Source organism: Podarcis melisellensis (assembly GCF_964234715.1).
Source record: "Podarcis melisellensis genome assembly, chromosome: 5".
In the NCBI taxonomy this organism is placed as follows: Eukaryota; Metazoa; Chordata; class Lepidosauria; order Squamata; family Lacertidae; genus Podarcis; species Podarcis melisellensis.
This window is the reverse complement of record NC_138537.1, coordinates 36,099,349-36,362,438: the sequence shown is the minus strand read 5'-3', so window position 1 is coordinate 36,362,438 and position 263,090 is coordinate 36,099,349. Positions and strand designations below refer to the sequence as shown.

At 43.9% G+C, this 263,090-nt stretch overlaps 5 protein-coding genes and 1 long non-coding RNA gene across 9 annotated transcripts; 2 read left to right on the top strand and 4 right to left on the bottom strand.

Annotated features, from left to right (window-relative positions):
• The first annotated feature begins 46,453 nt into the window (after positions 1-46,453).
• SLCO2A1 (solute carrier organic anion transporter family member 2A1) lies at positions 46,454-103,765 on the top strand. 2 transcript variants are annotated; one of them, XM_081910410.1, is made up of 14 exons: positions 46,454-46,998; positions 69,902-70,039; positions 78,009-78,171; positions 83,518-83,739; positions 88,759-88,857; positions 92,001-92,134; positions 93,989-94,070; positions 95,184-95,348; positions 96,433-96,622; positions 97,584-97,743; positions 99,078-99,247; positions 100,225-100,289; positions 101,012-101,132; positions 102,848-103,765. In XM_081910410.1, exons 1-14 carry the CDS (start codon positions 46,921-46,923, stop codon positions 102,966-102,968), a joined length of 1,908 nt encoding a protein of 635 aa, XP_081766536.1. In that variant the 5' UTR covers positions 46,454-46,920; the 3' UTR covers positions 102,969-103,765. The 2 variants fall into 2 exon arrangements, with proteins under 2 accessions (XP_081766536.1, XP_081766537.1); XM_081910411.1 differs by having other exon boundaries at positions 46,456-46,998; positions 93,992-94,070.
• Positions 103,044-125,241, bottom strand: LOC309369659. Its single transcript, XR_014168233.1, has 4 exons — positions 125,153-125,241; positions 119,015-119,283; positions 113,655-113,724; positions 103,044-103,933 (listed from the first exon to the last, which is right to left on the bottom strand). It is a non-coding gene; the product is annotated as an uncharacterized lncRNA (long non-coding RNA).
• On the top strand, positions 117,059-182,996 carry RAB6B (RAB6B, member RAS oncogene family). Its single transcript, XM_081910630.1, has 8 exons — positions 117,059-117,434; positions 151,903-151,961; positions 164,734-164,787; positions 167,944-168,049; positions 172,088-172,199; positions 172,534-172,627; positions 173,940-174,006; positions 178,890-182,996. Exons 1-8 carry the CDS (start codon positions 117,365-117,367, stop codon positions 178,952-178,954), a joined length of 627 nt encoding a protein of 208 aa, XP_081766756.1. The 5' UTR covers positions 117,059-117,364; the 3' UTR covers positions 178,955-182,996.
• On the bottom strand, positions 181,512-190,260 carry LOC309369622 (uncharacterized protein). 3 transcript variants are annotated; one of them, XM_081910639.1, is made up of 3 exons: positions 189,641-190,260; positions 186,669-186,787; positions 181,512-183,757 (listed from the first exon to the last, which is right to left on the bottom strand). In XM_081910639.1, the coding sequence occupies exons 1-3, from the start codon at positions 189,752-189,754 to the stop codon at positions 183,742-183,744; spliced, it is 249 nt and encodes an 82-aa protein (XP_081766765.1). In that variant the 5' UTR covers positions 189,755-190,260; the 3' UTR covers positions 181,512-183,741. The 3 variants fall into 3 exon arrangements, with proteins under 3 accessions (XP_081766765.1, XP_081766763.1, XP_081766764.1); XM_081910637.1 differs by lacking the exon at positions 189,641-190,260 and adding an exon at positions 188,787-189,151; XM_081910638.1 differs by lacking the exon at positions 189,641-190,260 and adding an exon at positions 188,862-189,151.
• A 104-nt stretch (positions 190,261-190,364) lies between these two features.
• On the bottom strand, positions 190,365-199,268 carry SRPRB (SRP receptor subunit beta). Its single transcript, XM_081910624.1, has 7 exons — positions 198,977-199,268; positions 197,279-197,373; positions 196,328-196,405; positions 195,704-195,786; positions 194,539-194,675; positions 193,072-193,126; positions 190,365-192,300 (listed from the first exon to the last, which is right to left on the bottom strand). Exons 1-7 carry the CDS (start codon positions 199,251-199,253, stop codon positions 192,084-192,086), a joined length of 942 nt encoding a protein of 313 aa, XP_081766750.1. The 5' UTR covers positions 199,254-199,268; the 3' UTR covers positions 190,365-192,083.
• Positions 199,269-202,248: 2,980 nt separating this feature from the next.
• On the bottom strand, positions 202,249-223,914 carry TF (transferrin). Its single transcript, XM_081910400.1, has 17 exons — positions 223,756-223,914; positions 221,178-221,347; positions 220,388-220,499; positions 219,231-219,425; positions 218,016-218,151; positions 215,287-215,342; positions 214,167-214,339; positions 213,303-213,480; positions 212,636-212,787; positions 210,600-210,690; positions 209,586-209,627; positions 207,828-207,992; positions 206,558-206,714; positions 205,449-205,513; positions 203,957-204,141; positions 203,433-203,616; positions 202,249-202,492 (listed from the first exon to the last, which is right to left on the bottom strand). The coding sequence occupies exons 1-17, from the start codon at positions 223,796-223,798 to the stop codon at positions 202,452-202,454; spliced, it is 2,145 nt and encodes a 714-aa protein (XP_081766526.1). The 5' UTR covers positions 223,799-223,914; the 3' UTR covers positions 202,249-202,451.
• Positions 223,915-263,090: the final 39,176 nt, after the last annotated feature.

Below are 263,090 nucleotides of genomic sequence, written 5' to 3'. Positions count from 1 at the left end.
CAACCTAAGTAACATTTGTTACAATTCAGCAGTAAACATGGTTTTCCTGGCCAAAGCAGCTGGACAGGCAAATGAAAAACCTCCTGGACTTGTGCATAGGGACCTGTCCCTTGACCTGTGGATGAGCCCGTAACTATATTGCATCAACAAGATGGTTGCGCCCGTAACTATATTGCATCAACAAGATGGTTTACGTTCTAATATTACAATACAGCAGCAACAATAAACTGAGGTATCTTACGCTGATACAACACAACAAAGAACAGCAACAAAATAATTCAGTCATTTCAAACCTCATCAGAAAATTGAAAGAAGCTCTGGCAACTGAATTTGCAGCAGAGTTGAGAGCTACAAGACCACCTGCTTTGGAAACTCAAACTTGCAACCAGACAAGTGCCAATAGCACAGAACCTAGGCTACATATGGACTACGCTTATACCCAGCAACAAAGCACTTTGGAGTGATGGAAGTTGTCCAACAAAAACTGGAGGGTCCACAGATTCCCAAGTCCTGCTGTAGCTTCTTATTGGCTTTCAACTGGAACAGGAGCCTGATCAACATCTTGTCTCTTAATCCTCTGTCCTGATATGCAGCATGTGCCAAAGAACCACAGAACAGAAGTCCCCAGCATTATCACCTAGGACTGTCCCTTCAGGAGGGGGCAAATTCACCCCCTAGGCCCAAAAGTTTCCTTCATTTGAAGGAAGCAGTCTTTTTTTCTTTCTTTTTTAATCCTTGAATCAGAAAGACGAGGAGTCCTATACTTTGTAATTGCAATAGGGAATATATTCTGATTTTGTACATTTGTTGTGGTATAGCAGGGTTGTAGAACAAAATTCAGTGAACAGGAGGAGAGAGATGGAACACATAGATCTATAATGGTTTACTTCGTGTACTATGAACAAGGATCCAGATCAGAAGCTGTATTAAGTGAGTTTGTGCTTTAGAAACCCAATACATCTGAGAGCATTTGCAATTTGTGGTTTTCCAGAGTAATGAATGCTCATCTAAAGCTCTAGTCAACATATTTTTCTATTGCCTTTAATAGAAATGGACCTAGGCCAACATTAAGCACTTCTGAAAAATTCCATCCTACGTGGTTAGTTCTAGCTCCAGGGCAGCAATGCTTCTTGAGAATGAATTATGTACGTGAAAATTGCACAATCCATTTCTGGCAGTTCACACAATGGCATCCAGTCAACTTAAATGAGAAGTCCAATCTGTAATTGGTAAACTCCTCTCATTGTTGATTTATGCCTTTGATTTTAATACCTGAAGCAAATTGGCTGGTACAGTCTGAACATGATAGAAGAGTTTATTCTAGTTTTAATAAGACATCCAGAAAGGTGCTGAAAGAAAAATGAGATCCCAAAAGTCTGATGTGAAGGATGAGCAAAAAAGAAATATCACAACTGAAGTCAAGTGAGACTAGCTTTGAATTAAGCTGTCAAATAGCAAAAATATTTAACTGCATACTGTGCCAGAACATTGGGCATATACCGTAATTGGCAAATGCTGTTGGGAGAGGCTACCAAGTGGGTTAAGAGTTTATGAGAGCTAGCTTGAGAGTGTGTTTGTTGCTCAAGTAGATAGGCTCTCCAAATGTGAGCCAGTTGATCCATGATGTATGGGAAATACTGATTTCTGTTAACCAAGTATCTCTTAAACTAAGGTTTTGATTCCAACTACTATTTTTTTTGTCCCATGTGGGCACTTAACTCCAGCTACTGCATCATCATTATCTCTGGGGCAGACCTTGGGTAAAAGACGGCACCAGCCCTTCCTCCCTTAATCTAAGATGCCCACATTTAGGCCATTTAAAACTCTGTTTTTATTGACACCATTTCAGAAAACCCCTAACAGTTATCTTTTTTGTGTTCAGATTCATGTACAGCTCAGTAAGGCTGCCATGCCGAATGTGTTAATTATACTACACTGATAAGTAGCCATCCAAATTCTCCACAACCTGAATTTTGTTTAGATTGCAATCAATTCTTAGTGAATTGGGAATATTCCGGTACTCTTAAGGGGATGATTTTTTGCAGAGTTGAAAATGCAATAATATACCTTATTTTTTACCCAGTATAAAGGCAACCTGATTCCCTAAGAATTGTTCTGTTGGTAGCACTTCCACAAAGATTTCCATACCAGCAGACGTTGGCAGAACCCCCTCCAGCTCCCAGGGGTTTGCATTGTACCTTTAGTAGGTTCACAGGTCACCTACTTGTAGTCTTCTCCACTATAGTCTGATGCATTTCTACTTAAATTATAGAAAATTATACATATAAATGAGCAGTGATTTATATGTAGTGATTGAGCAGTGATTTCAGACAGACAGACAGACAGACAGACAGACAGACAGACAGACAGATATAGATAGATGGATGGATGGATAGATAGATGATAGATAGATAGATAGATAGATAGATAGATAGATAGATAGATAGATAGATAGATAGATAGATAGATGATAGATAGATATGTGGTCATTGTACTACTGAGATGCCCACAAAATGGTAAGAACGTGTGCAGATGTGGAACTGTGCAGGTAGGTTGCATTGTAGCGGGCGAACAAATTGCCAGCCTCAGCCTTGTAAAGTAGGTCTCATAGCCACCGTAGTTCTGATTCTGTATTGAAGATTTGTTTCTGCATCTCATGACGTAGCACAATTTGGAATGGCTTTGTGTTTTTTTGTTTTCTTAGTCATTTGAGCAAAACACAGTTTTCTGCTCGTTTCCTGGCTAAATTTTCCCTGCTGCCAATTCTCATGAGCAGCTACTTCCAAATCTTACCAATAAGCAAAAATCAGGGAGTGCCTGTTAAAAACAAGTTGTCCTTATCTCCAAAGATGACTCACAGGCCGCAGCACTGGCAGTAACAGATTCAGAACTCCAGAGCGCTGGGTTTTGCAAAAAACAGCATGAATCGGGACAAATATGGGGAAAGGGTTTTAGTAGTTAACTAAAGCGTGTGTAGTTAACCCAGATCCACCTAGGCAGCCAGATGAACACAAGGCTGATCAGCCAGTGGCAGGTAGCCTGGCTCTTGCAAGGACATGCTGGGTTTTCCTGACAGCCCATCTAGTCTAATAGGTTCTTTCTGCTAGTCAGCCAGATGCCACAAAGAAAAAGCGGGATGTGAAGACCATAACCTTTAGCAGTTGCTCCCCAGCAATTGGTATTCCTTGGCACATTGCATGGGTTACCAGGTGGTGCTTGAGGTCTTCCCTGGCACCTACAAAACCATTGAGCTGCCCACCACTCACCTCCCCTTTGGTTTTGAGGTAGTGGGGATGGTTACTCTCTTCTCCCTTGAGAAGTCCATAGAGCTGAAGGAGGAAGTTGAAAGAGCAACACTTTCCCATGTCCCCTTTCAGCTCTGTGCTTTTCAAGGCTCAGATTAATACTTCTAGATCCAGTTTTTTGCCCATATCTGTCAGTGGTGGCTGATCCAGGGAAGGTGGGAAGAAGTTACTAGAGGCAGTGATGCCCATGGCTCTCAAAAATCCAAATGTATCCATAGCATTCTATATAGCCATCATGACTAGTAGCCATTAATGAACGAAGGTGACGTGCTTGAACGTTTCTGCAGCCTTTCTTATCTCTGCTTTTCCCCACGTTGAAATAAAAACAGAGGACATTATTAACCTAGTATTATGGAGGGCCTCTCTATTATGCAGCCTCTAGTCTAAGGGCTGGAAAAATCCAACTCACTTATGAATAATCAGGCTCTACAAATAAGTTGACATGATTTAACAGTAAAGGTTTTGCACTTTGGTGGTATTTCATCAGTTTGTGGGGGGCTGGCTGGAACAGCAACAAATTACTTCCTGGAAGTTCCCTTAAAAAGGTTCATTTGTTCTGAAACCCCAGAGAGCTATTGTGAGACAGAGTGGACAAGACTGGACCAGATGGATAAATGGTGTGACGTGGCGTAAGACACACGGTAAACTGCATTATGTACATAGTCAGTGGTCTATGTAGCTCAGTTATTGTCTAAACTTGCTGGCAGACACACTCTGGAGTTTCAGGCAAAGTCTTTCCAAGCCATAACTGGAGATAACCAGGGATTGAGTTTGGGATCATCTGCATGCAAAGCAGATGCTGTACCACTAAGCTGTGACCCTTCTCCTCACACAGGTCTGTGCTCCTAAGAGACACATTGGCAATGCCTTTTGACTTCCCAAAGAGTGCATGACCCAGGAATAAAAACATTACCAAATGCATCAAGATTCATTGCCTTTCCCCCCTTAGAAGTAAAACAGACCAAACTTTTACCACAATTTAAACTTTGTAGACTGGCAGGGTCACATGCTGCCAGTGGGCAAACCATGGTTGAGGTGAGCAGGGACTACAGCCCAATCACTAGGTGTGTTCAGTTACAGATAGGTAGCCGTGTTGGTCTGCCATAGTCAAAACAAAAAAATCCTTCCAGTAGCACCTTAAAGACCAACTAAGTTAGTTCTTGGTATGAGCTTTCGTGTGCATGCACACTGTATCTGAAGAAGTGTGCATGCACACGAAAGCTCATACCAAGAACTAACTTAGTTGGTCTTTAAGGTGCTACTGGAAGGAATTTTAGGTGTGTTCAGGTGTTTGCCTCAACAGGCAAAGGCTCGACATGTGGCAGGGGCAAGCATGCAAGCCCTGCCCCCAACCTCCTTGGGGACATCACACGTCCCCTCAGTCCCTGACCTCGGTGTTGCATGGGGAAGGTCTGAACATGAATGGGCTCCTCTGTAAAGTTGAGGACGTGTGGGTCCATGACCATGTAGAAGGTTCTACCCACAATCAAACGAACATGGGTAGAAGACCCCTGTAAACCTTATTCAACATGAAGGTGCGGAACTTTCCCTGTAGGGCAGCTGATATGGGAAGATAGATGGGCTTTCACACCCTGCCCCACCTGTGTTGTACAATAAATATGCACCTCTCCATGTAGAAAACTGACATGTCCAGAAGGCTAGGCTAACCTGGCCCCATACAGGATGTCTTACGAGCCTCTTCTCTTCTCTTCTCTCTCTCTCTCTCTCTCTCTCTCTCTCTCTCTCTCTCTCCCTCCCTCCCTCCCTCCCTCCCTCCCTCCCTCCCTCTCTCTCTCTCTCTCTCTCTCTTGCCTTTTCGTCTCTTGGAAGCTATTTCAGAGACAGGAGAGGTTAACTGCCCCTTCTCTTTTTTTAGGATAGGATGCCAATGGCAACTAATGCTGCCACTTTTTATCAAGAGGATCAGGGTCCCGCCGTCCTCTTCTTTTAAGTGGAAATTAAGACGTGGGCTTTTTTTGAAATTAAGAAACATTCCTTGCAATGATAAATTACCCCATAAATCCATTTACTCCTAGACAGCATTAACACAGGAAATTGTTATAGCAGAGGGCCTGACTGGAAGAAAGGGCTATTATTTTAGCCTATTCAAGGAAAGGAAGCATTTGTAGCAGCTGATGGATTGCTTTAGTCTACAGAATATTCAAAAGCCATTGCTCTCTGTCTTTGGTTCTCATTTAGGGACTGTGTGACTATTAGCTATACTAAGGAAGAATACATTAAATATGACATGTTTAGGATTCGTAACTGATTAAACAATAGGAAAGGGGAGGGGGTCAAAGCAAGCAGTTCTTACCATGAAAGGATCAAAATACTGGATCCTTCTCAAGGAGCATCCACCTATAGGAATGAGAAGGGTACTTTGTGTGGTGATCAAGCTTACAATTGGCAAGGAAAAAAATCCAGGATGGTGAAAACCCAAGGCCTCCAAAAACATCTGTCCAGGCTGAATGCATGAGCAACAAAATAGCAACTCAAGTTCCGTATAAATTAATGGAATGCTGTTCAGATAGCAGTCAAAAAACAAATTCCATGTATAGACTGATGACGTCTGAACTGGCAGTGAAGAAAGAAAGAGAAGGGAAAGGAAAGAATTTTTGATTGTGGACAGCTCAGAGGAAAGCTCGCCTGTGTGTTGCCAGTCAAAAAGACAAATTCCACAGAAGAACATACTTAAGGGCATTGCTACATTTGGAACATCATGTACACTACAGTGGCTTTCTGCTGTAGAGATGCAGAAAAGGGTGTCTCAAACTATCAGTGTTCTAATACCTTCCCTATGATGGAAGATGTAAGGTGTATAGGAGGTGGTTTGTAAAACGTCTGCTGTGGGGAAAGTGAGCTGAATACAGTGGTACCTCAGGTTAAGAACTTACATAATTCGTTCTGGAGGTATGTTCTTAACCTGAAATTGTTCTTAACCTGAGGTACCACTTTAGTTAATGGGGCCTCTCACTGCCACCACGCCGCTGGAGCACGATTTCTGTTCTCATCCTGAAGCAAAGTTCTTTACCCAAGGTACTATTTCTGGGTTAGCGGAGTCTGTAACCTGAAGCGTCTATAACCCAAGGTACCATTACTAGAATGAGGTTGCCTCATGATATTGATGGGAAGTATACTTAGGACAGGTATCTGCACACACTGCAGATCAGGGGGATAGATGCAATATGACTGGGCTGCAGCAGCTGTAGCTTCCAAACAGTTCCAAACTGCTTATGTAGATGACCCAGAAAACCTGGAATCACACACTGAGCAAAGTGACCTTTTCATGCTCCTCAGCCAATCAGATTTTGGCTGCATTATGACATCATAAGGCCAAGTTTGGGGAAGAAAATATAATATTAAGAGGTAAATATTTTTGCAAGTGGTGCAAAGAAAAGGAAAAAAAAGATTTGCTGTTCAGCACTGCAGGAACAGTTGCTTTGGTAGCTAGAACTGACCCAAGGCTCTTGCTTTAATAGCAGTGTGGTGTGGTGTGGTAAGCACCTGTGGTTTGTGCTGGCACGTCAATGGAATAAATCATTCTGCAACAAAATATACTTGCTTAAAGAGGAATGATGTGACCTGGGATAACTTGGCACCACAATCACTTCTTGATACATTATAGGTTCTAACACTATGATCATACTTGTCTTTGGCATTGGCTGGGTATGTTGGCTGCCAATCGGATATGCAACCAGCATTCAACTTAGTGCTCATTGGGCTTGTTTGTGCACATCCAATGGGCAACTAAGTCTGGTACAGTCACAGGCAAAATATACAGCATGCACAAAGGCTTAAGAGATGAGGTGTCAATCAGGCTCCTTTTCTAGCTGAAAGCTGAGAAGCTATAGCAGGACTAGGGAAAGTTGTTGGACTGCAACGCCCATCATCACTGACCCTTGGCCAAGCTAGCTGGAGCTGATGGGTTTTTTTAATCCCAATATGCATCACTTAATTCTTGTTTACATTCATTTGCGTTTGCCACTTTTCTGGCTGTTCACCCAGTTTGGAGAGCTCATTTTGGAGCTTCCAACAATTCCATTTCATTTGAACAACATTGAATGAATGGGCATCATCAGCTAATAGGGAATTTCACTGCTCATCCCTAACTAGATTATTTAAAAAGCACAGGCCTCAATACTAGTCCTTGGTGGATTCCATTTTTTTGACATAAATAACGATTTATTCCTTTCTGCTTCCTTGGGGTCCAGTGAAGGATAAGTCATTGGCATCCGTCTGTCTCAGGAGACAATGGAAGAGTGCACATTTGGGGGTGAGATCAAGCTGTGGGCAGTTTCAGCTCCTGCTGTGGCTGTAGAAACCGATGCGGAAGAGACATACTTTGTTAAAGCTGGGGCAGGTGAAGACACCTAGTTGTGCTTCTGCAGATGCACCATGGCGTTCCTTCTCTCTGTGCTCCTCCCAGCGGTTATTTCTCTTCTGGTCTCTGCTATGGATACACAACTTGACTGTCTTTCCCCAGGTGCTTTCCCTCACAAGTATTTGCATCGCACACTTGGGGTTTACTGCAGTTTGGGATTAGAGGGAATAGAAGGGAAATGTGGTGGCAGCTGACTTGAGAATCTCTTACACTATTGGCCTACCTAGACTGGCTTGGGGAGAGGGGAGAGTAAGAGTTCTCCATCTGTTACAGGCTGGATGTCCTTGAGATCTGTGAGTGGGGTTGCATATCCTCCTTGTGATGCAACATGGTGTCTCTCCCTCCAACCCTGGAAAAAAAGATGATGAACATTATTGAGGAATCTGAACCTGGCATCTCTCCTGAAATCCAGGTGGCTACTATAAACAGAAGAGCTTTGAGTCGGTTATGTCTCATATCACAGCTGCAATGTTTTCTGGAAAGCAGGTGTTTCGACAATGTGCAACAACTGAATGCCAGCCTTTATGTCATTTGTTACAATGCAGTTGCCATCTGGTGCTTACTCCTAGGGTACTGCAGGACTGTGCTTGCTCCTGTTGGGTCTTTGGTAGCGCTAGAGATAAGATTGTGACGAAAATGAGATTGTAAAAGTAATGGCAAAGGAAAAGCAGGAGCTGCCAAGAATCAAGAAAGCAGGAAGCCTTTCAAGCTGCCAACCAGCTGGGGGTGAGCAAAGAGAAGAGGCCAGCAAGATATTACAAAGCTGCTACACCACTGGGATAATGAATCAAGTTAAGAATAAGGTGTGATTTGACAGGCTGTCATTTGATGCAAAATCAAGAGAATATGACTGTTTTGCAATTGGCTGGGGCTGGGCTTGACATCAGTAAATATGTTTCCCCAAAACACTGTTGATGTCTATCAGTCTTCTTAGGTCATAAGATTCAAATTCCTTCTCTGTAAGACCTACTATCTGCTGAAACATGGATGGATGAGTGCCTCAGCATTGCGTCAGATTTGTGCATAAGAACACAAAAGAAGTGCAGGATATCAGTCAACTCATGGTGCAGTATGGAACAACTGGAACTGTCAAAATAAGGCAATGAATGGATGAAAAGAAGACAGAACTCAGCTAGCTGGAACTCAATAAAACTATGATGGGAATCTCATATACTAAATACTTTTTAAAAACATGATCACAAAGGGTCTAAACCTTACAAAAAGGAAGGCCAACACTAAAATCTGAATTATAAAGAATGAAGGTGGTATATGGCATTTTGACCTTGTCATCATTACTGATAAATTTGCTATAAATTTAGGAAACTTGTATAAGGTTTCTGCCACTAATCTGGAGGATATTATTAACTATCAAGCTGGAATCCAGGTTATCCCAAAGCTATGGATATACCCATATCTATGGAGCAAAAGGTTTTAAAGAAGCTTAAACCCAATAGATCTCTGGGACAAGATGGTTACACTTGGGAATTTTATAAACCAGGAGAAGGATGTGCTTGTTCCACACCTGCAGGTGCTATTCAATTATATTCTGGGAGATGTTCAAATCCTGGAGAGTTGGGCCAGTCTGGTTGTCTCCTGGATGTAATGGGGAGTTGCATTTTAGTCTTCACCTCAGGCAGCAAAATACTTTCAGGCAGTGCTTGACTGTGCTGACAAAGGCAGGTGCTGAGAATGCCTGGGATTAGTCACTCTTGGCTTCTTTATGCAGGTTCTGGTCTTTGGGAGATTACAATTTAAAAGACGTCAACAGAACCAGTTTCACTATTGTGTGCTCATTGAGGAAAAGCCATAGCTGCTGGAGAGAGAAAAAATGCCTCTTGCAATTTAATTGTTGATCGAATATTCCTTTGTTTGCCCATTGCGATAACAGACAGGGTCACTTGTCTTCTTGGAAAAAAAACATTGCTGTACATGGCATGTTGGCTGAAGGCAACATCCCCAAGGGGAGGAAAAGAAAGCCCTTTCTCCTGATATCAAGTTCTTTTCAGAGACACTTGGGAAAGCAGGAAGCAAAACACTTATTTTGGCCTTGTGCTGTGGGCACAAGCTTATCGGGCTGATCTTTTCTATGGCCAGGCTAGAACGTCTGGTCCAACTCAGGGAAGGACATTTCTCATGGCTGTGCTGTGGTATCTTTTCAAGAAGGCCTATTATTACCGGCTACAAACAGCAAAGCTTGCAGCTGCCATTCAAGCGAGTTCCCACTCCCACCCCATTGGCTGATGCTAATATAGCAATACAGTGGGGGATTTTAGACTCTGGGCTTACAGAGGCTCTAGAAAGTCTCCTGTATGGTCTGAGGGCATGTGATGCAGCCAGTTTGCTGAAGCTAAGTGGGTTTGGGTTCGGTTAGTGCCTGGATGGGAGGCTACTTGGGACACCATGTACACCATCTTGGGTTCTGTGATGAAAGAAAGGCAGGCTATAAATGTAGTAAAATAAAATATGTAAATAAATTACTTCATTAACTTCAGATTGTGGCAAGCTAGCCATGCTGCACTTAAGGACCTCCCTGTTCATTCTGCTGAGTTGTGCCCTGGACTTTTGCCATAGAGACCTGCCAAGAGCATTGATGTAAGTTACTGTGTAATACTGATATTGAAGAAGGTATGACTCTGTCTTTGGTTCCTGGTGTACTTCGGCCTTCCCCCCACCATCCCACGTGATAAGAATGTGTCCTGCGAGTAGGCTGCTGAAATTCTCTTGTTTAGTTTACAATACTGACTGTAGTGAAATTTCCTTATTTTGTGGCAACCGTTATATTGTAGCAGGTCAGACCTTGTATTAAAGAATACGAGGAGGTTTGCCTCACTGACTAGAGCCCTGGCCTAGGAGATAGGAGTCCTGAAAGATAGTTGGATGTGGCATAGGAGTTTCATTGTGTGTGAATAGACTTGGTCTGCCCAAAGTGGTTGGTCACAATGGCTATACATTGCCTCCAAGATCAGAGGCAGCATGTCTTTGAATATCAGATACTAGGGATCAATGAGAGATGGCTATTGAGTGGATGAGAACGAAAATCGTGTGCCAGCGGTTGCAGCAGCAGCAAGAGGCCCCATTAGCGGAAGCACACCTCTAGTTAAGAACAGATTCAGGTTAAGAACGGACCATCGGAACGAATTAAGTTCATAACTAGAGGTACCACTATATTGGGGGTTTTTAGAGGTTGGGTTAGGGTTTTTTGGTTATGTTTTGACTAATGGTCACCTTCACATGCCCCAGCTGCAACAAAGCATGCTGCTCATGCTCCACAACCACAGCAGACGCTGCAACCTTCTAATAGGTTGACTTCACCCACAAGACACACTCCTTCATTTTCTCCCGAGACAGACAGATGCCAGCATACGTTTTGATAGTTAATTAATTCTGTCTTTAAAAATGTGTATTTTAAGTCTCCTAGAGGCTGGCTTTCATTAAAAGAAAAGAAAAGAAGATGGGCCTTTGGGCTGATCTAGAAGGGCTCTTGTGTTCTTATTGTCCAACAAATATTCTGTGGATGGTTTAGAACTTTCTGGCATCAGTTTATTCTCTCTCCCCTACCTTCATTTTACATTAAGAAATGTGCTCTAGAGTGATAATACAGTACTCAGCCCCAAATTTGCTGAAATAGATATTAATTCAACTATCACATTCTAATCCCTTCTTGCAATCATGGCAGAGCCTTGGAATAGCTTGTCGTATCAAAACACCAATAAGTAGTTTACCATTGTGATCAGATCCCTGGAAGGTATTAAGCAGTTGGCAGAAACACAAAAGCACCAGGATAAACAAATCATGAGCAAACAAAAGCAGTCCCTGGAAGAGTGATATAAGTCAGGAAACATTCAGGGCTCGTCCACTCCTCTGCTTGTCACATGCTTTCTAGAGGTGGTTCATCTGCTCTGCCACTTTCCCCATGGAAAACCCGATGTTTACCGCTGAATCATCATAAACCAAGTTTTCTGCGGGCTGTCAGTTGTTCTGATTCAGCAGGCCTTACCAAGGAAAGTGGCAGGACAAAAGAAAAAGCTTTCAGACCTGTACATAGAAATTACAGGTCAAGAGGAAGAAAACATGAGGCAAGCAAGTGTGAACAGGCCATAAGTAGAGAGTCAATTATAAATACAGCACATAATAATAAAATTGTATAATTTTGTGTTGTAAACCACATGATTTATCACATTTGAAATGCCACCTTGCAGTATTCCATTGAAGCTACCCGAAAGAGCCTTTCTTATCTATTTAGATGTCCAATATGTTGAAGAGCATCTCAGAAAGCCTTCTGTACACACTTGTTCCCCGGAGAGGCCACCCAGTTAGCAAACATCCCCCGTGTTCCCCTCCCTGCCCTCGATATTAGTTCCACCTCCATTGCATGATTCATTTGTGTGCGCGTACGCATATGCGCACACAAAAGTGTGCACGCAGATGAGAGATTTATGAGGGGACTTGAATTGGTAGATTGTAGCAAACTGAGGAAATGTGCCCGTCTGAGAGCAAATGATAAATCAACAGGGGTTTGAATCAGAAAATAGTCTGTCAGCGATGGAGGAGCAGGAAGCTGGGCAAAGAGAGGGTTTTTTGTGTAAACAGTGACTGCGAAATGAGCTTCTGAAGCTTAAAAAATAGAGTGGGTGAAGTCAGGCAAGAAAGCATCAGCCAACCCAAATGATTCAGTTCACAGCCCTGCTTGCTGTCTGTGCTTAGGGGGAAAACAGCCCGCGTGGATACAGTTGCTGGTCTGGGAGACAAGGTGAACAAGAGTCTCATTTTGCTTTACGTATTACCACTGCTCCTTTGGGTCAAGCTGGAGGGTGACCAAGAGATGTCAGATATATCATTCATTCCCCACTACCACAGTAAGTTGGAGGCTGTGTGTACAGACATGCTGGGAGTTAAGATGTGCCCAGGGAGAAGGCAGGAGATGGCTCTGCACACCAGAGACAACCTGCAGAGCTTCCTTGTTTAAAAAGTCGTAGAGAGAGAGGCCTGTGTAGGTGTGTTACCTTCTGCTGTCATGGAAATCCAGGTAGCAAAGTGAACCATGCAAACAGAAGGCCTCTGGAACTTAGAGACATGCGCTGCTTCTAGGTAATTCATTCATTGACCATTCATTCTGATATTTTAGCATGGCAGCACCCACACTATGGAACTCCCTGCCTGTTGACATCAGTCAGGCTTCATTCTATTGTTTCCAAAACCCACTAAAATCATCTTTGTTTCAACAAGCCCATCCAAAGATGCTTAATTTTGAATATTTGGAATGCTTTTAATTTAAATCCTTTATTGACAGTTTTAATGTATTTTTGTGCATGTAAACCACTTTGAGGTTTTATTTGAGGTCAAAAGGTACATAATTTTTGCTCAAAATAAATAAAATAGTGCAAAGTTTGCAGCTAGCTGCCTACAGAGCATTCATTCTGTTATGTTTGTTTCAATCAACTCATATCCCACACTTGCCAGTGTATTTCCGTCACAAAAGTCTGATTCCCCACCACCACCTCAAAAGTGGGTTTTATTCCACAAGAGTATCAAATCCCATTCAAGTGTGCAACCTAAATTTGCCAGTATGCAATTGAATCCCACCCACAAAATGGTGGTGGTCTGGAAGCACCCTAAAGGGAAGAAAGGAGATGAACAGTTGTCCCTGAAGCTGGGCAGTTGGAGTGGGGTGAAGAGGTTGGGTAAACCTCCTCTTGGCCTGGTGCATCATCTCCCCTCAATGAAACATTTCCTTGGGCCAACAATTCATTCTCTCTGTGTCTGTCTCTCTCTGTCTCTCTCTATCTGTGTATGTGTGTAATAAGTATGGTATGCCCTTATATGGTATGCCCTTACAACCTTATAACAGGTTGTTACAGAACAACCTGTTAATATGCATTTAGCATATGCTAAACATATGCAACTATTTTAAAAATACAGGAGCTAATTGGCTTTGTGTTTATCCTGGAATCAACAGCGTCCCAGAGAGGACTGAATATTTATTTCAGGAATGGGATCAAAATCTTTTTGAATTTTCAAATACAAATGGTGTTATATATTCAGTGGTCTGTGTTTGCCTGAGCTTGAGTCTGGACTAAGGATTCTGAGCCCCTGTGTTCTGATTTAATACATGATATCCAGTCACAGAACATTTCAGGATTTGGGCTATTGCCATTGGCCCTTAAACTCTGAATTATGATTCGTAGCTTGAGAGTTTAGATAGCCAATCATGTTAAGAGTGGGAGTGGCCCAGGTCTTCAGAAAGGTATATTTTGTAAGCAGTTGCTTTGCCCTTGTTGTCCGGTTCTATTAGTTCAATAAAGGTTCTTGCTGTTATCACTGTGTCTTGCTTCATGGGAACCCACCTACACTTCAGATGGGATATTCTTCACTCCATGAAGGCCATCAGGTTGGGTCATGTTTTGCTTTTTCCTCCAGCACATTTGCCAACACAGGTCTCCACAGCAGCCCTGCATCATCTAATGTGTCGGTTCTCATTTCTTGGAAAGCAAGAAGCCACACACCCCCAGACCCTTCAATGGCAAATCCTTGATGAGTTTGAGCTGCCAAGTTTTAATCTCCATTGTTTGACAGCTTTTGACGTCAGTTTGATGGCTCAGGGGGCTTTCCAGAGCAATGTGGGCAAGCCTCCACACAAGCCTGCTTGTGGAAATGCCTTAAGACCAGGAAGATCTGGGAGCTTGATGGGCGGGTTTCTGCATAAAGAGCAGCAGCAGAAGCAGCTGTGATGCTGATATCAATGGCACAAAAAGCCTCGGGGTCCTGTTTGATTCTTAACTTGGCAAGATCAGATAGTCCACATGTTAAAAAAGAAAAAGAAACCCTCTACAATAACAAACTTTACTATCCCATTACAGCATCTACCTTTTGATAAAAGTTTCCTCTAGATCAGTAACTTTGTGCGTGCTTGCCTGAGGCCACAGAATGATTTTTATACTTTATTGCACAATCCATTAATTTTAAAAGTGCACTTAATTCTGTATGCAGTGCTGTGAACTGTCACTTGAGGGTATCTGCTAATTTATCAGGAAAGACAAGCTTGGCTTATCCAACTGGCTTCCATTCAGTTTCATCAATGTGCTTCCAAACATAAGAGAATCCCAATCACATTTTTTTATTTTTTATTAAAGTTTTTATTGGTTTACAAAAAGACATGCCTTGTCTCTTTTTCCAGGTTGTACAGTCTTTCTTACAAATCAGTTACATTTGTTGTGATACATTAGTGTTGAGTACAGTTTAAGGTTTGGGAAGAAGAGAAGGGGGGAGGCTTATATTCTTTTGTATAGTGTAAATGTGGGGTTTTGTGTCAGCGTCAACTGGGTAGGTTCTCTTTCTATTCGTTTTTCACATTTCCTTGTTAGTGAGAGGTATGGGGGACAGTGTGTGGTTGGTTGTCTGTGGTTGGCTGCAGTGGGGGGAGGCCTTGTTAGGTCAGGTAAGCCAGATTGAATTGTATGCTGCCGGTGGATTCCTGTTGCTGTCTTGTTGGGCTATATATGTGATAAAGGGGAGCCATACTGGGGTGAAGGTGTCCTCTTCTACTTGTCCTCATGTCAGTCTCAGTTTATCTGTTAGCTTTCTAGTAAGGCCGTTTCCCATACAATTTGATACCATTGGTCAATGTTTACTCCTGACAGGTCTCTCCAGTGTCTAGCTACGAGGCTTCTGGCTGCTGAGAGTAGGTGGGTTATAAGCTCTGTATAATGTGAGTGGTCATTATGATCTTGGAAGATGTTCAGTAGGGCCAGTTCTGGGGTGAGTTCTAATACCTGTTTAGTTGTTTTGCATATATCTTGTAGGACTGCTATCCAGAAGGGTTGGATTTTAGGGCATTCCCACCACATGTGGAGGTATGTGCCTGTGCAGGTGCAGCTTCTCCAACATCATGAGGTTCCTGGGCGTATCAGCACCAGTTTCCATGGTGTTACATCCCACCTGTAGGTGAGTGTCAGAGTGAGTTCTCTTCTTTTGGCCGATATGGACTTAAAGAGAGGTTTAGACCACATTCTAATCCATTGAGTAGGGTTAATTTCAAATGCAGGTCAACGCCAGCATTTGAATTGGGCCTGGAAACTGACTGGCAGCTAGCGCAGTCAGTCCAAGATTGCTTTATGAAGGAGCTATGAATTTAGAGTAGTTTATACATAGGTGTCAAGTAGGGCTGGGAGAAAACTTTCTGTGTCTAAAATTCTGAAGAAAAGTTGCCAGTCAGTGCAGATAATACTGAACTAGAGGGAGCAATGGTCTGACTAAGGATAAGGCAGCTTCCTATGTTCCTACGCACTGCCTTCCCCAGACTAGCCACTGGGCCTTGTTAGACAGAAAGGGCAATAAAGGACTTCCTGTCTGGGGTGGGACTGTGGGAGTTTATCTGGGCTGCAATGGTCTTCCTGGCAGTGGCATGTTCTGGTGTGCTTGCCTGCTCAAAACTCTGTTGCATAACTCATGGCTCCCCTCTGACTGCAGCCTTCAGCTGAACCCTGATGTATGGTTGCCAAATTCAGCGCAATGCAGGACAGGACTTCTGTGTCTTTGATAATCACATGGAAGGGAGCATGGGCGTAGCCAAGATTTTTGTTAGAGGAAGGTAGAACCTCAGTTAGCCATGTATTTTTATTGATTTAGGGAGGCAGTGGCCCCTCCTTGCCCTCCCTTTGGCTATCCCCGTGGAAGGGAGTCTTTTTGCGCATGTACTGATGCGGCTGTACTGATGTGGCTTCTGTACTGTTAATATAAAAGGAAGAATTGGAGCAAGAGCAGCTTTCCCATGAGCACAAGCAATATGACAGGAGAAGAAGCTACATGCGCAAAAAGACTCCCTTCCAAAAGTATCCAAAAGTACCCCGAACAATTGTACACATCCATAGCAAACAGAAAATATATAATTTTTCTAATTTGAATAAATCCGATCTTGCTGCCTTTTCCCACTGTCCAACTCTTGCTTTCTGACACTTATTAAACACCAAGTTACGAAACAATTCTATTCAATGGGCTTGAACTTATTTAGCAATTTCAGTAATATGATCCCACCACATCCACTTCTTTGGAACTTGGTAGATTTTTCTCGATAGCTTCAAAACAACCAAACAAAGGAGAAAAGCCACTGACCTCATACTTCCCCCCACCCTGTATAGAAAAGAAAGACCACCAGGCTCCCAGGAGGGACGATAGCCTTTTGACCTTAGTCATAGTGGGTGGAAGCGGGTGGCTAAAAATAATTGTGAACAAGCTAGGCCTTTTCTATTCTTTTATGCCCTCAAATGTACTGGGATAGTTTCCAGGCTTGTGTGTTTGCATCACAGATTGGCTTCTGTTGTCTTGGACTGGGCTTGCAGCAGTGATGCTACAAGGTGCATCCAGTCCCTTTGATCCACGTTCACTCTGTGCAGCTCCACTTCCATCTGCCTTCAGATGGGCCAATGGAGTGAGTGCTGTCCACATTCCAGGAAGAACCACCCCAGTCCTGGGTTCCTCCATTGCCGCAACATTCTTAGACTTCTTTCCTTCTAGATACCAAAGGAACACACACAATGCCCATGCAGACAAGGAAGAAACACATCATTTTGCATTGCTGAGGAGGGCAAGAAAAATACGGTGCAATCAATGCTCTTCTCTGAGCAGCGGGGGCCAACCTGACCAACCCCTAGGTATGCCCCTGAGGCATTTACTGAGCAATGTTGATATCTTCCATTGGCAAAGAGAAGAGCTAAAGTATTTGTTTTTAACCTGCTGCTCGTCTGTTTCCTGTGGCTAATAGTAATTTTTTTAGAGTACTGCCTGCTTTTAATCAACAATTTGCTACATGCCAATAGATTCCAAGGCTTGCTGCTGAAGGCACACTTAATATTAATGCTGTTTGGGAGGCTTCTCATAGGCATCTGTGAGAAAAGAATATTGTACTAGAGGGCCCTTTGTTTTCATTCAGGAGGCATCTTCTTTTATTCTTAATTCTTTTCCTTCATTAAGGCATAAAAGCAGAGCTCACTGTGCTCAATGGATGTGGAGATGACCTGTCATGGCCCATGAGTCAGCTTCACCTGCTGAAGGTGGAGAAGGCCCAGAAGTGACTCCCACCTGCAGCTGATCAGCCGGCAAAGACACAGAGGAGAAGCCATTGATGAGAACTAGCTGGCTTCAGCCTTCTTAAGCAGAGCTTCCAGCAGCAGCCAGATGCTGGAAACAAGGCTTGTGCTTCCAGGCCCCACCTTGCTGCTTCCTGCTCTCCATCTGGACCCTTGACTCTGTGATCATCTTGATTCCCTGACCTCTGGACTATCTGACTTTGTATGTAGATTCTGTTCTCAAGCAAATGCTCCTTGGAGACTGCTAGCCACGGGACTCAGATTGGCCTACAACATGACCTACAGTTTATCCTGATTTATTTGGGACCTCTGGTAAATCTAGCGCTGCAGTGCTCTGTAATGGGTGTGTCAGATTAGTAGAGTCAAGGCTTCTAGGATGCTCAACTGAAAACAGGAAGTTCTTTGTTTCTGTATTAAAATGTCATTCTACTTTTATCTTGGTTCCTTAAAAATGCTATTTCAGTGGAGGCCAAGCTGAGATGATAACAGCAGAAGTGGACTGTTTCCTGCTTAGCATCAGTGGTAAAGACGGGGGACATCTGAAAGACCCCATTTCCTAATGCTTCCATTGGCTCTCTTGGCCAATTCTGTTCTTGGTCAGTGTGATGCACGCAACAGAGGTCTGCCCTTTATTTGCCTTGCCATTGTTGAACTCTCCTGGAATGTTGACTTAACCCTGCCTGTTTGATAACTGGATGTTCCTGTGACTTGGGCCATTGCATCTCAGCAGGCCTTATTGTAAGTAATAATTGAGTAAATCAAATGAAAACCAAACATGGGCTTGAAAACCATACAGTCTTACAGTATAGTATATGTGCTGCCGAAGCAAACACAATAACTATACACTCCTGAGGATTTCTGGGACAAAGCAAAAAGGGACACCACAAGCTGTTTATAACTGGCCATGTGCTATCAAGTATGGAGGTAATAAATTCCCACTATGGATCTGATAGAACGTGCTCTACTGCACTGGAAAGAGGTGTCTGTGCAAGGTTGCCGTATTTGAACTTTGCATTTCCCATGACGTAGTTGTGCTGATACGCTACAGGTGAAACTAATGTTGGGGTGTAAAATATATAATTACACCTTCGGCTGGTGCTGATATTGACCAGGCTTTTTGAATAACAAGAGTCTGTTAAAGTAGGACAGATGCTGGGCTCATTTTAATGAATTGTACACTGTTGTTTTTAAACCTTTTGTTATATTTATTACATTATTAATGTAATTTTATATATTTGTATGTTGTAAATACATCAAAACAGAGCCCTGTCTTGGCTCCTAATCCATGATTTACTTCTGACTTCTGCTCTATGATTGAAACTGAATCTACATTTGCAAACCGATAAATTATAAGGATCAACATTATTGTTGAGTGAAAAAGAGAAAATCTTTGTAACGATTTATTGTGTTATACGTATCTTTATGAGTTTGAGTTTGTAATCTCTGTTAGAGTTTGTAATCTCTACTTGAGTTTGTATTTCTTGTCAGAATATATACTTTTGAATGGATTAGGTTTTGTTACTATTGACTTGACTTGACCACTCCCACTATTGAAACTTACAGTGGCCTGAGTTCTTGGGTGCTTTTTTCTTGGTATATTTAATAACAGAACTCCAACTTATTCTTTTTAGCCATGACAGCTGCATGGTGGAGAGGTGATGTGAGGTATGTTACAAATACACTCACAAAAAGCAAAAACAACAATAGGAAGAACCCTGCCCCTGCAATTGAAATGCCCTACTCCAATCTGCTGGTCCCTCCCCTCTAATATATCTTTCAGAACCTTCAAGTTTTGCCTGACTGTGGAACTATTGTGCAAATTAAATGGGAGGAAATAAGCACATACAAAATTATGTACTTCTGCCTCTATAAACACAAAAGCATACGTCAAACTGCCGCAATCATATTTCAGAATTCTTAGGGGGAAATATTTGGACTGTGCCACACCAAATCCACAGCAGCAATGAGCAGCAATGACACCCACCTTAGCAACTGGATCAGCCAGTTTGCTCTTTGCTTGGATGGGCCCAAATGTATTCTTTTTAGCACAGCGGTGGAGACTGGTGGCTGTTCAAATGTGGCTGACCTCCATCTTTCATCAGACCCAGCCAGCATGGCCAACGGTCAGGGATGATGGGAGCTACAGTCCAACAACATCTGGAGGACCATAGATCTCTGCCTTAGAACACATGTGGGGAACCTTTGGCCCTCCAGATGTTGTTGAACCATCAATGGTTGTGGATGGCACATCATCATCTGAAGGGAACATAGCTTAGCACCCCTGCTTTAGAAAGTCAGGTCCTATTTTATAGGCACATGAGTTTTCTGATAAATTGTTCAATATTCTAAATAAAAATATATAAATACATTTCCTGAAGAGCATTGTTCATGTCAACCTGAACCAGATTCTCAATGATTATGTAATTCAGTGGGCAGATACTATGAGTGCTAAGTTCCAAGCTTTCTGGATCCCTGTAAAAATGGTAGATCATGCAAAACTGGGAAAATTGTATTCTTCCCCAACTAGGTATTGCATTATTTGTTATATTACTGCCTAGACTCGGCATTTAGTACTGCTTTGATTTTCCCTTTGTAGATCTGTTAGCTACTTGAAATATACTCTGAGTCCTGTAGTGATTTCATGCTCTTTATTGCAGCTTGTAAAACAATGATTGAATTCCCCCCCCCCAAACCTCAGGCTTTTATATATACTTTATTTACACAATGAGTCCTGTCTGATTGGCTGGTTCTGCTTCCTTCCTGGAGCCTGATTGGTCTGTTCCTGCAGGCCAATCAGTTGTTGCATTCTACAATCCTACTTGCCTATTGTTCTAGGATCCAAGCTTAGTACATAACACTACTGGTCAAGCATTCACATTTATTACCATGCATTGACTTGCTGTTTCCATGTAGAATATCTGATGCTTATTAGACCCATTTCCTAAGAAGAAGAAAAGCCTCCTTCTGGCCCTCTTCTCTGCCACTCCAGTTCCAAGCCCGTAAGCCTGGCCTTGCATTGTCTTTTCATCTCATCCAAACAATCTCTTTCACCTTAGATTCAAATTTCTGTTTATCCTCCTTCTACAGCTAAGTATTTGCTCATTTGCATTTACAAGTTGCTTGCTATTCAAGCAGTGGAGGCTGTTCCACTAGTGTTGTGAGGACACAACCTCCCACGGAGAATGTCAAGCAATTTTTAACACACATAGCCCCAAAATTCTCCATGCCACACACTATTTCCTGTTCCACATGCATCTTATACTTCTATTTGAACTCAGAGAAGCTCTGCAAACATTTCTGCCACTCAGCAGTTATCTGGCAAATCTAATCTCTGGTAGGGCTGCCCCCACTACATCTCTGGATTGCTGGCATCAGTCCAGGACAACATGGCTTTTTTTGATGTGTTGTCTATGAAAAGGTGGTCACTGTGTGTCTTATTGAGGCTCCATGGGGAATCAGTCAGAATATTTCTTGGTTTTTCTGTGCTATCCCCAATTAACTGTGTGGATTTACTTTTTTGTGGAAGCAACAGAAAGTTGTTTCTACAACAGGGAATATCACTGGTGCCTTGTAGTGTTTATCTAAATGAATTGCAATCAGCTATTATTAGATACAGTATTTTAAAAATAAAGCTGTTTCAGGAAGGAGAAAAACAGCGAGTCATTTCATAGACGTTACAAGCAGCTCCCAATCCAGCGAGCTATATCTGCAAGGAGTACATTTTTCTTCTTCCTTAATAATGGCTCTCTGGAGGAACAGGGAGGACGCCACGGCTACAGGAAGCTGGTGACTGGTGTCTGTTTCCACTGAGGTATGGAGATGCTACTTAGTCTTTCCAGTCAAGAGAACAATATTAAAGGAAAGACACAGGCAGCAGCATTTAGGGAAGATCTTCCCAAACATGCCTCTCCTTGGAAAAGAAAAAGGTGGGAGATCAAGGGGTCAAATGACAGGAAATGTCGAAGTGGAAATGACATTTTGCAAAGCTTGAGCTTGAGTCATAGGTTTTCCCATGCTATTTGATGGGGAAACATAAAGATGGATGCTTTTATTGACTTCTTGGCGCCAGTTAGGGCAATGGGCAGGCTTGATTAGAGTAAGAATCAGACTGCCTCTCAAGGAAATTCAGGGCAGGTATATAATGGGTGAATCATCATTTACTGCACAGTAACACCTCTCGCCAAGTCTCCATTCCGGAGAATATTGGGCATACCTTAAAACTGATATACACATTCAGAATAATTGCATGGCATAGCCTGTTGGGGTTGAACCAGTTCAGGGTGCAGGTGGGAGAAGTGCACATCCAAAGAGGTCATTTTTCCCCATGAAGGTTTGGTACATCAGGAATGTGAAATGCACAACATACTACAAAAATGTATATATTAGTCAAAACTGCATGCAAAGTGTGTCCATTAGGAGAAATTCACTTTAAAATGAATTTTCATTGAAAAAAAATTATGCAGAATTTTAATTTCTGCAGAAATGTAGAGAACTGAAATTAAGGTTGGAAAAATGAGAAAAGGAGAGAGGCCAAAACTGACAAATTCACCCAACTCTATGGGTGTTTCAGCACTCCATACATAGTCTCTCCGTGCCATCCTCGTACACTGGGAGGTCCTGAATTTTATGTATGCTCATACAAAGCTACCACCTGCTGCAGTAAAAGCTGGGGGCACATTGCATCAATGTGCCCTCTCCTGAACAAATTCCTTTAGAGATGCTCCCAAGCCTAGATAAGGCAGATGGTTATAGCGTACTGCTGTGCTTTTACTGGGTTTATGAACTTCTTTTTCAGAGCATTATCAAACTAAGGGCACAGAATTCCATTGATTTCTCTTTCACTCAGTTGGGCTGGAATCTAATTTTAAAAAAGTGAATGTATAATTAGGTAAAGGTAAAGGGATCCCTGACCATTAGGTTCGGTCGTGACCGACTCTGGGGTTGCGGCACTCATCTTGCTTTATTGGCCGAGGGAGCCGGCGTACAGCTTCTGGGTCATGTGGCCAACATGACTAAGCCGCTTCTGGCAAACCAGAGCAGTGCACGGAAACGCTGTTTACCTTCCCACCGGAGGGGTACCTATTTATCTACTTGCACTTTGACGTGCTTTCGAACTGCTAGGTTGGCAGGAGCAGTGACTGAGCAACGGGAGCTCACCCCATCACGGGGATTCGAACCGCCAACCTTCTGATCCGCAAGTCCTAGGCTCTGTGGTTTAACCCACAGCGCCACCCGTGTCCCTGAATGTATAATTATAGGCAAGTAAATCTATGTTTCACATTTATGCTCCCAACAGAAGGGAAAGGTCTCCTGACCTGATATGACAAGCAACTGCCGAGTCTACCTCAACAACCCCACAATCCTGGGTTGTTTGGACTTTGGGTTAGCCCAAAGTACAGTGGTACCTCGGGTTACATACGCTTCAGGTTACATACGCTTCAGGTTACAGACTCCGCTAACCCAGAAATAGTGCTTCAGGTTAAGAACTTTGCTTCAGGATGAAAACAGAAATTGTGCTCCGGTGGCACGGCGGCAGTAGCAGGCCCCATTAGCTAAAGTGGTGCTTCAGGTTAAGAACAGTTTCAGGTTACGAACGGACCTCCGGAACGAATTAAGTACTTAACCCGAGGTACCACTGTATGTATCTTTGTTGGATCCTTTTGCTGCTCCACGAAAGCAGAGTTGGTGGCTATAGATATCCTAGGATGATTCTATTTGTGGGACTTGGCAGCTATTCCTTTCGTTGTTTGGGAGATTGTGAAACACTCAGAGATTCTCTGGAACATTTATTGCTTAGCACCTGTACTAGCAGACGAAGACTGTCAACCGTGCCGGATTTAGGGCATTGTGGGTGGTTCCCATTCACAGGGCACTGAGCTGAGGGGGAGCAAAATAATAAAGCCAATGATTATAATAATAATAATACCAATATATGAGTAAATATATGGGTAAACTGTACCAAAAGGAATCAGTGTGAAAATAAGAAATATTTAGGTCCTTGCTCAGGGCGCCAAAGTCTGCCCTTGCTGTCAGGATTGAAACTTCCATACCTGCCAGGTGCCCCAGAAAAAAATGGGACATCCTATTTCTTTATGTGAGATCACAGCAGCCACTTTGGGTACTGCAATCTTGTGCTTTGCTCTTGCCCTGAAAAAAGTACTTGGGCAGATTTACGTATAAGCCGGATCAGTGCCGAATTTATGTATAAGCTAAACAAACTATGGCTTAGGGCCCCACTTTCTTGGGGGCCCCAAAAAAACTAAAGAGAAAAAAATTGTGTTTCACTATTAATATCATTCTTAATTGTATTTCAGTTCAACAATTCCTTTGATAAAATTTGTGTGCAAATGGCTTTAGATACCTATTAGGTCCATAAATTACCATATAGCATATATTCAACACAAAAAACAGCGACAATTTGTTGTTGACAAAGGACAGCTGGACATATAAAGGGCCCCATTACCTTCAGTAGCTTAGGGCCTCATTAGACCTAAATTCAGCCCTGGGTAACATGACTCAGCTGAGAGCACATCTCTGAAGAGGCACATCCCAGTTTGGGGTCTGAAAAAGTTGGATGGTATGGACTTCTAGGAAAATAAGGCAGTTGTTTTGTCTCCTGCTGCTTTCCTGTGTTTGTGCTTGCTAGTCAATCTCTGTTTCCTCATTTGCATTAAATAACTCACAAAACAGATCAGCAGGGACAGGAAGATAGGCAGACTCTGCTGACTCAAGGCAAGCAATCTCTCAAAGAGACTGCAGTGTCAGGCCTGAAGTGAGGGGAGGAAGAGGAAGAAGGGAAAGAGGAACCTGTACAGAAGAGGCTTGAGCAGGATGAGAGGGGAAATTAGAAATCCTTATTCCATAGACAGCTTTCTACAGAAATTGAGGTCAATGGAATGAAAGGAGAGCAGTGGTGGTTTGAAGAAGGGCTGTCAATGAATTAACCCATTTTCCAACAAAACGAGAAATGCCTTGGAAGTCAATGAAATAAACAGAAACAGGAAATAAGGCATAAATAAGGGTCTTACATCCAACTTATACTTTTCTATAGACATGGAGAGGTCACCCCTTAGAAATGGTGAGTCAATATTTCCTGCAATCTTTTGCAGTAACTTTGTAATGACAATGCTGATTAACCATCCTGAGCTACATTTGGAGAGGCATTTTCCAGAGATTCTTTATTTCTTCCTAAGTACACCCATAACAACAACGACATTACATTATTTCCAGAGGAAATATAGATTACAAATATACTCTCAAATATATATGAGAAAAATTCCTGCATGTCAAGATCCAAGTTTGGGGCAAGTACTTTTTGGTGTAGGAACCCCAGCAGAGATTTAAATCCACAAAATACGGAGCTAAGTAAAGTGTGGAAATATAGACTGTTAGATCTTTAAAATATGCCCTTCTAAGTGAGTTCCAAAACGTATTAAAAAAATTCTTTCCAAAGTTTCCATCTCCCCCCTTGCCCCTGCATAGGAAAAGACCACATATTAGGTAAGTTGAAAATGGTTTACTTACAAACTCTCCAAAGATCAGATTCATGTGCTTCAGAAAAGTTGCACAGGCAGTAAATCTTAGCTTAGTTACAAAGCAGTGAAAATTCCTAAATTATTGGTATAAGAATTTCAAGAACTGTGGGAGCCCTGCAGTTGAGGTGGAGCAACCAGCTGAAACCTCTTCACACACTGAGCTTCTCAGGTAGACTGAAGGTGAACAATAGGCTTGGTTGCCCATTTCCTCCCAAGATGACAGGAAGTGGACCTAGCTAAACCTGGCAGGACAGCTTACTCTATGGTATTAACCCCTTCATGCATTAATTTGATTGAAGCATGTTAGTTATATGAGGCTGGTTATCCCAAACAGCCTCCCCTGGCTCAGATGTTATGGAGAAGTAGAGCTAAGTGTAATCAGAGGTATTCTTCCAGGCATCATGGCCCTAATCTGCTCCCAAATGTGATCTGCTGTTTAAAGCAATTCACTTGAGATTTCCTGCTTAAACTGAAGGAGCATATCCTTTATAACCATGATGTGTTCCTTAGCAGGCCTCAGACCTTTGCACATCACTAAGCCTTCATATGCAAGGCCTTCACAAGAAGGAAAGAGAACTTATCAAGTGCAGGTAGATAAATTAAGTTGTATTTTTGGAGTTCAAGACAACTTTGCTTATGTTCTGTTAGGGCAAGTTATTTTTGCCTCAATTTGTGCAATTAGTTTTTGAGGTGAGGCAGGAGTAAAGGACTAGTACACCATCTTTAGTAGATGATGTCCCATACACACCTCAGTGGAAGCAGAGTCGCTATTCCACTTCCAACTTAAAGCAGAACAGCCGTGATTAGGTTCTTCTATATTGTCCATATCTGGAAGCCCCCATCTCCCGACTCACTAATAGCCAGGAACACTGTGAGGAAAGCACATGAAGAGGTCATTGCTCTGCTGTACTCTAATCAGCCCTCAGCCGGTCTCCTTCCCCCAGTTTGGGATGTTGCACACTTCACACAAGACATTGACAAACTGATGAAGGTTCAGAGGAAGGGTTTTCAGATAAGAAGCTTTAGATAAGATGTATTTGGAATGCTAAACCTATGAAGAAATGTTGAACCAACTGGGCATATTTACTCAAGAGTGAAATGAGAAAGTGATATTGTCCTTTGAGTCTTTAGAGTCCAAAAGAAAGCGCAAGGCTGAGGCTGGCCACTTGTTTTGTGAGCAAGGAGAGAGAGGTACTCTCCTCTAAGGCAGCATACACACATCATATATTTAAAGCACATTTCCTATGATTCTTTGCAAAAACTATAGTTTACTCCTCACAGAGCTACAATTCCCAGCATCCTTAACAAACTACTTTATCAGGATTCTTTGGAAGCATAGTTTAAATGTACAGAGTGGTATCCAATGCCTTTGTTACATTAGCACAAGTATTTGCACTTGCACAACAGAACTCCCACCCCCATACGCGCCAATTTCTTCTCCTCGCCAAATATTCTCCAGAAAGCAAAACCCAAAACTGATTTAGAGGGCACGTGGATGGAGCAGAAGGAAAGAAGTTCTATTGCACACACAGAAATCCTTATGCTAATGGAGTGGGTGACTTCATGCTATTTTGGAGTCAAGCCATGGTGTATATGCAGTTTAAGATTTCACTCCCAACAGTTTTAAACCTCTGTTGTCACCAGCTGTGTCCCAGCATGGATCATTTGTTTGTGTATGACCAGCCCTTGACATTCCAGCTGCTTCCAGATTGGCACTATTTGCGCTGTGGGTAAACCACAGAGCCTAGGGCTTGCCAATCAGAAGGTCGGCGGTTCGAATCCCCGAGACGGGGTGAGCTCCCGTTGCTCGGTCCCTGCTCCTGCCAACCTAGCAGTTCGAAAGCACATCAAAGTGCAAGTAGATAAATAGGTACCGCTCCAGCGGGGAGGTAAATGGCGTTTCCGTGCACTGCTCTGGTTCACCAGAAGCGGCTTAGTCATGCTGGCCACATGACCCGGAAACTGTACGCCAGCTCCCTCGGCCAATAAAGCGAGATGAGTGCCACAACCCCAGAGTCGGCCATGACTGGACCTAATGGTCAGGGGTCCCTTTGCCTTTATCTAAACATATACTGGCAAATTTAGGTTGGGCAATTAAAATGGTTTTGGTGTTCTTGTGCAATAAAAAAAAGAAAGAAATTGAAAGAGTACAAACAAGGAAAAGTACTGTTTTATTTTGGATTCAATGTTTGTAATTTTTGTTGTAATTTTGCATAGAAAATAAAAAAATTAAAAAGCAATTGGACATGACTTCAAGGAAACTGATGAAAAAATACATTGGAAAGTGTGGGGTAAAAAAATGCATGGCACAGCATTGTATAACCTCCCCACAAAACAAATCAGAAAAAATGTTCAGTGAATAGTAGACATTGTATGACCTCCCTACAAACTTCATGCAAGAAGATCAGAATGAATGTACAATAAACAGGTCATCTCCTCTAATAAAAAACCAGGAAACCCTGAAAGTTGTTGAACATTTTTAAGGAAACCCCCAGTCCAGACGTAGCCCTATCCTTCAACAACTCAGGTTGGCAAGATTGCAGGAGAGGTTAAAAACAAATTTCAAAGGGTTTCTTTGGCTATGTTTGAACTGCACCCAAGAGTACTAAAGGACCTTGACTATGTCATCTCAGAGCCTGTCTATAATCTTTGAGAATTCTTGCACATTTTCAGTATTCTCTCCCAGCAAAACCTTGATACACATTCTGTGTTTCTGTGAAGGATGTGCATTTTGGTCTTCCAACAGAGGATACTGTAGTAAAAATAAGGGATGTGTTGAATATTTGCACGTAAACCGGTCCAGCATGAAAAGGGGACTTTCAGGCAGGACTGGCCCTACCATTAGTCAAAGTGAAGCGGCCTAACATGGCAGATGATGTGGGGAATGGCAGTGAAATGTTGGAGAGCTGATCTGTGTATTCCATATGGCCTGCCCTGTGCTTTCTAAGCCACTCTGCTGCCATTAGGTCTGCTGAAATAAGATCCAAATACCAGTCTGTTCAGCTTCTGTACATGGAATGAGAGGGCCACCATCTTGTCCTTTGACTTGGGCAGTAAATTGGCTTGGGCTAGTCTTGCTCTCAGGGGTGCTGACATGCTCCACAGGAACACACACAGAGAGAGAGGCCTATGCATTCCCTCTAATCTCCTCATTTGCAAATAATAAGATGCTTTAAAAAACTCCTACATCACAGATTTTACAACTGCCTTCCAAACTTTCACACGGCACATGCGTATGTTGCCCATACGCAGCATCTCTGAGCAAAAAAACCCTATCAAAATATTTGTTTTTAAAACTCAAAGAGTGCAACTGTTTGCTTTAGAAAACCTCTTGTCACAGGACACCTGAGACCCCTGATCCCTCATGAGACCTCCTGTGACACATTATCTGTCACATGACATCTGTTATAGTTTACTTCCTGTGGTAGAGATAAAGAATGAGCGCCTCAGGACACACAATCTCCTGGGAAGTTTCGCTGAGTGAGCACCACTGAAATGAACGTGAATTCTTGCACATCTCACACTTATTTCAGTGGAACTTATTTCACACCCAAACTTCTCAGTGGATGACTGTATAATAATAATAATAATAATAATAATAATAGCCCATCCGGCTGGGTTTCCCCAGCCACTCTGGGTGGCTTCCAGCAAAATATTAAAATACAATAATTCATCAAATATTAAAAGCTTCCTTAAACAGGGCTGCCTTCAGATGTCTTCTAAAAGTCTGATAGTTGTTTATTTCTTTGACATCTGATGGGAGGGCGTTCCACAGGGTGGGCGCCACTACTGAGAAGGCCCTCTGCCTGGTCCCCTGTAACTTTGCTTCTCGCAGTGAGGGAACCGCCAGAAGGCCCTTGGTGCTGAACCTCAGTGTCCAGGTAGAACGATGGGGGTGGAGACGCTCCTTCAGGTATACTGGACTGAGGCCGTTTAGGGCTTTAAAAAGTCAGCACCAACACTTTTAATTGTGCCCGGAAACGTACTGGGAGCCAATTTAGGTCTTTCAGGAGCGGTGTTATGTGGTCTTGGCAGCTGCTCCCAGTCACCAGTCTAGCTGCTGCATTCTGAATTAGTTGTAGTTTCCAGGTTACCTTCAAAGGTAGCCCCACGTAGAGCACATTGCAGTAGTCTTATGGCTGCCTAATGTCACGTCATTTGCATTTGATGATCACTTCCATGATTCTGTGCGCATTCGTACTGTGAGGTGATGCAGAGTTAATCACAGAGAAGCATGTCAGTTCTGCTTTTTATGATTCTTCAGAAAAGTGCTGGTTGCGCAACAAGAACCTTGAAGATTCTAAGGAATCAAAAAAGCATTTGAGGGCTTCTGAAAATGACGTGTACAAGAAGGATCATATGGGAGAAGGCAGTTCTCAGTGTATTCTGATCAACACCAGTTAGCTCAGTTGGTTAGAGTGTGGTTTTGATAAAACCAAGGTCACGGATTCGATCCCCATACAAGCTAGCTGCATATTTCTGCAGGACTAAAGGACATTAGAAGAAGAAGAAGAGTTTGGATTTGATATCCCGCCTTTCACTCCCCTTCAGGAGTCTCAAAGCGGCTAACAATCTCCTTTCCCTTCCTCCCCCACAACAAACACTCTGTGAGGTGAGTGGGGCTGAGAGACTTCAGAGAAGCGTGACTGGCCCAAGGTCACCCAGCAGCTGCATGTGGAGGAGCGGAGACTTGAACCCGGTTCCCCAGATTACAAGACTACCGCTCTTAACCACTACACCACACTGGCTCGAAGGAGTGCCTTCGAACTCTATAATTCAATGGTAGACCATTTGATGCTTTACAGGTGAAATTATTTCTTTAGCACCATGTTAAGTTTCACCTTCCATGTTCAGGAGTAGAGTAGTATGTCTCTGAATACTAGTAGCAGCAGAAAGGACTGCTTATGGCTCAGGAAATAGGCCCAGCTGGCGGACTTACAACCTAAAAAATCATGTCTGCTTGGCTTTATTCAGAAAAATGACCGTGACCGGAAAAGTCAGTGCCAGTACTAAGCCGAGAGTGAAGTGGAAGGATGCCTTGAATGAAATGGTATTAATTCTTTTTAAAAAAATTATTAATGAAAACAGCATTTGCAATTCTTGTTTCCAAAACCCAGTTGGTGGCCTCTCTAAACAGCATGTACTGAATACTGTGAAAATGCTGCTGCTGTTGTTGTGGCCAGGGCTCCCTCCCAGAGAATAAACACCAGTATCTTTTCTTGCTCCAGGAACAAGAAATATTATTCTTTCCTGCAGCAGTGCTGGCTGGTGCTGTTAACGCCTTGTAACCTGCGCCTGCGTGTGCCTACACACGGTGTACCCATTGCATAAGCCGGAAGGCCAAGAATCTTTCAGAGGGAAGGTCAGGTCGGGAGAAGGGAGTGAAATGTGGCCCAAAATCCAGCAGTTGTCCAGTGATGGATTAAAAGCAGATGGACCAGCCAATAACAGCCTGGGTCCTTAAATACATGCAGGCCTGGATACACAAAGCTGTGTGTGTGTAAATTAAAGTGGAAGAGAGGGGGGAATCTGTTGATCATTAAAGCTTCCTGGGGAGCTCTGTCAAAGACAGCTGCCAGCTCTATGGCCTTTTACCTACTTTGGAGAAAACATCCAACTCATAAGTTCCCCCTTCAGTTCCTCATAATTCCCTCCATTTCGGATCATTGGGCTGAGAGGGCTGTTGATTGTGTAATCAAAACAGCACCACACATGCTGACACACATGAGGGTAGTATCAACAGCCTTGGCGGGTAAAACCCAAGTTTTTCGGAAGTACAAAAATTATTTTTAAACAACCCCTGAAGAGAAATTCAGCACTGCCCATCTGGAGTCAACTCATCCTTCCAGGAATGCCCATGGAAATGGTTTTTGCATACCATGAAATGTGTGTACAATCTGTCTAGCTTCAATGGCCTGTGTGGTCCACAAGGCAGATGCTCCTGCACTGAAGGAGCTAATCTGAGCTGCTGTAAAATGAACTTCAGGCACACATGGCCCCCATAGACAACAACAGTGAACGGTTATATTGGAGTAGGGGGTTAAGGTGATATATTGGATATGCTGCTGCATGGCAACCCCATCCACAAACTGTTGCCACTGCATTCTGTCCTAGCTGCAGTTTCTGGACCAAGTGCATGGGCAGCCTCACAAACAGCGCATTGCAACAATCCAAAACTTGCACCAGAGCCAATGTGGTGTAGTGGTTAAGAGCGGTAGACTCGTAATCTGGTGAACCGGGTTCGCATCTCCGCTCCTCCACATGCAGCTGCTGGGTGACCTTGGGCTAGTCACACTTCTCTGAAGTCTCTCAGCCCCACTCACCTCACAGAGTGTTTGTTGTGGGGGAGGAAGGAAAAGGAGAATGTTAGCCGCTTTGAGACTCCTTAGGGTAGTGATAATGCGGGATATCAAATCCAAACTCTTCTTCACCAGCCAGAGCTGGCAAAAAGCACTCCAAGAGACCAAGGCCACTTGAGCCTCCATCATCATCTGGGACAAAAATAAATAAATATGGATATTTCCTGCTCTGTGTGCTGGACCAATGACTATTTGAGACAAATCCATGGTTACCATGAAGTCCTAGTGGTGACTTCAGCATGGCTATTGGCATCATCCAGGAGCACTGTACTGGGCTCCTCCAACACAGCTGTCGGGACCATCTCAGTCAGCTCAGCCAGGGACACTGTGAGGCAGCAAGTTGAGCAGTATACCAGCAGCATGTCTCTATGGCCCAACACCAGGTGCATGCCCCAAGGTGGAGAGGTCTCCTGGGATGGGGGATGGAATGCACCAAGAACCTGGTGGGCAAAGGTGAGTCAGAACAACTCTACCCAGTTTGCGCGCCAAATTACCGTATATTTCCGTGTATAAGACTAGGTCTTTTTTTAAACCAAAAAATTAGATTTAAAATTGGGACTTGTCTTATACATGGATTGTGCTGAGGGGTGTTTTCTTAATTTGGAGTCCCCCCAAATAGGGGGCATCTTATACACGGAAAAATACGGTAGCTGCTCTGTTCTGGTCCTGCAGAGGAATCCATGGGACCAGACAGGTCAGTAGTTGCAGCACCACAGACAGCTCCGAGTGCACAACTTGAAATACTCATGAACCTACCTGGACACTGTGATTGTCAACAGAGGCCCTTCTCCAGTGCCTCCTCTGTTGTAGGTGTGGAGGATGGCAATTCCATTTATGGAATGCTTTACCCAGGGAAACTTTCCTGGCTCCATCACTGTCTGTTTTAAGCACTGGGATAAAAGATTTCTGTTCACCCTTTTGTCAGTTTGGAGATGCTACCATGTTGAGACCCCACTCTTGCCTTTGTTTCCCATATTCAGTCTGTATCCAAGTCCTGCCACTTCTGCTTTTACATTGCAGTACAGAAATATGGCCTTTCCTCTCTGTACTCTTGGCAAAAACACTCACCTAGACAACCAAAACCTTCTCTTCGCTGGACATTTGTTGTCCCACCTTGATCCCTCATGCTTATTCTGCACTCTCTTGCCAAAATAATTCACCTTTTTTTTCTTATAATCATGCAACCTCTCTCTTTAAATTCTCTCATTGGCTTTCTATGCTCCCAGGTGCAGCACAAGCTCCTTGCCTTTACCTTAGAAATCCTTCATGTGTTATCCCCACCCCTTATCCCTCAGCTCCTATATCTCTATACAGGTCTGCTCCACCAGCTCCACCACCACCCACTGCCCCAAGGCTCCCTCAAATGACTCCACCCTTTCTTCCCTGCTGCCCTTTATGCTGTGCTGCCTATCAGAATACCTATGTGATGTGTGAATATTAGACTGTAAACTCCTCAGGGCAGGGACTTGTCCACTTGCACTCTGATGCTGCAGTATAAATAATAATAAGATATTATAACTTGAGACATCAAGATACTTGCAAGCTGAACCCAACATTGTGTCCAATAATTGTTCATCTTCCAGATTACAATCCTGATTTCTATGCACTTTAACATCCTGAATAATTACATCAACATGAAGCATCACTGTATTGCTCTAGTTTCCAACTATTGGTGAAACATCCTGGACACATCCTTTTTTGCTGATGACTCATAAGGTGAGTGATGGATAATGAAGTAAAGGATAGCCTTAAGTTGTATTCCAGGTTCCACTCTGGGTACTTCTTGCTGCTGTTGTTTTTCTTGCAAACAGTTGACTCACACCAGGTGACACAATCTTTTGGGTAAAGAATGTTTGCAAAGCATAGAGAACATGAGCCACCATCTCAAAGGGGGAAGTAGCTGAAGGAATAGCAATAACAGCCTATTCTTCAGGGACCACAAGTATTTTTAAGGTTGGTGGGGGCACAGGGTGGTCAGGTCATGATTCATATTGCTTACATTTCGGATGTATTATAAGTCCTGTTTCTTGGAAGACTGTTTTACATGAGATTCGGGACATATCAGGATATTACATCTCTTTGGATCCAAAGATTATTCCTTTGGGTTATTGTCCCAATCCGCCAGCCCAAAGAAGGGCTCGTCACAGTTGTTTGCTGCAGAGATACCAAAGAAAGGATGTCAAAAATGTCAGAGTGATAAATTCACCTGACTGGTTAGGCCACAGGTGGCAACCATCCAAAAGTTAGTCAGCTCCCCTCTCTGGGCCAAGAGCCCAGCATCCCAGGGTCCACAGATAAGCCCAGCATCAAAGCAAGCCTATTAGCATATAGGCACCCCCATCGTACAGCCCGGACATTGAGATCCAGCACCGAGGGCCTTCTGGCGGTTCCCTCAGTGTAAGAGGAAGTTACAGGGAACCGGGCAGAGGGCCTTCTCAGTAGTGGCACAAGCCCTGTGGAACGCCCTCCCATCAGATGTCAAGGAAATAAGCAGCTATCTTATTTTTAAAAGACATCTGGAGGCAGCCCTGTTTAGGGAAGTTTTTCATATTTAATGCTGTATTGTTTTTAACACTCGATTGGAAGCCGCCCGGAGTGGCTGGGGAAACTCAGCCAGATAGGCGGGGTATAAATAATAAATTATTATTATATAGCATATATCAAAGCAAGTGAGTATAATACGTATAATAGTATAATAGTATAATAATATATAAGCTCATTCTTGCAACAACATCCAATTAGTTTTGGGGTTATCTTGACTACCAAGATGGTGTTTGCAGAACATTTCACCTTTGATTAAACAAAGTTACCTAAAAGGCAGAAATGAACCAATTGATTTAGTCAGCGCTCTTTTCTTCTTCAGGGGATACTCAAGGATATGCGGTACCGGCACCTCTTTTGGTTATTGTTAAAAAGTTTGGTATTTACTGTGACAACTTCATGGTGAGTACTGGCACCTATTTTTCTAGAAAAAAAGCAATGGATTTAGAGGTAATGTAATTCATTTGTAATACTGCCAAGCCTCTGACAACTTCACATATACCAGAAATATTTGGGGTATTGGTTTGGCTTTTTTAAAAGAAGAAGAAGAAATTGAAAACTTTTCAAGGAGCTACTATAAAAGCCAGGAAAATAGATGTATTGAGAAAGAGTCTGTTTTCATAATTTATTGGAATAATAACTATATAAATGAGATACAGGAATACATTTTTCTCTCTATATTGTTGAAAGTTAGAGATGATTACTAGTTGATGCTATATGGTATTACAGACTCAACGGCCATTATGATAGGTATTTATGAACGACTGTTAAAATTTTGCTATAATTTATATGCAACATGTTTTATTCATAAACTTAATAAAAAATAATACCTGCTTAGGTAATGGAATAAAAAGAAAGCTATATGCAATCACATTTGATATTGTTGAGATATCACAATCACACATCTACTTGAATAAAAAAGAGAAAAATCAAATAACTAGTAGCTTATTGAAGAAAGTATTACAGAACACAGGAACACTCATTTGTCTTGACTATGGCTATGTTTTTTGCATAACCTTCTCTGGAGAGGTGTTGAGCTCAGCCTGCTGGCCAATCTGAGGCTGGGAGTCTAGCTTGCTATGCCCTTCCATTTCCAGAGTCCAAACCTCTGGGAGAATATTAGTCTATGTCTGAATTTACCTTTCAGCACACTGCCAGACAAAAAGCAGCTATAGTTGGCACATCTCCACCAGCACTACTTGCCACATTCAATTTCATCTCCATTTTCTTTTTGCACATTGTGTCAGTAGTAGTAAACATCACATTTTTCCTATGCTTCTGCTTTCCTTCCTTTTGGAATTATGGGCTTTTTATTTGTGAAAATAATAATTTCACTCACTCATCATCCCCCTCCAAAGTTGCCCAAAAGGTAGTGGTGACAGTCTCTGAGGACCAACAGACTTATGACAAGGGGAAATTTGCATATACAGTGGTACCTCGAGTTACAAACGCCTCAGGTTACAAACACTTCAGGTTGCAAACTCTGCTAACCTGGAAGAGTTACCTCAAGTTGAGAACTTTGCCCCAGGATGAGAATGGAAATTGTGTGTCGGCGATGTGGCAGCAGCAAGAGGCCCCTTTAGCAAAAGTACGCCTCTGGTTAAGAACAGTTTCAGGTTAAGAACGGACCTCCGGAATGAATTAAGTTTGTAACTAAAGGTTCCACTGTATATCCCACCTTTTTCTCCAAGGAGCTCAAGGTGCTTTGCATGGTTCTCCCTCTCTTTATTTAATCCCCGCAGCAATCCTGTGAGGTAGGTTAGGATGAGAGGCAGTAACCCAAGGATGATGATGATAATAATAATAATAATAATAATAATAATAATAATAATAATAATAATTTATTTATACCCCACCCATCTGGCTGGGCTTCCCCAGCCACTCTGGGTGGCTTCCAACAAAACATGAAAATACAGTAATCCATCAAACATTAAAAGCTTCCCTGAACAGGGCTGCCTTCAGATGTCTTCTAAAAGTCTGGTAGTTCTTCTTCTCTTTGACATCTGGTGGGAGGGCATTCCACAAGGCGGGTGCCACTACCGAGGAGGCCCTCTGCCTGGTTCCCTGTAACTTGGCTTCTCGCAGTGAGGGAACCGCCAGAAGGCCCTTGGTGCTGGACCTCAGTGTCTGGGTAGAACTAAACACTACACTGCCTCTTAATAATAGATAGCACTTCATAATGGAGCAAACTGCTTCTAAGTGGCCTTCTGGAGTCTAGACTTCTTGAAATCTTAACACCCTTAACCTTAAGGGTGTCCTTAATGAGAAGTGGTCTGAAGTGTCACATTCCAGCAACAAATTCCTGCACTCCACCCTGCTATAAGAAAAGTATTCAATCCCTTCGGTGTCCTGGACAGGGGTAATATCAGCATTAGGCATGATTACTGACATCCAGTCTCTTCCCAGACCCAATTCAAAGTGCTGGAGACCCTTCACACCTTGGGAAGAAGAAGAAAAAGAAGAGTTTGGATTTGATATCCCGCCTTTCACTCCCTTTAAGGAGTGAAACAAACACTCTGTGAGGTGAGTGAGGCTGAGAGACAAGGATGGTGCAGCAGGATTGCCACAAGTGAAAGGCCCTTTTTGGTGGTGGTGGAATGCCCACCCCAAAAAACTCTATCTGGTGCCCACTTTATCGTTTTTGGTGCCAGGCAAGGATTTTTAATATGCTGATTGATTATCCCAGTCATGCTGTGTGGTTTTAGCTCTGTAGATCCCCCCCCCCCCCCCCGCCAATTTTATCTGGTTTAGACCTTATTTGTTCTAATGATGTTTTCTCTTGCTGTATTTTTCACTTGCTAGTTTTATTCCACGAGTGGCCTAAATAACTTTTCGTTACAGGCAACCTAAAAATAAGGCATACAAATCTATCCAAAGTTGGTTGTTTTTTAGCTCTCTGTATTTTTATCTGTGATGTTGTTACTTTTAAATGATGTCCAAGTAAAATCAGGATTTCCTATCAGAGGGGAGCACATCCCTTGATTCTGTTTCATTGTTGGCTTATTGCTGTGAGAGCTTCCCCTTCTGTTCAGAGTGCTACCAGCACATGCAGAAGCACCGATAGTGTCGCCCTGTGGCAAGACAGAGAGCCCCAGCTTAGGAGGAATTTGGTTTAACAAGGCAAGAAGCAGCAGCCCCTGGGGCACTCTAAAATGTAATTGCGCCAATAATCATAAATTTTCTACTCTGCTGCTGGGTACATGCCTGCATAACTTAAGAAAACTGAATAAAAAAGGAGCTTGAAACTCAGTTAAATGCAGTCTGTTGCATTTAAACCCACAGGCTACACATCTTAACCTGCTAAGGCTTGAAAATGGGGAGAAGGTGTGTGCTTGTGTATACGTGTGTGTGTGTGTGTCCACACCCATACATCCCCACCCCCCAAAAAACACATAAAGGCACAAATAAATATATGAAATTTGTGAAGAATGAGTGTAATTCTTTCCTCTCTTCCCCTTGCCCTCCCACCCTATCATCTTGAAGTTTCTTCTTGGACCATGTTGGAAGATTCAGGAAGACAAAAAACCAACCCATTTACTCTGCCTGCCTTTCTTTCCACCACTTCTCCACAAAAGTTATAGCTATGTATCTAAAGATAACCCAAATTCCATGTGATTCAAAGAAAAACTGGAGACCGTCACATTTTAAAAGTATTGCTATGAAACTTTTTTTTTTTTTACTTCCATAATTCATTTTACTTTTCCCAGTCATGGAGATGGGCAAGGAAGTATACAACCACAAAAATACTGGAATCTGGATAAACATTGGAACCAGCATCAATTCATATTTATATAGCTCCACTTCCTGACATGGCGCTTTATAAAGAACAGGTTTTGCAGGCCATGAGTCCAGGAGCCTTACAGTCTATTCAGCTATGCCTCTGGCTTCTGACATTTCACATGGCATTCCTCACGTACCATCAAGCCTATTTCTATGGCCATGAGGGCTAGCAGCTTGCTCTTTATACAAATAAAATGCTATGAGGCTCAGAAAGCTGAATTCTGTAATCACTCCCATAAGTATGTGCTTCGGTATATGCACATTCCTAGTTATTGTTACTTTAGCTATCGCTAAAAGGTCCTGCGGTCAAGCAAATATTTTGTACTGATACATTTGTTCAAGAGCTCTCATGCCAAGTTTCCTGACATGGCAGGCCACCTTTAAGCAGTTTGCTGGCAGTGGAGGGTGCTTCTCCCTGAAAATTTCCTCTCCACACTTTATGCTACCAGCCTGTGGATACTTTCAAGGGAGTATTCCTGGACCTAAAGGGACATACTGTACTTTCAAGTAGACGTGCATCAGAGCAGGCTGCATGCCCTCTGTATCCTTGTGGAACTGGTTGCACTTCAGGAAATTCAGCCTGGGTTTATGCCTATTATTGCACTAAGGTATTTATAATGTATTTTGCTTCCTGTGGGCAATAAAAAAAAAAATCCTTATCAGGGTGTATGATTGCCAGCACAAACTGGGAGGCAAGCTCAGTTCACCAGAAGGTGGATGAGGGTATGAATGGGATGGGAGGTGGCTGATGAAAAGGGAGAACCCAGGCAACAAAATTGTGGCCCTAGCGTTTTTCAGGACTGCTTTTGACAGTCCTCGACCCAGTATACCTGAAGGAGCGTCTCCACCCTCATCATTCTGTCCAGACACTGAGGTCCAGCTCTGAGGGCCTTCTGGCGGTTCCCTCACTGAGAGAAGCGAAGTTACAGGGAACCAGGCAGCGGGCCTTCTTGGTAGTGGCACCCACCCTGTGGAACGCCCTCCCACCAGATGTCCAGGAAATAAACAACTATCTGACTTTTAGAAGACATCTGAAGGCAGTTTTTAATGTTTGATGTTTTATCATATTTTTAATATTTTGTTGGAATAACTTCTTCTTTTTTCTGTTTCTAAAGGCTGTGTACACACTATATGTTTAAAGCACATGTCTCCTCACAAAGAATCCTGGGAACTGTGGTTTACCCCTCCCCCCCAGCGCTACAATTCCCAAACTAGTTCCCAGGATTCTCTGGGGAGAGTTGTGTGCTTCACATGTGCTTCAAATGTATGGTGTGTAGGTAGCCTGTCCCTTAAAACTCAGGGCCCATGACACACATAGCTCTCTAGCCAGAATTAGGAACACGGGGAGCTGCCTTTCACTAGGCCAGATCATTGGTCCATCCAGGATCATGCAACTAATACACCCTGCTTCTTGCTGAGGTGGCTTCTTCATTTCCCAAAGGCCCCCCACAGGGATACTCAAGAACCGTCTCAAGAATGTAAGAACATAAGAGCAGCCCTGCTGGATCAGGCCAATGGCCCATCTAGTCCGGCATCCTGTTCGCACAGTGGCCACCCTATTCCCTGTGGGAAACCAGCAAGCGGAGCCTGAGCTCGTGAGGTCTCTCTCTTCTTGTGGCTCCCAGGACACAGCAACTGGCATTCAGAAGACTGTGGAGACTCTAAAAGGAGGAAAGATTTAGCTTTCAAAAAGCTCTTCCCCTCCCCCCGCCCGCCTTATAACTTGCCTTTGCCATTTTATTACTTTAATCATTTGTGCTCACTGTTTTAATATCCCTGTACAAAATGCTTTGCAACTCCTTCCCGAAAAACAGTATCTAAAAAATCAGAAATAAATGGGGAAATACTTCAGCTTTCTTGACTGTTTTCTAACCCTATTTCCTGCTGCTGAAAAGATTTGGTAACTGACAAACCGACAGGTAGGTTACTGTCTAGAAACAAATGCATCACATAATAATTAATTGACCTAGCATGTAAGGAGGTCAGTAGGAGGTTAAATGGACGATCACAGAAACCAGGGTAAAAATTAAAAGATGGAAGGATATGCCCCACAGTATCCACCTCAGGTTTGTTATGTGGCACATTTTGGTATCTCACTGTGTCCTATGTTGAAATAACCACAGGCGGCTTATTTAGCCTTCAAAGGGTAAATGGCAACTTCAAAGCTAAATGCTATACTATTCAAGCATTCAGAAACAAGGCTGGACATTAAAGTATGTGAAAGAGGGGGTGGGTGGGAGGTTGCTGTTCACTTGTCTCTCTGGTCTCTCTCCCCAAATGCCATCTAAGGTCACTTCCAGAAGTTCTGTTAATAGAATCATAAAATCGTAGAGTTGGAAGGGATCCCAAGGGTCATCTAGTCCAACCTCCTGCAATGCAAGAATTGCAACTAAAGAATTCCTGACAGATGGCCATCCAACCTCTGCTGAAAAACCTCCAATGAAAGAGAGTCCACCACCTTCTGAGGTAGTCCCTTTTACTGTTGAACAGCTATTTATTTCATAAAATTTATATGAATACAGTGGTACCTCAGGTTACAGACTCTGCTAATCCAGAAATAGTACCTCAGGTTAAGAACTTTACCTCAGGATGAGAACAGAAATTGCACGGCGACGGTGCTAAAGTGGTACCTCAGGTTAAGAACAGTTTCAGGTTAAGAACGGACCTCCAGAACGAATTAAGTCCTTAAACCGAGGTACCACTGTATAGGTTAAAAAAATTATATACTGAGGTAGATTAAACTCACACAAACTTTCTAAACATCTGGGCAGGTGCCGGAGAGAATACAGCAAAGGCACCTCTCTGTTATCAATGCACAGAGTTATGAAGTGCCAGTGCTGCCACACTAAATAGAGTTCTTACAGATGTGGGGCAGGTGTTATGGGGCACTTGTAAAAGTGCCAATTCAGCAGATGGAAGTGGTTGAGTAGGTACATATGGGGCAAGGCCATCTCATAGGTAAACTGGTTCCAAGAGAAGTTCTTACCATTAAGAAATTCTTCCCAGTGTTTGATCAGAATCACCTTTCTTATAATTTGGATCCATTGGTCCTACCCTTCAGTGCAAGAGAAAACAAGTATGTTCCCTCTTCCGTGTCACAGCCCTTTAGATATTTGAAGATGGCTATCATATCTCCTTCCAGCCTCCTCTTTTCCAGGTTAAACATACCCAGCTCCTTCAACCATTCCTCATAAGGCTTGGTTTCTAGACCCTTGATCATCTGAGTCGCCCTCCTCTGCATACATTCCAGCTTGTCAATATCCTTAAACTATGTTGCCCAGAAATGGACACAAGACTCCAGGTGGGGCCTGACCAAGGCAGAATAGAGCAGTAATATGACTTCCCTTAATCTGGCCACTATATTTCTGTTGATGCAGCCTAGAATTGAATTTAGCTATTTTTGCTGATGCATCACACCACTGACTCGTGTTAAGCTTGTGGTCTACTAAGACCCCCTAGACCCTTTTCACATGTCCTACTGGCAAGCCAGGTGTCCCCCATCTTACATTTGCACAGCTGGTTCTTCCTGCCTAGGTGCAGAACTTGACATTTGTCCCTACTGAAATTCATTTTCTTAATTTGGGCCCACTTCTCCAACCTGTTGAAGTCATCTTGAATCCTGTTTGTGGAGAGGTTAAATGATGTTGCATTAGACAAATGTTTTCCCACACTTTCCAATGTATTTTCCTGACACTTTCCTCACAAAGTCCAGATTTTTTGTTTGTTTTAGGGAATCAGGTGCAAGAGCTCCATATCAGCTTTTACCATGCAACCTGAATTTGCCAGAAGGCGACTGAATCCCACTGGAAAATAGTGCCTCAAGTAAGCAGGGTTAGGATTGCAGTTTTACAAACCTATGCCTATGTGGAATGCCCAAGAAGTCCCAGTATTTAAAGGTTTACTATGATTACAATCATTAAAATATTTTTTCCTCGGGTTATTTTTTTGAAGACTCTGGTGGACCAAACCAGATGTTACATGGCAGAAGCATATAACAGCATCCTGACTTTTAATACAAATTATTTAATGAAAAGCAGTCATAGAAGGCTGAAGCTGGGAGTGTTGAAATGGCAGCAGAGGGCTGCTGAAGTCTTTCCCCTAACTGCTTTTTTGTGATTAAACTCACAACAGCAGTACTCCAGCTGCTTCGCCTGCTGTGCAAGGTAAAAACGCATGGGGGGTGTGCTTGGGTGGGAAAAGCAGAAAACCCTCTGCTTCCAATTGCATACACACACCCCTATGTTCCAGCTGGTTTTCACTTTAAAAACAACCCTGAGACTCCTGGACCTGCCTGCTTTGTAATGTACAATTTGGACTTGATTTGCTTCCACTGGAGGGTTATATGTTCAGCTGGAAGATAACATGTGGAATTATAAATAGTCAGTGGGGATGAGAGAACGTGTCGATTTCAGTCTCTCATTTTCCCAAGCTTAAGTTCAGTTTTCTACATTTTCATGATTCCCATTTACGATGCGGGGGGGGGGGGGGAGTTCTGATGAAAATTCATGATCATTTTTTTGCAAATTTCGCCCATATACACATTTTGTGAGCAATTTTCCCTTACACAGATTTTTGCAAAACAATTTTTCCAAATACAATGCATTTATGTATGTAACTTTCACTACTAGATGCATTTGCATGCAAACTTCTACCCTAGTATATGCATTTTTGTACACACAGCTTGGCTTTAGGACAGTGTTGTCAAAGAGGTGCACATTTTGAAAGACTGCTGTGTTTCAGTTCTAGTGTTTCATAAGTAGGTTTGCCTTTAGATGCAAAGTGAATCTTCCTCATCCCTAATTGCTGGAAACTGAGGAGAACTGATAAACTAGAGAGAATCCGGAGGATGCAACAAAGAGAAGAAAGTGTTTAAGAATAAAACATGCATGCAATTTTCCCAAGGACACAACAGGCTTTTGTTAGATGGAGAGAGAGAAAAGTACAGAAATGATGTAGGATAATTATTTCCCATTACTGCAGGTAGGGCAACAGGTCACTGATTAAAGTGGCAATGTGTTGGTTTTCTTTAGAGGGGGAGGTTTGTACAGGAGGTATAAGAAAATTTGAGTAGGAAATGATTGCTGTCCTGACTCCCAATTGGCTGTATGGTTTGTTTGGAGGCCCAGGATTTTTTTCTATGGCACATCCAGGGATTTTGAGCTTGGGTTCTTCATTTACTATATTTCTTATAGGTTTCCTTTGGTTGTTTAGATTTTGTAATAACGCTTTGCCATTTATGAAAAGGGGGAAAGAGGAAAATAAGCATCTAGGTACAATCTCTTTCATATTATCCTTGCCTTGCTCCCAATTTGCAAGCCTCAAATAGTTAGCTTTCATCTATGGGACCTATCTGCCATGGTTTGCCAACACTGCACCCACAGAGACATTATTTTGTACCTGTGTGCCCACCCCCAGCTGAAATTAGGATTAATTGGGTTCCCCTCCCCCAGCATAATTGTAGTGTGGGAGGGCATGCCAAAAATGCTCCGTTTTGAGGTTAAGCTTAAAATAATTCCATTTACTACAATTTCTGAAGCCAAATTTCAGCGTCGGGGGCAGGATGGGACCTTGTGGGTGCCAGGCGCCAACTGGCTTTCCTCCCGAAGCCTAATTGCTGTGTGTGTTCTTCAGTGAAGGTTTATCTTCCTAGAAATTAAAGCTAGGGAGGTGAATTTAACTCTTGCTTCTTCAGCTGTAGTCTCCAGGCAGATCTCCTATCAAACCCCGTGTTGGGGGGGAGCAAACCCTTTGCCCCACAAACTAATTTCTGGCAAGGAGAGTTAATGTGCACGCATGTGTGTGGTTTTGATACACATGTACTTGTCATGCGTGCCATGTGTGTGTACACATTTGTGTGTGGTTGTAGTGTCTGCATGGTGACTATGAGTTTCTCTGGTTTGCATATGTGCCCACAGGCTCATAAAAGTTGACAGCTCCAAACCATACACACTTATGAAAAACTAGAAGGGTGCAGCAGGTTCCATGGCTTATAGTTGGGAAATGATTCCATGGACTACTGTATTTTTCTGTGTATAAAATGTCCCCTATTTTTTGGGACCCCAAATTAAGGAAACGGGAGGAGATTGCACAGAGGTGTTGACCTTTTTTGGGGGGGATTACTGACAAATGCTGACCCGCCTGACCACTTCTGCCAATCGCACGCCTCCCCAAAGCCACCAGTCGTCTGCCCGCTTGCCGCCAGCAGTCGCCAATCACCCACCCAATTGCTGCATTAGCAACCAATCATCAGCAGGCCTTGCCACAGCCAACAATCACCCACCCAATCACCACTGACAATCTCCTGCTCACGGCTGCCACCAGTCGCCCGTCCCTCCTGCAATATCCGTGTATAAGACGACCCCCAATTTTTAACATTTTTTAATAATAAAAACCATCGTCTTATACATGGAAAAATATGGTATTTGGAACTTGGCAGTGTAGGATACTCAAGTTTGAGGTTATTTCATGCTGAATTTGGGGTTAAATGGATAAAAAAGGAAAGGGCTTATTCCAAGCAAGTTAAACACATGGCAAGTGATTTTGGAAAGCTGCCCAGTGGTGTGCTTTATTCTTCCGTAGATTCTACTGGGGTTCTGAGGAAAAGATTTCTCTGTTTGTACTGCATCTTTTATGAAATTGTTTGTGCTAAGTCAAGGGGAACATCTAGTGTGTGCCATTGCCCATGAGTCTTGCACTCCATTTGTAGCTTCACCTAAGAAGGCATTTTTTGTGGCCAAGTTTTCATCCATCTGCCATAAAAATCTCTTTGACCCAGAGACCTTAAAAAAAGCAAGAACTGGGGGTGGGTGGGAACCTATTTTAAGAACTAGTTATCATTTAACTTTGAGTGGCTAATATTTCATTCTAGGGACATGGCGTAATAGGAACATCAAGAGGCTGAGATCTTGCAGGTGGTGATCAAGATAAAAATGGGTTTCAAGTATAGTGAAAGGATGATGAGATGAGCTTTTGCTCGAGAGGGAGAGAAGATGGACACGTCTCGATCTATTCCAAAAGCTGCAATGGAGATGATGAATAACTGTCCCCCATTACTGGAGGTAGGACATGAGGTGGTAGTTGATGCAAGTAGCAGGTTGGTCGTTTAATTACAGGTTGACTTGAGAGGCAGAGGAATGGGAGTAGGAAAAATGTCACCTTTTGCTGTCCGTCTTCAGGGGTTTACTGAGTTCTTGGTAAAGGATAGACTTGGAGAACAAGTTGTTCTTACAGAGGCTATGGAGGGACAGAAAACCAAGATACTAAGAGACTGTTGGGCAGGAAGAAAGGGGGCAGCAGGCTGCCTGAGCTATGGAAAAATTAATGCCATATAAATGGATGTATAGAAGCTGAGATTAAGCACTGAAGAGCAGCAGACAAAGCTCCAAGTCTCCTTAAAGATTACTTTGTGGTGCATGAGCTTTCATAAGGGAGCACTCATGGGAATGCCATTTTGTTGGTCTCTATTTTACTCCATCATACTACAGTGGAACGGGGAAGGACCCACAATAAAAGGGTCCATATCAGCTGGCTCACTGGAGAAGTCTCCCAAGTGCCACCATTTTCTACTAACAAGCAGCCTGAATATAACTGGAGTTTCTTGATCCAGATCTCCCCATGAGGCAGGAGGAGAGAAGAGACCTCAACTTGTAGATGGAAAATGTTACTTAGTGGCGGGGGATACAGTCGTTGAAAGCTTCCCTTTTTTTAATAGCTAAATACAAACACAAACAATGCCCTGCCAGTAGAAAACTAATACAAGGAAAAGGTCCTAGCCCCTCCTCTCCCTGATCTGCTAGTTTTCTCCTTGCAAGCGTTTGCTTATTGAAGATAAGATATTGAAGAGTTCCCTCGCTTTATTTTGCTATACTTGTAGACACAGATCAGGCAGCCCAGAGCCACCTCAGCCTCACGTTGGGGAGGTTAATATTTAATCGAATCGGTTCAATCCCGTTGGCCTCCCGGAGACGAACATGCCGGGCCGCTCGCGGGGTCAGGCCTCCGTTGTGTCAGTGCCTCTCGAGGTAACTGCGGGGCGACTGGGCTTCCAAGCAACGGGGGAAAAGAAGCGCCCACCGGGTAGGTTCGCCTGCTTGGACCATGTTGTCTGCAGGGACAGCGGCCCGCCTCGCTCCGAGCTGCAGAGAGCAGCCTAGGCCACGGCGAGGCCCTTCTCCGTCGAGGCCGGCCGTGCGTAAAACGGCCGGGGGAGATCGATTCTTTTGCGCAAACGCCCCGTGCCACGGGCGCCACTCCCCGGCCAGGGGCCTTTGGAAAGCTAAGGGCTGGAGCCAAACCGACCGCAGGTCGAAGCCTGACCTCGCACATGTGGAGGGCGCATGCCGTGCTCGGAGAGACTGCGAGCGGCCTCGTCCACCACCCCACCGACGACGCTTTCACAAGAGGCCCCGACGGCAGGTTCAGCCGGAAACCTCGGAGAAGGAGCCGGAGCCTGCAGCCCCACGTCTCCCCACGGAGCGCGCGGTTTTGGAGCCGAGGAACTCGGAGGGGAAGGGATTTGCCGGCGCTCCCTCCTGAGGGTCTGACTTCCTGCGGGGTTGATCTCTTGGGAGGGATCGAGAGAGAAATTTTGCCCGTCCCCTCGGAGAGCGAAAAGCTCCCACCTGCTTTTCGGGCGGGAAGCGCCGTGTGCCCGGTGGCGCATTTCCCAGCGCCTGCTTTTACGCACTAGAGGGAAAGAGGGAGGAGAAAGAAAGTTTCATCATCGCTTCGGAGTGCGCCGCAGAGTTATAAAAACGGCACGCTCCGCGCTCTTTCGCCCGGGCAGCTTTCCGTACTGGCTCGCGGGGAGGTTGCGAAGAAGGCAGACACCTGAGCTAGGCTGTTCACGAGCGCGGGCAACGAGGGACGGGCTGCTGAGGCTCCGGGCTAACTCGCCCTTTGTCTCCCGAGGAGTCTCCAGATCGCGCCGAGCAGACCATGGGGATGGCGCCGGAAAACGGCAAAGCGCCCAGGATTGGGAACACCTGCTCCGCGAGCGTCTTCTGTAACATCAAGGTAAGGGGTCCCCGGGTGCAGCTTTGCTGCTTGGGAGGTGATGCAATGGCTTGTTTCTCATTCATTACTTTGAATGAAACTCTGTGTATTTTTTATGTTCGGGCTTTTTTGGAGTTCGGCTTCTGTAGCGCACGAGTACTGCCAGTCAGTCCGACTCCTGATGCCACGGAAGCGCTTGCTCTCAAAGAGACCTCCGAGCGCATTTAGGTAGAGACTGGACCGGGTTCATCTCGTGGTCGTGGATTCCACTGAAAGCAATCTGTTTCAGATTTAAATTCCCAGAGTTGGATGCAATCCTGTGCCCACTTACCTGGGAGTATATCCCATTGAACTAGGTGGAATGTAATCCTGAGCAGCCCTGCATAGGATTGCACGGTTGAGGCTGCAATACTGTTTGCGTTGTACTGCGCAACCCTGACTATAGGAAAATCATGTAAATTGCACTGGTTTTAAGTTACCCTATTCCAAACTCTGGGAGGAATTTGACCTGCAATTCCCTTTTTGCCAGCTAAGTTCTGCTGACTTGCCAGGTCATGAGATGGATTGAAAGGGATTTGGAATAGCCTCTCCTTGCCCTGTCCCATCCCTGCCACACACCCTTTTTTGGACTTAAACCAGCATAAATTATGTTGATTTAAATTCCACTGGTTGAACTCCAGGTTTGGATTGTATGTAAGCCTCACCAAATTACTTATGAGTGAACATGGATAGGACTGGGGAATAAGGCTCCAGTTCTATGCACACTTACTTGGGAGTAGTAATCCTCGCTGAACACAGTAGGACATATCTCTGAATAAACTTGCATAGGGTTGTGCTATTATTTTGCAGTCTTGTGCACACTCACCTGAAGTAAATGCTAAATAACTAAATGGCAATTATTTTTGAGTTTAACAAACACTGAATATATTGCTCCGGTTGCAACACAGTCTGGATAGGGATCATAAAGTGGCATATAAATTCTCCATTGTACCTGTAAGAAACATTTATAGTGCTCTCCTCACCGACAAACGTCCAGCTTTATTTACCTGCACCTGAGTGCTTTCACCCCAATCCACAGATTTGTTAACCTGGAACTCAGTGGGAATTGATTTTTAATTCAAAGACCATGCCTTGGATGGTGCTGTAAATAATTGCTTCTCCTCTGGAGTGGAAGCCGTCCTTACTTTTGCCTTCTGGAAATCTTTATGTTCCTTGGTGTTGCTGTTTTAATCCTCCCTCTTTTATCTCTCCCCTCCCCTTATTGGAGATGATACTCCGTAAATGGATGAATGTTGTCTCTTGAACATGTGTGCATTTCCCTGCCTCATATATGAGTAATAATGACACTCAGAAGTATCGTATTTTTCACTTCATAAGTGCACCTACTTTTTTGGGGGAGAATTCAAGAAAAAAAATATGTGGCTCTTGGGGGCTTTTGCGGGAGGGGGGGAAGTGAGAGAGCCTCGCTCTGTCCCTTCCCCCACCTCCCGCAAAAGCCGGGGATAGCCGCGCAAAGCCTCCCCAGGGCAGCGGGATGAAGGCTCCCTGCTGCCCTGCGGAGGCTTTGCGGGCTACCCAGAGCTGCTCAGGAGCTTGACGGGGCTGGCAGGGGAAGCTCGGCTCCCCCCCCCCCCCCAGCCCCAGGGACCACACATTTGCTCCATAAGACGCACAGACATTTCCCCTTAGATTTTAAGAGGAAAAAAGTGTGTCTTATGGAGCGAAAAATACGGTAAGTAGCGGTCGTTGTTGCATGCTGTTGCCGATCCAGAAAATTGCCAAAGTGCTGAAGGATGCTGTCTTTGCAGAGGACAGTCTGGCTTAGCAGCATATTCCTCTTGCTGAGAGAAGCAGGGCAGCTGCTAACCAGCTGGGGAAAGAAGTATAGCATCTGATCCCCTTCCTTAGGAGTCCGTGGCCACCAAAGAAGTTCAGAAATGAGAAAAGGAAATAAAAGCGAAGCACAATGGCTTTATCGAGAGGGAGGTCTTAATACAGTGCTGTGGGGCATGCTGTGTTGAGTGCGTGTTTTGCACTTGTGTATTTTTTGTAACTAAAAAGAAAATAGGAGCTTTGTGCAGCAATCTGATTTGGGAATATTTGCTGTGGATAGGGGATTCTAGGCTCTGGGTATGATGATCTAATGTTGGGGGGTGGGGACACACTCTCTCTCTCTTTAGATGGGAATGTGTACTATTTGGCTTTGGTTGGACAGTGTTCTCGAAACTACGAACATGAGTTTGACCAAGCTGCGGGAGGCAGTGGAAGACAGGAGTGCCTGGTGTGCTCTGGTCCATAGGGTCACGAAGAGTCGGACACAACTAAACAACAACTATTTGGCTTACTGCTGCATTAGGGGGCGTTCCTGGTTATTCTGCTGAATGGAGACCTGGTCTTTTGCCCCAAAGTCCTGCCTTGATGGCACCACTTATGAGAGCAGGAGAGAGTTAACCTACACATTATGGTCCTGGTGAAAATTGCTCCCTCCGGTGCTGTTTACATGGGGAAGGAAACTGGTACTGGTGCAGGTAGCAGCTCCCCCCTCCCCCGCCCCAGGGCAAATACATCTTAAAACAGGGAGGGGGAGGATTAAGTGCTTCCATATTGCCCCCCCATGGCCCTTGTCTGGATCTTTCCCCCACCATTTGACTGCTCTTTTTGATGGCACAAGTGCAACCCATGCATGTAATCTAGTGTGTAGTTTGGCACCACTGCAGCCAGATGCATGCATATATCAACAGAAAGTGCCAATAAAATGATCGTTATGATATATTTATTTATTTATATTGATGGGACTTGATCCGAGCGAGTGCTTATAGCTTTGCAGCTTTAGAATTCAATCCTATAGCATCTTTCTTGACCTTACAGGTCCAACCTCAGCGGGAGAGCTCTGGAGAGAGAAAAAGTACCTTTAGCTGGGCAAACTTTCCAAGAGGGAAACTGTTTCAAGAGGAAACTTCCAGTTTGTATGAATAAAGGATGCAAATAAGAAAAGAAAAATGTCCTGGTGGGAGGAAAAAGAGTTTCAAGGGAAGCTGTTGGGATTAGTAGCATAATCCCAAATGAGAGTGGAGGGATAGAAACCTGTTTTGATTGAGAGCTCTTTGGACAGTGATGAAATTGCTGTAAGCTTCCCTGTCCAGGGACAGAGTTGGGTACAGATAAATAAACACTTGTCATCCTAGGGAACTGGTCATGGGTGTGAATACATTGCAGATGCCCAGAGAAGCACAATCCTATATTTCCTTCCTTGAATGGCACAGCAACGGGGACATATTTTTCCAATGAGTCTCACTTGCACATTCCAGAGCTGGTGAAGAGGTGGAGGCAGTTGTATGTTGGCCACTAACGTTATGCAACCGTGCTGTTTACAATCTTGACAATAGCATTGCAGAAAGGGTTTTTATCAGCGTTCCCATAATAAATGTGAGGTTTCATGAGGCAGGCTAGCCGATTATAAGTGCTTTGGCTGGCTCAGGGCGTGCAGGGAGGAAAGCCCTCAAGTGAGAACAAATATTCCCTGCCTTGAATTTTTCTGGGTCAAAAAGCAAACACGCTTGACCTTTTTCCTCCCTTCCCATTCTCAGAGTTGGGATAGGCCCTACAAAGTGAGCATACTGGTGCGCTTACCTAGGATAACCCTGTAGGAAGAAACACCTTTAATCATTAATATTAATAACAATAAATGTATTGCCTGTCCTTCACCAACGCCAAGTTGCAGGGCAGTTTACAAGAATTCGATATTAAAACTAGTTACAATAAATTACAGTCATGGGAATAGGGTGGGTCCTGAACACACTCTTCTCAAGTGTCAAAGGTAAAGAGGTGTGTTTTCAGCATTTTATTGTTATTATTACTGTTCATTTTACAGCTTTCTGTTTTTAAGGGGAATATATTCAAAGCCATTTATAGCCTAAATTAAAACATCAAATTAAACAATCCAGAATAAAATGCTACAAAGTCAAATAAAAAGTATACATTCAAAGCAACATATTTAACAGGGAGCTAAAATATTATCTTAAAAGATTTCAAAATAAAACATTACAAAGGAGGTCAGGTACAGAATGCACATTTAGCACAGCAAAGTTAACAAAAAAGCAATTATCCTAAACACTTCAAAAGAAAACGTTACTAAAGGAAGTCAGATATAGAATGCACATGTAAAGCAGCATAATTAACAAGAGGATAAAATATTATCACAAGTATAGAACATACCTGCTGCCGTTGCTGCAAATTGTCCCAATGATGGTTCATAGCAGGCGGCGGCTGTGGAAGTTCAGGCTTTATGACCTGGGCCTACACTAAGACACAGCCTTTTGCAGAAAGCTGCATAGTGATGGTGTCAGGAGAATCTCTCTAGGGAAGGGAATTCCACAGCTTAGGGGCTGCCATAGAGAATGGCCTCTCTCAGGCCACCACTATCCCAAACTACTTACCCTACCAGGTCAAATGAGTTTGCTTTGTGTCTGATGCAAATGTTCTACATAGGGCCTCTGGAGCTAACCCTGTACTCTGTGGTTGAACAACATCATGGTCTTTGTAAAATGATTTAGAACCCGAGCATAGCTTGTAGCACCAAGCCAGCATTAAACCTGGACAAGAAGTTTGTAAATAAACATATCTTTGCCACGAGCCCAATAGTCAGTGACTTGCTGTTTCACAATACCTTCAGCTGCAGTGGGTTTATCTGTTACCTTTGCATTTATTGTTGCTGCATTTTTATCTTGCCCTCCCCCCAAGTATCTCATACGTAGTTCTTTTCTCTCCCCATTTTGTCCCCAGAGCAAGGCTTTGAGCTAGATCAGACTGAGAGTGTTGCGAGAAAACGATAGGCCATGAGTGGGCATTTGAACCCGAGTCCCCCTTTTTCTAATCCAACTTTCTGCTGGTTCATCCCTGTGGCTTTTATACGAAGGTGGGGTGGAGGACCTTTTTCGAGAGGACCACATTCCATCACGGTGAACCTCCCAGAGGGTGGCATGCCAGTGGCAAAAACTGGTCAAAGGGTGGATATGATCCATACCTTTAGCACAGTAGGCTGCATTCCAGCCAAGCAGAAGTCAGAGGCTTCTGCATAGTCACCCATGTATACACTCCACACACTTCTCTCCATGCACCGGCCAGGCGAGCAGTTTAAGGACACATTTCAGCCAGGCAAAGGCACTTGGGGAAGTCAAGAGGCTGGACTGGTGAGGAGGTGTATCCTGGGGAAAGCAGGCTTGGCCTAGAAAGCTACATCTGCCCCACCCCATTCCCTGGCTGGAGGTTCCCTACTCCTGTTCTACACTCACTCGATTTGTGGAAACTTCACCTTGTAATTTCTGAATTACAATTTCTTTCAAATTTCTTTCAAATCCCACAGCAGTTGTGTTTCTCCACAGTTTTGTGTGCCTGCACATGTGGAAACATGCTGTTTAGTCTGGCAGCAGGACCACTGCAGAAATTCATTAGTATTCATTAGCCAGCATGCTAAGTTTGAAGCGTTCCCTGGTTTCCCATCGTAAGAATGAACGCTGGTGTTGGCACAATGATGATTTTGCTACCTTTTGTTGTTGTGTTCCATCGGCATGGCATGTTTGCTTGGGATGGGTTCTCTCCACCCGGCAATCTGTTTGCTTGCAAGCCAAACAGATGGAGAGCGGCAGTCCTGGGTTCTTCTCCGTTATGACAACAAGGCAGCCCTGCCCCTGGCGGGATGATGTCTGTGTGGAGCTGAGGTTTAGTCCTCGCTTTGTCTTCCCCAGGCGAGAGCTGGGGCAGTGCCAAGACCCTACCTGCGCAGATGTTGTTGGCTGTGCCAGAGAAACTAAACAAGCAGCGTTACTTTCATAAGCTCCAGCAGCAGCTGCTAAACATTGCTCTGGTTCCGCTACAAGGCATTTCTCTGTTAAATACACCCCTCAAGCTCTGGTCTGTCGGCACAAGATAATGGAGCTCCTATTTGTTTTATGGCACGGTGTTTACAGAATGCCTTTCTCAAAAGTTACTCCAGAAATAACAAACAGCAGCCTTTTCAGAGAAAGCCCTCTGTGCTGAGTATTTCTTCCCCACCCCCCACCCCCCACACCCCGGTTATCCTTCATCTGCTGTGGGAGAGGTTGAATCACTTCCACATGACTCTTGAGGTGGGAGCTCAGAGGCCCCTAACTGCTGATGTTTAGCCACAGCTAGTGATGGAGGAGGAGGAAGAGAAGGGAGCTGGTACCGCTGGTATCATGGTCCTTAGATATCTGCTCATCATGGCAAATTCATAGATAAGAAGCTGCACGGAGACATTTGGGAGCTTCTGGGGAATTGGCAGCTGAAAGTAATAAGAGTTGCTGAGGAAGTGGATTGTTAACAAAAAAAGTAAAGGTAGCTTTTTTGGGCCGTGATGAAATATCCAAAATCTATTTTAGGACAATACCCTTTATTAAACTCGTCTTGTGAAATAACGTGCAAGCTTTTGAATTTTAAAAAAGTTCTTCCATCAGGCTGGATGGCTAAGAAAGTGGCTTAGGGAAAAGGGAGAAACTGAGCTGGCAGTCATGCCATGAGTCTGCATCTGGTCAGAGTCTTATGGCCCAATGTGGGAGGAGGGAGCCAACATCCTTATTCAAACATCTCCTCCTTCTGCCCACATTCTGCCATAAGACTTTGACCAGATGCAGATTCATGATGTCTTCCACAAGTTCCTTCCACTTTGCTTTGTTTTAATTTAGCCTGGTGAAGAGTTTTGGAAAACCTGAAAGCTTTTGCTCTTACTTTGTAAGATTGTTGTTGACCTAATAATGGAAAACCTCAGTTCAGAATTAAGCAACCAGAAATGCCAGATCTGATTAGAAGTTCATTTCCATTTCAGCATGCGAAAAAGGGGAGACCATCTCGAACAAATGCATTGGCTGTTCTTTTGTTTTAAAGGTTCAGGAAAGGCAGGATTTGATTGGAGAATGGTTAGGATTGCTGGCTAAATCAGTCCTAGTCCAGCTTTTGGAATGGTATCTGTGTTAAGTCTCTTGCAGCAAAACAGTATTGTACCTTCAAGGTGAATATATTTTTTGTGGCATCAGCTTTTGTGGCCTGCAGAGTCCACTTTATGAGATGTATGGAGCATTACCTTCAATTGGCAATTAGGTGTGCATGTGTGTGATACACACATTCGGATGCAAAAAAGTATACAGTCTGCAACAAATTCAGTTAAGCAGCCATTCATGCCAGCAGTCATAGATGCTCCTATCTAGGCATTCCCCATCTTAGTTCAATATGTATCAACAGAGACAGAAGCCCATACCCAGACCAAAACTGTGTATATTTTGTACTGAAAATCTAAAATATGTTTGCTAAGGGGAAGTAAATTTGGTGACCTATATACACTATACAAATCAGGGCCAGGCTGGGTTTCAGGGCCCAGAAATCCCCAGTGGCACACAGGGTGGGACAGGGATCCCTGCATGGGGGTGCCTGGTTCACGCCCCCTGAAAATCACGTGCCCGGGGCTATGGCCCCCTGGCCCCCTCCACACTATACCCCTGGTCGCAGTTGAGGATGGGTTTGTCAGGGAACAAAATGCAACAGGATGAAGTCAAAAAGGATGTGGATCTCTGGTTTCCGAGTGTCCCAAATCTTTGGGGGAATTAAGACCAGAAATTCACTGGTCGTGTGGAGTGCTGTGAGGGGGGTAGGGGGGTCACTGCTTTTTTAGTAGAACAGGAAGCCTTGCTTAATCCGACTTTGCAATAGCACTTGCTTTGTAGTCTATGGTGGCCAGGAATTCAATGATGGCCAAGAATTCATAGGAAGCTGCCTCATACCAAGACAGACTGACAGAGCGGGGGATAGATCATACCTTCTCCACCAGTCCCCTTGTTAGAAGGATACTGTTTACAAGCATAAGCTCCATTTCCATGCCTGGTCATGAAGAACACCCCTGCTCCCCTCTCACGAGACACTGAAAGGCAGGAAGCTCGTCTCTTGGCTGGCTAATACGTTTCCTTGGCTGGCCTACTCATTTCAAAAAATGCATCCAGTAATTGGAGTGCCAGAACTGATTGTAACTCTTCCACAGTTGGGTCAGGCTTGCAAGAAGCCATTTTTCTTGTCACCATGGGGAATGAGATTCTCCCCCACCCACACCCCAGTGATTGGGCAATCTCATTTCTGTGAATGGGAAGAGAGTTGCTTCCTTTGTGGCTTGTCTAACATGGGTATGTAGAAGACAGGATCACTATTAAAACCCTCTGAAGACTAGTTCATTCTGTTAATTTATTTGCAAGGTTAGCAAGCTCCTTGACCCTCAGCTCAAAAAGGTTTCAGTTGAAGCGTTTAAAGTAAGGACGAGAAGTAATAATGGCCTTGAACCCATTAATAGGTGTTGTGTGCCTGACTGGTGGAGTTGCTTCTGATGTCATTCCTTGGATTGTACACATTTTACTGAGGCTTGGAAGCCAGATTCCTTCCAGCTCTAAGAAATGTCAGCCTTTGCTCAGAGCAAATGTGCGGCAGTTGAAAGGATGTTGCAAGGCTCCCTTGCTGCCTTTTTACCTGGTTCATGTAATGTTGGTAGGAAAGCAGAGTGTTGATAACTTCATGATTGAATCAGGATGTAGTGTGTGTTTATCTTGGCAGCAGCACCAAAAGTGGGGGGTAGTTTGGAGGAGGAGAGAGCTCTGTAAATGAGAGAGAGAGAGAGAGCTGGTTCTTTTCTTTTCAAAGAGACCTTCCTGCTTTTTGCCTTGCTGAGACGAGCTGGAGAGAATAAGTCAGGAAGTAAGTCCTGTTGAGTTCAGTGGGGCTTACTCTCAGGTAGGTGTGCCTAAGTTGTGCAGCTTTTGCAAGCTTACTCAAAAATAAGTCTCCCTGAGTTCCACAGGACTTGCTTCCAAGTAATTATGCACATGATTACAACCTCATTACAGCAATGCACACTTATTAGGGAACAAATCCTGTTGAGCTTGGCAGGACTTGAGTAAACATATTTAGAGTTGGGCATACAGTGGTACCTCAGGTTACATACGCTTCAGGTTACAGACTCCGCTAACCCAGAAATAATGCTTCAGGTTAAGAACTTTGCTTCAGAATGAGCACAGAAATCGTGCTCCGGTGGCATGGCAGCAGCAGGAGGCCCCATTAGCTAAAGTGGTGCTTCAGGTTAAGAACAGTTTCAGGTTAAGAACGGACCTCCAGAATGAATTAAGTACTTAAACCGAGGTACCACTGTAGCTGCTTCTCTCAACCAGCACACCTTTTGGTGGCAGTTGCACATTAAGGACACACACTCTTTCAGAAGCATGAAATAAACCACAAACACACACACACACACACTCTGGCTGTGTACACACCATATATTCAAGGAACATTCAAAGCACATTCCCCCACCTGAAGGGAACAACCTTCAGAAATTACAGTTTCCAGGATCATTCCAGGGGAGAGAGGAGAAATGTGTTTTGAACATCTCGTCTACAAATTGTCCTGTGCTGTTTAGTGGGATTTTGCCTTCTTGCCAGCGCCTTTCTCAAGTGAGATGTCAAGTTGCATTTTGACATGGACAACTGCCAATCATAAGGCCAGAGTGACCCACAAGTGCCCAAAGAGGGCAGCTGTTCCAGCTGAGCCAGGCCACTCAGGGGAAACAAGAGCAGGCCGTCCCATTTTTCTGAGGGAGGGTAAGGTGGCTCCATGCCGAAATCTCACCAAGGAGTGGTCACCACAGATAAGACTAGCACGAGCAAATTAAGCAGCGGGAGCTCCTGATTCTGTGGGCAAGGGCATGGCCTCCAGTGTCGGTATGAGAAGGGAGGTTGCCTAAGTGCGTAGGTCAAGAGAAAAAACAAAAGGGATTTGAAAACTCAGAGGAAACTCTGGTAATCCCCACTCCCTGCGCTTATCTAGCACAGAGTAACAGTGCAAGTACAAAGAGCCAGATATGGAACCATGCGCACACACACGCACTCCAGGAATCCGGAGTCTGCAAACAAACTGATGGATTGTTGGGTAACTAAACCAGCAGGGCCTTTATTGCAGTGATACAGCAGTAGGAACAGCGCTTGCTGAGGAGGGGAAGCCCTAATGAATAGGTGACAAACCTGAGGGAGAGAATTCCTTTGACGGTGCTTTGCCCATAGTAGTCTTTGAGGATCAGGGAAGCAAACTTAACTCAGGTAATCAGCATGATTGCTGTTAACTGCAGCTTTTAAGGTATTTCTTGATTGTATTTTAATACCATCTTTCCCCTTGACCCAAGAAGCTTAGGGTGGTTTACATGGATTTTTGTAGGAGTGAAGGAAGCTGCATTATGTTGTCCAACCATTGGTCCATCTAGCTGAATATTGTCAATGCGTTCCTCCTTTCTTTTCTGCAGACCAGTGGCATAGCGTGGGTTGTCAGACCCGGGGCAAGGCAAGTAATTTGCGCCCCTTAACCCGTGGAGCCAGGTAGGGGCAGAGAGCTGTGAGTGCGAGCGCACTCCCCCCCAGATGTTGTGCCCGGTGTGGCCGCCCCCCCCTGCACCCCCCACGCTACGCCACTGCTGCAGACGGACCCTGTGAGGCAAATCACAGGCTGTGTGAGACAGTGACTTGCCCAATGTCACCCACTGAGTTGAGGTTTGAGCCCCTAGCCTGGCACTCTGTCTTGGCCTTTCCCAACTACAGGTTCCCCACCCCTCGGGTTACATACGTTTCAGGTTACAGACTCCGCTAACCCAGAAATAGTGCTTCAGGTTAAGAACTTTGCTTCAGGATGAGAACAGAAATCGTGCCCCAGAGGCGCGGCGGCAGCAGGAGGCCCCATTAGCTAAAGTGGTGCTTTAGGTTAAGAACAGTTTCAGGTTAAGAACAGACCTCCAGAACAAATTAAGTACGTAACCAGAGGTACCACTGTAATACATTCTTACAGCTCTTTAGAATATAAAGATTACACAGTAATTCGTTGTTAACAGGTTAGCCATAGCAAAGAAGGGGAGACACAAAGAAACCTGACTGGCACACCAGCAACAAATAATGAATCATAGAATCATAGAGTTGGAAGAGTTGGAAGAGACCACAAGGGCCATCGAGTCCAACCCCCTGCCAAGCAGGAAACACCATCAGAGCACTCCTGACATATGGTTGTCAAGCCTCTGCTTAAAGACCTCCAAAGAAGGAGACTCCACCACACTCCTTGGCAGCAAATTCCACTGTCGAACAGCTCTTACTGTCAGGAAGTTCTTCCTAATGTTTAGGTGGAATCTTCTTTCTTGTAGTTTGGATCCATTGCTCTGTGTCCGCTTCTCTGGAGCAGCAGAAAACAACCTTTCTCCCTCCTCTATGTGACATCCTTTTATATACATGGCTATCATATCACCCCTTAACCTCCTCTTCTCCAGGCTAAACATGCCCAGCTCCCTTAGCCGTTCCTCATAAGGCATTGTTTCCAGGCCTTTGACCATTTTGGTTGCCCTCCTCTGGACATGTTCCAGTTTGTCAGTGTCCTTCTTGAACTGTGATGCCCAGAACTGGACACAGTACTCCAGGTGAGGTCTGACCAGAGCAGAATACAGTGGCACTATTACTTCCCTTGATCTAGATGCTATACTGCCCTGTACAATGAACTTTTTAAAATAATGGGGGAATAAGGCAGCAGCAAAGTTTCAGCCTTCAAAAATTGGGCCAGTGAAAAGCAGTTTGGTAGTCAAGGCAGCTGTTCAGTGCCATGCTCCTGGGTCTCTGCTGGTGTGGTGGCAAAGAAAACAGGAGAGGAGGGTGGAGGCAGACGGAACTCCAGGCAAGCAGGAGAACGCCCCATGTAGAAATTTTCTGTAAAGCCATATTTCTGTACTGGTTTATCATAAAATATCAGGGTGGTGCAAAACAGTAAGACATAAAACACTATTTAAAAACAATACAAATAATAATTAAAGGGATTGGCTGATCAGTCAAAACAACAGCAAACGCCTGTTTTGTGAAAATGCCTTCAAGAGATGGCTGAAAGTCAAAAGCAGGAATGGCTGCTGAATCTCTGTTGGGAAAGTGTTCACCACAGCATGGAACCAACAGCACCAAATGCCTGACTTCAAATGGAGGCCAATTGAGTCTCTGTAATATGGCAGGCAGCTAACAGCACTCTTCTGTCTGATCCCCAGCACAACACTGGCTTGCAAGGAAGCATTCTTAAATTGTTTTCTTCTGGAATTGTCTTCAGTTAAAGGCCCACCAAAGCTTAAGTATGGTTTTTGGAGAAGTTGGCCGTAAGTGGAATGCCACCAAGCCTGGTTTGCGTAGTTTCTAGCACTCAAGTCCAAATGTTGAATTTTCAATAGTTCATCTAATGAAATGCAAAATTCCTCCTGAATAATTTTCTTGCAGTGGCCTTCTGTAGGCTGCTTGACCCTAATCATCCAGAGTCTTGGGGCTTTTCAGATCAGATCTCTTCAGACACTGCAAAAACTGTATGGCAATAAAGATGTTGAGAAGCTTTTAACAGACATTTCCTTAAAAGGCCAGTGCTTTTTCGAAACGTTGACTTCATAGAAATTCCTCTCTTTCTTTTGTGCAAATTGATCTCTTTGTATAATAACCATCCCCAGCCAGGCTATAAATCACTGCCTTCCATGAGGTGACAACAGCTTAAAGAGTTTTCTCAAGCGTCTGGGCATCCCCCATTGACCCCAAGACAGTGCTCTGATACGATATGATCACATGCACCGCACCAGGCAGTGATTTAGATAACATACTATGAGTAAGAGTTGGTAACAAAACTGACTCAACTGCCTTTACTGACACACACATGCTTGCAAACACTGAACATGGTATAGTGGTTGACAGTATGTCATTTAGGCTTAGTTTACTTAAATCTTTGCTTGCAGCCAGCAACTCTCTCTCTGGTGGATGGGAATTAGATACAGTATTTGTGAGCTTGGGCTAATGCGTGGCCAATTCTGCCCTTATAAGTGATTTGAGAAGAAACTGCCACTTGCACCCATCAAACGCTTTGATTCTCTGATTTAAATATGATCTCATAGCTACTGACAGAGACACCTGGATCTCTCTGGATCAAAACAGCCTTTCAGCGGTTTTGAAACCTCTTGAGTTTTTACAGCCAACGTGTCTGTGATTGGCTTTTCCTACCGAGGATGGGGGAATTTGTCAGTTCCTCCAAGTTTCAATGTTTTTCTACTTTTAAGTCCAGTTCTCCCCATTTCCATGCACAGTGTGGGGTTGTTGGGTGTGTGTTTTTTTTTAAGTCCCCGTGAAAATTCATCAGTGAATTTCTCTTAATATACAAATGTTTCTATGCATTTTTGCCTAATGTACACATTGTTGCAAAGCAATTCCCCCTAATATAATGCATGTTTGTATCTTATTTTCACCAATATGTGCATTTTTATGCACGCTTTACCCCGCTACATGCTGTACACATTCCTTGGCTGGAGAACTGCATTGCAAAATTCAGATAAGAGTGAATTTCAAAGATTGGCTGTGTTTCTGTTCGTGCATTTTGGGAAGTGCAAATTAAGTAGGTTTGCCTTTCAGCATGAATGGAATCTAATCTCTCCCTCCACCCCTAATTCCTACCTAAGTGTTAAGTCCAGGCTCTCTGTTTTCCCCCACCCTTCTAAAGGTAGTGGGATTCTATGTTCTTTTCAACTGGATTTTATTTTATTTATATAGCACCACCTGACCCAAAGAGGTTGCAAACTAAAATTCAACAAGGAGGAAGCAACAGAGAAATGGGAGGAAGTGGGGGCAGGGTAAAAAATAAAAAGTAAAGGAAAGTGTATTGTTTCAGATGTATGTGCTAGACAGAAACGTTTCAACAGGCAGCTAAAAGGCCAGAAAGGTGTGTTTTCGGAATGCCTTTTCCAGTCAGTTCTGGTAGGTACCTTTGTTACTATCTTGCTCAGTGCTGGTTTAAGACCTTTTTTGTTTTCCAAAGCTTTTAACTGAATTTGTTGTCCCTGCTGATCTGTTTGTTTTACTGGCCGCTGTTCCTGTGGCTGTTTTAGAAATTGTTTTGCTGACTGCTGCTGCTTATTTTGTTGCGCTGATTTCTTAAATAGCCTTTTGTCATTGAGTTTTTATGATGTTTTCTGTTAGCTGCTTTGGAGATTTGAGTGGGGGAAAGCAGCAACTAAACATTGGAAGTAAAATTATGGCCTTTTTAACTGGAAAGTTTTCAAAAGGCAAATCATTTGTGTGACATAGGATTAGACTGCACATCTTATACATGTCTACTCGGAAGCAAGTTCCATTGAGTTCTGTGGGATTTACCCCCAAGGAAGTGTATATAGTCTTATACCCCAAGTTAGTTGCATTTGGTTCCCATTATTTCAGAGGAACCTAAACTGAAGTCATGACTGACTTTTCACATTGATCTTAGTGGGACCTCAGTGGGACTAACTTAGGTTAGATTCGACCCAATGTGAAGTGCACTATAGCCAGTGTGGAGTCATGATTCGACTCTGTGTAGAAAGAGTTCAAATCTCCATGCCGATGTGAACCGCCCTGAGTGGCTGGGGGCCAACCATTGTCTCTCAACTGAGCCTACTACACAGGATTCTTGTGAAGATAAAAGTGAGATCACCCCCATCCATATTGGCCACCATGAGCTCTTGGGAAGCTGGCTATGTTGGGAACAGGACTAGACAGACCTTTGGTCCAATCTAGCAAGGTTCTTAAGTTTTGCTACTGCAAATGCCACTTAAAAATTTAAATCCTCTGTAATACTGATTGTGTTTAAAACAGGCATAGTCAAATTCGGCCCTCCAGATGTATAGGGACTACAACTCCCATCATCCCTAGCTAACAGGACAGGAATGATGGGAGTTGTAGTCCCAACACATCTGGAGGGCCGAGTTTGCCTGGTTTAAAATGTCTTGAAGGCTGTCAGTACATGCTTTGAGCTGCTGCCTACTCATCATTCATGCAACCACTTACTAGATGTGGACTCATTGTGTGTCAGCAATTCCCTTCCTGCTGTTTCATACTTCGAAGGTGGAGAAATTGTAGTGCAGATAAGAGCAATTGCCTCTGGGTCTCATTTTGATGATGATGGTGATGGTGATGTTTTCAGGGCGATGAGAAGAAATTCAGACATTACCTTGCCCTGCCCTTTCCTGCCCCCTCCATTTCCCTATGACTAGATTTCTAGAGGGTTATGTCTAAAAGTGCTTTTTATCTGTTAGCACAAAGATGCCAAGGCAGGCTCTTCTCCTTCGCTCCAGCTTCCTTTGTTCCACTCTTGACAACAGAAAAGCAGCTCAAGACTGGGCTTAACTGTACTCTTCTCCCCCCCACACACACCCCAAGGAATCAGCCTGCTCATTGCCAGTTTCTCTGCCTTGGCTAGAAGATCCTCTCTTGTTCCAACCAGCACTGCTCTTTTGGAGTCAGGAGAACCAAGTTTGACTAATTTCACTATGTTCCTTGACTCTCAAACTCTCTGCTTGCAGAACAGGAAAAGGAAGTTCTGCTTCCACTGGGAACCAATACCCTCAATTCTGACCTATCTTGGTTTTCTTTAACATTAACCCGTTCTGTGGTTACCGTAGGTGTGAGACGTGGCTTTTCTGTGCCAACGTTGCCAAATAGCGCTGTCTGTCTTCTGCCAGACCTTCGCAAGCTTTACATTTCATAACAGAATTTATATGCAGTCTAAGGGTAAACAGACTTGTTGACTGATTCCCGTTACCTTGCATAAGCTGTCAACTGAAGCCTTTATGACAAAAGAATGCAGCCAGTTTTACATTATTGTGTATACACTGCATGCTGTCAGTTTGCTGAAAATAGACTCTGCTCCCATTTTTACATGTTGTCATAATATTTTATCGAGTCTAGATAGACAGGATCCAGATCTCCTTTCTCTTTCTCTTCGTGGTAATTGTGAATTAAAAGACAATGTTTTGTATTAATTTGATTCCTTTTGTTGCCACAATCTTAATCTTTTTTTTATTCCATGTAACTGAGGAGGCATATGTGACAGAAAGGTAGGAAACAAGAAGCTGCTATAACCAATGTCTTCCCTCTGATGTGAAGCCTCCTGGGACTTTTAATGCCATCCTGATAACCAGTGGGATTTGCTGTCTTTATATAGAATGACAAGGATGGGAAAGGCTGAACAGAGAGTGGGATTTGCTTTCTTTCAGATCTGTTGTCACCTATGACTTCACCTGGCCTTTTGCTAGGCTGGTTTATTTTTAATATATGAGAAGGACAGCAGGTTACAGAAAAAGTAAGACAGCTCCCTTTCTGCTTTTCATTATTGGCAACCTATGCTCCTCAAAGGTTAGACTTGCAGTCCTGGTTCTCATGGGGTCTTTGAGGTTGGTTCCAGTGCAAAAGAGCAAACTATTTTGGTGCATCAGTTAAAGTGTTAGACTAGGACTAGGCAGATCCAGGTTCAAATCTTCACTGAGTTGCAAATAGTATTGGGTTGGTAGGTCTTCCTCTGCTAACTCAGGCTTGCTGCAAGTATGAAATGCAGCAGGGAGGGAAGAGCCCATGAGCATCCTTGTAGGATGGTTGAAATTAAAATGTGATCAAATAAATAAATAAAAGATAGCCCTCTTACTAATCAGTTCTTGGGCTTCTATGCCTGCATTAACTTGGGAATAAGTCTCAGTCATCTTAGTGGGGCTCACTTCTCAATAGGTGTGCTGCATCTGCATTGCCCTGTAAGGCCACATTCACACCATATCTTCTTCTTCTTCTTCGTCGTCTTCTTCTTCTTCGTCTTCTTCTTCTTCGTCTTCTTCTTCTTCTTCTTCTTCTTCTTCTTCTTCTTCTTCTTCTTCTTCTTCTTCTTCGTCTTCTTCATTTATTATTTCTATGCCACCCTTCTGGGTGGCTCTGCACAAAAATTAGTAAAAACACAGTACAACATCAAACACTAAAAATTTCCCTGATGCCACTTTAAATAGACACGGCTTCCCTCAAAGAATTCTGGGAGCTGTTGCTTGCTAAGGGTGCTTGAGGGTTCTTAGGAAGCCCCTATTCTCCCCACTGAGCTACAATTCCCAAAGTTCCCTATGAACAGAGATTGGTTGTTAAACTACTCTGTGAAAGGCAGCTCTGAGGGTTTATGGGGCCTCCTAACTCTCATCACCCTTAACAAACCACAGCTCCCAGAATTCTTTGAGGGAAGCCATGACTGTTCAAAACTGGATCAAAGTGCTTTAAATACATGGTGTGAATATGGCCTTAGAGAAGATTTGGCGCTGTTTAATGTACTGCAGCCAGCCTGTCATAATCACACAATCTGGGCAGGTGAAGCCATTCAGAAGAGGGATTTATAAGCAGAGACACAGGTGGCGCTGTGGGTTAAAGCCTCAGCGCCTAGGACTTGCTGATCGAAAGGTCGGCGGTTCGAATCCCTGCTGCGGGGTGCGCTCCCGCTGCTCGGTCCCAGCGCCTGCCAACCTAGCAGTTCGAAAGCACCTCCGGGTGCAAGTAGATAAATAGGGACCACTTACCAGCGGGAAGGTAAACGGCGTTTCCGTGTGTGGCTCTGGCTCGCCAGAGCAGCGATGTCACGCTGGCCTCTTAAGTGAGATGGGCGCACAACCCCAGAGTCTGTCAAGACTGGCCCGTATGGGCAGGGGTACCTTTACCTTTACCTTTATGCAAACAGCCTGTAGATAGGATCATTCATCTGTCTTTAAAATAAACATCAAGGTGATGAACAGGTGGCTGAGGTAAGTACAAATGCATATGAAGTGTGGCTTCTTTTACAAAATGCCTGATGAATGTTGTCTGAAATTTGCCTGAAGTCACAAGACATGGCCTGGCTCCCTCTTGCAGGAGATCACTTTCAACAATGAAGAGGAGTTTAGGATCACTGTGCCATCTTTATAGATGTAGTGGCATTTTTTAAAAAATGGATATCTTCCAGGTTTTTTGGGCTGAGCTCATGTGTAACGTTGCAGCCTTGCAGGAATAATCCATTTGCGCAGCCAACGTTATGGCTGAGCTAGTTAGCTTATAGTTTCCAGCTGTGGCAGCTCCTGTGATCTCTGGCATACATTTCAGGAGTATCACTTGTTCTTACTGTGTAGTTCAGGAAAGCCACAAGTGTTGCTTTGCAGTTTATGTTGCTGATGGAGAAAAACCAAGTACATTGGAAATGCCTTAGCCTGGAACAGCAGAATATGTCTTTGAGGAAACGGCGGTCAGTTTCTACAAAGGAAACTGTCAACATGTTGGGCTGTACTGGGGAGTAGGAGAGATAGCAGAGCTCATGTATATAGCCCTACAAGGCCTACAAAAGGGGTCATCTTACTTGTTTTAGTCCATCATTTTTTATTTCTGACTTCCCTGACTTTCGGGCTCCTTGTTATGTCCTCCTGTTCTTGATTTCACCTTCTCCAGAATTTTCTCTTCGGTCTTATGTGCTTGTCATCTTCACCGTCTTCACATCATTAATCCCTCTCAAAAGTAATTTGTGTGTCATTCCTTAAGGTTAGATCAAATGCATCACTTCTCATTTCGCTTTTCTGTTGTGGGGGACACACCAAGCAGTTTGCTACGTAACAAAATTATTTAAAATGTTATGGGCAGCAAACAGCCTTAAAAGCATGATAGTTGAAACATCAGCAGATAAAAATCAGACCAGGAGAGTAAAAGCAAAACAGCAAAATGACAGAAAATGTATAAAGCATCAGTTCCTGAGCAAGTGGATGACAGTGATAGTTGAGTAAATATTTCCAGGACAGTTTTCCTGTGTGCTCGAATTTATTATCTCTCCTCTTTCTTCAGTGGAATACCCAATCAGTGTGCATTGAATTCACAGGCAGCATTTCATCTAGACACAAACACATCTAGACACATAGCTTCAGCAATGTTGGTGTGTTGTGCCCTCGGACCACGTCCTGGGACAAAGTGATTTGCATAGATTAGAAGTGGAGAACCTGTTGCCTTCCTGCAGCTCCCATCATCCCCAGGCAGTGACCATGGTGATTTCCATCCATAGCCTTTCCATCCATCATCCTTGGCAAAAACAGGAAACTCTAAGTTGGACTTTTTAAAATGGTTCTTACATTGCATTTTGTGCTGTTAGGAAGTTGTTCCTTCCCAATGTGAGTAATACGTTTTGTTTACTCTTAAGTCTGATTTTTGCAGTTTTATTTATTTAGTGTTGTAATGTATGCAAAGTTTAGTTTGCCTAGAGCAGGCTTCCTCAACCTCGGCCCTCCAGATGTTTTGAGACTACAGGTCCAGTCGCAGACGACTCTGGGGTTGCAGCACTCATCTCGCTCTATAGGCCGAGGGAGCTGACGTTTGTCCACAGACAGTTTTTCTGGGTCATGTGGCCAGCATGACTAAGCCACTTCTAGTGGACCAGAGCAGCACACAGAAATGCCATTTACCTTCCCGCCGGAGCGGTACCTATTTATCTACTTGCACTTTGACGTGCTTTCAAACTTCTAGGTTGGCAGAAGCAGGGACTGAGCAACGGGAGCTCACCCCGTCGCGGGGATTCAAACCACCGACCTTCTGATTGGCAAGCCCTAGGCTCTGTGGTTTAGATCACAGTGCCACCCACGTCCCTAGTTTAATCTATTTAACTATGGTTTAACTTTAAAGTGACAAGCATACCAGGCCATTCTCTTAGAGAAGGTGCTTTCTGAGCCTGTTTCTTCTCCTCCTTGTGTGTTTTTGGGGTGTGGCAAACAGTAGTTTTCCTTCCAATTTAAAAATGTTCTCTAAAAATGGCTAAAAATAGATCAAAACTGTTAGTGTAGCCTACTGTGCCTCAGGATATGGAGAGTTTCCTTTCTGTCACTTGGGACTTAAGACTGCAATCCTATACCCACTAAATGTTGAGGAAGCCTCGTTGATCTTAATGCATCTTACTTCTGAGCAGATATTCACAGAAATGTGCTGCTAACCTCCTGGGTCCTACATGCTGGAAAAGGCTTGTCTGCCTTCTGCTTCACACATGTGCCAAATGAAGACACTGTAGCATTTAGCTGGTGTGATGCTAGCACAGAATCTAATAGCTTCCGATCCAAGTTTTTGTTTTGACATATAAATCTGTACTGTTTGCCTCCTCTTCATCTCTCCTCTCTTCTCTCAATTCCTTCATGACTACTGAATAGCAGTTGGGTTTAGGGTTGTATGAAAGTGGAATAGCTTTCCAGAACGCTTGAGGAATTGTGTTGAGGTTGGTTTTTTTACTGTCATTCTATGAACAAGTGTTTTTTTTTAAACAACGTGTACCATTTAATACAATACAAAACAGTATTTTTGACCTGTGTGCTGGAAGAGAGACATGGACCCAAGAAACCCTGTTCTGCATAACGCAGATTAGTTTTTGGAAACGGTTGCCTTTCACTAGGGACTCTTCTACAAAGATAAACAGTGGGGAGGTTAATAGGCCATAAGATTGGAGTGCGTTTTATGTGGTGGTTTTTAATCTATGGTTTTATATGATGCGTTCTGCCCACTCCTAGAAAATGGATGTTAACTGAGTGAGCTGGAGGTGTTAAAAGAGTCAGGCTGAGAGTAGGCCTAAACCGTACCGCATATAATACTAAGTCAAGCAAATCCTAGAGAGGATAAAGGGAGCCTTTCGAAGTCACTTGCTAGTATAGAGAATGGGGTTTCTTGAAATGCATAAGGCCTCTGGACTTGAATGTGTTCTGTACTGATTAATGAATAACTTCCTTTTTAAACATAATGAAAATGTATTTTTGTCTCTAAATACACTGCCCCTTCAGTGTTCAATAACTAATAGTCAGGACACATCTGCCATGTCATCGAATCATAGGGTCTGGTATCCTCATCAAACAGCTGCAGAAGCTTCAGTTAATAAAGGCATAACAAACGTTGCTCTCCTGGGAGACATTCCTTTCTCCCTAAGTAGTACCAGCCAGCTTTCAATTAAGGGAGAACATTTACATTTCCCCCCTCTTCAAATACTCCTGCAGTTGGTTTTCCTTATGGAAGATTCCAGAACTACATAAAAAAAAAACAACAACCAAAAGAAGACTTGCAGGCTTGTCCATTACAATTATGTAAGACCTAAAGCTGCCCAGCCACAGGCTTCCTGAGCTTTGCCTTGCGTCCTGGGCTTTAAGCCAGAGACTCCAAGCAAAGCTCAAAGCCCAAGGCATAGGCTGTGTCCACATTCCCATTTACTGCACACTCGCTGCGTTTCCAGTGCTGCCTCTGTAATCTATGATTGCGGGGTGTTATTCAAAATTCATATATATCCTGTACTTTGTTGTAACCTACTAAAGTCTGGTGTGTTCTCGCTCAAGCCATCTTCCCACTGACTGGTGTCTTAAGTTCATACCTAGCCATTTAAGGGGTAAACACCTTTGCATAGGGAAAGACATCCCCACCCTCTCAGTGCCCTCCTGCTCCCGGAGTGTACAAAAACAGAAAACACAATGGAAGCCTTGCTGGGGTGAGGAGCTATGAAACAAATGGGGAGGGGAACATCATTGCACTTTAAGGCAGTATTGAGAACACACCCTTATGGGACAAGCACAGCTAGGTTGCGGTGGGGGGCAGCGGTGTTGGGGGGAGTCACCGTAGACAAGTTTGCTGTATACAAATGCCATGCTATGGAAAGAGTGCAACTGCAGATTGAGCAGCCTGAATCATGTGTGTGAAACCTTGCCAATGTCAACTTCCACCTGCAATTCCAATCTTGGGAGTAAGCACCATTGAATCACTGGGGCTTGCCTCTGAGTAGACCTGTCCAATGGAGCAACTCTTGTAAGTTGTAAATACTAAATAAATACATATTTTTATTTTCCACAAATGACGTTTTTAAAGTAGAGAAATATGGAAAAGCCTAATCATTTTTTAAACTACCTATTATGATGTATTTGCTTTCCTGGTCTATTACAGAAATGCAACATAAGGTTCCTCCTTTCGTCCTGCCTCCATTTCCTGTCCTGCTTTCTCATGTTCCTTTATTGGTAAAATTACTGGTTGGCACATGCTTTCCAAAAGTGGGGGTGGAGCACATTGGAGCCTGCCAGTCAGTCTTGTTGGGGTTGTCCCATCTCCAGAACTAGGGGACATGAAGTACAGTATTTGAAATTATGCTGCCTTCATTTTGTTGTGTACTTTCGGATGTTTATTTATTGTTTATGGCTACTTTTGTTATGTTTGTAATTGGGTTTTTTCATGTTGCAAGCTGGCTGGAGCATGGTTTTAACTATGGGAATAAGTGCCTTTTTTCTAGAAAAATAGGTGCCAGTACTCACCATAAAGTTGTTACAGTAAGTGTCCTACTTTTTAACAACAAGAAGAAGAGGTGATGGTACTGTGGACCCTTGATTACCCCCTGTAAAAAAGCACATATGGGAATTATATATGTATTATATGTGTATGAGATGAAATGGGTGAAACCCTGAACAGCAGTACTCCCCACTGCTAAATTCCCACCCTTGTTTGTTTTAACAAGCACCTATTTCATGCTCTAAACAGAGGTAATGAAGACATGATGCTTATGTCAAGCAGCAGTAATAATTGGAACGGGTACGCTCTTGTCAGTCAGAAGGCAGTGCCTTCAGCAGTCACAATGCATTTTCTGTCTAATGCTCATTTGCTTGTGTAAACCTGTCAATCAATCACATTTTAAATTACAAAAGCAAAAGCCTCCCCCGTCCTCTTCATAATGCCTGTCACAATGTTTGGCTCTTTTCTCAGTGTCGGCGCTTCCGACGTGTGTCATGGGTGGGAAACTCAGCTTAGCAATGAAGTCACTGGATTCTAAGAAACGTTGCATGAACAAGTTGCAAAGGCAACCCGAGTGAACCGGGAAGGCTTCATTCAAATAATGGAGTCAATTGTATTTTGAGTTGTGAGTGTGGTTTTATATGCACACTATCGCTCTGGCAATATCTTGGCAACACCCCGGGATCACCAGTCTGAGGATGCTCCAGCCCTGATCTGGGTGATTCCTGTGGGCTCACTTTGCCATGACCCTAATTCTGTTACCATTTTGCCAACAGGTGTTTGTTGCCTGCCATAGCCTTCTGCAGCTGGCCCAGCTCCTCTACAGTGCCTACTTCAAGAGCAGCCTGACAACCATCGAGAAACGCTTTGGCCTCTCCAGTTTGTCCTCTGGCTTTATCTCCAGTTTGCATGAGGTAACTGTGTGAGGCATACCGGTTCAACATAAAGCTAGTGGAATTGGTCATCCTGCCTCAGTACTCCCTGTGCTTCCCTGAGCTTAGTTTAGGTACCTGTGGTTATGCAGTCATTGTTGATGAAGTAATGGATGATAGTTCACACTCCAGATAACCTAGAAGACCTTCTTCTACTGCTGCTTACATCATTGAGGCCATGAGTGTATAATAATAATAATAATAATAATAATAATTAATTTGTTATTTATACCCCGCCCATCTGGCTGGGTTTCCCCAGCCACTCTGTGCGGCTTCCAACAAAACACTAAAATACAATAACCTATTAAACATTAAAAGCTTACCTAAACATGGCTGCCTTCAGATGTCTTCTAAAAGTTTGGTAGTTATTTTTCTCTTTGACATTTGGTGGGAGGGTGTTCCACAGGGCAGGTGCCACTACCGAGAAGGCCCTCTGCCTGGTTCCCTGTAACTTAGCTTCTCGTAGCAATGGAACTGCCAGAAGGCCCTCGGTGCTGGACCTCAATGTCCGGGCAGAACGATGGGGGTGGAGACGCTCCTTCAGGTATATTGGACCAAGGCTGTTTAGGGCTTTAAAGGTCAGCACCAACACTTTGAATTGTGCTCAGAAACATACTTGGAGCCAGTGTAGGTCTTTCAAGACCAGTGTTATATGATCTCAGCAGCCACTCCCAGTCACCAGTCTAGCTGCCGCATTCTGGATTAGTTGTAGTTTCTGAGTCACCTTCAAAGGTAGCCCCACATAGTGCATTGCAGTAGTCCAAGTGAGAGATAACTAGAGCATGCACCACTCTGGTGAGACAGTCTGCAAGAAGATAGGGTCTCAGCCTACGTAGCAGATGGAGCTGGTAAACAGCTGCCCTGGACACAGAATTGACCTGCGCCTCCATGGACAGCTGTGATTCCAGAATGACTCCCAGGCTGCGCACCTGGTCCTTCAGGGGCACAGTTACCAGGGAGTCCTCCACACCTGCCCATCTCCTGTCCCCCAAAAACAGTACTTCTGTCTTATCAGGATTCAACCTCAATCTGTTAGCTGCCATCCATCCTCCAACCGCCTCCAGACACTCACACAGGACCTTCACCACCTTCACTGGTTCCGATTTGAAAGAGAGGTAGAGCTGGGTATCATCCGCATACTGATGAACACCCAGCCCAAACCCCCTGATGATCTCTCCCAGCAGCTTCATGCAGATGTTGAAAAGCATGGGGGAGAGGACAGAACCCTGGGGCATCCCACAAGTGAGTGCCCAGGGGTCTGAACACTCATCCCCCCACCTATAGCCTATCATATAGCAATAGGCTATACGAGGAAGAGATGGCTTTTAAGAAGGCAAACTGGATGCTGCCTTGGAATGACACTTAGCGAGGACAATTCCTTCCAAAACAAGAATCCTGGGAAGGGAGAGGGGGCAGTGGGAAAGAATGATTTTGAGGCCTTGGGGCCTGCTGCTTTCTGACTGTTTCCCTGAGAAAGAGGAGAGCCTGACCTACCTTTCTGTGCAATGGAGTGCTGCTACACCCATGGGTTTAATAGATATGTGCTTTCTTCCAGGCCCTCAGAAGTGGTGCCGCATCTGGTGTGTAATGCTGCATTACACGTTAATTAATGCTATATTAAAAGAAGGTGAAACCCCCCCCCCAATTTGTTATGGAGCTGTGAGTCAGACCATTACAGCATCCCCTGCACCATCCAAAACTAATGTCTAGAACTTCACACACAGTGATAGCCTTTATTATAGCAGCACCTTTGTAGTACCCCCATAATTAAGATTATGTCAGTGTTTCCCATGAGAGATCCCTCTTTCCCCGGGGATGGAGTCAACATCATTCATGGAACCCAGCCAACAGCAACGGCTTTTGCTGCTTCGGTTGTGGTTTTGCTCTGCTTCCTTTGCCCTGCTTTCGAATCCAGGAGACCCTCCAACTCCAGTTCTTCCCCATTCCCTTTCTGAAACATTTTCTTCAGCCTCTGCTTCCCATAATTCTCTGCATTGCACTTTCGCTGGCAGGTTTAGAGCCCTCTCCCCTTTCCTAACCTCTAAACCAGGCATCGCCAACCTGTGGCCCTCCAGATGTTTTGGCTTACAATTCCCATGATCCCTAGCTAGCAGGACCAGTGGTCAGGGATGATGGGAATTGTAGTTGAAGACATCTGGAGGGCCGAAGGTTGGGGATGCCTGCTCTAAGCTCTGCAGCTTTGGGGCTGCTTAATTTTCTCAGCTTGTTTATAAGTACTTTTAATACACTAGGAAATTATCCTCCTGCGGGAAATGACTCCTAGCATCTTTTTGTCATTTCCAGCACAGACTTCCCTTTGAAACAGATCAGGAGAAGCAGAAGCTTTAGATACTTTTGTGCTCTGGGATCCGAAACTATCGGAAATGTCAGAGGCACATCTGCAATGCAGAATCCTGCAAAGGGCCATTGACAGCAGGAGGTTAAAATGGGGACCATCTTGCTTTCGCTGCCTCCAAGCAGGAAAAGACTGCAGGACGTAAACAGGCGGTCTGGACCGATCCAAAGTTCTTGTCCATCGGATATTCCTGTCCAAGAAGAGCACAACAGTCTTAATACCAGTGCAGCAGTGACTGCAATACAGTCTCCCATCTACTTACCCACCAACAGTAGGCTGCCCTTGACTTTGAATTTCTCCATGTGGTACTGTTTTGCAGTGGCTGGTGCTATAATATAGTTCTGGCTCTGCTTGAGCAGTTTTCAAGTTGGAACTTGGCCCCTAGTGACTCAATCAGGAACAGCTTTGATTTTTAAGCTTGATATTTGGCAAAGCACCTGGGGCCTGGCAAGCGACGCTATCAAATTCTAGGGGGAAACACAAAATAGGTGTGTTAATTAGCCGGGGCTCTGCTGCGTTTGCACAGTTTGTACTGTCAGCGTGCGAAGAGCACGCGAACCGCACTTGGGCAGAAATATAAAATGGATGGGGCCTGAAGTAAACATGAGCCTCTGGGCCTGGCACAAGCAGAAAGCAGAGCAGAACCGACATCCAAGGGCCCAGCAGTTAGCCATCAGGGTGAGCAGCTCTGGTTCACATAGCAGTGCGAGGGAAAGCGTTTGCCAAAGCCTCACACTTAACTGAGAACATAAGACCAGTTAAACTGTGCTGTGTTAGCGTGACTGTCCATCTGTTTAGATTTGTTTCCCACTCCTTTCTCTGAGGGCTGTTCTAGAAAAAATCACTCCCAGTGGTTCTCACCCTGTTGCTGCCTCCAGCATCAACTACTTCCAGAGACTTGAGAGGAAGCCCATAAACATGTCAGTCGCAACCCACTTCTCTTTGAATGCCCATGGGATACATGGACAGAATGCAAAAATCAAAACTGAACAGTTCTTCAGGGCAAGCCCAACCACTGGACAGAGCGAGGCAGCTCTCAGGTGGCAAAACCCCCCTGAATCCTCTATGCTGCCTGGCCTGCACCACCAAAGGTAGCTTGCTGACTTCAGGTACAGAGAAGGTTACAGTCCTGCTGGTGGTGTTGAGGTAAGATTCACCTGCCAGTCTAGTTGGATGCACCTTCTTGTCCCTTTAGGTCAGGGAGCAAAATGTCTTGGAGCTGGCCCTGCAGTCCCCAGTGTTATACCTCTTGGGCCATCCATATTTCCTACTTTATTCAGGACTCTAAATCGCTGCTTCTGCAACTCTTTCTACCTAGCTAGAGAAGCAGCTACTTCAATGAGCATCTTTATGGACCTCTCCCTAAGTAGTAGGAGTAACAGAACTTGCCCAAAGGGCAAAATAAGAGCAAATATTGATTATGCCCCATTATATCATGGTATATGTGTCTGAAACGAGATCACATTTTTAACCGTTTATTTTGTCAAGTAGTGTAGGCAGCATCATTGACCTGGATTTACATTGAGATCTCTAATACTGAGGCTGATATTGTTGTTGTTGTTGTTGTTATTGTTGTTGTTGTTGTTGTTATTATTATTTTAAAAGGTTCAAGGCCTGTACCTTTTCCCCTGTGGGAAAGATCCTGGTTACTTTTTGTATGTTGACATTTTTTGTTGAAGTTTTTAAAAAAGCATAGGGTCAGATTCAACCAACCCATTCGCAAGGGGCTGCTACTTCAATGAGGTTCACCCCCCTGTGTTTCCCCCAAATCTTCTTTCCCCCAAACAGTATGTAGGGTGAGGGAAAGGAGAGGTTGTTTCATAGGGCAAGCAGAAGTGTTTATGCTGATGGAATGGTCTCCTTAAGGCTATGCTGAATTCCACCTATTGTTTCTTACCTTTTACCTTAGAAGGATTTCTATCCTGAAAAGCAAGGTAGAATTAATGGTAATAGATAGATAGATAGATAGATAGATAGATAGATAGATAGATAGATAGATAGATGATAGATAGATAGACAAACAAACAACATAAAAAGCTGCCTTGGGATTGGTTGGTCTAGCTCAGTATTGTCTACACTGATTGGCAGAGGCATTCCAGGATTTCAGACCCTGTTCTCTCCCAGCCCCAACTGGAGATGGTGGGGATTGAACCTAGGAACTCCTAATTACAAAAAGCATGATCTCTGCCACTGAGCCACAGCCCTTCCCTTCTTTGACATGAGTGTGCAGGAGCCATTAAACAAAACAAACTCTGGTGCCCTGAAATGCTCTAACCAGGTCCTGAAACACATTGCTCCATTCACAGCAGGGGACACAGGAAATTCTTCAGTACTTTTATGCAAAAAAGATGTTGTCTTGTAGTTGGGAAACCTCCATGGTGTCCACTTTGTGGTAGATTCCTCGGGCAGTCATATATCTGTGGCCATTCCAACCCACAAGTAGTTATCTTTCCCATCCATTTGGAATACATTTGCTTTTGCTTCCAGACACTTTCATACTTTTATATGGGGCTCCCCTTCCTGACTCTCTCTGGGATTATAAAGTTTTTCTCATTTATTTGTTAGATTGGTTCCAAAAGCCACAAAGCCCATGTAAGCATATAAGAAAAGAAACTTGGGCACAATTACTGTAGTTTCAAATGTTAAATTAGTCTGAAAGTCTGGACCAAGCCAGTGCAATTCTAACTTTATGTAACCCGCACGTTATGGCTAACCATTACATCTCATGCAACATGTAAATGTTTTGAGACAACAAGGGAATTGTCTCATGCCAAACCCATAGATCCACATACTTCCAAACAGATTTTAAAATCCAGACCCTTTAACAGACACCAAGAGGACTGATTTGAATCACATGTCCACATTCTTGCGCAGTACTGACCATTCAAGAATGCATTTGGGGGGTATTGAACTATGCATAGGGCAGATCCTTACTTTAGTGTAAGCCAACATCTTCAACTGAGCTGTGTTGGCCTGCATTATGTGGAAAAAAAAATTGGCGCAAAAGAATGCTAGATTGTTTAGCAATAATGTTTGTTTGGGGCCATTATTGGTACATGAAGATGTTTAACATGAAGATGTTGCCACAGTCCAAATTTACACAATAATCTGATTGGATGTCACTATTTAGGTACATACCAATTAAACATTTGTGTTCCACAGAGCAGAAGTACCTTTAGCATCTCTTTTATTTCAAAAATAATAGAAATGAATGCTGTATGTGGATTTTTTTTCTATTGTAAATATCTCTGGTGAGGACATACTTACATCTAATGCTCGCATTGTGTGCGAGTGTTTAATGTATAAAATGAATTCCTTCATTTAAACGCTCCAGAGAATTTATTAAATACAATCTCAGAAATACATTTGCATTTGTTGGTTATCCTGCTGCTTTATTGCTTTTCAACCATAACAAGTAAATCGTGGGCACTTAACATTTGGAAAGTGTTGTGTGTTTAAAAGACCCACGCTACCCTGCTTTTTCCTTTAAATGATCATAGGTGTTGCTTTCACCCAGGGGAGTGTTCAACATAGGCATGTTTACTTTCGGTTGCTATTGCATCAAGCAGTGACTTGCACGTGCGAATCAGCCTTCACAGATCAAATAACCAGAACAGATCCAATAGAATAATTTTCATTAATCTTTAGACAATCAAATGTTCAGTAATCTTGTTGTTTGTGAACTGGCCCTTAGGCCTTCTAAGAGCCCTTTGCTCTGAACTAAAAGGTAAAGGTAAAGGTACCCCTGCCCGTACGGGCCAGTCTTGCCAGACTCTGGGGTTGTGCGCCCATCTCACTCAAGAGGCCAGGGGCCAGCGCTGTCCGAAGACACTTCCGGGTCACGTGGCCAGCGTGACATCGCTGCTCTGGCGAGCCAGAGCTGCACACGGAAACGCCGTTTACCTTCCCGCTAGAAAGCGGTCCCTATTTATCTACTTGCACCCGAGGGTGCTTTCGAACTGCTAGGTTGGCAGGCGCTGGGACCGAACAACGGGAGCGCACCCCGCCGCGGGGATTCGAACCGCTGACCTTTCAATCGGCAAGCCCTAGGCGCTGAGGCTTTAACCCACAGCGCCACCCGCGTCCCTTTGCTCTGAACTACCATCCAGTTAATCTATTTCTTTCTGCCTTCTCCACTGTTGTGTTCCTTTTCCATACTGTTCTGTTATGTACTGAGTTGAATAGGATCCAAACTGCAGCAGTCTGATTGGTCCTAGAACAATAGGATCCAAAATGCAGCAGTCTGATTGGTCCTAGAACTATAGGATTCAGAATGCCGCAGTTTGATTGGTCCTAGAACAATGCAGCAGTATGTCTGGTCAGCAGGAGCCACCCAGTCCAGCTCCAGATAGAAGTGAATCCACAACCTGATTGGCCTACAGGAGAATTCCGGAGTTAGCCAATCACGTGGGGCCCATTGTATAAATAATGTATATAAAGCAGATACTTTGAGGGGGCTTTCATTCCCTCCTCACCACTATGAGCTGAATAAAGAGCATGAAATCCACTCTCGACTCAGAGTATATTTCATGTTCTTTTTTGTTTGCCTTTGCTTTCGGCCCTCAATTGATTTTGGGTGGCGGATGCTTCTAACACAGACAATAAAGCTGTTTTAGATTCACTCTCCCTTCGTACACAATAACTTGTGAGCTATGCCTGCTGTTTTCATCATCCTGATTATTGACACTGCTGTATCCTGAAGAGGCCTCACCAGCAATACAAGGTCTTAGATGATAAAGATGGCTGAACCACTCTTTCCCAATTCTGTACTGCCCATCCCATTTCTAGCAAGCTAGGCGTTCGGAGAGCTCTCTTCTTGGCACTGCTGTAGCCTGTTTTAAGCTACACCCAGCCACAACACTTTGGTCCTACTAAAGATAAGTAGGAGATGTTTTACAGCCTCTATTCCAGGGGTCAGCAACCTTTTTAGGCCAGTGAAATTTTGAGAGAGTGCCAAATTTTGAGCCTAGAATAATGCCAAATGAGTACTATCATTTGGGGTGGGGGAAACATAATGCAACACCAAATGACTGCCATAGGGCTATGGCAGAATGGTTGTGGCATCTGGAAGAGCAGAAATAGGATTGCAAAGTTACATGGGTGGGCCTACCCCCCACAAATAGCCATCCCATAAACAGCACTCATCAGCCGCTGCCACCCTCACAGACAGGACACTTTTGTCCCTCTTCAGAACAGAAATGTGGGCATGTTTAAGGGGACATGTTCAGTATAGGAGAGGCTGAGCCATGCAAACAGAAACTACGCAGAAAGAGCAAACAGTCTTTCTTGTGTTATGGATTGTTGAAAGGATGTTTACTGAGATCTTTTACTGAGACTGGCACTCGTGGGTGTCACGTTGCCAAACCCTGCTCTACTCTACCTGTAAGCATTGGGGAATACCATGAAGCCTGCCTCTTTGTATGTCTTCAGGGGGAAAAATTGCTACCTCGTACACAAAAAGCAGAGGTGGGCCATCCCAGAATAAACTAAACTCTGAAGTAAAAGCAGAGACACTGAGGTGTCTCCTTGTGTGGTTGGTGTCTTCTTTCAGGTCTGTTTTGACGTTCTCATCTGTGCACTTTTATGTCTCCACAGATCGGGAATGTTGTCCTCATCATCTTTGTGAGCTACTTTGGCAGCCGAGTCCACCGGCCTAGGATAATTGGCCTGGGAGGCCTGCTGTTGGCACTGGGGGCCTTCCTTCTCACTCTTCCACATTTTCTCTCAGCCCCATATCAATACACCACAGCACAAACCAGTATGTATATTTCCGAATATCTCATATGCCTCAGCCCTTCTCTGCTCTGATGGCTTGGGGACTTTGTGAAACGATGTTTGCTGTGTCCTCATAGTGGCTTACATAAATTAATAAAACATAGGCTCCCATCTGCACGATACGTTTAAAGCAGTATCATACCGCTGGGAACAGTCATGGCTTCCCCCAAAGAATCCTGGGGAATGTAGTTTCTTCAGGGTGTATAGTGCAGATGGGACCTTAGTCAAGGTCTATGCGACAGCAGTTTTGCTTCAGAATCCTTGGTAGCTTAGTTCGCGTAGTATCCTGTGAGGTAGGTATGCTATTCTCCCTGGGAAATTAAGCCTGCAAATGTAGTTGCACATTAGAAGCACTTGGCTTTTACCCATCCAGGCTTCCAACGTCCCCCAAGGCATGCTGCGGTCTCTGTGCAATGACTTGCCTGTCATGGGTGTGCCAAACCAGATTGCCAAGGGAGCCCAAGGCAATGAATGTTTTGGTTCATGTCTTGTGTCAGTGGATGCTGTTCTGTGTCGAATTGCTTCTTTTAAAGTGTCACTATTATCTGACGCCACCAAAAATGTGCAGGGCTGCTACCTGATGATGGATTGGTTAGCATAGCATAGCTGCTCTGTATATGCTTTTCCCTCTGCCAGAATCCTGTATCGGGGAAAGCGAGGGGTGGCGCTCACACCAATGATCACATGATCGGCTTTGCTTCCTTGCATTCCCCCCCACCCAATTTCCTTTCATGCCAGGTAGCAAAGCCATGATCCCCTCTGCCCATGAATGGCACTGGCAGGTTTGCTGCTTTTGCTGGCAACAGCCAGCATTAGTTGATATGGTGCCAGGCATTTGTTTGCAAATCAGGCTTGTCACCATCTTCTCTGCAAAGAAAGAGACGTGTGAAAGTTGGGGGACGATTCCTCCAGGAAGTTTGGCACATACATGTGGCTCCTTCAATACCTTCTAATCATACAATATAATCAGGTAATAACAACTCTTAGTTCTGCTGTCATGATATTTATCTGTAGCATAGCCAGGAAGTAAGCTTGAAAAACATTGTTCCCACTTGCCTTCCAAAAAGGGGGAAATCAAGGCGTCAAAAGTTGTTGGCAAGCTCAGGAATTGCATCCGAGTTCCCCTAGAACCTACACCACAGCTTCTCCTGTTTGAATTATGCCCATGGCAAAAAAGCATAACAGAATACGCCATGGAATTGAAGATCATTGTGGATTTTGCAGGAAAGATCTTGCAAGTGGGATCCAGCAGGAGTTTGCTATCTAGCACATGGATCTGTCCTGTAGCATCTGCACAGATTTTTACTTCTAGCCTAACGTTTTCCCACAAGTGTTTCTCCGTGGAATTTACCGTAGTCCAAAATCACAACCACTGTTGTCTGCAGTGGGTTGACTGCTGCTGCATAAATGGCCAATGGAAAAGGCTAATCCCAATGAAAACATGAATTCATTGTAGTCAAAGGGAATAAGTTATCAGTTGTTGCAAACATATTGGTAACATTCTTGCTATATAAATAAGGTTCAACTTAAAAAAAATACACATACTCCAGACTGTATTGTATTCAACTAACTTTTACTTGACGTACACCCATTGGGATGAATGAACCTAAGTTAGCCATGGTCATTGATTTTAATAAGACTACTCAGAGTAAAGGTTAGTTAAATACAATGGTCTATGTGTGCAGGATGAATTTGCTGATGTTTAGATTTTTCACACTAGGACTAGACATCTTGAGGGATTTTTAGAAGATGTCCCAGTTTGCCACAATTATCAGAAGAGTCTAGGGTAGATCCTCTCTCATTCAGATCTGTGAATGGGAAGTTCTCTGATGGAAGTGCCTTGATTTTATCTTCAAAGATAAGGCCTCCTCCTTCAATGGAATGACTTCTCTTTTTCTTGATGGTTAATCCAGAGTCTTGTCAAATTAGTTTAATCAGGCAAGAGGGGGAGAAACTATATCTATATCTTATTTTTAAACTTGGTGGAATCCTTAAATAAGTAAACTTTCATTATACAACATGGAATCCTATACAATGAAGTGGGTTGCAATGTTGAACAGGGTATCTGAGGGTCAAATTACCCATTACTTTATATGCATTTTTTAATTCAGTGATTGGGAGTTCACACACTTAAGAAAAACAAAAGCAGCAGTGGGTGCCCCAGTGCTATGGGCCTGGGGAGAAAGGTTTAATCATTTCCCCCATGTCATTTTCTTGGTAAAAATTACCCAAAACTGCTATTTACTGCTACTTTTTATTTCAAATGTTCTCTTAACTTGTGCAGATACATTTATAGAACCCTGTAAGCAGAAGGTCTGCACAACGGGGTTCCCCCCCCCTCCTGCCCCTGTGTGCCTCCACAGTGCGCACGCGCATGAGAGAGAGAGAGAACCCTCTGAACAGCAGAGATATGAGGGGGGATTGTTCCATCTGGCTGGCTGATATGCTAGTAAAGACAGGACATTTGTAATATGCCACCCATTGGCATTATTGCTTCTCAACACATTAACCTCTAATACAGTCTTACTTACACCACCGCTGAGGAATAGTAACATGAATTCACATAGTAATATAGTTCACATTTATTTAAATGTAAAGTGCTTAAATATCATTAAATGCAAGATCTTAAACACTCACAGCAGTATATTAATTTGTATTGCAACAACTAATGGGGTGGCTTCATTTTTATGGCTAGGCCCCTGGCATCCTCTTGTAAGAAGGTTTGTTTCTTGTTCTGAACCCAAAGCCCTCATTTACCATTTTAATATCCCCATGCGCAGAAATATATTACTCTCCACACACTTAGCCAAAGGCATAACTTAGGCCAGTTGTGTGTACCAGGGCAGGAAATAATGAAGCTCTCTGTTTTCCATTATGTCCTCCTAGATTTGCTTACCATTTCTTTATTAAGTGGCAGGAACCAAAGATGGGAGCATTTATATAAACAAAGAAACCTCAAAATCTTGGTATAGCTGGCATTTCTCTTCTCATTTACCCCAAACCAGTTTCACTTACAAAAATTCTATTTTGGCAGGCGATAGGTTTAACATGCCCCCCCCCCCGTGGCAATTGAATTTATGGAAGTAAATCTAAGATAGTTAAGAAGGTCCCTGAGTTCTGAAAATACATTCCAGCCTTGTGTAATAAGGGTTTTGTAATGAACATGTACAGGAATGTTTGTGGTAGTGTGTAACAGTATGTGGAAAGTGATGTTGCATTAGCTGAAAGCCCAAAATTACCTGGTCAACATTTTTGTTTCAGCTCTTTTATACGATCAAAGTACCACAAGTCTTCTGGGCCACTCGTTAAGTGCTCTGGCTTGCCGGGAATAGTGGAACAGTTGTAAAAAACGAACAAATAACGAGGCACAAGATGTATGAGAACTGACATGTGTGGCAAGGACACGGCATTTGTTTTAATTTTGCATTGGATGTGGGTTCCTAGACGCCTCCAGATATTTAAGCATTGTTTTCTTCACTCTAAAAGGCACTTCAAGTACACTGATTAATAGATTGGAATTGGTTTCCTGCTCCCCTATGAACAGCTTGTTCACCATGAAAGCTAATTTGTAATTTGAAAGCACATAGGAGTCCGGGACAAACCACCCTTATTCCTCCTTCAGTAATTCTCCGGTTGGCGTCTGATGTTTTCTCCTCCCCACACCACCCACAAAATACACTGATATAGGTTTGTTCAAAGCTCTTTCTGAACTTATCCCTGTAAGCAGTGTTGTGGTAATACCTTGAAAGAAAAAAAGGCGATGACAGCTGCTAATTAAATTGAGGAAGTTTTACAGTTCTGGCAGGTCTTCCAAATCCAGGAATGAGGAGTTGTTAAGGAAGCCTAAGGATGCATTTCACTTAAAAGAGTTCTGCTGCTATTGCCACAAACTGTAAGGTGCTGTATACAAAAGACATGGGCCAGGTACAAAGAACCACACATGGGCCTCTGCATGAGCTTTTGCATAGGAACATAGGAAGCTGTCTTATAGCACATCAGACCCTTGGTCTTATCTAGAACAATATTACCTACACCAGGCATAGGCAAACCCAGCCCTCCAGATGTTTTGGGACTACAACTCCCATGATCCCTAGCTAACAGGGCCAGTGGTCAGGGATGATGGGACTTGTAGTCCCAAAAGATCTGGAGAGCCGAGTTTGCCTATGCCTGACTTACATACTGACTGACAGATGCTCTCCAGGGTTTCAGGCAGGCTGTCTCTCCCAGCCTTACCTGGAGATGCCAGGGATTGAACCCAAGACCTTCGGCAATCAAAGCGGATCTTCTACAGGTCTTTCAGCCTTCCCCGTCCAGGGCTGTCCCAAAAGGTCCCCCCCCCTGCGACAAAGGAAAACCAGCTCCCTCTCCAACTGTGTGTGGAAGTGCTTTGCATGCGTGTGCATGGACCTGTCTATAGGCCAGCCATGGATCTAATGTCCCCTAGGCTATGTTCTGAATATGAGTTGCAGGGAATCACAAGAAGGGACGGTGCTATTGCACTCAGTCCTGTTTGTGGACTTCCTATAGTTTCAATAGATTTTATTGCATTAGCCGTATGGCCATAGCATAATATACATAGAAATAACAACATAAAATGGGGGTGGGGAGGTAAAAGTAGATATCGTCCTAGCTCCTTGTCCTTGTACAATAAGGCTACTTGGAACTTCGTTTGATTGTGCAGCGTATCAACTACAGCTGTGGTATTAAAGAAAAAGTTGGTGCCGCTTTCCTCTTCATCACACTAAGCAGGAAGTTAGCTGTCATCTCGGTAATCCAACAATCAGAATCCTGCAGAAGAAGGGACACTATCCAAGGCTGGATTGGGAGATGAAGCTTGTTCACGAGAGGAGTTCCTTCCTATATATATGCATCTGGTTTGCCAATGTAAGAACAGGATGAAGGGCTATGATGGACTTTTGGTCTGATCCAGGAGGGTTTTTCCTGTGTTCATGTTCACTTTTAGTCATCTGGGCCCTAAGGGGGTTTAGAAACTGGTGGGGTATCTTGATTGTCCCCTTCTGTACTGCTCCCCATTTGTTTGCTGTGTACCAGGGCACCTGCAGTGAATCATGAGGGTGACCTAAGCTAGACCTGCAGGCAACATGTGAACTTGCACAGGCAACATCCCTGCAAAGTGATTCTCAAACTGAGATGCTTTGCTTTGCCGCTTCTTTTTCTTTTGCAATGACAAATTACGTTTCCAGCACTAGACTTTCGATCAGACTTGGGTACAGTGGCCTGGGAGTTCCCACAGTTTGTTTGTTTGTTTGTTTGTTTGTTTGTTTGTTTTTCCTATTGATTTTTATTTTTTGCATCATCTTGTTCCAAGATGCAGGTAACAAGAGCGGAAGTGCCAGAACTGAGCTCTGCAACAACAACGAATTTGTGTGTCCAAGCACCAACGTGAGCGTCCAGGCCGAGGACAACACCATGTGGGCAATAATGGTAGTTGCACAGCTGTTGGCAGGAATTGGGACAGTCCCCATCCAGCCTTTTGGGATCTCCTATGTGGATGACTTTGCTGAGCCAAACAACTCTCCCTTGTATATAGGTAAGCCCTTTCCCTGGGAAGGTGTACTTACTGTAGAAGGGTTGCACCTTGCCATCCAGCTTACACTGCCATGCTATCCATGTCTTTGCAGCAGGCGGAGCGGGGAATCTGATGTTTAGGAAATGTCTTTCCATTGCTCGCAGTGAAGAGCTGCTTCTGATGCAGCGTATCGGTCCTGTAATGAAAATCGCTATGTTGGAAGGACTTGACAAGCCATCCTTAGTTGTGTGACTGACATGGCTATGTTGAGAGTGCCTGTTTTTCTTTCTCCTCTCAATGTGATGGTGTTGGAGTGACAAAAGGTGCCCTTTTGTGCATGAAAACTGTAGTGTTTGCCAAAATGATTTCTTCTTCTAGGAGAGCTGAAGTAGTGCACTAAGAGTCACACATGGCCAGGCATTTGCTGGGGCTCATGCGCCCTGATCCTGCCCACCAGGGCTAATTCCTTGCCTGGATCCCACTTAACCCTAGTGCACCTCTAACAGCAGTATTGTAGCAGCCACCAAACCTCCTCCTCTAGCCCTGCTTGCGAGTGGACTTACTTAGCAACTGCAGCAGCAGCAGCAGCACTATAATGGGCTTGGGGGCAGAGTGGCTGCTTTTGCTCCAAGCCCATTACAGCACTGCCACAGAATAAGACCTCCCTGTCATGCTCCTGGTTGGGCTTAGCCAGCAGCAGCGCCTGGTCACCCCACACGAGGGGGGAGTCAGGGCTGGTGGCTGCAGCAGCAACGCTATGGTGTTCACGTGGCTGTAGATACCTCTGCAGCGGGGTGGGGTAGGCCGGTCAGTCAGTGCTGGGGGCCACAGAGTGCTGCCTGCTCAGAGTCCCTCAAAATCTGGAGCTTCACCTGCATAGGCAGAAACTGTAGTAGGAGATCACAGAGAGAAGTCATACTGCCAGTGCTGTGGGGCAGTTTTGGTTCATAGCTGACAACGTTTCCCTTTTTTTAAAGGGAGATTTCCTTATTCCGAATAGGATTCCTCGCAAGAGAAGGGAAAAGTTGACAGCTATGTTTTGGTGATTTTTTAAAAAAATTATTTTCAAAAGAGGGCAGAGCTGGATTCAATTGTTAATTTTTTTTTTTTTTTTTGTCATGAGAAATTACCACCACCCAACCACCTTCCTATCATAGATCTTAAACCACTGATTTAAAGGGTAGGATGTTATGTGTAGGATGTTCGAATCCCAGCGGTCCCAGCGCCTGCCAACCTAGCAGTTCGAAAGCACCCTTGGGTGCAAGTAGATAAATAGGGACCGCTTACTAGCGGGAAGGTAAACGGCGTTCCATGTGCTGCGCTGGCTCGCCAGATGCAGCTTGTCACGCTGGCCACGTGACCCGGAAGTGTCTCCAGACAGCGCTGGTTCCCGGCCTATAGAGTGAGAAGAGCGCACAACCCTAGAGTCTGTCAAGACTGGCCCGTACGGGCAGGGGTACCTTTACCTTTATGTTATGTGTATTTGTAGGGGGACAAACCCAGCTTTCTACCCCATTTTAGTTTCTGTTCCACTTTCTTCCTCCAGCTTCTTTCTAGCATTATCGTCCCGTCCCCCGTCCCCCGAGTCAGAGGCCCCTCTAACAACTGTTGGTGGCTGTCCAAGACACTAGCAGCTTCCCCGTCCTGAAGAAGTCCTTGGCCGGCACAGCCCATTTGGGCTGCTCCTGCTCCTCTGCCAAGAGTGGCGCCAGCTTCCAGCACCAGAGGCAGGGGTACAAAGCCCTCCGCTGGTGCTTGCAACTCTAATGTTTGATGCAGTAGCTTGTTGCCACTGGCGCAGAGGACTGGCTTGCAACTCAGAGAAGCCAGTGTGGTAGAGTGGTTAGAGTTTCACACTAGGACCTGGGAGATCAGGGTTTAAATCTCCACTCAATGCAATTATTATTATTAATAATAATAATCCAAAAAACATTCAGATTTGGCAGCGGAAGTCTACACTTTGAGGCCAAAATGTATTCATGGTTGCTTTTTGAAAGGAAACTCTCCCATCCCACAATAGAATTCTGAATATCTCCATAAGAACAAAATAATAGCTTGCGGGATCAGGCCAATGGCCCATCTAATCCACTGTCCTGTTCTCACAGTGGCCAACCAGATGCCTGTGGGAAACCTGGAAGCTGGGCCTGAGCACAAGAGCCCTCTCCCTTCTTGTGGTTTCCAGCAACTGGTATTTGGAAGTATTGCTGCCTCCACTAGCCATTGATAGCTGTCTCCTCCCTGAATTTATCTAATCCTCTGGTGTGGAGAGAAGCCCAAGACCTGGCTCTACCAGGATTTCAAATGTTTCTAGTCACCTCCTGCTATTATGTAAAACTAGGCCAAGAAGAAGTCTGAAATGCAAGGTGAAGGAAAAAGTGCTTCCTTCAGTTCCAGAATGCAAATGGTTTTATTTTTATTTTTTTATTGGCTTTGTTGGTGTTGGCCGTTCAAAGGTATTGCAAGAGTACTTATTACAGGAAAGGGGAAAGGGTCATAGAGGTTTGCAGGCACCAAGTACTGTAGATATCAGGGGCGTTTTCTGATAACGAGTTTCCCATCTGTCTTTGTAGATATGAAAAGAGAATCTAATTAGTAGATAATGTTCCTTTCTGGTGCAGAAGTTGGGAAAAACATAATAAGCATGATGATTAGCAAGCCATAAAAGATGGTTGAAATGAAACCACGGAGCTCAGTCATATTGGTAGGCAATAATTCACTGCTGTCAGCACTCGACAATTTGGGCCACTGGGCTAGATGTTGTTTGGACAACTTGGCCTTGTGAATTGGCCCTGTAGTCCAAGGATGGGGAATTTGTGGCTCTCTAGATGTTGTTGGACTCCAGGCCCTGTCAGCCCCAGCTAGCATAGCTAATGACCATGGATGTTGGAAGTTGTCTTCCAGGCTCCCTGTCCCTGATGTTATCAGAGAACTGGTAACATGAATGTGCTTCCTGGAAATTGTTTGAGAGCTGGAACACCCAGATTATCTGTGGCCCTTTCCTTCCAGAATGACCAGCTGATAAATAACAGTCCTGTGAGCATAAGAAGTTACTGTATATTGTGTCAGGCTATTGGTCCATCTAGCCCAGCTCCCCTGGTCATCTCTGAACTGGATATTGCAAGGGTTGAACTTTGGGCCTTCTTACGAGAGGCATCCTCCGTCCCACTAATTTGCGGTGCCTCCTACAACAGCAGCTCCTGTCTCCTGTTTCCCCCATCAGACTGTAGTCAGGAGACAGGGGCTGATAAAGTAAAGCTTTATTAGTTTTGGAAATGACAGAGTCAAATATTCCTTCACCACCCACCCCTCAAAGAATGATAGCCTTTCTGGAGGCAGTTTTTCCTCAACCCCAAGTGCTCTCTGGTGACTTCAATTGGCTTTAATGGAGCTTTGTGTTAATAAAGTAAAAAATAGCTCATTGTTGCTCCAAGGTACGTAATCAGTACCGTACTGTTTTGTTGACCTATAGCCAAGGGCAACCCTTCCCTACAAGCTCTGCTATCACAGCACATCAATATTATATTTGAACTGTCCTTTTGGACTTTAGCAGTAATTCTGTTTGTGATTAGGCTGTAATTGACTTCCGTGAGACTTCCTCATTTGAAGGTTTTTAAACATAGATTGGATGGCCATCTGTCATGGATTCTTTAGCTGTGATTCCTGCATGAAGCAGGTTGGACTAAATGACCATTTGGATCCCTTCCAACTCTACAGTTCTATGATTCTAAGTAGCCTAACTTTCCACAGATACTGTCCTCTGGTCTTTATAGGGCTATAGTGCTTAGAATCTTTTTAAAAAAACCAAAAACCAACCATGCTTGAATACAATTTCCAGAGAAAACACATACCAGCAGAATATGGCAGCGTCTGCAAAATAATGAAAAATCTAAGCTTTCATTTTTGCAAAAGAGCACTGGGAGGAAACTATAATAAAAACATTGGCATCTTCTGCTATATGCTTTAAAAACTTTGGTGGTTGGAACAGGAAGCTTTGAACCTTCCCATTGTCGATACTTTCTCACTAAAGTATAGCTCCAGAACATTCCCTTTGGGTGACTCATCTCTCTGGTGGGTTGCCCTCAAGGTTTTTTGATGGCAATCCTACACGCCAGCCTTCCCCAACCTAGCGCGTCCAAATGTTTTGCACTGCAACTCCCATCAGCCACGGCCAATGGTCAAGGCTGATGGGAGTTGTAGTCCAGCAACATCTGAAGAGCACCAGGTTGGGGAGGACTGCTAAATACACTTGCCTGGGAGTGAGTCCCATTGACTCAAGGGGAGGGTCATTTCTGTAGCTATATATAGGATTGCACTGTTTGAAAAAGGTATATATGCCCCAGAGTGGCTGGGGCAACCCAGCAAAATAGGTGGGGTATAAATACAAAATTTTTTATTATTATTATTATTATTATTATTATTATTATTATTATTATTATTATTATTTAGAGCTCTTAACATGGGATCAAACAAGTAGTCTCTGTGCATTTCTGCACAAAAGTAAAGTAACAATTGTGCAAATTAATTTAATTTTTTTTTTTTTGGTTAAGTGCATACTTTCTGTATTTATGCAAATCTCAGAACATTTCTTTGCTTGTCTCTTGTCTCTGTGTTTCTTCACCACAAGATTTTCATGTTTGAAAGAAATGGCAGATGGAACAGCAATGCAGCCTCCCCCAACCTGCTGCCTTCCAGATGTTTTGAACTACAACTCCCATCAGCTGACTGGGGCTGATGGGAGTTGTGGTCCAAAGCAGGTTGGGGAAGCTGTTGAAAAAGATGTGTTACCATAGTCTTTATTTCACGGGCGTTGCTAGGATCCTGTCTGAACAGTAGCAGCTGCTTTTCATTCAATAAGATGTGTGGAAAGCAGAAGTAGTATTAACTGTCTGATTGGTTTTCAACACCATTCATCTTCTTGTTCATTTACCACAAACACTGTGTGGTTTAAAACATGCTTTAGGAAGAAATAAAACATCATCAGAAACATGGGTGCAATGTCACTCATGCACACTTGCTCATCCTCTTCTCTCTCTCTTTCAGCAATCCTATTTGCCATTGCAGTGTTTGGCCCTGCTTTCGGTTACTTGCTTGGTTCTGCAGCACTGCGGATATTTGTGGACTATGGGAGGGTTGACCTGAGTGAGTATCTGTTCTTGCTGAGGGGGGTATTGGACTCGTACACATTCACAGGCCCATCGTCTGAGCCACTTGATTATGGAAATTGAGTCATGGCCACACAAAGCACGCTACTGGTTCCCGGTTTTCTTTGAGGGCAGATTCTTGGTGTGTTGCTAGGTGACAGGCAAAGACATGACCTGACTACATACAGTTAGAGATTTTTCTGATATCCCCTACATACCCAAAGACCAACATCACCACATATTCTTATCTGCAGATTAAAAGTCCTAAAGCAGCAAAAGGCTTTCAGGTATTATTGGAAGAATGTTAGAATCACCACCACAAAGTAGTGGTTCAGTTGCCAAAGTCGTTGCCCCATTAAGTGACCTGAGCATGCAGTGTGCAATGCTGTCACTTTACCCGGTCAGGAAGGCCAGAGCTTAGAGCTGGAGTGGGAGCTGTTGCTTCAGCAATAGAGCAGCTCAGAGTGGGCTGGGGGCTGGGAGCTCCATCCCTTTTGGGTTTTTGCCAGGCCCTGATCTGAGCAGCGTATTTCCATGTGCTGCCCCTTCCTCCTGAGCAGCTTCACATGCTGCTGTCCATATAGTGGCCCTGATGTTCCTGTCTGGCTTGCTATCTCCTGTACACCTGTGACTCTGGGGGAAAATTGTCTGTGAGTGCCAGCCAGGAACTCAGGCAGCTGGTATGAGGACCCCAGTCATGGAGCAGGGATGTCCAGATCTGATGGCTGATCATTTGCAGTGTGGAGATCCTCTAGAATGGCTTCCTTTGCTCCTCACCTGAGGGAGACATCACATTCGGTGTCTGCTGTTGAATCAGGGACATTTGTTGGTGATAGTAGCTGTGCAATGCACAGCAGTGATTCAGATCCACTTTGCACAGATCACATAACCATGTTGGCAGGGAAGAATCCTGAATATGTGATGCTATAATGCATGTAGATGGAACTGTCTATAGAAACTAGATGGGTTTATCTCCGTGCATGCAATGAACTTCATGCACTATTGTTGTTCTGTGGCAGAGTATGCAGGTAATCTGGAATGCAGGTAATCTGGCTAGATAGCTTCGGGCAGGCCATTCTCTCCATCTTTGCTTGCCCCCCCCCCCAATCTACACCATGGTGCTATTTTTTGCTTCACATATATTGCCTGTCATTGGGGTGGGGGTGGGGCAGGGTGATGACAGTCTAGGGCTGTTGCATCACAAATTTGCTTTGTACGTCTGAAAGAGCACTGGACTAAGAAGACTGCTGCCTTAGGGTTGATCACTGTTTCTACCTGTTCTCTCCAGCACCCACCCACCGTGCAACAGAGGCTTTCTTCCTATATCCGTGTCTCTGTGCTAAAGAATTCTCCTGCCTTGCTTCCAGGCAATCGGAGATAACAGAATGATACCTTGTGGAAGATAAAGAAAAGAAGTGAGAAGAGAGGACGGAAATGACACCGGGTTTCTTTTGCATGTAGACAGGCAGCTTTAATTACCCCTTTGTGGTCACCGCTTGATGATGTCGCCCAGTCTTGAGTGGGCCGGTCACGTCCAGGGAAGCTGAGCCATTGTTTTTGCCGGGCGTGGGCTCTTTTTTTTGCCTGCACACTCTTTAATCCTGAAGGACAGGAAGTCTGGGCTGAGGAGCAAAAGGCTGGAGATGGCTGTTTATTCCTTCCCACTCGTTAACAATGTGGAGAGACACTTTCTATGCCAACCCCAGTGAAGCGTGGGCTCCTTTGAGCAAGGCCTCCTGCCTGGAGGATGTCCGCTCTCAAAGTGAAATGACTCGGCGTCTCTTCTCCAGAGTCCCTGGAGAGCGTAGACTCCAAAAGCCAGGCTCATTAAGACGGTTGCTCCATGGGGATCAGCGGCTGTGCTAGTGCCTGACTCTCTGCCAGCAGAACTCTGCCCAGCCTAGGAACAATAGGACAGGATAGTCTTTCCAGGAAGAGGGCAGCTAACATTTCCAGCTCCCCTGTCTGCACATACTGCTGGGGAAACAATTTCAGCAGGCATTAGGCGTCTAAAAGGAAAGAGGGTTGGTTTCTCTAATTAACTTTGTAATCGCACAAATGAATTGCCAGCTCCTTCCTTTAACCCCATATCTTGGCTGTCACCTGCTTAAAGCCTTCCCTCCCAAGAAACACCTTCCACAGCACAGATGCTCTTCGGTTTCCACTGTGCGTTCCTCACCAAATGCTTGTGCTTTCTCAAACTTCAGAGGCATTGTGATCTGGAGTGGCAGCAACTTTCCCAATGCAGTATCATCGGGGAGAATGTACCCTGCCTTCACTAAAGAGACATGTTGTCACGAACTCTAGCAGGTATGGCCCCCAGATATTGCTGAACTACAATTCCCACCAGCCCCAGCAAACATGGGGAAAGATGAAAGGAGTTGTAGTTCTGCAACATCTGGAAGGCCACGGGTTCCCTACACCTGAACTTACAGCTACTGATTTTTAGAGCAGAGCTTCCTTAGGTGGTAAACCTCTCATTTATCCCAGTTTAGTGAAATGGCGGAACTCTCAGTGTTGTGCCAGGCACTGAGATCTGAATAGCTACAAAAACTGTCTCTAGCCAAAAATAAAAAGCTCTCCAGTATTGAGAGACTCAATACAGCAACAACAAAGGAGCACAGCTCTGGTGAGGCAGCATTGCCGCTTTTTGTAGGAATCCTGAGCAATATTGGATGTGCCCTTGAAGGTGATTGGTCACATGGGAAGATGGATCCCCCAGTCCTGGAGATATTTGGGGATTAGTGATATCTAAAAGAACATGAATGATATTAATTACCTACCAGACTTTTAGAAGCCATCTGAAGGCAGCCCTGTTTAGGGAAGCTTTCCATGTTTGATGCATTACTGTATTTTAATATTTTGTTGGAAGCTGCCCGGAGTGGCTGGGGAGGCCCAGCCAGATGGGCGGGGTATAAATAATAAATTATTATTATTATTATTATTATTATTATTATTATTATTATTATTATTATTTGAGGTGCTAGGTCAGGCCCCATTCGCTAAAATGGTACCTCAGGTTAAGTACAGTTTCAGGTTAAGAACGGACCTCCAGAACGAATTAAGTTCTTAACCCAACGTACCACTGTACCAGGAAGTGGACTCACGAAGCTCTTTTTTAATTTCTCCATCTCTTTTCAGAGGATGTGCAGTTGGTCCCAGGAGACCAGCGCTGGATTGGAGCCTGGTGGCTGGGACTCCTCATTGCCTCGGGCTGCTTGGTGCTCACGTCCATTCCCTATTTCTTCTTCCCTCGGTATATGCTCAAAGGGAGGGTAAGTGTCTCGGTGACGGTGAAGAGAAGGGCAACCCTTTCCAACTACAGCTGTTGAGGGCACAGCCAAGAGGCAGTAGGACTTTTCCAAAGTGACTGGTGAACCCTTGCAAGGGAAAAATTCCTCTGAGGAACCTCTGTTGTTCCAGAGGGGAAGTCTCTTTGGCCCACTGGGAAGATGAGGAAGGCAGGGCTGTCCTGGATTGGGGCTGTATTTTTCTATTTTAAACCATTTTCCTATTTGCCTGCTTCTTAGGTAGCAGCTTGCTTGAGCAAGAACTCTTGTCTCATCCCCTATTTCTGTACATTAGTTTTCTGATTTATTAATTTGGGCTCTTTAGGTGCTACAATAATCACTATGAAGAAAAGCCTGCCTGCATGGGTTTGGCCTGCATGACTTCCAGTGTAGGATCTGTACACTGCAAACACATTATTCCACTGGGCAGGGCCTCTTGCTGTTGATAGAAGCATAACACCTTAAATGCCTGCCTCACCAATAGTAAATACACAGGGGATATGCTGAGAGTGGACCTCAAAACAATCAAAGCTGGAGCATTTGGGCAGAGAGGTATATTACCTTATTCTAGCCTGCCTTGTGTCTAAAGAATGAGCAACAAATTGAAATGGAAAAACTCTGTTTAGGGGTGCCATTCCATAGCAAGGAAGGTAGCATGTAAATACTCCGTGTGTGTGTGTGTGTGTGTGTGTGTGTGTGTGTGTGTGTATTTAAAGCCATTAACAAAGATGTTGGAAATACTATCAAGCATCCCAGTGTTCGTCTTTGCCTTGCATATTCAGTATAGCTCTGACTCCTTTCCTTACTTTGAAATACAGTAAGAGGGGAGAAATATGCATCCTCATCTTAATCTCATATGAAGGCTTTTATAGTGTGTGTGTGTGTGTGTGTGTATGTGTGTGTGTTTTCCCTTTTCTGTTATTACCCTTCATGGCAGCAGGAGAGCAGTTAATCATAGAACTGTAGAGTTCAAGGGACCACGAGGGTCATCTAGTCCAACTCCCTGCAATGCAGGAATCTTTTGCCCAATGTGGGGTTTGAACCCCTGACCCTGAGATTAAGAGTCTCATGCTCTCTAACAGATGAGCTTTTTCAGTATCCCTCTCTGTAGGTGGACATAGCAGGCACCCCAAGCAGAGGGTTATTGTTATGTACTGAAGTTCTCACCCTGGGCCAGCAGGGGGATACTGTAGTTTTCACTCAGGTCCATGTCAGTTATTTTAGGCGGGAAGCCCTGGGTTGTTGTTGCTACAATGTTGACAGCCGGCTGCCTATAAAAGCAGGCCGGCTGAGCTGTTTGCTGTTCAGTTCTGTCCAGCTTACAAATAAAGAGCTGCTCTGGAGAAATCGCTGTGTCGTCTGCTATGTTCGCCCACAACTTAACAGTTATGGTACAAAAAGTAGCTCAAAAGCCGCCCCTAAAGTGTTCCAATCACTTTGTAAATCAAGAGGCAAAAGTTCTGCCATAGCTTCCCTTTGTATTCATCAAGTCAGTGTTCAAAATGGGGGTAAAGGTTTCAGCCTTGGCAATAGCCAAATCAAAGAAAGCTGTATGGAAGCAGGTGGAATGTCATTTGTATTGTGGGCAAGGTCAGTTTTTTTCCAGATGAGCCTGTCTTTTTTTTTGTTTCTTGCCTCAGTCTTTTTTGCTGTCACTGTTATGCTTGGAGAAGAACACGCACACACCCCACAATTATTTCTCTTTTGCTGGGCTGCTCCCAGGATCCGCATCCTGTTTCATGCTTGCTCTGCATGCTCAGGACCTTGTTTCCTGAGGACAAAACGAACCATCACCCTCCTGTTCACACACAAAAACCATTCTCTTTGCTTCTGTCCCAGCAGGCGGAATATGAGGTGGACGTCCTGAAGAAGATTGAGAAGGCCAAGGCAGAGGAAGGATCACTGGTAGAATTTACCAAAAGTAAAGGCTTTTCTTTCCAACTTTCAGCTTTCAGGCTACACTGCAAAAAACGGAACTGTTTAGAAATACAAGATCCCTTAGCACCCACACCTGTATCCTTATCTTAGCTAGCAGCTGTGTATGATTTTGTTATTTTGATGTTCTCCTGAAAGGCTTCTTGGCTGTAGCCTCTGCTGCTTATGTGCAAAGCTCATCAGTTTAGCTACATACGGCCATGCTGCATATTACAAGAAGGAAGAATCAAAGAACCTTTCTGGAGCAAACCCAGGCCCTATCTAGTCCAGCCTGCCAGCTGCCTCTGAGAAGCCCCTAAACAGGACATGAGGTTGTTCTCCAGCAACTGGCATTTCAGAGGCATGTAGCCTCTGGACCGGGACATAGCCCAAAGACATAATGATTTGTAGCCATTGATAGCACTCTCTTTTTTACAAAAGATATTGTTACTGTAAACCCACCGCAGTCTGTTTTTGATATGTAACCCTTCCCTAAGCATTTAGCAGAAGGCCAGTTAAGAACCTAAATCAGTCCAGCCAAGGCATCACTGATTTTAGAAACAGAAGCCAGCTTTGACATTCCTTAATAGTCTGGCCCAATGGGAATAGAATTCCACGGGACTTTTTGGTGTAACTAACATTTATGATAGGGTAGGATATGTGACAACAAAGGAAAAGGGCCTCTTAGGTACCGGCATCCTATCTATTGAATGCTGTTCCCTACAACTCCCACCAGCCCCAGCTAGCGTGGTCCAGCAACATTTGGAAGGCCACAAGTTCTCTATCCCTGCTATAGAGACTCACCTGGCACCCTACACCACAGTGCTTTTGGTGGTAGGTGGAAACTCTTTTGTACACCCATGTATTTTTAAAATGTGTATTTTTTCAGAATCTCTTTATTTTCCCCTTGTAGGCTTATAGTTGAGTTTTGTGCTGCATCTTACCAATTTTGAACCAGCACGACCATTTTAAATGGAATGAAGAGCATGATAAAAATGTGTTAAATAAATGAAATCATAAGAGTGTTGTTGTTGTTGTTGTTTGTTGTTTTAAAGCATTCTCTCACGCAACTGCTGAAGCCCTCTGTATGACTGATTTGTTCCCCTGTTTTTGCCTTCAGAGTTTCCCCAAGGCTTCCTGAGGCTGCTCCTCAATCCGCTCTTCATGTTCCTGGTTTTGGCTCAGTGCAGCTTCTCCTCTGTCATTGCTGGCCTCTCCACCTTCCTCAACAAGTTCCTAGAGAAGCAGTTTGGTGCCACCTCTTCCTATGCAAACTTCCTCATTGGTGAGGGACTGGCAATGCCTCTCGACTAATCATGATTTTTAGTTATTACAGCCCAAACCTTCTCAGGATAAAGTTATAGCCAGGTTACGTTCCTCAAGGCTTGGCAGCCAGTCCTTCTTGGTGTCATACCAGCTGGCAGTCCAATCTGATTGGAGGAGGACAGAGTAGGGCAGTCAAAGGCAACTAGGCAATCACTGGCTACCTCTCTAGTCCTTGGGCCACTCGTGGAAAGAATGGGTGCCCTTTAACCACACCAGGCAATGAACATTACTCAGGAGTCAGGGCAGACTTTGGTTTGGCAGAGCTCTAAATGTTTGTGGGTGTTGGAGTCATGGAGTCAAAAATAATTTAATTAAGGAAGTTGCTGTGGGGCCTTCTGCAGTTGGACAGTGTTTGTGTGGGCGACGGTCAAGCATTTCCATCTATCTTGGTTCTGAATCAGCTCACTGTGCTTCCCTTTTCTTTTCTTTTCTTTTCTCTGTGTATGTATGTATCTGTATGCTACACACAGCTTCCTCAGTTAAGTGATGAAGCCAAACTCTGCTTGGATAGACCCTTTGAGATAGGCAGGATAAACTAGCACCCTTCTAAACAAGCTGAGGGCCTGCGGCGTGGGCAAACAGTTACATAATTCAAAAATGCAAGAAAAGTATTCTGAAACTAGAAGGAAACACTCCTTCTATCTTGAATCCTGCCTGTAACATGGGACAAAGCTGTGCTGGAAGCAGGAGGTGTCCTCCATCCCCTAGTGTGGAGGCTGACCTTAGTTGCCCAGAACAAGTACACTTTTTTCTGAATTACAAACATGAAGTCATTGCAACTAGGCGTTACATGCAAGATTCATGCAGACCCTCACAAGGAGGATGCTTCCCTTGGAGGAATCCCATTGCATGTGGAGCAGCCCCTAGGGTAGTGGCCAGGACTCAGTAGGAGGGACTCTGTGTTGGCCTCGCCATGCAAAATAGAGTACTGTTCTATTCCAGCTGTAAGATTGACTTCAAGCTTTTGCTAAAAAAAATAAAGTTGCTTTCAGTTACGAACCACTGTCTCCTGTTGCTTCCTCTCCACCCCCCTTTTTTTGCAGGATCTGTGAACCTTCCTGCAGCTGCCCTAGGAATGCTGTTTGGAGGCCTCGTCATGAAGCGTTTTGCTTTCTCCCTCAAAGCTATCCCACGGTTTGCCATCAGTGTGCTCCTCGTCTCCACACTTTGCTGCCTCCCTCTGTTCTTCATGGGTTGCTCTACAGAGAAGATAGCAGAAATTTATCCAGACAGGTAACATGTTCTGCTTTCCATTAAACACCGTGGGGTGGGGGTGGGGAATTAGAATTTAGTGCAGGGGTGGGGGACCTGCGGCTCTCCAAAGATGGCTGGACCACAACTCCCATCAGCCCCAACTAGTATGACCAGTGATTAGGGATAATGGGAGTTGGAGTCCAGCAACATCTGGAGGGACGCAGATTCACCATCCCTGACAGTGAGTCATCCACTGTAAAATCATGGGTGCGCAGATTTCCCCCTTCACACTTTCCTTTGATAAACCCCAACAATTGCCACTGAATCATTTATTCCTCCTTTCTATTCTTTCTATTCCCCATGGTATTTCAGAGAGCGGGGAAGCTGAGTGGTAGAAAATGTTATTGGCACATTAAAAGAGACTGACTCCAGGTCACCTTCCATATAAAAGACTCTCAGGGCTTCCAAGGCTATGGAATTTCTCTAATTGAGGTCTCAGAGAGCTGATGGGGGTCAAAGTGGACAAGGTTTGTCTAAATGGCGGCTCTCAATATTGTACACATCCAATGTGATACTGACCTTGGATCCTACTTTGCACCTAGAATGTTTCCAGTTTTCATTCTCGTTTTCTTTTGACTGGCTTTTTTCATCTTTGTTCTGCTTTGGGTGTTCAATGGTGGGGGTTTTTTTCTCTTCCTTTTTACTGGTAAGACTCAGCTCAGGTTGATTCCTCCAGGCATCAAATGTTTTCCCACCCAGGTACGTGAGTGTTTTGTCTGCATGTGCGTGTGAGTAATAATTACGACCGAGTTCACTGAAAAACCTTAGACGTATCTTGGGTGGGTAAGTCCTAGGCAGGAGGCCAGACTTCCAAGTGGCAAGAACTCAACAATAACAGACTGGAAAACAAAGGTTAATCACCCAATGCATTAAAAAAAAAAAAGTATCTTTCACCCATCTTCTTTAATTTCATTTCATTTTGCCTCTCTTTTTCTGGCAGGACATCAAGTTCCCCAGGACAGGCTCAATGCAACAGGATGTGCTCCTGCTCAGACTATCTCTTCCACCCAGTCTGTGGAGATGATGGCGTGGAGTACCTTTCTCCCTGCCACGCTGGTTGTACTGGTTTATTCAGTAATTCTTCCACATCCAGTGTTAAGGTATGTAGTAGTACCGATGGAAAACTCCAGGGGCTGGTAAGAGGATCTGGAGTACTGAATGTCCACTCATCTTAATGGCCTCAAATCTAAATACAGTGGTACCTTGGTTTACAACCATAATCCGTTCCAGAGGTCCGGTTGTAAACCAAAACAGGTTGTAACCGAAGGCACACTTTCGCCAATGCGGCGTACCCCTCAAAATTGGTTGTAATCCCCAAAAATGGGTTGTAATTAAAAAAAAGGGACAAACACTTCCGGGTTTGACATGGTTGTAATGCAAAGTGGTTGCAAACCAAGGTACCACTGTAGTGCTCAACATACAGAGGTGTTGCTAGAGCAGTTGAGTAGATAATGTGACCTGAGTTCAGAAGACACCTCTGCTTTGGGCTCCTGAGCCATTGAGTTATACTCAGTTGGCCTACCTGTTGAAAATAGTGACTTAGCAGGGAATCCATAGCTCTGTTGGAGAACACATGCTCCGCAGGTTCAATTCCAGACATCCCCAATAAAGCAGCATCTTGGGAAAAGCTGTGTCTGAGAATTTGAAGCACTTCTGCCATTCAAAGTTGATAACAGAGTGGGTCCACTGGTTCATTTGATTGCTCCACTAGTAAGATGCTGTGGTATTACATGGTCTTCCAAACACAATCCAGGTTTTGACCTATAATGGCTCATGCCCTACATCTTCAAGAGGAAGCCTGATGTGCCACCCCAATACTTAAGATCACCCTAAAGGGCCCTCTTAATAATATCACCAGTATATCATTGGCATGTCACATACACAGCCAAAATATGAGCATCTGTTGGAAGCCTCTTATGTTCCTTGTCTCATTTGCTGCATTGCTTACCTGCCTGTGTCAAAACCTTTTCTATGTGATGTTTGTGGTTGTTGCTGTTCTTGCAACCTAGGCTGAACCAATTTGGATCAAGTATTAGCATGTGTACGTTTTTTCATCTGTTCATTTACCTGTGTGCCCATATTCAAAGTATTGAGAACTGTTCTCAGGGGATTGGATCACAAATCGCACATTTGATTTTTAAAAGCACTGTATGAATTCTCAGTCACATTAGTGCAGTACTGCCTTCCTTCCACAAGCATATTCCCACACTCCCCTGATGACCAAATTGCTGCTCTGATTGACAGCGGCTTTCCAGGCAGATGGTTTTCACATTGCCTGCTACCCAAGCCTTTTAATTGGAGACATCAGGAATTGAAACCTGTGGCCTTCTGCTTGCAAAGATCCTCTGCTCCAGCACCGGACCTTGTGGTCCCTCCCTGAACGTAATGGATTCCCAGAAATGAAGTTGACTTTCTCCTCTGCTATTCCAACCAGATCTACACAAACTGCTCCTGTATCAAAACCAGCAATGGCCAGTCCTCAGCAAAGACTGGTTCCTGCCCAATCCGTTGTGCTTCTTTGCTGCTGCCTGTTATTTTCCTCATCTCCTTTGCTGCATTGATTGCCTGCCTGTGTCACAACCCGCTCTACATGATGGTGCTAAGGTAAGTAGGCACAGTAGGGCAGAGGAGGGGGAGAGAAATTCACATTAACTCTTCCAATTCACATATCATGCATGAATCGATATGCAAACCAAAAGATAGCTCTCCTTCAGAATCCACACTTTTGAATTTTGCAGAGCAGTTTGCCATCTAAAGAATGCATATGAAAATGCAGGTAACTGTGAAAATAATGCACAAATGTCCATTCTTTTGCTGCAAAAAATAAATAAATGCTTGTGCTAGGCAAAATTGTGTGCAAATGCAAATATTAGGAGAAATGTGGGTGAATTTTCATGTAATTAAATAAAAAATATCAGACACATGGAAACTGGATGAATTAAATTCAAGACTGGAAAAATTAGAAACTGAAATTAACAGAGTCATCCATTTCTAACTTAGGACCAGAGCACATTTCACTACACAAGAAGATAACCTCTGAAAGACTTACCTGTAATTTAGGGGATCCACAGGCTTTTATATTTATTTGTTCTCATATATTCCCCAACTTTCTCATCATAAAATGGTGACTCACAGGTACAAAAAAAGAGGATTTTATATGTTGTGGTCTTGTTTGTGAACCGCCCTGAGACCTCTGGGTATAGGGCGGTGTATAAAAAAAAATATTTTAAGGAATAAATGTCCCAGAGCCACAAAATATTAGTCAATTGCCTGGAACATCACTAAAGTGGAAGAAAATCTGCAGTCCCTCATTCCTGTTTGAATATGTTTTAATAAGGAAGGTTAGCCTTCAGCTGGCCTCAGAATGTTTTACCTGCCACCACATGACAAGGATCTGATTTATGGCAAGTGGGCAGGACATTTTCAGCTTTACTGTATGAAAGATCTGGCCACTTTGAACCTTGCTCCATTGTGTCATGAACCCACAAAACGTCATCAGGCTTCTTAACTTTCTCCCAGAGCAATACCAACTAGCTTTTGAGCCAAAAGTATCTAATATCATGTGTTTTTATCCTACTCAGGGTGGTGAATCCTGATGAAAAGTCATTTGCCATTGGAGTCCAGTTCCTGTTGATGAGATTGCTAGGTGAGTGTCTGCCAGGACCTGCAATACTAATAAATAGGAACAGTCAGAAGTAAATCCTGCTGTGCTCAATGGGGCAATCTATGACCTTTTAAACTGTGTGTGTGGGAATGAATGGGAAACATTTACTGCATATATATCAAAGCATTGTATACAAGTTAATACGTCAGCAGGATTCTAAATAACATTTGCAATATTTTAACGAAAGATAGAATTAGATACGAATAGATGGAAATTTTATTTTGTACATGCATGAATTAATAATGAAAATAATGGAACCATGGAGAGGGTAGGGAAGAAAAGGGAGTTGAAAATCCCATATTTCGATGTTGTATTGATTGTATAAAAAGTATGGAAAATGTTACAGTTGTATTAAACTTTTCTTTTCAATGTTTAAGTTTATAGGATGTTTGTTATTATTTAGAATTGATAAAAATATTTTTAAAAATAATAAACTCTGTGTGTGTGTGTGTGTGTGTGTGTGTGTGTGTGTGTGTGTGTTACAGTGTTATGTATTTTTGTGTTTTTATGTTGCAAACCACCCTGCGGTCCTCAGATGAAGGGTGGTATAGAAATAATAATAATAATAATAATAATAATAATAATAATAATAATAATAATAATAATAATATACTAGCCAGAGCTAACTGTGAGATATGCAGTGGAGAGATGCTTTGTCTGCAATGGGACCCTTTTGGTCCTCACCCTTTTTCTTTCTTTTGAAGCCTGGCTGCCAGCTCCTGCCCTCTTTGGCTTCCTCATCGACTCCTCATGCATCTGGTGGAGGAAACAGTGCAACAAGAGCGGATCTTGCACGTACTACGACAATAACTTCCTCCGCAGCAGGTAACCCACCTGTATAGTTTATCTCCCGGGAGGTGCAAAAAACCTGATGTGAGGCAAATCAACTCCCAGCAGTGCAGAGCAGGTGCAAAACTGGGGCCAAGTTACGTGTTATGTTAGCTCCGCATCTATTCCCATTAAGTTCAGTCCCCAACCCTGCACAAATTCCAGTGCAGACAGATATGCTTTGGCTAGGAGTTTTTTTCCTAAAGCAAATTGCTGGCATCAAGTCCTCCACCATCCAAGCTAGACTCCTCTTCCAAATCCCTCCACCATCCCTTGCCATGCTTGGCAGTTCGTGTTCAGAAAGCCACCTGCACTTAGGGCATAGATCTGGAGCTGAAGCATTGTCTATTTTAACCCTTAGGAATCAATAGGGCTGAAGGGTCGGCAAGGCAGCTCCCTGCTTGTAATGTGGCTTTGTTTATGTTGGAGCCCATGGCTGCAGTTATCCCTGCTGACAGCTGTTTGTCAGGCTTGCTTGGTTGCTGCCTGAATCCTCACGTCCTCTCCACCCTGCACTCCCATTCTTGCTCTCTTAACCTGTGTGTGCAGCTGCATCATGCTGAGCCTTGAGGCTGTGATTTAGAAAGAAAAACTCCCTCCCTGCTGAACCTGAGAATTACGGAATGTATTGTTTTCATGGGAGACCCAATTATCTGAGCTCCTGAGGCCATCAATACGTGAACACATCTTGGCATCCTCTACATGGTTCTTGGTTTTTTCTTTAAAAAAATAAAATCCTTTAGGAAAGACTTGCATGACTCAGGTCTACGGACCAGACTAGAGCTCCAGGAATTCCCCCTGAGCCTATGCCATAGGAAGCCTGCAGTCATTCCCTTTCCTTAGAAGAGAAATTTCCATATCAGTGCCTAAGAGAGGACCCCTTCACCCAGAGGAATGTTGCAAAGGCCTTTCTCTTGGATAGATGGGTGTTTGCCAACAACAAAGTAGGATTTGCAAATACACGCCACTGACACCCAGTGGCATCGGAGAGCTGCCTCTGCTGAAAATAATAATTTGACGCGGTGCCAGGCCATAATGAAGCTCTTCCTGTTGTGGCTGTCAAATCTGTGGTGGCTGTTCATCCCTCAAGGGAGGAGAGTGATTATTGTGGGTGAAAGCCCGCCCCCCTTTATTTTATTTTATTTTGAGGCTAGGAAGGAGAAACTGGAGGAGAAGGGATTTCTCTCCACAATCCCCAGACTTCCTGCTTTCATCATGGGTGCCATACTCCCGCAGGGCTCTGACATCTGCAAACCTGCCCAAGCAAAAGTAATTTTTAAAAAGGCACCCCCCCACACACACACACACCGACAAAATGGGGAACTTGACTTCAGCATAGAGAAAGCAAAGATTGAATGTGCTTCATTGGCCAGCCCCAGTCAGCTATTCTCTGCTGTTGGTGCTTAAAGGGCAAAGGTGTGCAACTCCCCACCTCCCTCCTGCCCTCCACAAAGGAGAACACACCCAGTGCCAGAAACTTCCTTTTCATGCAACTGCATGCATGTGTGAATTTGTCTGAAGTTTTCTAGAATCCAACTTAGCAGTCTGGGTACTTAGTCTACTAAGGCCCGATTACCATTCCACTTGCGTCCCTGAGGACTCAGTCTGTTTCTGGGTGCCTTTCTGAAACAGAAGGTTGCTTTCATCTCAAGGTCTGTTCCATTCAAGTTTCACTGTGTCTGCCTCCTGCTTCTCTTTTCTCTTTGGCACAGATACCTAGGCCTCCAAGTGGGTTACAAAATCATTGGCATCCTTCTCTTAACCGTCATCGGCTGGAGGGTGACGAAGAACAAGGAATACAACGTGCAAGACAAAGCTGCTGGCCTTGTATAGCGCCGCAACCAGACCCATCTCAATGGCCATTTAGTTCCATGCCTGTATTTACTAACAATACTCGGCCTTTGTGCCTTTTGTTTTTTTAAAATAAAACTGTAAGGGAACCATTTCATATTAGCAGCTGGACTTTTAGAACTCTGCATTATCAGCATCTGCCGTGGGTAGCTCAGCTTAAAGGGACATGTTGTCAAATGAAGAACAAACAGGACTCTCAGTGACCAAGCACCTAATCAGTGTTAAAAAGAGCCAGTGCAGCTGGCTAACCTTTTCAAGAGGCAGCTGCCTTGAAAATCTCCCCAGGCCTCGGAAAGAAAAAGGGGCAGCCAGCAAATTACAGCAAGAGAAGCCATCTTTGGGGTTGAGAGTACGCACTCTGCAGCCCCCGTGACAGACTCAACATGTGGAGGATTCTTCTGAGGAGATAGGTCAGATGGGTTGGAGGAAAAGCAAGCAGGTCCTTTGGTAGGGAATGGCACACAAAAACGGATGAAGTTAAGAGAACCGTGTAAATAGCATTTGAAGTTGGTGAGGAGCGACCATTTCTGTTTGCCAGCGGCTCCCTGTATGGACCGACTCCAGCAAGCATGTTACGTTATGCCAGGATTGACCAAGGTATGGAACAAGGAGGAGGGGCGGGGATTATAACTCTGCTTGGGCCAGCCCACTTTCGTGCCTTCTCTCTTCTCCCCTCTCCTCCGTTACACAGGTAGAGTGGACGTAAATTCCACTCAATGTATAAAGTTAGTTGTTGTGATATATATATTGAATTTTTAAATAAAATCAACTTCCCCCGATTTCTTCATGCTTTTTATTGATCTCTATTTATTTGTGTATGTGTTTGAAGGAGTAGACTCCTGGCGTTCTCCTTGCCTCCAGGCCTTTCCGTTGCCATAGTGATGCCACGTCTGATCTTGGGATACATGGAATGGAGCTTATCAAAATTTCCATTCAGCGAATCCTCTCTAAAACAGATTGGCTTGTTTCAAATACAGGAAATTGCATCATATCTGAGGATGAAAGTACCTTAGTGTCTTTATTTTTTAAATGAAAATACCTTGTGTTTCTTTACTTTGCCCTCCAAAAAGGGGGAGGCGGGGGAGAATTTGTTTACATTTTTAAGGCTCAAACAAACCAACATCTTTAACATCTCTGATTTATGGTAGATTAGGTATATTGAAATTTAGCCATGATAAACCAAAGTACCACTGGGTGGCACTATAACCTTTTTAGCTGTGAGATATTGTTCAAGAGACACTAGAAGATGCAAGGCGTTGCAGTGGAAGGCGCCGGAGCTGTGTTGCCACTGGTCTCCTCCCTCCCTGCCAGGACACAGGCCCAGATCTGAGGGAGGAGGTATCAGTGACATACCTTTCCTCAGGCATCAAAGGGTCTCTGGCCGGCCCTGCCTACATGGGAGTCAGCCCCACTGCACACACTTCTGAGTAAACTTGTGTAATACTGCACTGTTAATGCCTTTTGTAAAACAGAAAATGTTTGGGTGAAAAGACAGGTGTTTGTGGGCTGGGAACCTTGGCTTAGAGCAGCCTTTGCCAATCTGGCCCCCTCCAGATGTTTTAGACTACAATTCCCATCAGCCCCTGCCAGCATGGCTCTTACATGAGCTCAGCTGCAATCCCTGAGAACAAAAGGGTGGAAAAAAGAGAACAGTGTCTTCTCTCCATTCTTGTACATTGAATTCCTCTGGCAAATTAGTATGAAAACCGTGTGTTCCTCAAAGGAGGGATAGTTGTGCTTCCATCATCCTGTTGTTCTCTCCCACAAACCTGCAGTTCAATCTACTCAGTTTAACAAGATCACGTATCCCTGCCTTGATACTTAAGCCACCCTGGGTTCAGTTTTGATGAAGTTTTGACTGATGCCCAGGGCAATAAACGGACCTGTGAGAAGACCTTGCCTGAAGTTGTGTAATTTAGGTTGGCAGAGTGCAGTTGTCTCCCTCTAGTGGCTAGTTTGCATATATTGCTGTAGATTGGTGTTGGGAACATGTGAAGTTGCCTTGTACAGAATCAGCCCATTGGTCCATTCTAGACTAATAAAGGTAAAGGTAAAGGTCCAGTCGTGACCGACTCTGGGGTTGCGGCGCTCATCTCGCTTTATTGGCCAAGGGAGCCAGCGAACAGCTTCGGGGTCATGTGACCAGCATGACTAAGCTGCTTCTGGCAAACCAGAGCAGTGCATGGAAACGCCGTTTACCTTCCCGCCAGAGCGGTACCTATTTATCTACTTGCACTTTGACATGCTTTTGAACTGCTAGGTGGGCAGGAGCAGGGACCGAGCAATGGGAGCTCACCCCGTCGTGGGGATTCAAACCGCCAACCTTCTGATCAGCAAGTCCTAGGCTCTGTGGTTTAACCCACAGTGCCACCTGCATCCCAATACTTGCTCCAAGTCATGACTTCAACTCCTCCTTCAAATCCAATCCAAATATTGATTGGAGAGTGAATAGGACAGGGTGAACAGAATCAACAGGTGACTGCTGGAGAACATATTAATGGCTCGGGCAGGTATCTCCTTAGTGGGCCACTTCTCTGCAATTTCTCTGACAATCATCACAAAATAGTTTTACTTGGTAGTTTATGGGGAATACTTTTACTCAGTAGTTTGAGAGTCATTTTGGCAAAACGACCCATCTGTCTGTCCACTTTCTCCTCCTCCTCCTCTGCATCCAGTGCACTCTCACCCCTGGCTTGAGAAGTACACACAACATTAAGCACAATTAATATCTATCCTGTTGTTTCTTAAGGGCACATTTCATAGCAAGCAAAGCTGGGGACAGGCTGCCACCATTTTCACGTCATTGGTGGGTAGGTCAGAGGTGGTGGACATATTGCTCAGGGCCCATCAACCCTGGCTGGGGTTCTGATGAAATCCCCCCCCCAACTGCTATTTGCAGCATGAGGGAAACCTCCATTGGTACCATGACTGAGGTGGCGAGAGAGTTAAACTCTCCCTGCCCACCTCCTGCAGTCCCAATGTTGCTCAGACTCCTCATTCATAAACCTAACATTTTGTCCTGTTTGTGCCCTTGTATGAGAAAGTTTTATAAGCTGGCATGTTCCTATTGACCAGACAGTGTGTGTAGGGGACAGTTGGTGTGGACAGAGAGAGGTTTCTTTTCCCTTTCTCATAACTCTAGAATCTGGTGACATCCAATGAAACTGGAGGTTGAAAGAATGAGGACAGACAACAGGAAGTACTTCTTCACACAAGCACCTAGTTCATCTATGGAATTCGCTCCCACAAGGTGTAGTGAATGGTCACCAGCTTGGGACAACTTTGAAAGAATAAACCCTTTCCTAGAGGACAATTCTGTCAAGAGCACTAGCCATGATATGGCTATGCCCCACTGCTGGAGGCACTCAGTCTCTGAATACTAGTTGCTGGGAAATGACAAGGGGAGCAAATGCTGTTGCACTCAGGTCCTGCTTGTGGTTTCTCATATAGGATCTGTTTTCCACATGAGAACAGGATATTGGACAAGTTGGGGGTTTGGCCTGATCCCGTAGGCCTCTTCTTGTGCTCTTGGGACAGTGTTTAGGCTATGCAGTTGGTGGCACCCTTCACCCTCAGAGCCTCCTCTGTCTGATTTGATGAGGGCCTAGAAGACAAGGTGCCAAAGACTGGCTGCTGGAGGTCTGGGCTCAAGAGCCACCCATCCCAGCCATTTTCAGGCTGCCTATAGCAATTCACACCACAGTTAACATCTAAGATAATCTTTTCCGTATCCTTAGAATGTGAGAGCCTGGAACTGAACGACCTTTGAGCAACTTCCAGCCCTATATGCATGGCCATGACTTGATTGGCCTCTTCTTTCAAGCTCCAGCAGATGCCATTGCCCTTCTTCACATCCCAAAGGCAAATTTTTGCTTACTCAGAGTCACAAGAGCTTTTTAGGCATATATTTATAACCAGTCAATCATAGCAACTCACTTAACCTCCTTTGCATTTACTCGTCTCCTTGTGATTTTTGCCAGCTGTTTCTTTCCCCCATGAGCACCCGCTATTATTATGGCTTGGGTTGTTTTGGGGGGTTTTTTGCCGCAGAGCAATAGGAATAAAATTGCAGAGGAAACTGAGCATCAGCCAGTAGCTCATTTCCAACTGCGATTTGTTTCCAGGTGCATTTGGCTGGCTGGTTGGTTGGGTTTCTAAGCCTTTTAGGAAAGCAAATTTCACAAACCTGTTATTGGGAGGATCCATGGTGAATCCAAATTATGTAGGCTGTAACTTAAGGGAGGACTGAGGAGCCTGTGGCTCTCCAGATGATGCTAGACTACAGCTCCCATCATCCTTGACTGTCAACAGCGGGTGTGAGGAGGTCAGCAGTCAATCACACAGCATCAGTGAAATTAACTCTTTATTGAAGGAAACCAGGAGGCTGGGGCCAGTGAACACAGCAACTCGTCCTGGTAGATCTTGCTCCTATGAGGCAGTTGTGGGGACTGAAATTCACACCTTCCCATAGCTCTCTTCCCCCAGATCCTTTCCAAGCAATCTGAGACGCCATTGCCATGCCTGTCTCTGCGCCTACCTCTTCATACCTCTTCTGGTTTTGGGAGACCAGGGGAGCAGGGAACTGGTCGCAGCAGGAAGGGGAGACACCCTGGCTTCTTCACCAGCCTGACTAGTAAAGAAGAGCCTCCACTACTGCCTCTGATTCTGGGATTGCTCTTTGTCACAGCCGCTCACTGCTCACTACACCCTGTTACCTCTCCAGCTTCCGATGCCTCTTCCTCCCAGTCTTCTCCCTCTGACCACTCATCCTTGTCCCACCACCAGTCCCCTGGCTCTGAGTCTTCTTCCCCCGGGGGTTCCTCAGCTCGTGCCTCCCAACATTCCTCTGCATCCAGACAGTCTATGACATTGACCATGGGCCCTGCTGGCTGGGGGCTGATGGGAGATGGAGTGCAATAACACCCAAAGACCACTGTGTTGGCTACTCCTGACCAAGAGGCCCACACTTCCCCATCCTTTATTTGGGGGAAGTCATGGCAGTTGCACTGTACATAGCCTATAAAAGTTTCTAGCCCAGGTATGCCCTGAAAATACAAGGTCTAGGTGTAGAGAGGAGAGTCTGCTACCTTGAGGCTTCGCATAGAAAGGAAGAGCTCCTCAACTGTAACTTCTTCCATCATTGCTATAGTGAAAAGGAAAAGCCACAGCTATTCAAAATTTTGTTATGTGCTTAGGAGGGTCAGTCTGGATGACACTTAGATCCCTTCCCGTATCAAGTGAGGGTTAGAATCTAGAAGAAGAGGCTGCTGAGCTAGTCAGACAAGATTTTTTTTGGTAAGATAATAGCCTTAGCCGACCACACCAGTGTTCTCATCAGCTCCGCAAACAATGGCCTATTTTGCAATAGCTACAACTAAGGGATGGGGCTGTCCTGGAAAGCAGGTAGGCATTTTCTGCACTTCATTCGCCTGACTGGATACCACAATAACAACAGACCAGGATGGTGGTGGTATGAGAGTGGCTGGTGCTGAAGACTGGAGATCAATTTTTGCCAAATCTGGGCTGCTGCATCTCTTAGATGCAGGGTTTTCAGGCAGATCAGGCAAGACCTTAAATTGCTTGAAAAATATGCTTGCTAAACACGTACTGCTAAATATTACAAATCTACCAAGCAGACACTAGCTCATTCATCAGTCAGATGGGCCTAGATCTTATTTGGTAACTACTTGAGGTTTTTAAAAGTACTTTTACTTTGAGGCAGGCCTAGTTACTTGGGACATGGCAATTTGGTGAGCTAAAAATTATTCAGCGCTTTTTTTCGGGGGGTACTCAAGGGTGGCACTGTGGGTAAAACCTCAGTGCCTAGGACTTGCTGATCGTAAGGTTGGCGGTTCGAATCCCCGCGGCGGGGTAAGCTCCCGTCATTCGGTCCCAGCTCCTGCCCACCTAGCAGTTCAAAAGCACCCCTAAGTGCAAGTAGATAAATAGGTACCGCTTTATAGCGGGCGTTTCCATGTGCGGCACTGGTGCTGGCTCGCCAGTTGCAGCTTCGCCATGCTGGCCACGTGACCTGGAAGTGTCTTCGGACGGCGCGGCTCCCGGCCTCATGAGCGAGATGAGCGCGCAACCCTAGAGTCGGTCACGACTGGCCCGTACGGGCAGGGGTACCTTTACCTTTTACTCAAGGGTATGCAGTACCAGCCCCTCATTTTTTGTTGTTAGAAAGTGTGACATGTACTGCAACAATTTCATGGTGAGAACCGGCACCCATTTTTCTAGGGGGGGGGGGAAGCACTGTTTAGGACTTCACAAGCTGTTTTAACTTTAAATTATGGTGATATAGTCCTTTTGGAGTGCTGGTTTTAGTGAGTTTTAAAACTGCAAGTGGGACTTGCTTTGAGGGTTTTTTAAAAAAACAACAGCAGCAATCAAGCAGTGTATGCATTTTATGAAATAAATAAATTAAAGGCACTTAGGTCAGAATCTGGCAGTTTGGGTTCTGCAAAGTATACTGTAATTTAGTTTGTAGAGGAACTGGCTTCCCAATAAAATGCTGCTTTGTGATTTTACAAGCTTTGCTCATGGGCAGCTTGGTTGAGATAGTAAGGAATACTGGAGGCTTCCTTAGCACAGATCACACTATCTAGCCCAGTACTGGCAATGCAGCAGTTATCTGGGGTCTTCAGCCTGTCTCATTCCCATCACCTGACACCTGGCCCTTTTTAAATGGAGATGCCAGGAACTAAACCTGGGAATATCTATATGCAAAGCATATTCTCTTTCAGTAAGCCGTGACCTCCTGCAGCCCCCTCCCAGATTTATTCCTATCTAGGAAACTTCAATGAAGAACAAAGCCAAAATCAGGAAATCATATTTCAAAGTGGGAGGATGGAAAGATCAGCCTTTAAAATTAGAAGTCGGTCATTCAGGGTTGGAAGGAAGGTTCTGGTCTGAATTAACATCCAGCTCCCAGCTTTGCTATAGTAGATGGCTTTCGAAAAGCAAAGTCACGATACTGCAACCTCACATTCTCATCTGAATAATAATACTGCCCTCTGTCCTTGACAGGGACTGCTATGAGCACTAATAAAGTGAATTAAAGCACTCTCCCTTTTTACTGATGAAAATGCACTCTCCAAGAGCTCGACGCCATTGCTTCCTTCGCAGGGTCATTCCTGAGTGCTTCTTCAACAAACATTAGAACCAACTGATCAGGGGGTATAAAAAGTGATGCATTGGCTGGCCCAATACATTTCGGCACCACAAAATGGCACCCCCACTTCCTGCCAAGGAAGAAGGAGTGGCGAAATAACACCAGGAACAAGGGGGAAATAAAGATCTACCGTATATTTCTCTCCACAAGACACACTTTTTCCCTCCTAAAAAGTAAGGGGAAATGTCTGTGCGTCTTATGGAGCGAATGTGTGGTCGATCGCTGGCCCCGCCCCCTTGCCCAGGCCTCCATTGTTGAATGTTCTGCAGATGGAGGCTGTTTGTTTTCCCAGCGACATGTGACTGGATGATTAGATTATCTGTCTGGAAACTGTAGAAACGGCTCCCTTTCCTTTCCTAAAGAAGCTGCAGAACTCTGAATTGAACCCCATAAAAACAGGATTTTTTCCCTTTGCAAAGCTCAACAACTTTGAGCTGATCCTCAAAAAAGGGGCTTTTCCCCTTTCCTCCTATAAAAACTAGGTGCGTCTTATGGTCAGGTGCATCTTGTGGAGTGAAAAATATGGTAAATCCAGGATCTGCTGTCCTTGTGGTGAATGTGTGGCAGAAGCAAGGGGCTGGGGACTGACCCAGGGGAAGAGACCAGCAATGTATGGGGTTTGGTGCTGCTCATGAAGCAGGAGCCAGAAAGAAGAAAAGAGGACAGGTCAGAGCAGCCAGAGGTGGAGGTGCAGAATGTGTCAGACGCAGAAGAAGAGGCTGTTCAGTTGAGGTGTGAATCCTCACCATCCATTGCCCTGTCTCCTAGAACCAGGTGGCGCTTGAAGATGGAAGAACAGCGATGACTTCTGTGTAGAAGCCTCAGGTTACATGTGCAAACCCCATCAGATGAGGGTTCATAAGCTGGAGGGGGGAGCATGGTCCCACTGTTGCTGCAACTGCTTCACAGGCAGGGAACAGCTGGGAACAGCTGCCTAGACCTGGATGCTAGAAGCATATGCGTCTGCGATACCTTAGGAGCTGCTGTAAGTAAGCGCATTTAACAATAAAGAATTGCTATCAGACCCTTCCTTGGCTGGAGGGTGCTCAGCACATGCAAGCATTCACTTGATCTCTTGAACCGAGTCTCTTGTTTTATTTGCTGTGATTTAACGGAATTGTTTTTAACCACGTATTTTAATTGTGGATGTTTATATGGTACCATTTTATTGCACATCTTAATTGTGGCACATTTTCAATTAAGTATTTTAATAACGTTGTGTAACTGGTTTTTATATTCTGTAAACTGCTCAGAAGCCTCTTTTCGCATCAATTGTACGTTTGTGTAAATATATATGTCCCCCTCTAAAGCCATCTAGGCCAGGGACCAGCATCATATCTTGTGGCAGTGTATTCCACAAGTTCACTATGCATTGTGTGAAGTGTTTTCTCTGTGCAACCACAAGGTCCCCATTGCAATACTGGCCACCCTATTTTCAATCACTTTCCTAATAATCCCTCACACAGAAATGGACTTCGTCACCATTGCAACATGTGACATTTTCACTGAGTTATACACAACCCAAAATATTGCCAATATATGCTGGGAGTGTTTTACCACAATGAGCATCATTTTGCTTATATATGAACCTCATTTGCCCTTGTGTTTGGCAGGATAGTTTTAGGCAGGGACAGGGAACCTGTGGCTCTCCAGATGTTGCTGGACTACCATTGGCTGGCTGGAATTGAGAGTCCAATAACCTTTGGAAGGGCATAGGTTCCAGTGCTTTTAGAGATCTTCATGGACCACTTGGGTTTACTCTATCCAGAATAACTTGTGGCGGAACACAATTTAGCAGTTTCACTGCTCACCCTAGTGCCCGGCCTCAGATCATTTATGAAAAAATAGCACCAGCTGCAATATAAATCCCTACTTCCTTTGCATCACCTTTCTCCCCACCCCCGTTGCCTTCACTTTTCACACTTTGGTTAGCGGCTTTGTTAAAACCTCAAAATGAGCCCCTGGTATCAAATCCCTACCAAATATGTTTCTTCACACTCTCAAATGATTCTGATTGGTGAGTCAGGGGCAATTTTCCCTTTGGTGAAGCAATGCTGAGCCCTCTTCACTGTTCAGCAAAGCTTGTTCTTCAGTATGTGCAATGATTCTAACTTTAATAAAGCTTTTTCACCAGTTAGCCCAGAACATACTTTAGATCAGGGGTCTGCAACCCGCGGCTCCGGAACCGCATGTGGCTCTTTTACACCTTTGCTGCGGCTCCGGGGCAGATACTAGCGAAGGGAGGAGGCGCATTGTGCAACCCGACACTCCCCACTGTGGCGGGCGCTGTACTGGCTGTGACGTCACATGGGGGCAGTGCATGTGTTAGTTTTGCGGCTCCCAGTTTTTTTTCCTTCGGAAACGGGTCCAAGTGGCTCTTTTTGTCTTAAAGGTTGCAGACCCCTGCTTTAGATTAAGGATCAAACTATTCATGCTTTACAAACAGCATGCTTACAGCTTGGTTTTTTTTTAAAGAGAGCTCTGATGGGAGCAAAGAAATGATATGCCTCTTAGGGCCCAACTGCATGCAGTGTTATTTACACTTTTGCTTTGAAGGAGAAGCAGCCACACAGCGTCCTGATCCATCACCATGCTTCTTATCTGTATGTGCACCCTACATCAGTTTTCAGCCAATAATCTCCCCCAAAGGTGATATGGTCTGGGACTAACTTCTGTTATGAAACCAGAAGTAGGCTCCCAGTCAGGACTGAGAGCACATTAAAAACCTTCCACTCCTTTGGAAAGGAGGACAATTTTATTTGTGGAGGAAAGCTATGTGGAGCAAAGCCCGCTGGAAACCAGTTCTGGTCCCTGTACAAGTCTGATGGAAACATACGGTCCTGTATTAAACATGGGTGCCACTCTAAATTTTCAGTGCCAATCCAACAATTCCTTGGAGACATAGAAGGAGACCAACGTATGTGTACACATGAAGTGTCATGCCAAATGTCAGCTCAGTACCAGAAGCTCCAACTCCTAATCACTCTAATCTTTATCCTATCTCTATGCTGGAAACAAAAGAAAACTGGGAGCGGCACTCCCTCCCCACTTTTATGACCATGCTTCCAGACACATTTTCACCATTTGCTAGGCATCTTACTAGTAAATACATATATAATTCACAAAGAGCACAAAACTTGAGGAAGCTCCTGGATCTATTTCAGAAGATGATCTGGCACTCATGAAAAGAGATTGTGGTCTGAATATTTGGGGGTAAGGAGAAGGACCTAATGGTGCAGACTTAAGCCACTGAACATTTCTCCTTAGTTCATCACTCAAGTCACTTTCAATCATACTGATCAAAGCATATGACAAAATGCTGGAAAGAGTCTTTTGTTGGCTGAGGATAAGATTACCTAAAATTAAGGTTACCAGATTTTTTTTCAATGAATCCGGGGACACTTTTCAACCTACTAAATAGATGGATTTTGTCAGGGGACCGATTTGTAAATCCGGGGACTTCCCTGGGAAATGGGGACATCTGGTAACCTTACCTAAAATATGCATTTTCCTTTACAATCTATCATTGTGTTATTGTTTTCAAAGTATATTTCTTCCTGGAGCCTGCAGGAAACAAACCAAGAAAGAAAGAAAGCATATATTTGTGCTTTCCCTATGATGCCAGAGCCCTTAGGGATCTTCAAGCAGCACAGACAAGCCCATTTAGCTTTCTCTTCAAGTGGGGAAACTGTGTGGCCAACACTGTTGCACTCCAGGCTCGGTCAGTCCTGGCAATGTGGCCAATGGGCAGGGCTGACAAGAATCAAAGTCCAAAAACAGCATCTGGAAGGCTGCAGGTTCCCCAGTCTGGCCTGACAGTGAGCCTAAAACCAAATGGATGAACTGTGCATGATCCAGAATAATGTTTTATATTAATCTGTTGCCCAAGTTTCACCACGAGATATAGAACAAACAACGATATCATTATTCAATTGAAAATGGTGCATGCAACCAGGATTCTTTGTAAGGATGAGATATGCCATGAAGACACTTACTGGTTGCTGTAAGGTGTGCAGGAGATGGGAAGAGGTTTTGAGTTCCCCATCCTACCCTTTTCCTGGCAACCTTACAGCCTTTGCTTTGCTAAGTCCTGGCAGAATCCTAAGAAGGGGGGACAGGAAACACCTGTGGCTTATTGGGTGACACCTTCTGGGGTGCTCTTCTGGGCTTATGACAGTGGTGACACCCTTCACCGTTTATTTATTTTGCTTTTATTGGGTTGTGTTTGACTGATGGACACTCCTTGGTGAGAGGGAGGCATTCCTTTAGGAAGGGTATAGGTGATTTCTAATATATCTTCTTATGCTTAAATTAGGGGAAGGCAACCAAGGTTCAAGAGGCTTCTATCCTAGAATGAACCCTTATAGGACTAGTGGGTGAGTGAGTGTGGATTTGCTTATTGTCGGATTCTGTGATTGGGGGTTGCTAGTATTGCGTGGGAAGAAAAGAATAATTATGACAGTTACAGGACGGGAAAATATAGTATAGAGTGAGTAGGGAATTATGCTAGAAGATGGACAGGTGTCTGTTAGCCAGCCCTTTCTCTTTCTGTGATTTTGGAGTACCTGGTCATTCTGCTACTGTGCCCACCAGCCAGGATGTTTCATTGCATTGCCAAATCAGTTCACAAGAAGTCCTTGCCCAGCCATGATTATTATTTTTAACCTGTTTGGGATTTTCTTATTCTGTATTTTATAATTGATGTTTTTAAGGATTGCAAGCCACCTAGAATCCCAACTTGGGAGAAAGGCAGGATAGAAATATATTAAGTAAATACAATACAATACCAAAATTATATAAATACAGTTCATAATCATAAGCAATACATAATGAAGCCATGCCAAGCAGCAATGACAAATTATACACCATTTCATTCAGGCAATGAACTCCACAGCCCCTGCAAAATGCAGAGTCTCATAATAGACTTACATTGGGTACAACTATAAAATGCACTACCTATCTAACAAAAACAGCCTTGAGGAAAATGAGGGAGAGGAAAATCATCAGCAGGATATCTAAAGGGCAGAAATAGTGCACAAGTGTCTAAACTCTGCACAGAATTAGCTCATAATTCCACCCCCACCAAAAATGACAGTTCCTTCCCTCCCAGCTCTCAGCTTTCCTTTCCTCTTTTTATTTTTAATATTTATTATTTATTGAATATATATACCGCCCTATACCTGGAGGTCTCAGGGTGGTTCCAGCCTCTCACCCTGAGAGATCTCCACTTTCCTGTCTTTCACTCAAGGTCCTCCCACTATCTCTCTGCCCCTTCCTTGAGGATGTAGATCTTGGGCCCTGATGGCATCCCAGAAATGAAGACACCAAAGGGGTAAAATGCAGTATGTAGTTCTTTGTCCACCCTGCCCTGTCAACACAGAAACATTACTTAGTGGCCTTATAAATAACCAGACCATTGGTCTATCTAGATCAGTATTATCTTTTGGTCTTCAACTAGTGGGTCAGGTAAAGGTAAGGGAAAGGACGCCCAGTGAAAGGCGACTATGGGGTAGTGGGTCTGGTCCCTGGTGGGTCACAACAGGAGCACTCCTACCATGCTAAAGGAAAAGGTAAATGGACCCCTGACCATTAGGTCCAGTCACAGAGAACCAGTGCGGTGTAGTGGTTAAGAGCGGTAGACTCGTAATCTGGGGAACAGGGTTCGCGTCTCTGCTCCTCCATATGCAACTGCTGGGTGACCTTAGGCTAGTCAAACTTCTCTGAAGTCTCTCAGCCCCACTCACCTCACAGAGTGTTTGTTGTGGGGGAGGAAGGGAAAGGAGAATGTTAGCCGCTTTGAGACTCCTTCGGGTAGTGATAAAGAGGGATATCAAATCCAAACTCTTCTCTTCTTCTGGGGTTGCGGCACTCATCTCGCTTTACTGGCCGAGGGAGCCGGCGTACAGCGTCCTGTGGCCAGCATGACTAAGCCGCTTCTGGTGAACCAGAGCAGTGCTTGGAAACGCCATTTACCTTCCCGCCAGAGTGGTACCTATTTATCTACTTGCACTTTGACGTGCTTTCGAATTGCTAGGTTGGCAGGAGCTAATATACCATGGTAATATACAGTAAAAGATTAAGAAATGCATGTTTGGGTTGAAAGTGGGTGCTGGGTCTGAAAGGTTTGAAGATACCTGATCTGCACCAGCTGCCCTCCAGACCTTGCCAAACTACTGGTCCCATCATTCCTCACCATTGGCTGATAGGATTTTGGGCAACATCTGGAGGACCCCCTGTTGGGCACCCTTGCGTGGCTCTGACTGACAGAAGCAGCTCTCCAGGATTCCCAACCTCTGCCAGCAGACGCCAGGGTTTGAAGCAGGGATCATCTGCATGCAAAACGGGTGCTCGGTCGCCCCTGAGAGAAGGCCCTTCCTTTCAAGAAAGGCAGCCGTCTAAAGCCCCCTTAAGAGTGGCGGGAATCCCTGCGAAGGATTTGTAGGAATCAAAGCGCAGCAAACCTAGCGGGAGGTTGCAATTCCGGATTAATGGACGTGGATTGCAAGGGGATGATCTCATCATCCGTCTCAGCCCAATTGCTTGCACATCCCCCCCCCCCCCGCAGAGACACACTTGTGGCTTCCTTCCCACCTGCTCAGCCCCAGCAGGTGCCGGTGGGGAGTGCGTGGGAGGGGGTGGGGAGGAGAAACACCTGCTGGGCGTGAGGCAGCGGCGGGGACGTAGTCGTGTGCTGGGCCCCGACGGGCGAGGTGCAGCAGGTCCCCCCGCCGCCGCCTCCACACCGGCGCGGGCCCGCCCCCTCCAGACGGGCCCGCCCCTCCAGCAAGCTCGTCTTGGTACGTCCCCACCCGCGCCGCTCGCTCGCTCGCTCTCTCTCTCCTGCAGCACCGCATTGGCTTGCTGGCTGCTCCAGCATGACATCAGAGTAGCCGGGAAAGGGGCAGAGCGCAGGCGCCGCCGCGGACGGGAGAGGCGAGGCAGGGCGAGAGCCGACAGGGGCAGAGCCGGCTCCGGCATCTCCAGTAGCAGCATTGGCAGCAGCAGCGCTGCTTCTCCGCCGTGGACGCGCGCCCTTGCCCGGCCACCGACGCAGGCTGCGCCCCGCTCGGGCGGCTCCCCCTCTGCAGAGCGCCCCAATCGCAGCCTGCCAGACGGCCCAAGGCGACCGGTCTCCCCGAGCCGCCTGCAGCCGCGCCCGCTTGCCCCCCGCCTCCGCCCTGCCCTCTCCCCGGAGCCAGGCACCATGTCCGCGGGAGGAGACTTCGGCAACCCGCTGAGGAAATTCAAGCTGGTCTTCCTCGGGGAGCAAAGCGGTGAGTGGGAGCCGTCGGGCGCGGCGCCCTTCCTGGCCAAAGGGTGTGGGCGGCGGCGCCGGGTGCTGCGGCAGGTGCTTCTCGCGAAGCCCTTGGCCGCGAGGGGGAAGCGGCGGCGGAGCCTCCGGAGCGACGCCCCGCGCTCCGCAATGGACTCGAGGTGCCCGCGCTTGCCTCTTGCATTGCGGCAACTTCTGCCGGCGGGAGCGCTTCTGTCGCTGGGCGCCCCCCCCCGCCCGCCTCCCCCCCCACCCTTTCCTGGCTTCGCCGTCTGATCTGTGGGGCCGGGTGGGTGAGAACGCCGCTCTTGGGTGGTGCGGAGGGAGAGGATGCCCACGGAGAGGTGGGGTGGGCGAGGAGAGCCTTCTAGCCCAGGAATTGCTGCCTGCGGTATAGGAGGAGAAAACGGGGAGATCAAAGTGGCGCTGGAATGATAAGCGAGGAGCAGCTTTAGATCGCATGGTGTGGATGCCTTTTTGGAGAACCGGGTCTCTTCCCCCGCCCTTGCTAGAGATACAAGGAGACGATAATGTGCCCTTTTTCGACGGGGGGGGGGGGATCACCACCTTTGGAAAATAGATGATGGGGAAGTAGCCAGCCCAGGGCTATCTGAAGATGTGTTCTCTCTTCTCTCTCCCTGCCCACCCTGCAAACAGGCAAATTCCTAACGAGGCGATTTTTTTCTGTCCTCCCCCCCCCCCCACCGCCCCCGGGAAGGATTTGCGCAAATAAAACGAGGCCCGGGAGAGAAGACACACCCTGCTGCTGGCCAAGACTCTGAGTCTTCCCCTCCCCCCCCCTTCCTTCCTATTAAAACCCAGTGGCTAGATAGATACCTGCCCAGGCTCTGAAGGCAGAGCCAATAGCCAGCACCACCTGGAGATGCTCTCTCCCAGCTTTCCATTTCTGGTCCCCATCCCTTCATCGGCCCAGAGGTCCCCAGCTAGCTCAGATGGGAGGAGAGTGGCCAGAACCCCTTCTGCATGTGTGATCCATCTGCCTGGTCCAATTTGCAACCCCAAGGGGGAACAGAGGGGCAGCTGCCCCAGGGCTGAAACCTCAACCTCCAGGATCTGTTTTGCTTTACTTTTCTAGGCATTTCATGGACTCGACTTTAAGTCTCTTACAATATTATAGCTTACAATAAAAAAGGATATAGCAGTTCACAATGAACATTCTACTCCTCCTCTCTCCCCTTGCCCAATTCAGAATCTGAATTTCACCTCTGGGATATGTGAAATCTTGGCATGCCTCTGAACATATACAGCCCTGCTCTTCATCACATCAAAGATCCACCTGTTCAGGCATCTCACTTCCCATAGGGTAGACTAGTGTCAGGTGCTTCTGGGAAGAGCATCAGAAGGCCCCTCCCACTATTTGCCCTCCTGGCAAATGACATATTGCCTATGAACCTGATGTGCCTCCCCAACTCCTCTGTTGCTGCTGGGTAGCCACATACATGACCCTGTGTTTGGGGAGCAAACTTTAAGAATATATGAAGAGCTTGCTGAACTAGACCAGTCACCCAGATGGCTGCGGGAAGCCCCAAGCAGTAAACGGGCACAATAGCACTCATTCACCTGTGGTAGCAACTAGTATACCTAGCAACTGGTTTTCAGAAGCATACTGCCTCACACAGTGGAGGTACAACCATTGTGGTGAGTAGCTATTGATAGCCTCCTCTTCCATTAATTTGTGTAATCCTTTTCTAAAGCCATACAGATTGGTAGCCATCAGAGCCTCATGTGGGTGTGAGTTCCATAGTTTAACAATGCTCTGAGCGAAGAAATGCTTTCTCTTCTCTGTCTTGAATTTTCCAGCGTTCAGCTTCATTGGATGTTCAAGGGTTCTAGTATTATGAGAGAGGGAGAAAAACATTTTTCTATCCACTTTGACCCTACAGCACACAGAGAGAACTTCTATCACATCTCCTTTTACTTACCTTTCCTCTAAACCAAAACGTCCCAAGCATTGCCACCGTTTCCTCATAGAAGTCTCACTCAGAAGTTTTTGGAGAGGTATCTTGTCAAAAGCTTTTAGAAAGTCCAAGTAACCTATGTCAACTAGATCACCTATATCAATATGCTGGTTAACACTCTCAAAGAACTTTAAGAGTTCTATCTTGTGATAGGACTTACACTTGCAGAAGCCATGCTTGCTGTACTTCAGCAAGGCTTGTTCTTCTATACTTTCTCCATTTTACCTGAGACGGACATTAAGTTAATAGGCCTGTAATTTCCAGGAGGCTCCCGGATCTCTTTTTGAAAAGTGGTGTTACATTGGGTACTTTCCAGTTTGGGGGTATGAAGACTGATTGAAGGACACCTCCTTTTTTTCTTTTTTTTTTGTTAGAAGTTTTGAGCTCTTTGAGAACTCTCAGGTGCCATCCGGACCTGGCGACTTGTCAGTTTCTATTTTGTCTTAGGCCTAGACTTCCGCTCTAATCACTACTATCTGCCCCGCAGTTCCTAACACATGGTATATTTCCTGATCTGTAGCATACACTCTGACTGAGCTTCCAATACTGTGTTAAACAACTCCCAAGTAATTTGGCCCTCTTGACTTTGCCTTTCCGCTTCCTTACCTGTCCCCTCATTGGGGGATGTTTCATGTTCTGATGTCAAATGTGACCATTTTGGATTTCCTTGGCATGTATGTTTAGTTTAATAGCACTATGGACACTGCTCCCAACTGGCTCAATAACTCTTATTATCTCACATCAGGCCCTGGGTGCCACTCAAGATTTGGTCCAGGGTCATTGCCCCTCTGGTTGGTTCTGTGACCAATTGTTCTAGGACACAATCATTTAGGGTTTCTAGAAATGTTATCTCTTTCTCATGACTGGAACACATATGTAAACCATCTATGTGAGGGTAGTTGAAGTCACCCATAACTACAACATTCCCTCTTTTGGATACTTCCTTGATACCATTTCAATATCTCCCTGAGCATTTTGATCAGGGGGATGAAAGCACATACCAGTACTAAATTACTTTTGGGTTCCTGTATCACCACCCACAATGACTCTGTGTAGGAAAATGCCCCTTTTGGCATACAGAGCTATGCCATCTATAGACTCTGTATCTGGAGATAACCATGTCCCACTGGTTCTCTTCATTTCACTATGTTTCCGTTATGCTCGCTATGTTGATTCTATCCTCTAAAACCAAGCATTCCCAGTTCACCCTCTTGGCTGAGAGACTTCTAGATGTCTTTGGCATTTTCGTGTTGACCTGTGGTTCTTTGGCCTCTCTGAATTGCTATCTGGAGCAGCTGCACTCAAAATGCTTAGTCCTTCGCCTCCCCCATTTAAATTTTTATCAGTTTTGCAGTCTTTATCGGGGCGGGGAGATCAGTTCTGAACTGGACCCTCTTCAGCACCTGCTAACTTTCTACCTGAGAGGGCATGGTTTCAAGGAAGTTTGAGTTCCACAGCTTGCAACTCTTTCAAGAAACTAAGCAGTGTCTACTACAAGAAAGAAAGGGCACTCATCTCTGTAAACACAATGGTCAGAGCATTAATCAGGCAAATGGTGTGGTAGGCAAATGCATTCTTAGTTCCATCCCACTGAACCTTTCCCTTTTGAAATTTAGTACACTAACGTTCATCTTCTTGATCAAATGCTTTTAAACCATTGCTTCCTATTTGTGTGTCTTTGTTAGGTGTCCACATCAGGAGCTCTTTCCATTAGTTCATATCTCTAATGAATATGCTGTTTTAACATTTTTCCTTGGAACAAATACCTACCTAAACTCATTGAAACAATGCTGTAATCCCCTTGCAGCCCCCAAATCTATGATATGTCACGAGGCACTTAAGTAGACTTGAAACTGGCTTATATTTGTAGTGCAGAAATGGCCAGACTACTTCCTACTCTTCCAAATCAAGCTAATGTCCCTGGCATCTCTTGAGAATTGAGAAGGATCACTCCTTCTATACATGTGCTGGCCTTCTGCCAATATTATGTCCTTCCAAATGTTTTGGATTTTATTTCCCTGGCTGAGGCTGATGGGAGCTGTAGTCACAAAATCTGGAGGACCCCAGACTGCAGAGGCTGACTCATGCTGATTTATTTAAATAGATGCATATTTTAACATCTTGGTTTATCTTCATGGAAGAAGAAGAAAAAATCACTAAGCCATTCCTAGTCTGATTTTCTCTTGTCTCTCCCATCTTTCAAAGAAGATATGAATGGGACAGTACAGTATACCTTTTCCTTCAAGCAATCTTTTAAGCTTGTCAGACAATTGCAGGATGGCTTTCTTTCAAAGACATTCCTCGTAAGGCTGCCATACCTTTTTTCTGGGCTTGCTCCTTGTGCCATTAATAGCAGCTGGTATGAAGGTGAAGAAACCTTCTCTGCAGCTTGATCTCTATGTCAGTATAAGCTTTGCCTGCTAGATTCCTGCTGCTGATAAAAAGCACAGAAGCAAGCTCAGTAAAAACTCAGTAAAAACCATTGAGTTGCTTGCCATGTCCTCTTGAAGGTAATGTGCTGAAGAACGGCTAGTTCAAAAGTTCTTTTTTAAAAAAACAATAAAGGTGGAAAGACTATCTTTTAAAAATGGACTATTTTTCTAGGTCAGGGATGGCTAATCTGTGGTCCTCCCAGATGCTGGAGTTTAGTTCTCTTCAATCCTGACCATTGGCTCTGCTGGGCTGATAGGGGTTAGAATCCATCATCACCTGGTGTTTCCCTCATCTCTCTTCTAGAGGAACCAAATAGTTAGTCCCTTGATCCTTCCAATCTATGTGGTTCCTCCTTTCACTCAGGAGCATATGCCTATGGATGGCATTGAAGGTCTTCATAGCAAGGTAACAGATAAAGTATTGGATATATTCAGGGGCCTCCATCTCAAGCTTAATCTTTGGAAGCCCATAAACATGCAGCAGACATGAAGCTCAAAGCACAATGCAACAGGCAGATGCAACAGTCAGAGAAGACAGATAAGGGAGGAGAAAGCCAAAGCCAATTGCTCTAGCCTTTTTTTGCCCTGAGGACAGGTAATGGTGCTGTGAAACTGGGAGTGGGAAGCAGGGAAATAATCACAGATGGAAAAAATTGATCAGCTGAAAGTTCTTTTTTGATCAATAATATAAAACCAGCACAATTGTCTGAAACGCAGCTGCCTGTTTGGTGCCAAGGTCATTTGGTTTCTCTTCTCTGCAATGTGGTTTTTACGCAATGCATTCAAAATGCAATTTGAATTGCACAGTTCTCTGTGAACCACCCCCACTGCTAGCCATCTAGAAGGGGAAGTGCTTGCTGGTCCACATATTGGCAGGACACCCTGAGGCTTTCTTGACTGAGGCAAGAATCAGGCACAAAGGGATGGGTCTCTCCTGGCCAGGTCCCTGAGGCAGGTTAATGTATGATGGGGTGGAGAACAGGTGACCCGTGTTGTTGGACTCCAGTTCCCATCAGCCCCTGCCAGCATGGCCAGTGATGAGTGTTGTAGTCCAGTACTATCTAGAGGACCACAAGTTCTTCTTTACTGATGTATGGCATTATCCCCTGCTCCAGTAGATAGCGTGAAATGCCTCACTACCTAGGAACAAAGACTCCACACTTTCCCTATAGATGTGGTGCAAAGCGTGTGCACATACCCTTAGAAATGCTCACTTTGAGCATCCTTTTGTTTAAGTCACACACAGCGAGGTGGATTCCCTGTTCTCCAGAGTGGATTTTTTGCAAGCATGTTTGTGTTTTGTTTTCAACCAGCTTTCCCCAAGCTGGTGCCCTCTATCAGTCCAGGCCAGCGTGGACAACTGTCAGGGATAATGCGAATTATAGCCCGGTCACCTGGAGAGTATCAAGTTGGGGAAGATTGCCTTAGACTAGGCATCCCCAAACTCAACCCTCCAGCTGTTTTGGGACTACAACTCCCATCATCCCTAGCTAACAGGACCAGTGGTCAGGGATGGTGGGAAATGTAGTCTGAAAACAGCTGGAGGGCCGAGTTTGAGGATGCCTGCCCTAGACCTTTAGCATTTGCAAAGCTGCATTTATTTATACAGTAAAATGTGTAGCCTGTGGTCTCTTTTATTACCAGCCTGCATGCTTGCATGTTCAAGTATCACCAAGTGCTCTTTAGTGGTTCCTTGACAAACCATCTTATTCACCTAGAAGGAATTGTTGCTGTTTGATCCAGGCCACTGGCTAACTGCCATATGGCTAAGTCCTATACCCACCTGCCTGGAAACAAGCCCCATTGAACTCGGTGAGGCCCACTTCTGAATAGACATGTATAGGATTGCTCTGTATAGCAATGTGTAGAAAGTAACAAAATGTTTGTAGCTCGTTAGATAATACAGACCAAAGCAACTAGGCTATTTGAGTTGACTGTGCCTCCCAGTATCGGTAACCTTTGCAATGAACTGTTATTGGTTGGAATATTAAGTGAGGGTTGATTAAAGCACTAAGAAGCCTCATTTCACACTCTTAGTTCCTCCCACCCAGTCTTATTTATAGTTGCTTCCATGCAGGTGACTCCTTGGTTCTATGTACTGTTCAGAGAGGAATTAATATAAAAATGGTGGGTAAGATGCTAAACTTTTATATAACCATGTATATGCCCTAGCAAGGGAAGTGGGGCTCAGGTTTTCAAAATGATTCTGAAAATTGAGTCTTTGCATGCACAGCACAGAGCTATTTATTAGGGTTGTGATGGTTGTGACATCTCAAGTTTTGGACCATTCCTTATAAAAACTGGATTTTAGTGTGTGTTGGTGTGTTGTGCCTGAGCAGGATGCTTGGCAGGGCTTGATAACAAAGGCAACAAAGCAGGAAGATGGATTATTAGCAAGTTTGTGTCTTTTCTGGAAGGAAGAAGTATGATAGCCCTAAAGAAAAGGGAAAAGGGTTCCAACCTTCAGAAATGGCTGGCAATAGGACATGCTTGTGCTGTATATATTCCAAAAGCGTTTTTTTGCACTGTGTGGCTGTTGGGGATAATGACTTTCCTGAGGAGTGATGGTGGTGGAAGTCTGACCCCACAGACAAAAATACTCCTAGCCTGCCTCTCTCAGAGGTATGTGCAGCAGATACACTTTAGCTTTATACTCAACATGCTGAGCCAGCTTTCGGTCTGAGGTAAAGTGGCCTGTACTGTATCACCTCTTACAAAGATGCGCTGCCTCAGGCATATTTGGCCACCACAGTAGCCTGGGAGTTGGCCTTTGTCTTGGTGCCCAATGTAGTGCCGCTCCAGGAAATTATTACCTCAGTTTCTATACCACCCTTCACCTGAAGATCACAGGGTGGTTTACAATATGAAAACACAAAAATGCATACCATAATAATGAACAATAACAATAGCCTTCCACACACAGTTGAAAGGTGGCTTGTACAGGTGTGGGAGATCCAGGGCAAACATCGCTACTGTGGCCCTGGATGCCAGAGGGTGAAAACTGGCCCCTGAAGTATTGGAAATCAAGGTAATTTGTGGTACTTACTTGCTGTGAGGTCAAAATTCAAACCTTTAGTTTAATCACCAAATTGTAGACTCACCAGATATATTTCTATGGTGAACTTTTACACAGCTGATTATTATATCCTGCAGCTTGATAATTTGTGTGTATAGTGCTGATTCTGAAGGGCTTCTCTTAGATTTTATTCATATTAAGACTTTAAGGCCTTTATTCTTTATGAAGTTGGCTACCTATAACACTGGCTGCATACAGACAAAATATTGCTTAAGTTGTGGGGATTACTCACATGCTGTGGTATGGTTTTCTCTAGGGTTGAGTTCTGGGGGAAACAGTTCTTTTGAATTTCCCAGAGAAACTGGGTGTGCACTGGGTGCTGACTGGCTGATGCCTGTGACGTCACGGATCCACAAACTTGCTTAGTTTCTCACTGGAAATAACAGTTCTGGAACTTGTGGGGCAAGGCAACAAATGGTACTCTTTAATTGCATAAAGGTATGGATTGTGTTTTAAGTTAGCTATACAAGGCAGAAAGCATTTGGGGGAGGAAGCAAGACTGACAAACAGATCTGCATTCGAGCAGCTGGTAAAGACCTATGTCTGACAATTGCAAGCATAGCCTTGCAAGTGTCTGCCTGTAGCACATTAGTATGGGAATATTGTTCAGTGATGTGGCATAGCATAGCTGCTAGAGGTGAATAGCTTGTACTGCAAATTCAGCAAATGTGACTCAGGTGACTAGAACTAGAACTGCAGTATGAAAAATAATATCCAAATGTGTCCTGGGATATTTATTGCATGTCATGATGATTTTCAGGGAAGGTGCTCAGGGTGTGGGGGGAGTTGGGAATTGTAAGCTGTCAAAACCATCTTGTGGCACTAATGCCATTCACTTTTTTTTCTTTAGCGATTACCAGTGCGGAGAGAAAATGTCCTGTTAGCTTACTTTAAACTCAATTTGTTGATATAATCTTATAAGTCCAAGTGAAGAAAAGACGCCCACCCACTCCCATTATTGTGAGTTTTCCCCTCACCTCTGATTTGCCCCATGATGGTCAGAGTAATCAATACCTCTCTAATTTCCTTGGAGTAAACTGTGAGATGCCTTCACAGTATGGAACAGCACCTATGATTTGAAAGTAACTCAAGATGGATGCTTTATTACATTTTTAGCCCACCTTTCTACCAAGGAGTTCGGGGTGGTGTCCATGCTTTTCCTTTTCTCTGTTTTCACCTTGCAGGCTCACAGTCACCCAGTAGGCTTCAGGGCTGAGTGGGTATTAAATCCCAGTCTCCTGGGCCCTAGTCTGACACTCTAAACACACTGGCTTTCAAGATAGTAAGGGGAGCATCCTAACACCTTAAGATATATTGACCTTGTGAATCAATTATTGATGTGGTGATCAGGATACATCCATTGAGGCCTTGCTTTTTGGCCTCTTGGTAAGATTCGAGAAATTCACAGATAGCAGGGGCAGGGCCTTTTTCATTATGGCACCACACATGAGGAAATGGCACCATGTTTGTTGTTTTTTGGGTGGAGCTCTTAAGACATTTTAACTTTGGTCTGCAGTTGATTAATGTCTGTGCTTTGATTATTACTGTTCCCCTTAGAGGTTATAATGTGGTTTTCACGTGGTGTCTTTATATAACACAATGTTTAGTTTATGGGTGGATTTTTTATGCGGTATGCACTGAAGGGCAGGTTTAAAAACCCTCTCAAAATATGAAAATATAATTCCCAATGAATTGCTAGGACAAGTAAAACAAACTGATTTATTTCCAGATCTTGTAAACAAACAGTGGTTTTATTTTCAAAACATTTTTATTCACAATTTACAGAAATAAAGTTCCTTCCAGTCTGCTATTTCCACAATTCATGTTTGAATAGTTTACAAAACACAACCACCTTCCAGCAAACTACATTATTGGTACTTCCATTTCTCATAATGGATCAATCTGTCAAAGTGCCAACTCTAAGCACTTCAAGTATCCATTCCCATATGGATGGAGCTTCTGGGTTTTTCCATCTGCGAGCCCAAATTATTGTAGCCGTTATCAATGGGATCTTAACTAAAGACTTCTGTTCTCCACAAATATCTTCCTCAATCCAGTTAAACCAGATCAACCCTGAGGAAAGTCTCAGAGTTCACCCTCTCATTGATATTTGACACACAGTTCCCTCCCAAAATCTGTAAGTATGCTGACATTCCCATAACATGTGTAATGTGTGTGCATTTAGCAGCACAACATGTTTCCATACACTTTCTATTCAATCTGGCAGGGTGTTAAATACCAGTGCGGTAACAGTTTCCACTGAACTTCCCTTATTGATAAACTTAATGAAGAATCTTTCACAAAACACCAAATCTTAAACCATATTGACTCTGGGATAGTAAATCGCAGTTCTCTTCTCCACTTTTATCTGACAACAATCTCTCTTTTACTTAGGTCAATCAGTAATTTATAGTTTTTTGCCAAGGGGCAAAACAAATGTTTTAGATCCTTCTCTGCTTAATGCTCATATTGGGGGATTGTGTGTTGCGTGTGTAATGCCCAGAAATAGTTTCACTTTGATTTGAGTGTAAACTCTCCAGCCTCAGATCAAAATCCTCAGTGTTAAAGATGTGCTGCATTCCACTATAGTTCCAGAAGTGGCTTTTACATTGTGTGAAAGCTCAACTATAATGTGGACATGAACAGGGAAAATTGAGTAAGCTACCATGTGAATGCAGCCCATGCCTACTCGAAAGTAAGTTGTTTGCTTCAATGGGGCTTACCCTCAGGTAAGTGGGGTTGGAATGCAGCCTTATCCATGTGCCTTAAAGAGTATGAGATCATGGCAGAAGGGCATGTAGAATTGTTTCATCATCCCACTTTACATTAAGCAACACAAAACACAACATTCATAAAATACATAGCATCTTTACTAAACAGCTAAATACGGCTGTGAGCTGGAATTGGAGCAATTTGGAGTATTTTTATTCCCCTGCCCCATGATATGTGTGGTCCCCCCCCCTCTCTCTCTCAATGTTAACTTACACAACAGGTTCCCTTTATAGGAAAAGAGCATTATTTTTGCTAATACTTTCGGATTAGTTTGTATTTTTTTTTACAATTTGTATTGTATATTTACAATGCTAAATCCATGGGGGAAAGGGGAATTGAAAATAAAACAGTAGCTATTATATACCCTTGTAAACTTATATTATGTCTCCCTGTAAATCTATAGTGCTGTGTTCTGTTCTTGTGACTCCATTTCAAAAAGGAGAAACGGAGCTGGAGAAGGTTTTAAAAACTGCAAGTAAAATGATGATCTCTACAAAGAAGAGCTTAAAAGGACAGGGCTCTTTCCTGTTGCCTCTCCTTTTTCAGAATGAAACTTGAGAGGAAATGTAACAAATGGTGCAGAAAGAGTGAACAGAGAGAACTTGGTTTTTGTTTTGTTTTCCCCCAAAACCGTAGAACTTGGAGTGATCCACTTTCATTGAATGGAAACAGGTTCAGAATCACTAATCGGGTATATTTCTTCATGCAGCATTTGATGAACCAGGAATTATTTGCTGCTAGGTGGTGGTGGCGGCTGCTGGCTTAGATAGCTTTGAAAAGGGATCAAGCAAATCCATGGGGACCTTCTTTGATTGGTATAAACCAGGAGTGGGCAACCTTTTCCAGCCCAAGGTCCACATTCCCCACTGGGGAACCTTCCGAGGGCCGCATGTCAATGGCTAGTGGAGCAATGAATGTGACTCTTCTCTTTGCACGGTAGGGTACAGTTCCAGCCCCACCAAACAGTATCCACATGTACTTCTTCAGGCAAGGAAGAGACAGGATTACAGTGCAAAAGATGTGGGGGACCACCAGTGAGGGGTGTGTCCTAGGAAAGTCCCAGAGGTCAGATACAGAGGCCTAGAGGGCTGCACTTGACCCTCAGGCCTGAGGTTTCCAACCCTTGTTATAAGCCATGGTAGTCTGAATGGAATCTCCACCATTTGGGCACCTATCTCTGAATATGAGATGCTGGGAACAGGGAGATTTGTTTTCTTCAAAGGCTGCTTGTGAGTATCTTCTTGGAGACATCCACTTGATTGCAGTTGGTGGTGAGATGGACCATTAGACTGATTCAGTAAGCCAATCCTTCTGTTTCTGCTCCTTCACTGCTTCGATCTCATGCACATTTTCCCTGCAGGAGGCAGAATACTGGGCCAGAGAAGCTATTGGTCTGGTCTTAAGACTTCTGTGTTTATTTACCTTTACTTCATTTAGTGAACTGCATCTAACTCATATCCCTCATTGATGGTTTACATCCTGACCCCCTTGATCCCATTGTGTTCACTGAAGAATTGTACAGAAGAATGGCACCCACCATTTCATACGCCAGTAGGTGTAGAAAGGATCAGTCTCCTAAATCAGCAAGTGAACCAGTTGTGTTTAATCACATGGCTTAAGTCATGTATTTAAGCGCTGTGGCTACAGCTGAACACAGAATTAAATTCATGACAGAACGTGGACATCCATGAATTCAATCCAAGTCCACAGAAATCGAGGGTTCTTCAGCTTTGCTTCATGCTGGATTATGAAATACTCACTCCTGTCACTTTCTGCTATACCCATATGACTTGCAAAACGTCCAACAGAATTTCTGAAGAATTGTTATAATTTCGCAACTCTTCCGTTTAAACTTTTTGTACTTTGGGGTCACAGCCGTATTTAGCTGTTTCAGGAAAGAGGCAGGGAGGGAGACAGACTCGGGCTGTATACATACCAGATATTTAAAGCACATGACTCCCCCAAGGAATCCTGGGAAATGTAACATGACACGTGTGCTGCACGTTGTAGCTCTGTGAAGGGTAAAGCACAGTTCCCAGGATTTTTTTTTTTTAATTTCTGTTTATTAAATTTTTTACACAAATCATACAATCATCTACAAACCACAGCAGAACATACAATAAGGGATCAAAAAAGAAAGGAAAAAGGAAAAAAAAAAAGAAAGAAAGCAGGAAAAAGACAGAAAAAGAAAGAAAAAAGAAAGAAAAAAACCAAAAAAAGATAATAAAACATCGTTCCGTACATTGTGACTTCCATCCTTCCCGGTTTGGGTTGTAAAATCCTTATAGTTTACTCGCTGATTACATTATCATTACAAATATTCAAACATTACAGGTATTAAATTCCATCCACTGAGATTTTCATCATTCCATAGGTAACTTCGACATAGCCCAAAAATTTACTCCAATCATTTTTTAATTTAGTATTATTTTGATATCTAATTCTTTGTGTCAATCTCGCTAGTTCTATATATTGGAATAGTTTCATCTGCCACTCTTTAACTGTGGGGGTGTTAGGTGTTTTCCAATTCTGCGCCAACGCGATCCTGGCCGCCGCCGTGGCGTATTGGAAGAAGTTTTCATCTTCTCTTTTAATCTCTTCTCCTACCATTCCTAAGAGAAACGCTTCCGGTATCTTAGGGAAGTTATATTTTAAAATTTTCTTTAGTTCCTCATAAATTTGGTCCCAGAATCCTCTCACCACCTCACAGGTCCACCACATAGGAAAGAAGTTCCCCACCTTGTTTTTACATCTCCAGCAGGTGCTGTCTCCGGTTTTGTACATCTTCCCCAGACTTGCTGGGGTGATGTACCATCGGTACATCATCTTCTCTAGATTTTCTCGGAGAGCGGCACATGCCGAGAACTTCATGCCCTTCTTCCATAGTTTCTGCCACTTCTCCTGTTCCAAATTATGTCCCAGATCTCTGGCCCATTTAACCATGACCCCCTTAACTACCTCATCTCTGGTTTCCCAGATTAACAATTGTTTATACATTTTAGAGAGGAGTTTGCTATTAGATTCCAATATTTCTACCTGATATTTCGATTTTTTTTCACTCATCCCTGTTTTTTTATGCTCAAGCCACAACGCATTAATCTGATGATATTGTAACCAGCTATTTAGTTTTCCTTTTAGCTCCTCGTAGGGTCTGATTCTCCATCCACCCTCCAGTTTAACTAAGAGATCCTCATATGTCCATCTATCCCCTTCTTGGTTTATTTTTTTAAGCGTTATAATGTCAATTGGAGAGATCCACCAAGGCGTGCCGCTTTCAATTACTTTTTTATTCCTGTTCCAGGCTTCAAGTAGGGAGCCTCTAATAATGTGATTTGAGAAGCTTTTATGGGCTTTACCTTTATCTTGCCATAAATAGGCATGCCAGCCAAACCTGGCATCGAAGCCTTCAAGATCCAATAAGTCTAGGTTTTTTAAAGTCGCCCAATCCTTTATCCAACAGAGGCAGGCAGCATCGTAATAAAGCCTTAGGTCTGGGACTGCGAAGCCCCCCCTCTCTCTCGCATCTGTCAGCAGTTTGAATTTAATTCTGGCCCTTTTCCCCTGCCATATGAATTTCGTCAAAATTTTTTGCCAGGTCTTAAAACATGATGTTCCTCTAATTATAGGAATATTCTGGAATAAAAACAGTAGTTTTGGTAAGATACTCATTTTGATCGCAGCCATCCTTCCTGTCCAAGACAGTTTCAACCTATTCCAAATGTCCAGGTCTCTCTTAATTTCTTTCCAGACCTTGGTGTAATTATCTTCTAATAGGTTTATATTCTTTGGCGATATCCATATTCCCAGGTACTTAACTTTTTTTACCACTTTGATGTCTGTCATTTGCTCCAACTGGTTCTTTGCTACTTCATCCAGGTTCTTCACTAGAATTTTAGTTTTTTTCTTGTTTAATTTGAACCCCGCCAATTTGCCAAATTCTTCTAAGATCTTTACAGTATTACTTACACTGTTCATTGGTTCCTCTAAAGTTAGCACCAAGTCATCGGCATATGCCTTTAGCTTGTACTCTTTCTCTCCAACTTTTATCCCCCTTATTCTTGATGATTCCCTTATTTTATTTGCCAGTATCTCTAGGACCATAATAAAGAGAAGGGGGGATAACGGGCAGCCTTGTCTTGTGCCCTTCGTTATTGTAAAAGGACTGGAGAGGCTCTCGTTTATAATCAGCCTTGCCCTTTGCCCTGAGTATATTGCCTTTATCCCTTCTAGAAAGGGGCCCTCTATTCCTACTGTTTTTATACACCGTATCAAAAAATTCCAAGAAACATTATCGAATGCTTTCTCAGCATCAATGAAAATTAATGCTGCCGGGGTATCTATCTTCATGTCCAGATATTCGATAATGTTCACTAGATGTCTGACATTATCTTTTAACTGCCTATTCGGTAAGAAACCCACTTGATCTTTATGGATAGATCTCATTAAGTACTTCTTAAGCCTGCTCGCCATAATATCTGCAAAGATCTTATAATCGTTATTGAGCAGGGAGATTGGTCTATAGTTTCTTATATCCGTTTTCTCTGTTTCTGTTTTTGGTATTAGCGTAATGTGTGCCTCCCTCCATGATTCTGGGATCCTTCCTCCCTGGAGGATGTTGTTAATAACCTCGCTGAGCACTGGGGCTATATGATCTCCTAGTATTTTATAATATTTGGCAGTTAGTCCATCAGGGCCGGGTGCCTTCCCATTTTTCATTCTCTTAATGGCCTCCCTTACCTCCTCTACTGTGATACTCTTATTTAAATATTTTTTTCCTCTTCCGTTACATGGATCCCTACACACTTTGCCAGGTATTTTTCTATTTCTACGTCCTCCTCTTCTCCCTTCTCGTACAACTTTCCATAAAATTGAGTAAACCTTTCTATTTCAGTTGTCTCTTCCACTATCTTATCATCTACTATAAGTTTATTTATCACATTTTGCTTTTTTCTCCTCCTTAGCTGCCATGCCAGCAACTTCCCAGATTTGTTCGCCGACTCGAAATATTTCTGCTTCATAAACTTAATTTTCCACTCTACCTCCTGATTTAGTAGTGCGGAATATTGTGCCTGTAGCATGCTAGAGATTTGTTTAAGCCTATCGTCTCCTGGTCTTATTGCTAATTTTTTTTCACAATCTTTTAGCTGGGTAAGGATCTCTTCTTTCTTTTGATTTCTCAGTTTTCTCCTGTAACTATTTTGTTGTATCAAGAGGCCTCTTAGGACTGCTTTACCGGCGTCCCAAACTACGTCAGTGGGCGTACCCTTATTCCAGTTTAAGTCAAAGTAATTCTTGAGGGTGGTTTTAGCTTTATCTATCACCTCCTCAATTTCTAAGAGGTACTCATTCATCCTCCACCTGTACGGACCTAATGTTTTCTTTTTTATTTCCAGAACTATTGGGCAGTGATCTGATAAGGTTCTGGGTTGTATTTCACATTCCCTTACTCTTGTCAAAATTGTTCTTGAGACCCAAATCTGATCTATTCTGCCCCAGCTCTGGTGGGGTTCTGAGAAGTGAGTAAATTGCCTTGTTACAGGGTTTTTATGCCTCCATATGTCAATTAGGTCAAAGTTCTCCGCCAAATTACTAAAGGATTTTGGCAGCTTCCCTTGATTCACTTTCCCCTTCTTTACATTTCTATCCCATTCCGGTGCTGGGACCCCGTTTAGATCCCCAAGCAAGATTAATTTATGGTCTTCCAATTCTAATAATATTTGTTCCAGCTTCTCAAAGAATTCAGCTTTATTTGTATTAGGGGCATAGACCGTTACCACGTTGAGCTTCTCTCCCTGACAATTAAGTTGGATTCCTACTATTCTCCCCTCATCATCTTTACAGATTAATACCGGATCCCACTTTTCTTTGACATATATCACTACTCCCTTTTTCTTATTTATTCCCGAGTTGACAAATTCTATCCCTAAATTCTTATTTACTAAAATATGTCTGTGTTTTTTTGCTATGTGCGTCTCTTGGAAACAAATTACATCATAGTTCTTATTTTTTAAGGCTTTCTCAATTTTATTCCTTTTCAATTTTTCATTCAACCCATTCACATTCCAGGATAAAAGCTTCAGTGTAGCGGCTATTGTTTAACTCTTAGGTGTGTTAAGCACTCAGTTCAGTTTTACAAGTTTAAAATATAGAGTCCTTGTTCCCTAGGACCTCCTCCTCTCCTGCCGCCTCTTCTCCCACCGCGGCATCACTCTCCTCATTTTCTTCCTCAGCGTCTCTTTCTTCCTTTCCCGGCCCCCTCCCCCTCCATCTCTCCTGTTTCTCATCCACCTCCCCCTCCATTGGCCTATTCTCTGTCCTGCCCAGTTCCTTCTCATACCTTCTCAGGAATTTCTCGGCTTCTTGAGGGTCCAGTAACCTAAACTTTTTATCTTTATAAAAAAAGGTGATTCCTTCAGGGAATTCCCATCTATACTGTATGTCATTTCTTTTTAAAACATCTACCACTTGCCTAAACCCCTCTCTTTTGCGTAACAATCTTGTAGGTATTTCTTTATAGATAATGATGGGCCTCCCACCGATTTTCAATTTATTTCGGTAGCTTGTTTTTAGGATCAAATTTTTCATTTCCATTGAATTAAAGATCACTAAACAATCACCCAGGAATTTATTTGGCTTCAGGTGTTGAGGTCTCGTTTTAATTCTAAATGCATTTTCAATAGTTTGAGTCACCTCATCTTCTTTTAATCCCAACCACTTTGATAATTCCTTAGCCATTTTTCCTTTTATGTCCTCATTCCTTTCTTCTTCCACTCCCCTAAATTTTAGGTGGAGTTGTTTTTGTCTCAGTTCTGTCATGGCTAAGTTGTCCCAAATCCTTTCCTGTGTTCTATTTAATTCTCTCAAATCTTCTTTCATCTTTACTGACTCTTTTTTCTGTTCCCTCATCTCTTTCTGCATTCTTTTGTTAGATTCCTCAATTATTTTGGATTTGGTGGATAACTCTTGGATCTTAATTGAGAGTTCTCCTACTGCACCTTCTATTTTTTTGTCAATCATCCCCTGCATTTCTTCCAGTTTACTTTCCATATGTAATTCATTTTGCTTAAATTCCTCCTTAATTTTTGCCCATAGGCTCTCCAAATCTCTTATTTCTTCTTGTTTTGATAGTCTCCTATCCCCTGGAATCCCCCCTCCTCTCTTCCTGTCTCTCCCCGTCATTGCTAGGTCTCTCCCTGTAGGGCTCACACTCTTGTTCTTACAATTCTACGTAGTTTGTTTCCGTGGTAGTCAAAGACGATAGAAGGGTAGGGGAGATAAGAAGAGAAAAAAGGGGTAGCGGGGAAGGGGACTGGTTTACCACCAGGGGAGGGCCGTGGGGAAAGGAGCCGGCAGCAGTAGGGAAGACCCAAAAGAGGCACCAGAAGGGGGGCGTTCCCACCCGTTAGGGGGGGTTGGGGGACTCGTATAAAGGGGCGATATAAAAACCCCGAGGTAATGCCTTAGTCTGTGCTGGTTCGAAGGGGGAGGGGAGTTCCCATCCGCGCAATATCCTTGGCTAATGCGAAAGCATTCGTCTAGCCCCGACCCAGGAAAGTCTCGGAGATTCAGTTCACCAAGGTCCTCATTAGGTCTCTTGAGTACGTCGAAGTCCTTTGCCACCAGCAGGGGGCGTGTCAGCCCGAAGCGGAGTCTCAGGAGACGATTATTTCTAATAAAATAGGCTGCAAACCCCCTAGGTTGCGTTAAGATGTCCAAAAGTCCGAGAACCAACTCCAAATATAAATTATGCGGCAATCTTGGGGGTGGGCGACTTACAAGCTCCGTTAACTAATTTAGGGAACACTGAGACGGACCATGGGTAAAAGAGCAAATCTGCGCACCTCCCGAACCGATCGTCTCCATACAACTTCACCTCCGGGGGTCCAACTCTGCAATTAATTCGCCCGTGTTAGAGTTCTTAGCGCCCTTAAAAATTTCCTACACTTTCGGTCTCCTCTAGGTAACGTATATTGTCGTGGCAGAATTGAATAAGTCTGGTGATTAAGTCTGATTAAGTACTAGCGAATGTATCCAAGTGGAGGAGTCTGAATTAAAGGTTAACAAATGTATCCAGAGGATGTCCTCCTTATCTTTTTAAACTCATATATAAAGTCCTCCCACGGTACCTCTTTAAAGTTTGAAGTTTAGAGTCAAAAGTCTCTCCTATTGCCGTGGGCTCTTTGTTTTACTCACTCAGTCAGACTAGCGTCAGCTCCCTCCTCATTCCTGCAACTTTGTTTCAGCGCCATTTTAATCCGTCCACCGGGTGGATACCGAACAAACAAGATCCAATAACATCCAAGATTCTCCTAGCTTTTAGCCAACATCCTATCTCTGTAAGGCGACTGTGCACACTAGGGAATCCATTCTGCCCGTTGCGGTAATCCGTCGCTCTCTCCAGTGGAAGCTAGAGGCTTCTCAACGCGGAGTCGGTCTTTTCCCTGCTTGCGCTCACAGCCCCGTCGTCCCCGCGGCCCCTCTTAACGAGAAGCCCCGGCAAACCGGCGGTTCCGCTCTCCACGCTGCCAGGCGACCTATCCCCCAGAGGTCTCCCCCCTGGGGTTTTTGGGGTGCGCAGAGCCCTTGCGCCGTCCCCAAGCCTCCGCGATGATCAGAAAAGCCCGAGCTGGGCTTTCCGCGCTTCCTCGCTGTCCGCGGCCGGAACCGGAAGTCCCAGGATTCTTAGGGGGTGCCATATGCTTTAAATGCACAGGGTGCATGCAGCCTAATGGTGCACCATAGTGCATGTTTGCTTGGGAGTCAGTTCCATTGTTTTTAACGGGGCTAACACCCTGCTAAAGGGACGTTGGTGGCACTGTGGGTTAAACCACAGAGCCTAGGGCTTGCTGATCAGAAGGTCAGCAGTTCGAATCCCCGCGACGGGGTGAGCTCCCATTGCTCGGTCCCTGCTCCTGCCAACCTAGCAGTTCAAAAGTACGTCAAAGTGCAAGTACGTCAAAGTGCAAGTAGATAAATAGGTACCACTCCAGCAGGAAGGTAAATGGCATTTCCGTGCACTGCTCTGGTTCGCCATGCTGGCCACATGACCCGGAAGCTGTACGCCGGCTCCCTCGGCCAATAAAGTGAGATGAGCGCTGCAACCCCATGACTGGACCTAATGGTCAGGGGTCCCTTTACCTCTACACCCTGTTACGTGTGCTTATAGCTCCAGTCCGGGGTGCTCTTGCATATAGGAACAACTACAGTCAGAGGTTGGAAGGGTGTCCTCCTTAGTGGGCTGGCATTGGCTTGGCTTCCACGTTAATTGGGTGTTTATGTCCATGCAGCAACGATGTGGCCTGAAGCTCATCACCTAGAGTTCTGCTCGCTCCGCCTGACCCCTTAGGCTGCCGTGCTCACTTTGCCGTCTGTTGCCTGGCAACTGTGAAGAGCAGCACTCTGTATTTGCGTACCTGCTGTCAGGACCACATTCTTTTCTCCTTTCCTTTTTTTTTTTAATAATGAAAAAAAGGCCAACGGCAAACACAAAGCGAATTGGATGGTCTCTCCCACTGTGCTGGAGCGGAAGCGCTGCTGAAGAGGCTGCACACCAGCTGGCTCGATGTGGAAAAGTGCCCAGTTCGTTGTGCGTGGTGTATGGGCTTTGGAATTATTAGCTGCAACCCGCCACAAAGAGAGCAGCCACTGGTGGCACTCTGTGGTTCACCCCCCTCAGGTATGGATGCCAGCTCCCCCCGCATCACCGATTCTGTGTGACTTTGGCGGTGGCACCATCTGGCTGCCACTCCCTTGCCAACCCTTGTCTGGGTGGCTGTCCTGCTGTCAGTAGTCACTATCGCTATGCTCCCCCCCTCCCCAGGGACCCCCGTTAAGTATGACGTAGGCTCCAGCTGCCCAAGCATGGCTAATGGGAGGGGGGAAAGCAGTTTCCACTCAGTGGGAGATCAGGATGGCTTTTAATTATACATCAGGATGCTTGACAGCACTACTTTCCCCTTTTGCCTGTCTCTGGTGCACTCTGTCTTCTCTTTGTTCCCCCATCCCTCCCCTTGTTATCTCATGTCATCTGCCATTTTCTCAGTCGTCTGGTTATGATTCAACCCTTTGCCTCGCCCATCCTACACAAATATTTCTAGGTGATGCCTCCCGTCCCTTTCCCCTCGGCTGAGCCTGTCTTTCCCCTATTTCAACCTCTCTATTTCCTCTCTATTTTTTGTGATTAGTTCTAAGGGCAGTTTTAAGGGCGGAACTGCTGACAAAGGGGAGAGAGTGGCCTTGCTAGTTTAAACTCTAAACCACCCACCACCTTTTTAATAAAACAACAACAACAACTGGATAAATGTCCCTGCTATTGAGTGGCAAGGTTCTGCCTCTAAAGCATTTAGAGGAAAAGGTGGGATATAAATGTAAGCGATAAGTAAATAATAAAGAAATAAAATACAGCTCCATCACAAAGTAGAGGAGGCTTGAGCTGGTATGAGTTGCTGTCTCGTGCATATTTCCACTGCGAGTGACTCCGAATAAGAGCCCATCACACTTGCACAGCTACATCCTATGCAGTAACCACAGTAGAAATGCTTGCAGAGAATTTAGGGCAGAGGTGGGAACCTATGGCCTTCTGGATGATGATAGGCCTGCAGCTTCCATTAGATCCAGACCCCTTGGCCAATGGTCAGGGGTAATTGGAGTTGTGGTCCAGCAAAATTATGTGGACCACAGGCTCCCCATCCTGATTTAAAGGTTAAAATGAGCACCATCTTGTGCTTTGAAGCAAACTTGGAGCCAGACCTGTTTCAAAGCCAGGAACAGGGTATGTTCCATTCGGCTAGACCTTTCTGTTGTGTATGGAACGAAACGGAAGTTTCCAAGTGTTTCAATGCAACCCCATGTACACTGTGTAACAACAGTCTAAATGAGATGTTACTGGAGTGTGGGTAACCATGGCCAGGTGTGATTGCAGTTGGCACACCAGCTTGAACTGGTGGAAGGTGCTTTCTACCACAGAAATCACTTGGGCCTCCAAGGGTAAGACTGACTCTCAGAGCACCCCTAAGCTGTGAACCTGATTCTTTTCGGTGAATGCAACTCTATACAGAAGAAGCTGAATTTTACTTTCTCAAGTCAGATGAAGCATCCACCAAAATGGTTTCATCATGTCCTCACTGAGCTTCTGCTTTATTGGCTGATCAGTTCATTATTGACTGCACACCTCAATCTAGCAACTTACTAGCCTCACCTGAATCTGATGAAAAGGTGAAAGTTTGGTTTCATCAGCTAATTGGTCTCCAAGATGATGTCAGAAGTTTCATGTAGATGAAACAAAATAGAATCTTGCAGGTCTTTCAGTGTCACCTTTCATCTTCTGGAAAGAGCCATCAAGATAGAACTGGTCCAGAAGGTGTCCATACCTGAAGGAATCAGAAGAGGTGAAAGAGAATTTGACCATAGGGATTATGGCATAAATGTGCTGGCTTTAGATTTGGCAATTATTAATGCAGAGTGGGAATGTCATTCTATTTATAACAATATAGTGAAATGATGGGTTGATTCTTTTAGCACAGAATCAGGATGATTTTAAAGCAAAGTTAAGTCAACAGATGGCAGATTACTTGATTGCATATCAAAACAGGGCCCACCTATAGTGTTTTACCCTTTTCAGGCTTATTAAATCATTCAGTTTCTCTTGTCTTCTTTCCCTCATTCATTCACCATAGGTAATGTAGGGACAGAGATGGATGCAGTTGGCATTCATTTTTTTCCTCATTGAAGAATGAAGTGTGTCTGGGTGGCATTTAAATGTTGAAGAAGCTTCTTTTGTAGGCATTATTTCCTAGCAGCTGCTGGTGGCATCAACTTTTAATTTGGAGAAGCTGACTTAAATGACCTATTCTAGAATGCTGGTACACCTCTGATTATAATGCTAGTTGGCATTTCGACAGGACACAGCAGGCGACACATTCAAAGCTCTATTCAGTCATACATACTGTATAACATTGCTTAACCCTTCCTTCTCTTGGCATAGTTCAGCTTTAAACGTGGAGTCTAGAATCACTGGGTATCATATTTGGATTTCTTCTCTCTTTGTTCTTGCGTCTCTGTATTTCTAGTTGTTCAAAGAAACAGATTCTCTAAGCTTCACAGCGACATTAGGAAACTGCTTTATTAGGGAGCCAGACCATTGGCCACCTAGCTCAGGTGAGACTTACACAGGCACAGGTAACCTGCTGCCATCTACAATCCACACTGAAGTCCCTGGGGGGCATATCTTATTTTATTTTTTAATAATAATTTTTATTAGGGTTTATAGAGAGAAACACAAAGCTTAATATCAAATACCATTTTTATCCAAGCTAAAATATTAATCTAAATAAGATAAAAACAGCGAGAGAAGGGGGAAGAGAGAGAGTGAGAGAGATAAAGAAAAAGAAATAGAAAAGGTATTAAAAGAGAGAGTAAAATAAGGTAAAGAAACTAAAGAACTTTAGATTCTTCATCTGTCTGCTATATAAAAACAATATTCACTTCATCCACCCCAATATAGCACCCTTTGGGTGGTGGGGAGTATTTTCCATAAATGAAATTGCAGCTCAGGGGTCCCAGTGTAGGGAATACGCTACTGTATCTCGTTCATTGGTAATGCCATGCGTTTCTTAGAGGTGCAATTAAAAATGGGAGGTTCTGGAGCCAGATGTACTGCATCCTCTTTCTGGGTCATGCAGCTCTTTGGTGCATGTCCATATTGTAAAGTGCAGGAAGTAGATTGTATCTGAAATTTCACTTTTTAGAAACCCTGGTATGTGCACCAGCCCAGAGAGTTGTGTGTGCTTTATTAAAAGGTTGATGCAGGCGCACCTTCACACAACTATTTAAATATTAAACGTCAAAATTCTTAACTGAAAAATCTCTTCCCTGTGCTTGCAAATAAGGATGTGATTTGGGTCAGGTTGTACAGGAAAACTGTGGTGTACTTAGCGTTCCTTTACTCTGCTTTTGCTGCCTGGAAAAGGCTGTACCCCAGTTGGCTGCTTAGTGCGTGGTCAAAAACTGTTTCACAGAAATGAACGCTAACCATCCTCTGCAGCACTGGCAACATTTTCCATTTGTGACCTCTAGCTGCTGAGAATTGTGCAGTTCAGGGCCTATTAAGGAGGAGTGACCTTTGTATGTCGTTCCACAGCGTACATTTCTCTATGTGGCTTAAAACATCAAAATAAAGGAAAGAAACACAAAGTAAAACATATTCATTAAAAAGGGGCGAGGCCTCAGTAAAACAGAACTTAGCACACACCCCAAAATAAAATAAAATAAAACCTAAGTTAGTTCAACAGACAGAAATCCGTCACAGGTATTTTATTTACTAATAATATTTATATACCGCTAATCATTCAAGCAGGGATGTGGGTGGCACTGTGGGTTAAAGCACAGAGCCTAGGACTTGCCGATCAGAAGGTCGCAGTTCGAATCCCCGCGACAGGGTGAGTTCCTATTGCTCGGTCCCTGCTCCTGCCAACCTAGCAGTTTGAAAGCACGTCAAAGTGCTAGTAGATAAATAGGTACTGCTCCGGCGGGAAGGTAAACGCCGTTTCCGTGCGCTGCTCTGGTTCACCAGAAGCGGCCTAGTCATGCTGGCCACATGACCCGGAAGCTGTACACTGGCTCCCTTGGCCAATAAAGCGAGATGAGTGCCGCAACCCCAGAGTCGGCCACGACTGGACCTAATGGTCAGGGGTCCCTTTACCTTTACCTAATCATTCAAGCATCTCTAGTGGTCTTGAATACTAATTTATTTGGTGAACTGTGAAGATTTAGGGGAAGATTTGGGTTTTCAAATTAAGTACATCTATGCAGGCGCAGGTTTACTAGCTGTAAAAAAAAATGGTCCAACCATTGAGAGTATAATGAAGGATACAACCGGAAATGATGGGAGCTGAGGACCATCAACCACTGGAGGGGCCCATGGGGCTCTCTAGGGTTTCATTTAGGCATCTTTCCCAGCCCTGCCTGGAGATACCAGGAATTGAATCTGGGACCTCTTCTGAGCTCGATATATATCCTTCCTTTGCTCCTCCTGCCAGGAAAGCTTAGCTATCCATTATCTGTAATTGCCTTAATCTTTTTAAAGCGCACCTAAGGCCCCAGGTTGCATGAAATGGGTAGTGCTATGGGGAATAATAGCACAGTGTGTGAAGGTGAGATGCTGCTATCTTCTTTTGCAAAATAGTTTGCTGGCCAAGGGCATTGAGCGGCACCAGCAAGGCCCAGAATCCGAGATTCTAGCAGGGCAAGCCTCATGCTCAAGTTATACAATTGCCCGCAAATGGGATGCAAAACAACTGAGGAGCTATTTGGAAAAACCTTTCAAGTGAATCCACTCTACAGTTAGCCTAATGTCATCTTGGGTCGTGCCCATCATGTGAGTGCTATGTGGGTTTGTTTTCTGTAGGTGCCACTAAATTAAAAGCGCCACCACCAGAATGTTACTGCCAGCCGTGTTTATGTACTGTTCAGAAACACAAAGAGATGCTCTCTGTTCATAATGTGGAGCCTTTTGCAAGCAGATCGTTGTCTATAGAGAGACTACAAAGCAGCTACAGTACCTCTTTTCCCTCTAGTCGGCCCCCACTCCATCGGTTCCTGCTGCCTGGATAATGTAGAAGGGGCCTGAGAGCACCATGATGGATTGCAGGGACCGTCTTCTGCTAGACACCTTTGATCTAGTATTGATCTGGCTGGACTGCCTGCCTAATGGATAAAAATGGTTTTCCCTCTCTGCTCAGCATCTTCATAGGCTTCCCAACAAGAGCAGCAGGGCAGTAATTCTCCCCGAGTTTCTTCTAGAGCATTGGCTTCCCTCTGGAGACCTCTTGACAAATGCTGAGGCCACACTTCTAACACAACGATTGTTCCACTGGAAGGGAGGGGTGGTTGAGGAGCTACTGAAATAGTTCTTTGAAATAAATGGGCACAAAGTCCAAAGCAGGACGGGGCAGCCTCCTCATAACAAAAATTAAGATATGGTTAATTCCACCCAACGTGACTGCGTCCTTGGCATCCTGAATGTTGCTACCTTGTTGCAGTTGCTTGGGATCCCACAGCTGTTGAGTGAAGGCCTCTGTGAGCATGGCAGGGGGATGTGGGCAGTGGTGGTATCTACCAGTGGTAGTGGGAGCAGGTCAAAGACTCCTGGAGAGCACAATCCAGCAAAGCAGATAGAAAGATGGTTCTCCATGATCTGACAGACCATGAACAGCTGCCATTCTAGCATTGGTCAGAAAAGTGCAGGCCTCAATGAGTGCTCCACACAGCAGGCCTAGAAGAGGACTGAAAGAGGCCACAGTCTCGTTTGGAGACTAAACCTTTCTCACCCTCTTGAATACATGACTGGCCATATAGCACTGAGCCTCTGCCTAAACCTGGGACCTGCCAACGATCCCCAGCGGGTGGTTACCTGAGTAGAAAGAGCCAGTTTGGGATAGGCCTGACAAGGGGGCATTTCCCTGGAAAAACTTGTAAGTTGCCAATAAAGGATCCACGTTGATAGATGCTGATGGATGGAGCTAAGAGCCTGGTCAAGAGCTTGCCCTGGGTGCTCAGACACTACTGGGCAAGGTTCGAAGTTCTTGTATTAATTTACAGGGCCCTTATTAACATGGGGGCAAGATGCCCCAAGGACCATCTAGTTCCTTATATCCCTGCCAGATCACGGAGGTCTTCCATGGGGGTCACTGCTAGTGGTCCCCTCATGGCTCTGATGCCTGGCTTGTATCCAGCAGAAGCTGTGCATTCAGCATTGTGTGTCTGGTGCCTTTATTATACACTGGGTAGCTCAGTTGGTTAGAGCGTGGTGCTGATAACATCAAGGTTGTTGGTTTGATCCCCATATGGGACAGCTACATAGTCCTGCATTGCTAGGGGTTGGACTACATGATACTTAGGGTCCCTTCCAACTCTACAATTCTATTATTCTAAGCTTTTGGAGAATGCTGAAGATGTGGCTCTTTACCCTGGTTTTTGACACTTGAGGTAAATGTTTTTAGAACCCACCTTATTTTTATGGTTGTAAGTTGTTTTACTATTGGATTTAATGCTGTAATCTGCCCTTGGACCGCAGAGTGAACTTCTGTATGTTTTAAAGTAGGGTTGCATCCCCCCCTTTAATTTTACTGTTTTTTCTTTTGTAAACTACTTTGAGGTTTTTAACAAAATCAAGTGATGCATAAATTTTAAACGAATAAAATAAAATTGTTGGCCCCTATTTTATGGAACTCCCTTCTAGTTGGGCAGAGCCTTTGTTGAACTTCCAGCACCTACTGAATATATTTTTTAAAAATCCCAGCAGGGATTTAATAAATCTAACTGATTTTTACCTTTTCTGTATTGTATTTCTCATGCTTTGTTTCACTATGTGTCTCAACATATCTTAAATAAAGGATGTGGCGGCTGTGGGGTTGGGCTGGTGTGAGTTTTAGTCCAATGCCATCTGTAGGACCACAGGTTCCTCACTTCTGAGTTAAATTTTCTATAGTCATATAATTTTTCCTCATCCTGAGGCACTCTGTCTGACTTTGGGATGTTCCAGCCAAACTCTGAGACAACATTCTTTGCTCTCTCTCCCCCTCTGCATTCCAAATGGTTCAGTTAGTGTTTGGTTCCTCGGGAAATAAGGGCCAATCTAGTAAAGACGGGCTTGTTTGCATCTCTGTGCAACTGGGGTCAGAGCATGACCTGCAGGAGAGAGAGCAGGTGGACGCTTGCCCAGGCTGATGTGTGGAGCACTGGGTCTAAGATTGATCTGGGGTACCAGAAGCAGTTGTGGGGAGGGCATACCAGATGTGTTGCTTTCCACTGTACTGATTTGCAGAGGAAGCACCATTAAGTGCAAATTCATGTTAATTTATTTTTAAGACATTCCTATGTCCCGTTCCACATTTTGCTTTGTTAGATCTCTGCGTGAGCTCCAGAAATTGCATCTTAAAGCTCAACATAGTTTTTTCCCCCAAGGCGTTTTTCAAAGAGATCTTCTAAGGAGTGCATTTCCCTTCAGAAACATTGAGCAGGATGCTGGTGGCGCATGGGATCAGAATACAAATAGCCTGCTTGCTTCATGTTTGCTGAGTAACTGCTCAGTTGCTCAGGCGATGTGTGAGCAGAGTGGCGTTCTCGCCCCCCCCCCAACAGTGCTTTGAAAAGCTGCATGTGGATGTGAGTGTTAATCATGTCTGGATAGTCATGTCTTTCCTGGGTCCAATGCACACATCCTGCTCTGAAGGCTGATCCCAGCCTGTGTATGCAAATGGGAGTGTAGGAAGAAAACCCTGCATACAAGCCCATTGCCCCTAGATGGGCACCCTGTGCAAAACTCTCATCTCACAGGACTGTATATAGTTCGGGAGAGGTTGTTTCACCAATATGTGCAGAATGGGATGGACAGATGCACCCACACACATGAATCTGATATTCCTTCTGTGGGTTTATTCTGAAGCAGATGTTCCCTTGAGAATCAGGGCATGAAAGAACTCTAGGTGAAACTTCAGCCAGCCATACACACATCTCCCTCCTTGTGAGTTCAGTGCGCCAACTTAGCAGTTGCAAAGGAGCAGAGCTTTTGCATTCAAATTAAGAAGGAGCAAATTTAATTTCAGTTTTTCTGAGAGTGGAAGTTCTAAGCTTATTTATATGTAATATATATGTGTGTGTGTATTTTGAGAATAGTAGCCAACCTCTAAAAATAAATTTGAATTATTAAGTGGTCTACCAAGACCCTCAGTAATTGTGTGATATATATATATATATATATATATATGAGAAATTCTGCTATTGACTCTTAAATAGATCTGCTTAAAACATGAAGCCTGCTTGAATGGCTGAGACTATTGTGCCTTCCTACCAGCCTGGAGGAAATGTGCAGTCTTGTCAGCATGCTCCAGTCTGGCTATAGAAGTAATAACCCCTGCTGGATGCCAGTTTTCAGTTTTGCATGAGAGTAGTGTAGGCTGCCTCCCTTTCTTCTGCCTGCATATTAACCTGCAGGCATGAGACGGTTCTGGGGTATGGAAACTCTTTGTATCCTATGCTATCAATGTATCATTGATTCTTCTTAGTTCTTCTCTTGCTTTCTGATGACTCTAGGCTGGGTGACTTTGTCTCCTTCAATATTATGTTTGCATGGTCTATATTGACAGCTTGAGTGTGTGTGCATTTAGCTGAAATATGGATTGTATTTTAGTATTCCATTGTTCATTTTTACAGAATTTTGTACATATTAACCCGGTGTTTTCTTAAGGACTGAATAAAAAGTTTGTAGCTTTATTATAGCATCTTTATGGCCAGATATTTCCCCCTATATGGTGTTGGGGTTTTTTTTTAATTGTCATGTTTGGATGATGATGTTAGCCTCTCTAGACTTCCTTTTGTAGGGAAAAGAAGGAAGGGAGGGAGGGAGGGAGGGAGGGAGGGAGGGAGGAAGGAAGGAAGGAAGGAAGGAAGGAAGGAAGGAAGGAAGGAAGGAAGGAAGGAAGGTAAAATGTATGTTGGAAAAGCTCAGGTTTGCAAGTTGTCCCTGTCTGACCACCAGCAGCTTGCAACTCCTTTGTGGCTTTTTGTCTCAGAAAATATGAGTGACTCTCTAAAAACTTGGGGGGTAGGAGAGCTGAAAATAATGCCAATATATTTCACAACTGGCAAACAATACGCCCCTTTGGGTTCAGATGGTACATGGGTAGATGAGTCTAAAAACCCCAGGACACAAATTTTCACAGCCCTCTAGTGGCTGTGGAGGCTCATTCGTAACCAAAAGTAATGTATCTAGCATTAACTCTGGAAGTGTATACTCGATTCTGACCAAACTAAGCTTCCTGGTGTGTATTTTGCTCTAGGAGGCTTAGCAAATATTAATAAAGGAATTAAGTCTTCCAAAACGTGTAGCTGCTTTTACTGTAGTTTCTGTTTCAGAGGACAATTTCAGGGGAGCATGCTTGTGTGTTCTGCTTGGTAGAATTCACAGGTGGCTGAGAGCATCCTTTTAGAGGGAAACCTCTATCAGCTACCATGCAGGATACTCACAGAATAGGGGGGGGATGCATTATAGCTATACTATGTGCCCAAACCTGCCTCAAAACTCCAATGATATTGATCCTGGGAAGCAAGCCACCTTAATAGCCTCTCACTTAGTTTACTGTGGGCTGGCTCTGTACATATTCCATTGCCAGAACCTTTCCATTAACTCTTGTGCAAATGCACCAACAATAGTCATTCAAGGTCTAATTCCTTCACAGCAGAATGGAAATATAAACACAGAATTGGAAAAAAGGAATGTACAGTGCAAAACACAACTATTTAAGAACCCAAATATTCACATACTTATGTTTTGATGCTGAGACTATTGTCAGTTTTATTACAGGACACATTTGTGTACCTTTAAAGTAAACCAGATATTGGTTCAATTCACTAATTTGTTTGGAGGATTTGTAATGTACGCAATAGGCTCATATGCTTGTTCCTTCTTGCACCCTCCCTTTGTATCCCAGTTTTCTCTTCCATGATTTGGAGTCAAATGTACTATGATGTCTACATGAATCAAGCAAACTATGGGGATCATTAACATGGATTTGCTTCTGAAACATGGTTTGCAAACATACTTTGAAGCATGGTTTCAGATGGTGATTTCAAGGCAATTCTTGATTAATACTAATCATAGTCCGCTCAATTTGGTCATCATGGCAAACTGCAGTTACTCTAAACCCCTAAAAGGAGTGCATGGAAAGTTAGGTAGTTGATATGGATTGCTATTGTGGGATCTGAAATGAATTTGCAAACCAAATTACAAAAGAAATTAATTTGCATTTGTTATGATTTATTTTCTTGCATGTGCAATGGCTGCTGCCAAAAATTGTATGTATGCAGTCTTGGGAAAAATGGAAGAACTACAGGGAAAATGCAGGAAAAAAACAACTGGATTATTATGTCATCATAATGGCTCAGAAAAAAAGAGGATGAACAAATCATGACTATTCCAGAATAAATACTAGTGTGGAAGTAACCAGAAGTGGAAATCATGCAAGTACTGAATACATGATGTATAGAAGTTCTAAATAATCAATTCTCCATGAGCCTAGATGCTGAAATAGATCCAGCATGAAATTTGAGTTTGACTGTTGACACCAGTAGTTGTATGTTATTGTGGTTAAAATGGGCTGACCCTACCACTAGCTGAGTGAAGTGGCTGCCTCAGGCAGCAGGTGCTGAGGGTCAGGAGTAAGAACAGCCGAGTGTACTATGCAGCCTGCTCTGTGCTCCTTAGCTAGCCTGCTGTTTTTGGCTGCATGCAGTGAAGGACATTATTTTATCACCAGTGTGGACATAAGATGAAACTACCAGTCTGATACATGGAACAGGGGAGGCAAAAATGCATTGGGATGGGCATGCTGTTGAACAATGGGAAACACATTCAATATACAGTTTCCTCCCTCCCTCAATTTCTGCATTATTTGTCCCAGCAATCTGTCAGCAACAGAGAAAAAGAGAGAGAGGATGTTGTTTGTCAGCTTCATGAAGCTCTGGATTTATGGAGCATCTCTGGGGAGCAAGCATCAGGCAATGCCTTGTAGAATTCAGCAGCCAATTAGGATCCTGCATCAACCCCTTATCCTCTACTGAACTGGCTAGAGCTGCTCTATAAATATCCATAGTTTGGTTTGGATTGGCTCTTTGGTTCATCTTTTCTCTCCCTTTCACAATAAGCAGTCTCTAATGAGAATGCTTGAGGAGCAGGGGCTTAGTGGCTTCCAAAGTTACGGTCCCTTCACATTCATGTTTTCCTACAGATTACAAAGCCATACAGAAGGCAACAGGAGGGTTTAAAAGACAGTGGGAATGTTTTCAGTTAAGATGACTTTGGATTGCCTTCAACTATGAGCACTAAAGATCTAACACAGCCTTCTCCAACCTAGCACCCTCAACATGTCAAAACATGTAGTCCAAAGACTACAGCTCCCATCAGCCCCCGTACTGGCTAGGGATGATGGGAGTCATAGTCAAAAGCATCTGGAGAGCACCAGGTTTGGGGAGGCTGATCTAGCACAGTGAGGGAGGGGGGAACATTCGAGATCAAATGGGTTTTTAACTGGTGGTGTAGTAGATTAATGCAGAGTCTCCCCGCTCTCTCATTATTAGTGCATTGCATGAAAATGCAAGAGATTGTCAGTTCCTCTCTCTCCATTCCCCAGCCTCAAGAGACCTGCTTTTTCTCCATTGAAAGCATGCTGCTCACTCACATCTGCAATCCTTCAATCTATCTTTCCTGCTGGTCTCCTGAGTACCACGAGAGCAGCAGGAAGGTTGGTATAGAGAAATTGCTCTTGGGCTTGGGTTTATAAGTTTCCAAACATCCCCAGACACACCCAGGCAGCTTTCTGCTATTTCCAGAGGTTGGCAAATGAAATTTTGCTTGCAAAGCAGGGATTCTTCTTCTTCTTCTTCTTCTTCTTCTTCTTCTTCTTCTTCTTCTTCTGCTTCTGCTTCTGCTTCTGCTTCTGCTTCTTCTTCTGCTTCTACCTTTAGAGGTTTTAGAGAGCAGCAGGATGGACAAACTGGTGCCCAATCCAGACACATTAGAATCATGGACTTCTCTGTTTCTGTGGCAGCTCCCATACCTGGTGACATTTTAAAATAGCTTCTCAGCATGAAGTGAGAAATGGCTTATCAAGAACCAATGAGATGGTTCTTTCAATCCTTTCTATATCTGTGCCTCTTCCTCCTTCTCTAGCCACAGCATCATGCCCCCCTCCCACCTGTTTTTTTGCCCCCCTACAACAGCCAGTCGGCATTCTGTATCCAGTGACCACACTCGGTTCTCAATGGGCTGTTTTTTGGGGGAGGGGGAGGTTCTTTTCTTACTTATTTATAAGGCCCCATCTGCACTTCACATGCTTTGGGGGAAGCCACAACTGTTTAAAGAGGTATGATACTGCTTTAAATGTATGGTGTGGAAGGGGCCTAAGAAACACTACCTCCTTCCCATGTGGTGGTCTGCCATTTTGGCTACATCAGTGTGGACACTCTCTTCCTGGATATCAGAAATGAATTATATGACTAGTGGCTTTTTAAATGTTTGTTGATGCGCAACCAGATGCCTTCATCTGCCCCTGCAACAAAATATGTCTCTCCCATATTGGTCTCTACAACCACAGCAGGTGCTGCAACCTTCCAGTAGTTTGACTTCACCCCTCCATTGTCTCCCAAGGCAGATGAACGCCAGCAACAAGTGATGCTGTGTACTGAGAGTATCTGTAGATATTGTATCTTCCAGCATTGTGAGGAAGGGAAAGAGACTTTGGCTTCCTATTTTTGCACGTCTTCTATATCTAGTTGGGGTAGCTTTTCCATGGTGAAATGCATGAGTTACTAGCCCGCAATGGTTATGTTCTACTGTTGGCTCATGCCAAAGGCCTGTCTAGTCCAGCATCCAATTCTCACATTGGCCAACCAGATGCCTCACAAGCCCACAAGGAGGACCTGAATGCAAAATCATTCTCCCCACTTGTAATTCCCAGCAACTGGTATTCAGAGGCAAATTACCTCCTACAGTGGATGTAGGAGGAATGCTAAGGTGTTAAGCTGGCTGGCTTTGAGCCACAGAGAGCAGCTCTGAGGGGAAATATGGTCTCTCTCCACCCCTTTCCTTCTGCTGGGATTCTGAAAGGGGTGGGGGTGAGAGAAAATTATACTAAAGACCCTCACACTCCTTCTGGTGTGAGCTGAACACTAGGGTGCTCATTAAACCTAAAGACGGATCCCATTTCTTCAGAAGGCACACCATGGAGGGAATTAGCATACTTAATTAAGACTCCCGATGAATGGCATTGTAAAGTTGCTTAATTAACAAATGTGCCCTCGGGGCAGGGGGATGGGTCTTAAACCAGGTTTGCTTTAAATGTTTCTCTTTTTAATGTGCATTTTGTAATCAGGAAATCAGCTGGGGTTTTGTTTGTTTTTTGTTTTTGGATGGGTATACTGAGAAGTGTTTTCTGTGGAGATACCTAGGTATGGAAGTGTGGCAAGAGAAGAGGAGGTTCCGTGAGTCTCTTCGAGGCATCTGTTCTAGAGAGTTCTCATAGTTTGGGTTTCTTACTTGAATTGCCTGGCTTCAATCCATCATCTCCTGAAAAATACAAAAATACCATATGTTGTGTAAGAAATGTATAACTTCCATGCCTGGCCCCTGAAGCTCTGCATGTAATGTCCCAGTGGCCTTTCGTAGAACAGGTTTGCATGCACACTTGCCCAGGGGGTCAGCACTGGGCAGATTTCCAGCTTGTGAGATCTACTTTGTTTTTTAATTCAACCCAAAGGTGGCAAAGACAAACATTTAGAATTAAATAATTCTGAGCCCAGGAGCTTGTTTTGAATGGAGCTTACAGTCTTTCTACACACAAATTCACTGCTGCCTTGACTCCCAGCTTTCTTCATTTCTGCAGTTTGGTTTAAAAGGAGGGGGGGGAGTTGTTGTTCCTGTTGCCCTAGTTACTCAACTGGAAATCAGAAATCCCTTCTGATCTGCTTCGAAACACCCAGAGATCTAGTAGCAGATTGCAGTCTACCTTCTGCCCAACCCTGATATAGGTGGCCAATAACTTGTAGACATTCAATGAAACTGAACATTGGACAATTCAAGACAGCTTCATAGAATCATAGACCATGAGAGAAAGGAGCTAACACTTCCCCCCTGAACCTCTTTCCCTGATGACACCCACCCCCCAACCTGCTGCTTTTTGCTCTGATAGGACGCACATGGATGCATTTATATGGTTTTAGAAGGGCGGAATGAACAGCACATGGAGTGAAGTTAGAAGGTACCCCAAAGCTCATCCAGTCCAAACCCAGGCAATACAAGAATCAATAATTTTGTGTCAGTTTAAGGAATTTGTACTCTACCCTTCAACAGATTCACATGGCTACTTAACAAAAAGTTTAAAAAAATACGAAAAAGCAAACCTAAAAGGCAAAGGGTGAACTGCGGCACAGTTCCCAGTTCAAATTGCCTATGTCCCCTACCACCACCAGATTGCTATTTGTAGAAGTTTTTTTGTATCTCTGCTTCTTTGTTGTCACATCCACCTGGGCCTTGAGTGCCCCAAAGAATGTCCATCCTGTGTTTGGATGAGGACTCTTGTATTATTGGTGGTCACAGCGTCCATTATTTTAATTGCATCTCTGTGGCTTTTGTGTGTTTCCTCCCCTGCCCCTCTCCAGTTGGGAAGACGTCGTTGATCACAAGGTTTATGTATGACAGCTTTGACAACACATACCAGGTGAGTTTCATCGCCTATGAGGCGCTCAACTGCATGATGCATGGTAATAGTAAAAAACAAAAGTTTCCCAGTGTTTTGGATAGCCATGTCACATGACCAAGGCTGCAAAATAATAATAATGCTCCCCTCTTTTTCCTTTTGACAAATGAGCAGAAGAGGAGTAGCAGAATTCAAATCTGAGCATTGTTCAGCTTTTGATCACCTGCACCTATCAGCGTAGATGTAGCCTCAACTTCCCTGTGCTTTCTTCTTCTGGTTTAACCTCGCCACAACCCCAGAAAGGCACATAGCCCCCCCCCCCATGGCTTCAGTTGGTTCAGCTCTGAAATAAGCCAAGCCATTTCTCCCAAAAGTCAGGAAATGGACTCAGTCATTTCTGAGCTAATCTGAAACTGACCTCGTCTCCTGCCTTTCTTTAAAAACCTGCTTATGTTGCTGGCATCGGCAGTGTCGGCATAACAGCAGTAGCAAGAAACTGTATGGAAACAGAAGGGTGGTTGTTTCTGCTCCCCCCCCCCCCGCCTCCTTTCTAGTGCTTGACACACTGTAAAGCAATATGACAGAGGGTAGAAAGCCCTGGTAGCCTCTGAGAAATGTATTTGCTTGGGGATGTGACCTGCAGCCATGATCCCAGTCACTCATGCATCCACTGAGTCTACACACTTGCAAAACATTTGAATTGGTCTGTTTGCTGACCAAGGCAATATTTGTTCAAATGGAAACAATACCGTACTCTTAAAAAAAGATCACGCTCCCTGTTGCAAAGGAGAGGCCATTCTCCTAGGATGAGTCCCCAAATGGAATGATTATCCATGGCAAGGACAGCGGCATCTGTCTTGCAGGCTGCATCTGTTCACTGGAACAGGAAAATACACACCGAACAAGTGAGCTCTCCCCATGGATGATGCAACCCATGAAGCTATTGTACGTTACACAAAAGGCTGGTTTCTTGCTCGGCCATCTTCAAGGGTGTGGAACTGCAAAGGTGCCCACATTGCTCTTTATAGATGAGAATTTGAGTTCCTCGGCCTGCCTGCAATAAGCTTTGCTTTTCCTCGGGGTGATTCAAAATTATGTTTCTTGGCTGCTGGCAAATAATTCTTCCATCAATCTGAATGTTTGATCTGCTCATGCATTGTTCAACAGTTATCCATTACTGTATCAGTTTTGCAACTGTTAATATGCTTTCTTTTTGCACTCTGCTGGGTATGACTCCCGGAAATAAATGCGGATTAATTTCATGTTTAAAAAACTTAAATGATTCACCAGGTGCTTCCACTATGCACCTGAATCCTAATTTAGTTATTGTGGGTTGACATTCTATTGTGCCAATCGTTATTGAACCGTGGAGCAGTAAAATGTTAGCCCATATTGGGAAAAATGGGACCTTGGACACATTGTGAAGCAATTGGTTGACTATGTTGCTACCAAGGCTAGCATAAAGAACTGCAGCAATCATTTCTGGCAATATTTTGAAGGCTGCTAATGAAGCAATCCACAACATGTGGGGTGTGACCAGAACCCCATGCAGTGTGAGGGTGCTGAGACCCACCTCTTCACCAAGATCCCTTGGGGCTGCCCTATTTACAGTACAGATTTGAGATTAGTCTTTGTACCAATTTCAATACAATACCCTCAGGCAAATAATTCTAGGAATTACAGTGTGGTGAGGTACTGAGAATTACCTGGTGGAAAGCCTCATCCTGCCAGCTCCTACAGGTTCCCTGGAATGACCAGTTTATTATATTTTTATGCCTCATGCTATTTCAACCCTCATTTTAGGGCCTTTTCATGGGTGTGAACCAAGGAATTTACAATCCTTGCAGATCTGTAAATGCTTTGCATGCCAGGAGATGTTGTTGTGCTTCCAAGTTGGTGCTTTTTTTTTTTTTAACCTTTCAGGCTCTTGCAATTTTCTTGCTGCAGTGGAAAGTGAGGTTTTCTTCAGACTTCTTATGTAGCACCAAAGGGCAGTTTTTGGGTTCTGAAAGACCTCCTTGATCCTTGCTTGTTCTCCTGGCAGTGCAGGTTCCAGGTCTGAGGTGACTCTGGGCAGTGGGCCTCCTGTTCGTCTGATGGGCCTCCTGTTCTGTTAATAGCTCATGGTGGGCTAACCTGGTTACAGCAGCAGTGGCAGCAGCAGCACTCCAAGCAGATTTGGGCAACTGGGTCTTTCCACCTTTTCAGTTTCTCACAACATCCCAGTGTGGCACTAAGCCAGGAGCATTGTGGGAAACTAAGGGTGCATTCAGAAAAGGGGATTGTTGCATTAGGTTTCCTGGTTATAATATTACAGCTTCTGCCCCATATTCTACCATTTCTAACATGGGAGAATAGGAATCTCTAACAGAGAATTCTCTCTTTTTTCTGGTGCTGTCACTGACTTAGAAGGGAGCACAGTCACTCAGAGAAGCTGGGAAAGCTGCTTTAATTGCCCACTTCACTTCCATTTCCCCCCTGAGTGTTGTTTTTGTTCATCTCTGGGTTGGGGAGCACGTTCATCACCTCCCAGAAGGATGCCATTCCTGCAGCAGCACTCTTATGGTTTACGATTTGAAACGGAACACGTTCCATTCAGGCTAAAAGGTGATTGGCCTTCAGCAATTATTTCCTCTCCTGCATTGGGCTTAAAGAGCCACCTGACTCAGTCAGTGTTGCAATTTAGTGAGGTAAACAAACACCCCATTCACCTCTTGACAAGCAATTTAAAATGCATCACAGGAGCAGCACTGCATGAGCACACGAGACGGATTCTCTCGTTAAAGACTGCTGCAATTTCCACGATAGCCTTCTTGGGCCCTACAAAAAAAAAAAAGTAATATCTCTGCACTCAAGAATTCTCTTCCACCTTTCCAAAAGCTCCTTCTTGCCTGGTTGCTACTGGTGACCAGCAAATGACTTTGCAAAAGTATAATATTTCCCATGCCCAGTGTATTTGGAGAGGAAGAGTTTTTATTTCATGCTATGTGTGCTTCGTGTCTGTCAAGCTAGCAAGTGGTTGGCATAAAGGAGGAAGCATGTAGGATTCAAGGAAAGGATATCCTAAAGCCTAATAAAGTAGACACAACCTGAAATATCTAATCTCCCCATTAAATGTGTTATTTCTTTTTTGGCTGCCTCAGGCCAGTTCAGACATTGATAATGTAGTCTCCAAGTGCCCCGAAAATGCCACCATCATCACAAAACCCTTAATCCATCACGGCTTCTCACTTTGTCACTTAGAGTCCCAAATTCTTCCCCCTCACATTAAAAAAAAAAAAGCCTCAGATCTTTCTCCACCTTTTCATTTATTGCTCCTTCCATCTCCTGGCCAGGGAAAGAGAGAAGCAGCAACCTACTTTGGGTTCTCATTTGCACACTCAGCACAACGGGGAGGGTCTGCTCTTTTCCCAAACCTTAGGTCCCTGCCCAGTTTCTTTGCATTGCCGCCTCACCTTTAGTTGCTAGTTTCATTTGGAAAACTGAAATTTGGGAACCTCCCTGTTAAGTTGTGGGTGAACATATCAGACGACACAGTGATTCTTCAAACAGCTCTTGTTTATTCACAGGCCAGAACAGAACTGAACTGAAGGGTTCAGTCAGCCTGCTTATATAGAGCTCCAGTACAACGTAACTGTAACAATTTTCTAAAACTATCCAATCACTGAAAGTCACTTTCGATCCCTTATTTGCATAACTATCTACAGTATCCCCCTGCTGGCCCAGGGTGAGAACTTCAGTACATAACACTCCCTATATCCCTCCCAGCAATGCTGGTATCAGGAGACCCAGTGCTTTCTACATTAGAGAGGTCTAGCCCACCCCAACAAACTACAGTTCCCAGTGTTGATTGGGAAGAAGGAATGACTATTGGAGTTTATATCTGAAGTGCAGAAAAACTAGTGCATGAATCTCCACACCACCATCCTTCACATATTTACTATTTAATTCAGAATGCCTGCAGAGGACCATATTTTGCCCATGTTTTAAATCTGAGCATTGCATTGGATGTCTGTTTCGTAAGACATCTTGATAAGGTCTGGCCTTGAAGGGCAAGGCATTATTATATATATTCTCGTTTAAACGTAGAAGGGAAAGCAGCGATGGGCCATTTGCAATGTTGAATGAGTTTCCTGCCCAATATCGGCCTGACATTTTTGCATCGCAAACTAATCAAAGCAGGAGTCTCTCGACGACTTGTGTTTGAAAATGCCTGTTCCTGTTGCTTAAGGAAGGTTAATGCAAAAAGAACTCTTGAACGGGGTCTTCAAACGGTTCCAGCTTAGGCTCATTTTGACGCTGATCTCATCTGGCAGGGATTTCACACACGAATTGTCGTGCTAGTCTGACTAATGCAGCATGTGTGTACCAGCAGTGGTGGCCAGACAAATGCCTCTAGGATGCTCATAAGCAGAGCCAGTTGACAATAGCCATTCCCTGCTGTTAATCTCCAGCATCTGGCATACATGTGAGCCCTGGCATATGAGCATATACATGAGTAAATGCACTAGATAGACACTAAAAGCTTTTTCGCTCATAGCCTTTGCCCTTAACCACTGTGTTACAGTGGATCTCACTGTGTGTTAGCTCCTTAAGGCTGCAGTCTAAATGCCACTAACCTGAGAATCGGTCCCATTAAATTCAGTAGGATTCACATCTGAATAGACCTGTTTAGGGCTGCACTGTAAGTTAGTAAGACTCATAATCTTTCCCCAGTTCCAGGACGTTTTTCAACAGTGAGGAAGCTTTAGAGACAGGATGCCTTGTTCTGGGATAGGGAGTTGGACAAGATGCTTCATTTGGTGCCTTTGAATTCTGAGTTTTGCAGAGAGATGCTGAGATTAGTTCTAGATGTCTGTGCGTTGACTGGTTCCTTCCCTGCTAGCTGACTCTGAGCTGGTATTTGGACTACAAATCAGCAACTGGGAAATCCAAAGTTTCATTTTAAAAGGGGGTGGGGAGGCTAAGCCTTTAAGATTGCAAAAATAATCTTAATATGTGCAGGTGATGCCTGGTGAAGTCTCCTGAAGACAAAAGAGGCCAAGATGGGGTGGACCCTCAGTGGCTGAACCATGTCCCATCTCCCCAATTAGCAGAAGGAAATTACTTATACTAAATGAAAAAATGTATAAGGAATTGCCTAATTTCTACACTATGCAGAACCTGGATGTTCTGGTTTCAGATTTTGAATATTTTCATATAAAGAGCTCTATGTTTGCTCTTCTGATGTGTATTTCCTTCAGGTGGGGAACCTCCAGCCCATGGGCCAAATTTCCCCCAACCAATGCATTCATTCACTTTATTTGTTTGCCATTCTCCTCCCCCCACCCACAAAATGCTCAAAGCAGCTTACAACAAAGGAATAGGGATACATTTCAAACAAACACTACAAAAACAATTTCATAATAACACAGCAAAACAAAAATATAACATATTAAAAACCCACATTTCAATACTATAAATATAATAAGATTACTTAAACAACATGCAGCATCCAATAACAAAAATAATAAGGAAGCTTTACAGTTCCATCTTAGTCCTAGAAACACCCCTCCCAGTCCCTCTCCCTTATAAGGTTTTCAAGGGCAAAGGTTGGGGTAGCTGGGAACACCCCTCCTATGGCCTACACCCATCTGCCCCACATCTGATGACATATGTGACGTCAGGTGTGGGGCAGGTAAGAGGAACAATCAGGAGTTTAACATACACTCTCAATTGTGCCTTGGCAAGCAGGACTCGTTGTGTGTCAATACCCCTCCCCCCCCAGAAATAAAGACACAGGAGACGTTGATTAAGTTAATTGGGCATGAAAAGGCCACAACTTTATTGATTAGAGAATTGAAGGTATTGGCCTTAGGCATTGGCACCTATCCACTACCCGGCATGGTGACCGGGATGGGTTAACACGAACCGTGGGGGGTCCTGTTGAAGTACGCCAACTAGGATCCCACGGGTGTCACCGCTCGGGGGCGTGCCGGAGGCCCTTACCTTCCCAGGTTTCGGACAAGACAACGCCCCCCGGAGTCCTTTACCGGACTACCCCTTTTCTTGGGGAAGGTGATGGCGTACCTTCCCCCCGATCCATTTGCATAACAATTGAACCCCCAGCCAATGCCTAACCGCCAATACTGAAGAAAGTTGTGACGTTTGCTACGAGGTAGGCGAAAAAACCAAAAGGCCGTAAGTTCGCCAACTTGGAAAAATTCCTACCAGGCCCCTTGCGGCGACCAACCGAAGTCCATAGCAAGGTCATATCTACCTAAGCTAACCTATACCTAAGGGTGGGTGGGATGGGAAAACCTCTCAGCTGGCCAGGAGTAAAGAGGGTGGTCCCTGGGCGTGCCTGGCCTTAAGTATGCCAAGGCCACGCCTCCCCCAGCCGGCCGATTGGCGGACGGGTGGAAGGCACGCCCAGGGCTTCCCCCAACTCTCGCGGGGGCAGCAGGCCAGCCCCCGCGCTTGGGGGAGGGGCAAGACCGCAACCCCCTCTCTTCCCCCATGGGGTCAGAAATGGCTTTGCGTGTCAATACCCCTCCCCCCCCAGAAATAAAGACACAGGAGACGTTGATTAAGTTAATTGGGCATGAAAAGGCCACAACTTTATTGATTAGAGAATTGAAGGTATTGGCCTTAGGCATTGGCACCTATCCACTACCCGGCATGGTGACCGGGATGGGTTAACACGAACCGTGGGGGGTCCTGTTGAAGTACGCCAACTAGGATCCCACGGGTGTCACCGCTCGGGGGCGTGCCGGAGGCCCTTACCTTCCCAGGTTTCGGACAAGACAACGCCCCCCGGAGTCCTTTACCGGACTACCCCTTTTCTTGGGGAAGGTGATGGCGTACCTTCCCCCCGATCCATTTGCATAACAATTGAACCCCCAGCCAATGCCTAACCGCCACCCGAGCGGAGCTCGCCGCCAATACCTTCAAACCTGCAACCAACTCCTAATCCCTGACATAATGTCATCCAACCAAATATCGCTTCCAGCATCAGAAAGATGCACACCATCCTTTCTATAGAGGGCCTCGTTGCTGAATTGAATGCCTGGGTGCCCTATGACGCACCCGCCCAGGGCTGCCACTCTACGTCCAACTGCCCGCTCTAAAACTTTCCTAGCCTTGTTGACCCCCACTGGGCTTGCACAATCCCGCCATGTCCTCCTCTCCAGCAACGAGGACCATAAAATAGTGATATTTGGATATGTTGCCACCAGCTCGGACAAATCGTCGAAAATGTTCCATCTCAGATCAATGGCTTTACGGTAAGCCAGATCATTCTCACCCAACTGAATCACCAGGGCATCGGGCGGCCCATCAACCGCAGCCCTCGCCATCACCACTGGTTTGAATTCACTCCAGCGCATCCCTCTACGCGCTATCCAAACCAGTTCCACGTTAGCAGGTAAACTCAGGTTGCTGCCCATTCCAGAACTCAAGGCACGATTCCTGGCCCAGTGAACAATACTGTGGCCCACCAACCAAATGCGCACTCTCCTGGAATCCAACTGAATCACCAGGGCATCGGGCGGCCCATCAACCGCGGCCCTCGCCATCACCACTGGTTTGAATTCACTCCAGCGCATCCCTCTACGCGCTATCCAAACCAGTTCCACGTTAGCAGGTAAACTCAAGTTGCTGCCCATTCCAGAACTCAAGGCACGATTCCTGGCCCAGTGAACAATACTGTGGCCCACCAACCAAATGCGCACTCTCCTGGGATCTGCAAGGTAAATGGACAGGGGAACAGAGGTCAGGGGTAGCAGTCCTAGTCATAAATTGTTTCTGACATAAGCCTTATACGCATTAGATTTCCACCTCCCCAATTCTTTTATCCTTTCGGTGGAAAGCCCCATGTGCACCGCTGCGGTGGCCGCTCCAATACGGAAGGAATGGGCTGCAAACTCGAGTGGCGGTAAACCACATGCCGACAATGCCGACCTCATCACCCTGGTGAATTGATGCCTAGTCAGGGGGGATCCATCTGCGTGCAACAGAAGTGGGCCGGGTCCTTTCGGCCTCAGGTACAAGAAACGCCGCGTATCCCTCACTGGACAGGGGCCTTTACTGTGAACTGCTGGGAGCCGAATTAGGGCCCCCTTGCCCTGCTGATCCGTCTTTGAGCTCCGCACCCGGACAATGAGGTCGTCTCCAGAGAGGGTCAGATCACTCATTAACACACCCCTCTGCGAGTGGGTGCCCCCTCCTTCGCAGGCCACCTCGCCCACGCGTAGAGCACCAAAGAAAGAGTAAAGAGGGTGGTCCCTGGGCGTGCCTGGCCTTAAGTATGCCAAGGCCACGCCTCCCCCAGCCGGCCGATTGGCGGACGGGTGGAAGGCACGCCCAGGGCTTCCCCCAACTCTCGCGGGGGCAGCAGGCCAGCCCCCGCGCTTGGGGGAGGGGCAAGACCGCAACCCCCTCTCTTCCCCCATGGGGTCAGAAATGGCTTTGTCAGTGCCAGTCAGCTGATTGGCACTGATAGCTCACCACTTTTAAGTCATCCATTTGCAGGCATGGTTTTGGATTTAAAATACACCTTCAAACTGACACTTTTCCTCTGCAGACCAGTGTACAGAGGAAAAGAGACAAAGCCAGGCTTGCTGTCAGCACCAATCAGCTGACTAGCACTGATAGCAAGCCCCTTTGAAATTATCACCAGGTGTCAAAATGACGTCAGGCAAGTCGGCAGCCCTGCCCACCTGTCAAAGTGGCCTAAAGTGGTAGAGAAGGTTATGATCTGCTAGTCAAATCCTGTTCCCCACAGCTGCCTTTAACCTGCTGTACGGAAGTGATGGCGAGCAAACGTGTCTAGCCTCTCTTCCTCCCATCCTCTTTCCACTTCAGCAGTGCAGAGGAATGATTTAGTTTCATTCTTATCCATCTCCCATTGGCCTTCCACAGCCCTTTTGTTGTTGTGTTTCTCTTCCCCTCTTTTCAAGTGTCTGCTACCACTGAGCTTCAGGGGTCTTCAAATTCAAAAGGTTATTTGCTTTTCTGATGGGAGTTGCGTGGTGCAGGATACTGGGCTTAATTGGCTTCCTGGCTTCCACACATCTTTCTTTCTTAAATCCCACTCAATCCCCCTTCAGACAGCGGTGAAGCAAATCAATACAAGGACCCCTGAAGCCCTTTCCTTGCTCTCTGGAATCGCAGGCCCTCAGTGCTCCTACCAGAGAGCATTTTCTCCATCATCTGAGCACTCTCAGAGCATTCGCAGGGAAAATGGGTTGATTAAAAGTAAAGCTGGGATCCCCAAGAATCCAAATTCAGTACAATCCACCCACAGATTTTTAGATTCCAGCTCTCCTGTATCTTCCAAGGCTCTGTTCGGATCTGGCTTCAGAATGGGGGATTAGGGCAGCTTCCCCAGATGTTTTGGATCACAACTCCTTTCAGCCCTAGCCAGCCTGGGCAATAGTTGGGTGATGGGGACTGTAGTGTAAAATATTTGTAAAGCATCAGCCTGAGGAAGGGTGCGTTAGGGACTTCCTTAAGTTTCAAGGAGGATATCTTCCTTCTGCTGTTTATACACTTGTCACATTGTCCTTCTCTCTTCTTTCTGTTTGGTTTTCACTAAAGGTTTGAGATATATTTTATTGATTTTATAGTAAAATAGCATTGATCAATTCCAGCAAAACCCTGTAAAGTCTTAATATACTTATACCAGTCACATATAAGAAAACAAATTGAGTGAGGGCAGGGTGGAATAGCTGAATCAGTGACTACATCGCCAAGGCTTCAGCTATCCATGACAGCCTCTTGTGAATAAGCCCAGAGTCTTAGATTCACATCACTTCTGTTTACATGGCTGATATATGGGGACCGTACTTTCTCAAAATGATTGGTTTTTTTGCTTGGCCTTCTGTGTTGTAGATGCTCAGAAAGAGCCATATCCCAAACCTTCTGTTGCCATCTTGTCAGAGATAGTCCTTTGAGGAGGCAATCTCTCAATGGGCGGCAGGGTGAACAGCATGGCAGTTAGATCTTTTATATAAGGGGAAGTTCTAGATTGGTGTCTATCAAGTCCTGATAATATGGATGTTCTAGACACTGATCTAGACCCTCCTCTTATATATCAAGGTCTAACTGCCATGCTGCTCATCGCTCGTATTATCAGGCACCAAAGTCAAATTTTTGTCCTCTATTAGAATGTAAATAAGACAAGCATTAATATTTAGGTGAGAGAATGTGCAGCTACCCAGTATTCATGCTGACCAGACTAACTGTTGCCATGGAAGCTTGTCGAAGTCGAGCTAGGCAAGCACTGAGCACCTTGAAATGCAACTCCATTTGCCTGGGATAGATTTGCAGCAGTGGGCAGAAGGTCTAAGAAGCAGGAATGTAACCCTTTTGGCCTCGACTTCTCATGCTGTTCCCCTCACCCCACTCTCAGTTGTGTAGAAATTGGCAGTTTCACCTTTGTTTTCCCTCTCTAATTTGCTGTGCCAAAATGTAGCTTTTCAACAGCAACAAAGGACAGGGATGGAATGAGGTGGGATGCTGTGGCTGCTGTACATATGTAGATGTGCAGAAATTTGGATTCCATCTGTTTGCTTTTTCTGCTGTGACACTTGTAATTGAGAAGGCGCTCCCAGATGTCTGAATTGGACCGCTCAGCAGCACATAACCGAGTGTGGTTTTGACAGTAGAAGATGGATAGATTCTCTTATTTTCGCATTCCCAAGCACTTAGCCGAGCTCGGCTGAGTGTGCAGGGCTAACTATATAGACTCTATAGAGCCAGTGCTGCATTGCTTTTTAAATATTGGCCAGTTCCCTCCGGAGAGGATGCCCCCTAGCAGACTGCAGCACATACTGTTTGATTAATCAACTAAAGCCAGCAGCAGATGTGACTTGAAATCCAAACTCCCAGAGCTGTGAGTGTTTCAATGGCTGAGCTCTGGAGACAGCTCCTTTTAATTACAATGGTCAGCTCTGCAGCCATGGGGCACAAGAGCTCATCTGTAATATGCCCTGCTGGAATTTCCGTCCTTGGTTGGAAACCAATGTAAACCTGGGTAGTAAAAAGGGGCTAGCATTTATATACCATGCAAAACCACAATGAGATTTTTCACCCAATTTGCCATGCTGGGTACATTTTAGAGCAAAGTATCCCTTAGTGTGTCAGCAACACTATTCATTAATCGCCGTGGCTGTTCAGAGGTCCCTCATATCTCTCAGTAAAACAACACCGCCTTCACCACTAATGATATTGTAGTTCAGAGGTAAGGCAAGTTATTTTATTTTATTGAATTGAATTTATTCATTTGTTTGTTGTCCATTAGAAAACAAGTTAGCCTTAAAAAGTCAAAATATAAATAATACCAGTAGTTTGAAAAGATACATTGATTTGAAGTACTCATTTTTATATCCTTAAGATATCAATGACTTCCATTCTTCTCTTTCCATGGTTCATTTTACATATCATAAATCCCTGTATATTTTACAAAAAAAATACTTTAAATTGTAAAACAGAAAATTTAATAAAAATTATGTACACCGAAAATATACACTGTGAAATTAATTTACACATTAAAATACATGCCAACTTAATCTAGAAAGACTTGCCTAAGCAAAACCAAAAAAGTTTTGATCCTGTGCCACAAAACAGAACATCGAGGGTGTCTGACTAATGCCAATAGGCAGGGAATTCCAGACTGTAAGTGCTGCTGTGCTAAAAGATTGATTCCTTACAAGTGCAGAACCAATATTATGTGACATTTGTAAAAGTTCCAGTTCTGTACATTGGAGTGGTTGAGTGGAAGGCGATTCTTCAAGTAAACTGGTTCCAAGCTGGCATAGTCCCTGACCTAGCTAGAGCTGATGGGAGTTGGTGTTTAAGAACATCCAGATGGTCTGATTTCCCCACCACTGTTTCAGCCTATGCATTCATTCCTGGATGACATTCCAGTGTTCTAGAGTTCCAGTTCTATGGAAACACAGAGAAAATACCAAAAACATCTATGGTGGGAAAGCCCTTTTGGCTCTCTGTCAACTCTTGGAGAACTGTGAATAGTCGGTGTGGCAAAATAATTTTTTTAAAAGGATGTTCAAATATTGGTGCCATTGCTTATTACATTTGAGTAAGGCAGAAGCCTAGGAAACGGGGAAGCTTGTGAATGGCACTCTGTATGGCAGAGAAATGGTGGTAAGGCTGTACAGAAACACGTTGTGCACCATGACTGTTGTTGTATTTAAAATCAGTGCAAGGGAGCTGAGAGGGCCACCATCAGGGCTCACCCATTTTCCTCATGCAGTGGCTCTAGAAAGCATGTTTCAGAGCAGTTTCCCCCTTGCCCCACTCCTTCCCCAAGAAAAAACCCGTTCTCTAGCAAAAGATCAGAAGAAATGGCAATCTGGAGGAAAACCTGAATTGCTGTTTGCTCCAGTTGAGTGCTAAAAAAGTGGTTTACCCTGGGGGAAAGCAGCAGGAGAAGAGGAAGCATGGATAAGCCCTCAGTCCACTAGAACAACTTCACTGAGCACATGTGAGATGGGATCTGAAAGATGGTGCAACTAGCACTACCAACACCAAGCAAACTTTGGACCCCTATTTCTTGGAATGGCAACTTCCCATGCAACACGGCAATGCAATTGAAACTGAAGGGACCTTCTGAAGCAGTCTGTTCCATGGCATGAAGACGGGGTCTACCATTTAAAGGTAGACAAATCCCTCTCAAGTCACTGAGAGCTCTTGAAGTGGTTCTGTGGACACCAGTCACTGTGTAATTTTAAAAATTATTTTGTTCCAGACTATCTACTAATTCTTATGCCGTTCCTCTTTTTTTATATAGGCTACAATTGGAATTGACTTCTTATCTAAAACCATGTACTTGGAAGACCGGACAGTAAGTGCCAGGAGTTGCTGAGGACCTGACATTCCCAAGCTACGTATTCAGTCAGAAGTAATGGGCGAACGCAGAGGGGACTTTTTGAACCAAACCCATGTTCTGATTTGCCCAAACTGATAAGGGAGTAATCTGCCTCTGCTCTTTCATATCTGCATGCTGCCTTACTTTTCCCAGAGCATCATGTCAAAAATGGGTGTTTTAAGGAGGGTTGGAGTCAGACATTTCTGCATGGGGCTTGTCCTTGTCCGTCATAATATTCTATAGATAACATGCTCTCAGATGTGTGAAGAGGAGCTGGAACTAATATAAAACAGTTTTATATTATATATATTAGCTGGCCACAAGTCTCATGTATTTTTGGCCACGATACCTTACCGTAATTTATTCCCGGCCACCAGCCCAGCTAAATCAGAGTTCAGAGGCTTGAAGCTACACTGATAAACTGTCATACTGATGGCTGAGGCTTTGTACGTGTTGCCAGCTTCAAATGCAGCTTTTTCTCAATTTGGAATGGGAAAATGAATCAAAATGCAGTATTTTCAGAGAAATGACAGCATACATACAGGATATTGCACCATACATGCAGGATTGTAGCTAACATTGTGTGCACTGAGCACACTGGGACATAGAGTAGCATGCAGGCAAGAGTTCATGTACATTAGCTCCATCCTAGTTCTGAGCAGCGAGACTAAGCTGTCCCACCCCTCATTTGCCCTCATGCCCCCATCCTGGAGGTTTTCAACCTTACTATTTCCAGAGAACACTTTTTCATACTGAAGCACTTCTTGTTTTCTTCCATCACTTTGGCAGAGCCTGGTGATCTAATTTCAGGCGCACTCTTTATTGCCTCAGACGGGCCAGACAGGAAAGGGGTTGCACCACTTACCAGGGCTTTCTGCATTTATCCAGCTACCCCTGTATTGTCTACTCTGACCGCCATAGCTCACCAGGCAGAGAGGGTGTGATTTTGTGCTGTTTCCCTTATAAGCCAGGAACGTGCAGCCACAGTGGGCCTGCTTTCTCTCCTTTGAGCCAGGAAGTTTGTGACTAGCAGTCTCTTCAAGGACAGGCAATCATCCTCTCTGCTAGGAAGACCTTCCTAAGTGCCTGCATTTTGCCATTTCTCTTGTTTTCTCGGAAATGGCATTGGAAGGGGGGGGGGAACCCACTGTAAAACAAAAAAGGTCTTGATTTATAGATTTTGGGGGGACTTTGTGCAAGGATAACCCAATGTCAGTGCAGATGGGAGTTGGCTCTAATGAGAGGGGGAAGCGGCAGCTGCTGCATTAATAAGTAGCAGCTAACTATCTCTTGCAGTGTTAATGTACTCTCCAACATCCATCTCAGGCCTAATGGGTTGTTTCCAAGCCTTTCCAATTGCTCTAATGAAAGCCACAGGCTGAGTGATTTAGGGACGTGGGGGGTGGAGAGATGAAGCCGCACTGGTAGATTTCCCTAGGCCTTCCATGGGTTTGTTTCTGACCCAGCAGCAGAAATAGAAACAGGTCTCTTCATTTACCTCATCTCTTCCCCAAAAGATATCCAAAATCAGTTGTGTGTGATTTGGAACTGAGGCAAAATACTGAAGCCAAATGAACTGCGGAGTAGATTACAAGCAACCAAACCAATTTTGTCCAAGAAGGCACCTTAGTCTTTTGCACACCTCTTTTTCTCACCCTCAATGCAGAATTTGATGGGTGTTAATGCAAATTTCGTGGCCTCAGATGCCCCTCAAAAATCCAGTCCATGTGGCTGAAGGCCTTTCCACATCGGAAAGGTTCCAAAACATTCCAGATTCCAGAAGCCTTCCAAGATACTATGGAAATACAAGCTTTAAATCCTTTTCTGGCAGCCTCAACAGAAAGGCCATGAAGGATGAAAGTATAGGACTCAGCTGTGTCCCATGTGGCTGAGCCTTAGACCTGGAATTGTAGAAGGAAATTTAGACTACACTTTTCAAAACTCCAGAGTAGCCCATGGGCTGGAAACGTGCAGTGTAGGCAGGACCCACTTTCGAGGTCCGCCAACTAGAGCCAAGTGCAAAATGGTCAGAAGGGTGCAGCCAATCACACACTGTGTCCCACCAGGAGCCATACACTAGAACGACCTGCGTATACATGATGGGGGTCTACAGCTGAGTGGCTTCAGATCAGGAATTCTAACAGCTTAATTTTGAAAGAAGAAGAAATATTTTTTGTTATTATCGTTCTTAAACAATTGGGAGTCAGCAACCCTTGTTAGATCTACTGTCAGTTGTATCTTTTTGTAGTGGATGCAACCTGCCATTGGTTGTTTTTTCCTTATTAGTGAAGCAGGGTTGTGTCCCCTTAGTGAGACTAGTGTGGCCTACTCCAAAGATTTGATGAAACCACCCCATAGTTGTTACTCTTTCCCATTTTCCCTTTGATCTACATCTCAGTAGCCTTTTGCCTCCTTTTACTGCACTCTTCCTTTTGTTCACGAGACTCCCAGATATGCTTTACAAAAGAGCCTTTTTCAGGTGCTCAAAGTACGTAGGTATACTGAGTACACATGACGGGGATATCAGAGCAAATACAGCTGTGCCGTCTATGGGACTGTCCCTACCCATTCCATCAAATGTGCATAGAGGTCCGAAGCAGGGCCTGCTAGGTTTGTTTTTTCCAGGTGTTACCTTTACTTGCCCCCAAATCTGTTGTCATATGTTATGCTAGGTGGAGGACAGGCAGGTGTGGCTTGGGCTGGAAAAGCCTTGTGGGCCAGGTTAGGACCTCTTACAGGACTAAGTAGGCTTGCAGGCCACCACTAGTTTATAGGCTGCCTCTGATATCATAGTGACATGGGTTTGGGAGTAAGAGGAAGCCAGGATCTAGCCCACCAGCTGGATCCAGTTCCCCAACCATGATTTATGCCCACCTTGGAAGGGCTAGCCTATACACCATGCTGGATTACATGGTCATTTCTCCACACCTCATATAATCAGAAAGCTAGAATAAAGAATGAAGAGCAATCAGTTGTTGCTGTTTTATTAAAAATGACAACTCTCAGGGGACATAACAGATAATGGATGCTCCCTCTGTTCATCGTTCAGCCTTCCGACTTCCTGTGTTTAATGGCTGTTTCTTCTCCTAACTGTATGTCTCTCTGCCGCTCTTCCCGATCCCGTCTCGGCAGGTGCGGTTGCAGCTCTGGGACACAGCCGGCCAGGAGAGATTCCGAAGCTTGATCCCCAGCTACATTCGAGACTCAACAGTAGCCGTGGTGGTCTATGACATCACAAGTGAGTTACAGGCTTGGAGGCGCTGGACTGTGGGGCAAGCATGGGAAGACCTTGTATCTGCCCATTGCTGCTCAATATCATCTGCTAAGGACTATCTGTTGTATGGGCTCAGTGTAAGATGTAACAAACGGATAAACCACTGCTACCCTGTACAGTGGTGGTACCTCAGGTTACATATGCTTCAGGTTACAGACTCCGCTAACCCAGAAATAGTGCTTCAGGTTAAGAACTTTGCTTCAGGATGAGAACAGAAATCAGGCTCCGGCGGCGCAGCGGCAGCAGGAGGCCCCATTAGCTACAGTGGTGCTTCAGGTTAAGAACAGTTTCAAGTTAAGTACGGCTCTCCAGAACAATTAAGTACTTAACCCGAGGTACCACTGTACTGTACTGTACTGACACACACACACACACAGTCTCTCTGCACCATGGTAGAACCTTCCATTCTGAAGGAGTTGCCCCTGTCCTGCAGAAGTTTACATGAAGAAACCTGTTCTGCTGTCTTGTAAACAATCGCCAAATGAAATGCATGTTGTACTAAGCAAACTAGTTAACTTACGATTGCTTAAATGTTAGTTATTTTAGATGATGGATAGATAGAGGGACGCAGGCGGCGCTGTGGTTTAAACCACTGAGCTTCTTGGGCTTGCCGATTGGAAGGTTGGCGGTTTGAATCCCCGCAATGGAGTGAGCTCCCGTTGCTCTGTCCCAGCTCCTGCCAACCTAGCAGTTTGAAAGCACGCCAGTGTAAGTAGATAAATAGGTACTGCTGTGGCAGGAACATAAACGGTGTTTCCATGTGCTCTGGTTTCTGTCACAGTGTTCCGTTGCGCCAGAAGCGGTTTAGTCATGCTGGCCACATGACCTGGAAAGCTGTCTGTGGGCAAAACCAGCTCCCTCGGCCTGAAGGGGAAATGAGCGCCACAGCCCCATAGTCACCTTTGACTGGACTTAACCATCCAGGAGTCCTTTACCTTTTTAGATAGATAGATAGATAGATAGATAGATAGATAGATAGATAGATAGATAGATAGATAGATAGATGGATGTACACCTGTAGGAGGATGCAAGGGCTAGGCTTTGTTTGAAGGCCATCCAAAGACCTCTAGGAGCATCTTTTAAAGAGTGTTTTGAACAAAGACTATTCAGTCCACCAGATTGTGCCCAACAGTGGCCAGACTAATGCTCCTGGGAGCTTCCATGCCAAGCATAAGACCTTAACTTTCTATATGTTGGTTCCTACCTGATAAATAAGGATGTTGTTGTTTTTAAGAAGAGATACTACCTCCTATTATGTACACAATAACTCAGGTTGCCAAACCAGTTATTTTATGAATAGGCTGAAATGAGTGGGACCAGTGGCAGAGTGTTGCAGTGTGGTATGCCCATGGTTCAGGATACCAAATGGACTTCATGCCATTCCCCCTTCCCTGCTGATTTTTTGTTTTCCCTTCCCAACAGCCTCTCGGCATTCCAAGACCTCTAAGCACCGACAGAGCAATCCAAGCCCTGGCTGGGGTGTAGCAGAGTGACGAGACCACACCACATTCACAAACCTGTTGCTTACCTGTCTGGGATGCTAAGTGGAGGGCATGCAAAAGCTGGGGGCAGCCTGGAGCTGGCCTGGAAATCAGGTCCAGATCACACCTGAGGCCGTTAAGTGACAGCAGCGGGATTGGCTCAGGATCCACGCGATCCTGGGTTGCCTCAGCTCCTCCGCACCCCCAGAATGGCTCTTTCAGGGCTTTCCATGGGATTCTGACAGGTCGCCAGCACCAGATCTACCTCCCTACACTTTTTGGCAGGTGGAACAGGGAGCTTTGTGTTGGCAGGACTGTTCCAAATGGAGGGCTACCCCTGCTGTGTCCATACACAAACCTAGCACAGTGGGTTGGGGGGTTGGATAGCACCCTTGGCCCTCATTGGGCTGTTTGGGGGGTGGGTAAGCTAGGCAAGGGACGTGGGTGGTGCTGTGGATTAAACCACAGAGCCTAGGACTTGCCGATCAGAAGGTCGCGGTTCGAATCCCTGCGATGGTGTGAGCTCCCGTTGCTCGGTCCCTGCTCCTGCCCACCTAGCAGTTCGAAAGCACATCAAAGTGCAAGTAGATAAACAGGTACCGCTCCGGCGGGAAGGTAAACGGCGTTTCCGTGCACTGCTCTGGTTCACCAGAAGTGGCTTAGTCATGCTGGCCACATGACCTGGAAGCTGTCTGTGGACAAACGCCGGCTCCCCCGGCCAGTAAAGCGAGATGAGCGCCGGAACCCCAGAGTCAGTCATGACTGGACCTAATGGTCAAGGGTCCCTTTACCTTTACCTTTAAGCTAGGCAAGGTGGGAGGAAGTGACTGGCCTGAGATCAACCAGGAAACTACATGACCGAGGATTTGAATCTAGGACTTTGCAGCAGTAATCAGACACTGACCCAGCCTTAGCCAACCAGGTGCCCTCCAGAGGTTTTGAAACACGAGTCTCATCAGACATGACCATTAGCTGGTGCTCCAGCCCTTGGACCACATTGGGTCTCATGCAGCACTCAGATCCTCACTTCTGAGGAATCTAATGCCTCCTCGGTAAAGGAGCCACTGAGCAAAATATTTCAAGCCTTTCTGAAGCCCGACTCTGACAAGAACACTCTGACCTTTTCTGCAGCCACCTCTCGCTGTTTGCTGTGACTTACCATGTTCTTTATTGCAATTAATGTAAGAGGAAATGAAAAGTGACAGAAAAGTGGATCTGCTTCCCTCTGGTGGCCCCTGCTGGCTCAGGCAGCCGAAGCCGTCGCAGAGGGGTCAGACCTACGCAGGCGGCTGAGTCTGAGCCGAGTGGCTCATTTAAAATGTTCCTGTTTAATGGATTGCCTATGCTCCGGTTGCTATAGCTACACTAAACTCTGCCTCTAATTGGCAGCAGATTCTCCTGGCAAAATGCAAGGAAGGGGCAGGCAAAAAGCAGCGTGTGGATGCCTCCCGTCACAGTTTGCGAGCCGGGGGGGGGGGGCGGGAATCAGTTGAAAGTGCTGCCAATGAGATGCGCAGTCAGAGAGCCATCTGTGGATAGGAGGCATGGCTTCTTTATTTATCTAAATTATTATTTGTATGCTGCTTTTCACTTCACAGAAACACCAAAGCAATTGACAGAACAATAAAGCTGCCGACAGCATAAAACGAAATAGAACACTAAGTAAAACAGGGATGGGGAACCTGTGGCTCGGCAGATGCAGTTGAACGTCACCTCCTCCCAGCATGGCCAGTTATGAGGGATGATCCCAGCAATATCTGGGTGGCCACAGGTTCCCCACTCCTGCAATAGAACAACAGTAAAATTTCATTAACAGTTACAGTAACCAGAGATGCCAGGAGCTGGTATTAACAGGCAGTAAAAGCCTGGATGCAGATACATCTTTGGGTAGGATTCTCTTCAGTAGATGCCCTGACAGTGCTGGTTCCATTCTGCTGCAGTTTGGTTTCTGCCAAATACTACATTATTTGTCTTGCTGTCCACTATTTAACATGTAATATAAGTTATGTAACTATTGATTGATTGATACTTATTCAAAGATATACAAAAATACATACCCATTACAAATTATTATTTTTTAATAATATGCTGGAAAAAACCAGCTATTTAGTCTATAAGAGAACAAAGTCAGAAGGAAGAAAAGATAAGGAAAGGATAAACCTAAAAAGAGAAAAGGTTGTGTAATGATGTTAATTACATACATTTCAACATAAAGGAAATGTCAAAAGAGCATTAAAAAGAACCTCCAATTAATTACATATCATTTGCAAACTTCCACACACAAAACCCCCAATTATGCAAAAAATTGTCATTGTATTTGCTTGAATGATTTCCATTCCTGACTACAGACAAAAGTGAGCTGCAATAATTTCTGCTTCCTTTTCTGTTTTCACTGGAATTCTCCAGCATCCCTTCATGTCAGAAGTCTTGCTTATTTTAAAAGTATCAGAATCTGTCGCCCGTTTTGGAGGACTGGTCTTTGTCTTATACCCACCTTCCTTGTTTTTGTTCTCCCTTGTAGATCTCAACTCCTTCCAGCAGACATCCAAATGGATTGATGATGTCAGAACAGAAAGAGGAAGTGATGTCATCATCATGTTAGTGGGCAACAAAACAGACCTTGCTGATAAGAGGTAAATGCATATAATGAGGAAGAGGGGGAGGACTATTAATTTCCGGTAGAGAAGGTTAAACTTCTTAGACACACGAGAAACCTGCAAAAGGGCAATAAGCCACATACTGTAGAGATGCTCCATTGTCTACTGTTGCCATAGGAACAGATCTCCTAGAGTGACAACTCCTGTTTTATTGACCCTTTCTGAATCCCTTGTGCATCGTTAAGAATGAGGGCACAGCTTGGTGCCATTATTACAACTTCACTTTTCGAGCCACAACCCATTTCCCTACTCTTTTGCAGCTGCATTGAGACAGTTACCATTTCCCCCTCTTCTGTGTGTCTGACCCTAGGCAGATAACAATTGAAGAAGGGGAACAGAGAGCTAAAGAACTGAATGTCATGTTTATTGAGACAAGTGCGAAGACAGGATACAATGTAAAACAGGTAAGGTGCCTTTGTTCCTGGGTGAGGAGGAGAGCGTGATCCAGTTTGTGTGCTACAGACTCCTGCATGGCACATGCAGATTGGATGAAACATGCATTTTTCACACACAAATGGGGTACAAGAATCTGTTTTATCATTGTTGCTAGCAATCTGACAATCATCAGAGAAGCTGAAGGAAGTCTAAAAAGTATCAAATTTGTGAAAATCTGTGAAAATTTGGCATAATTGTATTTTTGTATTGGAAAATAATAAAAATTATTTTAAAAAAAATCATTGTTGCTAGCAAGCTAGATTATCCTGATTTAGGGAGAAATGTCATGTATCAAGAAGCCCTAGGTGGCAACAGAATATAATTGTACAATACCATGGTGAGCATTTACAGCCCGTTAAGTCTGTGCAGAGTTCATTTTCCTTTGATTTCTCTCCAGGAACTTCGGCTGCAAACCAGTTGCTCCTCAAGGTCAAACGAGATGTGACCTGCATAGCAGATTGGAAAAATAAATGAATAACCAATATGGGAGAGGGACTAGCCAACTGGGGCTGTGGCATGGGGGAGGAAGGGAGGCCTTTAACCTATTGCCTCTGCCGTGGTCATGATCAGAACTGCCTCCTGCACAATAGGAGCTTTCTTCCCAATGTGACTAGCACGTGTTGGGGCAAGTCCAATCATGACCATGGCAGAATCAAAGGGTTAAAAGGCTCCCTTGACACCGAGCCCCAATCTGGCTGCTCCTTCTCCCATATTGGTACTGTTAAATCTCGGTTCTTGAACGGCTCCGTTTTGGCTCCCAAACCTGTAAACCTCAAAGTATGTTCCAGTTTTCGAATGTTTTTCGGAAGCCAAACATCCAACGCGGGTTCCGCTTGAGTACAGGAAGCTCTTGCAACCAATTGGAAGCCGCACCTCGGTTTTCTAAAATTTTGGAAGCTGAACGGGCTTCCGGAACGGATTACGTTCGACAACCAAGGTTTGACTGCAATTGGTCTTCAAGTCATCCTGTTTCACATGGCTGGAAGTTGGAATTATACGTCATAGCAACCATTGTTTTCAGAGGCACAAGGGAACAGCTTCCCCTTTCTACTGATAGTAACCAGTCTGAGTAGCTCCAGGTCTGGTTCGCTTGGGCAGATGTATAAATGGAAGAAAGCTTGGGGCTTACTTAACTCATGTCACACATACTGTAACTATTTTTGCTACTGTTCTCAGTTGCATATTAGATGTAAACTAGAAAGAACTAATGATTTATTCTCTTGCTCCCTCACCCATCCTTCTGCCTGCCTTTGTTGCTGTACACTCTGCACGCTGCTTTAGCTCTTCCGACGCGTCGCCTCTGCTCTGCCAGGGATGGAGAGTGTCCAAGAGAAGAGCAAAGAAGGGAGTATCCTTTCTTGATTAACAATCATTGTTCCTCAAGCAACCATTCCCATTTGAAATCTTACAGGTAGGGGATTGGGGGAAAAGTTTGGTTCAGTTCCCATTTGAAGCCAAATCTATCAAATTCCGAAACAATGTCAGAACCAGAAAACACAGCCATCCTTCAAATTTTGCCCTTATCTGAATGCAGTTCCCCAACCAATGTTTACAAAAAATGCATATATTAGGGAGAAAGGTGCACAAAAATGAATATACTAATAAAAATAACATACTGACGTGCATTAGATTAGAAGTCACTTACAAAAATGTGTACACAAATCAAAACTGCATGCATAGCTCCTTATCCCTTTAATGTCCACTCTAATGAGAGTTGCATGTTTTCAGAAAATCTTCATCAGTGATGGAAATAGTTCAGATTGCTTTGCTTGTTTTTTTCCTATTGGGAAAAGCTGGGATTATGCAAGCCATGTCCCATCACTACTTCACATTGTGTCTAAATGACTTCTCAGCCTTGCCCTAGAAGAATGTCCGAGGTCAAATGCAAGAACCCACCAGCTATTTCCTTCCTGTTGCGATAGTTCTTCAAGACACAAATGGCCTTGTTAAACTAAACCCAGAATCCCCATTCTCCAATTATGGAATGAGCACACAAAAGGAAAGCATCAGCATAGAGCAGTACTAATGAATATGGTCCAATTAAGTGTTATTTATTACAGAGAAGTTCATGGTTTCTAAATTAAACACAGCAGTAATGGCTTCCTCTGCCTCTGAAGCTGGCAGGAAATAAAGAATAATGGTTACACAGGGAATGTTTGCCAAACAATGACAGCTCATGCCATGTCCCCAGATGTTCCCTTGCATAGGTTATGCAGGAGGCCCGCAGAATTATCCCTTCTGCCCTGAATAGCCATTTTTCACTACTAACAGTGTGATTTAGAAATGATCTTGATGAGAGTCCCAATGAGGCCCAGAAACAGAGGATGAGTGATGACATCAACTTCATTTTAAAAGAGCTTTAAAAAAACACCTTATTTTGCATCCAATAGACTGCTGTGTGCTTGCTCCTGGGTTCTCATTTAATCTTTTGCCATTTGCTGGTAGATGTGAATTACGCTTCCTTGGTTCTCACACTGGTCCCCTTTTTAATGGCCATCAATCATTTTGAAGGGCCCCAAATCAAGAAGAATGTTTGTGTGCTTATCGTTCTCACTAATTTGTAAATTTCATAATCTTGACCATTTCCTACATTTTTTATTTATTTCCAATGATAACACAAACCTGGTAAGTAGATTTTTCTAAAAAATGTAGGAGCTTCTTTCACATTCTGCACTAGGCTCTTTTCTTCAGGATATGGGATGATGAGTCCCCCCCCCCCCCACACACACACACTTTTGAGCAACCTGTGTGAGTGAGATTTCACATGTGGGAAGTTTTCTGTACCCCCTTGTCCCCTTAGCTAGCTCATGTGCCTTGCATCCCCCCACTCCCTGCCATCTAGACCAACAATCTTGGGTATTCATCTACATCTTTTGTATGCCCCACGTAACATAATGTTCTCTATGCAGCTTACATGACAGATAATTTAAACACAAAACTGCCTATATACCCCCTTTAAACTCTGGGGTTGCACGCTCATCTCGCTCTATAGGCCGAGGGAGCCGGTATTTGTCCGCAGACAGCTTCCGGGTCATGTGGCCAGCATAACTAAGCCGCTTCTGGTGAACCAGAGCAGCGCACGGAAACTTCGTTTACCTTCCCGCCAGAGTGGTACCTATTTATCTGCTTGCACTTTGACGTGTTTTCGAACTGCTAGGTGGGCAGGAGCAGGGACTGAGTAACGGGAGCTCACCGCGTCGCGGGGATTTGAACCGCTGACCTTCTGATCGGCAAGCCCTAGGCTCAGTGGTTTAGACCACAGCGCCACCGCGTCCCCCTTTAGGTATCCCTAAATTCAGGTAGCGGCAGAAAACAAGACATCACAGCAGAAAGATATGTGCAGCCAAAGACTAGAGAATATCCGTAGTCTTATCAACCTTATACTGAGACCATTGGTCTTCCCAGCTTCCTGGCAGGGTCTTTCCAGGGTTTCAAACCGGAGAGACGCCTACGTGGAGATGGCAAGAATTGAACCTGGGGCCTTCTGCATGCAAGGCAGATGCTTTACCACTGAGCTATGGCCCTTTCCCTCTTCCCAGGCCAATTTAGACAAGCTGCAGTTAGGGACCGAACAATCTCACTCTTGGTGAGGAGGGAATGGAGAAACTCTCATATCTGAACACTTATAGCAAAAAACCTCCATTCCCATAAACCACAACAGGGAGGAAGAGTTCAGCCTAGACTTTATGCCGAGAGCATGGAGGAGGAGGAGAGCCAAAGCTACTAGCCATGATGGAAGCTGTGCTGTCCCTCCACAGGCGGAGACAGGAATGCCTCTGAATAACAGATCCCACAGGCATCTGGTTGGCCACTGCATAAACAGGATGCTGGACTAGGTGGGCCAATGGCCTGATCCATATTCTCATGCAATTCATATATTCAGGAGAGAGATATTTTTAAAATATATGGTTTTTTTTAAAAAAAAAATACTTCGAAGATACAACCTCCTGCAACCTGGAGTATCTAGGCCAAGGAAAAGCTGGCGCTACTTTATTTTGCTGGTTGTAGAAACCGATCCTCTTCCAAATGCTGAGCCTTGCTTTTCCTTCTCTCCTGATTGCCCCAGAGGGCACATGCGGCAGCGGTAGCAGCGAGTGCCTGTCTGGAAAGGGGAAATGACATGGCGCCTGCGAACCACTGTGGCGGAAGAGAGAGAGTGTCTGGATGTGACTGACAGCAGCTCTTCTCCCCTAATTGCTGCCTTTTGTGCTTGGGAAAGGTCATCTCCCCTGGGGGCCTGCGCCGAGTTTGATATAGATTACATATGTCAGCGCCACATGCAGAGAGCACAGCCTGGGCTCGGCCCTTGCTGCGTAAAGAGGGAGAAACCAGTCTGTGGCTGGTTAAGGAAGACAGAGGTGTGATGTCATCTCTCTGAGTCCTCAGAGCTAAAGCCTCTTCTCCAAGAGGCAGGAATTCATCCCGATTCTTTAAGTGGCTTGTCAAGCAACAGACAAGACAGCATGAAGGTTTATACAACGCACAGTCACACAAACATTGCAGTACATTTTTTGGCTTCGGTATTTGCCAGCTAAGTTACTTGGTCACTTGCGGGAACACCTCCTTACTGTGATTTTTTTAACGTTGCCTAAAGTGAGAGCTTTGTCGGAAGAAATAATGGGGTGGTATTCCACACTCCACTGGGAGAGCGTTCTGCTGCTGGAGCAACCGGGCTTCTGTTTCCTCTGCTCCCCATGCACCCTCAAGATCAGCTCTGGGTGGTCCACCAACACCCCCCCCCACACACACACAAACTGATTTTGAGGGCATTGGTGGGGGGGGGAGATGTTGGAGAGGGAGAGGAAGCTCTGTTGCACCAGCAAAGCCGCAGTGTTGGAAACAGCCCATGTTCTTTGGCTGTTCACTTATACCGACTTTTACCTGATACCTCATTCACAGCTCTACCTCTCCTTTAAATCAGAACCAGTGAAGGCAGTGAAGGTCCTGTGTGAGTGCCTGGAGGCGGTTGGAGGTTGGATGGCGGCTAACAGATTGAGGTTGAATCCTGACAAGACAGAAGTACTGTTTTTGGGGGACAGGAGGCGGGCAGGTGTGGAGGATTCCCTGGTCCTGAATGGGGTAACTGTACCCCTGAAGGACCAGGTGCGCAGCCTGGGAGTCATTTTGGACTCACAGCTGTCCATGGAGGCGCAGGTTAACTCTGTGTCCAGGGCAGCTGTCTACCAGCTCCACCTGGTACGCAGGCTAAGACCCTACCTCCCCGCGGACTGTCTCGCCAGAGTGGTGCATGCTCTAGTTATCTCACGCTTGGACTACTGCAACGCGCTCTACGTGAGGCTACCTTTGAAGGTGACCCGGAAACTGCAATTAATCCAGAATGCGGCAGCTAGACTGGTGACTGGGAGTGGCCGCCGGGACCACATAACACCGGTTCTGAGAGATCTGCACTGGCTCCCAGTACGTTTCCGAGCACGATTCAAAGTGTTGGTGCTGACCTTTAAAGCCCTAAACGGCCTCGGTCCTGTATACCTGAAGGAGCGTCTCCACCCCCATCGTTCAGCCCGGACACTGAGATCCAGTGCCGAGGGCCTTCTGGCGGTTCCGTCATTGCGAGAAGTGAGGCTACAGGGAACCAGACAGAGGGCCTTCTCGGTAGTGGCGCCCGCCCTGTGGAACGCCCTCCCATCAGATGTCAAAGAGATAAAGAATTACCTGACATTCAGAAAACATCTTAAGGCAGCCCTGTTCAGGGAAGTTTTTAATATGTAATGCTGTACTGTTTTTAACACTGATTGGGAGCCGCCCAGAGTGGCTGGGGAAACTCAGCCAGATGGGCGGGGTATAAATAATAAATTATTATTATTATTATTATAGCAAGAGGAGCAGAGGCAGGAGATATAGGTGGAAAAAAACTTGGCTACAAAATCAATTCCCAACCTCATCCTACAGAAACCAGTCACAGGACTCATGGTCTGGAGTGGGAACCAAGTGACTCCAGGTGACCATTTTAATTACTGTGTTTGATGGTGGCAAGGAGACCATGTCGTGTGAAATTTCTCTACAGGTATTTATGTACCTCTATCATGCACTTAGATCTTGTTACGATATGGAATTTATCAAGCTTTGATGGGCATTTATGTTGCCAGCTGACTTGCTTGCTGCTGTTGGTAAAGACACCTTGGTAAGTTGTGTTACCTTGTTGACACTCTGGGAATGATGCACTTCCCTCAATAGCATAAGCCTGTTATCTCCCTTAACGCTTTTCTGCAGTGATTGACATTAAATTGGACAAACCACAGGAACCACCACCCAGTGAAGGCGGGTGCTCTTGTTAATGCAAAGCGCAGGATTCGTCAGCTCCATTTGACACCACACGCTTGTTGTGTTGCTTCCTATTGGTTAGCTTCCTAATAATATGAATTGAGTTATTCAATGGGGAGGATTTCTTTTCTCTCTGTGTCTCTCTAGGAAAGGGAGGGGGTGGGTGGCAAGGATCAGACTATGTGATTCAACCACTGGTTCTATTTTCTTTTATTTTGGTTTAGTTGTAATATATTGTACTTTATTAAAAATGCCAAAACAATTCAGAATTTTAAACAAGACACTTTAATTGTGTGTATACAACTCTCAGCCATGGGGACTTAATATCCTTTTTTGGGTACTTTTTTTTAAATTGTATATTTGTAAACTTACAGAGAAAACCCCAAGATTATACAGGCTGGCTAGTTTCAGTGTTTGACATAAATGGTAGACATATCCTTGAAGTAAACTAGCCCCCAATTAGTTGACTGAACACTAACTGTGCCATTCACACTCCAATGAGAGGCCAGCAAAGCATGTAACCACCGGTGTGCAATGTAACATCTGACTAGATGCCCATGAAAAGGTGGGAGAGAGAGAGCTACAACTAGAGAAATGTTATTCATGACAGTGGCAGTGCACCTCCATAGTTCCCAGATGCATAAGGATCTATTGCGCATGCACAGCTTACGATCATGCATCATGCTATATTTTACTATACCATGAGAGACGTTCCTTTTTTAGCACTTCTGTGGGTGGGATACTTGTTTTTAAGACCTTCACTTGTGTCGCGTAGCCTATGTATGTCAACTTTTTAAACATCACACTAGCTAGCATAAGCCACCACACACATATACTATGGCGTGTATGTGAAACCAATGGCATTGCTGTGTATATGGATGGTTGGGTTCCTGAAGAGTTCCTGAAAAGGCCACCTCAGCCAATGATAGCTGCTGATTTGTAGCTAACATTGGATTGAAGAAGAAAGCACTCAGATGGTTTTGCCAAAAAAGGGGGGGGGGAAATATGGCAGAATAAAATAAAGTTATCCAAAGGCTCCTTCTAAGCTTATTGTTACAAGTAGATTTCTTTAAGGAAGCAACTCAAAATGACGGCCAAGATTGAATCAGAAACTGTCAATTACTGTAACTTCAAAAGGTAATCCCTTGGGGGTCACCTCACTTTTAGCCAACTGTACTATTCATGGTGGTTGATCATTATTATGAGTGATGATAACTTCTGCATGAGTGAACAAAGAGCAAAAGAGCCTGTCTCTGTAGAAAAGAAGATTGCCTTGGCAACAAAGATACGATAGATAATGTATTTAATTTTTGTAACATGTGTATGCATGTTTTATATTGATATAAAACATACATTGACACACACACGGCTGTGTGAAGGTGTATGTCTACACACCCATGCACAATATAGATGCTTGGTTTCTCCCACTGTTATAACTTTGCAACCAACAACAGTTGTGGAAAATTACAGTTGGTGCAGTGTGTGGGTCTAGAAGGTTTTTGTTATTGTCGGGGAAAAGTGTGATTTGTCATGTCTTCAATAAATTAAACTCAAGATACATGTGAAGCTAGAAAAAAAAATGCACGGAGATGTATCTCCAGATGTTGTCAATCAATGTGTGATAGCGCATGTAGTCATATTCTGGCATTACTCCAGAGAAAGTGGCTGTCATGAGGTCTCATGTTAACTCATGGTCATTTCAGTCAGTGAAAGGTTCCAAGATGTTTTCTAGTTCAACTTTTAGCCTACATTATAGGAAATGTCACGGTGATCACCACTATGTGATAACTGAATTAATATGGTGTTATCTTTTCCTCTGTGGAATAGTGCTACTTTTGTGCCATTCCTGTGCTGCAAAACAACAACAACCACCCCCACCCCCTCACATGCTTACCAGCACACACTTCGGAGGTCTCTTTTGCTCATGAGTAGCCATAGAGAAGCACTAGCACCCATGTGCCCTTCTAGGTTTGTCTAATTGTAGCCTGCAGCCAGAACAAGTGATCAGGTTTTCCTTCTTTCTCAACTCCATTCTCCTTTAACGTATTAGCTTCCCTGCTGTTTTCTCCTCAATTCTCCCTTCTTACCTTTCCCATCATCCTTTTAAGACTTCCTGCCTACTTGGTTTTGTTTTTTGCCTCAATCATCATAGAAGCATTATTCTACCTATTTGCATCTAATGCCATCCTCAACGCATCACTGCCTCACTCAAAGAGCTTGAAAAGTGTTTAGATTTTGTGCGTTTCACAGTTAAATCATGTGAAATGATCCTAAAGTGACATTTTGAGGAAGAGGGTGGGAATCCTCAGGGGCAGATTTGATTTGAAAGATTGCCAGCCATCAGATGTTCCTTCTGCAGGGGTACTTCATGAGAACATAAGAGAGCACTTTGCAAAGGGTGAAACTAGATGAACTGAAAGTGTGTTGGGGGAAAATCAATGCTAAGTAAGTCAGGCATATAAGGTAAGTGAGCTGATTATCCTGAATTCGGTAACCAAAAGGAGGCAAAAGCCTGGCTTACACTTAAAAAAAGGTCACGAGGAGGTCCAAAGCATGATACTGATCCAGAAATGTGAAAGTGTTAGATTTAATTGAATGGAACATAGCCGACTGCTTCTACCAAGCAAACAAATCCAGTGTTTAAAGTGGGGCTTGCAAATGGATGAGCATTTGCACAAAGCAGTGAGCAGAACAATAACTAAATGACAACATCCATTTGTCAAAGGCAAGCAAATAGAAACATAAGTTTCTCTCTTCCTAACCACCATAGGCAGTTCTTATCAGTGAAAAACCAGAGACTTCACTGAGACTATTGGTTTCCAATGAACTTAAGCTTCAGAAAGCATAATCATAGGTTAAGTGTCCAAGATATCTTAAATATTATTGGCATTGGCAAAGTCTCAAATACATATACCCCAAAAGCCTCCCCCAAACATATTTTTTAAAATCGAAGTTTTGGTTATATGTAGTATGCCATAACATTTGTGACAATAACACACGGATGAGAAAGCTGATGATTTCACAAAGGATCAGAAGTCTAAATACCTTGGAACAAAAGGGCTCACCAAAAACATTTGTGAGCACCCTGGGTTGAAGTCACAAACTGAAGGGATCTGAAGGTCCTCATCCAATGGCTTTAACTTCTCATGTAGGTGATTGCTGCAGTCTGAGGATATGTGCTCTGCATGCGTAACAGTAGCTTCCACTGGAAACTAAAGCTGAAATTGAAGAGGATGGGATGGGGCAGGAGGCATAGAGATTTTGACTGTTAACACCATGTGAAAAGAAACTGAGTAGACAGACTGTTTCACATGAAGAGGAAAGAAAATAAAAGGAAACAACTGTACTGTGGAAATACTGCCCTACAAAGGTTTGCAAAAACCATTGTAGGCAACATAAAGACAGCTTTTAAGTAACAGTAAATGTTGGAAAGTCCCAAACCTCAACAAATGCCAATATAATACCACAGACAGAGTTCTGTTGGAGATAATTGGTATGGTTTACTTCCAAGAGCTCAGCTGACCAGAAGAGAATACAAATTGGATGCAAACAAGCAAGCTACTTTAGTACAATTTTAATCTCTTTCAAGCACATGCAAGGCTACAACTACACAGCAGTCGTGGCACAGACCGCCACACCCAAGTTCAAAGTTTGTTCATCACAAATTTCCATTTTTTTGACAGGCGAATTCATCAAGCAGACACTGAGCTTTCTGTGTTTTGGCTTGCAAGGATGTAACTAGCCTCATTTTGACTCCCTAACCGTCACCAGGCCAGATCAACTGGCTGAATAGACTAGCTCCAGCTGAGCAAGCAGCAGGTTCCAGCACCAGCATAACTGAGAGTTAACATGCATTTTTGGAAATGATTCCTTCAGTCTGAGCAGTGCTCCCCACTACGCAAAGAGGGAACTTTAAACTGGACACATGGGGGGGGGGGAATGAGAAAATCCATTTTACACACATACATTTATTTGTACTCTTCCTTTCCACAGTAAAAACCATGCTCAAGGCAGCTTATGACATGAATAAAATTCCAAAAGTAATCCTCAAGAATAGTACACAACCAAACTGAACAATTTCCACACAAATCACAATAAGATCTAAAATAAAGATACACAAATAATAGCAGCAGCAGTGCCCCCAACTAAAATCCCCACACAAGACCCCAGTCTAGCAGTTTTGCTTTGTTCAGAGCCAGAGAGAGTGCCATTGATAAGTAGGAAACCAAGGAGAGGACTATGTATAAAGAGAATAAAACGCAGTACTATAGGCATTATCATACCTGAAGGTTTAAACTTCTAGCACATATGCTCCCATATTGAAGCATATCCAAAGACCCCTTAAAGCCTTCTGCCCTCCTTCAGGCACTGATAGACAAGGCACCCATCTCCCAACATGCTGATCCCACATGAATTGCCAATCTGTTCCTTTGTGCCACATGAGCTACCAATTAGGAGCTCACCCGTTGCCCCTCACTGTATATTAAGAAAATAAATGTCATGTTCTAGAATATGAGTACCATTTTCTTACCCTACCTAATTAAAAAGAAGCCTGGCACTGGAGGAACAGGCACACACTCTACCCAGAGACAAACTTGGATAATGATCAAACAGCTTAGCCTTCATAGCATTCTTAAGCCCAAACTTGTGGGTTATCACCTGAGAAGTCCCTTTTCGTTTTCTCCATCTTTCTTCCATTTTCTGTACTGAAACATCATACCCATTCTTGAGCGGCTGCAGGCAGTTTAGGGCAGAGTCTTTCAGTTTCTCTGTAGCTTGGTGGAGGATATTGGCTGCCACGTCAACTTTCCATAAAACTGTATAAAGACGAAACAAAAATAAACCAGAACTTAGCATGTTAGTCCAATTAACAATAAACTGTCTTATTCTCAAACATGGTCTCATGGCTAGAATTTTTCAGTGGCTGTATTTCATGGGGAAATTCCACCTAAGCACGTCATCGCAACTCTAGTTGCTGTAAGCATTCCCTATATCTCTCCTAAGTTTCGGAAGAAACATTAAAGGAGCACCTGCACTCTGCGGTTGCACTGGCCTACCGAGGCACACATACATTTCTCATGACATAACTAATGGCGGGCTCCTCTTCATTATCATTTCCTGCTTAGAATTCCATTATTCTTGCAAAAGACCTTCAGAAACCCAGCATACATGTCTTTTACTGACAGTTTCATCCACTTAATGCAGGCAATTATACATCTCCGGGCTTTTTGGAGCAGTATGCACAATCAGAAATCCAATCATGAGTTATTAGGGACAGGGGGTGGGGATTCAGAAAATACGGCCAGTGTAGTCTCTGGCTAGGGTTATAGTCCAAAGTATCTGGCAAGCACCAGGTTTGGGAAGGCTGCTCTGTACAGACCCTCACGCATGAGATAGGAAGAATAGCACGGCTGGATCAAACTAAAGGCCCAGCTAGTCCAGCATTCTGTTCCCACAGCGGCCAACCAATGTCCATGGGGAGACCATAAGCAGGACAAGACTACAGCAGCACACTCTGCTCCAAAACAGGGACTCTTAAGAGCTGTTCTGTGGTGAACTGAGATAGTGTATAACTCAATAACCTATTTCTGTTTCAGTGGTAGCCACAGGGCCCATGGGGCAAATGAGGTAATCCGCTTTAGGCGGCATGGAGCCACTGGGGCAGCAGATCCCGATGTCAATCTTTCTTCCCCTTGTTCCTGATGTATATCTTCCCTTACCCCTTCTTTCCCTGACATGGAGGGAGAAGCCATTTTGGGGTCCACCCCAGGTGCCAAAATGTCTTGGGCCTACTCCAGCTAGCCATGTTTACAAATATGCCCGCTACTGTTTTCTCTCAAAGCAGCAGACTCTGTGCTGGATAGAGGGGCTTACTCAGGTTCTCCTTTTCCAAAGTGAACACAAGGAGCAGAGATCCAGAGCTTATCCTGTCCATCAGAACCCTGTATGTCTAATTTTAAAAATAATTTTAAAATATTGGGGTTCTTGCCGTCATGCTACAGAAGGCTATGAGGCAAGAACCCCTATCAAACTGGCAAGAGCAATTGGCAGATATCCAAAAGACGAGCAAGAAAACATGAGAACTGCATGAAATGAATTCTTTCTTGGCAAACAAGAGCAAATGTAGGCAAGCTAAGGCCTGTGGGCCAGATGCGGCCCAATCGCCTTCTCAATCCGGCCCACGGACAGTCTGGGAATCAGCATGTTTTTACATGAGTAGAATGTGTCCTTTTATTTAAAATGCATCTCTGGGTTACTTGTGGGACGTAGGAATCTGTTCATTTTTTTCCCCTTCAAATTATAGTCCGGCCCACCACATGGTCTGAGGTACGCTGAAAAAGGTTGCTGACCCCTGAACAAGAAGTTCAGAGGGTGGCAACATGAAAATGGACCTTTTCAGTGAGGCACCCCCATTGTGGACTCCCTAGGGAGGCACACCTGACACCATCTTTATCTAGTTTCAGATAAAGTTTCAGACTTTATCTAGTTTTTATTCCCCCGCTCCTCCCCCCTCTTCCTCCCCACCCCTGCATAGTCCCTAAATCTGTTCTGGAGTTCCCCAACCCCCTAGAATAGATTTGAGGAGAGTACACGGGATACATGAGGGAGGAGGAGGAGGGAAAGTCCCTCTGTGCAAACAGAAATCCTTCCCTGGTGGGACACATTACGAAAATACTACTCTCTCTTTCCCCCAATTCATATCATGGTGTCATTCCCGATTGCCCCCTCCACCCACAGCTGTTAATTACTTTTAAAATCTCCCATGTGCAATAGCTAATTATGTGAACAGCATCCCAAGATGTTTGGCCCAAAGACTATCTCAGAGTATGGATGCAAAGCAGCCCCATTAGCACAGTGTTTTATGTACTGTTTGCCCAAACTGCTTCAGTTGTGCTAATATCAGAAAACACAGATGGCAGACCTTCAGCCCTACAGATATTGCTAGTGTATCACTCACATCTGCCCCAGTCTTTACAGCCAATGGTCAGGGATGACGGGAGCTGTAATCCAACAACATCCAGAAGGACACAGATTCCTCATCTCTTGCATTTAGTTATTCTTGCTAAACTACATTTTAAACAGAAGGCAGGCCAAAGTAATGGCACACACTGCTAGGAAAAGATAAATACATACAGAATATAAAGCAGAACTTATAAGCCAATAGAGTTTATCATCAGTTGCAATGTGGGGGTGCACCCAGATACTTCGGCTTCTTGCAGAGAGCAGCACACATTATGGGCTATGTAGGAACCACATAAGTTCCATGTGATAATCCAACATGTGTGAAAATTGTTGCGTTTACATCGAATGATTTACACACTGGGAAGTTCTCAAAAGTGTAGTGGAGCTTCTGTTCCCTCCTCTCCTCTCCACCCTCACCCACTCAAGTTAATTGAAGAGATTAAACCAGAAGGCAGAACTAATAAAGGCTGGCTGGGATGAAGGGCTGTCAAGGAACAGCTACTATAGCAGTCTCGTGAGCAATCTGCAAAGATCACACAGGGGAGGGCCCTCCGCTGAACTAATTGGTAATCCAGAGAACAAGCACTAGCTGTAGACAGCCAAGACTAAAGGGAGGGGGCACAGCCCCAAGGGAATAGTTGCCAATGGAATCTGGGCTGTAATTGAACTCAACTCTAAGTCACAGTAATCATTAGATCATTCCCCTTACATGCACGAGTGCCATTTTTTAAAAAAGTTGTTTTTCAGCAGCACAGATTTTCTTACTGTTCAAACAGGTCATTTTTCTCAAAGCCATCACCGAAGGCTTCACGTCCATTAAACAGGTTAGCTCCAAAACCATGCCATTTTGTTGTTGCAGCAAGTACAAAAGAAACCATGGTCAGCTATGGAGAAAAAAAGAAATCTTCAGAATGAATGGATGAACATAACCAGCTTAAAAAAGAGAGATGATTTCAATAACACATTTTATATAGCACCAGGCTTTTCCTGTTGTTGTTAACAGATAATCTTACCACTATAACATTTTAAAAGTTAAGTGCTCATTTGTACAGTGCCATCTATATTCCATGTAGAACCGTCCTGTGAACCGCCCTGAGACCTCCGGGTATAGGGCGGTATATAAATTCAATAAATAATAATAATGATTTACAGAGTTCCATAAGCAAGCAGGCCCTGATCCAAAGTGCTTACAGTCAACATTTACACAATCAGAGTGTGATATCTTAAAAAGTGCCACTAAGAATTATTCAAGGGTTTCCGAAATGGGGCAGGGGAGGCCCTTGAGGAATCTCGTCAAAAGCTATTGCATCAAGTTCTTTTTTCCATAAAAGGAGAGATGATATAATGAGTCCTAGCCCAACAGCCACAAACAGCAAGCTGTACTATTAAGCAATGATGGGCAATGGAAGATCAGACAGCAGGCTTCCTATTATGTCAGCAAGATCTCCACACATTTTACTATAGACTTTGACAGGTTGAGAATAGCCATCTGCAATGTCAGATGGACTTTGAATGACCTCATCAGAACTGCATGACCACCTTTGTGTCTTACAAAGTTGATCCACATGCTTGAGCAAATTACTTCTATAGCTGTTTGTGAATATGGCTTTATCCTGTCACATGGGTACATATTAGCTATTTGGGGTTGCACCCTAGTCCCACTGGAGTCAGAACTAATTTTTCACATTGATTACAAGAGGGTGTACATGCAACAAGTTTGGCTCCAATCCATTGTTTCCATTTTAAATGAAAAAAATCTTCTGCAGAAATACCATATTATTAACACACACACACACATCAAAAAACCCCAGTGAGTTTCAGATGCACATGAGCACAGTTACGACTTTACCAATGAATTTTAACATGCACAATAAGTTGCATGAAGTGTAGGAACATCACAGTGAAGAACAGTTTTTTATCTCTTCAGTTCCATCCTTAGAATTTTCTCCAGAGGCTACAAAGCATTATAAACTGCTACGATAAAGATGAACTGGAAACTCACGACAACAGCTTCCTGTGCACAAAAGGTTGTAGAGATTCACCAACAAAACTCGAGTTTTAAAGTCAGTGGAAACTGCAGCCAAGATGTCTGCTGCCTTAGGTGCAGGGAAAGAAGCTATTCTATCACCAGTGTTTAATATTCAACCACTAGTCCAACTGGATTCCAAATGTAGGAGGTGGGCCCCTCACACAGCAAAATATACTGGGCCAGCCATCGGGGTGGGGGGAGTGGAGTGGCTGTTTGGGTTAAGAACTGTCTTCTCTTCTGCATCTGCTTCAACAGTTTCAATAAAAACAAAATAAAAAAATTCCTTCCAGTACCTTAAAGACCAACTAATGTCCTGGGACATTCTATACAAGATCTCAAAGTAGCTGTTCTACTACAAAGGAATTTCAGAAATAGACTGGAAAGAGAAGCTGCTGAATTGCAACTTATTACCAAACTTAAAACCATGGAGAGACCTGGTCTGAACAAAGACATTGGATTCTTATCTCATTATACATGACAAAGCCATTTTTCACCTTCTCACCCCTTGCTTTTTCCTGTAAGACCTATTGCAGTCGTTAAGAGTCGTCAACAGGCTCATCACAGCTATCTGCCAATCACCCATTCCCACCACCCTTCTGAGTAATACCCCTCCCCACCTTCTCACTATATAGAAGGGTCTGGTGACTTCTGTTTCAGTTTATCTGAAGAAGTGTGCATGCACACGAAAGCTCATACCAAGAACTAACTTAGTTGGTCTTTAAGGTGCTACTGGAAGGAATTTTTTTATTTTGTTTTGACTATGGCAGACCAACACGGCTACCTATCTGTAACTAGTTTCAATAAATGCATTCTTTCCTAGGTGAGGCCAGAATGGGGACATTAATGTTTCACACCTTATAATCAACTTGCGTGGAGCCGTGTGGCAAACAGCTGATAATAGTGGATAAGCAGGCCTCAAGTTGCTGTACTTTCTCTTCCAGCGAGACAACCAGCTTGCACTTACTGCAGGTGTAGTGCCACATATTCTCAGGCAGGAAGACAAATGTGGCACAGGTGTTGCAGAACACCACAGCAGCTCCTTTGCCATCCATGTCTCTGGAGTCTACATACAGTGGTACCTCAGGTTACAAACACCTCGGGTTACAAACACTTCAGGTTACAGACTCCGCTAACCCAGAAGTAGTACCTCGGATTAAGAACTCTGCCCCAGGAGGAGAACAGAAATCACGCAGCAGCAGCATGGCGGTAGTGGGAGGCCCCATTAACTAACAGACCTCCAATATGAATTAAGTTTGTAACCAGAGGTACCACTGTATACTGTGAGAGAGCACTCCAGGCCTCCCCCTCAAACTCTCTTGCTAACCACTCTTGCGAATGCGAGGTCACAAGCTCCCAGAAATTGCAAACAGCTAAGCAGAACTGCTGGTGGCTGCTAACCCCTTCTCCCAACTCACTTCCTCCTTTAGCCTGGATTCCTCTCAGAAGTAGCTGCTCCATCTTAGACCATGTGCTCAGACATGGGCACACCCACAGAAATACAAACCCATAAGCAAGCCTCAGCTCAGACAAGCAATTAGCCTGAATTCAAATGACACAAGCTCACTCTCTGCAGTCTCTTCCAACAATCCTTCGCAAAAGTCTGTTTACAAGTCTTAGTCACAAGCTCTCAAATATGGCAAACAGCTAAGGAGAACTGCATAGAACTTAAGATCCCTCTTTTTCTTCTTGTTACAATCCTTCAACTTACCTGCTGAACGATATGGACTTTCAACAAACCATGGGTGTATTCCAAGTCAATAACAATTTCCTTTGACTCCTGTGGCGGTGGCAGTGTGTGAGCTATTTTTCCACACTCTTGCATTCCTCTCCACTGCAAGACTGTTCTTCCAAAGAGCGCTAGAAATTAACATGTTATGGCAATGTTCCTCAGTGGTGATGCGGGATTAGCTGATGTTGTGGAGAAAGAGGAGAGGACGGGCTTTTGTGTAGTGGTATTTTGGTGGTATGTGGAAAAGAAATTATAGTCTCTCTCACCCTTGGACAAAGCTCTCCATGAGTCAATAAGCTTATTTTGGATTGTATCCAATCATGGTCCCCACACCACCATATAAACAATGGATGAGTCCCATCCCACAGACTCAGCCAGCTTTATTTACCTTCTAGCCTGATTAAGTTATTTTGTGACAGATATTGCCCTAACATCAATTTCAGAATTTTTGTTATAAGTCAACACAGCTACTGTTACATTCTGTGTAAAAAAAATTGTTACTGAGACACGAATTAGGATTTCTTCTAAGCATATAAACATTTTGTACAAGAGTCACAAACACAAAATCCAGTGTTTGAAAATGAACTCACTTCAGTGAAGCAGAACAGTGTAAATGCATTGCTTCACTGTCTTATTTTGAAGAAAATATTCATGACAATGACAAGGGATAGCAGAGCTGCAGTAGAGAAATTCCAGTCAAAAGTTAGTCAAACATCTTTATTTACAGGTATCAGTAGAGAATAATTTAAAAGAGATGGATTCCTGCATCTTTGCAGCTCTTGAATCCAATACATACATGACAGCAACTTTAGCCATGGGCATAATGACAAGCACAGTACATGGTCTGAATTTCTTACTACTGGATCGACTTGGCAAGAGGGTTGTAAGGGTAAAAGCAAGAGAACTCAATACCAACACCATTCTAGAGCTCAGATTTCAGACAGGATCCTGCTGTTTCATGTCCAAATGTCCCAAACTCAGTTGCACACAAGTATGAAACCAATTTCCAATACAATCCACAATTTGGAGCATGCCATGACGACGGCTGAGCCACTAACAATGAATATACAAGCTGCACTTAAAACATTAGGGCTGTTACAAACAGTATGGAAGTGTTTTTACAGCAAATTCACTGCAGGAATAGGCATATGTCTATGGGAATATAGTAAAAAAGCATCCAGAAGCAGTAGTTGGGTGGGATTTAGAGAGTTATAGACACACATATCCCATTGAAACAACAGTGTTCACTGCTGGGATATACAATTTATATGCTGTAAAAATCTTTTCATGTTTTTGGCATGGTACCCTGAGCATCTTTCTTTTATTTAAAAAATATATGTTAAAAAGCAAATCACATTATTACACATGGACATTATTTAGAACTGCTATCCCTAGCTTAGTAGTCAAACACAGCTATGCAGTTCTGACAATTGTCCTAACATATCACAGGATAGTTAAAATTCTTTTGTCAGACATATTTCCCAATACTTGGGGCACTGACAGGTCTTAGGGCACTGTGGGAAGGCTTCAGTCCACCCATGGATAACATATCCAGAATTGAAAAGCTACGCACTCAACACTCCCTTGGTGTGAAGTTTATGCAGAGGGTTACTTTAGTGATTGCCAGATCTAAGAAGGGAAAGACTCAGGCAGATTAGCCAAAGAATAGGGAGTAGTTCATCAGAAACACATTTCCAACACTGTAATACCAATCAAGCAAAATGTAGTACATCACAATTCAGTCCTCCCTGACTGGAAAAGAACTATTTGGAAGTAGAACCCAAAATATTTCCCCCGGCTACTTGAGTTTTCTGGCTTTGTGCGACAATTATTCAATGATGCATCTAACTAGCAACCCATAGCTTTCCTTCACAAACACAAACAATGCTATAAGAAGAGCAGGTTCCATTCAATCCTGAATATTGTAATGTTTCCCAGGTAATGAAAGGGACAATACAAGCAAATAAAAGTGTGAATGGGCAAGTGGGTTCACAAGTATCTCAGGTGAGAATATGAACAGAAGGCAACCCAGAAGTGGAGAAATTACAGTCCTGGAACGATAGTTCGAAATAACTCCACAGTATCTTGCAACTTTCATCCAAAAATAGAATCCTCGTTTAAAGACTCTCTGATTAAGATGAAGCAGGGGAAACTGCTGCAGAGAATCAGAGCGGAAAGCGCAAAGGGGGCTGCACTTTGCTGAAGGATCCTTGTTATCCCAGCAGAGCATTCTGTAACAATGAATGGGTTGCTACAGGGTAAGCAGAGATGGCCCACAAGAGAACAGAACACAGAATGAATTTGCCCTTATTGCAGTTCCATGTGCTACTTTCACTCCATCCCGGCTGTTCCTGGCAACGCATTAGACTTCATTCCAATTCATACCATTTTCCCAGCGGTTGCCTTTGCCACCTTCCCAGATTCAGGCAATTTTTCCTAGCCATTTTTCCAGGTCTTCAATATCAGCACTACCCTCCTCTCCCTTGCCTCCTCTGGCACTGCATTCAATAAATTCCACTTTCATGGGCAGTTGGGAGAAGTCAAATTCCTTGCCCTTCTTCCCAAGCTGAGAGGCAGATCCAGAGCCTGTGCTTTCCAATGTGCTTGGGGCAGCTGAGAGAGTCACTCGTAAGGTATTGCTGTTGGAGAAGAGAAAATTAACTTTAGAAAAACAAAAAAAGACTGTGAAAGCCAAGGCTAACATGTACAACCCACTTATTTAGAGATATCTACTTTAAACTGGCAAAGACAACATTCTTATTTCTGGGGGTGATCTATTTTATCATACTGAATAATGTGATAATATAGTTTGTATTTTTTATACCATTCAGCTTCTAAAATTGGTAAAGAGGGGGAGATACAGCAGGATTGGGGGAAATTGGCTTGTGGGACTGGGAGAACTCTTTTTTCCCCCCTCAGTGTAATGCCCTACACCCTTTTAAGAGGCAGAATCCTAGTAAATTAAAGATGAAAATGTATTTTCAGGATCACATTTAAAACTGACCAACCCAAATTATATTACTGCCACCTGCTGGACACAAGAGAACAACTGGAAGCAATTAACCTGACTAAAAATTATTAGTGAGATGTCTGAATCATGGCAATATTTCAAAAATATGTGATATACACGAACTGATTTGATTAAATTGATTTCTACGTTCAGCAATCCCCTCCCCACCACTTCAGGCATCTGAACAGTTTGGAAACTCTTGTCAGAACTGTCCTTAGTATACATTTCATTTCTCATGGCAAATTATTGGCTCTGTGTTCCTTCCTGTCATCCTTTTACAATGAACTGTGCAGCATATGGGGATAATAAGTATGAGATGTCATGTCAGATGCAGTCAAGAATTATGGACAATACAACATACACATGAATGAGATTTGACACACCAACCCTTTCAACTTACAGTTCTCTCTCCAGCTGCTGCTGTATGAGTTTGGAAGATTTTGCCATTGTAACATCTAAGGAAGGAAGGGAAACCTTGGGTTATTTGGCACTGAATATTTCACTCACAAAAGGAGCCTGCAATTTTGCTACAGGGTTTTCTGTTGTTGCTACTGGGAATTCCTAAGTGCATTTTACAAAGGCCTCATTGGCAGTTATATAAAGGGAAACTGACAGAGTGAGAGACAACTGAAGGCTCCAAGGAAAAGAATGGAACTACCTTTTTAAAATCCTTGTAAGCTGAAGTCACTGAAAGCGAGGTTAAGGAAGAAAACACATGGCAGTAAAAACTATCACGCACTCTCACAATCCATTCTTTTTCCTTAATTTGAGAGCCGTCATACCCCATATTCATAAAATTACAAGTTGATGCCACGGTTCCGTTCTTTTAGTAGAATTCAAAACTGCACTAATTTGATATTTCTATACAAATATATAGAAGGCTGATCGCCGAAGAATTGATGCTTCTGAATTATGGTGCTGGAGGAGACTCCTGAGAGTCCCATGGACTGCAAGAAGATCAAATGTATCCATTCTTAAGGAAATCAGCCCTGAGTGCTCACTGGAAGGACAGATCGTGAAGCTGAGGCTCCAATACTTTGGCCACCTCATGAGAAGAGAAGACTCCCTGGAAAAGACTCTGATGTTGGGAAAGATGGAGGGCACAAGGAGAAGAGGACGACAGAGGACGAGATGGTTGGACAGTGTTCTCGAAGCTACAAACACGAGTCTGACCAAACTGCGGGAGGCAGTGGAAGACAGAAGTGCCTGGCATGCTCTGGTCCATGGGGTCACGAAGAGTTGGACATGACTAAACAACTAAACAACAACAATACAAATATATAATAAACTATTAAAATAAAATAAAAATCCAAATGAATTAAAACTCTTGATGACAGGCATCAAGAACCAGCAAAAGCCAAGGCAAATCAAAAGGTTTCAGATTATGCTGAAACTGTAATAGCATTGGTACCATGGCAATTCTAGAATATGGGCACCAACACAAAGGCTGTCTTCCTGGTTATTTTCAGATGGAAAGCTATAGGTCCTGCCACAGCCAGGTTGGCCTCTGAAGTTGAGGAATATGTAATTATAGGTCTACTTCATAAACAGACTATATGAAATGGTCACCTCCTATCACAGTCACAATCAATTGAACAAATATAAATGCTATATTCTATTACAACAGGGATTGGGAACAGCAAGTAAAAGGATGCCTCTGCTGGATGATTACAGGCTGTAGAGTTTTTTTATAGCGCAGCCTGGTTATTTATCCAATGTAGTGTATAATGGGTTCATTTAGATGGCATATAAAAGAAACATGTACAGATACGCCATGTCTTAGGCAAGAAAAAGGACATGGAAAACTGCCAATCACTGTAAAAATCTACCAACAGTCATGATTTGATTCGAAACAGACATGCACTACCTTGCTTGTTGCAGGCTATTAGCAGGGGAGGTGCATTTTTCAGCACTACGTTGTCAATCAGGAGCTGGTACAGGAATTCAGCCACATCTTTCATCTCCCGCTGGAATGCTACACTATCTACAACAAATACAATTGCCCTGCGGAATAAAAAGAGTACGCTATGCATGGTCTCGTATGGCATAGTTCTACAGTTAGCAGCATCAGTGAATAGATGGTCTCCATGGAACGTTTAACTGCATGCAAGCAGCCCTGGAATTCTGCTCTGAGCACAAGCTTTGATACTGTCTGTACTGGGATGAAAGATTCAAAATTACTTCAAGGACTGCTTTTACATTATTGCTAACTCACAAGGGCCACACTAGCACATTATCCATGGGAAAACAATTGAGGCACAATTTTCATTGAGTGTATTCTTTAACAATGTCCTGAAAGCACCAATTTCTCTACCCCATTGCAGGCCTCTCTGAATAGTTTCCCGCAGAATATATCAAAGTCATTTCACAATAAGTTTTCACTCACTGCACCACGTCTGTAGCCCCGCATCTTTGCTGCCTCTTTATTTTACCCTCTTTGCCCCATCTCAGTTCGTCTCCTTTCTTTCTAAATTTTGTTTCTATTTTTGCTGTTTGTCGCCTACCCAATTCTATTTCTGCATGTTCTCGCCAGCTTTAGCAGAAAGAGTGGTACCTCGGGTTGCAAATGCTTCAGGTTACAGACTCCGCTAACCCAGAAATAGTACCTCAGGTTAAGAACTTTGCTTCAGAATGAGAAGAGAAATCGTGCTCCCAGCGCGGTAGCAGCAGGAGGCCCCATTAGCTAAAGTGGTGCTTCAGGTTAAGAACAGTTTCAGGTTAAGCCTCCGGAATGAATTAAGTACTTAACCCGAAGTACCACTGTACACAGATGTTACACTCTCAGCAGTTCACCCAAGTAGTCTCTAGCACTTGCAGACTGTGTGACTAGCTTGACTTGAAAACTGACCCCAAAGCTACCATGCACCTAAATACAGGTTGTGGAAGAACAGTGGAGATGTAGTGACTCAAGTATTCTCCCCCAATCCATAGGTGCCCAGGTTTAATTACATCAAATGCATACAGCACACCACCGTCAAAGCTCTTTTTGGCTACAACCTGAATGCACAAACATCCATTCCTCCAATACTTACCTAGCTGCAGCCTTGAACCTATCCAAGAACTGAAGACGCAAGCTCTCGTGGCCTGGAAGGTCAATCAATGTCACATTTGTTCTCTGTAGGAGAAGCGGTAAATATTTTGATGTTCATTTAATGAGGGAGACATGATTCTTTTAGCCTGAGGGTAACAATCAGTCTACTGTATTCTGCTTGGATCCATATGCTCTTACTTGTGTTTAAATCATTATCAATCTCTATTGGTTCCAAATATTTAATGCACCATTTTCATATAAATATTTATAGTCTTTCACATAAATGTTATAAACCGATTTATTTAATTTTGTATTCAAGATGTTGTTGGATTACAACTCACACTAACCCCAGCAAGTATGGCTGGAGTTGCAGTCTAACAACATATGGATGGCACCATACTGGCTTCTTCTGCTTTAGACACAAATTGCCAGTATTGAAAGACAGAAATTAGTTTTACAACTGCTTCCCTTCTATCACTGAATTAAAGGCAACATACATAGTGTTTCCACCAAGGCACAGACCCAATCAGCTTTGCTGCATCATATCCTCTTAAGAATGTGCCCTGATGACTTTATATGCAATTTCTAGGAACATGACAGAACACAAAACATTACATCTTCTTACCTTGTCATTATTTACTCTGTACAAGGCAGAGCTATCAGTTATAGAAGTCTGTGTATTTCGGAAGTTGCCTGTTAATAGCTAAGAAAAATAAAAGAAAGAGAAAGTGAAATATTCACAGACTAATTAAAACAATTTGACTATAGTCTAAACCACAGCAGAAAGTTGGAAAGAGCCATTTTTATTTTTTAAAAAAATAGTCCCTTGAATCTTAATCTAACCATTTAATCCAACAAAACTAATCTGAAACAGAATATATCAGTAGATACCCTGACAAATACCCTGATACCTTTGACAAAACATTTTTTTACAAATATATCTGCATCTCATACATGCTGCCTACTACTGAGCTATGGGACGTGGGTGGTTCTGTGGTCTAAACCACTGAGCCTTGGGCTTACCGATCAGAAGGTTGGCGGTTCGAATCCCCGCGATGGGGTGAGCTCCCGTTGCTTGATCCCTGTTCCTGCCAACCTAGCAGTTTGAAAGCACATCAAAGTGCAAGTAGATAAATAGGTACCGCTGTGGCGGGAAGGTAAACAGCATTTCGGTGCGCTGCTCTGGTTTGCCAGAAGCGGCTTAGTCATGCTGGCCACATGACCCAGAAGCTGTCTGCGGACAAACGCTGGCTCCCTCAGCCAGTAAAGCGAGATGAGCACCACAACCCCAGAGTCGTCCACAACTGGACCTAATGGTCAGGGGTCCCTTTACCTTACTGAGCTACATTAACAACTAATTTAACAGTGTAAGTTAGTACTCCATGCTTCTACTTTACCTTACAAAATGAAGTGCCAAAAAACTTAATCGGAAAACATTTAATTTTTTCATACCTTACATCTCAGACAGCTTTGAAAACAAGAGGGAAGAACCTAAGGAGTTCTCCTTTCTTAAAAAGAATGGGAATGTGACAACAATGTATAGGTCCAAAAGAAACTGAAACAGGAATTCACATACCCTAACAAACAGAAGTGTTTTCCCTGAGTCACACAGACCCACCAGAAGCACTGCTCTCCGACTGCTCTTTCTGGTCCGCACAAATATCCAAATCACTAGAAAGAAGGAGAAAAAGAAGGATACACCTCTGAGTGTAGTTAGGCTTATACCCAAGGCAACTCAATTTTCTACCATGAAAACAAGCTATTTAATACGTGCCTCCTCCAATTAAGTCTTAATGCTGCTTTAAGTTTTGTACAAAAAGGATGCAAACATTTTGGGGACATAATGATGTATACATTTCTCCTATATCCGATATAGGAAATTCGTTTCTCAGAACAGCCAAACACATTATTACATCCACACAAATAACATTACACCTCACAGTAAAGTCTGCTTTTATCTATTTCTACCATCTTTCTTTGTAGCTGCCCAACTTGTATAGTTTTACTCAAAAGTAAGCCCCACTATGTTCAATGGGGCCTACTGTCTGGTAACTGTGTACACTACAACCTTAGTAGTATACAATATAGCAAAGATGCATCTGATTTGTCAAGACAGAAAACATGGGCAAATTCAGGATCGTCTGATTTATAAAGGATGTGATTTCAGGCATAGCACATTGAAGATGATCACAGCACATGTGCCCTAGTTGGGACTAGCTGAAGGGGAGAGGGACTACAACTACAACCCAACCCCCCCAACCCCAATTGCACCAGGCTTGAGGCACCCTGGATTTTGCAAATGTATTTCTCTGCCTTACTGACCTCTATGTGGAGGGTGATACCAGGGCCACTCTGCTACCACAGAATTCAGTCATCCTACCACAAGGCAGCTTGAGATCTACTGGATCCCCTACTGGCTCCACAGCTGTCACTCACTGACATCAGGCCTGATTGCCGTCCCAGCTCCAGGCTGGTGCCCAGCTGGGGTTTGAATTGCCCTGCTTAACTAACTTACTTATTGTAAACATTTGTATTAAACTTCCAACCAGTATAAGCCCTCCTGAGAGAACTTACAAAACTTTATAAAAGCCACGCACACACCCCTGCCCAACTCCTCCTCCTCCTCTACCTGGTATGGCAAGAAAGGGCACACTAACAACCCCCAGTTTGAAACTTGCCTCTGCTATGAACCCTCCCTGGGGCCTTATGCAAGTCAAAGCCCACCTGTCTCACACATCTTCAACCCCACTTTAGCAACATGAGGATAATAATAATAATATGAACCCCCTTGATGGGATTGTTGTAAGTAAGGCCTACAGGAACCCAATGCCCGTAGAGCCATTAGAACACACTAAAACACGGCAGAAATACCAGCTAATAATTACTGTGACACTAAATGTTGCAACTCCAGTCCAGACTTTTAAATTTCGGTTCTATAACATGCAAATGAATGGCAGTTCTTTGGAAATAAGAACCACTGCATTCTATGTTAAGAGTCTTCTTACGGAGCAGGCGCAATTCCTACGAAAGAAGACGATCTCGGATCCCTAAGTGGCTCGGTGTCCTTAATAAGAACTGCAGGACAGGCAGCTCCTCAGCAGGCGCCTTTTCCCAGCGTGAAGCTACACCTGACTAACTTCTGCCTGCCACGTGGCTCTTAAAGGCACAGAGCCTGACTGGGAGGCTGGCTGGCTGGCGGGGCGACCAGGCAGCTCTTCCCCCCGCAGGCAGTGGCGCTCGCCTTCCCTGCCCCCGAAAGAAGGCCGGCACTCACGGAGACACGAGGCGAGGAGCACGAGCAGGGCCACGGCCACCGAGACGAGCAGCTGGGCCCTCGCCAAGTCCTGGGGCTGCAGCGGAGCATCCTGAGGAGAAGGCGACCCTTCGCGCGCGGCTGTCACCTCCACCGCGTCCATCTCCAACCGCTTTCGCCTCCCACGAGCTACGCGCGACGCGGCGGCGACGACGTGTCCTTCCCGGGACTCGTCTCCTTCCGGCCAGCGCGCGCAGCGACTGCTGGGACGCGCGCTTCGGTGGCCCAGGTGCTTCATGGGAGTTGTAGTTTGTTGCCCACCCCCGCCCCAGCGAGTGGACACTAACACGGCTCGTTCTACAGGAGAAGGGAAGAGGAGAGCGTTGGAGGCGGCGGGTCCGTAGACCCCTAAAAGGATATCTCTGCACGTTAAGCCGCAGTGCCGGATATACGTATAAGCTAAACAAACTATAGCTTAGGGCTCCACTCTCTTAGGGGCCTCCCAAGAAAGGGGGGGGGGGAACTGGATGTACATTTCCAAAATATAAAATATAAAATAAAATAAAACCTGCATACAACAACAATGTTTTGTGTTGTGCAGGCTCATATGATGTAATGGGCTCCACCTGCTAGTCTGCTCCCTAAAATATCACTGGTTTGCTCATTTCTACATATAGGGTGCCTACATTCTGCCTGGACTGCTTGCATAGCAACATGTGCAAATGGCTTTAGATACCTATCAGGTCCATAAATTACCACATCGCATATATTCAACACAAAAAACAGTGACAATTGGTTGTTGACAAAGGACAGCTGGACATAGAAAGGGCCCCATTACCTTCAGTAGCTTAGGACCTTATCAAACCTAAATCCTGCCCTGGTTAAGTGCCATTGGCGTTATTGTAAGCATGAGCTTTGGGGGGCCCAAACAGGACCCATTTATCCCTAGTGGGCAGATGTAAAGCCAGCAAAAAGCATGGACGTAGCCAAGTGGGGGTGAAGGGGTTGCAGTTGCCTCCCCCCTGTAAATCATTACAAATATAAGGTTCTGACCCCCCCCCCAACCAAAAGCCTGCCCCCACCCATGGCAAAAAGGGAATGAAACTGGCGAGAGAGAGTTAGTATTTGGGGAGGGCACCTTGCTGTTGACCCGAAAGTGAACGTTATTCAACTGAAAACCAAAAGAGTGTGAAATTTCCAGTGTGAAACTGCTGGACTTCAATATCTCAGTAAGCGCAGGACATATTTCCTCAGGGCTGGTTCCAGGCTATTTTGTGCCTCGGGCAAGGCTAAATATTTGCAAATCCCCACCAACACAAACAGCGTTTGCAACTTCTGTTTTCAAAAACAGATAACTTGTAGGAAAAAAATGAAAAGCGCAGAACTCAAAACTGCTAATTTTTTCTTAAATTGCAATAATAACTAACGGGGACGCGGGTGGCGCTGTGGGTAAAACCTCAGCGCCTAGGACTTGTCGATCGTCAGGTCAGCGGTTTGAATCCCCGCAGCGGGGTGTGCTCCCGTGGCTCGGTCCCAGCGCCTGCCAACCTAGCAGTTCGAAAGCACCCCCGGGTGCAAGTAGATAAATAGGGACCGCTTACTAGCAGGAAGGTAAACGGCATTTCTGTGTGCTGCGCTAGCTCGCCAGATGCAGCTTGTCACGCTGGCCACGTGACCCGGAAATGTCTGCGGACAGCGCTGGCCCCCGGCCTCTTAAGTGAGATGGGCGCACAACCCTAGAGTTGGACACGACTGGCCCGTACGAGCAAAGGTACCTTTACCTTTACCTTTACCTTTACCTTTATATCTTTCTCAAATGTTTTAGCACACAGATCAGTTTGAATAATCTTGTGAATAGTGATGTTGCAATTTAAGACTCTTTAAAGTTTCAACTTCAGGCACATCAAAATCTCACTTTGCATGCCTTTTCCTTTTGCAAATTTTATCACCAGTTCCTTCAGGTCAACTGCTAATGCTTAGGCATGTTCAGTTGATATAGTTGCCAAGCCAACTAGTCCCTTTTTGCAACATTGTTGAACATATGTAAGATTTTGTAAGTTTGAACTTTGAGAAAATATGTTCACCACTTGCCACTGGAAGTGTCAGATGGATCCTTAGAGCAACAGAAACGTTAGGCATATTATCCAGGCACACTTCCTCTTCTCCTGCTGCTTTTCCCTGGGGGAAACCGTTCTTTAGCACTCAATTATAACAAACAGCAATACAGAAATTTCCCAGTTGACATTTGTTCTGGTCTGTTGCTAAAGAGCAGGTTTTCCCTCGGAAAGGAGCAGGGCAAGGAGAAAACTGCGTGGAACCATACCCAGAAAGTGTGGGTCAGGCAGAGAACAGTTTTCTAGGCATGGCACAGGCAGAAGTATGGATGACCCTAAGAGGTGGGGGCTGAAACCTTGGAGAGCCACTTCCAGTCAAACCAGACAATACTGAGCCAGATTTAATGGTCATACTGGGATAAGGCAGCTTCCTATATTCCTACAAGCCCCCCCCCCCATATCCTTTTTTAGATAGTCCAGCTCTGATAATGTGCTGTCTTTACATGGCTTGGTTTGTTTTGCAGATTGACTCACATCCTTGAGCCACATACTTTTAGTTCTTGCTTAGTGCTTGTGCCACAGTTGGCGCTTGTATAAGGATGATCTACCTTGGCTTGGTAACCTGTATTGCTTGGTAGTAGGTGATTTGTAAACAAGTGGAGTAGCTGTACTGTGTGGGCTCTATTTTGGATGCACAAACTCCACAAACTCCACACACAAGCACCATCCTCTTGGCTTTGTAGAGCCCATCTCCCAAAGCACTGCTCGAGTACATGAACTGTTTTCTTGCAGGAATTAACAGGCCCAGGGTTGAGGTAGGTAACTGTGAGAGACAAGACAAATAGGAACTCTTTGCTTTGTTTCTTCCAACTTTGCAAATCAGCGTTGTAATATAAACCATCTATAAATTGTTTCATGCGAACTAGAAACGAACCTATTCCTGAATGCTGGTGGTGCTGAATCTTTATTGGCCTGAGTCAAAACCAAACTGGAGCAACTCCCAAACCAATTAAAAGCGAATCAACAACAGCAATTCCCTGATGGAATATAAGAGGAAAAATATATTTATTACAGTGGGTCTTCTTATGTTCTTAGGGGTGGAGAATGTGTGGCCCTCCAATATGCTTCAGCCGCAGCCACCGTAGCTGGTAGATTTGAATAATGGACATTGTGACCGGCAGGCTGTAGGTTCCCTACCCCTGCCCTAAAGGAATCAGTAATCATAGCCAACAGGATGAATTAGCTTGTGAGAGTTACTTTTATTTATTTATTTGCACTAGTGACACCAAGGAGTTAAAAAGCCATACAAAGAGAAGCTTGAACACACTTTGTTGTGATGTTAAGGAGAAAAGAAACAGTTGGACAGATCCCCAAGTTAAGGCAAGAAAGAAATGATGCTTCCAGTGCTACTCATTCATCACAAGGAGCTGCTTTTCATCACATTAGACATCATGATGGTGGAAGTTGCAGACCTTAAGTAGTTCTGTAACATAAAAACAGAAAGAAGAGAAGAGAAATAAAAAGGAAAGTTTAAGATCAGCACACCAAAACAGACAAACTCTGGCAATGTTTCGTAATGCCCTAGAAACCATTTTAATCTCAATGAAAATTTGTCTAAGACTTAGGAGCTAAAGCCTCGGGTAATATCACATCTTGAATATGGGTATGGACTCTCTCAAAGGTCTGTTTTGTGCAGACTAATGAAGGAAAGGGAGCATGAACAGTGTAGCTAGCTAATAACATTATATTTCATTCAGTTTTCCTATCCAGAATATTGGGAACAGGATGATTGCATAACTTCTATAGGACTGAAAAAACTACATCTGCTTTGCAAAATTGTTATAGAATATAGTGGAGCACACATGTTTAAAAATTCACAACAAAAGTGCACAAGCCAAAAGTGTGTGTGGGGGGGAGGGACGACAACATATAGTTTATGAAACTGCCTTTTAAAAAGGTCATGTAGCATTGGTCCTTACTGATATTTACTTTTTGCCACTCACTTAAAATGCCCTTTAAACTAGACTCCCCCAACATGGTACCATCCAGATGTTCTGGACTGCAGCTCTCAAGTGTCCCAGACGGCATGACTGATGGTCAGAAATGATAGGAGCTATAGTCCAAACCTTCTGGAGGGCACCAAATCAGGGAAGGCTGCTTTTAAAAAAAAAAAGATGCAGAACAGAGGCATGAAACCTGTGGTCCTTCAGATGTTGCTGGACCATAGCTCCGAGCATCCCTGACCATTGATCATGTTGGTGGGACTGATGGGATTTGTACTCCAACAACATCTGGAAAGCCTTGATAAGGAAAAATATAATGCTTCCTCTTCGACTATAAGAGAATACTGTCTAGACTGCAACTGAAATCCAGGTTTTGCCTGAAGCTGACTGGTGTCATTCATCCCAGTGTATAATTGATACCTGAAGGTGAGAATTTCTTGAATCCACCAATAGCAGTCAGATATTGCTCGCCAAGGTAAGCAGCGGCGGTCTTTTCTTTTGTGCTAACTAAGCACTGAGTGCCATCTTTGAACAAGCTATCTTTGGTTTCAGATTGGAACATTTGGAAATCCTCTTTTCTTGATCCATGGATTCCAAAAAAAACCTGTAATTAAGGAAGAAAAGCAGGATTCAGTTAGCTGTCGTGTTAAAGTTTTGGTCACCCACTTTTTGGTAAAAGGTTGTGGTGATCACATGCCATCCAAATGGTGCGTCAAACATTTCACAGTTGTTCTCTTCCTACTGAGCGCTCCTTAATGATTAAACTGTTCCTACACTTCCCTTGGGTGTCTTTTGTACAAAGAATTTTGTCCAACTGTGGCTACCTCTACAGAAGTGGTGTGATTTATTTACATACTATTTTTAAAAGCTATCACAAGCCAACAGATTTATTGTGAGTTGTGATCTGGGAAGTCCCCTTAAAAAAACCCCACAAAAATCCTCACCTGTTGGTCAAGTAACACACGACGGACAGCCTCTGCTTTCCCAGGTGCTGCAACTACTCCATGAGTAGGAACTGTGGCCAGACCACATCTTACATAGTCATTAACTGGACAGCGATCGCCATTAGGTCTCAGAAGTTCAAAATCGGCAGCCATCTTGGTCCCTACCCAAGCAGGTTTGTTTTCTCCTGGGAGGAAAAAATAAATGTTAAAGATCATAAAGCTTTTATTGTTCTATTCAGGGATCTGTCAAGTGAGCACACACCAGGTGACCCTGTCCCTGATGTTACATACCCCACCAACACCTACAGGTGGATGCAAATGGCTACACAGGGGAAGAAGACTTTATATATTTTGGTATCTGCATGTAGTACTGGAACTTGCTTCTTTAAGAGGAATGGTTTAGCAGTGGCACAGCCTAAGGGGATATATTTTTTATGTAACTTCCATGAGAATTGTGACAAGTGAAAGCAACTGAGTTTACCTGCTCCTTTCCCCCCTTTTCTTTATAGCTTGTAAAAGCAGAGTTTAGTTTATTGTATGCAAAGAAATTTTGTAAAAAGGAGGAGGAGGAGGAGAGCATCCAACAGCTGTCATTGCCCTTGACTGTTGCAATATGCAGACTTCCTTGTAACTGGGAGCTCGGATCATGCAGGGTCCCCAGTCTCATGCAAGCCACCATATAATACAACAGTATGTGCAAAGCTTCCCTCTGCAGGCAATCATGTAAATTCACAGGTGTCAATCGTGCAAAGGTGGCAGACCATGAGTTGCAGGGGCTGAGCCAACAAGAACAGCCACACTCTCTCTTTTGTGGAGTGCTTGGGTGGAGGACAATGGGTATGGAACTTCCAGTCCAAAGACCAAGTGCGCCTCTCCCAACAACCTCTGGCTAGCCCTTGGGACTCTTTACAGGCCATGCCTTTCTCTGCACCATCAAGTGCTTTTGCCTGGCTAGAACATAACCTACTGTACACTTTGCCTTTGCCTTCTGTTAGGTCTGGCATTACCCACCACTGGCATTACCACTCCAGAAGTGGTTGGCAATCTGATAAAAAAAAAGATGTCTCCATCTAGCAGTAAGGATTCACACTCATAGTGAACTTTGGCTCAGCATAATATTACATACAAACTTAACATCCAAATGAGGACTTTGTTCCTTTCAATTTGAATATAGTTTAGCCATCAGGGGCCAAATTAAATTGCTTCAGATTTCACATTTCCATGAGCCAGCAGTTAGCCAACCTCAGCGTAACTCATGCAGAATTTCCCCTTCTTTTCAATGGACTTGCTAATTGACTTGCTGTTTAGATGCTATTCTGCTTGGATCCCCCTTGTGAGCAGGGGACATTTATGGGCATGTAGTGATGGGGGAAATAGACATCCATTTCTCTATAAAACCTGTGGCCACTTCGTGAAATTTGTGTTAGGTTAATCCACAGGAGTAGGGCTCCTTGCGCATCCTGCTTAGGCCTGGCATGAACCTTCCACATACCTTCTGTGTTCTCCTGGACTGTGGTGTGTTTAACAAAGGCTACATCTCCTGCCTCAATCAAACACCTAGAAAATACAATTAAAAGAAAAATGTTGGTGTAGCATTTGTCAATTCCTTCGAACCAGACTGCTGAAATGAATTTGAATATTTCCAGTTATGTTCAAATGGATTCAGAATTTGCAATGAGAAGTGAAAGACGCAATTAATCACAGATGATAATTTGATGAGATGCTGTGAACTGAAAAGAGTTGTGGCCAGTTCAGTGTAATGTTGAAATCATGGCAATATGCTGGCAACCAGATTTTTTAATTTTTATTTTTTGCTATTTACCTGGATTTATATTTAATAGCCATGTCAAAAGTACAGATTAATATGTTTTACTTGAAGTGGGGGAAATGCTATTTGTGCTGATTTGTTCCACCCACTAGGTGGAGCAGTGATTTCATTTGAGACAGAAGTCAAAACATCTTAGTTTGAAACTTGCTTTCAATATCTAGGTTTTGACATGGAATATGTGAGCTTGTTGTTTGCAATTCAGTACCCACAAAGTGATTGCTTCTAGGCTCCACATACCTGAGATAAAGGGGGGGATCCTAAGTAGAGCTTTGCCCTGCTAATTTTAAAATTAATACTAACAAGGCTTATATCCTGCATAGGATTTTGAATCCTGGGAATTCATGAAAATGTTCTTTAAAAACAACAACAGCAATAATAATCAGTGCTTTTTTTCTGGATGGACGCAGGGGGACGCATACCCCTAAACATTTTGTGAATCTTTGTACTTTTGTCCATTTACTGTATTTATTTTTCCTGATTTGAACTATAAAATGGTGATTTTCTTGAGTCTAAATGAGAGTCCCCCTAAACATTTTTATAGGGGAAAAAAGCACTGATGATAATAATAATAATAATAATAATAATAATAATAATAATAATAAGTAACAGGAGGAGGAAACTGGGCCTGAGGAGGCATCTGATGGACTAATAGAGACAAAATACTGAATGGCTTGTTGCTGCAGTTGTTTAAGATTTCTCTTTGAAAAACTCATGGGTACATTCCTCTATCATCTCCTGAATAAGAGTTTGTTTTTAATATCCAAGTTACCTACCGGAAAGCACCACTGTAGCCGAAGTATATCTCATTGCTGTTAGCTTTGCACTTGTATTTGTCAGCGAGTGCCCCTCCAGTACCAGTGCCCTTGCACAGCTTGCAGAGTGGACTGCTAGGTGGTGATCCTGGAGCACAGCCTTCACTGAAGAATGTACCTGACAGGAGAACATGGAATAGTCACTTGGAATTCTTCTGTATCTGTTCTTGTAAGATGGCCACATATCATATTTGCAGTGAAATATTTGCACACAAAAAAAGGATTGCTATTTGGAATGCCCAATAGAATAGAGGAAAGCGGATTCCCCCCACCATCTTCTTAAAATTTCAGTCTTGTTGGCTGGCAGGCTAGCTATCTTATTTTAAAAGTATCCCAGCCATCCCAAAAATATTTTTTTTGCATCCAAATGTAGTCATTTAGAGTAGATTGGCTGAAATCAAGGTAGGACCTAAGTCAAGCATGATTTCAATGAGTCAGCTCTAGAAATGACTGCGTCATGATCCAACATACCCCCCCCCCCCATGTTATGGTTTATCAGCCATCTGGATTTCCACCATAGACTAAGGAAACATTGCCAGCCAATCCAAGGGTATTCTCCAAAAGGCAGTGCCATACATTGTACTCAGCCATTCTTAAGCAGGCGACTGGAATGGCAGATTCTCAGCACTCTGTCCTGGCCAGATATCACAAGACGCACACCCCGCACATTTCAGCAATGTGGTAAGTGTTGGGAAACATTTTTTATTAAATAGTATTATAGCAGTGTTGTGCTTACAGTGCTATATTTTACTGCAACTAAAACAAAATAGCCAGGAAAGTGCTGGGCTGGGCAGAACAATGCAAAGCACTGGCTGTGCTGCAGGAAACAGAGTAGAAGTGTCTATCTCCTAGTCCTTCCCAGCTCCTCCAATGTTGCTGGTTAGGGTGTTCTGCCATGTAAAGCCCTGCCCTTTTAAAAGGACAACAGCAGCACCAAACAGTGGCATGCAGTGAATTTTTTCGTAGGGGAACAGTTAGGGCCAGAAGTGTGAGCTTGCAAAGGTTATGGGGTGGGGGTGATGTCACACATGTGAGCATCACACCTCCCTCCCTAAGCCGGGCAGAAGCTTCCCAGGCTTTGGAAAGGAGGCACCAGGTTTCTGACACATAATGTATAGGGTGAGATGGCTTGTTTACATATTTAAACAGGTTGTATACCACTTAACCACTTTTGGCTCCGAAAGGGAGTCATGTGCAAAGTAGTTAAATAAGTGAACATGAGGTCACTCACTAATATTGAAGTTTCCAATGTTCTCCTGGTAAAGCAAGCCCATGGGGATGTTATAGCCAGCAGTCCTATCAACACCAGTATGGCAGGATTTCTTTCCTCTCATTGTCTTCCAGTTGAATCCAGTATCAGCTTTCTTGACAACAGCAACAGCAGTGTAGCCCTTTACTGGAGACAGGAAAGGAAAAGGGGGAGAAAAATCTCAAATAAGACCTCAAATCAAATGAGACCCTAATTAATGGAGGGAGGGAGCCAAGTTGGCCCATGAAAGCTTGTAATTCTCTCACATGCTGAATGAATGAGTGGGTAGGGTCTTGACTACCTCTCTATTGTTGTGTCCTTATTTGGAAAATAGGCATAAGTCAGAAGAATGCTTTGCTCATAGATCAGTTTGAAAACTGGGTTCTCTGTCCTGGCTCCCGCTTTCAGATGAAAAACCCAGACTCTCGGCTCAGGAAATCCTGAAAGTTTTATTAAATAAATCAGCTGCATCTCTGCTTCCCTCAGGGTTCAGGTTACAAGGCTCAATGGGTACACGGGCAGAGTCCAGGATGCATGACCAGGCGTGATTAAATGACAAGAGGGAGAATTGTGTAAGCTCGCCTTGAGCTCCTTGGAAGAGAGCTGGGTTATAAATGTAATCAAAAAAGGAGCTAAAACATTGTCCCACCACAATTGATGCACCCCTCCTGCTCTACGTATGAAGGAGCAGAGTGTGCTCCATCACTAATGAGGTTCCTGTCCCAAGCAAGAAGACTGAGCAGAGAATGGCTCTGCTCTGCTCATGCCTGCATTGATAGCGATGTGTCTTCAGCAACAACGTGGTCCAACCTTCTGACTGTCCCTCTACCACCAGCCTGGCCAGGTCTGCTCAGCCACCAGGGGAAACTCTTTCCCAGGAGACAGGGGTGGGTCTGGTTTGGCTGGCTTCTCAGGAGGTGGGGTGGCACCTGCCTCTGTTGGCTCCCCCTCCCCTTCTGAGCTATCTGACCACCAGGGGCCAGGACCCTCATCCTTGACACTGCTTGAGCTGTCTCTGCGTAAGGTAAAAAAAGGTAAAGGTAAAGGACCCCTGGACCTGGTCCACTCAATGATAACTATGGGGTGCGGCGCTCATCTCACTTCAAGCCAAGAGAGCTTTCCGGGTCATGTGACTAGCATGACTAAACCGCTTCTGGCACAACACTGTGATGAGTGCCAGAGTGCACAGAAACACCATTAACCTTCTGGCCACAGCATTACCTATTTATCTACTTGCACTGGTATGCTTCCAAACTGCTAGATTGGCAGAAGCTGGGACACAACAACAGGAGCTCCCTTGCACGGATTCGAACCGCCCACCTTCCGATCGGCACTGTCTCTACCTACACCCTTCATGGAATTGTCATCCTCTACCTCTCCTGACACATCCTGCCCCATCTTGCCAGGAACCATGGAGACCATCTTTGCCAATAGTACTGGATTTGAAAGAGTTTTAAAGGTGGCAAATACATTTATATAAATATGAACAAATATTAAATTATATTTATATAAATACAGCTTGAAATGGAAGTATAATATTAGACCCTCTCTGTCTCTCTCTCAAACAAACATTGCACAGAAAGGTTTATCCATGTTTTTAGGTGTTGGGTTGTTGTTTTTTGAATCACATGTTTTCTGCCCTGAGTTCTTTTGAGAGGAAGGGTAAGATATAGATTTAACAAATGAACAAAAGCTTTAAATCCTAGGTTTACTAAGGCTGTATGTCCCAGAGTTACCCACCTGTTGTCTCTGTTTCTGGATGGGCACATGCGGCAGGGTCAGCTACAAAGAGAATGAGAAAGAGGTTCTAGACATAATATTCCAAGACAAAGAGTTGTATCCAAAGTAGCACTAATGAAGCCATTCTGCAGCACAAGGATTTCTGCTTCCCCCGTCCTTTCCCCCTTAAACCTTTGGGGCAAATCTGGGGAGGATGCAGGGTTCATGTGTGGTGGTGAGTGGGGGGAAGAAAATGAGGGGGAGTTCTGTTGTGCAAACAGAAATCTTGATGGGACACGCTAATTGAATGCCGCCCCAAACCCACCCAGTTTTTGCAATGCCACAACAGCAATGGGAGTAAAGCCATTTGTGGTCACAGACCTGAGGGACAAACACCAAATGCTTCCTGAGAACTTATAATAAAAGTGAATCACATGCAGAGCATTGCTTGGCACACCTTCACAGTGATGTGCTGTTATCTGAAGTGACAATATGCTTGCCCATAAAGGTAAAGGGACCCCTGACCATTAGGTCCAGTCATGACCAACTCTGGGGTTGCGGCGCTCATCTCGCTTTACTGGCCGAGGGAGCCGGCGTACAGCTTCTGGGTCATGTGGCCAGTATGACTAAGCCGCTTCTGGCGAACCAGAGCAGCGCATGGAAACACCATTTACCTTCCCGCCAGAGCGGTTCCTATTTATTTACTTGCACTTTGACGTGCTTTTGAACTGCTAGGTTGGCAGGTGCAAGAACCAAGCAACGGGAGCTCACCCCATTGCGGGGATACGAACTGCTGACCTTCTGATCGGCAAGCCCTAGGCTCTGTAGTTTAACCCACAGCGCCACCCTATGCTTGCCCATAGGTGGGTATAATAAACACAATGCAAAATTGGTGTAAAACTTTGAGCATGTGGGTCAAAACCCCCATTGGGCCCCTTGCAGAACTGCAATGAAGGTCTATCAGAAGTTATTTCCAGATGTGTGCTTGTGATAGTGTGGGCTGTATTGAGTCAAACTGCCATTTTCCATACTTACAGTAAACTTCAGCCATCACTGGCACCAAACCGCACATCCCGGCAGTGTAGACAAACCCTCCGTCCAAGCTTATGGCATCAGCTTCATCTTTCTGCAAAGAACATCAGATATGCTAATAGCAAACACATTCTCCACATGAGAAATATTTTATATAGCCAAGACAACATCATCCATGCATGAAAGAGTGCATCGGAAAATGTGCATTGGGTTTGAAGCAAATTTGTTGCTCCGGGGCATTATTCAGTCATTGCTATTTATTGCAATGTACCTGCTTTCTTTGGAGAGGGATTATGAAGGTGTGCTTTTATTGCGCAAAGAGCACTAACAGTGGTACCTTGGAAGTCGAACAGAATCCGTTCCGGAAGTCCATTCAACTTTCAAAACATTCAGAAACCAAGGCGCAGCTTCTGATTGGCTGCAGTTAGTTCCTGCAGCCAATCAGAAGCTGCAGAATTCACATCCGACATTCAGGTTCCAAAGAACGTTCGAAAACTGGAACGATCACTGCCAGTTTTTGATTGTTCGGGAGCTAAAATGTTCGACTTCCAAAGTGTTTGAAAACCAAGGTATGACTGTACGGGTATCTACTCAAATGTGTAAGAGTTCCATATACAAATGTAACAATCTAGACATAACCAGTATTAGAGAAAATCCTCTTCTTTTTGTTATGCTTGCACTTTCCCAGTCAAACTGTTAAGCCTGTAAAAGGCTTAAGTCATGAAACAGTAGCCCTGCATGTAGGTATGCATGTGGCATGAAAGCCTTCCTCAACCTGATATTTTCTATATATTTTGGACTACCAGCTATGCTGGCTGGAGATACTGGTAGCTATAGTCCAAAACATCTAGAGATCATCAGATTGACTGACCTTTCTAAAATTTAACCTCCATGTTGCATAATAGGAAGCATGTTTAAAATCTTGTAATTTGAATTCAAGTTTTGCAGCTTGACATTAATCTCTCAGCCTTCCAGGCACTGAGCCTGGAAGCTGGAACATAAATACACATTGTGAAATTAACACTATATAAAACTTCTTTGGCTGCAGTCTTGCTCACAGGTTAGTGAGCTCTGACTAGAAAGAATGGGGAAGACTCGGAAGCTAGTTTCCTCCAAACATTTCAATGTGTCTGAGCACAGAATGCACACGGTTAGTACCGTCCACACCAACATTTAAAGTACTCTCACAGCCCTTTAGGAAGGGGAAGGCAGTAAATGACACTTGAGCTCCTTGGGAGAAGAGGTGGGGAAATAGAATAATGCAGTACCCAATAAGATGCCCTCCAGATGCTAGACTACAACCTCCATCAGACCCAGACAGGATGGCAAATGGGAAGAGATCATGGGAGTTGTAGTCCAACAACACCCAGAGCTTACTATATTGGATAGCCCTAAGATTCATAGGTCAAAGATAAGATAGTGTTCTGAGTGGGCAGGGGTTATTCTGCATGATTCCCCGAGTCCCTTCCAATTCATCTGTGGAGGTAGAATGTGTAAGAGCAATCTTGCCAAACTGGTTCCTTTATTAAGGTAATGACTTTGGCTGGCGAGTTAAGTACAATGATCAGCATAACCAAAGAGGTTTCCCTGTGCTATAGAACAGGGGTTGGCAACCTAAGGCCCATGGGCCACAAGCGGCCCACGGGGGTCTTTAACCAGCCCCCGAGCTGCCCCCGAACCGAGCCGCCCACTCAGAGAGTCCCCGTGCACTGCACTAAACTGGCACAGCGCGGGGACTCATTTCTGCAGTGCCAGAAATCGCATCTGCGCAAACGCCGGAAATGGTTGGTGCGCGCACTCATGCATGCACATGATCCAGCCCACAGAGGGAAGATAAAGCAACTAACAAATTTAATAAATAATTTTTAGAAAACTACAGTCCCCAATATTCTTGGGGTGTGTGAGGAAACGTGCTTTAAATGCATGATGTGTACACAGCCTCAGAAGCAAAACCGCACTGGATGGAGGCAATGAAACCCAAGTGAGGACTCACAGTGGCAAGGTACAAGGGAAAGGGGTGAGCCGCTCAAAGCACTTACTAAGATCTTGATGATGCAGTCATCAGGAGTTTCTGCCACAGCACACTCTATGGAGCCTCCGCTCACTCCACTCCATGAGTCGCACTTTGTTTGTTCAGCCTTGCCCACTGCGCACCACCTGATCCTCCCTTCGGTATCAGGGGAAGGTCTGTCTAAAGGATCAGAAAGGAGAAACTCAATTAACCAGGAGTTCTGATGCCTCATCGTGCTGCAAATTAAGTGCTGGTAGAGAGAAGTGCTGGTGACTTCATTAAGGGGCTCTAGACAGCTGCCCCAAAGTCCAACCCTAACTGGCGCCAGTGCTGTTACATGTGCCGGAGTGTAGAGAATACCAGCAGAGATGCCTCTTACCACTTCTACCTACTGTGGGGACCTGAACCTCCAGTGACAGAGCTGGATCCAGGAACACCCCCCCCAAAAAAAAAATGCATTTGATCCCATCCAGGACAGGCAATGGCTCAACTTACCAGATCTGAAAACCACTCACCCACAGAGCCTTTGTCTGGTCAGGATTCAGACTCAGTTTATTAAGCTAATCTAGCCTGCCACTGCATCCAGACACCAGTCTGGAGCCTTCTCAGCCATTCCCACTTCCAGATGATACAGAGAAATAGAGTTGGGTACCACCAGTGTACTGATGGTCCATGGCAGCTGATCTCCTGCATACCTTTTCTGATAGCCCGAATAGCACCACAGTACTGGGAGCCCAGGTAGAGTTGAGAATCCATTAACTCAGGTACACGAAGAAGACTGACAGCAGAATCCTTGAATAGAAGGTCTTTGGTAGGACCTTCAGGAGAACCAAAAAGTTTGCATCCAGATTGTGGGTTCTGGGAAGCCAGCTCCTAAGATAGGAGAATAAATATTCATTGAAGAGTGAGAAAAGGTAAGAAGAAAACATGAAGTCAGATGGAGTGCATAGAAGAGTTTTGAAAACTCATCACCACTGCCAACCCCGCCAAAAGCAGGTCAATTCCACCTCTCTCCATGCCTTTTATTTTCCAGTGGACACCTTCAACATTCCATTGGTTCACCTGCCCTCAACTTAACTGCTAGACTTGCATAGTCTACCTGACTTCCACTTCCTTTTTGGGGGTCCAATGAAGAAACAACAAAGAAATGCAGGACTGTAGTGTAATTATTATTATTATTAGTAGTAGTAGTAGTAGTAGTAGTAGTAGTAGTAGTAGTATATTTTTACCCCGCCCCATATTTTTACCCCAGCCACTCTGGGCAGCTCCCAACAGAGGACTTAAAACAGAACCAGACTTCAAACCTTAAAACTTCATTTCAGTGGGTCTATAGAGAGTAGGAGTAGCATTTAATATCACTCTATGCGTGTGCATTACTTAATTTACAAGCTTGCATGCTGGGAAATCCCCCATAGGTCTTATAAATCTTATGTGCAGTTGTTTTAACTGTGTGTTGTTGTTTTTAAGTGGCCACTATATTGTAAATTGCTTTGGGATACGTCATTGAAAACAATTTATGAAATACATACACACACACACACACACACACACATACATACCATTGCTTTGGAGAGGACCGTCCAGATCTCATCTGCCCGACTGTCGGTACTCCGTGCTACCACAGCATGAGCAGGGACTCTAGCCAGAGAACACTCCTTATACTTTTCAATAGGCTTCCTACTGCCATCATCACAGAGCAGCTCATACTGGTTCCTTTCTTCTGGACTGAGGGCTATGAAAAATGATAGCAAGATTTAAAGCCAGGTATGTAAGATAGGTTCCACCCTGAAATGCTAGAATACCAAAGCTGAGAAATGAGAAGCCCATAGACTCATAGAATGGTAGAGTTCGAAGGGGCCACGATGGCCATCAAGTCCAACCCCCTGCAGTGCAGGAATCTTTTGCTCAACATGAGGCTTGAACCCACAAATCTGAGATTAAGAGTTTTGTGATGTCTAATAATGAAAAACGGTGAAGGTGAAACTCTACAATTACATGATACTGATTCCACCTGTATATACTGAGAGTCCATCCAGGATTACAGTGGTTATAATTTCCTGCAGGAAAGCATTGTAGTTCAACGGTGGAGTACATGTTTTGCAGGCAAAAGGTTACAGGTTCAATCTCCAGTATTTCTGGGTAAGGCTGGGGCAGAATCCTTCCTGAAACTCTGGACAGCTACTGGCAGTCAGTGTAGACAACACCGAAACAGTAGTTTGGCTAGGCATAAGGTAGATCTTTCAATGTTCCTTCCAAGGAATGCTCAAGTGGTTACTGTACTACATCTCTGTAAGATAGGGTGTTTGCTCTTAGGATATAATAAATGAAGTCAACCAGGTGCTGGAATGGCCTAATTGCATGATCTTTTCACAAATGAAGTTGTGTATTTTTTGGCACTTGTGGAAAAAGCTGAACCATACAGGTTTCTGCACATATCGTCAGCCTTCATAGAACCAACTCAGTCCATGGAACTCAGCACAAACTCACTCAAAAATGTGAATTCCGTCTGCACAGAGGGTTGAGCTCTACTAGGAACTTTGGGGCAGGTAGTGTGGTGCCTTCCAGATTTTGTGGACCACAGTACCCAGCATCCCTGACCTTCAGGCAGTGATGGCAGGGGCCTGATGGGAGCTGGAGTCTAACAACATGTGAAGGGCTAAACTTGCTGTCCTTCCTTACCTAGTACAGTTGCGTCTTTCAAAAAGGCCACATCTCCAGCTCCATCCTTCAGGCATCTAGAAGAACAAGCAGAAGAGAAAGAAATATTAGAACAACTGAATTTTTGGGTCCTCACTCCAACCTTCTGCGTGTTAAAAGAAGCAGAAAGGAATTACAGATCCTGAGCATACAAACTACTATTCTTTATTTTCTTCAGCACCAACAGAACGCAGAAGTGATACAGTCCATAACTGAAGAATTTAAAAATCATAATACACAGATAAAACATGGGCGGTCTCAGGAATGACCAAGCACAGGAAATCGGTTCCGCTTCCGAGTGGAACCGGGTTGCACTTGGGCCACCAGCTCCCACCCCCGCCTTAGCGAGGTACAGGGTAGTGTTCCGTGTCACACTGAGGGTGACCCAGCTACGCCATTCGCCAGGCGGCCAATCAGGGCCAATGTAAACTGTGGCATGACTCTGGAAGCTCCTGTTTCAGCCTCACACCGCGGATCTCCCGCCCTCCCACCCTCTTTTAGGTAGGGTTGCTGGCCTTGCTATGGACTTTGGTTGGTCGCCGTTGAGGGGCCTGGTAGAACTTTTTCCACTTGGCAAATCATCACCAGCCACTTGGTTTTCGCCTACCTCATAGCAATCATCACAACTTTGTAAGGTTTGGTGGTTAGGCATTGGAATAGCGATGTGGGGGGGGGAGAGGTGCAGCCATCACCTGCCCCTCCATGCATAAGGGTATTCCATTAAAGGAATCCGGTGGTGTGGATCATGTCCGAAGCCCGTGGAGGGGCCAGGGCCATGCCACGACCCCAGCAGGAACCCAGGGGGGCTCGAGTCAATCCTCATTGGAGGGCTCCCCCTACTGGTGATTTACTCTTCCAGACTTCCTGCAAAGTGGGTAGGAGTCAGATATAATCTGTTGATGCCAATGCCTAAGCCAATACCGCTCACATTCTGTAACCAATAAAGTTGTGGCCTAAATTTTGCCCATTAACATTAACCTAAATTCCATGTCCTTGTGTCTTTATTCTCCTAGGGGTGTCTTGGGGGTCTTGAAGCGCAAATGAGTAGTAAGAGTGTGGAAGAATAAATAAGTTGAGGCTTGGAATGTTCCAGAAAAACTTTCTTCCAGAATGGAAAGACTTATCATGAGGGAATAGAGAGGAAATCAGACATTGCAAGTTGAGTGTTCCAAAGCAGAAATCATAGCAAAAACTCATAATATAAACAATAAAGAGTCAGGTAGTACTTTAAAGGCTAACAAATGTAGTATGATTTAAGCTTTTGTGGGCTTTATGATCTGGAATTGTAGTCATCAAAAGCTTATGTCACAATGAGTGTGCAGTTCTTAGAGTGCCACAAGTTTTTTTTATCATGTTTTCCGCAACTGATTGAAATGACTACCTCACTGGAAATTGACAATAAAAATTCATTTTTCCATAACTGGTGGTAGAACTTTACATTGCCATGTGGAGACATTTAACCAGTTTCTTGCTACCCACGGTAACCAGAATATACAAGACTCTGAGGACATTTTAATGCTTGCCACATAGTTGTGTACCACAGAAACTACTGGGAGACTTCCACACACTCAGTCATTTGTGCATTTATTGTACAAAAATAAAAAATCTCCATCTCTTTCTGCACTTCTGCAATGATTTGCAGATGCATCCACACACAGAAGAGCAATGTTGCTATTGTGATGGCAGTAAAGTATAAATGTCACATGTTCTGAAAATGTTACTGACATCTGTTGGATATAATTTCCTGTCCATGCTTGCACCATTATGTGAAACTTTGTTTTCCTTCATTATTAAAAAATGTCTTTACTTATGTGGAAAATGGCAACTAAGCTAGCCCACCCGCAGCTATGTCTAGCTGTTTCGGAAACATTCTAGTTTGTTTTTCACTGTTAGGAGAGTGGATTGTTTTTATTCCTTTGTAGAGTTCCACCTCTCCTGCACTGGAATGTACATCTGGCTAAAGTTTTGTTTTTAACTCGAAAAGACATGTTGACAAGGTTTTGATTTTTGTCAAGATCATGGCTAGGGGAGAAAGTGTGAAAATTCAAATCCCCGTGTACTACAGTCCTGAAGAACACTCCCTCCTCCATGGGCCTAGCATGAAATAACGAAGGAGAAGGAGGAGGAGGAGGAGGAGGAGGAGGAGGAGGAGGAGGAGGAGGAGGAGGAGGAGGAGAAGGAGAAGGAGAAGGAGAAGGAGAAGGAGAAGAAGAAGAAGAAGAAGAAGAAGAAGAAGAAGAAGAAGAAGAAGAAGAAGAAGCAGCAGCAGCAGCAGCAGCAGCAGCAGCCCTGGCATACCATTTAAAGCAGAGTTTCCAGGACGCTGAAGGCACCACCTGTGTATACACAGCCTCTCATCTGATGCAGGGTAGAGAATCCACTGCACAATAGAAGCATGTCTAGCTGTACTTGTATGTTTCTAAATAAACCAAATATTACAAAAACACCCCACCTCTGCCAAAAGAAGGTAGCGATGCTCTTAGGCTCTCTTGCTGTTCAAGGAAATGGGGAGTGTACCATCAGTCCTTTGATTGTCCAGAAAGGCTCTCAGGTTGCATGTTTCCAGTGTTAGGTTCAAAAATTGTGTTTGGCATTTCAGAACAAACCCCTCCTTTTCCTATTTTGGTTATGAAGCACCTGAATTTCCTAGGGCTATGACATTTCCCCCCCCCTCAAAAAAAGAAACCAAATGAAAAATGCATGTTACTTACTGGAAAGCCCCTGAATATCCAGCGTAGGGGTCGTTCCGGCTGCATTTTTCATCACCTTTTCCAGCACAAATGCGGCACAGATTTGGCTCATTTTTGCAACCTGGGACACAGGAGCCTGAGAAAAACTTGGCTACAGCTGTAAAAGAAGATCACACAGGCAAGGCATTGGCAGGTCCCTTCTTCTAAATAGCATTCACCTATTAGTTTGTATCAGGGATGGGTCAGCCACACAAACGCCTTAGAATGCCAATTATTGTCAAGGACAGCACTCGCCTCTTGGTAGAAAGCAGGTGGAACACAAAGTCCAAGGAGTCTCTGTGGCAGGGGTGATGAACCTTGGGCCTTCCAGATGCTGCTAAACTCCCATCATCCCTGACCTTTGGCCGTGCTTGCTTGGGCTGAGGGAAGTTGTAGTTCAGCCACATCTGGAGGGCTAAAGGTTCTCCAACCCTGTTCTGTGATGTCCCAGAAAACAAATCTCAGACCATATGCTGTTTCAGCAACTGCAGAGGCATACAACCTGTGACAGACATCCCAGAAGTTTCTGCAATGTTATATCTGCAAGGTAGGGCTGGGAAAACCTCTTTCAGTCAAGGACCACATCCTGTCTCAGCTTGCCTTCTGAGGGCCATGTGCCAAAACAAAAGGTGGGTGTGGCCTAAACAAAACAGGAGTTAGCCTCCTCCATCCTCTCTTATGCACGCACACACACACACAAATTCACACAAGCACACACATACACAGGATACTAGGACACACTTCTCAGATCATGCTCTGCAGCCACTTGGGTAAATAAAATGTAAATAAAAACCCTGGATTTTATACCTGGTACCTATGAAGTGTGGCTATATGTAAAACATGTGCTGGGTCACCATTCCACTTTAGTAAAGGGCAGAATGCCAAAATTCCCAGAGGGTGTACACCAGGGATGGGGAACCTGAGGCCTGGTTGCTGAATGCGGCCCTATCAGGACACTCCTCAGGCCGCCACCATCCTGACCAGCCCTGCTCTGCACCCTGTGAGTGCTTTTCCTTGGCTAGAATGTGTCTCTGAACTATGATAACGCCTCTTGTTTCTCTGAATGGAGGATGGAAAGAAATCTCTGACTTCTGTGTGGCTGGAAAGTAATCTATTCAACAAAGGTCAGGTGAACCTTCCTGCCCGTTCTCGCTCCTTCCACATCAATCTTGTGGCTTTCATTACTCTGCTTCTTACCTTTTTCTATAGGTTCTGTTTCTGCTCCAGCCCATTCTATAAGACCAAGATTCAACAAGCGCCCCACTGGCATAACCCAGCCTGCAGATCTGCCCAAGCCAGTGTGGCAAGATTTCTTCCCTCGGAGGTCAGCAAGTGACTGAACGGTATTTTTCTTCACAACGGCCACAGCGTAGTAACTGGTAACAGATTCTCCTGGCAGGGAGAAAGAGAGAGGCATATTGTGACCTGTGCGGCAATGAAGAATAATAGAATTGTGGAGTTGGAAGGGTTCAACCCCCTGCAATGCAGGAATCTCAACTAAAGCATCCATCACAGATGACCATCCAGCCTCTGCTGACAAACCTCCAAGGAAGGAGAGTCCACCACAATCCGAGGGAGTCCGTTCCACTGTTGAACAGCTCTTACTGTCAGGAAGTTCTTCCTGAAGAACTTTACTACTTCTTCCCTAGTCTGGAGACCTTCTCCTAATGACTCTTGTCTACTAAGTTTAAGAACAGCTCACTAGAGTGTATTATTACAGCATATGGCTTGAAAATTCAGCAAAACTGCATACAAAAATCTGTATGTTAGGAGAAATGCACTCAAAAAGCTTGATGAACTTTCATGAGGACTTAAAAAAAAATCTTATCTGATGCAGAAATGTGGAGAGCTGAATTTAATAATGGAAAAATGAAAAACTGGGAGAAATCCAAACGGACACGTTCTTCCACTCCTAGCACTAGAGAGTCAGTGTGGTGTAGTGGTTAGAGCGATGGAATAAGATCTGGGAGAGTCCACCACAAACCAAGGGAGTCCGTTCCACTGTTGAACAGCTCTTACTGTCAGAAAGTTCTTCCTGGTGTTTAGTCAGATTCTCCTTTCTTGTAACTTGAAGCCACTGGTTCCAGTCCTACACTTCATGGGCATGTGAGGCCTGCTCCAGAAGCACTCTCAGATGAACCCGATGGGTCTCTAACCTCTAACTCAGAGGACTCCATTGCAGTAGGCCCAGGAAGATCTGAGGCTTCTCCACTCCTCTGGGAGTGGGCTTTAAGCAGGCCGGGCTTTAAGCAAAGCAGCATATTGCAGCAACACCTGAACCCTGACCCCAGCTTGGGCCTTGCCACAACACAGAGCACAACAGAATTCTCAAAATCAGCCCTGTTGAAATTTACCTCCTGTACTTGTGCCATAAACTTCAGCTACAACCGGCTTCAAGTTATTCGGGGCCAAGCCTGCATCATAAATGAGACCACCATCCAGGCTGACAGCATCTGCCTCGGAGGCCTGAAAACACAAAAGAGTAGACAAATGGGAAGAAGAAAACACAAATGGGAAGAGGTGACAGGAATGAAAGGAGCTAGAAAGACTATTATACCACTCAGTGATGGATGGACCCCCTAATTAACTGAGCTCTCTTCTCTTTTTTCACAGAGCCAGAGTCAGAAAGGAGGTATAGAGCAATCTTAAACTGATAATTTAGCCCAGGGGATCAAGAAGGGACTTCCTTTAGTGTTCTAGTTGTCTGGGATTTTGCTTTAGGTTGCCTCCAGGAGAATGCTTTGTTTTAACCTCTTTGGATCTATGGCCCCATAATAAAGTGATTACTTTTTTAACCACTAAAACCATTTTCTGGCAAATAACCCATACTGGAGTCTGAAAAGGGAGTATACAGGCAAAGACTGTTTTACCATTGATTCCTCCCAGGTTCCGTGACCCCAGGGATTCTGCCAGCCACTTCTGTGATCAGACAGAACTTTCCAACGTCTGTCCCTAGACCACCCAGTTCTGCCTCATGGGCCGCTCCTAGCTCCTACTTCTGACCCTAACCAGGGAACTAGGATCTTTGAAACAAACCATTTTCTGCAGAGTTGACAAACCCACCAGCAAAAGTTTGGTTTGTCTTGCACACCGAATTCAGGGAAGTCCCCCAGTGTTTGGGTCCAGCTTCCACTAATCACTTACCGCAATGGCACTGATGCAGTCATGGGGACTGCTCTTCTTCACACAGCTGAATTGTGGGAAAGATGCAGGTTGCTGGGAGGTACTTAAGCATTCCTGCAGTCTTTGACACTTGTTCTGCTCAGCCGTTGATGTTGTACACCATCTTACCCCGGACGTTGCAAAACACGATGCTGTGAAGAAAATAAAGGAGGGGAAGTGTTGTGATATCATGGGCCATGAACGATGATAACACTGCCTTGTCTGAAGTCCACCTCCCCAGATGTATGGGATTTTCTTCCCATCTGTGCCATTGTCTAATACTAGGATCAGGGTAAGAAGATTTGCTCACCAACCTTCCCCAACCAGATGGTTTGCACTGCAATATTCATCAGGCCCAGTCAACATGGCCACTGGTCAGGGATGATGGGAGCTGTAGCCCATATCATCTGTTAGGTACCACATTGTGGAAGGCTGTATTAAACTAACCTTGACTATCAAGACAGAATCCTGAAGATCTGGAACTGCTCCTAGATGCCTACATAAGGTACATATCCTTGAATTGCTGTTTCCTTGTTGTCCATGTAAATGAGATTTTCTCAAAGCTGCATGTTTTTCAGTGCATCTCTACAGATTCTGTTCATCAGAACTCTGTTGCTTAACCTACACACAAGAGCCTCAATCCAGGTCTTGCACTGCATCACACTGAGCAGTCGCATACTGGCCCCAAGACAAAGACTCAGCTGTTTTAGAGGAACGCAACACTCTTCACTTAGTCTGATGTTGCAGTACTTAAGGGCAATGAATTATTTCAGTTCGTGGTAGCTGAGGTTTTTATTCAGCCTGTGATGAATGCCAGCTGTGCTGTCACAAGTCAAGCCAGAGCTATCACATTCTAGATCGAAAGAGTCTGGAGAGATTGCTTTCACACTCTCAGCCACACATGCTCAAGCAGCTATAAGCTGCGTATGTGATAAAAGGGAACCACACGGGGTGAAGGCATCCTCCTTTGCTTGACCCTGTGCTAATTTAAGTTTGTTGGTTAACTTTTCTAGTAGGGTGTTTTCGCACGCAGTCATCCCAAGACATGTTCGTGCTTCGGGAATAAAATCCTGCTACCCTCAAAACTTGGACACATATTAAACACCAGGGGAAGATTCCCTTATGTACTGAAATTAATGTGCTGGGGAGAGAGGTTCATTGGGAGCACATAATGGGAGGTGAATGGGTAAAGAACACATCCATCCATCCCTACTCCCCACAGTACCAATCCTAACTGTCGCTTCCTCCCAACACCAGACGCATTAATTGCACTCATGCAATTAACGCAGCCCTATTCATTGTAGCTTAATTCCAGTTGATTTGAGTCTAGCCCTAATTAGAAGAAGGGTAGGGCACCTGCTCTGCACACAAGGCACCCCATGTTCAATCCCCGAGAATCCTGGGAAAGAATTCTGGGAGCAGTGGTCTCTTAAGGGTGCTGGGTATTGCAGCTTTGTGAAAAAGAAACCGCAGCTCCCAGGATTCTTTGTGCTGAAGATGTGTGTTGGATGTGCTTTAGATGCAATGGTGTGGGTACGAAACCATAGATTACATGCAAACATAGGGCTCCCAGTTTGGGGAGATTTGCAGGAGGGAATCAGCTGCCAGGAGGAGCTGCCAGGAGGAGCTTTCCCTGACCACATCTCCCTCAAGCTGTTTCTACATCTATCTTTCTGCAGCTGGAAAACAGTTGGGAAGAAATACGGTGGGGGAAGGGGGAAGCACAAGAGGATTTAACCACCATACTGTCCTCTCCAAATCTCCCCAACAAATGCCCTTTATCCTACATACACTTTGCAAATGTGGGTTTCTGAACCATTTCACAGAGGAATATGCAATTCTGCCCCCCTACCCTGGTCAAAGCACATCACCATTGTGGGATTAATAATGGTACTGGCGCCCTTTCCAGAAGGTAGAGTTGCATACCTCAAATATTATTCCTTAAACCCTACCTTGCTGTTCACTGTACCTAAGCGTACATAACTATATATTTATAGTTAATAACTGTTTCAATCTCTAAGAAAGATATTCTGGTTGATATTCATAGAAAAAGAGGTGCCAGAACTCACCATGAACTTACCTTGTTTCCTTATAATGTTAGTGGTGCCTACCTGAGAGGTGCCAGAACTGAGTTCTGATGAGTTCCAGCTGAAAAAAGCCCTGCCTTTCACACAGCTATAATTCCCAGCACCCTTAACAAACTCCAGTTCCCAGGACTCTTTGGGGGAAGCCATGCGCTTTCAATATATGGTGAGGGCATGACAGAAGATAGCAGAAGCATTCAGCTCAGCAGGGCTCTTGGACTGAGACCTCAACAAAAGGCAAGAACTGCTGCAAACCAGCGAGGCTTTCTGCCATCCCAAACTAGGACTTTGCTATTTTCCATAAGGAAAATATTTGAAAGGCTTGCAACCCTATTTCTTAAAAGGCAAGGAATGGCAGAAATTAAAGTGGCGTGGTTTTTAAAGGATTGCCATTGTCTGAGCACAGACTCTAATTCCACCTTGCAGCCTTGAAGTGCCTTTGACTTGCCCCTTTCTGCAAGCCTGCATTCACTTACCTAGAAGCCCAGTGAACAGCACAGCTTGGAGAGCAAGCTTCATGTTGTCTTCTTCCTGGAGGCTTTGAGAGAGGTGTTGCAGAGGTGTCTATCACAGACTGCTCCCACGGCGTCTGTGAGGCTTTTGACTCAGCAGCCTTGCCTTTTTATAGAGAGAGTGGACTCTGCAGTGTTAGCAGAAGCAGTGACCCAACTGTGTTTGTCTGTCCTTGTTTCCCAATAGCTCCTGCTCCTCCCTCCTCCCTCCATTTGCAGGAAGAATGTCACTTTGGCACGGGATTCATATGGACAGCAAGAGGGCTTGAGAGGCTTCACATGGGAAATCCCCGTGTCATTTTAATTCTTCCTGGACCTGAAGTACAGTTAAACTGGCAGGAACACCTTGCCTGTTCCTTCACCACCATTGTTGCAAAGGCAAACCACAGAACAGCCTGTTTGAGGCAGCTCTGAATTTAGGCTATTTGTGTAACAACCCTACTCCATAGACATTAATGTGAGTTTTGCCATTGATTTCTTTCAGAATAAAATTGTTACCTAAATCATATACCCGCCACTGATTTAAAAAGCAGTTTGAAACGAAGGACCTTTAAGGAACTGCTTAATAACCTATAGAGAATGAAAAGTAGTTCTAGGATTTAATTTTGGAAAGCATCTGAGAAAGAAACTCCCTATTTAGTCAAGCTTATTTTTATTTCCATTCATTTATGTTCTGTTTTACATTTTCTCTCACTATACTAAATAAGGTGAGGTACATAATAAAATGGAGGAGATGAAATGTGAACAAACTACTGAAGCCAGGATACTTCTCATCCCCTAGTTCAGGTTAGGTAATTTGCTACTTTAGGATTATTATTATTATTAATTACATTTATTAATTGTTTTATCTTGCCCAAGGCAACCCAAAAGACACAGAGATCCTGCCTGGAGAGAGCATTCTACAAACAGGGAGTCACCACAGAAAAGGCCTGTTCTCTTTTTACCACCCTCCGGACGATTGCAGGGTCCGAGTCAGTTCATACGAAAAGAGGCAGTCCTTGAGGTATTGGGGTCCTGAGCCATTTAAGGCTTTATAGGTTCTGTGGTTCTGATCCCCCTTTTCCCCTTGCTACCTTTTCACCCTCTTTCAGTTCAGGTGGTCTAGTTAATAATAATAATAATAATATCTTTATTGTCATTGCCCCCTCTCGGGGACAACGAAATTACTTAGTTCCAAGAGATGAAGGGGGAAGTGTGAAAGAGCATCACTTGTGCAGCTTCCTCCTTCAGCTCTATGTACCTTTCAGTGCGTGAGTTACAACTCTCACCATCTCATGACAAAAGGGGCAGTGAGTGTGGCTCAGAGACTGTGAGGGAAGTCCTCCTCAAAGGCACTGTTGCATCCAAGAGTGCTGTGTTGATGATTCCAAGTCAGTTTTGTCCCTTCTGAGTTCCAGCATGTCCCCTGTGCTATTTAACACCCACATGAAATCATTGTGTGGGGTCACCTGGGGTTTTGAGGTTCGGTGACTTCAATATACTAATGACACCCAACTCTGTTTTCTCCTTTCCATCTGAATCCAATAAATATGTTCAAGTACTGAATCAGGTCTGATGGTAGCAATGGGCAAGCAAACTGAAATCCACCTTGGGCTCGTCACCATCTCTTAGCCGAACCTACCTCACAGGTTGTTGTGAGGAGGAAACACAGAGGAGGAGAACCATGTACACCACCTTGAGCTCCTTAGAATACATAGATGTAATAAATAAATAAATAAAATACTTAATGCAGACAAGCCAGTGGTGTTCCTAGTCAGTAGATGGGCAGATTAGGGAATAAGAGTTCAACCTGTCTTGAGTAAGGGTACACTCCCTTTGAAAATTCAGTTTCACAGTTTGGGTGTACTACTGGAATGTGTCTTGAATGTAGTAGTAGTCATCGTTTTATTACGGTCAATGACCAGTATATATATTAAAAAAACACCCACACCAATTACAAAATTTTAAAGCTCAAGGCAAAGTAAAATAATATAAAACCACATATAAAATCATATAAAACCATGTATATTCACTTCATTAATGTGAATGCCCAGGTTTTGATGGTGCTCGGGTCAAGAGAGCCTTTGCACAGTTCATGCTGGCATGCCAACTGTGCCCATTTTTTAAAACATTGGGTATGACCACAGTTACACATACCTTAGTTGCCCATCACTTGAGCCATTGTGCTGTGATCTACCCTGGGCCATTTTTGGAGAGGGCTCAGGAAGTTCAACTGGTTCAGAATGCTGCCACCAGACTATTGGCCAAGGAGGATGTCGATGGGGAACACGCGACAGGGGCGGTATGTGGCTCTCTCCGGGACTTCCCAGAATGAACCCATAATGAACCATGGGTGCAGGAAGCTGCTATGTGTAATATGACAGCTGCTCAGAAACTATTTATATGATCGTATCATCAGGTACAAATGTGAGCTGCATCATGCAACATGTTAGCTGTACCAGTTTTAGCAGCAGGAGGGGGACTATTTTCTCAGTGGAGATAAGGGTGTTTTGGTGTGTGCATAGCTTTAGCAATTTCTTTTATTTTTGTCAGCCGAGTGATTCCCATGATTCATGAAGTTATAATTTTTTTTAAAAAAAAAGTTGAAGATGGAGGAGTGGATCAAATAAAAGGGGGAAATATGTTGAAAAGTTGCATTCCATGCCATAACCCTTGCATTCAAGATATTTATCACACACTGGATGAATAAGGCAGTTGTGGAGAGACATTCCTCTTCAGCAACAATGGAAGGCTTGGTTTGGTCAAAAAAAGGGAAGGACCCTGATCCACCCAAACAGGTGACAGAGCCATCACTCACAGTAAAAAGGACAAAGAGCAGGTGATTATGTGAATTTTGCACCTCACTCCTGAATATATTTATTTGAAATACAGATTTCAAGGGCACTTCCTTCAGTGTGATGGTCCCAAGGACCACATCCTTGGGTGGTAATTCTAGGCATGCTCAGCTGATCCCCTAAAATTAGTTGTCAGTAATTAGGAACATGAGAAGCTCATTTGTCCATCTACCTCATTACTGTGTACACTGACTCACAGCACATCTCCAGGCTGTCAGTCAGGAGCTTCTCCCGTCCCAACCTGGAAGTGCTGGGAACTGAACCTGGAAACTTCTGCATGCAAAGCTGATGTTCTCCCAGGTGTGCTATGGCCCTTCCCCAGAGATTCTTAAGCTTTGTTGCATTGTGGACCACTCATTAGTTGCTTAAAACTGACTTACTGCTACAAGATGCTGCAGGAGAAGCTAGCTGAATGGCTTAAAATTCATCTGTGTTTGTGTCTGCTTTCTGCCTTGATTAGCAAGTGCCTCAGGGACACAGATCGTTAACAGAAATTTAATGAGGTCTAGCCACCAGCTGCTATTATTATTATTCCACCATCAGCAGCATATGTAAGATGGTGGTGTTGTTGTTGTTTCATTTTGGTACCACTTTTCACGCCTCAACTCTCATCTGAGAGCCAGTGTGGTGTAGTGGTTAAGAGCAATAGACTTGTAATCTGGTGAACTGGGTTCGTGTCTCCGCTCCTCCACATGCAGCTGCTGGGTGACCTTGGGCTAGTCACACTTCTCTCAGCCCCACTCACCTCACAGAGTGTTTGTTGTGGGGGAGGAAGGGAAAGGAGAATGTTAGCCGCTTTGAGACTCCTTCGGGTAGTGATAAAGCGGGATATCAAATCCAAACTCTTCTTCATTGGATTGCTCTACCCCAAACACAAAATAGAAGAAGTATGGAAATAGATTACTAATGAAGGCATGAGGACTAGTCAATGGGCAACTATTCCTACTGCACACCCTGTGCTCACAACAGCAATGATTATGTTATCGTGTAAAAGAAAAGTCACTTTTGCCCAGAAACTCAGCATTGCCACTTGATTTACTGGGAAAGTTTCTCTCTCTCTCTCTCTCTCTCTCTCTCTCTCTCTCTCTCTCTCTCCTCCCTCCCTCCCTCCCCCCCCTCTCTCTCTCTCTCTCTCTCTCTCTCTCTCACACACACACACACACAGAGAGAGGGGGGGGGAAGCAGTTCCTAAAGCAGGAATGGCTGTGGTCCTCCAGATATTGTTGGACTCCCACTTTCATCAGCCCCAGCTGGCAGAGCCAATAGGCAGGGATGATGGGATTTGTAGTACCGCAGCATCTGGATGGACAGGTTTCACCACAGCCCCTGTCCTAAAGAATAAAGAAGCCTCACTTACAATGACTGGATGTGGACTAAGCACTACTACAACTGCTTCACCATGCGCCAAACTGACATAGCAAATGTCAGCAGAGCTGGAGACTCTTAATATTAGGGTTATGGCTTTGAGCCCCATGTTGGGCAAAAGCTTCCTAAATTGCAGGGGGTTGACCTATGACCATCATGGTCCCTTCCAAATCATGACTCTATGATTTCACCATGCTAAAAGGGTGCATATGCATAAAACTGGTTTTTTATACACTGATATATAAAAACCAGATATAACTTAAAATCTTACAGATTTTAAAGATATGAATCACAGTCTGCATTAATATGATGAACTATGACTGCACACATACCATGTGTTTATTCTGCAACAGAAATTGTGAAGAGCTGGAAATTCACTTCTTTTCTTACCAACAACCAAAGAGGAACACCCCCATGTCAAAATAAGAGAAGGAGAAGTTAGAAGGCCAACAGCATATTTCTTCACCTAGAAGTTTAATAGTTTACCAATATAGACCACAGGTTATGTAAGTCCATGTGCAAGCATGGATAATAACAAAACAAAAAAAAAAGACTAAGTACTAGCAACTTAAGAGTTTTCATTGCTGATATGAACAACACTGAAGAGATCCACAATGATCAGTGAAGCCAACACTTGTAAATAGAACATAAGAAGAACCCTGTTGGCTCTGACCAAAGTCTAGTCCAGCAGCATCTTTCCAACAAGGGTTCAGAAAGTCTGTAAGCAAGCTATTGTCCTAAAGTCCTGCTAGCAGACTAGCCATGGGCACCTGGTTAGCCACAGTGTGAAACACCTGTTGCCTTCATATCTTAATAACATAAAAGAGCCTCCTGGAGCCCAATGTACACCAGGAAGCTTTGTGTGGTCAGAATTAAGTATAGACTTCCAGAGTTAACACTACAAACATTACTTCTGGTAAATAAAAAAAAGGCAAAGGATCCCTGGACGGTTGAGTCCAGTCAAAGGCGACTATGGGATTGCGGTTCTCATCTCGATTTCAAGCCAAGGGAGCTGGCGTTTGTCCACAGACAGCTTTCCGGGTCATGTGACCAGCATGACTGAACCGCTTCTGGCACAATGGAACAGTGTGACAGAAACCAGAGTGCATGGAAACCACCATAGCTGCTAAAGGCCTGTGAAAATTTGTGTCTTGGGATCTTTAGACTCATCTACCCATGTACTATCTGAAACCAAAGGGGTGCATTGGTTGCTAGATGTGATTTTTTTCCAGGTCTCCTACCCCACACCCAGTTCTAGAGCATTCAGATTGAACTTATATCAGCTGTCAAATTAGTTTTCATCAGGAGCAGGCAACAGGAAGGGCCAAAGCTACAGACCTAGCCTCTCAGCATCGACTTCTCTGGTACTTATTGGGATGGGGGCATAGCAGTGTGGATACAACACAAATACCAGCTTGGCTTTGCTGGTGTGGCTGCACCATTCTGACCTCACTGCCACCCTGCTCCACCCCACCCAGTCCTGAAACATGGCAGTGTTGTTGGTTCTGGATGGTCAGATCTGCAGGGCCAGTCCTTCCCGCTAGCCGCTCCTGGTTTTGACACAAGCAGCACCAAGCCAAATCACTAGTCGCATGACAAACACTGTTGCAATATTTAAATGACCCATTTGTGATATTAGGCACCCACTGTCAAGTTAATAAAATTCCATTTGTTCCCTTGTATGATTAGGATGAGCTGAAGCAACCAGAGCAGGGGGGAGCTCTGGTGCCCACTGAATCAATATTTGCATGTAAATATTTCCCAATTTACAAACCACGAAAGCAAAAAGGGCACTCAGTCTGCTTGAGATATCTACTCCTTTCTCTTCCCGGCAGCTCTAGACCCAAGTTGCTTAACCTGCTGAGAGTTGTAGGCTGCCAACCTCTTCATCTGGCAGACCTCCTGTGCTAGTAATAGTCACGTGTTTTGCAGAAATCCAACTGATGAAGTTTTCCTACTGCTGCTGAGAAATCTGTCCTCATCATACAGGAGTGCACTGCTGTGATCTCAGTTGGTAGTGGAATTTTCTAGCACTGCAATTTAACTGTGAACACCTTTTGCTCTCTCTTTCTCAACCCATCTTTCAAAGTTTTGCTGAACTCTCAGCACATACTTTCCACAAATAATCTGGCATAGTAGGCAGATCAAGGATGGATAGTTTATTTTTTTATTTTACTCCAAGTGGGAGGAAAGCTGTGTATGTTTGTATCTGTTCCTATGTTGAACCTTTTTCCTAAGAGCTATATTTTATCTTTTTTAGTAAACTTTTAATATTAATTCATAAAAACTTGTCTTCTCCTTTGATTCACCACCAATGTCTAAGCACCAAATTCTACACTGCCCTGAAAGTTTGTTTTTTTCAAGGAGACACAGTGAAATTTTAGGCTTTTTGGTGGAAGGCAGCAAGGCAAAATAGACAATTTCAACTGGTGGCAGCAAAAAGGTCCTATGGGAAGTGCAGGTGAGCAGAGAGGTTATGTAAGTCCAAAGACATTTATCCTGATAAGTGCCTATTTGGATCTTGATCCCATTTAACCTATAATTACAGGTTATATCTAGGTTGCTTTTTTTAGAATAACATTGGTTTAAGAAGGTGGGGGGTTGGAATTCCCAGAAAGGAAATGTCCCCACCCCCTCCTCCCTTACGCAGCCACCTACACTCCCCCAAAAGCCTCTCTATTGAAGGAGCCTCTGGACAATATGGGATGGGTCAGAGAGGGCTGATGTAAGAGGAGGGAACAGGAAATATTCCATTCATGAAGCTGGCTTATCTTAGGATCCTAGTACAATTTTGGATGATTCCCTACTCCCCCAGCAGAAGATGCATAGCCAAAAGCAGTAATGAATTAGATATCAAAATTCAATCTTTGCCCTCCTGGCAGACATTAAAACCTCTCTTTCCCCCGTTGTCTTTGTGGTTTAAGATTGATGCATTGACCTACTGTCCTTTAAAAAACAAAACAAAACTTACTTACTTTCCTTTGAATTTCCCATGTCTGTAATCTAAACTGAAAACCTACATTATGTATATTCAGTTTTTAAAATGGCTTTTTGCTGCCCTGTACCCCTGACTAGACCATATCTATACATATGTAGAATTGGCGTTACAGAGGCTTGGAGGAATTTAAGTATCCTGTAAAAAAAATGTTCCCAGAAAAAGAGCAAAAGAAAAGATGGCTAGATGTGGCTCACATATCTGAATGCATATCTCAAGGGCATTGCCTTTAAAGGGTAAATTAGCTGCAGAAAATATCCAGGATTTCAAAATAAGAAGACGGTGGCTAATAAAACTCACAAACCACAAACAGAAGGGCAATAGCTCAGTGGTAGAACACCTGGCTTGCATGTAGAAGGTCCCAGGTTTAATAGCTGACATGTTCAGGTAGGGCTTGGAGAAATCCCTGTCTAAAAACCTGAAGAGCTGCTGCCAGTCATTGTTGACAGTACTGCTATAAGGCAGCTTCCTCTGTTCAGAAATCAGTTTGATCTGTAGACGAACCATTCATGAATGACAGTGTCAAAAAGCAGACCCAGAGATAATGTTCTCTTCTTAGAATGACAGACTCTCCAAGTATCCCTATTTTCCAGGGACATCCCTGATTTAGAGAAGCCATCCCGGTTTCTGATTTGATCCTGGAATGTCCCACTTTTCCTTAGGACAAGCTTCCTCAAACTCAGCCCTTCAGATGTTTTGAGACTTCAATTCCCAGCATCCCTGACCACTGGTCCTGCTAGCTAGGGATCATGGGAGTTGTAGGCTAAAAACATCTGGAGGGCCGAAGTTGAGGAAGCCTGCCTTAGGATGTCCCTATTTTCATTGGATAAATGTTGGAGGTACAGAGTTATCTGACCCCAAGCCGTCTGAAGGCCATCCTGTATAGGGAAGTTTTTAAAAAATAATAATAATGTTTTATTATGTTTTTATATATGTTGGAAGCTGCCCAGTAAAATTATCATTATGGAATGGGACATCCCTAGTTTCATCAGAGAAATGTTGGAGGGTATGGAATAAACAGATGGTCAACTGGATGTAATAGGAGTGGGGCTGACCTTGAAGGGTTGTCCCCATACCACAATGCGTCTTGCATAACCTAGGGTTAGGATCACTAGGACAACAGGGGCTCGGATTCTGAGCGACAGAGTTTAGAGCCTAAGAGCTAAAGAGCAATTCCTGCCAGCTCATGGGGAGAGCCTAGAACAAGAGAAGGACCTGATGGTGCTTTGTGGGGGCAGAGGATGTTATCTGGCTGGCTATGTGTGGAAAGAACCTGGCCATATTTAATCTGCTGGATAGAGCCTGAGAGACATGATGAGACATGAATAAATGGCAAAACCCAGGAGTGCCCCAGGACATTTTGATGCTGTGAGCAAAATGTCCCCTGCCCCCCCCATCACCAACACCCCACAGATCCAAACGTTCTCAGGTTACCATTATACCCACAGGCACTACATTGGCAGTCCCAGAACTTTGTTGTTTAGTCGTGTCCGACTCTTTGTGACCTCATGGACCAGAGCACGCCAGGCACTCCTGTCTTCCACCGCCTCCCGCAGTTTGGTCAAACTCATGCTGGTGGCTTCAAGAACACTATCCAACCATATCGTCCTCTGTTGTCCCCTTCTCCTTGTGCCTTCAATCTTTCCCAACATCAGGGTCTTTTCCAGGGAGTCTTCTCTTCTCATGAGGTGGCCAAAATATTGGAGCCTCAGCTTCAGGATCTGTCCTTCCAGTGAGCACTCAGGGCTGATTTCCTTCAGGATGGATAGTTTTTATCTTCTTGCAGTCCATGGGACTCTCAAGAGTCTCCTCCAGCACCATAATTCAAAAGCATCAATTCTTCAGCCATCAGCCTTCTTTATGGCCCAGCTCTCACTTCCATACATCACTACTGGGAAAACCATAGCTTTTACTATACCGACCTTTGTTGGCAAGGTGATGTCTCTGGGATTCACACCATTTCTCCTGACAGAAACCATATGTCTGTAACTTCCTAACAGGCAGAAATCCAGCACATATTATTTTTTCTCAACACAGGGATGCTGGGGTGGGGAGGTTACACCTGATTAGAATTTCTACCTATGCAATAGCTATTAAAAGGCACAGAGTACTCCACCAAGGAGGAAAAAGTTGTTAACCCCAAGTCATTTACTCATAGTAGGTATTGTGTGGAAGAAAAGGGGTTACTGAGGGGGGAAAGCTTGAAAGGAGACTTGCCCTGGCGAAGAATGAGAGCTTGTTAGTTCCACTCCAGAGATCTGTTGCATTTTTTATTGTGAGTTGGAGGTGGTTTTGCATCTATAAAGGGATAAGCTGTTTTACCAACTGAGCACACTTCAGATCTACAAAAGTTTCTTTCATCACGATGCCAGGGTCCTTGAGAGCTAAACCTCATGAAGCTAGTGAGAATTTGGAACGAGGAAGCCAGACCGTTTATAGATGAATAGTCAGACCACAGGGGATGCTTATAATGAGGAAGTTCAAGGGTAAGGAATGTTGAAGGGGAACTCTGAGGGCAGTCCCTTTGCCTGGAATCATTGCTGAGTTGATTAAAATTTCTATTCACACAACTGAGCTTAGATTGGACACTTGCCCAAATCCATATTTGAAGAGTGTCCCTGCTTGAAGACAGAATCCATGCAATATAGGTATACACTCAGCGCTCTGGTCTTCAACAGGTGGGTCAGAACTCCCTAATGGACCATGGCCTGATCCAACATGGCTGGCAATAGGAGCACGACCACCATGCAAATATATTGTAAAAGCTTAGGAAATGGGGCCAACGTGCATATTTGGGTTAAAAAGTTGAAGATACATGAAAAGGTTGAGGTTACTTGACTTAGCAGAAGCTAAACCCACAGCAGCACAGTAATTTAGTTCTACAGTTGTTTGCTTTGTTACATTTCTTATTTAATCCTATTTTTATTATGGTGATTTCAAAATCCATCAGCTAATTGTGAATACTGTTATGAGTTTGTGGGATGCCTGGACCCCATTTCTAATTCCTGGACCCCCGCTTCTAATTCCTAAGTGCCAGACACTGGATCTAGCATGTTAAAAGCAATACAGGCTAGCTTCCCGTGTTCAGGAGATTGCCTGGGATGAGCTGATAAGGAGAACAAACGGAAAGTAATAGGCCATTAGGAATCTCACCTGAGAGAGGGGCCCCTTCTTCAGCTCAGGGTTAGCTAGCAGGACAAAGCCTAGGGTTGTAAGGAGAGGTGTTTTTTTAGGATTTCAGTTACTGCGGCATGTTCTGGAGCAAAGGTTTTTCTGTCTGTAAAATGCAGAAGGCTAAAGCAGACAGACAGGGAGACATGGCTGATTTCTGCTGGCATCCAAGACTGAGAAGCAGAAAACTTTTGGAGCGTTAATGATGTGAACCTCTCAATTGTAGGCTCGGGTTGCACATAAGTGTAAATAAACCATATATCATAAAGACGCCACAGTCTTCAGTGTGCCTCATTTCCAAAGGAAATGCAAACTCTAGGAAACACCTGGAACCCCTGAAATCTTGCATGGCTCAGAGAGGTGGCGTGTAACAATGCTAACCTGGCTTACAGGAAACAATTTTGTGTATTGTTTTTAAATTTCACCACACCTGCATTTAGCATAGCACCAGGAACTCTCTGTGCAACTTCTTTTTACCATCCAATACTGGTTATTTTGCAATATTGAAAATAAAAGCTTCAGGTGTTTATAGAACATTAATGTCCCCAGGGTGTTATTAACAAAAAAAAACTACCCAAAAACAATAATTACATGTCAGATTAATGCAGGAAGGCTTTTGTTGTATGTGCTTTAACTGCTATTTCACTTGATGTTTTGAATAACAAGCCTGGATAAACAGAAACAAGAGAGAATGTTCTGCCTTGCGCAGGGAAATATGCCAGTAGGAAACTCTGCCAACAGATCTTAACTTCCTCCAGAAAAGTCATTGAGAATCTGTTTGTTTGTTTGTTTTAAATATGATTATACATATGTTCCTTAATTATAACTAAACATAAATATTTCCATGTCTAACAAAAGAATAATAATAATAATAATACATGAATATAAGGACTGGAGCTATAATTGCAAGAGCACTATATAAAGCAGGCATGGGGAAACTTTGGCTTTCCGGTTGTTGCTGAACTACATCTCCCATCCTCCCTGGCCAGTGTCCATGCTTGCTGGGGCTGATGAGGCTTGTAGTTCAGCAACATACAAAGGGACAAATATGCCACACACCTGATATAAAGGATAACATCCATCATCCTTCAAAGCAAACACAGTATTCATGAAACAAATTCCAGAAAGAATGAGAAAAATCAAGAACCTCATAACACAAAGTAAAATTGTAAGGTTTTTTTGGTGCATAGGGAAAAGATCACATGTTTGGTAAGTTAAAAATTGGTTTACTTACAAACTCTTCAAAGTTCTGGTTCATGTGTTTTCCCATACATCAGTCAGAAAAGTTGTAATGGCATTATAACTTAGCTTAGTTGCAAAGTAGTAAAAGTTCTTAGATTATTGATATAGGAACTCAAGAGTGGCTGGAGCAACCAGCTCAAATCTTTTCACATGCTGAGTTTCTCAGGTAGACTAGATACAATAGGTTTACCTATTTCCTCCCAAGATGAGGAGAAGTGACATAGCTAAGCCTGGCAGGACAGCTTACTCTATAGCATTAACCCCTCCATGCATTAATTAGAATAAGAACCCTTTGTTAACTTATTGGACTGCTTTTGACTGTTTGCAGGGCTTGAGCATCAATAAAAGACTCTGCTATCTTTAAAGGGCAATGTCAAGTCCCAAGGATTATGAGCCGTTTCAGTTAGGACTGTTCCTTTGTTATTCTGGGCATCGTAAGGGTGCTGAAGACATTTGTCCTCCCTGATACAGAGAATGGGCTTAGTAATCAGTCTTAAATGGTCCTGAGAGTTGTCACCATTATTTACATGCTTTGGTGATTTATATATAAAACTACTGAACTTACTTAAAATGTTAAACTTTGATTGATTGATTTTTATTTCCCTTTTAATTTTTCAGGGTTGGCCTACTGAAACCATGGGTGAAAGTCACACTGTCAGAGTACAGACTGAACTTGAACACTCCTGCAGATATAAGGTTGTTAGTGGGTTACACAATGTTCTGAATGTTCTTCTCAAGCTTTGCAATGCTACCATTCACGATAGTGCACAACATTATGCTGTCAGAAATCAGACCTGCCCAAGACATTTTGCTGCCCAAGATGAAGGGCAAGATGACACACAAACCAATTGGACTGGCATTTGAAGTTTACTTCAACATAGGTAGTATCCTCCACCTGAGGGCAATAGGAAAGCTGAGAGCTGCACACACAGCTCAGTTCTTCAACACCTCATTACTGCTGCCCACTTTCCAAAATCAGGGGGCCTGAAGCAGTTGCCTCATGTTGCCTAATGGTAGGGCCAGCCCTGTCAGAAATAATTCATGTTCCAGATTGCTTGGCACCATGCTGTTTCTGGAAGAAATCCAGTTATGGATTGCATTGTTACCCTTCTTCCTGCATGGGGCTTCTGGGAGCTGATGACTACAGACATGACATAAGATCCTTCCATGAAATGTTGCTCCACAGGAACTGGTGCAAAACTGAGAACTGTTGTTTCCAAAGTAGCCACAGCAGTTCTGAAGACCGCAGAAAAAATGCTCTCAAAAACACCTCCAGGTGCAGCAAGCTCACATACCTCACATACATACATGCCATGGTATAGCCACCAGTGATTGAATAAATAATAATCTTTTCTTTAAGCAAGAGGAGCACCAAGGATTGCAATCCTTTATATTCTCAGCAAGGTTTGACCTGCTGTTGAAAACAAGCTGTTTTGTAAGAATAAGGAAATAACAAGAAGGGATTCTTGCTTCAGACACCTCACCAAATATTATACATGCCAAAGGGGCTTGTTTTCTGTTTTGAAATAAGTTGCTATGATTGGATGGTATTGTACAAAGAACACTGGATGCTTGGCAGGGAGAAAGGCTCTCTACACCATGGATCTGTTAATTGCAAAGAAAATGAGGCTCTTGGCATGTGATCCAGAATGCACTGCTGTGCCTTGTTCGTTTCTGCTGAATTTGGAACCAAGAGTCTGCATTCTGCCATAAGCTTACTCAATAATATTTGCCCAGCCTATGGATCTGAGTGCAAATAAGCTCTCAGGATGGGCAGTGTTCACAGTGGATGTTAGGAGAATTGAGGACAGAAGACAGCACCCCACAGCTCACCACTGTGGGCGATGTTTCTAAATTCCTATGGGAGGTGTTTCCAAAGTTGTAGTGTAAAGACAGCCAGTTGTAGTGGTTAGAGTCATAGACTTGTAGAGTTGGAAGGGACCTCGAGGGTCATCTAGTCCCCTGCAATACAGGAATCCCAACTAGATTATACATGACAGGTGGCCACCCAACCTCTGCTTAAAGACCTCCAAGGAGGGAGAGTCAACTGCCTCCCAAGGGAGTCCATTCAACTGTCAAACAGATATTACTGCCAGAGAGTTCTTCCTGATGTTGAATCAGAATCTCAGTTGGGCGCCATTGCCATTCTAAGAGAATGAAGAAGGTGTTCCTGGTGAGTTCTTGCACCTCCTTTTCTAGAAAAATAGAACTGCCTGCAATACTGGTCTGAACAGATTTAATTAAACTGCACAAAGCATTGCATACATTACAATCTGAGTTCTCAGAATATTATTCCCATCTGCCTGCTCTTTTTCTCACCTTGTTCTAGATTCACCACACTTATGACATCTTAAATCTTCACATTTCTATCATAAGTTATACAACACAGTGAGAACTAAGGAGGTCGGGTTTATTCTGACCTCCTGCTTTGGAGATTTGTGGAGTTTAGTTGACTTTTAAACTGTGTCAGAGGTAAATGTCCCACAAACGATTGACATTGCTTCGAAATCCCAGGTAGGCCTCTAAGCCTTCCTGCAGACAGGTCCTATCCAAGTGTGGTTTAAAGAAAAATAAATGTAAGAAGGCAAAGCAGGAGTCTTGAAGTTAACAGCTGGGCAGCAAAGAGAGCAGGCACAGAGATCATCACACCACAAACTTCCTCACATGAAGAGATGTAATTCTATTTAAATTACAGCAATCATTTTTAAATGCATTTCTAATATTTGCAGATGTTAAACAAATCTGTATCTTCTGTTCTCCTGCATTCTACTGGTATCCCTATATTATACCAATAGAGATAGATGATAGAACACAGATTAGATAGATAGATAGATAGATAGATAGATAGATAGATGATAGATGATAGATGATAGGTGAAAGATGATAGATAGATGATAGATAGATAGATAGATAGATAGATAGATAGATGATAGCTGATAGGTGAAAGATGATAGATAGATGATAGATAGATAGATGATAGATAGATAGATAGATAGATAGATAGATAGATAGATAGATAGATGATAGATAGATAGATGATAGATAGATAGATAGATAGATAGATAGATAGATAGATAGATAGATAGATAATAGATAGATAGATAGATGATAGATAGATAGATAGATGATAGATAGATAGATGATAGATGATAGATAGATAAGATAGATAGATAGATGATAGATAGATAGATAGATGATAGATAGATAGATAGATAGATGATAGATAGATAGATAGATAGATAGATAGATAGATAGATAGATAGATAGATAGATGATAGATGATTGATAGATGATAGATAGATAGATAGATAGATATAGATAGATAGATGATAGATAGATAGATAGATAGATGATAGATAGATAGATAGATAGATAGATAGATAGATGATATAGATGATAGATAGATAGATAGATAGATAGATAGATAGATAGATAGATGATAGATAGATAGATAGATAGATAGATAGATAGATAGATATAGATAGATAGATAGATAGATAGATAGATAGATATAGATAGATAGATAGATATAGATGATGATAGATTAGATAGATAGATAGATAGATAGATAGATAGATAGATAGATGATAGATGTTAGATAGATGATAGATAGATAGATAGATAGATAGATAGATAGATAGAGATAGATAGATGATGATAGATAGATAGATGATAGATAGATAGATAGATAGATAGATGATAGATGATAGATAGATAGATAGATAGATAGATAGATGATAGATAGATAGATATAGATAGATAGATAGATAGATAGATAGATAGATAGATAGATAGATAGATGATAGATAGATAGATGATAGATAGATAGATAGATAGATAAGATATAGAGATAGATGATGATAGATAGATAGATAGATAGATAGATAGATGATAGATAGATAGATGATAGATAGATAGATGATAGATAGATAGATGATAGATAGATAGATAGATAGATAGATAGATAGATAGATAGATAGATGGATAGATAGATAGATAGATGATAGATAGATGATAGATGATAGATAGATGATAGATAGATAGATAGATGATAGATAGATGATAGATAGATAGATAGATGATAGATGATAGATAGATAGATAGATAGATAGATAGATAGATAGATAGATGATAGATAGATAGATTAGATAGATAGATAGATAGATAGATGATAGATAGATAGATAGATGATAGATAGATAGATAGATGATAGATAGATAGATGATAGATAGATAGATAGATAGATAGATAGATAGATAGATGATAGATAGATAGATGATAGATAGATAGAGATAGATATAGATTCCTTTCTGCTGCTGCGGCCCCCCCCAACCCAAGGATTGCTAAAGCATGTGAGGAGAACAGTCCCACATATATGGGGTTTGACCCTAGGGTGTCCAGTTGTTTTTGCTGGCATCTGTCTGCCTTGAGAGACTATGGAGTGCACCTTTGGGAGTGAAATCAAACTGCTGTATTAGCAGCCCCAAAGTGACCTCTTGGAGGCACAAGCCTGAGCAGTATGCATGGAGGTCCTGGGCTGCCCAGATGACAAAAATCCCTTCTGGGCCTTGCTGATATGGAACAAAGGAAAGCAGAGCAATAGTTCACCAGCTTGGCTGCAGGAGGCATACAAGGTGCCATCCAACAAGCTTACGGACTTCACTCTGGATTTGTACAGGGGTTACTCCATAGCCTTTTCTTCTCCCAAAAATGTCACTCAAGGCAGCGGCTAAATTATAATTAGCATAAGTTAAATAGAAATACAGTAAATCTTGCCATAATGAGGAAGACTTTGACCAGGTAAGCTGTGCATCTCTTTGGTCTGCTAACCTGGTGATGTCAGTGCACAAAGCCCCTGCTGCTCTCTCTTCTTATAGTACCTTACTTTTAAATCAATGTTTAGCTCTATTATTTTATTACCTTTCAGTACAGCCACCTCACCTGTTCCCTTTTCATGTGTGTAAAGCTAAAACACCCAGCTTATTTTCAAAGCACCTGTGGTGTGGCATTATGGCTTGGCATGCAGGCTTCCATTATGGCAGGGCTGGCCCTACTGTTAGATAAGATGATGTGGCTACCAGACAGCTGATTTTGGAGGTCATGAAAGGACACTAAATTGTCAGGGCCCCCCCCCCTATTTTTACTGTGAAAGAGGGGGAGATTTGCTTGGGGGATTTTCTGCCTCAAATGCAAAATTACTTCATCTTTGCACCTTGACTTGGGGAGGGGGCACCATCTGCTTCTCTGCCTCAGGGAGCACAATTTCTTGGGCCAGACCCAATTAGGAGGCAAATTTTATGTGCTGGGTCTTGACAATTGTCCATAAAAATGGATCTGTAGCTGGTACAGTGGTACCTCAGGTTAAGAACTTTATTCGTTCTGGAGGTCCGTTCTTAACCTGAAACTGTTCTTAACCTGAGGTACCAATAAATCAGGCAAATATAGTCTTTGTTTCCCTTGTAGGGATCAGTAGGTCAGCTGGGCATGGGTATTGCCATTACAGTGGTACCTCGGGTTAAGTACTTAATTCGTTCCGGAGGTCCGTTCTTAACCTGAAACTGTTCTTAACCTGAGGTACCACTTTAGCTAATGGGGTCTCCCGTGATTTCTGTTCTCATCCTGAAGCAAAGTTCTTAACCTGAGGTACTATTTCTGGGTCTGTAACCTGAAGCGTCTGTAACCCGAGGTACCACTGTAATCGCTATATGTTAGCCTTCCGCAAGCTGTTGGGCTACAACATTTCTGACCATTGGCTAGACTGGCTGAGACTGATGGGAGTTGTAGTCCCAAAAAGGTTGGGGAAGGTTGATCTATGTGTTAGGAGTACTTGGACTTCATCTAGATCATAATCTATATGGAGAATGTCTAAACAGGTATTTTGAGGACAGCAAAACCGAGATCTCTCAGCATAAACTAATAATGTTTCAACTCCCCTGCCCCCCCCCCCAGCTTCCTGCTGCAATGATTCAGCAGATTGTTCTCCATTCCTTCAGTTCTCGTCTTCCTAGGGTAGCTTTATAAAAATAAATAAATAACGACGCCTTGTGGCACCACATTGCCTGACTTCTTGTAAAGCCTTTGATAGCTTGCCAACATTCTCTAGCTTTGGATTTTCACTGTGCCAAGTGATCTCAAACTTTGTCATATGGCCTGAAAAGTGAAAGAAAGAAAGAAAGAAAGAAAGAAAGAAAGAAAGAAAGAAAGAAAGAAAGAAAGAAAGAAAGACTTTTAAAGCTTCCAGATATTATGACAGGTCTGAGTAAACACTGTATGTAACAAAACCCCAGTCTTAAAAAAATAAAAAAGGAGACACAGGAAAGCTGTTTGGAGATCACTTCCAACAATGAAAAGTAGCAGAGGAGAGGGGGTATTTAACACTTTCTATGCCTGTCAGTTTTCTCCCCCAAATTACCTCCTCCCACTATCCCTAGGTACTTTCCTTACCTTGGGGTTTAAAACTTATTTACCCCCACATAAGAAAAGGGGACTTAGTGGGCAATTTAGAACAGAGAAGCAAGGGGGCAGCCACTCCCCACCCCACATATATGTTTACTTTCACAGGTGGAAAAACAGTTTAGGGGTGCGATTTGGAGCAGAGAAGCAGTCAACAGGAAAAGGATAATGTACACCTTCCCCTCAGCGATGCAGAAGCCCTTTTCAGATGCTCCATATTAGGGTTAAATAAGCACACAAGGTGGGCAGGGGGAGCAAATGCAATAGCTCTCCTGTTCCTGACACCATTCAAGTCGCCTCCCCCCCACAAGTTGGAAACTAATGAAGCAGGGAGCTTCCAGTACTCGTGGAACTCCCCTGTGCATTCTAAAACACACAAAGGGGAATGGCAAAGGGAGGTGAGCAAGTGACTTGGGGTGGAGGACTAATTTAATTCAGTACACATTTAAACCCAAATCTATCAAGTCTGCGCTTTCCAAAACAACATGAAAGCTGAAACACAGCCACCCTTCGAAATTGCAATTATCTGAATTTTGCAATGCAATTCTCCAACCAAAAAAATATTTATATTCAGGGAAAGTGTGTGTAAAAATGAAGACATTAGTGAAAATAACACACAATAGGCATTATTATTAAGAATAATTGCAGGCAAAAATGTGTACATTAGTTAAAACGGAATATAAAAATGTTTTTCCAAGGAGAAGTCACACCAAAATGCTGATGAATTTTCATGAACACGCACACACACTAAATTGCTGCAAATGTGGAGAGCTCAATTTAAGATTGTAAAAAAGGGGAACCTGAGAGAACCAAAATTGACACATCATTGTGCCACCATTTCATGTTTAATTAACTCTAATACAGAACATCTGAAGAGGATTACAATTTTTTGTTGTTGCAAATTCCCCTCTGTTGGTTTTTTAAAAAAACAAAAACCCACAAAGCTGTCAGGTTTTGTGGTATTTAAGTTTGTTAGGAAATACAAAGACAGAAAAACCTGCACGTACTCTAATTCCAGTGACAGGGTGAATAACTCAAAGGGGTGTAGAAGGGGTCAAAAGGAGATTTCCTTGTTAAATAATATCACCTTCCTACATGCCAGTCAAACACAAATGTCACATGGCATCCTGTATTTATCCTTCCTGAGGAATGTGAGCATCAGTCTTACTCAAAACACACAAACTCTGAGGAAGAAGTGGTCAGGAAGAATTTACCTTGTTCTAGCAACTTCCAGCAGCTGCAGCTACCCAAATGCTGCAATACTTTTGATTGAATCTTTTGCCATGTTGCAAACAGACCACTCATTTCGACATTTTTGACACCCAACACACCAGAGACTGCAAATGTATAATTACAAAATCCATGTTGGGGCAAAATCTTTATTAGGCCAACCAGCACCCAAAAGGGTCTTGTCTGAATACTAGCTCCTCCCCCTGTTCTGCTTGCTCCCCATACCACATTCTATCTTAAGACTGTGCCCAGATGCAGACACTACAATTTAAACATCAGCCGAAACCTCACCCTCCCCACATTGTTCTGTTTGCCATCTCTGGAAAACTCAAAAGCTTGTACTCACTGTGGACCTGCAATTTCCATTATATATCTGTCCGGTCCAGTAAAAAGTCACATATGCAAACCCAATGAATCTTTCTAGGGAGACTTGCAAGGGCAGGACATTGTATGGATGTCTCAGATGTTACACAAAAAGTTGTGAGAGCATGGACATATTTTTTTAATGTCTAAAATATTTTGTTCTTGACAGGAATTAAATGCTGGTGAAACTGATCATCTCTAGAGAAGTACAAGTTGGGAATTAAATAACACTGATTACTCTAATGAACAGAGGAGGCAAAGAATTATGTGAATTAGCTGATTCAGGCTCCAGATTGCTGAAGCCCAATTGCAATGTCACATCTGGGGAGCAAAAGTACAAAGCTAATCTACTACCTTACATGTAAACACCTGGCTCTTTGCTAAGCAAACAGCCGATCTTCACACAACCTTGGACAGAGCGTTTCAAAAGGGTTCAGTGAAGGGATTGTTTAAGCAGCTGTGACCGATGGCCGTAACTTACAATGTAGCCCTACGCATGTCTATGCAGACTTGCATCCCAATGTTTCTCCTCGGTAATAATGCATTGGATTGCAGTCTTACTGTAAGACTGCAATCCAACACGTCTCAGTCAGAATTAAGTTCTACCATCGGAGCCAACTCCTAGGGGCTGTGAGGGCTTCAGCCCCAACAAAATAAAATATTAGTGGGGGCCAGGTCCCCACAAAGTTGAGAGGCATTCCCATTCAAATGGTGTGTGAGCAAGGCAGGGCTTACCTGGGCCCCCAAAATATTTTATTCAAGTTGGCACCCCTGAGTTTTGCTGAGTTCAGTGGCAGTTTTCCCCAGGTCATTATAGACAAGGTTGCAGCCCTTCTTACATGGTATCAGGGGCGGGGAAGTTATGGCCCCCCAGGTGTTGTTCAACTCCCATTAACCTCAGCCAGCATTGCCAATAGCCAGAGATTCTGGAGTTCAATTTGGTAACGGAGAAATCCGAGGGCTCCCTTGGACAAAAAAACAAGGACACCAGCCAGGAATACCAGAGCAAAACAGCAGCCAGTAGGCTTGGTCTTTATTGAAGACTGTTGTGACAGGACTCCCACCTGCCACCAGGTGAAACAAAATGGAAGCCTAGAACAAAAGAAGACCCCAACTTTTATTAGTTACAAATCCCCAAGCTACACCCCTAGAATTACATCACAACTACATCATGACTACATCATTGACACACAACAAAAAGGAGGGGTTGAGGGAGGAGTTGTGGCGTAACATGAGTATCTTGTCACCTGGCTGGTTCCTCCTTTCCCCCTCCCCATGAGTCATTTCCAGAGGACAAAGGGGAGTTGGCAGTTTCCTGCCCCCAGAGGGAAGATCTGATCATTGTCCTTTGTTCCAGTCCATGTTGAATCCACTCCCATATGCAAGTCCTTTGTGACTTTGATGGTCTTCTGTTTGGGACCATCAAGGTTGTCATGCCAACTTGGTAGGGCTCCTGAGTACCTGTTGGTACGCTTAAGGGATTATGGTCATCCTGTATCAAACCATCCCCCTTTGATAGTCCTTCCTTCATGGAGCAAAATAAAAGTGGACCGGTGTAAATCCGATGTACGGTTGATTTACTATGAATTTATAAGAGAAACGTAGTGTATGTCGTGTGTGTGTTTGTGTGTGTCGTACAAATTACATAACGAAGAGTACTGCTGCACATGTAGAGGTAGCATAATATTTTTTTTTAAGTTTATGTGTTTGCGTTTCTAATTCAGAATTGAAATCTGAAGGCACTTCTGGTCAGTTAGACCAGTGTTTCCCAACCTTGTGCCTCCAGCTGTTTTGGAACTACAACTCCCATCATCCCTGACTAGCAAGACCAGTGGCAAGGGATGATGGGAATTGTAGTCCAAAAACAGCTGGAGGCACAAGGTTGGGAAACACTGAGTTAGACAAACCACGCCCTAGCAGCATTAGGTCTTTGTACTGTTATAAATCACAGCATTCTGTCCCATTCCCACTTTACAGATGGTGGGGATAATGCTGTTGCAAGAGGGCAGCTGTGTTGCTGTTTCCCTGTCTTAATAATGAATTCAATATAGGTGGGTGAACTAGTGCAGCAATAATGGGAATTTGCAATGTTCAAAAATCAATCAAACACTAAATATTTTTTTCACAGAGTGGCAGGGCTTTACAGCAAGAGAGGAGTAGCCTTGCAAGTGTTGACATAAATTGTTGTGTCACAAGTGTTGACTAGACTGGTGTTCCTGGCCTGCAGTTATATAACCATAGTTCTACAGCAGGTCTTTGGAATGCCTTCCCCTCAAATCTGTAGTTGGCACAGGGTTGGCCCAAGACATATTGGCATCTGAGGCGAACCACAGAATGGCCTTTCTCTCTCCCTCAGTTCCAGCCCCTATTCCCTTATTCACTAGACTTCCTTGGATAGGCTCTGTGACTTTTTTCCTACTGCATGCACCTTGAACCCTAATCCTGTTTGCATCTGAAGTGCTGACCTGCTATTTAGAGGAAGTTAAAGGTCCAGCTTTGGCCCAGCTATTTGTGTAGTCCTTGATCAAACACCAAAAGCATGTCTCTGTATGCAGCAACAGGCAGCAAAAAAAAAAAGCTAGCTTATTTTGCTTGCAACTGACCATTGTTATTGTCTTATGAAAATGATGGTAATATTGCATCCTATTGATATGAAATCTTTTAAGTTTCTGTAGTTATTGTTCACAGATGCATTCTGTAGTAATGGTGGACATTGTTTTCTTTCCAAATTTGCAACCAGATCTCTCTGCTTCTTCTCTTTCCTACACAGAGAAGTCCTTTGTTAGCTTTTATCCCTTAGTGAATCATCAACATGAGGAAGCAATCACTGGAGGGTCAGTAAAGACAGGTGATTGGCAATCCAGCCATTCAGCACAATTGTATGCTCAAGAGAAAACTGAGAGATAATCTATCCAGGCACCAGTGACCTTAGGACTTTTGATATTGCCAGGACAGTTTGTGATTTGAGCTGGATGTGGGCTAGAGCCACCACTAGGTGGAAAAACCCATTCACTACTGTTGAGAAAGAGCCAGTCATTCGCTTCATCCATTCAGAGTCAAAAGAACTCAAGAAAAAAAGCTGCTTAGGAATTGTGGCATTTCTATTGCAGAGGGAAACACCACTAATGAGAATGAAGCGGTTATTAAGGAAACTACCTGAGCACTCTACGTTTCTGTGTCTGTTATTGGCACCAATGAGAACAGCATACTGTTATAGATTTGGGGGGATCCCTCCTAAACCCTATACTGTAAATTAATAAATGGTAGAATTTTGATTATTTGGGATGTGAAGGGAGAAATATAAGCTGCAGAGGAATTCCTGGGCTAGCTAGGGCCATTAAGAAACAATACAGGGCCATTGAGGGCCATTGGAAATACAAGGGAAACTGTACTCCCCCCCCCCAGGTGTAAACAGAGACTGGGGAGTTTGAAGGTTGCCAGGGTAACCGGGTGTCAGGTGTCAGGAAAAGAGGGGCTTTGGAACAAGGTGTACTGGGAAGAGGGAGGGGAAAGGACTGGGATCCACCTTGGGCAGGCTGGCTGAAGGCTGGCTTGGGAGAGATGCCTTTGACTCCAGGGCTGCAGTGCTATGGGAAACAAGCCCTGCTTGAGATGGCCATGTGGTAAGATTTACTTTTACCTTTTACCTGTTGTAAGATTTGGACTCCCTCATGCAGACTGAAGGTGTAAATAGACAAATAAACTACATTTCTTAAAGCTGTGACAGTCTCTGCCGTGTTTCAATTCTCCAAAGGAACACAGATCCTGGGTGAGTGCCTGGAACCCCCTGGAACCTTGCTACTCGACAACGAGTGGGGGTGGCACCCAGCACTTCTAACAATACATTTGGGCTCTAACTGTTCACAGGAACCAGTGGGCCAAACTGGCTGGTGATGGTTGGGCAAGAATGTTTCAGTGTTAGTTACTAGCTGGAATAATTGGGGTTACCACGCTGAATAATAAAATCCTTGTCCTACGGGCCTCCATGACATGGCCAGCACTGGCTGTTCTCTGGTCCCTCCTGTTACTTTTGCATGGCACACACTTCTTTCTGAAGTACTTCTTTTTCGTTAGGACCACACTATAGCTAGAGAAGTGAATAACAACACTCTGGAGAGCTAATGATAGAAGGAAGCAGGACAGCTGGGGGGGGACATTTGGGAAATTTAGTAATATGGCACACCAACACTAGAATTTGAAGCCTATTTTACACTGCATAACATAACCTTTTAGGGTTGCATGGGGAAGTAGCTCTCAACCCCATGATTCACTTATCAGGAAGTACAAGCTAGACTGACATAGGCTATGCACAACACCATACCTTTAAAACATACTCAAAGCACATACCTGATCTTAAGGAATTCTGAGCACTGTAGTTTACACCTCTCAGAGTTATAATTCACAGCAACCCTTAAGAAACAACAGTGCCTAGAATTCTTAGAGGGAAATAATATGCTTTAAAGATAGCCACAGCATCTTTGCAAACATCAGATGAGAGCCAGTTCAGTCTCCCTAGTGTTCTCACCATATATGGTTCCAGAGCTGGGGCTGGCATCATTGCTGCCAAGTCCCATGCTCTAGTTGGGGTCCACTGCCAATCCCTGGAGCTTCATGGCATTTTTTGTCCCAGGTGGGACATGGCGAATTTATCAAAAAGGCAAACAAATTCAAGTAGAAATGTACACTATCTGGTTTGGATGCTATAGTCCTCCGCCTGTCACTTCAGAAATGCTGTGTAACATTGTACATGCCCAACCATATTTGCTTTTCTCTGAGGTTTCTATCCCACCTTTCCACCAAACAGTGCTTCAGGTGGCTAAGACAAATACAATGAAACAAAACTAAAACACAGAAGAACAAGGCAGAATTAAAACACAGAAGAACATCGATAAAAGCAGTAACAACAACAACGAAAACCAGTTTCAACACACTTGCACATTAGAACCAAAGACCTGTCTAAATAACAATGGCTCTGCCTGCCAGTGGAAAGTCATCAGAGGGTCATGAGATGTGAGTGACAGTCACTCAGGGAAAAGCAGCTGGGTGGAGGGATAGCAGTAGAAATGTAGCAGATGGGAAGGGTTAAGCATTCTTCCTCTCCCTTTCCATTTATTTACTTGTCCCTGTTTTGTATTTTGGAAGCAAATATGAAGTTGGGGATCCCATGTTAGCTGTGGAACATTTAGTTCCACTTAAGCTGAAGCATCCTAAAAGAATAATGTGTCATGCTGGCAAAAAAATATTATTTACCTGTCATCTCCCACATAGACACACACCATCATGAAATTTATGTTTTTTAAAAAATATGTTTTATGTTTTAACATTGTACACTGCCCTGATATTTCACAATATCGAATGTTTTAAGTGAAAAGACTGAGAATCACAGATAGTTAAGGAAGAGAAGTAGTAGGCTGACTCACAAAATGGGCCAAAGAGAATGGTGTCTGTTGATGAGTGCTCCTTTCCTATTTTCCACCCCTACTAGAAATCCAGATTACTTTCCAGGAAAGAAGTACCGTATTTTTCACTCTATAAGACGCACCAGACGAGACTTCCGGAGGCGGCGCAAAACGGCAATGGCGGTCCTCTTTACCGTGTGAAGAGGGGCTCCGCGAAAAAGGGTCGTCCGCTGCGGCAAAGCGGAGACCCATTAAGACAAACCGTAGGCAGAGCGAGCCTGCGGCCGTGGGACTCGGCGGGTGCCAGAAGCCCCCCCAGAAACGAGGAAGGGACCTCGTAAGAGGCTCCGGAACGTGAAAGGGGGAGCGGCGCTGTGAGTTCATCGCTCTTTTCGCGGAAGTGAAGCCGCGCTGCTGTTGCTGATGAGCGTCGACCTTTCTTCTTGAAAATCATCGGAATTGGCTGCAATTTACCCGTGAGTAAGGGGTACTAAAGATTGACTTAAATTCATTTAATTCGGCTGAAAACGGGAGGCGAGTAACAGGAAGTCCGTCTCCCGGTCCTGCTAATCAGAGCAAAGCAAAGAACCCGATGTGGGCTGAAGCGTTCAAAAGAGACTTTGAAATTAGTATGAAGGGGCATTAACAGACTGTGTTCTTCTAGAAATTAAAAAGATTGAAGGATTAAATCTTTTGGTTTATTGCGCTAAGGAATCTTCCCCTTATTGTGAAGTGACGTGGAATTGAAGGAGATAACCGAGCTATCGGACTGCCAGTGTTGCAAAGGAGTACTGTCAGGCTGCTGAAACTTTTTCTTAAGTACAAATTGTTGCATTGATGGATACACTATCGCTTTAATACTGATATTGGAACCTTTCTGCTACCTTGTGGCACTATTTTGAAACAGAACTATCTGAAAGCCTCCTTTTCGAACTTGGGGACTATAAAAGTTGAAATAGGAACTTTGATGGTGGAAAAGAAACTTTCTTTCTTATGAAAACCCCCCCTAGTGGATTTGCGGAGACATAGAGGTCTGGGAACTGTACCTTATTGGGATTTTTTGTGGTTTAATTGTTTACATTCTGGACTTGCCTTTCTCATGGATTGAAAGACTATTTGACCTTGAACAGAGGCAGCTGGGGAATGAGTGGCCCAGGGAAAACAAGAGCATCTAAAGCTAAGGAAGCTTTAGCTGAGGAAGCTAAAGAAAAGAAAAAAGATAAGAGAGCTGGGCAGCTTGTTCAAACAACGTTGACTCATCAACGCAGATCTTCGGTACCAACTGTGCTGACGGCGCAGGAGGAAGAAGTTGAAACGCTTGCAACAGAAGATATGGCAACTGGAGGAACTGATCCAGTCTTGAAACAAATTTTGGAACAACTGGCACTTTTGAATAAGAAGGTGGACGATCAGTCATCTAAAATTGACAGAGCTACATCTACTATCAGCAAGTTAACAGATCAGGTTTCCCAGCATACTCAGGCTATTGAGAAATTGCAAGGAGCTACGGCGGAGAACTACAAATTAGCTGCGGAAGCCAATCAAAAAGCTGAGCAAGCGTGCAAAAAGGTGGAGGAGATCAAAGGGGAAGTAAGACCTCTGAAAAGACAGGTAGGAGAACAGCAAGCCTACCTGTCAATGGTGGAACTGAAAAGTAAGGAATGTAATCTTAGGCTGAGGGCCGTCCCAGAGCTGGAGCAGGGCAACCTAGAGGAATTTTTGATGCAGTTGTTTTCTAAATTTTGGGGGGTTGAGGAAGATAAAGACTTCAAAATTGTGACGGCCTTCAGACTGGGAAGATCGGTTAAGAAAGACAAGTCCAGAGACTGTTTGGTTTGTTTGAGAACAAGAGAGGAAAGAGACAAGATATTAGGCCAACATTTTAAAAAATCTCTGGAAGTTGAAGGCAAAAGGGCAGAAATTTATAGAGATATTCCTAAATATCTGCTGGACCTTAGAGCCTCATATACAGACTTGGCTAAATTGTTAAGGTACAACGCAATCCCTTACAGGTGGGAATTTCCTCAAGGTCTATCATTCACTTATAAAGGAAAGAAGGTAAGAATTAAAACACCAGAGGACCACCAGAAGTTCCTACACGACAACGAGGAGGACCTCCAAAAGAGAGCTGTAGATTCCTGGCCTCCACCACCGGGATCACCACCAAGACCTGTACCATCTGGAGGCGGACCGGTACCACAGCCTTCGGGAACGGAGGACAAATTGGATACCCAACTGTGATATTCAAGAAGTAGACCAGGATGTCTCTACAGCTTCTTAGTTGGAACATAAATGGCGGGAATTCTCCAGAAAAACGGAGAAAAGTATTTCATATTTTGAAAAAAGAACAATTAGACATTATTTGCCTGCAAGAAACACATGTGACAAGACTCCACAGAAAAGTGTTAATTAACAAAAGGCTAGGCCAAGAATTTATCTCATCGGACAAAGTTAAGAAAAGAGGAGTGGTGATATATGCAAAGGAGAACTTGTCACCAAAATTTGTATTCAAAGATGAACAGGGTAGAATTTTGGCAATTGAAATTCAGACACAAGGAGAAAAGTTTTTAATTCTAGGAATATACGCCCCAAATGATGGAAAATCGGAATTTTTTAAGAAGCTGCATGAGACTATGCTGGACTATTTGGATTACAACAACATTATCATGTTGGGAGATATGAACGGAGTCGCCTCAGTGAATATGGATAAGTCGCAAAGTGCTAATATAACGAAAGACGGCAGACTACCAAAAACCTTTTTCGAAATGACTGACAATTTGGATTTGATTGACATATGGAGGATCAAGAACCCTCTAGGGAAAGAAGGAACTTTCTTTTCTGAGGCCCACATGACATGGACGCGAATCGACCAAATATGGATTACTAGAGGGCTGGCACCTAAGACTAGAAAAGTGGAAATCTGCCCAAAAACCTGCTCCGACCACAACGCTTTGAGAATGGAATTGAGATTAAATACAACCGGATCTTTCAGATGGAGAATGAATGACGCTTTGTTAAGAGATCAGGAGATTGTTAAGAAGGCCCAAAAAGTTTTAAAGGATTATTTTGAAATAAACTTAAAGACAAACGTGGAAAAAAGAACAATCTGGGACGCAAGTAAAGCAGTTATGAGAGGGTTTCTAATACAGCAGAACACGATTAAAAAAAGGCTCTGGAATGAAAAGAAGGAGAAGATTTTGGAGAAAATAAGAGAAGGAGAGAAAAAACTGAGATCCAGGCCTAAATCAAAGGAAGTATTGAGAGAAGTGAAGTTTTTCCAGGCACAATATTCGAAACTGATAAATCAAGAGGTGGAATGGAAAATTAAACAAATGAAACAAAGATCCTTTGAATCTGCTAACAAGTGCGGGAAGTTGTTGGCTTGGCAGTTGAAAAAGAGACAAAAGCTTAACACAGTTACAAATCTAGAGATTGAAGGGAGAATGGTTCAGAAACCCGAGGAAATTAGAAAGTGTTTCCAGAGATATTTCAAAGAACTTTATTCACAAAGGCCACAAAAAGGCTCGGAGGTGGACCATTTTGTCACAACTAATGGATTACAAAAAATACCCCAGGAAATGAGAGCAACCCTGAACTGTAATATTACAATCCAAGAAATTGAATGCGCCATTCAGAACCTCCAACTGGGCAAGTCTCCGGGACCTGATGGACTTACTTCCAAATATTACAAGGCATTGAAGGATTCATTGATACAACCATTGTTGGAAGTTTGTAACCAGATTATGGAGGGGAGGAAGGCACCGGAAACGTGGAAAGAAGCTTTCATCACGTTGATATTAAAATCAGAAACTGAAAAAACTCAACTTAAAAACTACCGTCCTATCTCACTCCTAAATGTGGATTACAAAATTTTTGCTGACATTTTGGCAAGTAGGTTTAAGAAAGTATTAAATGAAGTGATTCATAAGGACCAAGCAGGCTTTCTCCCTGGCAGACATTTATTTGATAACACAAGAAACATCATTGACATTTTGGAATTTTTACAGATTAACTCAAATACAAGAGCGGTGTTGATCTTTATTGATGCGGAGAAAGCCTTTGACAACATTTCTTGGATGTTTATGAAGAAAAATTTGGAAAGGATGGGAGTAGGGCGGGGGTTTGAAAACGGAATAGAAGCAATTTATTCAGAACAAAAAGCTAAATTGATAGTAAACAACGTGGTGACAGAGGAGTTCAAAATTGAAAAAGGGACACGACAGGGGTGCCCTCTATCTCCTCTGTTGTTTATTTCAGTCCTGGAGGTGCTATTGAATATGATTAGAAATGACCGGTTGGCACAGGGAATTGTGGTCGGAGAGAAACAATATAAACTGAAAGCATTTGCAGATGACTTGGTATTAACATTACAGGAGCCAGCCTCTAGTACTAAAAGAGCGTTAGAATTAATTTCTGACTTTGGTCGGTTGGCGGGATTCAAGTTGAATAAACAAAAAACTAAAGTTTTAGCAAAAAACTTGACAACTACTGAAATAGAGGAGTTCAGAAAAGAAACAGAACTAAATGTGGTTAAAAAAGTAAAGTACTTAGGGGTGTACCTAACCTCCAAAAATTTGAATTTGTTTAAGGACAATTATGAGAAATGTTGGTCAGAGATCAAAAGAGACTTGGAAACATGGTCAAGACTGAAACTTTCCTTGCTGGGTAGAATAGCTGCTATAAAGATGAATGTATTGCCGAAAATGCTATTTTTGTTTCAGGCCCTCCAGATCGTGGATAAGGTGGAATGTTTAGGAAAATGGCAGAGGGATATGTCTAAATTTGTCTGGCAGGGCAAAAAGCCCCGAATAAAGTTTAAAATACTAACAGATGCGAAAGAAAGAGGGGGGTTTGCCCTGCCGGACTTGAAGTTATATTATGAATCTGCAGCCCTCTGCTGGTTGAAGGATTGGATTTTGTTGGAGAACACCGATGTCCTCGACCTGGAGGGATTTGATAATGCTTTTGGGTGGCATGCATATTTGTGGTATGACAAGGTTAAAGTTCATAAATCGTTTAAAAACCATATCGTCAGAAGGGCAATTTTTATGGTCTGGTCAAAATATAAAGACTTATTGGAGAGCAAAACTCCGAGGTGGCTCTCACCGATGGAGGCCAAAGCACGTAAAAGACTCAATATGGAGGCCCACTGGCCTAAATATTGGGAAATAATTGAAAAAATTGGAGATAAATGGAGGTTGCAGAGTATGGAAAAGTTAAAAAACAAGGTGCGAGATTGGCTGCATTATGCTCAAATCCAGGAAGTTTTTAAAGCGGACAAAAAAGTGGGTTTCCAGGAGGAAAAATCGAAACTAGAGACAGAGTTGCTTGAGCCAAAATCTAAGTTAATTTCGAGAATGTACAACTTGCTGCTTAAATGGAATACACAGGATGAGATTGTTAAATCCTCCATGATAAAGTGGGCGCAGGACTTGGGGCACAACATTATGTTTGAAGACTGGGAAAGGTTATGGAACACCGGAATGAAATTCACGGCATGTAGTGCCTTGAAGGAAAATATTATGAAAATGACATACCGGTGGTACATGACCCCAGTCAAGCTTGCAAAGATATATCACCTGTCTGATAATAAATGTTGGAAATGTAAAGAGGAGGAAGGGACATTTCTACACCTCTGGTGGACCTGCCCCAAGGTGAAGGCCTTCTGGGAGATGATACATAATGAACTAAAAAAGGTGCTTAGACTTACTTTACCCAAGAAACCGGAGGCCTTCCTCCTGGGCATGGTAGACCAGAGGGTGGCTAAGAAAGATAGAACTTTTTTTTATGTACGCTACTACAGCAGCAAGGATCTTGATGGCAAAGCACTGGAAGACACAAAATCTACCCACACTGGAAGAATGGCAGACGCAGCTGATGGATTATATGGAACTGGCTGAAATGACTGGCAGAATTCGAGACTCGGGAGAAGAAGAAACGGAGGAAGTTTGGGAAAAATTTAAGGACTATTTGAAAAAGCATTATAAATTGTATGAATGCTAAAAAATGCTTCTTTCTAGGAAATTATAGCTTCAGTATCGGTAAATCTTTGAATTGGTAAATAAGGCACAACAAGACAGAAGTGGTGTAATGAAATAATTTTATTGTGTTGAAACTAAAAATTAATGGGTTCGGATTGAAATGTCTAGAGACCAGATAACACGATAAAATGGAGGATATATATAATGTTTAAAATAAGTCAACAAATTGCTGAGGTTTTGGTTTTACAGAGAATGCAGAGTCCGGAAGAGGGGGGGAGTCCACTAGATTTATGGAAACATGTATTTGGAATTTGAATTTTGTATATTATAAACTTAATAAAAATTATATTTAAAAAAAAAATATAAGACGCACCAGACCACAAGACGCACCTAGTTTTTGGAGGAGGAAAACAAGAAAAAAAATATTCTGAATCTCAGAAGCCAGAACAGCAAGAGGGACGGCTGCGCAGTGAAAGCAGCAATCCCTCTTGCTGTTCTGGCTTCTGGGATAGCTGCGCAGCCTGCATTCGCTCCATAAGACGTGCACACATTTCCCCTTACTTTTTAGGAGGGAGCAAAAAATACAGTACTTATCATTCTATACCAAGTGTAGCGTCCCACTTTGTAAGTCTTTTTTTTTTAATGTGTCTGTCCCACTTTCATTTTTTAAAACACTCTGTTTTTTAAAAAGGAAGCTAAAGGGGAAATCACACAATATCACCTAATTAGCTCATCCTTGCCAGGATGCCTGTGTTACAACCATCAACCGTCTTGAACATCACCTCTGCTAATAATGTAACTATCACTGGTCACTTCCAGGAGCTCCTGTTTATTGAGCATTTATGCGGATTTGTTTGCATATGTAGGGTTGTATCAACAAGTGTTATTCCACACTTTCCAATGCAGTTTCCCATCACTTTCCTTACAGAAAAAAATCCTGATTTGGTGTGTTCATGTGCAACATATTTGTGTTGCACAAGAGCACCTAATCAACTTTGATTGTACAACCTGAATTTGCCAGTATATGAATCTAACCCCCAAATAATTACTTTCTGAAAGCACCCACTATCTATACTTTCTGCATTTTATTACTCTCTTATAGGGATGGGTGTCAGTTTTGGTAGCTCTTAGTTTCTTATTTTCCAATCTTAAGTTCAGGTCTCCACATTTCCACATCAGTTTGCAATTAAAAAAACAACACAACCTCGTGAAAATTCATCAGCGTATTCATGCACGTTTCAACTAATGTACCCATGTTTGTATGCAATTTGGCCTAATATACACATTTTGGCAGTGCAATTTTCCAGAATACAATTAATTTTGTATGTTGTTTTCACTGATATGTTCATTTTATGCACACTTTACCTAAATATATGCATTTCTGTACACATTACTTGGGTTACTTGGCTGGACAACTGCATTGCAAAATTCAGAGAACTTTGGATTTTGAAGGATGCCTGTATTTTGGTTCTTCTTTGGTTTCACAAAATGTGAACTGAATCAAATTTCTTCTCCATCCCTATCCTCTTACTTCAATGTTTACAGCTCTTGTGCATCAGAAAAACATTGTGTATTTATATCTCCTACTGAGAATTACACAACATGCTTCTGATAAAATGGACTTGAGCCCATGAAAGCTTATGCCATAATCAATGGGCTAGACTCAAAGGTGTCGTTAAGGATCTTGGTTGTTTTTGTTGCAACAAACCTAATACGGCTGCGACTGTAAACAGGATCAAACTATTCTTATAGACATTCAAAAGAGAAAGGTTAGCAGGGCTGTTCTGCAGTTTGGTTCAGTAGATGGCACTGTTAAACAACTTTATTTATGTGTCCCCAGCTGCATCTGCACTGTCACTATTTTGCAGGTATGATTCAATCATATACAGACAAAGTTAGGCTGTGCAATTGAAGTGCATTTGGCACTCTGACAGAACAGAACAGAAAGAAAGAAAGAAAGAAAGAAAGAAAGAAAGAAAGAAAGAAAGAAAGAAAGAACCATTTTGAGGATAAGAAAAGCGATGGGAAAAAGCACTGGCAAGTGTGAGGTCATAGCCAAATCAAGTGATGTCATATCCATGTAAACAAATCAGAATGAATGCACCACAAGCAGCAAGGCTGTGTTTTATATATTTAGTAGATCAACGTATATTCTGCTATTTCAGCTAGGGTCCCCGAAGCAGCTTAATAACATTTATAAAACACAACAGATAGACCAAGAACAACATGCTCAAAGAAAAAAACAACTAGCCCCACCAGAGCAAGAACCAGTTTCAGATGTTCCTTCCTGCCGGACTGTTGCAATATCGTGTCCTCCCTAAAAGAGGGCACGTGTTGCGGTGAGACCTGGAGACCGATCCCCTATGTTGTGGGTGGGCAAGATTGGTCAGCCACAACACCCGTTTGGTAGGTCCCTCAATGTTGGTTTAATCTGACCAATGGGGTGCAGTCCAAACGGATCAAGGGACCTATATTAACCCATGCATGTGACCTAGAGTTTCCTCTTTTGGCGCGTGCATTCAGAACACCTGCCCACCTCTCCCTACTTTTAGGGTTTGTGCGCTTGACCTTGCTATGCCATCATGTGTTGTCTGTCATCAGGACAGGGGCATGGCAGGAATTTTCCCCACTTGGCTGATTGGCTGTGAGAGAGGGAAAACAACAGGAACAAAGAAACAGGAAACCAGTAACATCAACATCCGTCTCCCGTGAGACTTCCAACAGTCTGGAATGTCAATAGAGTCTTGTGACTCCAAAAACTGCACAGTGGCATAACAGAAATCTTACATCCTCCCCCTTTCTGTGAACACCACTGGGCAGTGTGTCAGTACAATCTCAGTACAAACCCAGTTTCTGTACATAGGTACAGTATTGATCCCTTGGAACAACCTTGGACAATACATCAGCCGGAATTTCATTACCTGGCATGTAGGACACTGTTATGAGTCCTTTCTGAACACATTCTTTAGCATGTTGCAGTTTCAATTGCAAGTGCTTCGTGCTTTGATTACAACCTTCAGAAGTCAGCAAAGCCAAACATGCTTTGTTATCCTGATAAACGTGGATTGGACACATTACAGGAATTCTCATGTCTTTACACAATTGTAACAACCATTCACAATCCACAAGTGAATAAGACAGTGCATTCAGTTCAGCTTCACAAGAACTTAAGCTTACTGTTGTTTGCTTCCTGCATGACCAATCAAATAGACGCTGGTTGTACATGTAGCAAACTCCAGACGTGCTTTTCCTGTCTGTGGTGTCACTTCCAAAACTTACATCAACAAATATCTCAAGACTGCCAGACTTCTGATTGTTAAATTTCAGCCTGTAGTACATAGTGTCTTTCAAATAGCATGCTATGCATTCCAGAGTTTTCCAATCCTTAACAGTAGGATTGTTGACACATCTGTTTAGCAAATTAGTGATAACTGCAATGTCAGATCTTGAACATCTGGCAATGAAGTTTAGTTTGCCTAGCACACTTCTGTACAATGTAGTGTCAGAAAATGCTTCTTCAGTATCATCTGTTGTCATTGGTGTGTCTACAGGGTTAGCATCCACCAGGTTCAGTTTGGTTTTTCTGTGACTGGTGTACTAAAACATCACCATCTTGGTCTCTCTCTATTTCCAGAGATGGGTAGTTGGTTATCTCACCAAGATCTAACCTAACACACCCTTGGCTGACCTATGCTGGAACCCTGGGCCAGCGCTACCTGCAAGTGCAGGGAGCTAGTCGAAGAAGAGCCTATGCAACCACTCACTTTCTGTAATCAATAAAGTTGTGGCCTGAATTCTGCCAAAAACCAAGCTAAAATTTGCGTCAAGTGTGAATTTATTTAGGGGGGAGGTCTCTGGGTCTGAACACACAAACGCTTGCTCTGTGGGGGTTGGACAAGACCCAGGTGTTGTCTTTGTCTGCCTCCCCTGCACAGTTCTACCTTCCCACATCAAAGGTCAAAATTTCATTCCAAGTTGCTCGCGGTGAATTTATTTTATGTTGAGATTGTATGCATGCATTGTGATACATGCATTAAAACAATGTGATTAATACTGTAATATAATAGATGATACACATATCACTTTCACATCAGTTTTAATTATGTATTCTTGTATAAAAGTAAATATTCACGGGGCACAGGGGGGAGGGAATAGTTTTTTTCACATAAACAATTTTAATACCCCCAGTAGATGCTGGCTGTATAACCTTCCATGAAACTTTTGTGTGAACAAAATCAGGGTGAATGCTCAATAAACAGGCCCTCTGGAAAAGGCCTTGGTAGGTTTCTCTTGGGTCTTCTTCAGATTGTTCAACTGTTAGTGTACAATTGCTTCAACTGCACTGATTTCCAATGCATATCTGCAAGGAGCAGAAATATTATGATTTGTCACTTTTCTTAAAAATCAAGGTAGATGAGCAGTTGAAAAATACATAAATGTTCAGAAAAACGGCAGTTTGTTGCTGCAGCAAAGGTAGTACATTTGCTGGCATTTGCCAAATTTATTGTTAGGAGAGCTCTCCAGCTTTCGAGAAATAGTGTGGAATAGTGTTCAGAATTTGAAGCACACACATTGAAAATAAAACACTTTTTAAAAAAATGAAACGGGGCAGGGGGTTGTCAGTTATTCAACTCCACCACTGTTAGACAGTAGGTGTGTGACCATGATACAACACAGCCACATGCCACATCACAATTGCAAGAGCAATGAAAGCTGAAATTCTATACCCCCTTCCTAGGGAGTAGGCCCCATTGAACACAATGGGAGTTATTTCCAATAAACATGCACAGAATATAGCACCTCCCCCAGCTACAAAATATTGTATTTCAAGCACGTGAAAAAAGGTAGAGACCATGGAAGGCAAGTGCCCAACATCTCCCACTCTGTGCTCAGTTTCAGTGAGGTAGAATCACAGTTTTGTCTTTGGCATAAGCCTAAGATTATCTTGTTATCTTAAAAGAACCCCAAATTTAATCTTTGGAACCTGTTGTGTTTCTTTGGAAAAGTATATAGCAAGGACAAAGGTTCACCTTGATGGCTTTGTTTATTTAGCTGTTCTTAATGGCCTGATAAGATATCCAAAGAGATTGAATAAATATGTGGCAGTAACTGACATCCCAGAGAGAAGGTCAAAACTTCCTAATCCACAGACCTGTACATTCCCTCCCTTTTTTGTATGATTAATGATTTATTGAGTGCAACCCATAAATCTGCCTTATAATGAGCCAGACCATCTGTCCCTCTGGTCCAAGATTGTCTCCAACTTCTCTGGCAGCAGAGCCACAGCAGGGGGCAAAGGGTTAACTCTTCCCTACCCTTCATGCTAGGATCCCAATCTGGATTAGGCCCCCTGCACTGGCAATTGGGGGGAAAGTGCCCAGTTGAGACCTCATATCATCTGCCTCTGATTACAAGCTATTGTCAGAAAAATGGCAAATATTGGCATAATTTTGAGTGCATGTGTGTAGAATTTTGAATTTATCACAAGTAATTGGTCCTGTTCCCTTACACACATGCAAGAATGTGTTAAAATGGCTGCATGGGAATATTTCTGTATCTATATATTCCCCTGTGGCACTGTCTATCTCAAAACAGGCCGACTCCCTGAGTCATCAAAATACTTTACCTCCTAACAGTATTACGATGCCTTTCAAGGTCAGCTGTAATCATTTGCAAATACAGGTCTCAAACTTGGTATGGTTTACTTTAGAGTTAACAGAAAATCATGTTTTGCCATGCCTGCCCATGGCTTTTTCCTGGGATGTGCAGAGGTAGCTTTTCCTTAAAGGCGTGCTCATCACAACATCACTGGCCCAAGTCACTTCCATTCCTCAAAGTGTGCCGCTTTTAATAAAGTCTGCAGGAGGTCAAGAATGCCCAGCAGGTCAAAAGATTTAGGATGGCTTCCAGCTCAGTGTGCCAAACATCTAGCTCACTGTAACTTCAAATTAAATGTCAGCAGGGTTGTTATGTTGCGGTTCAGTGAAACATAGGAGAGAAAACTAATGGCACCTGCTGACAAACACAATGGTTGAAGAATTGCAAGAATCTCCAGGTGGCTGTTCATGGAGACAGAGAAGGCAAGTCAGCGATAGAGTCTCCCACAGCCAGACATGTTAGGTCACTAACTCATGCACACACCTATACCTCCTATGGTGACCACAAAAGGTCTCAGTAAATATCTGAGCAAGTATTCCAGGAGGACCATAGCTCAGTGGTAGAGCATCTGCTTTGCATGCAGAAGGTCTCTGGTTCGGTCCCAGCATCTCCAGATAGGGCTTGGAATCACTTCAGTGTCTAGCTAGGTCACTGTCCACATTGAAACCCCACCCTTTAAAAAGGAGGAAAGACGAGCAGCAGGGGCAGATCTACTATAAAACCAATGAAGCTTATCTTCAGGGCCCCTAATTCCGCAGGGGCCCCAGAAGTGACTTTTGACCACATTTCTTAAAATATTTTGGTCTAGTAGACTCAATTTGCATCTCACGGCTCAAACTGATTGAGAGTCAGCAGCACAGATGTTGTAAAGGTTGTAGACAACCCAATTGATGAAAATAGCAATGGCTACTCAGACCTCATTGCTGGTTGCGAAGGGGCCTCCATAACATTTCAAGCTGCAGGGCTCCAAAAAATGTAGGACTGCCACTGACTAGTGGTAAAGGCATCTACACCTGTGAAGATGGTGCTACTCATTCTTCTGAAAATGTCAGATTTTCTACAGTCAGAGAAAAGACAGAAGAACCACAAGGGAGGAGATTTTAAACTATGGTGGTCACTTTCCAGATGACCTGTTTCTTGGCCATTCATCCTGATTTGTTTGCAGGTTAGACTATGTCATCTATTTATTGAACATTCAATCTGGTTTGATTGCAGGGGGATTAGATGGTGTTGCATCAAGCAAATTTTATCCCACACTTTCCAGGGCATTGCCCAGTCACTTTCCTTACTGCAAAAAATATCAGATGCAGAGACTTGTTGTACAAGAGCTCCAAATCAACTTGAATTGTGCTACTCAAATCCACCATTATGTGATTGAATCCCACCTGCAAACAGCAACAGCCCAGCAGTGTCCACTGTCATGTGGATGTCCCATATAGAGTGAATGAACAAAGTCTGGCAATTACCTGCTATTGGCTAGTATGGAATCTCCCTTGGTTTCTTCAGAATAGTTTATTTCCTAGAGCTCCAGAGTATTTGCTTTTCTCAAGCCAGCTTCATGATGCAGACTGTATAATTTTCTCATACACACCTTTGTTTCTCTGAGAATCATGATAAATAAGCTTTGGGTTGGCACCCAAAGCTATAGGATTTGAGGAGCTGCCTTGGGTAAGCCAACATTTGACTCTGCTGCGCTTGGCAGCTGCCTCTGAAATAACCACAGTCATAAAAGGCAGAGTTTGCTATATTTGGTTTTCCCTTAAAAATGGGAAATGGTTTACCTCCCTGCAAATATGTACACTGTACTTGTTGCAAGGAGGTATTCCAGCCTGTAATTTGGACTTCATTGTACTTGTTCCTCTACTGATCTTGATATTTTTGTGCTGCAGTCACAAAATAGTTAAAGTAACACAATTCAGATATTAAAGTGGTAGATGCACAAGGAAATCGTGTGCTCAATTTTCTATGCTTTTCATAGAATGTCTCATGCCCTTCTGCCATTGTAAGATGCATCAACTGTTCTCACATCTGGAATTTCTACATCACTAGGGATCTGTTTATGCTCAGACATGGGCTTCTGTTTCAAGTATTATAAGCAAAGTGAGAAAAGCAGGTGTGTGATTCATGCACACATTGGCTTCCTCCACTTGAGTGCCACAGTCAAAGCCACTATGAGACACAACAAGGGCTAAAAAAAGAGAGAAATGGGACATGACCCAATATTGGGCTGACACTGATAGACCATGTCGGGCATTCCTCCTTCTACCATGTGACTTTGGTGTATGATTTGAACTACAACTCCCATCAACCCTAGTCAGCCCAGCTGGCTTGGCTGTGGCTTTTAGGAGCTATGCTTCAAAACATGTAGAGGTAACCAGGTTGGGGTTGGGTGCTTTAGGGAACACAGTCTACAGGTGGGATAATAAGGGTCTGTGCTTTTTTATTTATTTATCTGAAACATTTTTAGCCTATTCTTTGTTGCAAGAGACAATTTCATGGCAGCTCACAAGTAAAATATAATTTAACCATACATACATCACACTCAACTAGACAACTATCTAGAGCAGGCATCCCCAAACTCAGCCCTCCAGATGTTTTGGGACTACAA

Coding starts and splice junctions, on each gene's coding strand:
- SLCO2A1 (XM_081910410.1), top strand. CDS start 46,921: ATGGGGATGGCGCCGGAAAACGGCAAAGCGCCCAGGATTGGGAACACC. Junction 78,172..83,517: donor ATACACCACAGCACAAACCA/GTATGTATATTT, acceptor TCTTGTTCCAAG/ATGCAGGTAACAAGAGCGGA. Junction 99,248..100,224: donor CTCTACATGATGGTGCTAAG/GTAAGTAGGCAC, acceptor TATCCTACTCAG/GGTGGTGAATCCTGATGAAA.
- LOC309369622 (XM_081910637.1), bottom strand. CDS start 188,984: ATGGATGGCAAAGGAGCTGCTGTGGTGTTCTGCAACACCTGTGCCACA. Junction 186,788..188,786: donor CCACGCAAGTTGATTATAAG/GTGTGAAACATT, acceptor TTTTCTCCATAG/CTGACCATGGTTTCTTTTGT.
- RAB6B (XM_081910630.1), top strand. CDS start 117,365: ATGTCCGCGGGAGGAGACTTCGGCAACCCGCTGAGGAAATTCAAGCTG. Junction 151,962..164,733: donor GCTTTGACAACACATACCAG/GTGAGTTTCATC, acceptor TTTTTTATATAG/GCTACAATTGGAATTGACTT. Junction 168,050..172,087: donor GGTGGTCTATGACATCACAA/GTGAGTTACAGG, acceptor TCTCCCTTGTAG/ATCTCAACTCCTTCCAGCAG.
- TF (XM_081910400.1), bottom strand. CDS start 223,798: ATGAAGCTTGCTCTCCAAGCTGTGCTGTTCACTGGGCTTCTAG. Junction 221,348..223,755: donor GCTGTTCACTGGGCTTCTAG/GTAAGTGAATGC, acceptor TTTTCTTCACAG/CATCGTGTTTTGCAACGTCC. Junction 202,493..203,432: donor CAAGAAATTCTCACCTTCAG/GTATCAATTATA, acceptor TTTATGTTACAG/AACTACTTAAGGTCTGCAAC.
- SRPRB (XM_081910624.1), bottom strand. CDS start 199,253: ATGAAGCACCTGGGCCACCGAAGCGCGCGTCCCAGCAGTCGCTGCGCG. Junction 194,676..195,703: donor AGGTTCAAGGCTGCAGCTAG/GTAAGTATTGGA, acceptor TTTATTCCGCAG/GGCAATTGTATTTGTTGTAG. Junction 193,127..194,538: donor AATAGCCTGCAACAAGCAAG/GTAGTGCATGTC, acceptor TTCCTTCCTTAG/ATGTTACAATGGCAAAATCT.